This window comes from Chiloscyllium punctatum, chromosome 32 (assembly GCF_047496795.1).
Source record: "Chiloscyllium punctatum isolate Juve2018m chromosome 32, sChiPun1.3, whole genome shotgun sequence".
NCBI lineage: Eukaryota > Metazoa > Chordata > Chondrichthyes > Orectolobiformes > Hemiscylliidae > Chiloscyllium > Chiloscyllium punctatum.
The window spans coordinates 62,852,884-63,141,241 of NC_092770.1; the positions used below are offsets into that span (position 1 = coordinate 62,852,884).

At 44.1% G+C, this 288,358-nt stretch overlaps 2 protein-coding genes across 4 annotated transcripts; one reads left to right on the forward strand and one right to left on the reverse strand.

Moving 5' to 3' along the window:
* The first annotated feature begins 1,107 nt into the window (after nucleotides 1-1,107).
* Nucleotides 1,108-129,994, forward strand: LOC140457815 (uncharacterized). Its single transcript, XM_072551432.1, has 42 exons — nucleotides 1,108-1,282; nucleotides 3,805-3,930; nucleotides 5,143-5,328; nucleotides 11,109-11,327; nucleotides 12,145-12,264; nucleotides 15,228-15,422; nucleotides 17,500-17,598; nucleotides 18,944-19,114; nucleotides 21,003-21,101; nucleotides 21,535-21,723; nucleotides 23,423-23,521; nucleotides 25,903-26,019; nucleotides 32,132-32,254; nucleotides 34,248-34,370; nucleotides 36,178-36,300; nucleotides 38,307-38,432; nucleotides 41,163-41,288; nucleotides 46,600-46,785; nucleotides 49,848-50,066; nucleotides 54,947-55,066; nucleotides 56,278-56,472; nucleotides 58,660-58,758; nucleotides 62,286-62,468; nucleotides 67,713-67,811; nucleotides 67,939-68,127; nucleotides 70,423-70,521; nucleotides 71,608-71,735; nucleotides 76,719-76,905; nucleotides 80,676-80,840; nucleotides 85,217-85,454; nucleotides 86,552-86,631; nucleotides 92,430-92,562; nucleotides 97,886-98,086; nucleotides 99,477-99,584; nucleotides 103,071-103,400; nucleotides 110,785-110,928; nucleotides 111,637-111,672; nucleotides 114,900-114,938; nucleotides 120,862-121,005; nucleotides 121,270-121,305; nucleotides 122,412-122,450; nucleotides 129,524-129,994. The coding sequence occupies exons 1-42, from the start codon at nucleotides 1,108-1,110 to the stop codon at nucleotides 129,525-129,527; spliced, it is 5,817 nt and encodes a 1,938-aa protein (XP_072407533.1). The 3' UTR covers nucleotides 129,528-129,994.
* Nucleotides 129,995-130,492: 498 nt separating this feature from the next.
* On the reverse strand, nucleotides 130,493-242,945 carry LOC140458226 (E3 ubiquitin-protein ligase TRIM33-like). 3 transcript variants are annotated; one of them, XM_072552502.1, is made up of 20 exons: nucleotides 242,491-242,945; nucleotides 200,637-200,755; nucleotides 166,889-167,036; nucleotides 165,421-165,553; nucleotides 163,788-163,904; nucleotides 161,930-162,044; nucleotides 160,045-160,191; nucleotides 159,503-159,620; nucleotides 156,768-157,051; nucleotides 155,718-155,876; nucleotides 153,607-153,789; nucleotides 151,145-151,280; nucleotides 150,027-150,099; nucleotides 149,735-149,906; nucleotides 143,042-143,379; nucleotides 139,708-139,840; nucleotides 136,694-136,771; nucleotides 136,026-136,178; nucleotides 134,177-134,291; nucleotides 130,737-130,888 (listed from the first exon to the last, which is right to left on the reverse strand). In XM_072552502.1, the coding sequence occupies exons 1-19, from the start codon at nucleotides 242,759-242,761 to the stop codon at nucleotides 134,217-134,219; spliced, it is 2,952 nt and encodes a 983-aa protein (XP_072408603.1). In that variant the 5' UTR covers nucleotides 242,762-242,945; the 3' UTR covers nucleotides 130,737-130,888; nucleotides 134,177-134,216. The 3 variants fall into 3 exon arrangements, with proteins under 3 accessions (XP_072408601.1, XP_072408604.1, XP_072408603.1); XM_072552500.1 differs by lacking the exon at nucleotides 134,177-134,291 and having other exon boundaries at nucleotides 130,493-130,888; nucleotides 242,491-242,944; XM_072552503.1 differs by lacking the exons at nucleotides 134,177-134,291; nucleotides 153,607-153,789 and having other exon boundaries at nucleotides 130,493-130,888; nucleotides 242,491-242,943.
* Nucleotides 242,946-288,358: the final 45,413 nt, after the last annotated feature.

Here is a 288,358-nt window from a genome sequence, read left to right on the forward strand (position 1 = left end):
GGCATTAGGAAGTTGGGAGGTGAGTCCGTTACTGCAGAATGTTCACATTCTTACCAGCTCTTCCAGCCATTGTATTTATGCATCTAGCCCAGTTAAAGTTTTTCCTCAATGGGTGACCCTTGGCATGTTAAAAGTGGGGATATAGTAATGGGTAATGCCATTCACCAACAAGGGAAGGTAGTTACAATCTTTCTTGAGGTGACCATTACTATTTAGTCCTTGCATGGTATGAAAAGACTGTCCATTATGTGACCAAATATGCGAACCAGCACTTTCAACACCAGCAAACATGAGAAACAGAGGGAGCGCCTGTCAGTGGAGACAGATGTATGGGCGGCCATCTTGTCAACTCCCCCAGATCAAAAGCCTCTGTACACATCAGCAGGCCCAGGTTTTCCAGTAACCTAGACAACTGCGACTTACTTTGTGTTTTGCTCTGGACCCATTGTTGATAAATAATTAGAAATAGTTGAGTTCAGCAGATTTTGAAAATGTGCCTGTGCTACGGTCAAAGACTGTGTTTTCTTGCTGGTGGATTTGAAACATCAATGCTTTTGTTCCTCCTTTAGCTTGTTGTACACAGTATGGTCCAAACCTCTCCAGTAAAGGCTGTAGGCAAAGGAAATGCAAGTAAAAGTGACACTTATGAGCAGTCAGTTCAGCTGAAAGAAGTGGGTGTGCTGTGGAATTGCTTGTCTCATCAAAGTGGGCCTTGATATTAAAAAGGTTGGGAATTGTTGGCATGGAGAGATCTTGGTGTCCTTGTGTATCAAATGCAAAAGGTACAGCATATAATTGGGTAAGAAATAGAATTGCAGTGGAATGGTATGCAGTCGTACAGTAGTCTTGTCATAGCAGCACTGTGCATCGGTGATTTCACACCGTGAGGACAGTGTGTAGTTTTGGTTTACCTAAGAAATATCAGCCTGGACTGTGTGCTGAGGGGAGGCATTTGAAATCAGTGGTTCAGGTCATTTTATTCTAGACTGTTGAAGGCAGACTAATGTGACTGGATCATCTGCTCACTGCAATTTAATAGAATGTTAACGGGCAAAGTGATGGGATTTCATTCCTGCCCCACTTGTGGCGTTTTACTTGAATGTGTACATGGATGGTTTGAAAGCCAATTTGAACACGAGGGCCCTCTCCCTTTCAGATGTGAATGAATGTTTACAGAACAATGGCGGCTGCTCCCAGCGTTGTGTGAACACAATGGGCAGTTCCCAGTGTCACTGTTACCCAGGATTCACCTTGGCACCCGGGAGCCAATCAACCTGCACAGGTTTGACGTTTCACATTCCATTTTGTAAACAGTCCGACAGCATGTGTTTGATTAAAGTAAGTACAATAAAGCTTGCATTCTACAGTGCTGATCATGTACCTCAATTACTTCTCTGTAGTAGTAGTACCCTTGCAACAAAGTCAGAACGTTGGGGCCTCTCCCTTCTGCGGACTGAACACATAGTTCAGTTTGGACACTGCATTGATGAGGGGTGCTGACATTCGTATGATCTGTTAAACCGAGGCATCATTTTACGTGAATGTAGACTGTCCCAGATTGGAGTTCAAAAAATGTAATGGTATGTTGTATAAATGGCTCGGCCAATATTTTATCTCTTAAAACTGTCACCAGAAATATCTCGTTGCTCTGCATAAAACGGCTGTTGTACCACAATCAAACAGAGTCAACAGTTGAAAAACTACTTAAAAGGCTATTTGCTTTCTCATGACCTGAGATAAAGATTTTGTTTGAAAGATTTTATCTGAAGTGTGATCCTGCATCGTGGTGCTGTAAGCTCCAATGAGGACTTGAACCCATGACCTTCTAACCGAAAGGCAAGAATGTTCCATCAGGGAGAGCAGAGGAAGTGAAGAACAAGAATCTTTTCTGCATCCTGGGCAATACTCTTCTCTCAGTGAACACCAACAAACGCAGTTTTAAATATTTGCACAGAAGCCTTAAAGAGGAACTCTGCTGACTGCATCTGTTGGAAGTGCACCCAATTCCAGCTCCTCAAAAACCGCGTGAGGGAACTGGAGCTGGAGATGGATAACTTCGGATTATTTGGAAGACGGAGGGGGTTACTGAGAGGATTTACAGGGAGGTAGTCACACCTCACGTACAAGGGAAAGGTAGATGGGTTAGAGTCGGGGACAGATAGGGAACCAGCAGGCAATGCAGGGATCCCCTGTGGCCATTCCCCTCAACAACTAGTATACTGTTTTGGATACTGTTGAGGGGGATGACTTACCAGGGGTAAGCAATGAGGCACAGCTCTCTGGCACTGAGTTTGTCCCTGTTATTTGGAGGGGAAGGGGGAAGAGGAGCAGAGCATTAGTCATTGGGGACTCCACAGTTAGGGAACAGATAGGAGGTTCTGGGGGAATGAGAGAGACTTGCAGTTGGTGTGTTGCTTCCCAGGTGCCAAGGTTCGTGATGTTTCTGATCATGTTTTTGGGATCCTTGAGGGGGAGGGCGAGCAGCCCCAAGTCGTGGTTCAGATAGGCACCAATGACATAGGTAGGAAGAGAGATGGGAATTTAAGGCAAAAATTCAGGGAGCTAGGGTGGAAGCTTGCAGCTCGAACAAACAGAGTTGTTATCTCTGGTTTGTTGCCTGTGCCACGTGCTAGTGAGGTGAGGAATAGGGAGTGAGTGGGCATGAACATGTGGCTACAGGGATGGTGCAAGAGGGAGGGTTTTGGATTCCTGGATAATTAGGGTTCTTTCTGGGCAGGTGGGACCTCTATAAACAGGATGGTCTTCACCTGAATCAGAGGGGTACCAGTATTCTGGGGGTGGGGGGGGGGACGTTTGCTAATGCTCCTCGGGAGGGCTTAAACTAATTCAGTAGGGGGAATGGGAACTGAAATTGTAGTTCAAGTATACAGGAGTTGAGAGTAGTGAGGTCAGAACTGAAGAGGTCAAGATTGCAAGAGGCACCGGGAAGCAAGAAGTTGTTAAGGCGTATGGTGTGTTAGATTTTATTGGTGGAAGGATTGAGTTTCGGAACCATGAGACCATGCTGCAGCCGTACAAAACTCTGATGTGGCCACACTTAGAGTATTGCAAACAGTTCTGGTCACCACATTATAGGACGGATGTGGAAACTTTGGGAAGGGTGCAGAGAAGATTTACTAGGATGTTGCCTGGTACGAAGGGAAGGTCTTATGAGGAAAGGCTGAGGAACTTGAGGTTGTTTTCATTAGACAGAAGAAGGTGAAGAGGTGACTTAATTGAGACATAATCAGAGGGTTAGATAGGGTGGACGGGTGGTCCTCAGATGGTGATGGCTAGCACGAGAGGACAGAGCTTTAAATTGAAGGGTGTTAGAAAGAGGACAGATGTCAGAGGTAGTTTTTACTCAGAGAATAGTAGGGGTGTGGAATGCAGTGCCTGCAATCGTAGTAGACTCGCCAACTTTAAGGGCCTTTAAATGGGCATTGGATAGGCATATGGATGAAAATGGAATAGTGTAGGTTGGATGGGCTTCAGATTGGTTCCACATATTGGCGCAACATCGAGGGCCGAAGGGCCTATACTGCACTTTAATGTTCTATGTTCTAAGTCAGATAGTGAGGGACAAAAGTAAGAAAATTCAGTTGTTAAGGTTAAATCAAATAAACCAAATCAGAAGAAATTTTAGGAATGTAAACACGGATAGACTTGATGCTTCACGTAGCTTGTTTCGATATTGTCCAGTTAAAGCCTTGGCAGAATTGTACTAAAGTTTGGCCCAATAGCATCTTGTTCATCCACTCCCACTCCGATTCACTGGTGTTTGTTTTTTAATGTTGCTTGCAGATGTGAATGAGTGTGCGGATCCAGCGATGAATCGGTGTGACCCAAACGCAGAGTGCGTGAACTCTGAAGGCTCCTACAGCTGTGAGTGCAACCCCTATTACAGAGGGAATGGGACACATTGTGAAGGTAAGCAGCAGGATACAGGTCCCAGCCTCCTCTCTCACTGATGGACTGACCACACAACATGAAGGTTCACTGGGCTAGAGATCCACCTTTACTGCCTGGCAGGAAAGGGAATCCTGTGGATTCTGTGTGATCATTCTTCCCATTAGATCTCCTTTACTGCTGTCCAGTCAGGTGATACTGATAGCTCTGGTGGAAAGACAGAGATCGATAGTCACTGAGTGGCAGACTAATGAAAATGAGCAAGTTAGTCTCCGAACTCAGGAGGAGCCATGGGCAAAATGTTCACAAGTAAATCACAGATTGAGTGTTCATTCCTGCCAGAGCCATTTGAAGATTTCTATTCTGTTTATAGTTACCTGAAGAAGCTGGGAATTAAACAAAAAGCAGTTGGTTAAAGTGACCAGCAAGCTGTTGGAATGTTGTGAAGTCTCAACCAGTTCAGTCCTGTCCTGTACAGAAAGAACAGTTGGTCCTTATTCATTTGTGCCAGTGAAGTTGTCTCTGAAATGGCTGAATAAACCACTCTGTTGTGTGAAAACTACTATCAACTATTCAACAAGATCAGGCCATCATAACCTTCTTGAGGCAACTCATGTTGAGCTATAAACTTCAACCTGGCCCAAATAATATCCACATCCCAAGAATGAAAGAGATTGTTTGTTTCTTTCTGAGATCTATTTTCTCACCATTATAAAGATTGTCATAGGTATCATTCTGTCCAAACGCACCCTTCCCCAGGAGAGAAACCACTCAAAGACTTCACACACCTTGATCAACTTGACACAAATCAGAAAGTGACACAAACTGTCCCAGAACTTGTCTTAAATACCTGGAACACAACTTGCCTTTCAAACAGATTCTCAATAGGGGCCTAACAATTGATTTAAAAAGGCCATCAGTAAGAAAGAATTGAAAATGTTCTGAAGTCAAATAAAGCAACCGTAAAAAGAATTACTAAGTGAAATGTGAAGAGAGACTTATGCAACACTAACACAACATGTGTGAGGAGTTGAGAGTTTGTTGAGTGTTAATTTTGTAGATTAAGTATTTTACATTCCCATTTCTTCTACTTGGTTGATATCTGGCTCTTAGTGAGTCAGTGCTTTGATGATTTGTTAAGGCCTGTGGTAGAATATAAATGAAGAACAACCAGAGTATTACAAAGAGCCAAGCTTGTCTAAACCACTTCTTGTTTTCCTTCTCTGTTTCTAGGATGTTTTTGCCCACCAGAAATTATCCCGGGAACAGCGAACCAGCCGGCTGTATCAGGGCATCCCTGCCCCTGTGTATCAGGCTTTATCACGTCCAATAACTTCCCGAGTCTGTACCAGAACAGCGCAGACATGTACTGGTTCTTCAACATGGCCCAGTTGTCTAACACCACTCGACAGTACACAGGTAAATGGAAACTCCATTCACATAGCTAAAATTAGAGACATTGACCGAATGTACCATTACTGTCTTGAAAGCAGACCCTTGGGAGGTAATGTGTGAGATGGTTCTCTATCCAGTCTGGAGTTGCCAAACTCTAGTTAATCTGTGGATTGGAATCATCGACCACATGACTTCCTTCCTTCTCCATATTGTTTTTGGTGGGATATTTGCTCAGTTTATATATTGAGAGTTTTAGCAATATTACCAGCTACACTTCTAGGCAGTCCACTGGAACTTCAGTTACATTTTAGTGTCTAAGCTGCCCTTTATCCAGTTGCCATTTAATACAGGATATAATACAAAGCAATGCTACAAAAGTGTTGATTTAACTTCATATTAGCAAATGGAACCGTAAGAAAATGCATTCCCTCATCTGAATGAGTTCAGGTGACACCTAACTCCAGAACAGCTACATGAAACTAGCAAGCAACACATGTTCCTTTCATTGGTCACTTGGCATGTCATGGCAGTCAGTGATTAATGGCAGCAAAAATACCCACAATTCCCAGGTCCCCAGAAACCACCCTATCTCTTGAGTGATTTTTACCAGTTCATACCCACATATAATTCAGTCACACCACATCCAGGGATTGCTGCAACCTTGCTGTTTGTTGGCAGTCAGTTTTGAGGAAAATAAGAGGCCTGTCAAAGATATTAACCTCTATACCTGGGGTAATCTGGAAGGGTTGCCAAGCCAACATTAGCTCCTACAGGAATGGAAGTTGGATGGATAGTAAATGTGGTAAAAACAATGACTGCAAATGCTGGAAACCAGATTCTAGATTAGAGTGGTGCTGGAAAAGGACAGCAGTTCAGTCAGCATCTGAGGAGCAGGGAAATCAACGTTTCGGGCAAAAGCCCTTCATCAGGAAAGAGGCAGAGTGCCTGAAGGGTGAAGAGATAAATGAGAGGAGGGTGGGGGTGGGGAGAAAGTAGCACAGAGTACAGTAGGTGAGTGGGGGTGGGGATGAAGGTGATAGGTCAGAGAGGAGGGTGGAGTGGATAGGTGGAAAGGAAGATAGGCAGGAAGGACAAGTCATGGGGACAGTGCTGAGCTGGAAGTTTGGAACTGGGGTGAGGTGGGGAAAGAGGAAATGAGGAAACTGGTGAAGTCCACATTGATGCCCTCGGGTTGAAGTGTTCCGAGGCGGAAGATGAGGCGTTCTTCCTCCAGGCGTCAGGTGGTGGAGCGGCAGTGAAGGAGGCCCAGGACCTCCATGTCCTCAGCAGAGTGGGAGGGGGAGTTGAAATGTTGGGCCACAGGGCGGTGTGGTTGATTGGTGTGGGTGTCCCAGAGATGTTCCCTAAAGCGCTCTGCTGGGAGGCATCCAGTCTCCCCAATGTAGACAAGACCACATCAGGAGCAACGGATACAATAAATGGTATTGGTGGATGTGCAGGTAAAACTTTGGATGTGGAAGGCTTCTTTGGGGCCTTGGATAGAGGTGAGGGAGGAGGTGTGGGCGCAGGTTTTGCAATTCCTGCGGTGGCAGGGGAAGGTGCCAGGATGGGTTGTAGGGGGCGCGTGGACCTGACCAGGTAGTCATGGAGGGAACGGTCTTTGCGGAAGGCGGAAAGGGGTGGGGAGGGAAATATATCCCTGGTGGTGGTGTCTTTTTGGAGGTGGCGGAAATGTCGGCGGATGATTTGGTTTATGCGAAGGTTGGTAAGGTGGGAAGTGAGCACCAGGGGGTTTTGTCCTTGTTACGGTTGGAGGGGTGGGGTCTGAGGGCGGAGGTGCGGGATGTGGACGAGATGCGTTGGAGGGCATCTTTAACCATGTGGGAAGGGAAATTGCGGTCTCTAAAGAAGGAGGCCATCTGGTGTGTTCTGTGGTGGAACTGGTCCTCCTGGGAGCAGATACGGCGGAGGTGGAGGAATTGGGAATACGGGATGGCATTTTTGCAGGAGGTAGGGTGGGAAGAGGTGTAATCCAGGTAGCTGTGGGAGTCGGTGGGTTTGTAAAAAATGTCGATGTCAAGTCGGTCGTCATTAATGGAGTTGGAGATGTCCAGGAAGGGGAGGGAGGTGTCAGAGATGGTCCAGGTAAATTTAAGGTCCAGGAAGGGGAGGGAAGTGTCATTTATCTCTCCATCCTTCAGGCACTCTGCCTCTTTCCTGATGAAAGGCTTTTGCCCAAAATGTTGATTTCCCTGTTCCTCGGATGCTGCCTGAACTGCTGTGCTTTTCCAGCACCACTCTAATCCAGAATCCCTGGATAGTAAATGTGAACTTGGCCCGACCCAGGCAGAATTATGACCATAATTTTGATGGGCTCACGGTGTTCTTTTTTCAGTGCCAAAACTACAGCTGCTGTCTGTATCATGGGGCATCCAGCTGAAGAGTGGAAAAGTTATGAAATTATTTACAGTGATTGCAAATAAGATGTTCACGTAACATTTAAATCATTCCCCACACCACCTTAACGACCCTGCATTAAGGGAAGATGGGGAAAAAAACATACAGCTACGCAGCAACTATTATGATCTGATGATGTATCAAAGCATTTTACAGCTGAGCTTGCACTTTTAAAGTAACATCACTGCTGTACTGTCGGATACACAGGAACCAATTTGCACACAGCAAGATCCCATAAACTGAAATGAGATGAATTTCTGGATGATCCATTTTAATGATGTTTGTCAGTGGACAGATGTTGTCAAGGATGTCAATAGGTACTCCTTAGTACGACTTTGCAATGTTAATGTTAGGCCTGTTCTAATACCTGAGAACCTCAGCTTAACCTCCCTCAGATATGCCTGTTCAGGTCTGACCTCGACTCCAGTTCCAAAGCAAGCAGTCAGCCTCAGAATGGTCTCCTTATAAGCTGAACTACATCACCAGCAATAACAGATTCTGTGCCCAGTAACCAACTGATGGTTGTGCAAGCTTATGTGCACGCGTTGGCTGCCACCTTTGCCGAAATAGCCACAGAAACTTTTAACAGCCTGATATCCATATGATGAATTAAACAGCAAATGACTTTCAGAGATTTACAAGGGTATTATTGTGGAGCTGTGGTTTCATAAAAACACCAGTTTCTGTTTTCTAGATATTTGTCCCTATCCAGATGTCCATCTCGCCCCCACCTCAGGGAGGAAGTTAGCTCCTTTTTCAAAAGACCCCACCACCAAGTCCCCGAATTAATCCATCACCCAAGCAACAGTTAACCTATTGGGGAAGTGTCAAAATAAGAAAAATCAAAAAGATCGAAAATCAAATGATTAAATGAACTAACTCAAAATAATATCAGAGGAGGAAATAACACAGCCCACCCCTAGCAGTGGCCCCCTTTCACTAAAACCTTTGAGAGTGTTGATAGTCACTGCATCCTGCTTCCCCAAGGACTCCTGGGCACAAATGTAGCCACAGAAGAGGGGCAGACTGTTGGGTTTATCATGCTCTCCATACCTGTTGCCTGGACCTTTTGATGGCTCCTTCAGCCAAGCCCAGGAACAACTACTTTATAACTTTGGAGAACCCACCACCAATTTACGCAATTGACAAATTACTGAGTAATAATTAACACGCTGCTTGATACCCCAATTCTTTGACATGAATCCATCACCAATTCACCAATTAAAACAAATGAATTACAAGTGTCGCCCTCCAGGGGCAGTGCTGCAACAACAAAAGTGAAGGAAACTTTGGAAGAGAAGTAGGGGATTAAATTAAAATGCAGGTAATGAACTCTGGTTATGGAGATCTGACGGAGGTTAAACTGAGTTCCACAATTCTCTCTAAAGACACTATTCAGTCTTTTTTAAATATAAATCAGTCAATTAAAACAACAAAACAGTCACACTAACAAGCACTGCCTACCAGAGACAGTGCAACAACAACATAAATGAATGAAGGGTAGGAAAAGAGGAAGGAACCCAGCTACTTTTTTAAATTGACCTTCTGAAGTGTTATGGCCCACCTCTACAGCAAGGTGGGGGGGTGGGGTCTTGAACTTAAGCCTCCTGGCACCACCACGACACCACATGACCCCAAAATAACCCAGTTCTTTGTTTAAAACAAAATGAACTAAATCAATGAGTAACAAGCTCTGCCCACCATGAGCAGTCTATCAAAGCTAGAATGGAAGGATGGGGAAAGAGGGAGGGGATTACATCAAAATGGAAGGAACCTTGCTCTTTTTTTATCTTATATTCCGGAAGTGTTATCACACACAACCAAACGACTTTCCCACTGCCACATCACCATAACACTTTTTTTTTGTTTTCAACTATTAACCCCCACCAGTAATCAGCCATGCAGCCAATTAGACATTTGCATTCAAAGCCAATTACAGGTATCCCCCTGCTTTTCAACTGTTCGCTTTACGCAATTTTGCTTTTACAAAAGACCTACATTAGTGCCTGTTTTTGTGAATCCAAGGAGGATTTTCACTTTTATAAGAAATGGCAATACCTTTTCCCATGTTAATCGTGCACCTTCGCTTTATGCTATCTTTGGCTTACGAAAGGTTTCCTGGGAATACTCTGCTTTCGGATAACGGGGGCTACCTGTATAGGAAATGCAAGCCACCAAAATTAAGGGTCTGAGGATTAAGGAAAGAGGGAATGGGCTAAATCAAAACAGTTGGAGGGGGAAGAGCCCAGGTCTGAAATAGATTGCTTTCAGTCAATGCTGATGCTATTCTGGTTGCCCACTAAAGGGAGCTGCATTTCCAACATTGACAAAGACTGCTCATCAAAATGTGTCTTTGGTGAAGTTCTCTGGAAAGGCTGATACTGTGAGGGTATTCCTTCCAGCGGAACATACACAAAGACAGGGAGAGGAAGGTGTCTCATTCCCAATGACCATCCCTCTCATCCACATTGTGATACATTGACCCCCAGCCACCAGCTACCAGGAATTACTTGGAGGAGACAAAACACACCTTCAAGTCTATCCCCAGATGCGGGAGTGAAAGGAATTCAAGAGAGTTGCTTACTGATCTCTGATGGGGAACAACAACAACTGTAACGCCATGGACATCTCCCAGCAGTCCTTTCAAACTGTACTTGGGATGTTTGACATCATTTTTATGCTGGCATGGGTTCTGGAAAGATTTACCAGGATGTTACCAGGAATAGGGAGTTTGAGTTAAAAGGAGAAGCTGGATTGGCTGTGATTTTTTCACTGGAGCATAGGGGGTTGAGGGGTGACATTATAGACAGAAAACCATAAGGGCCCAGATAAGGTGAACAGTAGGTGTCTTTTCCCTCGGGTGGGGGATATCAAGACATGAGGGGCAATTTGTTTCATAGAGAGTGGTTTGTGTATGGAATGAACTTCCAGAGGAAGTGGTGGGTGTAGGTCTGATTAAAACATTGAAAAGATGTTTGATAAGCACATGAATAGGAAAGGTTTAGAGGGATATGGGCCAAGTGCAGGCAAGTGTGACTCATTCAGTTTGGGATTATGTTTGACATGGACTGGTTGGTCTGAAGGGTCTGTCTGTGCTGTATGACTCTACCATCTGACCTCATACACCCTGTCAGGTGACTCACTGTCTATTTTGATTTTTGATGTCTTTGCGAACATTACTTGCTCCTGCTGAGTCTTACTCTAGTTTATGCACTTGTGTCTGAAACGGGGCCGAAATGCACCTCACTTTGTCTCTGTGATGCAATAGTTGACACTGATTAATTCACAGTATCCTTATCCATGTTTGAAGTAATTAGTGCACACCATGAACACTGTGCAGGAATGTGACTTCCACTAGCTAGCAACTGTACTGTTGTTCCACACAGGAATCCGATTCCGGGTGGAGTCACTCTCTGTGGAGTCCCAGGAGGATTACATCGCCTTCGGATGTGGAACAGATCCCGATCGACAGAAACAGTTCACACTGACCGAGAAAAACTTGAACATCACGACCTTTCACCTCTCCGATTGCACGGACTCCTGGGTCCATTTCCACTCTGGTCCCAACGTGCCGAACACAAGTTTCAAAATTTATTATGAAATGGGTGAGTTTTGTTTAATACTTTGCTGAGTATCACTGGGCCCACCTCTGGCCTTCTCCAAGAGTTATCCAAGGTAAACTGAGAATTGGACCTTCGCATTGGAGCAGTGTTGTAAAATTAATTAAATCATGTTCATGTGCTATATAAAGACCATAAGCACATCTTTCTCGGTAGAACATTGTCCCCAGAATGTTGATTGAGCACATGGGGAACAGACCCAGAATGCCTCAGGATTAGTTAAACAAATGACACAATGGACAGTTGTTCCCTCCTGTGCAGGACAATCAGTGATGCAGTGAGGGAACGCAATGAAAGTGTTTGGGAAGTTCTCTGTGCTAGTCATTTCAACAGTGTGACATTTCTGGAACAGCAACATTGCATATCCAAATCAATGTGGGTCCACAAATCTGTTTTTGGGTTAAGAAACTGTATTCCTATAAAGCACAGGGAGAAGGAGCCAGTCTTTTGTTTTATTTCATTACTGTTACACAGCAGCATCACTATGGAGACCTACATCATCTGTATTTTTTTTGTTTTAAAACTGTACATTATACCCTACTTTCAATTTTTATTATAGCCAATGGGTGAGTGATGTCTAAGGTGTGGCTGAAACGATGGGGTCTATTTCATGTCATTGGCTAAATGTCAGGATTGTCCCCATTGTAGATTTTGATGGTGTGAAGTCTTCCTTAAATGAATTTGTGTTTGTAATGAGAGGGGGCAGGGGAAGTCTTACCCTGACTCAGTGCCTGGCCATTCCCTGAGTCAGCCTTGCACTGTGTGAACACATTAATATTCCGGTGTGCCCTTGGTTTTGCAGTGCCCCGTCTGTGCCTGAACCTGAGTTGTGACGTCAATGCAGTTTGTCACCGAGACAGCGCCGGGTCCCTGGTATGTCGCTGCAAACCAGGCTGGAGGAGATCAGGTCCCAGGTGTTACGGTAAGACAGTCCCACCACATGCATTTCTCTCCACTGAAGGCAGTCTTTATACTGTCCCGGTTTGTGTTTGGAGCCCGATGGAGCTGCAGCTGAATCCTGGGGTTTGCATGGAGCCTGGATCCTGGTGTGGGAGCTTGGCTCAGTCACTAACTCATTGAGCTCTGTATCTGGAGGTCAAGGGTTCAAGTCCACTTGAAAAATTAAACACCAAATATTTAATGAGCTCCCTTCCCTCCAGTTCTGACAGCACTTAATGCTTGAGCATTTGGAACAGACTTCTTGACTTATACAAGGATACAGTTGGATTGCTCTCCCTCTCCAGCTGAAAAAGAAAAACTGTTAGACAGAAAAGGAGGTAGAGCTTTTGCCCGAAATGTCGATTTTGAAGCTACTTGGATGCTGCCTGAACTGCTGTGCTCTTCCAGCACCACTAATCCAGAAAAAGGAGGTCATTCAGCCCATCAAGTCAGCACCAGCTCTCCAGATACAGACTTTACTTGGAGCCATTTTGCTGCCTTCTCCCTGTAACCCTGTGCATTTCGCATGCCTCATTTGAATGTGCTTGCAGGCAGTGTCTCCCAAACTTGGAGACCTTACTGTGTGAAAAATCTCTTTTTCATATCGCTTTTACTTCTTTTGCTGATTAGTTTCAATCTGTGCAATTTTGTTCACATCCCTGACCCCTGAGGAACTCCTCAACAAATCTTCCTGTAGCCTGAACAATGTTTGCAGTATTCTGTTTCCTACTGCTCAGCCAATTCTGTATCCATGAAGCTATAACTTTACTCACAAAGTTGTGCAGAATTGTATCAAATGCCTCTAAGAAATCCATGTGTACGACATCAACAATCAACGAACCCTCATCAATCCTCACTCAGAGAAGCTTAGAGGGCATAAGGGACCCTTTGGTCCATTGAGCCTGTACTGCCTCACCTTTTTGTTAAAAAATCTCCAGCCAGTTAGATAAGCTTAACTTTCGCGTAAGACTCATGTATTGAATTTTGTTAATTAATTGATTCCTCATTTGTTCACGTGATGTAGTATTAAAATTTGAAAACCTAGATTCAAATCACATCATCCCTTCTTCATAGGCATCATATAGGAAATTGGAGACCTTTGTGTAGTTTTATGTCTGGTTTCTTTTTTCTATATTATGCATATGAAGAAGGGATGGTGTGATTTAAAGCTTAATTTGAGATTTGTTCTGAGTAATGCTGGAATGGCTGAAATTTGTTGCTATGTGCTTGGAATAGAACTTGAGGTGAACAGTTTAGTGCATTGGAAACAAGGGTAGAAGACAAGAAGAACGCTGCTGAGATAATGTAAAACCCTATATTTGCAGGAGGAGGCTGTATAGGAAGGGGCTATTTTCCCTGGAGCATTGGAGACTGAGGGGTAACGTTATAGAGGTTTATAAAATCATGAGGGGCATGGATAGGGTGATTAGGTCTTTTTCCCAGGGTAAATGAGACCAAAACTAGAGGGCATAGGTTTAAGGTGAGAGGGGAGAGGTTTAAAAGGGTCCTAAGGGTCAACCTTTTCATGCGGAGGATGGTGTGTGTGTGGACCAAGCTGCCAGAGGAAGTGGTGGAGGCTAGTACAATTTCAACATTTAAAAGGCATCTGGATGGGGAAATGAACAGGAAAGGTTTAGAGGGGTAAGGGCCAAATGTTGGCAAATGGGACTAGATTAATTTGGTACATCTGGTCGGCATGGACAAGTTAGCCCAAAGGGTCACTTTCTGTGCTGGACATCTCCATGACTCTATGACCGTATCAACCAGTTCTTACAACAGTTGGTGTTTTTATTCCCTTTTTGTGTGTGATTTCTTACCTGTTAAAAGAATATTGACAGCTTCTTATGACTGTTCAGCAATTGACATTGGCAAGTAAATAGCAAAAATTAACCTGATAGTCTGTCAGCCAGGTTTTGCTCCAGAAACTGTTTTGCCCAGTGTTACCATCATAACATAATAATTTGAGCAAATTTAATAGTTTGTAGGAGTTTCCCCATCATTGAAGTGAAACTGATTGGCCTGTCATTGCTGGACTTGTGTTGACATCTTTATTTTGAGCAGGGGTGTAGAATTTGCAACTCTACACTGCTCTTGTACCAACCTGGAACCTAAGAAAGACTGGAAAATGATAGCTCATGCCTCTGCAACTCAATTGTCACTTATCTCACAATCCTTGGATGCATCTTATCTCATTCCACCCCTTACAAGTTGAAGTACAGGCAGCCTATCCAATACCTCTTCCTGACCAATTTGAAACCTCCTTTAGCGATTAACTTTATTTCTCTTTCGCAATAGTCTGTGTAGTGTCTTCGGTCTTGGTATACACAGCTTCCATGTGCAAATTCCTATTTTGGTCCCTAATTGGCTGGACATATCCTTTACCATGCTTTTACTATTTATATGCCTGTAGAAGACTTTTGGGTTCAGTTTTATATTAGTTACTAATCTCTATTTATGATTCTCTGGGCTTATGTGCATTTACAGTGCTCTGAAGAGGGAGTGAAGGGTTTAGACTCAGACAGTGAAGGAGTGTCAATATAATTCAAAGTCAGGACAGTGAATGGCTTAGGGGAACATTTGCATGTAGTGACATTCCTGTGCATCTGTTGCCCTTGTTCTTCTAAGTGGAAGTATTGGTGGATTTGCAATGTGTTTTCGAGGAACCCTAGTGAGTTCCTACAGTGCGTCTTGTAGCCTTCATAACTCATGGATCAACAGATCTTTGCATTGCTAATGCCCTTACAGTAGGTTATTGCCTGATTTCAGTATTAGTTATCAACGAAAAGTACCCTTTTCTCTTAAGATACTATAAATAATTGTCAAGTCCCTGTAGTTGTACTCAAGGTCAATCACTCATGATCAATATCTGTTCTAGCTCTGCGCACTCTTCCTTTGCAGTAAGGTCTGAATATTAACAAGCTGTCTACCTCTCCACTTCTTCCCTAGAGCTCAGGAACGTGGTACAAGCTGTAACAGCCAGTGTCACAGGATCCAATGTCACATTGAGATGGGCAGTCGTCCCAATACCCGGAAATGAGATTCTCAACTACCAAGTTAACACAAACTGCACAAACCACACCAACGGGATCATCCAGCTGCAAACTCACCAACCTGGAAACACCACCAGTTTAGTTTTGACCGGTGGGTATGTCAGATCTCACTGAGACTTCTCTGTCCTCAGAGACTGCTTAGCACATTGTCATCTGCTTTCAAGAAAGGAAAAGTAATGACCTGGCCTGTGAAACCTGCTTTAACCATGGTCAGTGATGAGTTTGATTGTGCCATTATCTAAGTTGAATTTCCCTAGTTTTGTGAGGTATCTGCCTCTTCGTCCCCCCCCCCCCCCCCACTTTATTTTGATTTAAAGATATTGACCTTTACTAGATCATAAAAGCAAAGGATGAATTAGGCGAATTAACCGCACGAGCCTGCTCTGCCATTTAATACTTTCAAGGCTAGTCTCAGCCATTTGTCCTGTTCCTGTTGACTGCACAAAGAAACCTCTTGTGTACAGCAGTAAATTTGCAGCATTTGCTGGTGTTCAACCAAAGTTGGTCATCACTGCCGAGCCCGATCCCTGTTCAGCATCTCCATACAGCGAATCAGAAGGGATCAGTTAGATGGACACGGGATAGCCTCAATGTTGGGAGAAAGGGCAAGGCTTGTGCTGAGTTTTGGGATTCGAGCTTAAAAGTGAGGTCAGAGAGTAACACATCCTGGGCATTGAAGATCTACTTCAGAGACATTCACCGAACAAGTGTCTTCAGGGACTGAGTTCTAGTTTTCTTCATTGTTAGAGACGCCTGTCTACCAGGTTGTTTTGCTGGCTGCAATCATTTAACATTCCAATCGGCTGAAGCACACACCCTTTGAGATTAGATTAGATTACTTACAGCGTGGAAACAGGCCCTTCGGCCCAACAAGTCCACACCGACCCGCCGAAGCGCAACCCACCCAGACCCATTCCCCTACATTTACCCCTTCACCCAACACTACGGGCAATTTAGCATGGCCAATTCACCTAACCTGCACTGGAGCACCCGGAGGAAACCCACGCAGACACGGGGAGAATGTACAAACTCCGCACAGTCAGTCGCCTGAGGCGGGAATCGAACCCAGGTCTCTGGCGCTGTGAGGCAGCAGTGCTAACCACTGTGCCACCGTGACAATCTTCTCAATGAAATAGCAATTAAATTAACAGAAACACAGGCTGAGATTAACTTAGTAATAAGAACTAATTATATTTATGTAGTCCAGTACCATTGTAAAATATATCAAGATGTTTCACAGGAATGAACGCACAATATCAGTGATTAACGCAAGTGGCTAAAAGTTTCTCCAAAGAGATATGTTTCAAGGAATGATTTAAAGGAGAGTAGACATATCATAGAATCACTGCGGTGTGGAAGCAGGCCATTTGGCCCACCAAGTCCACACTGACCCTCTGAAGAGCATCCAGCAACGCCCTCCACCCACCTCCCCCCTCCCCCCCCACCCCCACCAACCCTATCCCTATAACCCTGCATTTCTTATGGTCCATCCACCTAACCAGCACATCTTTGGACCTGGACACATGGGAGGAAACCGGAGCACGCAGAGGAAACCCACACAGACAAAGGGGGGAGTGCGCAAACTCCACACGTTCACCCAAAGGTAGAATCAAACCCGGGTCCGTGGCACTGTGAGGCTGCAGTGCTAATCACTGAACCACCATGCTGCCCCATATGGACAGATTTAGGGAGGGAATTCCATGGCTAATGCCAAGGTAGCTTAAGGTGGTGACAAAATGAAAATTGGAGATGCTGAAGAGTCTGATTTGAAGGAATCCATGACGATTAGAATATCTTGGACCAGAGAAAATGATAGTGGTAGAGCAGGTCAATGCCAAGAGAAAATTAAAAATATGGCCGTAAATTTAAAAAATTGAATTATTACTGGATGTGTTGCTGGGATGGGTCCACAAATGTGGGGGATGATGGGTGAAAAAGACTGGGCACAGTGAGTAGAGTTTTGAATGGGCTTAGGTTTAAGAGGATATAATCTGGTCAGAGGAGCAGGAAGCAGGAATAGAGCTTTGGTCATTCCAAATTTGTGTCAATTCTCCATTGCAACCAATTCAATCACTTAGATACATAAGAAACTCAGAGGGGTATTAATGGAAGTTATTTTTTGCATGTTTATTATGTAGTCTCGTTGACTAATGTGACTGAAATTCCAGGTCTGGGCTCCCTATCACTGTGTACCACTGTGATCCAGGTAAACACCTCCTCTGATGGCCTGGTGACCACTCAGCCTTTTACCTTCAGGACCTACTCTGGTGAGCATTTTCAATTCTCTTCTTTTGTGACTTGTTCCACAAAGACCAGTCGAGCGTTCTCGAACAAGTCGCCATAATTCAAGCCAGTATTTGGAAACAACTTGATGCAAAGTAACTTATTGACAGTTCTCGTCAGGGCTAATTGGACCAAGAGCAAAGCTGTCCTCTGGTTGTTTTATAAAAGTAATACCAGAAACATTGCAGAATAACCTCCTTTCAATGGTGCACTATTAATGAGCTGACAATTGGTCAAGAACTGAAGAAAACTTCCCTCAAGATGAGGAACTTAAATGATCCTGCAAGTGATATTGGAAATACTGAGAGAAAGAGCAGACTATTAGTTGAATTGGATGAGAGGACTTTAAAACTAATGACTTTAGCGATGCATTGAGTCAGTCCCATTCTCACCACGTGGTATCATATCAATGTACTATCAGCTCATTGACCAAGCATCATTCTTTGTTCTAGTTCTAATGATCAGAACAGGATTGTTGAAAATTTGGTTAGAAACAGGAATGTTTCAGGATTATTAATAAGAAGAACAGATTTAAAAATATGGAAAACGTGAGGACTGCAGGTGCTGGAGAATCAGAGTTGAAGATTGTGGTGCTGGAAAAGCACAGCCAGTCAGGCAGCATCCAAGGAGCAGGAGAGTCGAAGTTTCAGGCATAAGCCCTTGCCCGAAATGTCGATTCTCCTGCTGCTCGCATGTGCTTTTCCAGCACCGCACTCTTCGAGATTAAAAAATGTGCAGAATGCAATGGTTCCCGAGCTAAGGAAGGCTTCCCGTCTGAGATGAGTAGTCATCAAACTCTAACAGAGTCAGTCAGCTGTTCAACTGCAAACTAAGGGAAGAAACAAGAACACCTGAGACTCGATGATCATTCCCTCCTTTTCTCCACAGCTTGAGTATACTAATCTCATCTAAAGAGGTGAAATTGTCAGCAGAGTTAAGGAAAGACAAATATATTAGCCTGAGTTTTCTACCACCACCTCTTCCTCACCCCTTGCTTTTTCTACTGAGAGTAGATTGTTAAGAGCTGATAGGTTCATGCCTGCACCTGATACCTCTCTATTGGTGAACAGTGGAGTAATTCTTGAGATCATGCCTGTGTAATACTGGGGTGAAGTAGATCATCTGCTCTTGTATCCTGCAGAACATACTAACATTGGAAAAACAAGAAAATAAATTTGAGACAAGCTATAATTTCTACTTGGTTTTTAAAAGCCATCTAGCAAATTGCAATTTACATTTTATCCATGAGCATTTTCTGCTGATATTTCATAATACTCTTGAGGTTAATGTATCTTTTAATGTTTTTTCTCTTTTTGGAAATGATTCCAGAATCTCTGAGTTTGACCTCCATCTCCACCACCAGTGCTGTGATCTCCTGGGCCCCTCTTGGGAGTGTGAGTGCTCTGAGGGGCTGCAGTCTGAGCTACTACAGCATTGGGAGGCCCGACACTGTCCACACTGTCAGCCTCGTCCCAGTCAGTACAGAGGCAGTGATCACAGGTAAGATGGGAAGTCAACTGACCTTTGTCTCTGTGGACAAGCATTAATGTTCTATAAAAATTCACAGAACATTGAAAAAAATCTTGTACTTTTCAAGATTTTGGACTATCCCGAGGTGTTCAACTCTTGATTAAAAATGGGGTGTATGTGTGTGTATGAGAGAGGGTCTGCGTGAGTGAATGAGTATGTAAGAGTGTGTGTGTATAGTGTAGTTGGGTCACCTGTAGTGTGACATGAACCCAAGGTCCTGGTTGAGGCCAACCCCATGGGTACCATATTAATGAACCAAAACCTGCAACCCATTCTGAAAGATGAAAAACTGAACAGCAATCTAGGCTTGTTCAATAAATCATTTTAATTGCATGACGCTGCTATGAATTCTGTGTCTTATGGTCCTGCCCCACTAGTTACCTGATGAAGGAACAGCGCTCCAAAAGCTAGTCCTTCCAAATAAACCTGTAGGATTATAACCTTGTGTGATTTTTAACTTGGTCCACCCCAGTCCAACACTGGCACCTCTACATCATAACACTTAATTAGTTTGCTGTAAAATGCGCTCCCTGTTGTAAATCAGGAAATGTATCCAATCATTGTTGCACACCAAGCTCCCACAAGCAATCTATCGTAATGATGTTTTTTGAGGATGACTATTGGCCAGGGCACAATGGAGAAGTGCCGTGCTCCCTTAAAAACCATGTTGCAGGACCATCTACAGGCACCTGAGAGCAGACGTCTCGGCCGCAGCAGGAGCAAGAATTTTGTGCCAAGACAGCTGGAATGGGACTTGAACCCACCAACATGTGATTCAGAGGCCTCAGTGCTCCCGCTGAAACACAGCTGAGCCTTAAAGGATCAGTTCATCCGTCAGCCCACAATAGACAGGGAGCACACAGTAGGTCAGGTAACTCTTATCTTCAGGCTAGACGTTGACCTCGGAGTAAAATATTAATGCAACAGGAGGGATGCCAAATAGAGGTCAGATCTCCCAGGCTGGGTTCTGTGCTGATTATCCAGCAAATCCGATACGATGCTCGTGATCAGAATCACAGAAGTGTTACAGTGCAGAAGGAGGCCATCCCAGCCCCACTGTGTGCCCATTTTAATTCCCCTTCCCGACATGACCATCCATGGCCTCCTCCCTTGCCACACGAACTAAACCAGAAATTGGAGGAACAACACCTCAACTTCAACCTGGGCAACCTATAGTCTGGAGGACTCAACATTGAGTTTTCCAACTGCAAATAACCTCTGTCTCCATTTCCCGACTCCCTTCCCAGCCCCTCCCCCTCTCTTCCACTCCACTTTGCCACCAACTGGATTCATTCCTCCCATTGACCAACCAAGTTGTACCCTCTGCTTGTCTTCACCTATCCCCACTTCATCACCTTGTCCCCCCACCCCCTTTATCTGCAGCTCCCCTTACACCCACTCCCACTCCTGAAGAAGGGTTACACCCGAAATGTGGACTTCTCCTCCTGATGCTGCTTGGCTTGCTATGTTCTTCCAGCCTCCTGTTTGTCTACTTTGGGTTCCAGCATCTGTATTTTGTTCGTCTCTAACTCCTTGTGTGTTAAAGCAGACAGCTCAGTAACACTGTGTCACCTCAGCTCAGAGGTTAGCCCGAGATTGCAGCCATATGAGGCTTGTCACTGTCTGGCAATGTGGGTGGGATGCTCTGAACTTACTCTGGGACATCTCACTGGAGGACAGCATTAACATAAGACCAGTGAGACCATCCACAAACATGGCTATGGCTGATCTGTCTGGAACTGTCTCTATTCAATGGAAGGAGTATTGAGAGTAAAATTAGATAACTACGTATCCAACATGGTGAACATTAACTACAGAATTCAGGAACTTGTATGTAACAATGAGTATTTCTTTTCAGGGTTGGAACCAGACGCGACTTACATCATGTCCATTGTATGTGACTCTCTGTCTCCCTGGACACTTCGCTCCCAATCGCTAAATGTCACGACTCTCCCAAGTATGTATTTAGACAATGTATTATTGTTGTAAAATTGGCATTCATTCACAGCTACAGAACTTGTGGGCGGCACGGTGGCACAGTGGTTAGCACTGCTGCCTCACAGCGCCAGAGATCCGGGTTCAATTCCCGCCTCAGGCGACTAACTGTGTGGAGTTTGCACGTTCTCCCCGTGTCTGTGTGGGTTTCCTCCGGGTGCTCCGGTTTCCTCCCACAGTCCAAAGATGTGCAGGTCAGGTGAATTGGTCATGCTAAATTGCCCGTGGTGTTAGGTAGGGGGTAAAGGTAGGGGTGTGGGTGGGTTGCGCTTCGGCGGGGCGGTGTGGACTTGTTGGGCCGAAGGGCCTGTTTCTACACTGTAAGTAATCTAATCTAATCTAATCTAATCTAAAATGTTTTCCTCAATCTGACTGCGGCTCTGTTTTATTGGCAGCTTCAAGATTCCTCAGCAACATACAGGCTTCCCATATAACCTCATCGACTGCTGTGATTGCCTGGGACCTACACACTTCAGGCGCTGCCCTGGTTGAGTCCTACTCCATTAGCTATGGTCCTTATGGCACTGCCAGACCCAAGAAGAACATAATTGCTTTCCCTCCGAATACCAAAGTGATACTCAATGGTAAAGACAGGGTGACCAATCCTGAGGGCATCAAGGAAGGGGCACTTTGACCAATGTTGGATGGTGTGGGAGTTGGTTGGCCAGTGCTTCACAGGCTAGTGTTGGGGTTGGGGCTGGGGCTGAGGGATTGGAAAAGAGACCTAAATGTTCCTCACGGGTAAAGCCAGTCAAAGTGAACTGGTATGTTACAGTGTGATTCTGCAATCGTTTTCCTCAATAATGTCAAATTTGCTTGCAATTTCCCCTGAGTTGAGGAGAGAAAATCAATATACTTGATGTTGGATTCAGCTGCAGAGCTCGCTTCTATTAGTCTATTAGGGTCTAATAGAGTCATTAGGTAGTTCCTACCTTTACAGCTTCTCACTAGGCTATATATATGATTTATTAATTATTATTACAGATCAGTGAAGAAGTAGAGCATTAAGAGTGACGATGACCTGTGAGTATAGGAGTTAAGAGGTTATGTTGCAGCTATACAGGACATTGGTTCAGCCATTTTTGGTCTCCATGCAATAGGAAAGATGTTGCGAAACTTGAAATGGTTCAGAAAAGATTTACAATGATATTGCTGGGATTTGAGGGTTTGATCTATAGGGAGAGGCTGAATAGAATGGGGCTATTTTCCCTGGAGCGTCGGAAGCTAAGGACCTTGTGGAGGTTTATGAAATCATGAGGGGCATGGATAGGGTGAATAGTCAAGGTCTTTACCCCAGTGTAAGGGAGTCCAAAACTAGAGTCCAAAACTGAAAGATAAAAGGGAAAGGATTTAAAAGGGACCTAAGGGACCATTTTTTCACGCCGAGACTATTGCATGTGTGAAATGAGCTGCCAGAGGAAGTGGTGAAGGCTGGTACAATTACACCATTTAAAAGGCATCTAGATGTGTACATGAATAGGAAGGGTTTAAAGAGATATGGGCCAAATACTGACAAATGGGGCATTTCTGTGGATAGGTGTGAACTTGATGGCCGCATTACAATTTTAAACACCATCCTCATTTCAGACAATGTCTTTGATAGCTTGTAAGGCACTGTCCTGGTTTTCAGGGTAGGAGATGGCCCAGTGGTATTATCATTAGACTATCAATCCAGAGATCCAGGTAATGTTCTCGGGACCTGGTTCAAATGCCACCATGGCAGCTGGTGGAATTTTTCAATTGCAATTGAATTCAATAAAAAAATCTGGAATTAAGAGTTGAGTGATGACTATGAAACCATTGCTGATTGTTAGGAATATAACCCATCTGGTTCACTAATGTCCTTTAGGGAAGGAAAACTGCCATCCTTGCCTGGTCTGGCCGACATGTGACTCCAGATCCACAGCAGCAGTGACTCTTAACTGCCCTCTGGGCAATTAACATTGGTCCAACCAGTGACACCCACATCCCATCAAAGTCAGAAAATAGATCCGATACAGAAGGAGCGGATATTCTTTCAGTGATTGCTCACTGTGACATTAACTCAGCTGAGCCCAAATTCCAGCCACTTAACCTGACCTTCCACAGTAATAATCTCACTCCCCATCAAAACCCACAATTGAATTTGCTTATATCACACTTTCAGGCAGTGCATTCCAAATCCTAAACAGACACTGTGTATAAAAATGTTTATATTGATTCTTTTGCTTTAAACCTTCTATCGATGTCTACTTTAATATTAGATGCAAGTCACCAGGGTATCCCATTATTTGCCTTGAACAGGTCTGAGTGAGTCAACTCCATACGTTGTCATTGTTTCTGTGAAAACTTCCTTTGGCGAAGAGAAGACCAGTTCAACATTATATTTTAAAACCAAAATGTGTAAGTTTTCCAAAAAAATATCACATTGTTAATCATTTTGGGTTGGAAGGAGTTGTGCAATTATGAATGTTTCCTTTGAAGTTCCATTCCTTTGTCTCCATTGTGAAGACACTGCAAGAGTGTGCTTCAACGATATCCTGTCACCTTCCCAATATGATTGTCTCAGAACATCTACACACTGGGTCAGCCAGCAGAGCTATAATAAGAAGCTGAATTGAAGCATGTGAGAGGTATTCAAGCCCTGAAAGCTGTCACACTTTCAAATTCCAATACTAGGTAGAACATGGAACTTTACTAATCTAGTAAAACGTGGTCAACAAACATTTTTTTGGGGGGGGGCGGTATTTTAGGGTTTTCTGTGTGACAACTGAGAAGGTCATCATGTTCATGTCATGTACAGACTTGCAAAAGACATTTGTTAATGTGGCACAGCCTTGCCAGTGTTGTTCAAGTCCATGGAATAAAAGGGACAGTGGTGGCTGAGGGACCAAGAGTGGAGAGCAGAGGTGAATTAAAGATTTGATGTGGAAGAAAATTAATCTGGACTTGACTGACTAAAAATGATGATGTTGGGTAACTATTAGATTGTGTTTACTGTGTATTTTAAGATCTTGCAAACTGCACCATATATTTAGTTAGAAATGTAGAAGCATAGAAAATATGACCAGAAATTGGCTATTCAGCTCTTTAACAGTGTTCCCCTATACATTATGATCATGGCTGGTCATCCAAATCTGTCCCCTGTTCCCACTTTCTCCCCTTTAGCTCTTAGAACTATATCTAACTCCTTTTAGAAAAGGTTTTGGCCTTTGCTGCTTTTTGTAATGGAGATAGTTTGTGACTCCTGGATCTGGAGTTCCCAGTCATCAGGAACATACTTTCTGCATTTGCCCTCTCTAATCCTGTTAGAATGACATAGGTTCCTGAGATTCTTCTCAGTCTTTGAAGCTCCAGTGAATATAGTCCTAACTGATTGAGTCTCTCTTCAGTCCTCCATCTCAGGAATAATGTTCTGTCAGATGTGCTTACCAGCTGAACCTGCCTCTGAGAGCTACGCATGGCAGCAATGTCTCTCCTGATCGGCATACCAATGACAATCACTGTGCACGGCATATCAGAAAGGCTGCACATATGCGCAGCCTAGGTAGAATGTTGTCAATGAATCAGTCTGGTAAACCCATGTTGCACTGCCTCCAGATAAAGAGATCAAGCCTTCACATGGTACTCCAGGTGTGGTCTCACCAAGACCCTGTACAATTGCAGTAAAATATCCCTACTCCTGTATTCAAATCCTCTCGCAACGGAGGCCAATGTGCCATTTGCTTTCTTCACCATCTGCTGCACCGTGTGCTTTGATTGTTCTGTTCTTATTTTTGCTTGTATTTTTGCCTTCTGCTTTACTGTTAAAGAAATTCTGTAGCCTTGTGTGCCTATATTTCAGTGAATGACCGTCATATTAAATAAGTGAAGCATGTGGTCTATCGATTCATTCTGAAATCTGACTTGTCCGGCAGTACCATCAGCTGGGGTCATAATACTTGACCATGGCACAGTAGGTTGTGAAGGTGGAGGAATCAGCATATGACATCCTGGGTGTTACATGTAAAGGCATGGAGTACAGAAGGAAGCAAGATATAAACATTGCTGCTGTTTGCAATTCCAAACACTGCACAATTTTAGGAGAGACGTGAAACCTTTAGATCAGATAGAGAAAAGATTTGCAAGGATTATTCCAGTGATCAGAGACTTCCGTTAACAGGATGGACTGGAGAAGCTGGTTGTTCTCTTTAGATGAAAAGGTCAGAGGAGATTTGATATAGATGTTTACAACCGCGAGAGATGTAGTTGGCCTACGTCGGAAAGAAATCATTCCTTTTAGGACACAGATCAAGAACCAGAGACCACAGGTGTGAGGTGAATGGAAAAGTCATAAAAGGCAACAAGAGGGTGGATGCAGTTTGGATCAGGAACACACTGGTCAAGAGTGTGGAGGAGGCAGATTCAATCATGCCCTTAAAAAGGAACTGGATAAACACCTGAAATGACAAATATTGGAGGGAAATGGAGAAGAGCAGCCATGAGACTAGTTAAATTGCTCTTAAAGAAAACTTGACAAAAGGAATGGCCACCTCTGTAACCATTTTAAAATTCTAGACTAACACAAAGAGAACTGTGTATGCTCCATAGATCATGTGCATGACAACTGCTTAATATGTTTAAACGGTACTAGGTTTGAGTTTTCCTCCTACAGTTACCTACATTTCCCAGTTGATATTTGATTTTTACAAAATATAATTTGGCCAGCCTGTACCACAATTGAGACACTCCATTCAGCCTTGTTGTGATTTGTCTAAACCATCTCTTTTGTTTTATTTGCACAGTTATTGACATGTGCCTGAGCAATCCGTGTGGAGCCAATGCCTCCTGTATCCAGCAGGATGGAAGCTTCAGATGCTCCTGTGGGTCTGGCTACACCTGGAATGGATCTGTCTGTAGAGGTGTGTGATGGGGATCAGTGAACCCAGTGGGGAATGAACTGAACACAATGCTTCCATAGCAGTCTGGAGACTGTGTCACATTCCAAACCAGACTAAGAATCAGTGAGATCTCTGGTTTAGTTTACTTGTGATGAAATCCACCCCATGAAAAGTGACTGTCCTCATGTTTGAACATTCAGATGTGAGTAATTGTTGGTGCAGGAGGGAAGGTTTCAGGTAAATGGATAATTAGAGGTCATTCTGGGAAAGGTGGGACGTCTACAAACAGGATTGTCTTCACTTAAACCAGAGGGGTACTAATATCCTGGGTGGGAAGTTTGCTGGTGCTGTTTGGGTGGGTTTAAACAAGCTCACATGGGGGATGGGAACCTATGCTATAGTGCCAGTTCACAGGTGGATGACAGTAGGGAGGATATGGACAGGATTTCACAGTCACAGGAGTGTGCTGGCAGACAGCAAGCTGGTTTGAAGTGTGTCCGCTTCAATGCCAGGATTATCCAGAATAAGGTAGGTGAGCTTGCAGCATGGATAGGTACCTGGGACTTCGATGTTGTGGCCATTTTGAAGACATGGATAGAGCAGGGTGAGGAATCGATGTTGCAGGTTCCAGGGTTTAGATCTTTCATTAAGATCAGGGAAGGTGGTAAAAGAGGGGGAGGTGTGGCCTTGTTAGTCAAGGCCTTGTTAGTATAACAGTGGCAGAAAGAACTTTTGACAAGGACTCGTCTACTGAAGTGGTGTGGGCTGAGGTTAGAAACAGGTAAGGAGGGGTCACACTGCTGGGAGTTTTTTATAGGCCTCTGCAGAATTCCAGGGATGCAGAGGAGAGGATTGGCAAAACGATTCTGGGTAGGAGTGAAAGGCACAGGATGGTCATTAGGAGGACTTTAACTTCCCCAACATTGACTGGAAATGCTATAACCCTCGTTCATCAGATGGATCAGTTTTTTGTCCAATGTGTGCGGGAGGGTTTCCTGACACAGTATGTTAAACAGGCCAACAAGAGGCAAAGCCACATTGGATATGGTACTGGGTAATGAACCAGGCCAGGTGTTAGATTGAGTTGTAGGTGAGCACTTTGGAGAGAGTGACCATAATTCAGTTACGTTTAGTTTAGTGATGGAAAAGGATGCCACAGGTCAAGAGTTATAACTGGGGGAAGGGCAATTATAATGCGATAAGGCAAGACTTAGGGGCATAGAATGGGGTAGCAAAATGCAAGGGATGAGGACAATCGAAATGTGTAGCTGGTTTAAGGAACAGATATTGCGTGTCCTTGATAGATATGTCCCTGTCAGGCAGGGAGGAAGTGATGAGGTAAGGGAACCATGGTTTACTAAAGAAATTATACCACTTGTTGAGCGGAAGAGGAAGCCTTATGTGACGTTGAGATGAGATGGTTCAGATGAGGTGGTGGAGAGTTACAGATTAGCTCGGAAGGATTTAAAAGGAGAGTTAAGAAGAGTAAGGAGTGGACGTGAGCAATCTTTAGCAGGTAGAATAAAGGAGAACCCTAAAGCTTTCTATACGTATGTGAGGAATAAAAGGATGACTAGGGTAGGAATAGGGCCAGTCAAAGACAGAAGTGGGAAGTTGTGTGTGGACCCTATGGAGATCGGAGAGGTGCTAAACGAATATTTCTCATCAGTTTTCACTCAGGAAAAGGAGAATATTGTACAGGAGAAGACTGAGATACAGGCTATTAGACTAGAAAGGATTGAGGTTAGTAAGGAGGAGGTGTTAGCAATTCTAGAAGGTGTAAAAGTAGATAAGTCCCTGGGCTGGGTGGGATTTATCCGAGGATTCTCTGGGAAGCTAGGGACAAGATGGCAGACCCTTTGGCCTTGATCTTTGCTTTGTCATTGTCTACAAGTTTAGTACCAGAGGACTGGAGGATTGAAAATGTTGAGTCCTTATTCAAGAAGGGTAGTAGAGATGACCCAGGTAATTATAGACCAGTGAGCCTTACTTCTGATGTAGGAAAGGTTTTGGAAAGGATTATAAGAGATAGGATTTATAGTCAACCTGCAAGCAACAATTTGATTGGAGATAGTCAACATGGTTTTGTCAAGGTCAGGTCGTGTCTCACAAACCTCATTGAGTTTTTTTTAAGAAGGTGATCGACCAAGCATGTGAATGAGGGTAGGGCAGTTGACGTGGTGTACATGGACTTCAGTAAAGCCTTTGAAAAGAGTCCACATGGTAAGCTTTTGGAGAAAATGCAGAGGCTTGGGGATTAAGGGTGATGTAGCATTTTGGGCTAGAAACTGGATTTCTGTCAGAAGGCAGCGAGTGGTGGTTGATGGAAATTATTCAGCCTGGTGTCCAGTTACTACTGGTGTGCCACAAGGATCTGTTTAGGGACCACTGCTGATTGTGATTTTTATAAATGACTTGGACGCAAGCATAGGTGGATGCATTAGTAAGTTTGCAGATGACACTAATGTCGAAGGAGTGGTGGACAGTGTGGAAGAATGTTGCAGGAGGACTTGGATAAACTGAAGGATTGGGCTGAAAGATAGCAAATGGAGTTCAATGCAAAGTGTATAAGTCCTGCTAAGATTTGCTTTCCCAAATGCAGCTCCTTGCATTTATCTAAATTAAATTCCATCTGCCACTTCTCAGCCCATTGGCCCATCTAGTCAAGATCCCATTGTAATCAGCAAACTTACTAACTATAACTCTTATGCTCACATCCAAATTTCCCAGTCTTATACCTCAAAGCATCAGATCATTTCATTGGTTTTAATATTGTCAAAGTATCAAATTCAAACATGATTGGAGTTTAGTATCTTGGGGCATAATTTAAACTGATTGGCCAAATTTGAATTTGTTTTTTGCCTCATAGCAACCCAGGTACTGCTAGCTGCTGGACCAAATGTGACATTGTAAATTCTCCAGCACTCTGTGTGCTTGCTAAGTCCTTCAACTCTCTTAAAGGTACAGTACCCCTTACACCTTCATAACACATGGCTTCTGCTTCTGGAAGCTGCTGCTGCTGTCAATGCAGCAGCAAGTTTAGTTCAAGGGAACCTTGCTGAGGAGTGCCATACATACCACCCACTGTGATCATGTCACATGGGCCTGGGGGAAGAAGCTAGGAATTCAGAGTGAGACCTAACATCCGGACCTCCTCATTGCCTTTGTAACAATGTCGATCTTATAAACATAACCTCTACTTAGTTGCTAACATACAATTAACTAAATCTTGTTAATTATAAGAGTCACTTCTAAGTAGACCAGGGAATGACTTTCCTCTATCACACTTGACTAAGCAGACCGATTAGTTTCCTGCACGTTGAGAATTGTAGCAGGAACCTTCACGTTGAGTAGCAGCCCAGACAGTGTCATGTGCTAGCATGCTTACCAGTCAGGCGCAGGAACGATTGGTGATTTTCCCTCGCAAGGTTATCAGGTGCAGGCAAAATGTGGACTTGATGCCGCTATCAGATCAGTCATGATCGTACTGAATGGTGAAGTAAGCTTGAGGGGCTGAATGGCCTCTCTCTGATTTCTATGTTTTCATGTTCACAACCAAGGAGAGCTGAGATAGTTCTAACACTCAATGACTGCCTGAACTGAGTTCAGTCACTTAATGCAGAGCTGGAATGAAAACTAGGAGCATTCTGAGCTGAACATTCAGTGCTACACCATATGGTGCCTTCACAAAAAGGGGGAATCTACTTATATAACAGCCATATGGTCCAAGCCAAAATAATGGTTATGTAGAAAGTTTCAGTTTCAAAAGCTGGGGATCCTTCAGCAAACGTTTCCTTTCTTCCTGATCCCCAGATGTGAATGAATGTGAAAATAGAAGCCACGACTGTCACAGCTTGGCCTCCTGTTTCAACAGCCCCGGCTCTTTCCAATGTGTGTGTGAGGCTGGCTATACTGGGGATGGGAGGAACTGTACAGGTAAATGATAATGAATCCTCAGATGTTGTCAGTTAGCAACATAGGATTATTTCTTAGAATTTGTTGATTTTTTTTGCCATTTGTAGTCAAACCCCAATCCTGAAGGTTTGGCTATAAGGATTGACTTGTGAAGCTGGTATTCTCCTTTGATCTGAAAAGCTAAGAATAGATCTGAATGAGCCATTCAAAACCCTGAGGATATTGTTTGAGTCAGTAGGCACAAACTATTATCATCACTGAGTAGGGTCTGACAGGGTTAACTGGGACAAACTGGAACTAGGGAACATATTTTGGTTGTAAGTTAGTTAAGAGATAACTGGGAGAGAACTTCAAATCATCATTTGTGTTGGAGTTTTGTGACGTGTAAGTGAAAATGAAACTCTGACCAAAACTCTATGTTCCTCAACTTTGTGGAGCTAACCTTTCAACCTCTGGCATTTAACAGCGGTAGCAGAGGATGACTAGCTATTTACAAGTCAAAGAATGAAAGCTAAGTATTATTCCAACCAAAGAATGATTATGGAGAAAAAATCACAGACACTAGACAAAATCTAAAGCATTAGGGAATGATTGCCCAAACCTATTTTCTGAATACAAATCTCATGACTAATAGAAGAGTGAAGTAATGGTGTAGACCTGCGTTCTTCCTTTAACAAAGAGGAAACAAGGTTTGGCCCAAGTTTTTCTCACTACCCTACAGATGCAGACTAAGAAACAAAATGTTTTCTGAGTTTGATGTGGATGATACTGCATAAACATGAATGAAAGTTTGAACTCTCAGATACAATTTATTGAAAAGATAATTAACTAACTATTTATGAGGTGCCATGAGATTTTGACAAATTCAAAAACCTTGTGCGTTACCAGTTTCTTTGCCCCACCTTTGTTGCCAGGTAACCGCACAATAAGGTTTTGACTTGGATGTTGGAAACAGGTTGTTGGCTGTATGTGCCACAAACAGAGGCAAGTTAGTTCCAAACTCAGCTGAGCCAGGTCGCAGTGATTGGTGGTGGTTAGTGGGCCCAGCATGGACCCGTGGGATCGGAGAGAGTTTGGCTTCCCCACAGCCTCTGCATTGTCGAGGCGGTCCTGGTGCGAGTTTGGGTTCCTGGCGGCATCTGCATCCAGCGCAGATTCATGGAGGTGGCAGCAGAAGAGGAGGTGGCAGCAGAAGAGAATTTGGGCCCTGTAGGAGACCCAGCAGCGGCTGTTTGGCAAAATGGACTTGAAGCGGACTCATGATGGTGGCATTCATGTTTGGGCTGGTGCAGTAGCTGGCAGTATTTGTGGTATTTGCGTTGGTGAGGTCCAGCAAGGACTCAGTGGCGAGGGCATCAGTGGAGGTGAGATGGCACCAAAGAATGGTGATTTACATTCCAGCAGCAGCGGCGATGCCAGGGGAACCCATGCCTGACCACTAGGCCCATGGCAAAGCACTCAACAAGAAGGACTGCACATTTGTTTGCTTTTTCTCTTTCTTTATTCTTCTCCCTTTACATTCCATGTTTTGGTTTATTTTTCTGTGTTTAAAGGTGGCACGAGTGAGTGGCGACACTATGCAACACTTTTCACTGTGGTTTGTGAGAAAATACGTGTGACAACAAATAAATCATGATTGAAGTAGCCTAGGGTGGAGGTGATTGACATCTAAAAACACAGTCAACTTCAAAGCATGGCATCAACAAACAAGGAGTTTCCTTTTCGATTTTCATTGACCCCAGTTTTTCTCAGGCTCCCTGATTCAATTCTCAGGCAAATGCTATCTTGATGTCGGAGTACATCACCCTCACCTCAGCTCTCCAGCTCTAAGCTCCTCCACCTCATACTCTTCTGAGCTGCTTGTTCAAGTTTATCAGTTTAAAACTTTAGACCACCTGTCCTAACATCACATTTTATGGCTTGCAGTCAAATTTTATCTGATGTTATGTCCTTTGATGCACTTTTCGTTAAAATGTGAGTTAAAAGTGACTTTGTCTTAAATGTAAGTGACTTACTTAAATGTGAGTTAAAAGTAAGTTAAATAAAGGTGTTGAACAGTTACCACAGCCACAGATCAACCACTTGTTTCTTTCCTTTCCATCGTTATCCCGGGAACCTTCTGCAAGATCAGTTCTTTCACAAGGCTGCATCCAAACTGGTACATGTAACAGTCCAATTGCTGTGATCCCGCACAGACCTTTTTTTTCCTAACCCTCAGATGTTAACGAATGTGAAAGTGGAAGTCACGACTGTCACAGCTCGGCCTCCTGTTTCAACAGCCCCGGCTCTTTCCAATGTGTGTGTGAAGCTGGCTACATTGGAGATGGGAGGATTTGTTCAGGTAAATAATATTGAAGCTACAGCTGTGGAACTCTCTCTCAAGTTGCTCATTTATTGCTTGATCACCTTTCGTGTTGAATCCCAGTATCTCAAAATTTGTTTCATCTAAAAATTCTAAAGCAACCGAGGGCAATCCTGGTCTGATTGACTGAACTGCGCACTGCCTGAACCAAATGGGTCATGGAAAAAAAATCTCATTTTATAATTTTGGAGGAGCAGCACGGTGGCGCAGTGGTTAGTGCTGCTGCCTCACAGCACCAGGGTCCTAGGTTCAATTCCAGCCTCGGGCGACTGCCTGTGTGGAGTTTACACATTCTCCCCGTGTCTGCGTGGGTTTCCTCCGGGTACTCCGGTTTCATCCCACAGTCCAAAGATGTGCAGGTCAGGTGAATTGGCCATGCTAAATTGCCCATAGTGTTAGGTACATTAGTCAGAGGGAAATGGGTCTGGGTGGGTTACTCTTCGGAGGGTCCGTGTGGACTTGTTCGGCTGAAGGGCCTGTTTCCACACTGTAGGGAATCTAATCTAATCCCTGTGACCTGTGCAGGTATATTGCCCACTTTAATCATGCTTGAACACAGAGCCACTGGAGCTTCCATACTGAAGATGCTGCCAAAGGGCTATCCAGCAGCGACTTGCAATATTTTGGCCCATCAATGATAAAGGAGCAGCCTTTGGGTGTTTATGGTTTGGAGGTGCTGGGGATCCCATGTAACCTTATGTCATTCTTCCAGGCAGTGGAGATTGTGTTTGGGAGGTGCTATTGAAGAAGTTCAAGGTGAATTGTTGTTGTAGATATTGGAGGGTGCAGCATTGTAAGATTGTGACTGGCATTTCAAGCAGACTGCTTTTCTGAGACAATGTTGAGCCTTTGGAGTGATGTTACAGCTAGACTCAGGAAAGCGAGTGGACAGTGCACCACTGTACAACTGACTTACTCTTCATTCTGGAGGAAAGGTTTTGGGAAGTTGGAAGATGAGCCACTCACTGCTGGATATCCAAACATTGACTGGCTCAAGTTATCTTCTCTATGGTAAGGGAGTCTAACACTGGAGGATGTGGGTTTCAGGTGAGAGGGGAAAGATGCAAAAGGATTCAGAGGGACAATTCTTTCACACAGAGATTGAGTGTCTGGAGTGGACTGCAAGAGGTAGTGATGGAAGTGAGTACAATTTCATCATTTATAGAACATTTGTCAGGTAGGTGCATGGGATAGGTATGGAGGGATATGGATAAAATGCAGGCAAATGAGATTAGTTTAATGGGCAAGTTGAGCCGAAGGGTATGTTTGCAGGCTGTGCACCTCTATGACTCTAACCATGGCATTTATGGGGCTGATTCCATTGGCTAATGTGGGGAAGTAGCAATGGTGATATGAGTGAATATGATGGCAAGATCTTTACTCTCCCTCTCACATCATTATCCAGCAGTGATGGAGTATTTACATTTTGTCAGCTGTAGCTTGAATATTGCCCAGATCTTTTTGTCTGTCAATATGGACTTCCTCAATATCTGGAGATTTGTACTTTTGAAAAATTGTTTATGTTAGTGCGTCTGGGTGAATGTCCAAACGCTATCGCTGTGTTGGTCTGCATTATTCTGTTTCTTCAAAGGGAATGCTTTGATGACTTCAAAAAAGAAATTCAGCCACCACAGTGCTGTAGGAAACTGAGAAGCTCCCACGCTGGAGCAGATTTTGTTGAGAACTCCATTTGTGACCTATGCTGGGAAATTATCTCTGACTATTCTTGACTAATAGATAGACAGCTGCCACAGTCATAAGTCAGCATATGTTTGTTTTTGTTTTGTTGGAACTGTCTCCTTTATTCCTAGTAACGATCCATCCAGTGAATCTTGGGAGCTATAATCTTAGTAACCATCTGTGAATCTGTTTCTTTACAAGGCATGAGGCTAAATCTCGGCAATAGCAGTAAATTATTTAAGATTCACAAAGTTGGGCGTCCTTCAATGAACTCTTTCATCCTAACCCCCAGATGTGAATGAATGTGAAAGTGGAAGCCACGACTGTCACAGATCGGCCTCCTGTTTCAACAGCCCCGGCACTTTCCAATGTGTGTGTGAGGCTGGTTACACTGGGGATGGGAGGAACTGTACAGGTAAGTGATACCAAAACTTCCCAAAGGAAAATGTTCCTATTTTCATCTTGTGTGTCACTTGACATGAGCCTTAATTGGGATTGTCAGCAGATCTTTATTACAGGTGCTCTGTATCTGGCTAACCTAAAGAAGGACTTATGCCCGAAACGTCGATTCTCCTGTTCCTTGGATGCTGCCCGACCTGCTGCGCTTTTCCAGCAACACATTTTCAGCTCTGCATCTGGCTAACCTGTTTGAGTTCCTCATTGTAGTAACAGAGAGGGTTAATAAAAGTAGATCTTGCATAAATGGATTTTCAAGAAGAAAATAATGAATTACTTTGTAACAGACATTCTGAAATGGAAACCATAATATCAGGAGGGCAATCGCAAATTAGCTGTGCAAATGGTTGAGGAGGGAGACAGGAAGTAGAGAATGGTGGTGAATTGATGTCTTTACTGGGGAAAAGTATGCAATGGGATCCATCAGGGGTCAGTGTTTGAACCATTGCTTCCCAGTTAGTGGGTACAGGGATTATCATGTCAATGATTGAGGATAACGCAGAACTTGGCAACAGATTACAGTCACGGAGTCATAGAGATGAGCAGCATGGAAACAGGCTAGGTGGGTTAGCCATGGGAGATGCAGGCTTACAGGGACAGGGTGGGGGTGAGAGTCTGGGTTGGATTCTCTTCAGACTTGATGAAGACACTGTAGGGATTCTATGATCCAGGTCCAGGCAGTGATGGGCCTGGGTGGATTTAACCTGCTTTTTGTGGACAGGACATATCTAATTTTCCACTTTAGCCAGATGCCAATGCTGTAACTGTACAGGGGCAGCTGGGCTAGAAACATGACTGGTTCTGGAACACAGGTCTTTGGTACTATGGTCAGATTATCAGAGCTTTATGGTGTGGTGGTGTGTGGTTGTAGGGTCCTGAGAAAGGAGTGACGATGTCAGGTCGCAGCAGGTATCAGGTCAGAGTCTGCCGATGGAGGGGTGAGTATAATGTGAGGAAAGTTGGATATTAGTTGAATAGTTACTCAGCAGTTAGACTAGATTTTTAATACCTCTAACATTTCTTGACTGCTAATTCTCTGATTTAAATGGAGACTATCAGAGGGTTCCAGGTACATGGGAATTGCCCAGTGGAATCTTCAATTTCTCAGACAATTCCCGCATAGCCTGCTACGGCGCAGATTCTGCAGGGTCCCAGTGCACAACTCTCAGAAACCAACATCCTGCAGAAAGAGTTATCTGGCCTTCAGAAAATCCAGGCTATCCTTTTTTCAGTGGCAGCTACCCATGTGCTCACCACTCACAATGTGTGAAACTTCCCACAGCATTTTGAGAAAGCTGCATTGCTCCACTTCTGCCCTGTAGTGTTTCATTACTTTCCATTGCCCCAATGGCTGTCATGCTTTCACCTCTCCAGGTCACAGGTCTCCAGGTCTCAATGACTTATTAAAGCTCATCTCAGGGAAACCTTTGACCATCTGCTCTAATGACACCTTACATTGCTCAATGTCAAGGTTTCTTTGAAGTTTTCCCTGACAAAATACCTTCAGATGATTTACTATGTTAATAGAACACTATAAACATAAAGTGTTTGAATAGTGGCCGAGGTCATAAATCAATCACACTTTACTTACAGTCACGAATTTCCCTCCCGCCCTAAGGCCAATCAATCTTGGAGTGTTCTGTGAGGAACCATCCATTAATCTGTTTCTTTCCAAAGGGCTGAGTTCAAATTGGCTTGTGGAATATCAGAAAGTTTCAGATTCTCAAAGGTCCTCCAATGAACTCTTCCTTTTCTCTAACCCCCAGATGTGAATGAATGTGAAAGTGGAAGCCACGACTGTCACAGCTCGGCCTCCTGTTTCAACAGCCCCGGCTCTTTCCAATGTGTGTGTGAGGCTGGTTACACTGGGGATGGGAGGTATTGTACAGGTAAATGGTATTGACACGTTTACATTGACACCACTTTCCTCTCATGCTCCTGTTTCTCACAATCTTGTGATTACTGCGAGTATTATTTGGACCTATTTCTAATCTATATTCATGAGTTCGTTGATAGCCTTTACTGGGGAATAAGTGTTGAAGAAGAAATAAAGATACAGCAGAGGGGTGTAGGCAAGTTGGGTGAAGGAGCAAGAGCATGGCAAATGGAATACAATGTGATGAACTGCAGAGTTATCCACTTTGGTAGGAAGTACAAAAATAGATTTTTTTAATGCAGGGCCTGAGTATGCTTTGATTTTAATCACAGAAAGTAGGTACAAGCAATATAGGGAGGCAAATGGTATGTTAGCTTTTGCCACACTTGGAGTAGTGTGTGCAGTTTTGATCTCCTTCTCTAAGAAAGAAGAGAACTCAAGAAGGTGATGGTGAAGTCCTTTTCAGAATGAAAATAATAGAGCAAATCCAGCACTCCAGGTTACAGTATGTCAACAGGACGTCCTACCCTGTGTGCTCCAGGAGTTATTGGTTAAGTCTGTTCAGTACCATGAAGATCCATGGTAAAAACTGAGTGATCCTGGTTAGACAACATCCTGACATCAAAGGGCCAACCCACCCTCCTCTAGCTTATCTCTCCATGCTTCAGGCTCACTGCCTTTATTCCTGATGAAGGGCTTTTGCCCGAAACGTCGATTTCGCTGCACGTTGGATGCTGCCTGAACTGCTGTGCTCTTCCAGCACCACTAATCCAGTAATGACAGACTCTTGTCTAGCGCTTTCTGTCTGCCTGTTGCGTGCTGTCTTCAATGCATTGTTGCTCTTTGCCTGTTGCATGGCAACTAATTATTTCTCTTCTCCCACCCCACAACCTCCTTTCTACCTTTAAGTTTATTGTTCTACCTCTCTCTCTCATTTCTTCTCTTTTCCATACACTCGCTCTCTTTATTTTTCTCACTCTTTCCCTTCTGTGCAATGAACTGAAAAGCACATGTGTAATCAATAATCAGGATGTCGTTGTGGTTCTGTTCGCCGAGCTGGGAATTTGTCTTGCAAACGTTTTGTCCCCTGTCTAGGTGACATCCTCAGTGCTTGGGAGCCTCCTGTGAAGCGCTTCTGTGCTGTTTCCTCCAGCATTTATAGTGGCCTGTCTCTGCCGCTTCCAGTTGTCAGTTCGAGCTGTCCACTGCAGTGGCCGGTATATTGGGTCCAGGTCGATGTGTTTGTTGATAGAGTCAGTGGATGAGTGCCATGCCTCTAGGAATTCCCTGGCTGTTCTCTGTTTGGCTTGCCCTATAATGGTAGTGTTTTCCCAGTCGAATTCAACGACACGACCAGCTATCCTTAGTAGCCACACACACAGACGACAAGCAACATGAATTCGACTGGGACAACACTACCATTATAGGGCAAGCCAAACAGAGAACAGCCAGGGAATTCCTAGAGGCATGGCACTCATCCACAGACTCTATCAACAAACACATCGACCTGGACCCAATATACCGGCCACTACAGTGGACAGCTCGAACTGACAACCGGAAGCGGCAGAGACAGGCCACTATAAATGCCGGAAGAAACAGCACAGAAGCGCTTCACAGGAGGCTCCCAAGCACTGAGGATGTCACCTAGACAGGGGACGAAACGTTTGCAAGACAAATTCCCAGCTCGGCGAACAGAACCACAACAACAAGCACCCAAGCTACAAATCTTCTCCCAAACTTTGAATCAGAATGTCAGATCAGATTCTGTGCCAAAAGGAGACATTTGAGACCATGGGGTGATGGGGTGGTCCCTTTGGTCTACAGCTAGCAAATTAAGTTTATATGATGGGGTCAGCCATTCAGTGGAAGTCACTGGAATGTTAAAAGTGCTGAGTGATCTCATTCTGTTGATTACAAACTTGGCCGTGTTGGGTTGCAAATACTCCCATTCTACTTCAGTTGAATATCATCAAGACTTTTTGAAAGCCAATTTGAACACGAGGCACCTCTCCCTTTCAGATGTGAATGAATGTTTACAGAACAATGGCGGCTGCTCCCAGCGTTGTGTGAACACAATGGGCAGTTCCCAGTGTCACTGTTACCCAGGATTCACCTTGGCACCCGGGAGCCAATCAACCTGCACAGGTTTGACCTTTCACATTCCATTTTGTAAACACTCCGACAGCATGTGTTTGATATTTTTTAAAAAGACAATGAGTTGTGATCTACAGTGTGTATCTCAGCAGTAACATCCTCACCTCTGACTCAGCACGTTATAGGTTTGAGTCTTCCATAGAGTTCTGACACTGCAGTGCAATGCCGACAGTAATGCACAGTCAGAGGAGCAGATTATCCTAGGGTACGTTCATGCAAGGAACCATCTACTCTCTTATATGGAGTTAGAATGTTCCACACTATTCAAGGAATTCATAGGAGAGTTACCTGGGTGTCCTGACTAGTACTGTATGCTTCAACAACATGTCTTGAACTTTATCCCGTTGCTGATTGGAGAACCTTGATGTGCAGGAAATTGGCTTCTACACTTACCACATCTGCAATTGGACACCTCTGACAGTAGTGTAATCTCTCACTGCTGCACTGAGGTGTGAGCTTGCTTTGTGTGACTGGAACCCATAACTCTCTAACTTGCAGGTGAGAGTGTAGCTTAAAGATTAAAAGTATGGTATCTTGTATTCTTGTAAAATTCTTCCTCAATAAACACCAGCAAACACAGTTTAATTATTTAATTTCATTTGTCTTTGGAACGAGCAGGAATTACTTTCTCTTCTAGGCCTGTTCCTTCAGCCATTTACATTCCGATAGATGTATCCCTCAATTTCGTTCTCCAGTTCCCCAACATTGTTATCAATCTAAAATGTATATAGCTCATCTTGAAAGCTCCAATGTGCTCTGTTCACACAGTATCTCAGGGAAGAGTGTCCTAGAGTTGCCTATGGATAGTGTGGACAATGTGCTTCTTGATTCCCCTCCCACCCCTATCCGCTTTCTGCAAAAACCGTTCCCTCCGTGGCAACCTGGTCAGGTCCACGCCCCCCCCCACCTTCCCCTGCCATTGCAGGAATTGCAAAACCTGCGCCCAAACCTCCCCCCTCACCTCCATCCAAGACCCCAAAGGAGCCTTCTATATCCATCAAAGTTCCACCTGCACTTCCACAAATGTCATTTATTGTATCCGTTGCTCCCAATGCGGTCTCCTTTACATTGGGGAGACTGGACATCTTCTCGCAGAGCGCTTCAGGGAACATCTCCAGGACACCTGCACCAATCAACCCCACCGCCCCATGTCCCAACGTTTCAACTCCCCCTCCCATTCTGCCAAGGACGCGCAGGTCCTGGGCCTCCTCCACCACCGGTCCCTCACCACCCAACGCCTGGAGGAAGAACACCTCATGTTCCACCTCAGGACCCTTCAACCCCAGGGCATCAATGTGGACTTCACCAGTTTCCTCATTTCCCCTTCCCCCCCACCTTACCCCAGTTCCAAACTTCCAGCTCAGCACCGTCCTCATGACCTGTCCCACCTATCAATCTTCCTTCCCACCTATCCACTCCACCCTCCTCTCTGATCTATCACCTTTACCCCTTCCTCCATCCTCCTATTACACTTTCAGCTACCCAGCCCTACCCCCCACCCATTTATCTCTCCACCCTGAGGCTTCCAGCCTCATTCCTAATGAAGGGCTCCTGCCCGAAAGGTCTATTTTCCTGCTCCTCGGATGCTGCCTGACCTGCTGTGCTTTTCCAGCACCACTCCAATTTTGACTCCAGCATCTGCAGTCCTCACTTTTGCCTTCTTGATTTTGTTGCTGACCAGCCTGGATCAAGGCGAAAGTGAGAACTGCAGATGCTGGAGATCAGAGTCGAGAGTGTGATCTAGTGCTGCTCCTTTATATCTACTTTATGTCTACCCTACCACACCCCTTACCCATTTCCAACTGCACATAACACATATCCTGAGTAGCACAGGAAGGTGCTGCATGAATGCAGTTTGTTGTTTCTTAAGAAGCTAAGCCTTCGGGGACTATGCAGAAAAACATGGATGTAACTCAGTGTTCATTAAGTAAAACCTGGCACATAAGTTAAAATCAGTGACATCCCTGCAAGTTCTGAGAGATATAAAACGTGCAACAGGTATTCTGCTAGATGAATTGCCATAGTGTGCACGGATCTGATCTCCATGCTGCAGAAAGGATTTAAAAGTAAAGAAAGAAAAAAATACAAAAACAAAGAAAAAGATGAGAGCAGGATGGACAGAATATGGCTATTAGGGAAGACTGAGCATGCAAGTGTCTTAAGGTAAAGAAAATAAAGACAGAGAGATGACCTGAGGCAGATCTTTAATAGTTATGACAAATTCACTGTGCTAGGTGTCAGCAGGACATTTCCTGTTGCCAGAGAGCCCAGAATTGCATGATATAGTAGTTACCAAACCGGCTAAGTCAGGAAGACCATCCCTTTGCAGAGAATGGCAAAAATATGCAACACTATTCCAGAAGGAATATCTGAAGCAGTGAGTATACATGCAATAAGAGGAAGCTATATAATGAGAGGGAAGAGATTGGGAACTTGGTTATTAAGGTTAGATTTAGTAAATAGAACGTGTAGAAATTGCAGGTGTGCAGACACCCTGCTGGATCAGATTGGCTGAATGGTCTGTTCCTTTGTTGCGGCTTCTATGTAAAGCTTTGACTCACGAACGAGGATGAATATATTTTGTTGCTTGGGATGACTGACCAGTTAAAGCCTTTGTAGAGTCATGGTTAAATATGGCCAGACAGCCAGGGATTATTCCAGATTCTCACTCATCCACTCCCTCTCCGATTCACTGGTGTTTGTTTTTAATGTTGCTTGCAGATGTGAATGAGTGTGCGGATCCAGCGATGAATCGATGTGACCCAAACGCAGAGTGTCTGAACTCTGAAGGCTCCTACAGCTGTGAGTGCAACCCCTATTACAGAGGGAATGGGACACATTGTGAAGGTAAGCAGCAGGATACAGGTCCCAGCCTCCTCTCTCACTGATGGACTGACCACACAACATGAAGGTAAAAACAATGACTGCAGATGCTGGAAACCAGATTCTGGATTAGTGGTGCTGGAAGAGCACAGCAGTTCAGGCAGCATCCGAGGAGCAGCGAAATCAACGTTTCGGGCAAAAGCCCTTCATCAGGAGGGCTTTTGCCCGAAACATCAATTTTACTGCTCCTCGGATGCTGCCTGAACTGCTGTGCTCTTCCAGCACCACTAATCCACACAACATGAAGGTTCACTGGGCTAGAGATCCACCTTTGCTGCCTGGCAGGAAAGGGAATCCTGTAGATTCTGTGTCATCATTCTTCCCATTAGATCTCCTTTACTGCTGTCCAGTCAGGTGATGCTGAAAGCTCTGCGGGTACTATTCCAATTGCACTGAAGGCTGTTGGGAATTACTGTGTTGGATACAGTATTCATTCGGAGTAGTGGATGTTGTGTTAATAATGATAATGGATAAATAAAGCAGAGAATGATATTTTCTATTCACTTGTGAGACATGGGCATCACTGGCTGGATCAGCATTTATTGCTGGTCCCTAGTTGCCGTTGAGAAGGTGGGAGTGAGCTGCCTTCTTGAACCGCTGCAGTTCATCTGCTGTGGGTTGACCCACAATGCCATTGGATAGGGAGTTCTAGGACTTTGACCCAGCCACAGTGAAGGAATGGCAATATATTTCTAAGTCAGGATGGTGAGGGGCTTGGAGGGGAAATTACAGGTGGTGGTGTTCCCATGTATCTGCTGCCCGTGCCCTTCTAGATGGAAGTGGTTGTGGGTTTGGAAAGTGCTGTTGATGTACCTTTGGTGAGTTACTGCAGTGCATCTTGTGGCTAGGACACACTATTACTCCTGAGTGTCGTGGTGGAGGGAGTGGATGCAGTGCCAATTTAGGCTGCTTTTTCCTGGATGGTGTCGAGCTTCTTGGGGCTGCGCTCATCTAGGCGAGGAGGAAGTATTCCATCATATTCCTGAGCCCCAGCTATACCTGCCTCTTCGTCGGATATGTGGAACAGTTCATCTTTCGCAGCTAACTGGCACCACCCCCCACCTTTTCCTCCGCTACATCGATGATTGTATTGGCGCTACCTCGTGCTCCCACGAGGAGGTTGAATAGTTCATCCACTTTACTAACACCTTCCACCCCGACCTCAACCTTACCTGGACCATCTCAGACTCCTCCCTCCCCTTCCTAGACCCCTCCATTTCTATCTCGGGTGACCGACTCAACACAGACATTTACTACAAACCGACCGGCTCCTACAGCTACTTAGATTACACCTCCTCCCACCCTGCCCCCTGTAAAAATGCCATCCCATATTCCCAATTCCTTCGCCTCCGCCGCATCTGCTCCCAGGAGGACTAATTCCACTACCGAATAGCCCAAATAGCCTTCTTCTTCTTCAAAGACCGCAATTTCCCCTCCGACATGGTCGACGATGCTCTCCATCACATCTCCTCCACTTCCCGCACCTCCGCCCTTGAACCCCGCTCCTTCAATCGCCACCAGGACAGAACCCCACTGGTCCTCACCTTCCACCCCACCAACCTCCAGATACATCGTATCATCCTCCATCATTTCCGCCACCTCCAGACAGACCCCACCATCAGGGAAAAAATTTCCTCTCCACCACTATCAGCATTCAGGAGAGACCACTCCCTCATCAGGTCCACACACCCCACAACCCAACCTCCACTCCCGGCACCTTCCCCTGCAACCGCAAGAAGTGCAAAACTTGCGCCCACACCTCCCCCCTCACCTCCCTCCAAGGCCCCAATGGATCCTTCTATATCCATTGCAAATTCACCTGCACCTCCACACACATCATTTACTGTATCCGCTGCACCCGATGTGGTCTCCTCTACATTGGGGAGACAGGCCGCCTACTTGCGGAACGTTTCAGGGTACACCTCTGGGACACCCGCACCAACCAACCCAACCGCCCCGTGGCTCAACACTTAAACTCCCCCTCCCACTCTGCCAAGGACATGCAGGTCCTTGGACTCCTCCATCGCCAGACCGTGGCCACACGACGCCTGGAGGAAGAGTGCCTCATCTTCCGCCTAGGAGCTCTCCAACCACAAGGGATGAATGCAGATTTCTCCAGCTTCCTCATTTCCCCTCCCCCCACCTTACCTCAGTCCCAACCCTCGGATTCAGCACTACCCTCTTGACCTGCAATCTTCTTCCCGACCTCTCCGCCCCCACCCCCTCTCCAGCCTATCACCCTCACCCTCACCTCCTTCCACCTATCGCATTCCCAACGCCCCTCCCCCAAACTCCCTCCCACCTACCTTTTATCTCAGCCCGCTTGGCATACCAGCCTCATTCCTGAAGAAGGGCTTATGCCCGAAACATCGATTTTCCTCCTCCTCGGATGCTGCCTGGCCTGCTGTGTTTTTCCAGTACCACATTTTTCAACTCTATTCCTGACTTATGCCTTGTAGATGGTGGACAGGCTGTGGCGAGTCAGGAGGTGAGTTACTTGCTGCAGGATTCCTAGCCTCTGACCTGTTCTTGTTGCCATTGTGCTTACATGGCAAGTCCAGTTCAGGTTCCAGTCAATAGTGACCCCCAAGATGTTGATAATGTGGAATTCAGTGATGGTAACTCCATTGAATGTCAAGGGGTAGTGATTCAATTGTCTCTTTATTGGTGATGGTCATTGCCTAGCATTTGTGTAGCACAAATGTTATTTGTCACTTGTCAGCTTAAGGTGGGATATTATCCAGGTCTTGTTGCATTTGATCTGAGGAGTCGCGAATGGTGCTCGATATTGTACAATCATCAGCAAACATCCCGTCTTCTGACCTTTATGAGAGAGGGCAGGTCATTGCGAAGCAGCTATACATAGTTGGGCCTTGAAGACAAATCTACCAGGGCAGCTTGAGCATTGGGAGAAACAAAAATTGGAAATAAAAAAAAAATCAGTTAAAGTGACCACAAAAGTTGCTGGATAATTGTGAAATCTGTACCAGTTCTCACATGTTGAGAAAGAACCTGTAATCCTTGCTACAGTGACCCCAGTCCTATGTCAATGTAGTTGGCTCCTCAGTGTCCCTCTGAAAATGGCCGAACAAACCAATCTGTTGTATTGGAGCAGTAATGACCAATTCATGAAGATGATCTCCCCCATCTCTAGGGATGGGCAATAAACCTCAGCCTTGCCGAGTGGGTGCCAACCTTCCAAGAAAGCACGAAAGAAAGAAAGACTGTGCCCCTTCTGTGTTTGATTTTCTCACCTCTATAAAGAACATTCTAGATATTGAGTGGCCAAATATATCATCCAACAGAAAAATGGAACTCACTCAGAAGATGTCACACACATGCAGGCCAATGTTTTCTCCTTTTACTTTCTAAGTGTGGGGGAGGGCACCACTAACAGCAAGACACATTTCATCCCCATCAAGATGCAAGCTGTGAAATCGAGTGCCAATTAGCCGTATGATCCGGTGGGACTCCAGCTAATTATTTCTTGGGACATTAACATCCTGCCTGCTAGGCCAACAGAAGTCAGGAGCCCACTGTGAGCAGCAGGCTCTGCCCTGACTGAAGGCCAAGGCTGCTGGTTGCTTAGCGACAATGAAGACCAGGAACAGCAGGAAGTTGTGATTTTTTTTTTCTTTGGAGGGGGTGTGGAGGTAGAATCACCAGATAGGGGGTCGTGAGGAAATGGATGTCCAAGGCAAAGGTGGGATTGCAGCTTTACAGCAGTCAGCCCCACCCCACCCATGTGCCCGAATGCCCCAAGTCTCGGCCCCAACCCCACTCCGTGGCAGGCAGGATGCCATGCTCTAGCAGTCAGGACAGTTACCCCATTTTCCAACTCAGCAGGGACAAAGTTAACCAGACCGGTGGCAAACTAAACACCCTTATAAGTGGTTGTCATGTCACCACTTATGGACCTCAGTGGTGGTTTGCTGGGAAGGTGAATCATGAGACTTTCCATTCATGACAAAAAATGGGGTTGAGTATTTTACTGGTGCCAACTTGCCACGATCATTTGCCCTACCCAATCACTTTCCCTGCCCCTTCTGAAGGAAGTTCTGCTTTCACTGATCAACTTGAAGCAAATTTAAAGTTGCACAAACAGTTTTGAGGCTGTGGCACTGGAAATGGTTTACTTTGATCTCTACATCCTTCTCTCTGCGCATTCATTTCAAAGTGGTTCCAGCAAGCTCTCTACATTTGGAACTCCCATCAAGTAGCCCTTTAAGGGACACCTGCATGGACAGAGGCTTCCACGTGAAAACAGTGGATGGAGTCATTTCCTGAGTGCAATGCTAAATGTCATCAAGCAAAGTAGCACAGTATCAGATTGAAAGGGAAACACAGCAAGCTTGGGCTGCGCTTTGAGCTCTGTTAAAATGTGTCTATTAAAAACTAAAGTTGCCATAGTCCCATAAGGCTCTCCTTACAGAGAAATGACTGATGGTGTCTTTAACCTGATGGGTAACCCTGTCTCAGGCAAGGGGTGAGGCTGAGAAGTGAGGGCCTCAGGCAGTGTGAGAATTGAACCCATGCTGTTGGCATCACTCAGCATCACAAACCCAGCTGTCCAGCCAACTGAACTAATTGATCCCCTGGCTTAAAAATATATGCCAAAGAAGGGTTTATTTCAACCCAGCCGAATGTACATGCAAGACAGCTCCCATCCAGACCAGAATTCTCAACAGGGCCCCAGCAATTATCCTATGATAGACTGACCAGAAGAAAAGATTGAGAATGAGATGGGTGGCACGGTGGCACAGTGGTTAGCACTGCTGCCTCACAGCGCCAGAGACCCGGGTTCAATTCCCGCCTCAGGTGACAGTCTGTGTGGAGTTTGCACATTCTCCCCGTGTCTGTGTGAGTTTCCTCCTGGTGCTCCGGTTTCCTCCCACAATCCAAAATGTGCAGGTCAGATGAATTGGCTGCACTAAATTGCCCTTAGTGTTAGGTGAAGGGGTAAATATAGGGGACTGGGACTGGGTGGGTTGCACTTCGGCGGGTCAGTGTGGACTTGTTGAACCGAAGGATCTGTTTCCACACTGTCGGTAATCTAATCTAATCCTAAATCACCAAAAGCAGCTGTAAAATTACTGAGCAAAATGCCAAGTGCGACAGAACCAGGTGAACTGCAGTGTACTTTCCTATTCCATCAACACATTTGTTGAATTGCTCTTGTGGAGTCATTCCATTGATGCATTATAAAACACTGCGGGACTATTACAAAGAGGGAACCAAGACTAAACCACTTCATGTTTTCCTTCTCTGTTTCTAGGATGTTTTTGCCCACCAGAAATTATCCCGGGAACAGCGAACCATCCGGCTGTATCAGGGCATCCCTGCCCCTGTGTATCAGGCTTTATCACGTCCAATAACTTCCCGAGTCTGTACCAGAACAGCGCAGACATGTACTGGTTCTTCAACATGGCCCAGTTGTCCAATGCCACTCGACAGTACACAGGTAAATGGCAACTCCATTCTTGAAGGTGAGAGGAGATACATTCAACTGCAACACTATTCACTGATCAGAAGAGTCATGGGATCATAAAGTATTGCAGCATGGAACCTGCACCTACCACTTCCTTGTTTCAGACATGTGTTATCCTCTGTATGAAAAGGTTGCCCCTCAGGCCCCTTTTAAATCCTTCCCCTCTCACCTTAAACCTATGCCCTTTAGTTTTGGACTCCCTTGCCCTGGGAAAAGAAGACCTTGGCTACTCTCCTTATCCATTTCATCATGATTTTATGAACCTCCATAAGGTCACTCCTCAATCTCTGCCCCTCCACAGAAAAACATCCCAGCTTATTCCAATTCTCTTTCCAGTCTTGGTAACATTCTTGGAAATCCTTTTTGTACCCTTTCCCGTATAGCAGGGTGTTCAGGATTGTACGCGGTTGTCCAAATGTGACTTTAACAATGTCCCACCTCCTATATACAATGCTCTGACTGATGAAGGCAAGCATGCCAAACATCATCATCAACACCCAGTCTACATTTTAAGGAGCTATGTACCTCCACCCCAAGGTTTGTCTATTCGAAACAGTTCTCAGGGCCTTAACCTTAACTGTTCAAGTCCTGCTCAGGTTTGTCTTACCAAAATGCAACACCTCACATTTATCTGCTTTAAATTCCATCTGACACTCCTCAGCAGATCACTCTTAGATAACCTTCAAGTAAATTCTTGGGTGCCAATGTGTGAGTTGCTTGTCTGCCTACTCCAGAGTTGTCAATCCTGCTTGGATGCTATTCTGGGATCATATGACATTATGCTCTAAGCCCTCCCCACCATGGGTCCACTTAAAACTTCAGTCTCCATTGTAGTCAGTGATTAATAGCAATAGAATCCCACAGAAGGTTCCATAATCCAGAGGCTGGTCTACACTATGTGAGCTTTTCACCTGTCCCAGCATACTGGCAACATGGTTACATACTCGAAGCACTACTGCCCTCCTGTTTGACAACAGTCAACCTGCAGGTAAATGAAAGAAGGAAGTTCCTCTCATAATTCATCTTGATTTACACTCAGGAGTATCCAGGGAAGTAACCTTTGAACCCAAGATTGTCTGGAGGTCTTGTCCACCCAAATAAAGCCCCAACTGGAATGAAAGTTGAGCAGGTAGTAGAAGGAACTTAGCTTGGCACAGCCTGTTCTCCACGCCTGGGATTGTTACCATGATATTGAGGCTCATAGTGGTATTTTTGCCCAACTCATGGGGAAACAAGCTGGAACTCCGTTTATTGTAGCTGGGCAGTTAACTTCAGACCATGAGGAAAATGTCTCACCTTGGTTAAATCTCTGTGATTGGTTATATGAGATATGGTGGTTTTGTAAAATTTAAAACATAATTGTTGAAAGGTAGGAAATGCAAAATTCTAATATGTCCTCAACAATTAACTTAGAATAGACAGTAACAAAGAAAAGATTGAGAATGTAGGAAGTCACAAGTTGGTAAAACAGCAAAAAATTTGAACACAGCAAAATTTAGCAACGGCACTGAGAGAAATTTCAAGATGATCTGATTATATTAATGTTTATTAAAGGATAAATGTTGTCCAGAATGCCACAAGGCACCTCCCTGTATCTTTCCATTCACCCAAGGGCAGATAGACGCCCAGTTTAATTTCCTTCATAATTTCAACATACCCCTTCTTGCCTATACATGACTCCAGTTCCAAAGTAAGCGGTTGCTTCTAATGCCCTCATTATGAGCTGTCCAACATTGCCCAGGGACATCACCGGCAAAACAGGATGCTATGGCCACTACTCCTATCAGTGGATGCACAAATTGACCTTCACCTTTGCCTAAATTACAGTTCTTCAAATATACCTTTAATGAAGTTCTCTGGACAGCCTGAGAATACGAAAGGTGTTCCTTACAGAGTAACACACAAAAAGACAGAGAATGATGTGTAGTTTCCTCAGGCCATCCCTGTCAGCCACATTACAACTAAACATCATGGCTCCCACGGATGTCACTCACCAGTTACCAGGGAATCACTGGGAAGAGACAAAACACAGCTTCAAATAAATCCCCACAATCAGGTGTGCAAAATGTTTTATGGAGTTCCTTACCAATCTCTGAAGGTGATCACCAAATGTTGTAATGTTGGAAATACAGCAGATAATGGACACATAACAAGGTCTCACATAAAGCAACAAGAATATGGCCAGATAATCTATTTATTATTGATGCTATAGAATCACTAAATCTTACAGTATAGAAGGGGGCCATCATGTCTGTACCAGCTCCCCTCTTCAGCCCTATATCCATAGCCCCTAAATCTCACTTGCAAATATATATATCCTGCTGTCTTTTGAAACTTCCTATGGAATCCACCTCCACCCCGAGACAGCAGATTCCAAATCCTAACCAAGCTCTGAGTAAAGGGTTTTCTCCTCATCTCACTTCTATCTGCTCCATCATTCAATATGTTTTTTTTAGATTACTTACAGTGTGGAAACAGGCCCTTCGGCCCAACAAGTCCACACCGACCCGCCGAAGCGCAACCCACCCAGACCCATTCCCCTTCATCTAACACTATGGGCAATTTAACATGGCCAATTCACCTAACCTGCACATTTTTGGACTGTGGGAGGAAACCGGAGCACCCGGAGGAAACCCACACAGACACGGGGAGAATGTGCAACCTCCAGTCAGTCGCCTGAGGCGGGAATTGAACCCGGGTCTCTAGCGCTGTGAGGCAGCAGTGCTAACCACTGTGCCACCATGCCGCCCATGGCTGATCATCCAACTCAGTCCCCTGTTCCCACTTTCACATTAGACCCTTGGATTCCTTTGGCCCTAACTACATGTAATTCTTTCTTGAAAACATTCATTCTTTTGGCTTTGACTGCCATCTGTGACAGAGAATCCCACAGGCTCACAACTCTGGGTGAAGAAAGTCACCAAGAATGCCTTCAGTAGCATGAGGAGACCAGGACTGTGCACAGCACCATTATCTATGTTTGAAGTAATGGCTAACATAAACACTGTATAGAACCCATTTGTTGTTCCACACAGGAATCCGATTCTGGGTGGAGTCACTCTCTGTGGAGTCCCAGGAAGATTACATCGCCTTTGGATGTGGAACAGATCCCGATCGACAGAAACAGTTCACACTGACTGAGAAAAACTTGAACATCACGACCTTTCACCTCTCTAATTGCACAGACTCCTGGGTCCATTTCCACTCTGGCCCCAACGTGCCTAGCACCAGGTTCAGAATTTATTACGAAATGGGTGAGTTTTGTTTAATTCTTTTGATCTGAGTTGATTTATTATTGTCAATGTCAATTATTGTCAAACAGTTCTTTGCTTACAACTCCAACCTCTAGGTCTATAAGACCATGGGATATAGGAGCACAAATTAGGCCATTGGCCCATCAAGTCTGCTCTGCCATTTGGTCATGGCTGATAGGTTTTTCTCCCTGTGACCTTTGATCCCTCTGCCGGTCAAGAACTTCTCTGTTTTAAATATATTCAATGACCTGGCCTCCACAGCCTTCCTTGGCAATGAGTTGCTCAGATTCCCCACTCTCTGGCTGAACAAGTTTCTCCTTATCTCCATTCTGAAAGGTCTACCCTTTACTCTAAGGCAGTGTCTTTGGGCTTTTGTCTCTCCTACTAATGGAAACATCTTCCAAACATCCACTCTGTCCAGCTGTTCAGTATTCTGAAAGTTTCAATGAGATACCCCCTCATCCTTCGAAACTCCGAGAGTCCTCAAGCATTCCTCATATGTTAAGTCTTTCATCCCTGGGATTATTCTCATGAACCTCCTCTGCACCCACTCCAGGGTTCATACATTCTACCTGAGGTATGGGGCCCAAATGTACTCACAATACCCTAAATGTGGTCTGACCAGAGCCTTATAGAGCCTCAGAAATATATTCTAGCCTTTATCAAGCTGAATGACAACGTTATATTTGCCTTCCAAACTACCAACTCAACCTGCAAGTTTATTTTAAGAGAAACCTGGACTAGGACTTCCAAGTCTCTTTGCACTTCAGACTTCTGAATTTTACCCCTATTTAGAAAATAGTCCATGCCTCTACTTTTCTTACCAAAGTGCATGACCTCACACTTTCCCAAGTTATATTTCATCTGCCACTTCTTTGCCCACTCTCCTAACCTGTTTAAATCTTTCTGCAGCCTCCCTGCTACCTCAAAACTACCTGCCCCTCCATCTATCATTGTATCATCTGCAAACTTCACCAGAATATCCTCAGTTCCTTCGTCCAGCTCATTAATGTATAAGATGAAAGGTTGTGGTCCTAACACTGACCCTTGTGGAACACTACTAGTCACTGGCTTCCATCCTGAGAAGGATCCTTTTATCCCCACTCTCTGCTTTCTGCCAGGCAGCCAATCCTCTATCCATGCTAGTATATGGCCTCCAATACTATAAGCCCTTATCTTACTCAGCAGCCTCCTATACAGCGCCTTATCAAAGGCCTTCTGGAAGTCCAGATAGATAAATTCCATTGGCTCTCTTTGGTTTAACCAGCTTATTACTTCCTCGAAGAATTCTAACAGATTTGTCAGTCATGACCTCCCCTTGATGAAAACCAGGATCTCTCCAACTTACTCTCATCAAAGATGAACTGCGAATTAGGGCTTTGCATTGGAACAACATTATTAAAGAAGCAATTTCAAATTGATTAGCTTGTGTTGACATGATATAAAGATTACTTAGGTAAATATTTTCAACCAGAATGTTGAATGAACAGAAGTTTGGGGGGGGGGGGGCAAACGCAGAATGCTTAAAGATCAGCTGAATACATGGCTGGCGAACAGGGAATGGAGAGTTGGTGTAAATGGGTCTTTGTCAGGTTAGCAAGACATAGTGAGTGCTATGCAACAGGAATCAATCTTAGGACCCAAACTGTTCACAATCTTTAAAAGGGCCATAAGGTATACTTACCAAATTTGCTGATGACACAAAGTTGTGAATAGGACATGAGGAATTTACAAAAAATATATTGATGGGTGACTGGGTAAAGATGCAGCAATACAACTTAATATGAGAAAATATGAAATTGTCCATTTTGGCAGGAACAATTAAAAAGAAGCGTATTATCTACATGGTAAGAGACTGCAGAGCATGAATCACAAAAGCTCATGTGCCGGTCTGGCAAGTAAATAGGAAAGCTAATAGAATGTCATCATTTATCATAGCATCCCTACAGTGTGGAAGCAGGCTTTTCAGCCCACTGTGTCTACACTGACTCCCTGAAGAGCATCCCATCCATACACACTCCACTTACCCTATCCCTGTAATCCTGCCTTTTCCATGGCTAATCCACCTCGTCTGCAAATCCATGGGCAATTTAGCATTGCTTTTGGTTTGTGGGAAGAAACTATTACATTCAGAGGAAACTCACGCAAACACAGAGAGAATGTGCAAACTTCACACAGATGTCACTCAAGGGTGGAATCGAGCCTGGGTCCTTGGTGCTGTGGGGCTAACCACTGAGCCACCATGCCATGAGGGCAATTGAATAGAGGAAGCATAGGGAGGTTGAGGTTCAATTGTATAAGGCACTGGTGAGACTGTAGCTGGAGTACTTTGTTCAGCATAAGATCTGCTTACTTAAAGAAGGATCTAAATGCATTGGTAGCAGTACAGGGAAAGATCACTAGACTAATATCTGGATTGGGGACAAAGAAACTGCAGATGCTGGAATCCAAAGTAGACAGGCAGGAGGCTGGAAGAATATTGACAAGAACATTGGATTGGTCAGGTTGCCTTATGAGGAAAGCTTGGTCAGACTAGACTTGTATCCGCTGAAATTTAGAGTGGAAAAGGTGACTTGATTGAAATTTATAAAATCCTGAGAGGTCTTGACTCAGTTGACTTGGATGTTTCCTCTTATGGGAGAATTTTAGAAGTAGGAGTCTCTTTAAAAATAATGAGTCACTCATTCAAAACTGATGAGGTGATTTCTTTTTCCCTGAGCGTTATGACCTGAAAAGGTGGTGGAAGCTGAATCCGTAAATTTTTAAGGCAGAGGTGAATCGATTCTCATTAAGCAAGGAGTTGAAAGCTTATGGGAGGTAGGTGAGAATGCAAATTTGAGGCTACAGTCTGATCTGCTATAATCTTATTGAGGGACTGAATGGCCTACTCCTGATGAGTATGTTCAGATGTACCACCAGGAACAAGAGAGCAGGAGGCAGAGATAGATATTTCATAACGCTCAGCAAAAGTTTGTACTGGTCACAAAGACTGAACCACTAGCGGTCTACAAAGGTGGACAGGGAGAGTATCCAATCTAAATCTAAAGCATACATAGAACATAGAACAAAACAGTGCAGAACAGGCTCTTCGGCCCTTGATGTTGCACCGGCCTGTGAACTAATCTAAGATCATCCCCGTACACTGTCCCATCATCATCCATGTGCTTATCCAAGGATTGTTTAAATCTCCCTAATATGGCTGAGTTAACTACATTAGCAGGCAGGATGTTCCACGCCTTTACCACTCTCTGCATAAAGAACCTGCCTCTGGCATCTGTCTTAAATCTATCACCCCTCAATTTGTAGTTATGCCCCCTCATACAAGTTGGCATCATCATCCCAGGAAAAAGACTTTCACTGTCTACCCTATCTAATCCTCTTGTATGTCTCTCTCAAATCCCCTCCTAGCCTTCTTCTTTCTAATGAGAACAGACTTAAGTTTCTCAACCTTTCCTCATAAGACCTTCACTCCAGACCAGGCAGCATCCTGGTAAATCTCCTCTGCACCTTTTCCAATTCTTCCATATCTTTCCTGTAATGGGGTGACCAGAACTGCACACAATATTCCAAGTGCAGCTGCACCAGCGTTTTCTACAGTTGCAGCATGACATTACGGCTCCAGAACTCAATCCCTCTCACAATAAAACCTAACTCACCGTACGCCTTCTTAACAGCACTATCAACCTGGGTAGTAACTTTCAGGGAAAATATGTACCTGGACACCAAGTTCCCTCTGCACATCTACACTGCCAAGAATCTTTCCATTGACCCAGTATTCTGCCTTCCTGTTATTCTTCCCAAAGTAAGTCGCTTAACGTTTATCTGCATTGAACTCCATTTGCCACCTCTCAGTCCAATTCTGCAGTTAAGACCATAGACCATAAGACATAGGAGTGGAAGTAAGGCCATTCGGCCCATCGAGTCCACTCCACCATTCAATCATGGCTGATGGGCATTTCAACTCCACTTACCCGCATTCTCCCCGTAGCCCTTAATTCCTCGCGACAACAAGAATCTATCAATCTCTGCCTTGAAGACATTTAGCGTCCCGGCCTCCACTGCACTCTGCGGCAATGAATTCCACAGGCCCACCACACTCTGGCTGAAGACTCAAGTTTATCCAAATCCCCCTGCAACCTGTAACATTTTTCCACACTGTCCACTATTCCACCAACTTTAGTGTCGTCTGCAAACTTTCGAACACGCCCACCTATTCAAAGTGGCAAAAAGCAGTAGTAGGGCAGTGAATTGGGTTTTTTTTGGAGCCAACAGTAGATATTAAAAAGCTCATAAAAAGGACGAACCTTGATTATTAAAATAACTTGACAAAAAATATAAAAAACAAGCAGCAAGACATTATACAGATATATTAAAAAAAAACAGTACCTAAAGTAAGTTTGAGACCCTTGGAGGTTACAACTGGGGAATTAATAATTGGGAACAGGGCGATGACAGATTATTTAAACTAATATTTTGTTAAGGTCTTCACAGTACAAGTTACAATAAATATCTCAATGATAATAGATAAGCAAGATGCTAGTAGTCTGACTCAAGGCCTGACCATTCCCTGAGTCAGGAGAAAGTGAGGACTGCAGATGCTGGAGATCAGAACTGAAAATGTGTTGCTGGAAAAGCGCAGCAGGTCAGGCAGCATCCAAGGAACAGGAGAATCGACGTTTCGGGCATAAGCCCTTCTTCAGGAATCGACGTTTAGGGCATAAGCCCTTCTTCAGGCTTATGCCCAAAACGTCGATTCTCCTGCTCCTTGGATGCTGCCTGACCTGCTGCGCTTTTCCAGCAACGCATTTTCAGCTCATTCCCTGAGTCGCCCTTGCACTGTGTGACCACATTAATATTCCGGTGTGCCCTTGGTTTTGCAGTGCCCCGTCTGTGCCTGAACCTGAGTTGTGACGTCAATGCAGTTTGTCACCGAGACAGCGCCGGGTCCCTGGTATGTCGCTGCAAACCAGGCTGGAGGAGATCAGGTCCCAGGTGTTACGGTAAGGCAGTCCCACCACATGCATTTCTCTCCACTGAAGGCAGTCTTTATACTGTCCCGGTTTGTGTTTGGAGCCTGATGGAGCTGCAGCTGAACCCTGGGGTTTGCATGGAGTTTGGTACTTGTGTGGGAGCTTATTAAGCTCTGTGTCCGTAGGTCAAGGGGTTTAAGCCCACTTGAAGAATTAAACACTAAATATTAGTGAGCTCCCTTCCCTTGAGAGCAGCCATGTGGTCCAGTGGGACTATGGCAATTTCAATTTTCCCCTTTGCTTTTGTCAATACGCTCCAAGTACACAGGCATTGCCTGAGTGTGTGCAACAGAGTTCAGGAGACACAAAGCTCTATAAAGTACAAGGATGCAGAGTCTGATCCATTTCACTCCAATTACCCAATGCAGCCCTGCAATCTCATGTCCCTTTATATGCCCTAATTGTTCAATATTAAAGAAAAATCATGAATCAACAAATCTTCAGATCATTAATGTCTGTATGGTTCCTCCTAATTTAATTGTTAATGTCTGAGAACTTCATCAAGGAGATGTTGTTAATTCTAAAACCACTCTGTTCTCGTGTTGCTCTAAATAATTGTCGAGTCCTGTAGTTCTACATTAATTGTTCATGGTCAAAAAGTGTGGCTTTGGAAAACCACAGTAGGTCAGGCAGCATCAGAGGAGCAGGAGGGTCAACGTTTCAGGCATAAACCCTTCATCAGGAATGGTTGAAGGTGGGGACAAGGGGGCTGACAGATAAATAGAAGGGAGTAGGACTGGGGCAAGGTAGCTAGGAAGGCGATAGGTAGATGCAGGTGGGGGGGGGTGATGGTGATAGGCTGGAGCAGATAAGTGGGAAGGAAAATGGACAGGTGAGAGAAGTTCAAGAGGGCAGTGCTGAGTTAGAGGGTTGGATCTGGGGTGAGGTTGGGGGAGGGAAGATGAGGAATCTGGTGAAATCGACATTGATGCCGTGTGGTTGGAGGATCCCAAGGAGGAAGATGAAGTATTCATCCCCCAGGCATCAGGTGGCTAGGATTTGACGGTGGAGGAGCTCCAGTACTTGCATATCCTTGGCGGAGTGGTGGGGGGGTGGGGGGGGAGTTGAAGTGATCAGACCATGGTCACGCATGGTCAATATCTGTTCTAGCTCTGCACACTCCTGCTTTACAGCAAGGTCTGAATATTAACAAGCTGTCTGCCTCTCCGCTTCTTCCCTAGAGCTCAGGAACATGGTACAAGCTGTAACAGCCAGTGTCACAGAACCCAATGTCACATTGAGATGGACGGTTATCCCAATACCCAGAACTGAGATTCTCAATTACCAAGTTAACACAAACTGCACAAACCACACCAATGGGATCATCCAGCTGCAAACCTACCATCCTGGAAACACCACCAGTTTAGTTTTTACCGGTAGGTATTGCAGACCTTGCTTAGACTTCTGTGTCCTCAGACACTGCTTGACACATTGAAGACCACAATAACCTGACCTATAAAACCTGAAACTTTATGATCCTGTTCTCTAAGATTGAATTTCCCTGGCTTTGCTCGCATTTTGCCTCTTTTCTTCTTCGAAGAGAACAGCAAGTGGTCAGTTAAATGCAATCGGGATGACTTGGGAAGATGTGGGGACCTGAGGCATGGGATTTGAGCTTGAGCGGGGAGTTGAAGCAAGGAAGTCCTAGGGATTGACTGTTTATGGCCTTCATTGAACTGATGTCCTCAGGAACGTTCTCATTAGGGACGCTGCTCAGCAGGATTGCTCAGCTGGCTGCAGTCACTTAACGTTGCAATGAGCTCAGGTAAATCCTGCTCTTCAATCCTCTCAATCAAACAAGAATGAAATTAACAGGCACTCGCACTGAGATGGGTTAACTCAGCAATGACAAATTTATACATTTCAATCACATCTTTAAGAATCACCAAGGCGATTCAGAGGAACATCAAACAAAGTGACAGCAAGACACAAAAATCAATATGAGGACGGGGGACCGACAATTTGTCGAAGAGTTAAGTTTTAAAGAAAGGGAGCGAAGTGGACAGATTTAGGCAGTTAATTCTAGTACCAAGGCCTAAGTAACTGGATGAATAGCGACTATTAATGGAAAAGCTTGTTAAGGTATCACACATTAAGCTGCTTCCTAAGATAAGAGCCCATGGTGTTGTAGGTAGTATATTAGCATGTATAGAGGATTGGCTAACTATTAGAGCACAGGGAGTTGGGAATAGGGGGCATCTTCAGACTGGCAACCTACAATTAGTGGAGTGCCACAGGGATCGGTACTGGGCCACAGTTATTAATGGCTTGGATGTGGGAATGTATAATCATCAGGTTTATGGATGACTCAGAAAAAGGTGGGAAGGTAAGTGGTGAGGATGGCATAAGGAGTCTGCAGAGGGATACAGGCAGCTAAGTGAATGGCAAATGGAAAATAATGTGGGAAGCTGTGAAATTATGCACTTGGGAAGAATAGGAGCTGAATTTATTTAAATGGAGCAAACAGATTTGGGGCTCCTCATCAAAGAATCCCAAAAAGCTAGCAGGTAAAATGGAAGGTGAATGGAACATTGGCATTTGCTGCAAAAGGAGTGGAGTGTAAAAGTAGGAAGATCTTCCTAAAACTCTATAAGCACTAGTCAGAGCACACCTGGAATTCTGTGAAGAATTCTGATCCACTTATCTGAACAAAACTATACTGACATTGGAGGCAGTCCAGAGAATGTTCACTGGGCTGATCCTGGGTATGGAGAGATTTTCTTATGAGGACAGATTGTGTAGGTTAGGCCTGTACTCAATTAAAGTTTGAAAGAATGACAGCACACCTTATTGAAACGTGTAAGATTCTCTGTGAGCTTGACAGGGTAGATGCTTGAGAGGTTGTTTCAGCTTTTGGGAAAGTCCAACACCAGAGTGTGTAATCTCAGAGTAAGGATGACAAGGATTTTCTTCTTAACATTGTGAACCTGTAAAACTCTTCATTGCAAAGGGGCTGGGTCATTAAGTATATTCAAAGCCGAGATGAACAGATTTTTAATCAGGACAGCATTCACAGGTATGGGGGTATGGCAGGGAAGTGGATTTGAGGATTATCATTGAATGATCTCATTGAATGACAGAGCAGACCCATAAGAAAATAATGACCTATTTCTGTTCTTACATCTACACCATTAGGAACAATTCAAATTGAAGATATTTAAGAGGCCAGAATTTGAGTAGCACAGCCAACTGGAACATTGGGTGCCAGAGCTAAACACAGAAACATGTGAGATAAAGGCCAAAGAGAGATTAAAAACTAAGGACGAGAATTTTAAACTAATGCTATACTGTCCAGCAGGCTGCTATAGGCCATTGTGCACAGGTATGACCAGGGAACAGGATTTGGTTGTGTGTTTGGATATTGGAGTGGACTCTTATTCATGCTGGCCAGAGGAGCAAAGAGCAGGAATAGAGTATTTGCCATTCCAAGTCAATGCAGCTCAATCCCACACTGCAGCAGATTTACTTACGTCAATACGAGAGAAACTCAGAGTTTTGTTTGCGGAAATTATTTTTATATGTTTTGTATATAATCTTGGTGACTAATGTGACTGAAATTCCAGGTCTGGGCTCCCTATCACTGTGTACCACTGTGATCCAAGTAAACACCTCCTCTGATGGCCTGGTGACCACTCAGTCTTTTACCTTCAGGACCTACTCTGGTGAGTTCTCTTGTTAGTTGTTCCACAAAATTCCATTGTCAGACAACTTTCCGTCATTCACACCAGTATTAAAATCACTAAAAGGTCATGAACAGGTATAAAAAGAATCCAAAGTAATGAAATGAATTCTGCCTTTTATCACAACGGGACTTGGAATTCAATCAAGAGCCGGGTATTTCAAGTATCTGCTGCTGTACTTAGACCACATCCTGAGTACTGAGAGCTGTGTTTAGTTTTAGGGCATCACATCTTCGGAACACTACATTAGCCTTGGACGAGGCAGACTCACCTGCGTGAAATCAGACTTTACAGGGTTAAATTATGATGCTAGATTGCATAAACATGGCCTGTGTAATGGAGATAGTCCCTTAAATATGAGATTGAGGCAAGTCAGTAAGAGTCCTAGTGTTCAGGGTAATTGTTGCCACACTCCTGTACAGCAGTGAGACCTGGACTCTGTATCAGCAACTTGTAGAAACAAATTTCAGCAATTCCTCCATCACATTCTCCAGCTTAATTGGGAGGGCCATAGAACAAATGCTAATGTCCTTCTTGAGACCAGTTCCACAGGCATTAGAATAAACTCCTGTAAAACCCAATTATGATAGAGTTGGCTTTTTGTCCAGAAGACTACAAAACATCTCCCCCAGCAGATCCTCTTTCCTCAACAATCATATTCCAAGCAGAAACCTTGAAGTGTCGCTGCATTGACATCAAGGAATGGGAGGAGCTTGCTGTCAATTGTTCAAAATGGTGACAAGTCATCCATCGAGCTGCATCATGAGTCCAAACATCATACGAAAGAGGCTGAGGGGAAAGAGTAATCTGCTGTCCAAATTCTTTATGGGACGTTCTGTCCATATTCTCGTGAGTTGAGAACCACCCTGTACTGTCACAAGAAGAGTCACGGCACTACCTTGAGGAGGCATCATGTTTAAATCAAGTTGAAGCTGATGACAATGGCGACCTGAGTTGGCTGATCTCTGCTTGAGGTGCTAAAATGGCCACCTGCTCCCCTCTTCATCTTTCTTTATGCAAACACCCCTACCTGTTGGGTGAGGAGAGGTGCAAGTTTGTTGCTATACCTGCCATAGGGTTAAACAGGCTGTCATCACTCACTGGGGTAAATTCTTCATATCACTGCAAGGGTGGTACTGCAGTGGAATGGATGACCCACTCATTAGGGAGCCAGTTCCATGTCTATTCCACCAGCTTACTTTGTTTTGAGAGGTCAGGAAGGATCTGTAATTGTGGATAATCCGATCCCACCAGATTACCACCCAGGTACTGAAGACATAAACTGACTCCACAAGAAGACTAACTGCTTGGGTTAGGCTTTGAAAGGAGATCAGCAGTGTGTTAGAGCTCTGTACAAAGTGTCCGCTGGAGAGGAATTTCAGGCAAACTTTCATTCTCTCCTGGATTTTAAACATTGATCCAGAAAATAACAACTTATTTTTCAGCCATAAACACAAATTGTTTTCTTAAAGTCAAAAACTGCTGAAGAAACTCAGCACGTCAGGCAGTATCTATGCAGAGAAAGCAGGGTTAACCTTTCGGGTCCAGTGACCTTCCCTTAGAACTGACCTGAGTTTTTCCAACAATTTCTGACTTTGTTTCTGATTTCCAGCATTCCACATTTCTTTTTTGTTTTATTTTCTTATGATCTTTTGATACCCATTACCAATGTAATGTTTTTACAAGTTATTTACCTTTTACAATGCCTCCTTTTTACCTTGAGGTGAAACAGAATCCACTGACTGGTCGGAGAACAGTGATCATATTAAACTTCCGCTGGGAAACAGACCAGTGTGATCTGGTTGTCATGGGGAAAGAAATCTACACTGAAATCTATTGGACATCCAAGTGGCAGTTTTTATGTCTTGATGGAGATAAGGATGCTGTTGGAGATAGGAACAAAGGAGCCGTTACTGTTAAGTACCGAGGGAATAAAGCACCCAATAGGATGTTAGTTTTTCTATTCAAAAAGAAGAGGACAGAACATGGGACTTTTTGAGACTTAAGGGATACGAATAATGCGATTTTGGAGAAGATTTGTAGCTCAGGTTGTGGATCGGGTTGTAAGTTTGCTCTTTGAGCTGGTAGATTTGTTCTCAGATGTTTCATCACCACACTAGGGGTAACATCACCAGTGAGCCTCCGGCGAAGCGCTGGTGTTCTATTTGTGTGTCTTGATCTGTTGTGGTGGGTGATATCACTTCCCGGTTCTGTTTCTGAGGGATTGGTAAATGGGATTCAAGTCGATATGGTTGTTAATGGAGTTCCCATGTGTATCTTTGTTTGGCCTGTCCCAGGATGGACATATTATCCCAGTCAAACTGGTGTCTCTCTTTGCCTGTGTGTGTGCATATTAATGAGTGTTGGTCATGTCTATTGGTGGCTAGTTGGTGCTCATGTAATCTGGTGGCTAGTTTCCTGCCCGTCTGTCCAATGTAATGTTTGTTGTAGTCCTTGCAGGATATTTTGTATATGACGTTCATTCTGCTGGTTGTTAGTATGGGGTCCTTTAGATTCATCAGGAGCTGTTTCAGTGTAGTGGGAGGTTTGTGGGCTACCATGATGCCTAGGGGCCAGAGTGGTCTGGTTGTCATCTCCGAGATGTCTTTGATGTATGGCAGGTGGCTAGAGTCTCTGGGGGTGTTGTGTCTTCCAGTTTAGATCTGTTGTGCAGGAGTCAGCGGACTGCGCTTTTTGGTTACCCGTTGTTTCTGAATACCGTGTACAGGTATTTTTCCTTGGCTTCTCATAGTTCCGGGGTGCTGCGGTGTGTTGTGGTTCATTTAAATAATGTCCTGATGCAGCTCCATTTGTGGATGTTGGGATGATTGCTCCTGTAGTTGGTCAGTGTGCGTGGCTTTCCTATAAACGCTTGTTTGTAGCTCTCCATTAGCTTTTTGTTCAACTGTGATGTCCGGGAAGGGGAGTCTATTGTTCTTCTCTTCCTCTTTGATGAACTTTATACTGGTAAGGGTGTTGTTTACGTGTTTGTGACAAAACATCTCAGAACAAATCTACCAGCTCAGCGAGCAAACTCCCAACTGGGTAAGAATAATCATGGTAGGCGTTGTTGGGGGAAATCAGCTCTGGAAGAGACAGGGTGAATGGAGTCATTTTCCGAAGACACCAGAAGAGGGCAAAGAGAACAGAGGATTTCTGGAAGTGAATTGGACCTTAGATTTATGTTGCTCCACATCTTCCAGAAGTGCTTCAAAAAGTTGTTGTGAAATGTTTTTCAATTTTGGTAAATAGAATTGCGAAAGCACCTTTTCGTCAGTTTGGTGTATTGTTTGCCTATTGAGTAATGTTTGATCAAAGTTGATTTTAATTTATTTATTATAGTAAACCTCTTGAAAGTGTGAAATCATGAGCTTTGGTCATTTCTATCAGTTCCTGGGAATTTCCCTTTGAAGATGGTAGGAAATATTTCCCTCTTGATTCGAACCCAGAGGCTATAAAATGGGTATTCATTGTGTTTGATTTTTTTTTAATATTACTTTTGCCTTCAGAAATGATTCCAGAAGCTCTGAGTTTGACCTCCATCACCACCACCAGTGCTGTGATCTCCTGGGCCCCTCTTGGGAGTGTGAGTGCTCTGAGGGGCTGCAGTCTGCACTACTACAGCATTGGGAGCCCTGACACTGTCCGCACTGTCAGCTTTACCTTAAACAGTACAGAGGCAGTGATCACAGGTAAGACGTGAAATTAACCAGCCCTCAGGTATGTTGTCGGACCTTGGAATTTGGCTACCTGGCCCCAGTGATACCCTGGCCTTATCTTAAGTTGGGCTCCTCATTTTTTTAAGGACTCCCTGTCATCCCAGATGTGACCACCTCTCGTGCCAGTCACTCTCTCTCACTATTTTGGGATTTTCTCCCGAGGTAGGAGATGAATGTGTCTCAATTTAAAGCAACTGACCCTGCTCCTAGCGTTAAATTGCTAAGTGCTAGCCATCTCCATGATGAGCAGGCTCATTGAATTTTATGGCGGTGGCCTGTGAACACAGGCACTGTGTAAAATTCAGCCCCAGGAAGTACAGCAGCCAATTTGCATGCAGCAAGTTCTCACAAGCAGCAGATTGAAGGATTAAAATTGGCCAGGATACCGGCAACAAGGACTCTGCTCCTCTTCATTGGAGTTTTGTGGCATTTTCACATACGGTAATGTGGCATTGATTCACTGGAGCAGTCTTTCAGTTGGAACACTGACAGGGCTGCTCTCTCTTTAGTGTTCACTGGACTATCGTTCCAAGTCTAGAAGAAAGTGAGAACTGCAGATTCTGGAGATCAGAGTCAAAATGTGTGGTGCTGGAAAAGCAGATAGCATCCGAGGAGCAGGAGAGTCGATGTTTTGAGTATAAGCTCTTCATCAGGATGCCCACCTTGAAGAAGTTCTCCTCCTCTTCGTGATGTCGAGTTTATGCTCAAAACATCGATTCTTCTGCTCCTTGGATGCTGCCTGACCAGCTGTGTTTTTCCAGCGCCACACTTTTTGACTATCCTTCCAAATCTCCTGAGTTGGATTTGAACTCACAATCTCCTTATTCAGAATCAGCAGTGGTAACACTGAGCTGTAGCTGACACTGAATTCACCCCTTCACCTCTGATAGTGATTGCTGCGAGTAAGACAATGTTGATCTTGAGTCTGGAGATTACTGTGTAAAATGTTTACGCAAAAGGAGGGATACGTCTTCAGTGTGAAATGATCTTCAGATCGCATTGCAAGTGACTGAGAATCCGAAAATGCATAACTTTCAGACTTCCCAACTGGTTAGATAAAATGCTACTGCCAAAGTCGCTAGGTTGTTTGATTTTTAAATAAAGCCAAACAATTTGTCCAAAGAAGAAATGGGCTCATTTACAAATGGATGACAATGACGGGCAAAGATATATTTCTAGTTTGTTCCCCAATGTGAGATAGACCCAGGTCACATGAGTCTGAGTGAGTCTGACAGTCTTACTAATTTGTAAAGATTAGATTTCAATGTTTCATCTAATATCCAAGTAGATTTTGCAGGATGAGGTTTGCTGCCAAGGCTGTCTGCATGTGGTGGTCATGTGTCATTTGTGTCATTATATTCCCTGGTTATTATCTTGCTTCCCCACAGGAAGAGTGCTCTCCATCTATTTAATGTCCAGCAGGACACCAGTTAAACTCAGGTCTGACCCTGAGAAGGATCAACATCCTTCAATTCTGTTTCTATCATTCAACTCGTGTCAGTCTCTTTCTTTGTTTATTACAAGATTCATATCGACTCGCCCCTGGATCGCTGATCAGTGATCCGAAGGGGTGCCTGATTTTAATCCCTCCTCTGCACCGGCAGGAAAATAGATCAACTCAACACAACACATCCTGGGGTTGAACTTAGGACCTACTTGGTCCAGGCGACTGTATCCCACTGAGTCACCAACTAAGTTCATAGACAACCCTTTGATACTTTGCATTTGACTCATTTTAGAATAAAGAATCAAGAGATTGTTTTGTCTGAACAAAGAAGTTGCCACATTTCCAATAATTGAAGTTGGTAAACGTTTTCCTTTTCATTGTTATCCGGATATGTTCCATATTCCACTCATCATGCAACAGGAAGCCTCCCAGTTTTCCCACTGTAAATTCCAATGTTCCACCATCCTGGTTTCCTCAATTTATCTTTTTAGCCTCCTGAGAGTAATAAGCAAGGGATTTGATTAAAACATACTGCTAAAGTAATGTCTGACCTAGTAAGATGTTTTAAAATTGCAGCTGGTTTAGCAAAACATGTATAGCATGTGAAGGGCTGAAGTTGTAAAATCATTTCCTCCCCACCACCACTCCGTTGATATCAATGGATGGAGGAACGGGAATGAAATATAAGTGGGAATGGTGGTAACTCAATGGTTCGTCCTGCAGCCTCACAGCACCAGGGACCCCCGTTCAATTCCACCCTCAGACGACTGTCTGAGTGGAGTTTGCATATGATCCCCCTGTCTGCATGGGTTTCCTCTGGTTTCCTCCCATCGTTCAAAGATGTGCAGGTTAGGTGGATTGGCTATGCCTAAAGTGCACCATAGTGCCCAGGGATGTGTAGGCTGGGTGGAATAGCCATGGTAAATACAGGGAGAAAGTAGGGTGATGGGTCTGGGTGGGATGCTTTTCAGAGAGGTGATTTGGACTTTTTGGGAAGTATGGCCTGACTCCACATTGGAGAGATTCTATGATTCTAGTTGAATGGTTTCCACCTAGAAACAGGCAGCAGGCCGAGAATCTGCCTAAATGTAAAACAAGCCATTGACCAACACTGATTTGCTATTTAACTTAGGTAATTTTTAATTGAAGGGTCACAGACTACATGCCAGCACGGTGGCTCAGTGATTAGTACTGCAGCCTCATAGCGCCAGGGACCTGGGTTCAATTCCTGCCTCAGGTGACTGTCTGTGTGGAGTTTGCACATTCTCCCCGTGTCTGTGTGGGTTTCCTCCAGGTTCTCCGGTTTCCTCCCATAGTCCAAAGATGTGCAGGCCAGGTAAACTGGCCATTCCAAATTGCCCATAGTGTTAGGTGCATTAGTCTGGAGTAAATATAAGGTGGGGGGATGGGTCTGGGTGGGTTAGTCTACAGAGGGCCAGTGTGGACTTTTTGGGCCCTGTTTCCATACTGTAGGGTATCTAATCTAATCTACTCTAATCATAAGACATCATGAGTTTGAAGTAAAGGGAAATTTACAATACATCACCATCCCCAGAGATAGCAACTGAATCACAGCAAATCTGAAGTCAACATGAAATTGTGAATTTCTCAAAGGAAGATTTACACATTAGTTCAAGTTTCTCTCACATCTTCATCCATGTAAACTCCCAAGTCTCATGTTAGAGAGTCAGACAATTTTTTTTGTTTTATGGCATTTTTTTAAACCAATCGACCAGGTGGTTCCCAATGGGAATCTAAGACTCTACCTCCTGCTGATAAGGCAATGTCTCGCCTCACACAGGATCACAGATTAGTTTGCAAACTCAGTTGCCCTAAAGATTCATATAGTAAGGTTCCACCTTTGTTCCTTAGTTTATGTCAGATCTCAACCAGGGTCATGTGTGTCAGGTGTGGCTCAGTGGTTGCACTCTCAGGTAGTGTCCCTTCTTGTGCACCAAGTTCCACTTGCTCCAAAGGTGTGAAATAACCTCTCTAAACAGGTTGATTAAAATATCTAGAAGGTTGTAGATTCATTAAACTCCAAAGCTTCCCGGTAGATTTCTCATTTGCCTCTCTGAATCCTCTCATCACGGTGGAGTCCATTGCAAGTTTGGTGTGGACCTTCCCAAAACTGCCAGTTCGGTTCCTGCTTATGCTTGGAGGAATCTCTGCAACTCTGACACTTTAGGCTTTCCTCCGTGCAGGTTGAATATTGTATGTTTGTCTCAGATAGCCTTCACAGCTAATGCTTCCCTCCACGTGGGCCATTAATAGTAATATTTTCCCAAAAGAAGTGACCTTTAATGCAAAATCATACTGGCCACCTTCATGTGGTTTACCCTGAGAGAGTTCTCCTTAGTAGATCTGCTTTGGTATTCTATATTCATTGCTGACCCAGGATTCTGTACTTTAGAACAGGGGAGGTGATGAACCCAGTGGTATTAATTCTAGGCTGTTAATCCAGAAATTCAGCTATTGTTCTGAGGACCTGGGTTCAAAGCCCACCAAGTCAGATAGTGGAACTTGAATTCAATTTTTAAAAAATCTGGAAACCATGAAAAAACCCATCTGGCAAACTAATGTCCTTCAGGAAAAGAAACCTGCCATTCTCACCTGGTCCGGCCTCCATGTAACTCCAGGGACGCAGCGATGTGATTAGCTCTTGACCGCCCTCTGAAAAAGCCCAGCAAGTCACTCAGTTCAAGGGCAGCTATGGGTGGGCAATAAATGCTGACCAGCCAGTGACACCCACATCACACAAATAAATTAAAACAGTATGCTGGAGACTGGAATCCATTGCAACTAAATGACAGCTGCAGATGAGACCAAGGTAGATTAAGGTTACAGATCCCATGATGCTGTTTCAAAGGTGGTCACCTTCTCTATGTCTTGGCAGTGATTATACCACAAGCAACATCAGCAAAACAGATTCTGGTCATCATTTAGCTCCTGCCTGTAGAACCTTGCTGTGTGGAAGTTGGCTGCTCCATTTCTTACATAGCCACAGTGACTCTACTTGAGAAGTACATTGTTGGCTGATTTTGGAAAGTCGTGCAGAAAAGCAAGTCTTGCTTCTATCAGGGCAGTCCCTGGGGTTGGGGAGGTGGGTGTCGTTATTTCTCGCACTTGTCCTAAATTAAAAGAGAGGAAATCATCCATGGATCCTGTTCTTGATCTGATGGATGAAATGTTGTTGTGTACGCTGGTTACCCGGTCACAATATTGGAGTGTGAACACTGGAGAGATTGGCATTACAGCTTTGCTGGGATGTCAATAGAAATCCCTTAACAGTAGTTTAGACCAATGTTTATATCAATTGTTTCGAGTCTCACCTGCCCTGCAGAGAAATTGGAGTACTAACATGGAAATTCACCCACTCAATAAAGAAGTTGTCTGTTGTCCACACTGGGGGAGGTCCAACACACTTTGATGTAGGCATACAACTTGGTGCACCTGTGAAGGTGAACAGCTTGAAAAAACAAAATTGGCACCACTCACCCTCCTAGCTTTTCGTTATGATTATAACTGTGGCTCCTGTGAACAAGGCTGATGTTGCAGTCTGAGGTCGCAAATGTGAACCAATCACTTTCTGACAAAGTTTGTTACACTGACAAACATCATGCAAGAACAACAATCCATTAAAAAAAACTGTAAACCCTGAATGAGGGAAGGGAGGTCAAGAAGCAAGAATGAATAACAAAGTATTCTGACACAATGAATTTAGTGAATTTATTCTGCTAGTTATATTAACCATGAGTATTTCTTTTCAGGATTGAAACCAGACACTACCTATACAGTGTCCATTGTGTGTCATTCCCTTTTTAACCGGACACTCAGCTCCCAGCTTCTGAATGTTACTACTCTCCCATGTATGTATTTGCAAATTTTATCATCAGTCTAAAGTTGTCTCTCTCTCTCTATCTATCTATCTCTCTCTCTCTGCAAGGGAACAGAGATGTTTTTCTTAAACTGACTGAGGCTCTATTTTGTTGGCAGCTTTAAGATTCATCATCAATGTGTACGCCTCCCATATTACCTCATCTACTGCTGTGATTGGCTGGGATCTACACCCTTCAAAGGCTGCCCTCATTTGGTCCTACTCCATTAGCTATGGTCCTTATGCCCGTGGTGGACCCACCAGGAATATAATTGCTTTCCCTCCGATAACTACTGTGATCCTCACAGGTAAAGACATGGAAAATGTGGAGTGAGAGTGGTCTTTTGCTTCTGTAATCTGCTGAGTTAAGGACAGTGACGCTGGGATCCAGTAACTTTGGAGATGGGTCCTGAAGTAGATCCCCCTTCCACCAGACTCCTGTCCCACATGGGCAGCCTTGAACATTACACTGGGTTATGGGAGACTTTATCAGAGTGCAGATGTGATGTGGCATTCAAATATATCAAATTAAAGATCAATATTAAAATTAAATTAAGATAATGATCAATCAGGAGGAAGCGCACAAAAGTGCCAATGACCTATGACCATTGTATGAGGGTAATGAAGGTGTAAAAGATGAAATTATTGCCAGAAACTACTGAGGCAGGTGAAAATGCTTTGCATTGGATCCTGCAGCCTGGAAAAAAATGAGTATTAAAGCTCAAAGAACCAATTATGGCAGATCCAAAGACATTTCGGGTGGCTCAGCGGTTAGCACTGCTGCCTCACAGCACCAAGGATCCAGGTTCAGTTGTACCTTCTGACAACTTCCTGTGTGGAGTCTGCGTGGGTTTCCTCCCACAGTCCTAGGATGTGCAGGTTGGGTGGATAAGTCATGCCAAATTGCCTGTCGTGTCCAGGGATGTGAAGGCTGGGTGGATTAACCCTGGGAAATGCAGGGTTACAAGGATGGGGTAGGGGATGGGTCTGGGAAAGGTGCTCTTTGAAGGGTCAGTGTGGACCTGACAGCCTGCCTCCACACTGTAGGAATTCAAATTAATTGAACACTGGGAATTATATGATAAATGTTCAAATTGGATTTAGTTTGCACAAAAGCAATTGATCTTAATTTAGAATTAATTAATTTTAATAAATAAAGTTTTGCCAGTGCATTCACCCCATGTAATCCCTTGATGTCACTATGATTTTTCTTTCCTCCCATTCAGTTCACAGTCAGTCTGAAAGGCAGCTTTTTCAAGGTCTCTCCTTCTGCATTGTATGTAGTTAAGGACCCAGCAATGACTGCGGCGCTCCACAGTTGCCAACCTAAGAAAGGCCTATTATCAATAGTCTCTGCTTCCTGTTCACTAACCCATCCTTTATCCATGATCATATGTTCCACCCTGCACCATGTGTTCTTGTCTGGTGTAGTAACCTTTCAATGTGGCATCGTTTCAAATTATTTTTGCAAAATCTAAATATATGACCTCTGCTGCTATGGAAAATAAAGAGCATGAAAGCATGGAAAGGGTTAAAGCATGAAGACGACTGGCAATCTGTGTTCTATGGAAGGCAGGATGGGTTAACTATAGTAGAACATTCTTACACCAATTAGCAAAGTAAGGTTAAGGCTGAAAGGTCACTATGGCGTGATGAGATAACACAAGTAATAAAGCAAGTTTCTCTGTTAAGTGTTATTATGACAGGATTGGGACCATAAATATTTGGGACATGACATTAAAATAGTTAGTAGAGTCAGCTTGAGACAGGAGACTATTATAATAGATGGAATAGCTAAATATCTATCATGACAGGTTAGTCTGCAATTGAAGATCTCGGTAGCATAGTGAGCAATAAATATTTAACCGTGACATTAGAATAACATTAAGTAGAATGTACAACTAAAGAGAAAATAGGAACTAACATCACTGGTTTATTGTGTAGCTAGAGTGAGGTACTTTGGTTAATATAGTTGGACATGCTGATAAGCTAACAGAATCATGATACAAAAATTATAAAAACCACAGACCCTGAGGTTCAGGGGCATTCGAGAATCTGTTTTCTCAGTGTCACGGTTTTTTGTTTGCAAATAAAAGATCTACTTCTTGAAGAACTCTCTGCGTCTCCTGGTGATTCTCTACATTTTTTCCACTACACTGCTTCCCCTCTTCTTCTTTCACAAAGATCAAGTTTTGATTTTCGAAATGAATTTTTTCAGGGAGTACAGTCAGAGACTGTTCATGACGAATGAAACTTTCCTATTTCTGCTCTGGATAAGTGCCCCTTAAGGAATACTAGCACAGCAGATGAGAAGGACTATAAGAGGGAAGGTGTCTTCACTGAAATTGTCATAATGAGCACCTAAGGATTCCTAAAGGTGCAGTTTTATTGCCAAGATAGAACAATCAGTGTCCCATGTGTTTGCAACGTTTTATACCTTGCACAGATATTCCGTTGTTTTAAAAAAATTGTTGAGACTTGGGTCCAGCTGCTTTGTCTCTGAGATTTGATTGCAGTTGTGTTGGTTGTCATCCAAAAACAGCACAGTCACCTCTTTAAAATGGAACCCAGTCAGTCACCATCTTATTATTTTCCTTTAACAGATCTGAATCAGTCAACTGTCTACATTGTAACTGTTTCTGCAAAAACATTATTTGGAAAAGAAGACACTGGTTCAACGTTGAAGTTTATGACACAAAGCTGTAAGTATTTCTCTTATCTCACTTTGTTAACCATTTATTCTTGTTCCATCTTAACCAATGGATGACTAAAGTGGAGTAATACATCCCAGAGAATTCCCCATTGCTCCACACACAGATGTAATCTCTCCATACCTTCCGCACGTATTGCTGTATTGACCCTCATTATTTCCTGATCTCACCTGGAACTCCCAAATTGTCAGCAGAATCTGTTCCCATTAAATTTGGGATACTGTTGTTCCAAAATGCATTTACTATCAATCATTTGAAGCTTTTTGGAAATCCAAGGTGGCTCTGTATAAAAGCTTTCTCTGTATAAAAGCTTCCAAGAGCTGTCTCTCTTATTTCCACTCAGGATGTAGACGTTTTGAAAAAAAAGCTTAAAGCGAGGTCTATTTTTTTTCTCCTTATCCTCCAGCCCCTGCTGGTTTAGTGCTACCTGTTGCTTGCCTCTCCTGAGTGTTTTCAAGAGATTATCGTCAGTGCTTCTCTGAAGATTTAAACGTTTTGTTGGGGTTTTACCTCAGTAAAATCATACCTTCCTTTGCTGCTCCCTTTCTCTTCACTGTGTTCAGACAAAGACTTGGTGTACTGCCCCCACTCCACTTCACGCTCTATCGGCAGCTCAAAATGTCTAACTCCTTTGTCCTCCTCCCTTCTTCCTACAAGGATTGTCAACTCTTCCCTGGCCTCCTGGAATTGTCGCTAATCTCTAAGACCCTCTTAAGAGCTAAAATAGTCATTTTCTTATTTCTGGTTTGTTTGCTATGAGACAAAAATTTCTTCACAGGCAGTTATGAATCGGGCAATTGGGTCTGCTCGCTTTCTATCTGATACAAGGTAGTATGCCTAGAGAATGACAAATCAGGTATCTAATTTTTGGAGCTTGTTGGAGGCTGTTCGAGGCCGTGTTGGGGACTGCCAGGAACATGGGTAACTAGAGTTGGCAACCCATCTCTTCGATATTTCAAGCCATTAAAAGCAATGCTTGCACCACCTTGCTGATTTATCCCTGAATCCTGTCCCTTTATCTTGGATGAATGTTTTTGAAAAGGAAAAGTGCAATTAATTTGTTTCCTGCTTCTGCAGTTACAGTCCCATCCAACAAGACCCCAGCAGCCCCTCAGCAAGTGAGAGTGGGAGAGTTCGAATCATACTGTGTGCTTGTCAGCTGGAAACCACCTTCTGCGTCCACGAATGAGACAATACAATACAATGTGAGTACTGTTGTGGACTAGGACAGACCACTCAAAGCATTCTTAAACAGGCAGCCCAGACCATAACTATGCAATTTGTTTTGGTAAGTGTACAGTAAAAATTATTCAGATTAAGTTAGCAGGGTTGACTACCAGATTTAAAACAGACAAAAACTTTATTCATAAAGTTACAAATGAAACATGAAGAACAGAATAAGGAACCCCTACAGACCTCAGTCTATCCAAACTAGACTTAAGTATGTTGTTCTGAATATACACAACAGTCCCAATAAACAAACCCCCTTTAAGACACAGTGCAAAAAAGGGTCACAGGTTACAGGTTGAAGTTAGAAGGGTAGAAGAGAGAGTTTCCATTGTTGAACTCCCAACCAATTCTGGACTGAACTAACCTGCTCAGCTGGAGAGCTGACCACTTCCCTTTCATTCTACAGGTCACTTCTAAAACATGACGACTTTAGCCTGAACATAAAGGCCTCTCAATACTCTTTAATCTCGGTACCAAACCAGACTGATCGGAGCCCGGCCTGGTTTATTACCCCTCTGGAAAAAAATCAAGGACAGTGTCTCCTTGAGCCAAGGAACAGCTTTTAGGAAAAAAGGGACAAGCTTTGTGACAGTAAAAAGCAGGGAGAGAAGGAGGTGAGGGTTCACTTAAAACCATTCATAATCTGCTCGGGGTGGTTGCAAAATGGAAAATTCCTTTCTTTTGCTAAACCATCTGTTAAAATAATGAGGATGAATTCAGGACCTTGGCCTCATTTGAATTTGGCCAATGAATCGTAGGTGCCAAATGGGTTCTGAGCAATAAGTCAGTGTCCCCCATTGAGAGACGTGCTTGTGATATCATCACTGCATCATAGCATCAGAGGGTGTAAAGACATCATGTTCCTCATACTTTGAATCACTTGAAACATGACATGATACTGGAAGCAGCTTCTTCAGTTGTTAACTAATAGCATAATATTAGCACATGCATTGAAGAAAGTAATATGTGCATAGAATAGTTAGTTGCAATAAATATCTGTTGGATTCTTCAATGTTCCAAAGTCCACACCTAGTTTGTTAATTTATGTGGGAGATCAATTTGAACAGCCTGTTGGAGCCAAAGACTGCTTTAGGGGCTCAGGAATATAGACCAGCTAGATAGACGTCATTATAGCTGCTTCACAGAGGTTGTGTTGGAGGTGATAATGTGCCAGGGATAAGGGGTTGTGGAGGATAGGGTTTAAGGTCAGTCCATTAAAGATCCAAGGTACTTGCAGGCAATCTGGAAGATGAGCCACCAGCGCTCCAGAAAGAGAACTGATCTTTTTTCCCTCCGTTTTCACGGGAACGCTGTTGTACACTAGCCACGCCACATCTCCCTCTTTGGTACAACAGGAAATTGGGCTCTCCATGGCTGCAAGATAAAAGAGTGGGGTGACTATGCTTGGCTAGAAGAGTTCTCATTTCTCAACATCATTCAGGAACCCTGACTGGAAAGTAGGAACTAAATAAGGTGATAGCTGGACAGAGTTTAAATGTGATCTGGGAGTGGGAGTGTGGGGTTCTTTTTAATGACAATCAATGGTAATTCTGTGGTCACCATTACTTTACAGTCTGGATTTTTATTAATCTAATTTGAATTCTGCCATCATCTATAGAGGGATTTGACCCCATGTCCCTACAGCATTAGCCTGATCATCTAGATTAATAGTCCAGTGATATTTCCACTTGATCACCTTTTCCCCATAAGTAAAAGATTTGTAGTGGGGCGTGCTAGAATGATAGCTCAGCATTTTTTCTAATTAAATTACATTTTAACATGAGTCAGCAGTCTGTCCAGAAGAAAGGAAAAGGCTCTCTTTCCTAGTTTGTATGTTATTCCACTTTCATAGTGTCTCCGAATCCCTACAGTGTGGAAAGAGGCCATTCAGCCCATTGAGTCCACATCAACCTGCCAAAGAGCATCCCATCCAGACCCATCTCCCCTACCCTATCCTGCATTACAATCCTGTACATTCCATGGCTAATTCATCTAATCTACGTATCCCTGGACACTATGGGCAATTTAGCATGGCCAATCCATCTAACCAGCATATCATTGGTCTATGGGAGGAAACCGGAACACCCAAAGGAAACCCATTCAGACACTGAGAATGTGCAAACTCCACACAGTCAGCCAGCCAGCCAAGACTGGAATCAAATCCAAATTTCAGGCACTGTGGGCTAGCAGTGCTAACCACTGAGCCAACGTACCACCCTTCAGTGAAAGGGATCTTAATGAAACTGTATGAGACCAGTGCTCACTGTGGTAATAGCACCATCCTCCATATTATTAAGTGTTCAAACACTCCTCAGCTTCATTTCAGTGTAGTGCTAAAGAAATGAAATGTGCTTGACGGTCTGCCCAACATGTATTCCTCAATCAACATGTCGACCAGATCATTAGGCTTTTATTGTCTTTTGCTGTTTGTGGGATCTGGCAGCATCTGAATTAGAAACCTATCAAGGTCCATCTGATGCAGCTAGAACACTGGCATTTACCCAGCAAGGTGGAAAAGTCCTGCACACCAAAAGCAAGAGAAACTCAACCCAGCCAATTACCGCCTCATCAGTCTATTCTCAATCGTCAGCAAAGTGGCGGGAGGTGTCATTAATAGTTCAATCAAGTGGTTTCTCCACAGAAACCCACTCCTGAATGCTCAGTTCAGAACCCACCAGGGCCACTCAGCTCCGGTCACCATTACAACCTAGATCCAAAATATGGATGAAAGAGCTGATCTCCAGGTGTGAGGTGGGAGTGACTATGTGGATGAAAGAGCTGATCTCCAGGTGTGAGGTGGGAGTGACTATGTGGATGAAAGAGCTGATCTCCAGGTGTGAGATGGGAGTGACTATCTGGATGAAAGAGCTGATCTCCAGGTGAGATGGGAGTGACTATGTGAATGAAAGAGCTGATCTCCAGGTGTGAGATGGGAGTGACTATGTGGATGAAAGAGCTGATCTCCAGGTGTGAGATGGGAGTGACTATGTGAATGAAAGAGCTGATCTCCAGGTGTGAGATGGGAGTGACCATCTGGATGAAAGAGCTGATCTCCAGGTGTGAGATGGGAGTGACTATGTGAATGAAAGAGCTGATCTCCAGGTGTGAGATGGGAGTGACTATGTGAATGAAAGAGCTGATCTCCAGGTGTGAGATGGGAGTGACCATCTGGATGAAAGAGCTGATCTCCAGGTGTGAGGTGGGAGTGACTATGTGAATGAAAGAGCTGATCTCCAGGTGTGAGGTGGGAGTGACTATGTCTGACGTCGTGACAGCATTTGTCCGAGTGTGGCATCCAGGATTTCTAGCAAAGGGTACATTATTGAGAATTGGGAAACATGCCATTGGATGAAGGCTTAGCTAGAGAAAGTAAGAGGATTCCTGGTGAAGGGCTTATGCCCGAAACATCGATTCTCCTGCTCCTCGGTTGCTGCCTGACCTGCTGTGCTTTTTCTGCACCACACTTTTCGACTCTGACTCTCCAGCATCTGCAGTTCTCACTTTCTCAAAGTAAGATGATTATTAACTGATTCAATTACTTCCTCTATTATAGTTGGGCAATCAGTGCCGGCCTCGCCCACTTCCAATAAGTAAATATTTCTTTGAAGAAACACATTTGCTACAAGATAATGTGTGGATAACATTTTGTTTCTTAAGTTAGGAATTCCAAGGCCTTTGACAAGGTCCCTCATGGCAGGCTGATACAAAATGTGAAGTCACATGGGAGCTGCAGTGATCCTGATAATATGGATATAGAACTGGATTAGTCATAGAAGACAGGGTAGCAGTGGAAGGGTGTTTTTTTGATTGGAGATCTGTGACTGGTAGTGTTTCACAGGGATCAGTGCTGGGACCCCTGTTGTTTCTAATATATCTAAGTGGTTTGGAGAAGAATGTAGGTGGCATGATTAGTAAGTTTGCAGATGCCACAAAGGTTGGCAGACAATGAGGAGGGTATTGCAGGACATAGCTAAGCTGAAGACTTGGGCAGAGAAATGGCAGATGAAGTTTAATCTGGACAAATGCAAGGTGATACATTTTGGAAGATTTAATGCAGGAGGGAAGTATACAGTAAATGGTAGAACCCTTAAAGTATTAACATACAGAAGCATCTAGGCATGCAGGTCCACTGTTCCCTGAAAGTAGCAACATAGTAGATAAGGTGGTCAAGAAGGTATATGACATGCTTGCCTTTGTCAACCAGAATATTAAAATTGGCAAGTCATGCTACAGCTGTATGAACTTTAGTTCGGCCACACTTGGAGTATTGTGTACAGTCCTGGTCACCACACTACTGTAAGGATGTGGAGGCAGTGGAGAAGGTACGGAAATGGCTTACCACAATTTTGCCTGGTTTGGAGTGTATTAGCTAGGAGGAGCGATTGAACAAACTTAGTTTGTTTTCACTTGAACTTTGAACAATGGGGGAACAACCTGATAGAAGTTACAAAATTACAAGAGGAATGGATACTCTGAGTCTTTCTCCAAGGGTAGAAATGTCAGTTACTTGGGGACATAGGTTAAAGTAAAAGGGGAAAAAGTTTAAAGGATTCGTAAGGGGCAGGTTTTGACACAGAGGGTGGTAAGTTCCTGCAATGTGCTGCCAGAAGAAGTAGTGGAGGCAGATACAATAGCAATGTTTAAGAGGCACTTTGACAGATCACGAATAGGCAGGGAATAGAAAGATATGGACCCTGTCAAGGCAAAAGGTTTTTTATTTCAAAAGGCATTATGTGTTGGTGGGCTGCAAGACCTGTGCTGTATTGTTCCTTCTTCTTTATTCTTTGAGTGAATGGGGTTGTCCATAATTCTACTTTTGACCATTGGAATGTGGGAACAGAGAAAATTGAGAATTTAGAAGAAGTCTTGCCCCTTTGTTTCTAAGCAACAATTTAATGGTGAGGGTCACTTTAAGATGTTGGCTGATTGGTAACATAAATATTCCTTTGTTTCAACAGGTTAATGTCCAGGTGCCGGATTCCTCACCTGTACGATATACGACAAATGCTAACTATATCTATTTACGAGATTTGCCTCAGAAGCCCACCTATAACATCACTGTTTCTGCGGTGAACCGCCAAGGTGAAGGATCGCCCAGTAAGAAGGTCTCCCTCAGGATGCTGCAAAAGCAGCAACCGACACCAGGTAAGGTTCAAAGGCATCACTTCGCATTTGACAAGATTAAACTTCATCTGCCATTTCTCTGCCCAAGTCTTCAGCTTGTCTCCATCCTGCAATATCCTCCTCACTGTCCGCCAACCTTTGTGGCATCTACAAACTTGCTAATCAGGCCACCTGCATTTCTTCTCCAATCCACTTATATATGTTAGAACACTCACAGGGGTCAGCAAGATGACAAATTGAGAAACTATTGGAAATATGAGTGGTTTTCTCCTGACTGAATCCTCTATTTTAAGTACCCACTGAAAGAAACTTCATCTTTGTTATGATCATTTTCCAATGCAAGTAGTTCAAACTCATTTAATTCTCTGATTCCCTACTTCTCTTTGCTCTTTAAGGTCCTCCTTAACATCTATCTTTTTGACCAAACATTTGAATAACATTTCATTCCCTGCTTTAATTTTTTTTTGTTGTCCAACAAGCACACCATGGAATGTTTTGTGTTGTCAAAGGCACTACATAAATGTGAATTATGTATTATCTACAAAATCATGAGAGTTATAGATAGGGTAGATAGCCAACAGCTTTTCCCTGTGGTAGGGGAGTCTAAAACTAGAGGTTTAAGGTGAGGGGGGGGAGAGATGCAAAAGGGTCCAGAGGAGCAGTATTTTCACACAGAGGGTGGTGAGTATGTGGGTCGGGCTGCCAGAGGTAATGGTGGAAACAAGTACAATTTTGTTATTTAACAGGTACATGGAGGGATAGGCATGGAGGGATATGGATCAAATGCAGGCAAATGGGACAAGTTTAATTGTGAGAACTGGCCAGTAGGGGCAAGTTGGGTCAAAGAGCCTGTTTCCATGCTGTAGACCTCTATGACTTGATGAGTCTGAATGGTTTTCTTGTAACCCTGGGGTATTAGGGATGAAAATTCAAGTCAAGTTACAGTCTCTTCAGTCGATGTCCTAGGATGGAGACTTGGATAGAGAAATGGCAGATGGAGTTTAATGCAGACAAATGCAAGATGATGCTTTTGGAAAGTTTACTGCAGGGGGGACATATACAGTAAATGGCAGAACCCTTAGAAGCATTAACATACAGAGGGGTCTAGATGCACAGGTCTACAGTTCCCTGAAAGGGGCAACGCAAGTAGATAAGGTGGTCAAGAAGGCATAATGGCATGCTTGCCTTCATTGGTCAGGGCATACAGTATAGAAATTACCAAGTCATGTTGCAGCTGTATAGAACTTTAGTTTGGCCACATTTGGAATATTGCATACAGTTCTGGTCGCCACAGTACCAGAAGGATGTGGAAACTTTGGAGAAGGTAAAGAAACAGTTTACCAGAATGTTACCTGGTTGCGAGGCTATTAGTTATGAGGAGAGATTGGATTAACTTGGTTTGTTTTCACTTGAACATGAAAAAGTGAGGGGAAGCTTGATAGAAGTTTGAAAAATGATGAGATCATGGATAGAGTAGATGGTTGGAGTCATTTTCTGAGGATAGAAATGTCAGTTACAAGGGGAAATAGGTTTACGGTGATAAGATCGAGAGTGTGCTGCTGGAAAATCACAGCAGGTCAGGCAGCATCAGAGGAGCAGGAGAATCGATGTTTTGGGCAACAGCCTTTCTTCAGAAATTCCTCATGAAAGACTGTTACCCAAAACGTCCATTCTCCTGCCTCTCAGATGCTGCCTGACCTGTGCTTTTCCAGCACTGCATTCTCAATTCTGATCTCCAGCATCTGCAGTCCTCACTTTCTCCTTACAGTAATAGGGGGCAGGGTTAAAGGAGATGTGAGAGGTGAGTTTTTGTTTACAGCGAAGGTGTTAAGTGCCAGAGGAGGTGGTGGAGGCAAATACAATAGCAATGTTTAAGAGGCGTCTTGATACATATATGAACAGGGAGGGAATAGAGGGATACAGACTGCGTAGAGGCAAAAGAGTTTAAGTTTTAGAAAGGGTCATATGTCAGCATGGATCTTGGTGGGCCAAAGGGTCTACTGTGCATTGTACTGTTCTTTGTGTTCTTGGAATACTACATATTTAATACGTATTTTAGCAACATATTTAACTTGCCCTGCATTTGTTAAACATTAATACATATTTATTTTTTCAACTCTGTTCTCTGCTCTTCCCAATTCTTTTCTGAAGCTATTAATTTCTTTGTCAAATTCTGATGTCATTAGGTAACCCACTCAATTAGCTATTCCTCCTGTGAAATAGGCAGTGGGGAGTATCTAAAGCCTGGAACATCGTAGCCAAGTCCCAATCAGGGTCTCTTACACACCGACTACCGTTGGCAACATTGGCTGAGCTTCCTTGCCCTCACACTGCTCAGCTTCCCTTCGGTTCTAGCCCACTCTCACTGTGTTTAATTAGTCCAGCATAAATAGTTGGACTGTGATCCTGCAGCCTGCCTAGTTCAGCTGCTGCCTGTCTAATCCTGAACCATTGAGACTCGAAAACAAATTTCAGATTTTAACTTGGATTTCTGAACAGGAATGGTATGCCCTAGGTTTCCACATTCCTTCCATTTGCCTCGCCGAGTATTGGTAAGAATATGGCAACCATGTCGCAGTTAGTAATGCTCCCACCATTGAGTCATGGGGTCTAGGTTCCTTCCACATCCAACAGAAATTTACCTGCACCTCTACCAATGTCATCTCCTGCAAAAGATGCACTCGGTGTGGTCTCCTCTACATCGGGAAGACAGGATGCCAACTTGCGGATTGTTTCAGACAACATCTCTGGGACACCCGTACCAACCAACCCCACCGACCCGTGGCTGAACACTTCAACTCCCCCTCTCACTCCACCAAGGACATGCAGGTCCCAGGCCTCCTTCTTCATCACCAAACCCTAACCACCCAATACCTGGAGGAAGAATGCCTCATCTTCCATCTTAGGACCCTGCAACCACACGGGATTAATGTGGATTTCACCAGTGTTCTTATTTCCTCCTCCCCTCACCTTATTCCCAAGCTTCCAACTCGGTTTGACCTGTCCACTGTCTTTCCCATCTATCCGCTCCATCCTCCTCTCCAAACTATCAGCTTCACCCCCCCCACGTTCATCTACCTATCACATTCCCAGTTACCTGCCCCCCCCGCTCCCCCAGCCTCACTCCCCCTCCCATTTATCTCTTACCTCCCCGGACCACAAGCCTCATTCCTGATGAAGGGTTTACGCCCAAAACATCGATTCTCCTGTTTCTCGGATGCTGCCTGACCTGCTGTGCTTTTCCAGCACCATGCTCATGACCACGTATTGACCCCTTCCATGTAACTAACTGAAAAGAGCTTTCAGAAGTCATAGAATCCCAACAGCATGGACGCAGGCCATTCAGCCCATTGAGTCCACACTGACGCTTCATTGATCATTCCACTTAGACCCATACCCCTACCCTATCCTGTAACCCTGCAATTCACTGTGGCTAACCTACCTAGCCAGCACACTTCTGGGGCAGTTTAGTTTCACCCTTCCACCTAAACTGCACACCTTTGGGCTGTGATATGAAACCAGAACACCTGGAGGAAACCCACACAGACACAGGGAGAACACGTAAACTCCACACAGATGGTCACCCAAGGGTGGAATCGAACCTGGGTCCCTGATGCTGTGAGGCAGCAGTTCTAAACACTGAGTCACTGTGCTGCATTGGCTAGGATCAGATAGGACTGTATTCACTGGAGTTTTGAAAAATGATGGCAGATCTCATTGAAGTCTATAACAGTCCAAAACGTGCAATAGAAATCTTTCTATAAATTCCATAATTCTTTTTCTCCTTTTAGTGCAAAAACTAAAGCCAAGGCTACTCATCAATGAGGCTGTCTCTATAAGGGCATCAAGTATAATGTTGAGATTGCCAGAGTGTGGGATGTTCGATACAGCTGCCAGACAGTTGGATGCGTCGTATGGTCGTCTCTCGCTTTACATTGTTGTTGCAGAGAATGAAGGTATATCTTTTCATTCTTCCATCTTTGTAGCCATTTCCTTGTGTTTCAGCTTTCTGTGATGGTATGTTTTGTTACATCAGATACACGGAACCAATCAGTGGCAGAAAAATGTAATTTGCTTTGGAGTGTCTTCAACTCAGTTCCAAATGAACCTTCGGCATGTTTGAATGTTAAAAACATGAAGGGGGTAAATCCTCCTGAACCTCCAGAGATGAACTACTGCGTAGCTTTTGACTTCCCCACACTGTTAATGTTAGCTCTGACAAATATGAGGTTATCCACTTTGGTGGCTAAACTCGGAAGGCAGATTATTATCTGAATGGCAACGGTTTGGGAAGGGGGAAGGTGCAACTGGTATGATGTCCTTCACAGCGAGAGGATTCGAGTACAGGAGCAGGGATGTCTTGCTGCAAATGTACAGGCCTTGGTGAAACTATACCTGGAGTATTGTGTGCAGTTTTGGTCTCCTTTCCTGGGGAAGGATGTTCTGGCTATGGAGACAATACAATGAAGGTTTGCCAGACTCATTCCTGGAACAGCAAGATTGTAAATGCAGAGAGACTGGATCAGTTAGGACTACCTTCACTGGAGATTTGCAAAATGAGGGAGGTCCAGATAAATATCTATAAAATTCTAACAGTGACTAGTCAGGGTTAACAAGGAAGGATGTTCTCAATGACCTGGGAGGGCAGTGGGGGGGGGGGGGGGGGGGGTCACAGTCCATTTAGGTCTGAGATAAGGAGAAATTTCTTCACCCAGAGAGTGCTGAGCTGCAGAATTCTCTGGCAAAGAATGCAGTCTAGGCCAAAGCAGTGAATGTTTTTAAAAAGGAGTTAGGTCTAGTTCATAGAATCCTCATAGTGTGGACATAGGCCATTTGGCCCATCAGGTCCACATCAACCTACTGAAAAGCATCCCACCCTGACCTATCCCCTTACCCTACCCCTGTTACCCTGCATTTCCCATGGCTAACCCACCTAGCCTGCACATCCTTGGACACCATGGGCAATTTAGCACGGCTGATCCACCTAACCTGCACATCTTTGGACTGTGGGAGAACACCAGAGCACTCAGAGGAAACCCACGCAGACATGGGAAGAATGTGCAAACTCCACACAGCACAGTCGCCTGAGGCTGGAATCGAACTCAGTCCCTGGCGCTGTGAGGCTAGCCACCATGCCGCCCACAATAATGGGGTGTAGTTAAGGGAAATGGTAATGGGCACATATAAAAACAATAGATTCTGAATTAAATGACAATGGCTGAACCATTACAGCACCTGCTATCCAGAAAAACAAAGCATACAAATAGTTATGGCATAGCAGGAAGGCCTTCAGTCTATCATTTCTCTACCAGCCAAGAAAACGTGATCCCATCTAATCTTAGTTCCAGCTTTTGGTGCATTACTCTGCAGATTGCAGCATATCAGGTGCATATCCAAGTGTCTTTTTTAACTATAACAAGAATTTCTTCCTGTAGCATCCATTCAGTTAAGGGAGTTCCTGATGTCCAATGCCATCATCTCTGGTTTAAAAAAAAACTCCCCTTTTCTATGATTTTCTTTAAACCTTTGTTCCTTGGTTATTGGCCGCTGTGCTAATGGAAATAGTTCTCCTAATCTCACCTATGCAAGTCCCTCATAATTGTACACACCTCAATTATATCTTCTCTCTGCCTCCTATGCTGTCATAAGAAACCAAGCTTATACAATCTTTCCTCTCAACCTTTCCTGGTAACACCCTTATACATTTCTTCTGTATTCTCTCTACCATGATAATGTCCTTCCTGTGATACAGTGGCCAAAAAATGTTCTGTAGGTGTAGTATAACTAATGTTCTATACTGTTCTAGCAAAACCTTCCTGGCTTTATGCTCTAGTTGCTGTTGCTGCAGTGCTTAGAGCTGCGGTTGTCAGGAGATCTGCTGTCATGGTGGTCTCAATGATCTGTTGTGCACCATCTTCCCACATCCACTGCACATTGACTGCAACCACTTTGTGACAATCTGTTATCCAACTATGCCTTGCAAATCCGTCTTCCTGCTGCCCTCTAGACCTTGGCCGATAAAGGAAAACAACCTGTAGCCACCTTTGCCCACCCTTAATCAGGAAAGAAATCAAAGGCAGGAAAGTGCAGTTCAGGATGATCAGGTTAGACATTATCAGACTGAAGGGCAGAATAGCCTCTTTCTACGTCTTCTGGTTTTACGGAATTTCTGCAGCATTGAGCTCTTTCCATCTGTCATGAGTTTTTTTTTGCTTTATCCTAATCTGCGTGCTCTTTTGCACCTTCAGATGTCGATATTCGGAAGCTTTGCCTCTTCCATTGTGGGAACGTTTTTGTTTTGAACGCCCTTTTAGCCCGTCCTTGAATGTCGTCACTGTTCTGCTTTCATGTTCTGATCTGGGTTTGGACAGGGTGCACTGGCAACGATTCAACTGTTGCCAAATTTCACCTCCTTTAGAACCATCCTTTCATGACCTTCAACCCCGATTTATCCTGCACTATTTTGGCTTTTTCTCATTTAGTCCACTCCAGTTGATTGTAAGCGTTTTCTTGTGATCTTCCTTCCTCACACCCTCCATCATCCTGTATTTTCACACTTAATCTTTTTTTTTCTCCATGACCTATGGAGTATTTTCAGTTTTTTTTCTATTCCTTCCCCTCAATCTTCTTGCTTCACTGATCACGTTGGATGCCATACCCTCGCTCCCAACTCTGACAAGCCTGAAGCACACACTGTTCCTGATGCTTCACATCACAACAAGTATTACATTGATCCCATATTAAGGGCAGAATCTTAAACTGCTCCTGGATGTGGGGAACTTGCTTACATGAAAGGAAAGAAATTGGGTTCCCACCATTTGGGATGCAAGTTTGAAGTTATCAAAATTTGTAAGAAAATAAACCAAAAGATATGGGAGCAGTATTAGGCCATTCAACCCGTTGACTCTGGTCCACAATTTGATTATGGACAATATGTGTCTCAATCTCATTCTTCTGCATTCTCCCAGTAACACTTATCCCCATCCCAGTCAAGAACGTATCAATCTCTTGTCTGAAATGCATTCACTGACCTGGCCTCCACAGCCCTCTGCAGCAATGAGTTCCACAGATTCACCACCCTCTAGTTGAAGAAACTCCCCCTCATCTCAGGCCTAAAGAGTCATCTGTTCGCTCGGAGGCTGTACTTTCTGGTCCTAGTCCTACTAGTGGAAACATCTTGTCCATGTCCGGTCTATCCAGGTCTCTCAGTATTCTGTAGGTTTCAATTAGATCCCCCGTCCCCTCTTCCTTCGAAACTCCATACAATACAGAGTCCTCAACTGCTCCTCATATTTCTGGAATTATTCTTGTAAACCTCCTCTGCACCCATATGTCTTTCCTTAGGTAAGGCACCCAAACTTGCTCACAATATTCCAAATGCGGTCTGACCAGAGCCTTCTAGAGCCTCAGCAGTACATCCTTGCTCTTGTAATCTAGCCCTCTTGAAACGAATGCTAACATTGCCTTTGTCTTCCTAACTCCCAAATGAACCTGCAGATTAACACTAAGAGAATCCTAAACTAGGACTCCCAAATCCCTTTGTGCTTCAGATTCCTGAAGCCTTTCCCCTATTGGCCGAAAGAGCTTTCCAATGGCAGACACCCTTTTACATGCGTTTGCACATCCCCAGGTCTGCTCCCGCCAATGAGAAAGCAATATGAGCCTTCCAGTTCCCCACTGCATGTAAGAGGCGTGCAGCAGATGAGGACTTTGGATTGAGTAGTGCCTGCCTTGGCCTCCTTGCGGAGTGTTTTCTATGTTGTGTGTATGTAAGGTTGACAGCCAGTAGTATAAGTTACATGGGCACAGCGGATCATCAAGGGAGGGAGACTGGAGCTTCCACAGCTGGTCACCAATCTCCTCATCCCTCCAGAACATCCTCATGTTTCTATCCCACATTCTCAACCCACCTTCACAACTCCATGTATTCCTGTCCCTCAGAGAACCACTTCTGGTTGATCAGCCCAACTCATTTACCTTCAACATGCTGGACAATTATTTAAGCACAATTGGATAGATTTCCTTGACAAACCCATCCTGATATCGGGAAGTGTCCAGTCATGTCAGAGAACTGAGCCCTGTCGTAACACTGGGGTGGGTCCATCAATCTGCTGGAACACAGACCCGAGGTAATTAATCCAAACCTCTCAGGCCATTTTTGCCACACTGACTTCTTATTGTGAATAAGCGTGCTTTTGCTGCTTAACAGAAATTACTTCTCCTTTAATTGTACTTTGTGGAGCTTTTAAGCGTTTTCTTTGGTGTTAATGACCATGGCGATATGCTCTCGATGTCCTACTTGAGTTCACAAGTTTTTTTTTTCTGTGCCCAGTTGCCTACAGGAATTTTACACTGCTATCTTTGAACTCAATCAGTGGGGTCTCCAATCAATCTGACCCAGGGCAGCAAAGTCCGTATGTTGCACAGCAGCACCTCTCAGTGTACGACTGTGATGATGGAAAGAATCTGGACCTTTCCAAGACCTTGCTGTACTATGTGGTTGGCTCCAATAGCACGTGCCACTCTCTGGTCGTCTGTGACAAGCCACTGCACTCCAACACAACCTACAGGTGAGCTTTAGCCTGAATGTGACCGAGGTGTTTTCAGTGGAGCAGGGTTGACTTGCTTCAGGCATGAATTTCCAGAAACCTATAAATGTGCCCAGCATATTCTTTTCAAAACAGAGTGGGATCATAATCCTCTGAAGTGTTAGGATGACTCGACAGGATCAATCCTGGTTCCATGTCTCTGGAATGCCAAGTGGAATATCAGACAGATGCACATTAACTGACTCAGAATAGGCCTGGTCCAAATATTACACACCATGTTGCTTATGGGCTCAGAAAATAAGACGCTTGCATTTCTGTTGTGCCATTCTCAACCCGTAAAGATCCCTAAAGCCAATTATAAGTACTTTCTGAACTGCTGTTCCTGTTGTAATGCTAAACACAGCAAATAATAACAATGTAAATGACCACTTACTCTCTCTTTAATGGGATTGATGAAGAAATAAATATTAGAAGAAGACAATAAATCTTCATGATTTTTTTTTCTCACTAGGATCTTTTTATTTCCATGTTAGAGGATATGCAGGGCTTTTGTTGCATGACACATTCAAGGTGACACCTACAATAGTCCTGCACTCTGAAGTGTCACCTTCAGTGATGTTTCTTTGGCTGGCTTGCTGAGAGGTGATCTAAACTGGCAATGCAATTCCTGATGACGCAATATTTCATCAGTAGAGAATGTCCAACATTTATGGGAGATATGCTGCAGAAGAAAGTAAATAACAAAAATTGTAATGAAATATTCAGTTATGCATACCCTTACATGGATTAGTTAGTTACACACATCTGTCACGTACCATTCCCCTCAAATAATTGGATTAACAGATCAATTTTCATGGAGATCACTAACAGTTGTAATTATATTGTTCAGCACTCAATCTACAGGTTCCAATATGAAAAGAAACACCCGGATATGAGATATTCGAGGCATCATTGGATGTAATGCAAAAGAGACTATGAGGAGAAAGGGAAGAAATTGGGGGAAGCAGGAACAAAAACTGCTCTGACTAAGAAAAGATACTTTGTGAAAAATGTAATTTTGCTTCAACTTTGGGTGAGATTTTGAGAAAGTATACTGACTTGGATTTTGTCCTCCCCAGGATCAAGTATCTTCTGGTTGATCAACATAGAGGCGAGATTATGAGCAGCAATTGGTCAGATAAATTCCACACCAAACAAGGTGGGTTGGGTTAGCAACCAATCAATCATGAAGATGTGAACCCTAAATCTCTAGTTCCAGGAAGGAATGATAGAAAAACCTGCATTGTCATCTCACAATCTAGTACCTGAACTCTTTCCAAAATAGAAACATTATTGATTGCAGTGGAACATGGTTACAAGGGCAAATGTGTTCTTAGAATTACACTACATTGTAAAACAGCATGGATATAGTTTAAGAGCTCAGTTTTCCACTCCCTCATTTGCTATGATATCTGTAGTTATGTCTGACTTTAGCCATTTGGACAGAGACAGACCATGTTGATTTCTTTACCCTTTCCCCAGCTACTATGGATTTGAACCCAGATCTGCAGGGTATAAGCCTGACCGCCTGGATTATGAGTCCAGTGACATTGCCACCAGAACGCCATCTCCCCTAACAATTGAGAATGTTGAAACGGAGCCGTGTAGGCCTTTGCTAATTGAGATGTTCATCATCGTTATTATTCAGGAAAATCTTCTCTCTCTGCCCATGAGTAGTTTTATTGCAGATTAGGATGTTAGCAGAAAACACAAGAGACACGGATTGATGTTGAACATCAAGGGAGTAATCGTAAGGAAAATTGCTGCAATCTCAAGGGCAGTTGACAAGATTTTTCGATGAGACCCATGATACTGTGTGCACTTGAAAAAGCAGATGTGAGGATTCCGATGACCTATCTGGCAGGACACAGGGCAGAATTTTCCCTGTGGCACGTTTGTTGGTGAGGGCTAATTAAAACCATGTTCCAGCAGTGGGCCAGGTTTTTGCTGTGGAAGGACCATGCCAAGCAGGAGAGTACTGTGCAGGGTCTACTTTCAGGCTTCCTAGGCCTTGAGTGCGTGTCATGCAGGGATCAATCACCACTGACCTGGTGGAACTGTTGGTCCCTGGTAGCTGACTTGAAACCCTGGGACTCTTGATCTCCGAGAAAGGCCTGGAATTGGCCAATCAAATTCAATGTTCCAACCTCTAACTAGGGCACGTGAGGCCCTGGCCAACTCTTCAGCTGGGGCGAGACCCCCACTCCAAGGCCCCACTTCTAACTATAAAGTTCTGCTTGTACCTGTTCATCGAATGTACATTGGATTGGGTTTTGGAGGAGATGACAAGTGAAGTCGAAGTGGCTAGAAAAAGATCAGAGGGGGAGCAACCTGCGGACAGCCCTGGAGCAGGTCAGCCAATGGCCATCTTGAGCAGCAAAAAATACAAGCTGCCCTTCAATCCCATTCCCATCCAGTTTACCCTGTCTGAGGAAAGATGTGTTTTGTATCAGCTTTTCTTCCTTCCTTCACCAGAATCCATCCACTACACCGTTCAGGTTCATATGTCTGAGAGATACCATGTGACTTGGGTAACAGCGAGCTCTTGGCATCTCTTGAGCCCAGTCTCATGGTATCTCACAGACTTCGTAAAGTCATACAGCATTGAACAGACCCTTCAGCCAACTCATCTGCACCAACCAGACATCCCAATCTGACCTTATACCATTTGCCAGCATTTGGCCCATATTCTTCTGAACCCTTCCTACTCATATACCCATCCAGATGCCTTTTAAATGCTGTAATTGTATCCGCCTCCACTTCCTCTGGCAGCTCATTCCATTCATGCACCACCCTCTGCGTAAAAAAGTTACCCCTCAGCTCCTTTTTAAATCTTTCCCCTCTCATCTTAAATCTATGCCCTCTAGTTTTGGACTCCCCCACCCGAGGAAAAAGTCCTTAGCTGTCACTATCCATGCCCCTCATGATTCTTTAAATCTTTATAAGGTCACCCCTCAGCCTCCAATGCTCCGGGGAAAATAGCCCCAGCCTCTTCAGCCTCTCCCTAAATCCGGTGACGTCCTTGTAAGTCCTTTCTGCACCCTTTCAATTTTCACAAGGTCCTTCCAATGGAAAGATGACCAGAACCAAATACTGTATTCTTAAAGTGTTTAGAGGAGATGAGGGTTTAAAAAAAAAGGAAGGGTTATAACAAAGGGAATAGAAAAGGGGCAAATCTGATTTGGATAAATATATCATTTATCCAAGACTGTGTTAGGGAACTGGAGCTGGAGTTGGTCCACATTGGCACCAATGACATAAGTTGGAGGAGGGCTGAGGATGTTAGGCAGGCTTTCAGGGAGCTAGGTTGGAAGCTCAGAGTTAGAACAAACAGAGTTGTTGTCTCTGGTTTGTTACTCGTGCCACGTGATAAAGAGTCAAGGAATAGGGAGAGAGAACAGTTAAATGCGTGGCTACAGGGATGGTGCAGGAGGGAGGGATTCCGGTTTCTGGATAACTGGGGTTCTTTCTGGGGAAGGTGGGACCTCTATAAACAGGATGGTCTACACTTGAACCTGAGGGGCACCAGTATCCTTGGGGGGAGGTTTACTAGTGCTCTTAGGGGGGGTTTAAACTAACTCTGCAGGGGCATGGGAACCTAGAGTGTAGCTTTAGGGTGCAGGACCTGGAGTGTAGGGAGGTTAGGAACATGGCATCAATCTCAAAGGAGGGTGCCTGTAAACAGGAAAGTGGCTTGAAGTGTGTATACTTCAATGCAAGAAGTATACGAAATAAGGTAGGTGAACTTGTAGCGTGGGTTGGTCCCTGGGATTTCGATGTTGTGGCTATTACGGAGACATGGGTAGAACAGGAACAGGATTGGCTGTTGCAGGTTCCAGGGTTTAAATGTTTTAGTAGGGTCAGAGGTGGGGGTAAAAGAGGGGAAGGTGTGGCATTGCTTGTCAAAGATAGTATTACAGCGGTGGAAAGGACGATGGATGAAGACTCGCCATCTGAGGTAGTTTGGGCTGAGGTTAGGAATAGGAAAGGTAAGGTCACCCTGTTAGGAGTTTTCTACAGGCCTCCTAATAGTCCGAGAGACGTAGAAGAAAGGATTGCGAGGATGAATTCAGGAGAAGAGTGAAAGTAATAGGGTGGTTGTTATGGGGGCCTTTAACTTTCCTGATATTGACTGGGAAAGCTATAGCTCGAGTTCGTTAGATGGGTCGGTGTTTGTCCAATGTGTGCAGGAGGGTTTCCTGACACAATATGTAGACAGGCCAACAAGAGGTGAGGCCATACTGGATTTGGTTCTAGGTAATGAACCAGGCCAGGTGTTAGAATTGGAGGTGGGTGAGCACTCTGGGGACAGTGACCACAATTCGGTGACTTTTACTCTAGTGATGGAGAGGGATAAGTGTGCATTGCAGGGCAAGAGTTATAGCTGGGGCCAGGGAAATTATGATGCGGTGAGGCACGACTTGGGATGCGTGGCTTGGAAAAGTAGGCTTCAAGGCAAGGGCGCAATTGATATGTGGAGCTTGCTCAAGGAGCAACTATTGAGTGTCCTTGATAAGTATGCACCTGTCAGGCAGGGAGAAAAGGGTCGTGTGAGGGAGCCGTGGTTTAATAAGGAATTGGAATCCCTTGTTAAAAGGAAGAGGGCGGCCTATGTAAAGATGAGGCGTGAAGGTTCAATTGGGGCGATTGAGAGTTATAAGGTAGCCAGGAAGGATCTGAAGAGAGAGCTAAGAGCAGCAAGGAAGGGACATGAAAAGTCCTTAGTCGGTAGGATTAGGGAAAACCCAAAGGCTTTCTATAGGTATGTCAGGAATAAAAGAATGACTAGGGTAGGATAGGTCCAGTCAAGAATAGTAGTGGGAAGTTGCGTGTGGAGGCTCAAGAGATTGGGGAGACACTGAATGAATACTTTTCGTCAGTATTCACTCAGGAACAGGACATTGTTGCCGATATGAATACTGAGTCACAATTAATTAGAATGGACGGCTTTGAGGTATGGAGGGAAGCGGTGTTGGAAATTCTGGGAAGGGTGAAAATAGATAAGTCCCCTGGGCTTGATGGCATTTATCCTAGGATTCTCTGGGAAGCAAGGGAGGATATTGCAGAGCCATTGGCCTTGATTTTTATGTCCTCATTGTCTACAGGAATAGTGCCAGAAGACTGGAGGATAGTAAATGTGGTTCCCTTGTTCAAGAAGGGGAGTAGGGATAACCCTAGTAACTATAGGCCGGTGAGCCTCACTTCTGTTGTGGGCAAAGTCTTAGAGAGAATTGTAAGGGATAGGATTTATGAACATCTGGATAGGAATAATGTGATCAAGGATAGTCAGCATGGTTTTGTGAAGGGCAGATCGTGCCTCACAAACCTTATTGAATTCTTTGAGAAGGTGACTAAGGAGGTGGACGAGGGTAAAGTGGTAGATGTGGTGTATATGGATTTTAGTAAGGCGTTTGATAAGGTTCCCCATGGTAGGCTACTGCAAAAAATACGGAGGTATGGCATTGAGTGTGAGTTGGAGTTTTGGATTAGGAATTGGCTGGCTGGAAGAAGACAGAGGGTAGTAGTTGATGATAAAGGTTCATCTTGGAGTGCAGCTACTAGCGGTGTTCCACAAGGATCTGTTTTGGGACCATTGCTGTTTGTCATTTTTATAAATGACCTGGAGGAGGGGTTAGAAGGTTGGGTGAGCAAGTTTGCGGATGACACGAAAGTCGGTGGAGTTGTTGACAGTGAGGAAGGATGTGTCAGGTTACAGCGGGATATAGATAAGCTGCAGAGCTGGGCAGAAAGGTGGCAAATGGAGTTCAATGTGGGTAAGTGTGAGGTGATTCACTTTGGTATGAGTAACAAAAAGATGGGGTACTGGGCTAATGGTCGGATACTTGGTAGTGTGGATGAGCAGAGCGATCTTGGTGTCCATGTACACAGATCTCTAAAAGTTGCCACCCAGGTAAATAGTGCGGTGAAGAAGGCATATGGCATATTGGCTTTTATTGGTAGAGGAATTGAGTTCTGGAGTCCTGAGGTCATGTTGCAGTTGTATAAGACTCTGGTGCGGCTGCATCTGGAGTATTGTGTGCAGTTTTGGTTGCCATACTATAGGAAGGATGTGGAGGCACTGGAACGGGTGCAGAGGAGGTTTACCAGGATGTTGCCTGGTATGGTAGGAAGATCGTATGAGGAAAGGCTGAGGCACTTGGGGCTGTTTTCATTGGAGAAAAGAAGGTTTAGGGGTGACTTGATAGAGGTGTACAAGATGATTAGGGGTTTAGATAGGGTTGACCATGAGAACCTTTTTCCACATATGGAGTCAGCTATTACGAGGGGATATAGCTCTAAATTAAGGGTTGGTATGTATAAGACAGATGTTAGGGGTAGATTCTTTACTCAGCGCGTCGTGAGTTCATGGAATGCCCTGCCAGTAGCAGTGGTGGACTCTCCCTCTTTATGGGTATTTAACCGGGCATTGGATAGGCATATGGAGGATAGTGGGCTAGTGTAGGTTAGGTGGGCTTGGATCGGCGCAACATCGAGGGCCAAAGGGCCTGTACTGTGCTTTTTTTTATGTTCTATGTTCTATCATATCTTATAAACTGTAATCCTGAATTCACAATATTCCTTAATTAGATGACAGCTTGAAATGATTTCTGTTGTCGCTATAATGTTTCAGTTTTCAAGATAGTTTGTGAAGAAATACAACTTAGTGCATCATTTTTATCATCCTAATGTGACATCGAATAGAATGGGGATGCATTTGCTTCATTGGCATTACTCCCTGTCCCCTCCCTGGGTCTAACACACTCCTGAGGAATGTGTGCGAAGTAGGGGTTTGGTCTCTATAGATGGTGACAGCCATAGATGCCAGAATCAAATAACACTGAACCACAGGAAGGTAAACACAAATTCCCTTGACTGGGCAAAGGCACTGGCTTTGTGAGTGTAACTAATTTGCAGTATCGTGCTGTGTTCTGACTGTTGTACTCTGTCTCACGTCAGCTATCCCGTATCAGATGCTTGAGGAGAATTGGCACCGCTCAGCAGGAATGATTATCATCACAGTCCTATCAATGGTTTTCCTCAGTCTCCTGTTACTTGGCCTTCTGTTTGTGTGGTGCTACAGAAGGAAGAGGTAAGTAGTGAGGAATTGAGTGCATCCAGTCACCTGGGTACCAAAGGATACAAGATTCATGCAGAGTCACTGTTCTGGGTGTTGCTGCATAAATGTAATTGTCTTTCTGCAGTTCATCTATCTTCTGTCCATTAGTTTTGCAAGGATTTGTATCAGAGCTTCAACAGGAGGTCAGTGTGCTGTCTCATTATTGTCCAGAGAAAAGTACCTTCTCAGTGTTTCACACAATGGGACACATTTTCTAGTTTCTAGCAAATACAAAGTTTCAAAACCAAAAGAAATCCAAAGGAAATGTCAACTGTGGCACTAGAGTGGTGAATGTAATAATTCAGATAAATGCGAGGTGCTGCATTTTGGGAAAGCAAATCTTAGCAGGACTTATACACTTAATGGTAAGGTCCTAGGGAGTGTTGCTGAATAAAGAGACCTTGGAGTGCAGGTTCATAGCTCCTTGAAAGTGGAGTCGCAGGTAGATAGGATAGTGAAGAAGGCATTTGGTATGCTTTCCTTTATTGGTCAGAGTATTGAGTACAAGAGTTGGGAGGTCATGTTGCGGCTCTACAGGACATTGGTTAGGCCACTGTTGGAATATTGCGTGCAATTCTGGTCTAACATCGGAAAGATGTTGTGAAACTTGAAAGGGTTCAGAAAAGATTTACAAGGATGTTACCAGGGTTGGAGGATCTGAGCTACAGGGAGAGGCTGAACAGGCTGGGGCTGTTTTCCCTGGAGCGTCGGAGGCTGAGGGGTGACATTATAGAGATTTACAAAATTATGAGGGCCATGGATAGGATAAATAGACAAAGTATTTTCCCTGGGGTTGGGGAGTCCAGAACTAGAGGGCATAGATTTAGGGTGAGAGTGGAAAGATATAAAAGAGACCTAAGGGGCAACTTTTTCACGCAGAGGGTGATACATGTATAGAATGAGCTGCTAGAGGAAGTGGTGGAGGCTGGTACAATTGCAACATTTAAGAGGCATTTGGATGGGTATAAGAATAGGAAGGGTTTGGAGGGATATGGGCCGGATGCTGTCAGGTGGGACGAGATTGGGTTGGGATATCTGGTCGGCATGGACGGGGTGGACCGAAGGGTCTGTTTCCATGCTGTACATCTCTATGAATCTATGACACCTATTCATGACAAAAGGCACAAGGCAGAAACTGTAGCCCAAATAGATTCATAGAACATAGAACATAGAAAAATACAGCACAGAACAGGCCCTTCGGCCCACCATGTTGTGCCGAACATTTGTCCTCGCTTAAGCACCTATCCATGTACCTATCCAATTGCCGCTTAAAGGTCACCAATGATTCTGACTCTGCCACTCCCACAGGCAGCGCATTCCATGCCCCCACCACTCTCTGGGTAAAGAACCTACCCCTGACATCCCCCCTATACCTTCCACCCTTCACCTTAAATATATCTCCCCTCATAACACTCTGTTGTACCCGGGGAATAAGTCTCTGACTGTCTACTCTATCTGTTCCCCTGATCATCCTATAAACCTCTATCAAGTCACCCCTCATCCTTCGTCGTTCCAATGAGAAAAGGGCTAGCACTCTCAACCTATCCTCGTATGACCTATTCTCCATTCCAGGCAACATCCTGGTAAATCTCCTCTGCACCCTCTCCAAAGTTTCCACATCTTTCCTAAAGTGAGGCGACCAGAACTGCACACAGTACTCCAAATGTGGCCTTACCAATGTCCTGTACAGCTGCAACATCACCTTACGACTCTTGAATTTAATCCCTCTGCTAATGAATGCTAATACACCATTGGCCTTCTTACAAGCTCTATCCACCTGAGTGGCAACTTTCAAAGAGCTATGAACATCCCTCTGTTCCTCCACCTTACTAAGAACTCCGACTTCACTTCCGCCCAGCTCCCGCCGCTCTCTGCTGCAAAAGGACCTTTGGTGTCGAGGTAAGTTCTTAAATAACAATCACTTACCTTCCCGAATGGCTTTGCGCGCCAACTTCACTTCCGCCCAGCTCCCGTTGTGGATAAAGTTAGATCATAGAATCCTTACAGTATGGAAGCAGGCCATTTGGCCCATTGAGTCCACACTGACCCTCTGTAGATCATCCCACCCAGACCCATCCCCCTAGTCTATCCCTGTAACCCTGCATTTTACATGGCTAATCCACCTAACCTGCACATCTTTGGACTGGGGTTGGGGGGGGGGGGAACCCAAGCACCCAGAGGAATCCCACGGAGACAGAGGGTGAATGTGCGAACTCCACACAGACAGTCGTCTGAGGGTGGAATCCACCCAGGTCCAAGGCACTGTGAGACAGCAATGCTAACCACTTCATGACCATGCCAAGATCCAGAAAGATCCTGAATTCAGAATGCAGGATGAAAATCAACTTTTGTAAACGTTGAAATTTTCAGGGAGAATAAATTATACATACGAAATAGAGCAGAAATAAGCCATTCTGCCTCTTCAGCCTCCCCTGCCATTTAATAAGATCATGGCTGATCTGTTGGTGTTTTGAGTTCCACAAAATCTGGGCTGAGAAGTGGCAGATGGAGTTTTGTTTAGATAAATGCGAGGGGCTACATTTTGGAAAAAACAATTAGAGCAGGGCTTATACACTTAATGGGAAGGTCCAGGAGAGTGTTGCTGAACAAAGAGACATTGGAGTGCAGGTTCATAGTTCCTTGGAAGTAGAGTCACAGAATGATAGGATAGTGAAGAAGGTGTTTGGTATGCTTGCCTTTATTGCTCAGAGCATTGAGTACAGGAGTTGGGAGGTCATGTTGCAACTGCACAAGACCTTGGTTAGGCTGCGTTTGGAATATTGCATGTAATTCTGGTCTCCTACCTATTGGAAGGATGTTGTGAAACTTGAAAGGGTTCAGAAAAGATTCACAAGAATGTTGCCAGGGTTGGAGAGTTTGCGCCATAGGATGAGGTTGAATAGGCTGGGGCTGTTTTCCCTGGAGCATCAAAGACTGAGGGATGACCTTATAGAGGTTTATAAAGTCATGAAGGGCATGGATAGGGTGAACAGACAAGGTCTGTTTCCTGGGGTCAGGGAGTCCAAAACTAGAGGGTTTAGGGTGAGAGGGGAAAAACTTAAAAGGGACCTAAGGGGCAACTTTTTCACACAGAGGGTGGTGTGTGTATGGAATGAGCTGCCAGAGGAAGTGGTAGAGGCTGGTACAATTACAGCATTTAAAAGACATGTAGATGGGTATATGAGTAGGAAGAATTTAAAGGGATGTGGGCCAAGTGCTGGCAAATGGGATGAGATTTGGTTAGGATATCTGGTCAGCATGGACGAGTTGGACTAAAGAGTCGGTTTCCATGCTGTACATCTCTATGATCTAACCAGAAAAGACTAACAACTAACTAATAACTGAGAAGTTATACTGATCAGGGAAGACTGAACAGGCTGTGACTCTTTTTTTGAGAAAAGAAAGGATTAGGGGCTGACCCGGAGGTCATTAATATAATAAACGTTTGATAGATTAGTTGTAGAGGAGGGGTCTCCACTTGTACAGGAGTTCCAAACTAAAGGATAAAAATATAAGATTTCAACTAAGGAATTCAGCAGGGCTTTCTTCCCCAGCAACTGTTCAAGATGTTACGTTTGCTACCAGATGCAGTAATTCAGCTGAATGGCAGAGTTACATCGAAGGGGAAGCTGGATGGGTACATGAGGGGGTAAAAAAAGACTTGAAGAATATGTTGCAAGAGCTCGATGAAGTAAGATGGGAGCAGGCGTGTATGGAGCAAAAACACCAATGGGAGTGAATGACCTCTTTCTCTGTGTAACCAACATAGGCATTTTAAGGATGGGACATCTTTGACTAATTTAGTGAAACATCTCCTGAGGAAGTAGCGTTTGTGAATAAAAGAAATGTGATGATTTTTTAGTATCATTTGAGGAAGTGCCACCTGATAGTCTTGTTATAGTGTTAAGGAGAATATAACTTTCTGGTTCAGGATTTGACCAAGAATAGGAATTGGAGTGGAACATTAAAGACACCAGTGAGAGGTGCTTTCCCCCAACAGTCTCTGCTGGGAGGTGTTTTGTTTTCTCCACGTTCCTCAGCACAAGAAGGGCAAAGCCACAGGATGTCATCAGGAAGCAGTTCTTCAAACAAGGGAGTAATGGATATCTGGAGCTCACTGCCTCCAAAATTAGATTAATGTAATTGAGGTTCAATTAATAATAGAAGTTGATAGATTTTGGCGATCAAGGATATTAAGGGACATGAACCAAGACCAGTAAATAGTGGTAAGATATTCAGGTATTATTTTATCAGGGAATCTGTGGCCCTGTAAACATTTTTCAGTAATTATTTATAGTTCTAAAGGTAGGGCCCGGGCAAATTGTGAAGTATAATTCAACATGGATGCCTGAACGGATTTGCTCCCAGGTTCCTGAAGCGATGCAGAGAAATAAGGCATAGTGGTTAAGTAAATGATTGATTAAGGGAGGTGTAACCAAAATATGAAGATTGTTTAAATGTGGAAAGACAGAGCTATCTAGTGGTATAGCCACTGGTATAAAAGACCAGTGGGATTCTGGGTTTTATCTGTCTAATGTTGAATGTTGTATTGAATTAGTATGTGGGCATCAGTTAAGCATACGACTACTTGTGTGTAATTCTGAACACCCTTTAGTTACTGGGCCCATAGAGCAGGATCAGTCAAGACTCAAACGGATCTGGCTGGAAATCAGAGTTTATTTATTCACCAAAAATGACATAATTGTGGCATTTTGCACTGAAACAGTAGAAGTTAAGAGTGTATAAATGGATTATTCAAAACTATAAAAGGTTTCACAGGGTAACTAATGAAGGATTGTTCCTACTATGTTGAAAAGGGAATAATTTAATAAGATATGTGGAGAGAGAAACAAAAAAAAATCATCAAAAAAATCGTGGTGGCACAGTGGTTAGCACTGTTGCCTCACAGCGCCAGAGACCCGGGTTCAATTCCCACCTCAGGCAACTGTCTGTGTGGAGTTTGCACATTCTCCCTGTGTCTGTGTGGGTTTCCTCCAGGTGCTCCAGTTTCCTCCCACAGTCCAAAAATGTGCAGGTTAGGTGAATTGGTCATGCTAAATTGCCTGTAGTGTTAGGTGAAGGGGTAAATGTAGGGGAATGGGTCTGGGCGGGTTGCTCTTCGGAGGCTCGGTGTGGATTTGTTGGGCCGAAGGGCCTGTTTCCACATTGTAAGTAATTTAATCTAATAACAGACTAAATATAGCCTCAAACTGTGCATTCACTGCTTTGATTTATATTTGAAAACATTTATGATTTGCAGTTTTCATCTCTCTTTTATCATTTAAATCCAATGCAGGACTGGAATGATGAAGAATAATTGGTTGGGCTATGATACACATTTTAAAAAGGACAAGTGCAAGAAGAATATTCTGACAGCAATGCTTGAAGGACAGCAAAATGAGAAAGTTAACAATACTCTGTTCTTTATTCAACCCGAGGACCAACGCTCTAATGAGGACAATACCTCTGGATCCTGGAACATTCCAGGATACCACAGGTGCTTGCTTTTTAAGTTTAATAACAAACACTTTCTGTTGGAAAAGTCAATTCTTCCTTTATTTTCTGTTGCTGTGATTGGCCAGACATCAGGCTAACAGGAAATCATGAGGGAGGGACAAGGTAAGTTGCTTTTGCAAGGAGCCAGGAACGACAAGACAGGCTGGATACCCTCCTACTGTGCTGTAACTGTTTTATGATTCTATGTTTGTCTTGCGGAGGCAGGTTGAACTAAAACATTCAAGAGGGCATTTGGTTATCGATCTTTGGATAGAAATAACATGCAAGGATATGTGGGAAAAGCAGGATATATGCACTAGGTAAGGATGTCCATTTGAAGAGCAGACACTATAGGTCGCATGGCCTTCTTCAGTGCCGTAACCATTCTGTGATTCATCAGGAATGAGGTCTGATGACTGTAGCCCAGTAATGAACCATATCAAACACATCCTGGGTGACAAATAGGAGGCTAGAAGCACCCAGCAAGCCAGGCAGCATCAGGAAGTGGAGAAGTCTACCTTTTGGGTTGAGACTCTTCATCAGGACAGTAAAACAAACTGTCTCGTTCCGAAACATTGACTTCTCCACCTCCTGATGCTGCCTGGCTTGCTGGGTGCTTCCAGCCTCCTGTTTGCCTACTTTGGATTACAGCATCTGCAGAATTTTTTTTGGTCTCTAACATCCTGGGTGACAATATAAAAGTTGCCATTTTTTTAATGTAGACTGCTTAGTTTGGGCTCCTGTGGACTTAGGAATACTGTGGATGGGGAATCTCAACTGCTCCCGAAATTCAGCAACCCTAATTTTCACCCAGTAGGCTGGAATTGGATTGTGACTGACTCTAGGTTCAGGTTATGAGTCCAGGTGCTGCTGAAGAAGCTTAGGCCAGCTGCTAACATGAGTCCTGGAGTCCATTGGTGCTGCAGGCATGAGGTTGGAAGGAGTTGTTGTTCCTGCTGGCCTTCAGATAATGTTGAGCTTGTTGCCGTCTGTCCCATTCTCCTGCAGTGAGGGAAACTTTAGCAATTTGTTCCTGTCCTTTCAGCTCATCTCACAGTTGAGCTGACTGGGGCCAAGTGCATCTGAGCTGAAGGTAACAGTAAGGTCCCTGGTGTGCTGCAGTTTGGGGCAATAAGTGTCATCGTCCAAACTGTTAGCCATCCAGCTCAGTGAAAAACTGGGCGTGAACGTGGACGAGTTCTAAGCAGCAGTAATGCTTTCATGGTCAAGCCATGAGCTGAGCAGATTGCGCCCATAGTTACTTCCATTGGAAACTGCAGGGCAAAGTATTTTCCCAGTCAACAAAACTATTTTTTTAACCAAATGAGGGAAAACTTTTTAAACATTAAACAATGTAAAGATATTTTGAAGTGTTTATGATTCTTTCACAGCATCTATGGGCAGAGGGGGCCATCTATTGCCCATGGACTGCATTCTGATCATCTCCAGTTCAGTTCTGCCTCCACACCCTCGGACACAAGCCGATCTGTACAGAAGAGGTACATGCCATAATCTCCTATACATACTGAAGAGACTCTGTGGCTTTCATTTAGATTCTAGTCAGTCAGAACAGCGTCAGGCAACAGTATCAAGGGAGCTTTACTTTCCAGTTACTTGTGGTTTAAAAGAGTAGAGGTAACTTTACTTTCATCTTAACAGAGTAGAGTAAGCTTTACTTTCAGGTTTCCTTCCAACTAATGTTTAGTTTGAAAGAGTAAAGATGGCTTTACCACTTGTTTAAGAGTAGAGGGAGCATTGCACTCCACCTAACCCAGTGCTGTATATGTCCTGGGAGTGTTTGATGAGGATAATGCAGACAGAACTTTACATAGAACATAGAACAATACAGTGCAGAACAGGCCCTTCGGCCCTCGATGTTGCACCGACCTGTGTACATTCAGAATAAAAGATTAGAGAGAGCTTTACTCTGTATTTAACCCCGTGCTGCCCCTGTCCCAAGGTTGTTTGATGTGGACACTATTGAAGGAGCTTTACTGTCTAATTATTTTTAATTTAAAAGAGTAGAGGAATCTTTAATTTCAGTTTATTAAAACGGTAGAGAGAGTTTTACTCTGTATCTAACCCCATGCTGTCCCAGTCTCAGAAATGTTTGATGGGGTCAGCTTAAAAGCTTAAAGGCATTTTTGCTTTCTGGGTAAGGGACGAGAGGGGATTTGAGTCTCCGCTTGGGAAGTTGTGATAGTTGGTCGGTGATCAGGGACTGGGGAGCCGAGAAGTCAGTCTCACTGAAAACCTCTTGTGCCAGTTTTCCTTTGTGATACCATTGACACTACCTTCCACACCTTTTGTGGTCAAATAGAGTCTCAAAAGGGCACGGTCATGGTGAATACTTTGATATTAACCAGAAGATGGCTGCTGCCCATGGAAATGTATACCAACGAGGGTTAGTGCTTTAAGAAAAGGAAGGGGAAAGAAAAATCAACGCCTTTCAAAATAAAGCTATTCAATATTAGGTTGCTTTCATTCACAGCAATACCTAGGAAATACCTTTCAGATGAAATCAAGGTCATGTCTAGTCTCTCAATGGGACCCCAGGGTGCAATGAGTGAAGAATAGGGTCATTCTTCTCAGCGACGGAGACAATGCTTATCCTTTAAAAGTCAATATCCATAAAAAGCAGAGGGTCAGTTTGTTATCACATTGCTTTTTGTAAGGCCTTCTATGAGTAAGTTAGTGGCCATGTTTCCCACACTGACCAGGCTACGCAGATGGGCCTCAGGACATTCTGTGGTTGTGAACAGTGTAACATAAATGCACATCCTTATTTCTTTATGTTTTTTTTTTGTTTTAGTTTCTTTCTGAAGCCATCGAAAACATGAGGGTTTGGGTAGGCTGAGATGTTAAAACTTTACACCCAAATTCGGAGTTGCCTCAAATCCACATATGTTCAGGTTTTCTAGAAGTCAGGGTTGAAGGGAGGCCAGTAATCCTCTCCCAAGAGGGGTGGTTGGCTGTTGAAACATTTCCAATGACTGGCCTACACTGATTCAGCCAGTTTAATCCCGGCGACTGCACTTCTCAGTTTATGTTTCTGGAGGGAGGCGAGCACAGCTTCCGAGCCAAACCTCCCGAATCCAGCTTCTGGGTGTGGATCCGTAAGAGTCCTTCCCACTCTCAGCTACAGGCTCCTGACTCGGGCAGATGACCCTGTGCTGCAGGCCTCCTCGTGGTTATCAGAGCTCTGAGCATACACAGGTTCAAGCGCACTTGCACAGTGGTGGGAGCGGGGAAGGTTTGAGTGACCAAAATTAAAGGGACACAGGAGGGACGTGAATGGATATGGAGGGGTACAGAAGACATAGGGAGGATATGGAGGTATGGAGTTGGGATTGGTGGTGGTGGGGGGGGGCTGTGGTCAGAGGGGGGATGCTTAAGGCTTCTCGCACTCATCTACCAAATTGGGCCAATGGCACAACGGATAGAGGTGGGCCTTCTACAATGCATTCATCCACCTCTCTACCCACTTTAGCTCTGGTTCTGAAGGCAGCTGTCCAAAATCCTCCCCTTTTTTTGCATGGACAGAGGCAACCCTAATTCCAGCTTGTCCACCAATTCCAAACGCTTTGCCTCGTTCCTTTCTGTAAAACTCCCAAAGTGACTTCTTCCACCCCCCCAGGAAAGTCTTAGTGGCTTAAAGAGCCATCACTGTGCAAGCACGCCTTGTTTAAACCAATCATATTCAACACCCAAAATGTTGAGTCCAATAATCCTAAACCCAACCCGAAATTAGAGATTTTGATTCTGACAAGAGCCCCCAGTTTGTTATGGATCAGACCAAACTCCGCTCAAAGTATATTAAGAAGGTAGTCCAGACCCTAATGTTACAGTGTTGTGTTCCAGAATAATTCAATTGGTCAAACTACCAGGCTTGAAGTAAAATTCACACCAGGCTTGAATATGAGATTTTGTTCATATGCTATAATTAAAATACAGCTAAAATAAGAAGAAAAGAATTGACTGATCTGTAATTCTTTTGCTTCACAAAATGATATATGTATTAACTACTAATTAACTGGTCCAGTATGGTAACATCCCATAGACACACCCTTGGCAAAGGCAAATTCACTAAAATAGATTGTCTCACATGCAATTCTCACAGCAGGAAGAGAACCCAGCTTTTAGTTGTAACAGAGAGAGGAATAAGAGCTTCCATATCCAGCTTTAAGACCCCAACCACTGAAAGCTAAAACCAAAAATCCTGGTTCTGTGGGAGCTTGACCCCACCCATTCAGGCTGCTTCTATTGTTCCAACTTTAAAAGAAGACCCAAAGCTTCAGAAGCTATTTATTTTATTGGCTTTGGAACAGGGTGCTCAGGACCTCTCTGTCTCTGTTTTAAAAAAAAGAACAGAATAGCCCCCTAAAAGCCATGGTATTGTCACAATGGGCAGTGCCACTCAAGGTCGGTCATGACATTCCCACTTCAGAGAAAAAAGGGCACTGCCCTCTGCTGCCCATTAAGCACATTGTATACTTCACATTTTGCTGTGGTGAATAATAATCTTAGAGAAAGGAATTTAGGGCTGAATCTTACTATATTTTGCCAAATTGTCATTCAGTTTCATGGAGTATTTCTTTTTGCAAGATTGAGCTAGTTTTATTACTCTATTGCCCAAAGCACATCACATTAACAAAGTCACCATTGTCTTACCAGGCCATATGGCTGTTCTCTCATTAGAGAGGTGGTTTAACCTGTCTTGGGCAAAGGGTGAGATTGAGAAGGAGAGTCCTTTATGGAAACCATCAGACTCAGGTCTCTAGAGTGGGACTTGAATCCACAGCCTTCAAGGTTCAGAACCAAATTATCACTGAGCCACAGTGAATACTTAACCAGGATTCTCATTATACTTAAATGATGCACTGACCACACACCTCAATATATGATGCTCTGTGTGCTTTTGTGCTACTGTACATCACAGTTTAAATAACTGAGCCTTCTATGTATTTTGCTGAATTCTGTTCCAGTGGCTTAGTTCATGCTGGATGTGTACAGAATCGATTGATTCAATCTGGATCGTTACTGACTGGATCAACGCAGCCTCGATCGACTCAGACTGGAACAAGTCAGACTCAATGGACAGCAAATGGGTTGGTTCACACTGGATTGGCGCACACTGTGTTAGCGCCTGGATGTATTCAAACTGGATTCATGCAGAATAGGTCAGTACAGGCGGGATCGGCACAAATGGCATCAGTACAGAAGGGACCAGTGGGATCTGGAGTAGTACAGGATGGATTGCTTCTGACTAGATTGACACAGCAAACTGGCACTGGTACGGCCAAGTCTGCCCACAGGTAGGTCACTGATGCAACCGTTACTTGTCACTTTGGTAAAACGTAATGTTTTAACTTGAGTTCTGGTGAAAAGCTGCTTCCAATGAGTACTAAGTCACGCAAAGCTGAAGACTGCCAGTTTCAAACTGACCCTAGCCTTTCCTAAGATGACTGATCTTATTCGGGGTGCCTTCTGAGGGTGCTCCCGTTGACCTGTTGCCTGGGGACCATAAATACCAGTTATCGTCCGAGCAACGCGTGGATGTCAGGTGAGGGCAAGAACATGAGGATGCCCCCCACAGCCAAAGAGTTTAGCAATGTGCATCCAGTCGACTGGAAATTTTGGACATAGTATCAGCTGGCACCTCTGAAGCCAGGAGGCACAGTCATTAATATCCCAATCTCTGACCTTTCCAACGCACCGTCAGATACCCATTACATGGTAGAATCTTACAGGTTGGAAGGAGGCCATTCAGCCCAGCTTTAGAGGACTATCCAATTTGTCCCACTCTTCCCAACTGCTCTAATTTATTTTTCCTTTTGAAGTATTTATCCGATTCATTTTGAAAGTGACCGTTGAATGTGCCTCCACCGCCCTCGAGACAGCACAAGTGTGTGTGTGTGTGTGTGTGTGTGTGTGTGTGTCAGACCTGTCCTCAGTGATACTCCATACCTCCCAATATCCATCCCTGCACCAAAGGTATGAACAGCCATTCGTAACAACTGTTAAGATCGAAGACACAGGCAGGAAGGATCACGGAGAATGGCTCATTCAGTGAGCTACTAATCCTGTGAGGATGTCTCTTAATTTTCAACATCTCTATTAAATCACCCTTTGACCTGCCATCTATAGAAACCAACTCTGGCTTCTGCAGTCTCTGCACAAAACTGACATTCCTTGTCCCAGGCACCATTCTGGTAAATTATTCCCTGCCCTTCCCAATGTCACGGATAGTTTTGTATTTCTAAGATGGCAATGGATTGTAGCTAATGGAGGAGGCAGCCGGAGATTACCCTCAGTGAGGCAAATGGGCCCCTTGTGAATCTGCTCATCGTGCAACTAATCAGCTGAAGCTAACAGTGATAACATGAGAAGTACACATAGGGGTCGTATGTGTCCTTGACACCTATGCTCCAGTTCATTTCTAAAGAAAGCTAACATTTGACTAATTTATTTTCTCTTGGCTTGTTGCACGTTCATCTTAACATTTGCTGAACAAAAGAAACAGGAGTGAATCATTTTGCCCTTTTGGGTTTAAGAGCATAGAGCATAGAACATTACAACAGAGTACAGGCCCTTCGGCCCTGGATGTTGTGCTGACCTTTTATCCTACTCTAAGATCAAATTAACTTACATACCCTTTACTTTACTATCATCTATGTGCTTCTCCATGAGTCGCTTAATTCTCCTTAACGTATCTGACTCTACTACCACTGCTGGCAGTGTATTCCACACACCCACCACTCTCTGTGTGTAAAGAACCGACTTCTGACATCTCCCCTAAACCTTCCTCAAATGACCTGAAAATTATGCCCCCTTGTGACAGCCATTTCTGCCCTGGGGGAAAAGTCTCTGGCTATCCACTCTATCTATGCCTCTCATCATCTTGTACACCTCTATCAAGTCACCTCTCATTCTTCTTCCCTCCAATGAGAAAAGCGCTATCTCCCTTAAACTTTCTTCATAAGATATACTCTCCTGGTAAATCTCCTCTGCAGCCTTTTTAAAGCTTCCACATCCTTCCTATAATGAGGTGACCAGAACTGAACACAATAGTCCAAGTGTGGTCTAACCAGAGCTCTATAGAACTGCTGCTTCCTTCTCAAGTGGAACAACTCCCAGGGTGCTCTCAATGAAAACCTTTATTGGTGTCCCATCCCAAAAATATCTCCTCCTTTATGTTTCCCACAAAAATGCTAAATTCACACTTGGCCGCATTTTATTTTACCTTCCATATCCTTGCCTGTGCACCCAACTTAAGATCATCCATATCTGTGTTGTCTCTATGTCTTCTTCAACACTTAGTTTCACCCTCACCCTAAATTAGACAGAAAATAGCAGCAGTAGGCCACTCAGCCCTTCAGCAGTCCTGAAGAAGGGTTAAACCCAAGACGTCAACTTCTGAACCTCCTGATGCTGCCTGGCTTGCTGTGTTCTCCCAGCCTCCTGCCTATCTATTCAGCCCTTTGAGCCTGCTTTACCATTCAGTATGATCATGGCTGATCATCCAACACCCTGTTCCTGCTTTCCCTTTAGCCCTAAGAACTATATCGAACTCCTCCTTGTAAACTTTCAATGTTTTAGTTTCAACAGCTTTCCAGGACAGAGAATTCTGTGACATTCAATTCCCCCCATTTGATTTATTAACATTAAATATAAATAACTAAGGCCCAAATACTGATCCTGGCAGGCATACCCTGTCAATTTGAAAATGCTCTGTTTATTTATCTTCTGTTCACTAAACAGTTCTCCATCTATGCTAATATCTTCTTCGTCTTAAGTTCTCTGCTCAAATGCAAGCCCAGCCACAACACTATGTCCTTAATCCAAGGCCAAGAGGCAGATCCTGAACCCATCCCAGCCAGGATGGGGATCAAACCACATGCTGCCTAATCCACACCAGCCATCCAATCAACTAAGCAACCAGATCCCCAGAGTCCGAGTTGCTATGGCAACATAGACATTTGCGCACACACTGTAGTTCAGAATTATGAATAGCAATGGTAATGGCTCTCATTGCCGTGTCAGTAGTCAAACCCTCCCCTGCTCTCTGACTACCTGATGCTGAAGATTAGATGGTTCTCCAAGTTGACGCTTAACCTGTTTGACTGTGTCGAAACACACCTTCTGCCATCAACAAATCCTGGAGTGGGATTCAAACCCCTGACTTGGCACAGGGATGTTCCCCACTGCACCACAGGGCCTCATTATGTTAATATATTACTCCTTAACCACATGCATTAGTTCACATTTTTTGGAATCACTTCACGTGCAGTGTCTTTCCAAATACTGTTGGAAAATCTCAGTATGCTACATCCCCCTTTTTGATCCTGCTGGTTATATTCTCTGAACTGCATAGCCAAACACAATTTTCTTTCATAAATGTATGTTGATTCTACTTAGTCATATTTTTGTTTTTTAATTGCCCTGCTACCATATCCCGAGTAATGGATTTTGATCTTTAGCCTACTATGATGTTAGACTAGCCAGCCTATGGTTCCCTGCATTCTCTCTCCCGCCTTCCTTGGGTTCGGTTGCTATTTTGTAATCTGTGGGACTTCTCAAATCTAAGTAATTCTGGAAGGCTACCACAAGTAGCTTTGGCAAATAGAATTAGGGAGAATCCAAAGGGTTTTTACAAATATAGTAAGGACAAAAGGGTAACTAGGGAGAGAATAGGGCCCTTCAAAGATCAGCAAGGCGGCCTTTGTGTGGAGCTGCAGAAAATAGGGGAGATACTAAATGAGTATTTTGCATCAGTATTTATTGTGGAAAAGGATATGGAAGATATAGACTGTAGGGAATTAGATGGTGACATCTTGCAAAATGTCCAGATTACAGAGGAGGAAGTGCTGGATGTTTTGAAACGGTTAAAGGTGGATTAATCCCCAGGACCTGATCAGGTGTGCCCGAGAACTCTGTGGGAAGCTAGAGATGTGATTGCTGGGCTTCTTGCTGAGATATTTGTATCATCGATAGTCACAGGTGAGGTGCCAGAAGACTGGAGTTTGGCAAACGTGGTGCCACTGTTTAAGAAGGGCGGTAAAGACAAGCCAGGGAACTATAGACCAGTGAGCCTGACCTCGGTGGTGGCAAGTTGTTGGAGGGAATCCTGAGGGACAGGATGTATATGTATTTGGAAAGGCAAGGACTGATTCGGGATAGTCAACATGGCTTTGTGCGTGGGAAATCATGTCTCACTAACTTGATTGAGTTTTTTGAAGAAGTAACAAAGAAGATTGATGAGGGCAGAGTAGTAAATGTGATCTATATGGACTTCAGTAAGGCGTTCGACAAGGTTCCCCATGGGAGACTGATTAGCAAGGTTAGATCTCATGAAATACAGGGAGAACTAGCCATTTGGATACAGAACTGGCTCAAAGGAAGGTGGTGGTGGAGAGTTGTTTTTCAGACTGGAGGCCTGTGACCAGTGGAGTGCCACAAGGATCGGTGCTGGGTCCTCTACTTTTTGTCATTTACATACATGATTTGGATGCAAGCATAAAAGGTATAGTTAGTAAGTTTGCAGATGACACCAAAATTGGAGGTGTAGTGAACAGCGAAGAGGATTACGTCAGAATACAACAGGATCTGGACCAGATGGGCCAATGAGCTGAGAAGTGGCAGATGGAGTTTAATTCAGATAAATGCGAGGTGCTGTATTTTGGGAAAGCAAATCTTAGCAGGACTTATACACTTAATGGTAAGGTCCTAGGGAGTGTTGCTGAACAAAGAGACCTTGGAGTGCAGGTTCATAGCTCCTTGAAAGTGGAGTCGCAGGTAGATAGGATAGTGAAGAAGGCATTTGGTATGCTTTCCTGTATTGGTCAGAGTATTGAGTACAGGAGTTGGGAGATCATGTTCCGGCTGTATAGGACATTGGTTAGGCCACTGTTAGAATATTGTGTGCAATTCTGGTCTAACATCGGAAAGATGTTGTGAAACTTGAAAGGGTTCAGAAACGATTCACAAGGATGTTGGGGGATTTGAGCTATAGGGAGAGGCTGAACAGCTGGGGCTGTTTTCCCTGGAGCGTCGGAGGCTGAGGGGTGACCTTATAGAGGTTTACAAAATTATGAGGGCCATGGATAGGATAAATAGACAAAGTCTTTTCCCTGGGGTCGGAGAGTCCAGAACTAGAGGGCATAGGTTTAGGGTGAGAGGGGAAAGATATAAAAGAGACCTAAGGGGCAACTTTTTCACGCAGAGGGTGGTACGTGTATGGAATGAGCTGCCAGAGGAAGTGGTGGAGGCTGGTACAATTGCAACATTTAAGAGGCATTTGGATGGGTATATGAATAGGAAGGATTTGGAGGGATATGGGCCGGGTGATGGCAGGTGGGACTAGATTGGGTTGGGATATCTGGTCGGCATGGACAGGTTGGACTGAAGGGTCTGTTTCCATGCTGTACATCTCTATGACTCGAAGTACAGCCATTGTCTCTAGAGCAACCGTAGAGACGTACAACATGGAAACAGATTCTTCGGTCCAACTCATCTGCGCCAACCACACATCCCAACCTGATCTAGACCCAATTGCCAGAAATTGGCCCTTATCCCTCCGAACCCTTCCTATTCATGTAACCATCTAGATGCCTTTTAAATGCTGTAATTGTACCAGCCTCTACCACTTCCTCTGGCAGCTCATTCCATACACGCACCACCCTCTCCGTGAAAATGTTGCTCCTCAGGTCCCTTTTTAATCTTTCCTCTCTCACCTTTAACCTATGCCCTCTGGTTTTGGATTTGCCTACTCTGGGAAAAGACCATGACTATTCACCCTATCCATGCAGTTCATGATTTTATAAATCTCTATCAGGTCACCCCTCAGCCTCCGAAACTCCAGGGAATAAAACCCCAGCTTATCCAACCTCTCCTTATAACTCAAACCCTCCAGTCCTAGCAACATACATCATAGAATCATAGAATCTCTACAATGTGGAAGCAGACCATTCAGCTGATTGGGTCCACACCAACCCTCCGAAGTGCATCCCACCCAGGCCTACCCTATTCCCTGTAGCCTGAACATTTCTGAACACTACAGGCAATTTAGCATCGCTAATCCACCTGACCTGCAAATCTTTGGAGGTGGGAGGAAACCAGAGCATCCAGAGGAGACCCATGCAGACACCAGGAGAATGTGCAAACTCCACACAGACACTCACCCAGGTCCTTGGTGCTGTGAGGCAGCGGTGCTAATCCTTGTAAATCTTTTCTGAACCCTCTCACTTTTAAAACTCTAGAATGCAGGGTTGGCAGGTGGAGAGAATTTGTCTCCATTTAGACAATTACTCATTCCCCTTTGAGTTTCTGTGTTTTAATTGGGAGACTCGATGGAAGTGTGGTCAATCACTATTTACCAAAGGGACCTTATATGTACTCTGCCTGTAATGGCTGATGATCTGTTCTTATAAGTACAGGTTGCATTTATACAGGGCCTTTAACCTACCAGAGCATTCCAAGATGATTCTCCTCTGGTGTGATCAAACAAAACAATACACTCAGAGACGAAGAAACCAACATTAAGATAGAGACCAACAGTCGGTCAGGGATGTAGGTTTTCCTGAGGAGAAGTTTAAGAGTGAAGTGCAAATCTAAGGCATAGAGCCATAAGGAAATGGCCATCAATGATGGAGGAGTCATGTTGAGGTTGTACAGGACATTGATGAGGCCTCTTCTGGAGTACTGTGTCCAGCTCTGGTCACACAGCTATAGGAAGAATACTATAAAACTGGAGACGGTTCAGAAGACATTTACCAGGAACTTGCCAGGAATGGAGGGTTTGAGTTGTAAGGAGAGGCTGGATAGGCTAGGACATTTTTCACTGGAGCGTAGGAGGCAGAGAGGTGACCTGATAGAGGTTTATAAAATCCTAAAGGGTATAGACAAGGTATCTTCTCCCTAGGGTGGGGATTTCAAGGGGTAAAAACAATGACTGCAGATGCTGGAAACCATATTCTGGATTAGTGGTGCTAGAAAAGCACAGCAGTTCAGGCAGCATCCGAGGAGCAGGAAAATCGACGTTTCGGACAAAAGCCCTTCATCAGGAATACAGGCAGAGTGCAGGCACTCTGCTTGTATTCCAAATGAAGGGCTTTTGCCCCAAACGTCAATTTTCCTGCTCTTCGGTTGCTGCCTGAACTGCTGTGCTTTTCCAGCACCACTAATCCAGAATGGGGATTTCAAGGGGGCATACTTTTGAGGTGAAAGGAGAGAGATTTTAAAAAAAGACGTGGGGGCAAAAGTTTTACACAGGGAGGTTCACATGTGGAAATGTGGGCCAGGAGAAGTCAGGTAGGCCTAGTCGAGTTTGGAATTATTTTCGACGGAGACTGGTTGGACTGAAGAGACTGTTTCCGTGCTGTATGACTCTATGAACTTATGAAAGCAAGTAGGGCTTGTACGAGAGATCAGGATGGGACTGAAGAAAGTAAATAGATGCCTCATGTATTGGCACAATCTTTATAGGAATGATCTTTGCTGTCCCCTTCGTACCAGCCACCAACAGCAACAAACCCAGGCACAGCCATACAGCCATAATATCCTTGAACAGGCCAGGAATCTGAAATCTTCCCAATTATCCAGGATTGGTGAATTAGGAGCTTTTGTGGATTTCATAAATGATGCCTTGACTGCCCCCCAGTGGCTGACACAGTCCAAGCTGTGTATTTTTTCCACCTTCAGTTCCAAGAGTGCTAAAAGCTTCGCCCAGATCCACTCAGGACAAACCAGCACGGTACAGAACAGGATGGTACAGAATCGATTGGTTCAGACTGACCCAGAATGGAATGAATCGTTCCAGACTGGTACGATGAAGTCTGCCAGCAGGTAGGTCAATCAACTTGTTTCAAACTATCAGCTGTTAACCCAGGATGTTCGAATGTTGTTTGGTGAATGGAGGTGGCAGAGAATCTGAGGGCGTTAGGAGTGAAAATGTTAGTCATCCATCTCTATCTGTCTCTCTCTTTCTCTCTCTCTCTCTGTCTCTCTCTCTCTTACCACCCCCCTCTCCTCTTTCCCTCTCTCTCCTTTTTTTCCCTCTCTCCTTTCTCTCTGCCTCTCATCTTTTTGTCTCACACTTTCTTCTCCCCTTTTTTTCTCTCTCACTCTCCTTCCTTTCTCCTCCTTTTCTCCCCCTCTCTCTTTCCCTCTCCTTTCTCTCTCTCTCTCTCTCTCTCTCTCTATCTCTCTGTCTTTTCTCTCTACCTCTATCTGTCTCTTCTTTCCCTCTCTTCAGACACAGTCCTTCACTGCCGTCTCTACCCAATCCATCTTTACTCCAGTCTGTCTTTCCAACCTAAGTCTTGGATCTGTCCAGAGGGGAAAAGACACTGAAAAACACAGTTAAGACCTAGAAATGAGTGCACAGTCGATACTATAGCTCCATTTTGAGGCAGACAAAACAAACCAGACACTGGCACAGGGGCTATTCATAAATATACTGGGTTTCTTTCCTTCTGTGGACACTCTGAGATTGTAAAGAAATTTTGAGTACACATTTATTTTGAAAGTATTTTCTTCTGTGTTACCTTTCAGGTTCAGTGATGCATCAAGTTTGGTTGAGTCAATAAGGTAATCCCATGTCATAAAACAAATTCTTGACAGTGGAATTTGTTCTGAGTACACAAGGAATTTTTCTAATTCAGTATGTCGATGTACCTACTTGAGAAGGTGCAACACTTGCCCTACTCTTGGGAAATAAGGCAGGGTAAGTGACTGAGGTGTCAGTAGGGGAACACTTGGGGCAAGTGATCATAATTGTTTTAAAATAGTCATGGAAAAGGATAGAATTGATCTCAAAGTTAGAATTGTAAAATGGAGTAAGGCCAATTTTAATGGTGTTAGGCAAGAACTTTCAAAAATTGATTGGGGTCGCTATTCATAGTTGGGAAGTGGGAGGCCTTTAAAAATGAGGTAATGAGAGTTCAGAGACAGTATGTTCCTGGTAGTGTGAAGGGCAAGGTTAGTAGGTGTAGGGAATGCTGGATGACAAGAGAAATCAAGACTCTAGTCAAGAAAAAGAGGCATATGTCTGGTATTGACACTGGGGATCAAGTGAATCCCAGAGGACTATAAGGGCAGTAGGAATATACTTAAGAGGGAAATCAGGAGGGCAAAAAGGGGACATGAGATAGCTTTGGCAAATAGAATTAAGGAGAATCCAAAGGGATTCTATAAATACATTAAGGGCAGAAGGATAACTCGGGAGAGAATAGGCCATCTATGTGCAAAACCATAGGAGATGGGTGAGATACTAAACAAATATTTCATGTCACTATTTACAGTGGAGAAGGACATAGAAGCTATGGAACTTGGGAAATAAATTGTGATGTCTTGAAAAGAGTTCATATTACAGAAGAGCGGGTGCTAGAGGTCTAAAACTCCTAAAGATAGGGAAGTGATTGCTGGGCCCCTAACTGAAATATTTGTATCATCGACCACCATAGGTGAGGTTCTAGAAGACTGGAGGTTGGCTTATGTGGTACCAGTATTTAACAAAGGTGTTAAGAGATAGCCAGGGAACTATAGCCCATTGAGCCTTGTGTCAATGGTGGGTAAGTTTTTGGAGGAGATCCTGAGGGACAGGCTTTACATGCATTTGGAAAAGCAAGGACTGATTAGGGATAGTCAGCATGGCTTAGTGTTTGAGAAATTGTGTCTCACTAACTTGACAGATTTTTTGAATCCACTGCTTTTGTCATTCTATTTAAATGATTTGGATGTGAATATAGGAGGAATGGTTAGTAGGTTTGCAGATGACATCAAAATTGGTGGTGCAGTGGACAGTGAAGAAGGTTACCTCAGTGAAAAAAGGGACCTCAATGAAATGGACAAGTGGGCGAAAGAGTGGCAGATGGAATTTAATTTAGATAAATGTGAGGTGTTGCATTTTGGTAAGGCAAACCAGGGCAAGACTTACACAGTTAATGGTAGGGTCCTGGGGAGTGTTGCCGAGCAAAGAGACCTAGGGGTACAGGTTCATAGTTCCTTGAAAGTGGAGTCACAGGTGGTCAGGGTGGTGATGAAGGGGTCCTCTTGCCTTTTATTGGTCAGTGTACTGAGTATAGGAGTCGGGAGGTCATGTTGTAGCTGTGAGGGACATTGGTTTTGGAATACTGTGTTTACTTCTGGCCACCCTTCTAGAAGGAAGAATGTTGTTAAACTTGGGGTGGTGCAGAAAAGATTTACAAGGACGTTGCCAAAACTGGAGGGTTTGAGATATAGGGAGTGACTGAATAAGTTGCCACTGGAGCATCAGCGGCTGAGGGGTTACCTTACAGACGTTTATAAAATCATGAGGAGCATGGATAGGGTGAATAGTCAAGGTCTTTTCCAGGGTGTGGGGGAGTCCAATACTAGAGTGCACAGTATAAGGTGGGAGGGGAATACTTTAAAAGGAACCTGAGGGGCAACTTTTTCACACAGAGGGTGGGGCGTGTGTGGAGTGTGGTTTTAGCTTAAGTTCTGAGTGTAGTGCTGGAATGTCTGAAACTTGTTGCTACGTGCTTGGAACAGAGCTCGAGGTGAACAGTTTAGTGCTTTGGAAACAAAGGTAGAAGACAAGTAGAATGCTGCTGAGGTTACGGAAATCCGTTTGTTTACTCTCTAATTCTAATTTTTGTAGTACAGGGCTGAATAGTCTGGGGCTGGATAGGGTGAATAGTCAATGACTTTTCCCAGGGTAGATGGGTCCAGAAGTAGAGGGCCTAGGTTTAAGGTGTGAGAGGAAAGATTTAAAAGGGACCTAAGGGTCAACTTGTTCACACAGAGGGTGGTGCGTGTATGGAATGAGATACCAGGGGAAGTGATAGAGATTGGTACAATTACAACATTTAAAAGGCATCTGGATGGGTACATGACGGGTTTAGAGGGATATGGGCCAAATACTGACAAATGAGACTAGGTTAGACTGGGATTTCTGGTCAGCGTGGACGAGTTGGACCAAAGGATTTGTTTCCTGCTGTTACAATTTGGGGCCTAATATTACCATCAATATTTACTATTATAAGTTTCTATGCCAACATTTTCCATTAAATGATGCAATGACTCTGTCATGATACAGTTGCAAGGTATCTTATTTTATTTTATTAAGCACAGTGGCTCAATGGTTAGCACTGCAGCCTCACAGCACCAGGATCCCAGGTTCAATTCCAGCCTCAGGTGACTGTGTGGAGTTTGCACGTTCTCCCTGTGTCTGCGTTGGTTTCCTCCGGTTTCCTCCCAAAGTCCAAAAATGTATAGGACAGGTGGATTGACCATGCTAAATTGCCCATAGTGTTAGGTGCATTAGTCAGAGGGAAATAGGTCTGGATGGGTTATTCTTCGGAGGGTTGGTGTGGACTGGTTGGGCCAAAGGGCCTGTTTCCACACTGTAGGGAATCTAATCTAATCTAAATGATACCACTATCATAGATATGACAGAGAAATCAGGAATTCTGCCAATAGGCTATGGTTGCTTGGAAGACTGAGACGTTTGTCAAGTAAATGTATCAAGGGACATGGAACTAAGCTTGCTAAATGGGGTCAGTGTACTGATTCACTATGAACTTGAATGGCAGAGATACACTTGATGGATTAAAATGGCCTACTGTTGTTCCTGAGGGCAATAGAGCTCAGGACTAGGAGGCTGAGAGGGAGACAAGGATTGGGAGAATTGAATCAGGAGACTGCTTGACCAGGTTTTGAAGTGATAGTGGGCGTGTTGGTTGAAATGCTTTCATTAATCACCCAACAGGAACTGATGTGTTGTCCAAACGAAGGTGGGCACTTCCTAACATGGTTTTTTATTCATGTTTCAGAAGCAGATCTTCAACCAATTTCCTTCAGTCAACCGTGAGGTATGTGATTAGTAACACTCATTAGATTTCTCATTTATATTGCAGTATTTCTCAGTCCAGCTTCAATTCTATTGTGTTGTAGTAATGATCTCAATGTTAGCTGTCACGTTAATGTACTACATACCTCTGAACAGTCCTTTTCATTGTGCTTCTTGTGGAATTATGCAGCATGAAAACATCCATGCTGACAAAGTTTCCCAAACTAAACTCATCCTACTTGCTAGCATTTGGCCCATATCCCTCTAAACCCTTCCTATTCACGTACCTATCCAAATACCTTTTATATATTGTAATTGTACCCACATCTACTATTTCCTCTGGCAGTTCATTCCACATTGTGTGACAAAGTTGCCCCTTGGATCCCTTTCTCTTCTGAATATGCCTAATAGTTTAGAATTCTCCTACCCTAGGGAAAAGACCTTTGCTATTAACCTTATCTCATGCCCCAGATGATTTTATAAACCACTATAAAGTCAACCCCTCAACCTCCTAGGTTCCAATGAAAAAGTCCCAGCCTATCCAGCCCCTCCTTATAACTCAAACCCTCCATTCCCAGTAAAACTTTTCTGAACTCTCTCCAATTTAAATAATACCCTTCCCACAGCAGAGCAACATCTGGTGAGCTGTTTGTATTTCCATGTTACCCCATCTCTACACCACCATGTGTCCCTCTATGTTGTGTTTCTATCACCGTGGAGACCAGCGACTTTTAAAAATGTATTTAATTCCCACTGGCTGATTTTGAAGTTTGATTTCACAATGAAGAGATCAAATTCTTTCTCATGCTTCACAGTGTCAGGGCAACTTAAAGCAGAGCCATTTGGGTTTAAAGCACTGCTTTCCATTATTCCCTCATCAGCTTTGAGTGCTGCTGCTGTCTGTTTTGACATCTCAAGATTAAAGGTTGCCTGAAGGTTTAATTCCAACAGTTTTAAATAGTTTCCAGCTGCTGTTGATTTTTTGTTGTCAGTCTGATGGCCGCAGTGCTCGCTGAACCTCAGCCGTCTGAGTTAGAACATAGAATAGTAAAGTACAGGCCCATCGGCCCTCGATGTTGTGCCAAACGTTTATCCTACTCTAAGATCAAACTAACCTACACACCCTACATTGTACTAACTTCCATGTCACTATCCAAGAGTCGCTTAAATATTCCGAATGTATCTGACTCTACTACCACTGCTGGCAGTGCATTCCACACACCCACCACTCTCTGTGTAAAGAACCGACCTCTGGCATCATCCCTAAACCTTCCTCCAATCACCTTAAAATTATGGTCCCTCGTGATAGCCATTTCCGCCCTGGGAAAAAGTCTTTGGTTATCCACTCTATCTATGCCTCTCATCATCTTGTACACCTCTATCGACTCACCTCTCATCCTTCTTCGCTCCAATGAAAAAAGCCCTAGCTCCCTCAACCTTTCTTCATAAGACATGCCCTCCAGTCCGGGCAGCATCCTGGTAAATCTCCTCTGCACCCTCTCCTTCTACACCCTTCCTGTCATGAGATGCCCAGAACTGAACACAAGTGTGGTCTAACCAGGGCTTTATAGAGCTGCATCGTAATCTCGTGGCTCTTGAACTCAATCTCCCTGCTAATGAAAGCCAACACATGTACACCAACCCTATCAACTGGGTGGTAACTTTGAGGGATCTATGGATGTGGACCCCAAGATCCCTCTGTTCCTCCACACTGCCAAGAATCCTGCTTTAATCCTGTAATCTGCATTTGAATTCGACCTTAAAATGAATCACTTCACACTTTTCCAGGCTGAACTCCATCTGCCACTTCTCAGCCCAGCTCTGCATCCTGTCTCATTGCAACCTACAACAGCCCTCCACACTATCCACAACTCCACCATTCTTCGTGTCGTCAACAAACTTACTAACCCATCCTTCCACTTCCTCATCCAAGCTGTTTGTAAAAATCATAAAGAGCAGAGGTCCCAGAACAGACCCCTGTGGAGCACCACTGGTCATCAAGCTCCAGGCTGAAACCTTTCCATCTACTACCACCCTCGGTCTGCTATAGGCCAGCCAATTCTGCACCCAGACAGCCAAATTTCCCTGTATCCCATGCCTCCTTACTTTCTGAATGAGAGCCTATCATGAGGAACCTTATCAAATGCATTGCTAAAATCCACGTACTCCACGTCCACTCCTCTACCTTCACCAATGTGTTTTGTCACATCTTCAAAGAATTCAATAAAGCTTGTGAGGCATGACCTGCCGCTCACAAAGCCATGCTGACTATCGTTAAACCAAGCTATGTTTTTCCAATAATCATAAATCCTGTCTCTCAGAATCCTGTCCAATAATTTGCCCACCACTGGCGTAAGACTGACTGGTCTGTAATTCGCAGGGTTATCCCTATTCACTTTCTTGAACAAGGAAATAATATTTGCCACCCCCCCCAATCATCTATTTTCATAATCATAAATTCAACTCAATTCAAATTCATCTGGTACTACTCCAGTGGACAGTGAGGACGCAAAGATCATCGCCAAAGGTGCAGCAATCTCCTCCTTCACTCCCTGTACTAGCCTTGGGTATATCTCGTCTGGCCCAGGAGTCTTAACTATCCTCGTGTTTTTCAAAATTTCCAACACATCCTCCAGAACATCAGCATATCAGCCTGGGGTTTCACGCTGAACTCACAAACCACTAATGAATACTGAAGCGAAGTATTCATTAAGGACCTCCTCAGACTCCAAATACAAGTTCCCTCCACTATCCCTGATCAGCCCTACCCTCACTCTGGCCATCCTCTTGTTCCTCACATTGAAACAGTAACTTCTGCAGCAGGCTGCCAGAGACTCCTGAATCAATGGTCGCCATTTGCCAAGGACAGGAGCTCTGTCAGCTGGGTCTGGTGTGTGTCATCAACTAGGGCAACATGTTGATAGGGAGAAGGGAACTGCAAAATGGGGATTGAAGAGAGCTGCAAGGAGAAGTGGGAAGCAATGGTGACAGAACAAATTTAAACCTGTTCATAAAGGAATCTACAGCCAACTGGGATGCCAGAAAACTGTAAATCACTAATTAATTGCTTGTAAATGTGGAATCTCTACCTTAAGGCTGCAAAAGTTCATATTTGGAAAAAGAAATGAAGTGGATCTCACTGAAATGAACACTATTAATGGTTAAATTGAGATCCGAGACTGAGATCTGAGATGCCTTTTAAAAGGGTATTTGGGGAGGGAGAAGAGGGAGGAAGTGTGTCTTGTCAGGGGAGGGGGAATCTTCTGGGGGGAGGGGAGAGGGTGAGTGTTGTGAGAGGCAGAGAGGGAGAAGATAAGTGTTGTTGTGGGGAAGACGATAAGGGAGGAGGGTGAGTATTGTCAGGAGAAAATGAAGGAAGAGTGTTGGCTCGGGGGGGGGGGGGAGGTGTGGTGGGATTTTGGCTTCTCCTATCAGTTTCCACTGTTCCTCACTGTCGAGGCCCGAGATTAACGCTGCAAGAAGACTCGGTTAATTGTCCAGGTAAGTCTACAACACCAAGCCCATGTCTCTGTTTTCAGTGTCATTTCCCATTGTGGTCCAGATTGTGGATTTCTACCATTGGGAGTTTGAACTTCCCAAGTGAACAGCCCACACCTTTACATGGGTGATGAATTCGCCAGGTCCCAAAAGCAGGAGAGAGTTCCTCAATCTTCCTTGATGTTGCTTTGGGAGAATTTGCCCATTACAATTGGAATGTGCCCACAATCTCCCCCTGCTGGAATTGTAGATGTGTTACAACTCAGACTTCCTTTTTTTTCCCACCTGAGTTAATGAGTTCACAACAAAATAAAGACCTAGAAGCAAAGGAATGTTTTTGTAAGCTGTTCTGAGTTAGCCTGTGCTGTCACCTATTATGCAATTGGCCACGAGAGATCAGGTAATTGTCTCAGTCTTTAAAGATTGTAAATATGGTCAATCGTTTCTGTGAACTCTGAGGATCTGAGTATTGCCAATGCATCTTGTGGCAGGTCTGTTGTATGAAGTTATACCCTCTGGCTGCAGTAACCATGCAAGTAATGAGCTGAAATCTTCATGCATTTACTTAACTACACTTTAAATATTTTTAATCAGACATGTGTGGGAAAAATTGGTACTTGAACCTGGCTTTTCTGGTAGGAGTGTCCCACAAGAGCCTTAGACACTAAGATATTCTCCTCCAAAACACCTAACTCTCGACTCCTTTTCATTTTGATTAGATCCAGTGAAAGCTCTCCTTAGCCAGAAGGCTCCACATTTTCCCTCTGTCCTAATGACTGGCATTCCATTCTTTATATTGAGAACTGCATTTAAATAGCACCTTTAACCTGGTAAAATATCCACAAGACTCTACACAGGGAAGTAATTGGACAGAATTATTTATGCCAAGCTAAAAGAGGTGGACATAAAGACAGGAGACTAGATGTTTGGTCAGAGGTAGATTCGACTGGAATGCCAAAGCTTAATCATAGAATCCCTTCAGTGTGGTAATACGCTATTTGGCTCATCAAGTCCACACCAACCTTCCCAAGAGCATCCCACCTTTCCTTCCCCCCCCCCCCCAATTCCTGTAACCCTGCATTTCCCATGATTAATGGGCCTAGGCTACATGTCCTTGGAGTCTGTGGGCAACTTAGCATGGCCAATCCACCTAACCTGCACATCTTTGAGATTGTGGGAGGAAACTGGAGTACCCAGAGGAAACCAATTCAGACAAACTCCACATTGACAGTCAGCCAAGGCTGGAATCGAACCTGGGTCCCCAGCACTGTGAGGCAGCAGTGCTAACCACTGAGCCAGATAAGGACGTGGCCACTAATCGGAGGGGGAAATTAATGAAGGCTGACAAGGTGGACAGCACCGGCTCGCAGGCAACAATATCTGCCCTCTGTGGTGAAATAATTCTTTGTGGGAATAATGTTTGCTGAGCCCTTCATATCACCTATCACCAATTCCAAATCCAAGAATACCTCCACCATCTTGGAACAGTATAGCAAGCTTTTTGAGAAATGCCATAAGGAATTGAATAGTGTGTGAGAAAGGGTTGTGTTGGGAACAAAACAGCCAGGATGGTGCCAAAAGCACAGCAGGCCCAACAACAAAAAAAAAGTTTCATGGATTGATAATGACCACATTGGAAGAGTTACTGTCCTTCTCTCGTCCCACTATAACAGGGGTCACAACATAGAAAAGGATAAAATGAATTGTATATGGCCAATTGTGTGCCTTCTCTATATTACACTTAAAGTAAAAAGTCCCATCAACTAAACACAAAATTATTCATTTATTATGGGCAAAACTTATTCAATGGTGATACAAAACTGGTTAATTTGCAGTACGGAAATATAAATGTTTACTCTTCCAATACACACACACGTGCACGCGGTGAAGGACAAAACATATTTCTCTCTGCAGAGATTAACTTCAGAAAAATAAAACCTTTGGCCAACGGGTCTTAGTTCTTACAGACAAATATAAAGAATAAGGTCTCCTATTTATGAACAGAAAGACAGCAAACAGTGTGGAGAATTCTTCAGCAGGACAGTCAGGGTTCAGACTGCACCAGGGATCCCGGTGCTACACTGTTATCTGTAGAGCTGGGCTGGGGAGCTCTTTCCCTTCCCAGTTAGGCATCGATTCAATAATCCAAACAACCTCCAAAGCAGAGACAGCAGCCAGGCAGTCACTGTTCTGGTCTGTGGTAATCACAGGAGATAACTTTAACAAATGGCTTGTCAAATGAAAGGTGTTCCCACTGTTCCTTCATTTAAAAAGAAAATCAAACAGAAGTGCATGAAGAATATTAAACACGGAGCCACTGCAATGCTACCACTTGAAGTGATGTCTTGAGCACCTCACCCTGGCTGACAGTCCATATGACATCACTGTCAGTGGTACCTGCTGTCACCTCACACCGAACTTTCAAATGTTCATTTCTGTCCCCTCAGCTCCAGGTATTCCACTGGCTTAACCCTGGCCAACCCGGTACAAACCGGTACAGTACAGAACAGGATGGTACGGAATCGATTGGTTCAGACTGACCCAATATGGAGTGAATCACTCCAAACTGGTACGCTGCAATCTGTCAGCAGGTGGGTGAACTTCGCAGTTTGTTAACCCCAGATATTCTCATGTGATTTTGGTGGGGTGGAGGCAGAAGAGAGGCTCAGGACCTAAGGCACAAAATATCTTTCTCTCATTGTCTCAGGACACGACCCTTTGCTCCTATTCTCTATCCTCTGCATCTTTCTTCCTGTCCACTTTTCTACCCAACTCATGAGTCAGGTTTATAAAAATTCTTTTTGGCTGGTTTTTCTTTACGTTGACTTTATTTGAGGTTTTGTGTTATCTTTCAGGTTCAGCGATACGTCCAGTTTGGTTGAGTCAATAAGGTGAGTGCATTTCACACAACTCCACTTGTGAATGGTCTTACCTATGGCTCACGTCCTGTTGTCACCATTTCTCTCATAGCTTATTATAAATCTCAAGCAGGACAGTTTTCTGTTCAATCATACAATGGTTATTGTCACAGTGTATCCCCTGGTCCTGGGCCACATAAATAGCTCTATTCCATTTTGTACCTGATCACAATTTTGAACATGACAAGTTTAGAATTCTTCCTGCAAACATCAGTAGTTTTCTGAACAATTGGAAACCTCAGAACTGTGATGTTGGTGGATGAAGGCATCAAGGAGCAGGAAGCTAAAATAAGTAAATGGAATTGAGTCACGGGACCCCCATGACCTAATTCAATCTTAAGAGTAAGCTCAAGTTGCTAAATAGTTTACTCCTGCTCCCAAGGCAACAGTCTTGTTCAGTATTCAATTAGGAAAACTAGTACCCACAAATTGTGGCTGGGCAATAGTTAAGTGTCCTTTCAATGTTCCTCTTTTTCTTCATCTCAAGGGTGGCACAGTGGCCCTGTGGTTAGCACTGCTGCCTCACAGCACCAGGGTCCCAGGTTCGATTCCAGCCTTGGGAGACTGTATGTGTAAAGTTTGCACGTTCTCCCCGTGTCTGCGTGGGTTTCCTCTGGGTTCATTAGTCCAAAGGAAATGGGTCTGAGTGGGTTAACTCTTCAGAGGGTCAGTGTGGACTTGTTGGGCCAAAGGGCCTGTTTCTACACTGTAGGTAATCTAATCATTCAGTTTTAAACGTATTAGATGCATTTATATAGCTTCCTTTAACATAGTTAAATATCCCATGGTAGTTCACCAACAACATTACCAAACAAAGTTAGATGACATACCATCTGAGGAATAACTAGGATGGGAATTGTTAGTCAAAAAGTTGGTTTTTGGAGGGGGTTGGGTGTGGGGGGGTGGCATTGGTAGTGACATTGATTGAAACGCTCATAGTACGTGCTTGACCAGAACTGATGTAGTATACAGCTGGAGGTGTAGGTGCTAAACATGATCACCTTTCAGAGTGCAGTGTCTATCTTTAGTCCAAGCCCCCACAGAACATATTTCTGACATGGCTTTCATTGGTGTTTCAGGAGCAGATCCTCAACAGGGTTTCTTCAGTCAGTCAACAGGTACGTGACTTACAATGGGTGCTGTTTCACATGTCAGACTGGTACCATTTTACAAAGCAATGTCAAAAGCCTTAGGACACCCCCCCCACCCCCACCCCCACCATTGTCCTGTTGGGTTTGGTCCCATTCTTTAACATGTCAAGGATCCCAAATACTCCCAGAGAATATTCTCAGTCAAATTCCTTTATGAAATCGAACAGCTATAGCCATCTCCTCTTATTGCCCATCTGTATAAGCAGAGAGCACCCTCTCTGTGCTGCCAGACTGAGGGTGGCTCCTGCTGTGATACCACCACAGGACTGAAAACAGTCCACCAGCTGCAGCCTGAATACAACTGAACTGAGCTGCCAATCTGGTGCCATTATACTAAGCAGACTTTCGGATTAGCAGTTGGAGTGGGAATTTTGGAGTTGCTAGGAGTACAGAAGGAGACAGGAACCTATAGACTATGGCTGTATTGATTGCACTAACGTTAAGAGAGTCTCGTGGTTGTCTAAAGGTCCTGACCTCTGGCAGCACCACATTATTACTGGCTACAGAAGAGTTTCAGTTCTGTGACATTAGAAAATTCAAAGTGTTGACTGTCAGTTTTCAGGGAAGTTTTTATAGAGTCATACATGTAAAGCACAGCAATGGAGCCTTCGGTCCAACTGGTCAATCTGATCCCATTTGCCAGCACTTGGCCCATATCCCTCTAAACCCTTTCTATTCTTACACCCATCCAGATGCCTTTTAAATGCTGTAATTGTATCAGCCTCCACCACTTCCTCTGGCAGCTCATTCCATACAAGCACTACTCTTGAGTGAAAAGGTTGCCCCTTGAGTCCTTTTTAAATCTTTCCTGTCTCACCCTAAACCTATGCTCTTTAGATTTGGACTCCCCTAACCTCTGAAGAAGACCTTGACTATTCACCCTATCCATGCCTCTCATGATTTTATAAACCTTGATAAGGTCACCCCTCAGCCAGGAGATCATTGGGATGATCAATGTGGAAGTAGATTAGATTCCCCACAGCATGGAAACAGGCCCTTCGGCCCAACAGGGCCACACTGACCCTCCGAAGAGTAACCCACCCAACCCCTTTTCCTTCTGACAAACACACCTAACTGACAATTTAAGCATGGCCAATTCACCTAACCTACACATCTTTGGAATGTGGGAGGAAACCGGAGCTACCCGGAGAAAACCCACGCAGACACGGGGAGAATGTGCAAACTCCACACAGACAGTCACCCGGGGTTGGAATCGAACCTGGGACCCTGGTGCTGTAAGGCAACACTGCTAACCACTGAGCCACCGTGCCGCCCTATTTGGCATGGATACAAGCTGAAGTGGAAAGGGAGCGATGTTAAACAGATGGAAATAGGCTGTCTGAATAGAGAGAGAATATCTTGTTGGAAGTTCAATTCAGGGTCAAAATAGAACTCAACGATTGCCAGGGTCAGCCTCGGGATGGGGTGAGGGGATTCAGTGACTGGAGGACAGAATTTGCAGCAGAGACACAAGACAATAGTGTTGTCTTATTAAAAGGGAATACTTAATCAGAAAAGTTCTGCCCACTCAAAACCAAAGGTTGGTGGTCTAAGAGATGGTGATGAAATGGAACCCGGCAATGCCTAGTCCTATGTGGAAGCTGCCTTTGTGTATGTGAATTATCTCCGAGGGGCATTTAGAATTCAACATTTAACCAGTTTTACAATTATCTCCCACTTATATACCACCTCTACATCCACTTCATTCACCGGTACAACCAATCAATGCTCACCACTTATCTGACTATAACTCTTCATAAGTTCTGAACATCTAACCCCAGCTACCCCTTAACTTGAGGTAAGAAGTGAAAATTATTTACTAAATTGTGAATATTAAAGATTTGAACAGTGGCATCATTATCAATGTTCCCATGTGCTCTTCCTGCTGGCATCCAAATATGTTACAATTACTCTGAGTCATTCTTTGGCAAGGGGCCACTATAACAGACCACACACTTCTTTTCCTGATTTATTCATGGGATGTGGGCATCGCTGTCTCACCAGCCTTTATTTCCCATCCCCCCAGGCAAGGTGAACTGCCTTCTTCAATTGTTGCAGTTCATATGCTGTAGGTAGACCCACAATTATGTTTAGGAGTGAATTCCAAGATTATGACACTGACTGACATGGAACGACGATATATTTCCAAGTCAGGATGGCGAGTGGCTTGCAGGTAATGGTGTTCCCATGTATCTGCTGCCCTTGTCCTTCTAGATGGAGGTGGTCATGGGTTTGGAAGGTGGGGAGGATCTTTTGAAGAATTTCTGCAGTGCATCTTGTCATTACTACACACTGCTGCTACTGAGCGTCAGTGATGGAGGGAATGAATGAGGTACCAGTCAACTGGGGGGCTTTGTCCTGGATAGTGTCAAGCTTCTTGAATGTTGTTTGAGCTGCACTATCCAGGCAAGTGGGCAGTATTCCATCACACTCCTGACTTGTCCCTTACGCACACTTTGAGCTGGCAGGAGGTAAGTTACTCGCTGTAGTGTTCCAAAATGGTGAAGGAATAACAATATCATTCCAAGTCAGGATAATGCGTGGCTTGAAGATGGTGACATTTCCATGTGTGTGCTGCCATTGTCCTTCTAGATGGTAACGTTGGCAAGTTTGGAAAGTAAGCCTTGTATATCATAAATACTAAGCTACTGTACGTGGTGATAGAGAAAGTTGGTGTGAAGCTTCTTGGGTGGTGTTGGATCTGTACTCAATCAGGGTAAGTGGAGAGTATTCCATCACACTTGTGATGTGAAGATTGTGGGCAGGCTTTGGGGAGTCAGGAGGTGAGTTACTCATGGCTAAACATCCAGACTCTGAGCTGCTCATGTAGCCACAGGTGTTTGAGTTAAGTTTCTGTTAATGCCCAAGATGGTGGCGGAAGGGTCGAGATGTAAATGCCATTGAATGTGAAGATGGGATAGTCAGATTCTGTTTTGTTGGAGAGAGTCTTCACCTGGGCCTTGCATGGTGTCAATGTTACCTTACCATTTATCAGCAGGATGACGTAGCTCCAATTCCAAGCAGTGTCAACTATTTGGCAGGTAACTGTGCTGTAGTTTCACCAGGCAAAGGTTTGATTTTGAGATTTATCCTTCTGCTCTGTTCCTTGAACCAGAGTTATTCCACCTGCTTGACAGTAGTGACAAAGTGGGAAATATGCCAGTTCAGGAGATCGCAGATTGGACAATAGATGTACACTTTTTAGCTACCTGATCTGTTCTGGATTTATCCCATTCAGAACCATGGATGTGACTACTTCAAATGGACTGTAGTCATTCAATAATTCAGGACAGCACAATGGGTCAGTGGTTAGCACTGCTGCCTCACAGCGCCAGGGACCCAGGTTCAATTCCAACCTCACCTGTGTGGAGTATTGCACATTCTTCCAGTGTCTGCATAGGTTTCCTCCCACAATCCAAAGGTGTGTAGGTTAGGTGGATTGGCTGTGCTAGTGTTAGGCACATTAGTCAGGGGTAAATACATGATAGGGGAATGGGTCTGGGTGGGTTACTCTTGGAAGGTCGGTGTGGCCTTAGAGTCATAGAGATGGACAGCATGGAAACAGACCCTTTGGTCCAACCTGTCTATGCCGATCAGATATCCCAACCCAATCTAGTCCCACCTGCCAGCACCCGACCCATATCCCTCCAAACCCTTCAGATTCATATACCCATCCAAGTGCCTCTTAAATGTTGCAATTGTACTAGCCTCCACCACATCCTCTGGCAGCTCATTCCATACACTTACTACCCTCTGCGTGAAAAAGTTGCCCCTTGGGTCTTTTTTATATCTTTCCTCTCTCACCCTAAATGTATGCCCTCCAGTTCTGGACTCCCCGACGCCAGGGAAAAGACTTTGTCTGTTTATCCTATCCATGCCCCTCATAATTTTGTAAACCTCTATAAGGTCACCCCTCAGCCTCCGACGCTCCAGGGAAAACAGCCCCAGCCTGTTCAGCCTCTCCCTGTAGCTCAGATCCTCCAACCCTGGCAACATCCTTGTAAATCTTTTCTGAACCCTTTCAAGTTTCACAACATCTTTCCGATAGAAAGGAGACCAGAATAGCACACAATATTCCAACAGTGGCCTGACCACTGTCCTGTACAGCCGCAACATGACCTCCCAATTCCTGTACTCGATACTCTGACCAATAAAAGAAAGCATACCAAACGCCTTCTTCACTATCCTAAGTGTATACAAGACAATTTTCTGATTCAATATGTGGATGTACCTACTAGAGAAGGTGCAAAACTTGACCTACTCTTGGGAAATAAGGCAGGGCAGGTAACTGAGGTGTCAGTGGGGGAGCACTTTGGGGCCAGCGACCATAATTCTATTCGTTTTAAAATAGTGATGGATAAGGATAGACCAGATCTTAAAAGTTGAAGTTCTAAATTGGAGAAAGGCCAATTTTGATGGTATTAGGCAAGAACTTTTGAAAGCTGATTGGAGGCAGTTGTTTGCAGATAAAGGGATGGCTGGAAAATGGGAAGCCTTCAGAAATGAGATAACAAGAATCCAGAGAAAGTATATTCCTGTCAGGGTGAAGGGGAAGGCTGGTAGGTATAGGGAATGCTGGATGACTAAAGAAATTGAGGGTTTGGTTAAGAAAAAGAAGGAAGCATATGTCAGGTATAGACAGGATAGATCGAGTGAATCCTTAAGAATATAAAGGAAGTAGGAGTATACTTAAGAGGAAAATCAGGAGGGCAACACGGGGACATGAGATAGCTTTGGCAAATAGAATTAAGGAGAATCCAAAGGGTTTTTACAAATATATTAAGGATAAAAGAGTAACTAGGGAAAGAATAGGGCCTTTGTGTAGAGCCACAGAAAAGGGGGGAGATAATAAATGAATATTTTGCATCGTTATTTACTGTGGAAAAAGGATATGGAAGATATAGACTGTAGGGAAATACAGTCTTGCAAAATGTCCATATTACAGAGGAGGAAGTGCTGGATGTCTTGAAATGGTTAAAAGTGGATAAATCCCCAGGACCTGATCAGGTGTACCCGAGAACTCTCTGGAAAGCTCGAGCCTTGTTGGGTCAAAGGGCCTGTTTCCATAATGTAGAGAATCTAATCTAATAAGTCTAATAACTGCCTTCAGGGAAATTAGGAATGGGCAACAAATGCTGACACTGCCAGTGGATTCCTCCTAAACTATAACCATAGCATTTAAAGTCAATAAACAGTGCAGACAAACTGGAGGGTGATCACTGAAGATATGTTCTGCCACTTTGTCAAAACATCCATCAGAAATTGATACACCATCTCATCACATGTCAACATGTCAAACATCCCCTCTTCATCAATGAGGCATACAAAAGGGAAACTAATTAATGAATCCCAGACAATGGGACTGTATGGATCGTGGATGAAAATCTTTCCACAGAGGGAGCTCATTTACCACAAGCAAACAGCAGCGAGCTGTTCAACACAGTTACATACATACAGAATATTACCAGAAACAGGCATCCATCGATCACAAAAGGGGATCTGTTCACTAAAAAGGGCCCCATTCTTCCCAAAGCTGGGTTTCCTGTCTCTGCTGACAGCCACATTCATCATAAAGAGAACCCAGACATAGCTACAAATGGGTTTTTTGCAATCCCAGAAAAATGGCAGCCCATGTATGAAAATGGTGAGAGAGCACCATTAAGGAGGTCTGTCTCATTAATTGTAGATTGATTGTGAGCTGCTGCATAGTGTGGTTATTAATATTCCCACTTATTGTTCTTCCCCTTTGACTTCCAAAGTCCATCAATTTTAAGACAGTGCTGTAAAATGGTGTCAGTATACCAATTATCATGCAGGTACTGGCTAAAGGGAACATATGTCATCATTAAGACCAAGATAACAAGCTTGCCTCAGAGCTAATATGCTGAAGCAACTTTGAAAACTGATACTTATCCAACCTCTTCCAAAATAGGATAGAAAAAGCCCTTATATTTTGCAGATAAAAGCAGACAGGCAACAATGGCTGTGCATATCAGTGATCAGATCTTAGTTGTGGTTTGTTACGGATGTGGGCAATCCATTTCCTTGATCTAACTAGTAGAGATTGAGATTTGGACAAACAATGTTCATTGCTAGAAACTGAATAGAGTTACACAAGTACTGCTATCAATGCAATACTTGATCCAAGCTTGCTGTATCTCTCCACTGACTGATTCCATCAATCCATGGGGTTAACTACATTCCAGACACTAATCCTCTTAGGCTAATAGACAAAAACCTCATCTGGGGCAATCGTGCAGGTGCATTTGCCCTGTGAAGTCATCTTGGTTTCAATCTCCTGCATAACCAAACAGAGAAGCTCAGCTCATCAGGATGCCATTGGCATCATGCTGAAGAGAATCCTGTTGGTATTGACACAGCATGGCCCCCAAGGCTGAATGGTCCTCAGCAAGCAGTACCTTCAGGCAAGGATGCCATTGTCAGAAAAGAAGCAGAGGGCGGTTTGGAACAATGCAGTCTGTTAAACAGTTTAGCGAGGTGTGGCAGTCATGGATGTTTCTTCCACCATTTGATGTTTGCTCAAAGTTGACAAACACTAAATCTTTCATATTTTCTTCTGACAGAACTAGAGTATTTTTGACTTCATCAGCCTCCAGTGAAATTGCTGAGAACTCCCATTTCTTATCTTTAATTTTGTATTCTAGCGGTAGGCCTTTTGACAGAACCACAACTAACACTAAAGTACCTCAGATACTCTGATGAATTGGCCTCCTGTTGGCTTTTCAACACCTCAGCAGCAGAATGACATTTGCAAATCCTGCTCTATGACAAGGAGGGGAATGGAGGACTATAGTACACAATGACACAGCAGATCTGCCCATCACAAGGCAAAATAACTAGCTATTCCTCTGGTACATAGGCAGACATTTTGTGCAGTGTATCTGGTACTTCATTCATTTCATATAAATCTTAACATTATCCACTTAACAATGTAAATACAAGAGTGACCTTTGTTTTATTTACCATCCAAAATTCCTGATTTATATACTAACATGATGTACCTTAATCCCACCCTTTAGGTAATGAATGACCATCCATCCAGTCTCAATTCAAGATGAAGCTTGTACAAGATTTATTTTTGGGGCAGGGGTTGTAGTTAAAATATTCTTTTAAATTATGTGACTAATTACATGGCTTTTAAGTGTTGAGATATATAATGACGACAAACTAGAAAGCCTGCATTTATTCATTTCATTTTCACATTGTGATTAATAGAATAAGGATGACTAGTTATCCAGATGAAACAACTATCAGCATCTGTGGCGCAAAAGCAGATTTAGTCACTGGAGTAGCAATGTTAATTCTGCTTTTGCTGCACAGACTTGCTGAGTTTCTCTAGCAATTTCTGCTTTTGGTTCAGATCTTCAGCATCTGCGATTCTTGGTTGTTATCTTAGTAGATGGCTTATTTTCAAATTGGGATTGTGTATTATGAAGGTTAAAATAAACTTCTGTCAATGCTGCCATAATTTTAACTCCAATAAAAGCTCTCTAGCCAAATTACTGCCTAATTGTGTTTGAGTGTTGTGGTTCAGCTTCAATGAAGGCACAACAGCAGCACCCTTCATAAAGTGTGTTTTGTGAAGAAATATCGCCAAACATTTATGTAAGAGCTGAGCTACCCCGCTTCGTAGCCTCGGGGGTAGCAGTCACCCAGGGACCTGTCAAAGTTTTCATTTTACCTGCAGGTCCTGCTAGTTTTACCTTGGATGCAGTCACTGGAGATTGTGCTCAGCAGTGGGCAAGGGGTGCTAGGACCTTATTTTCCTCAGTGTGAACATTTGCAATTTTAAAAATGGTCTTAAGGCAGCCTGGTCAGTAGAGGAGAGAACACAATGGTGAGAGTGTGGTACTTCTGCAGCGTGTGGAGAACATCCAGATAGCAGCAATCACCAACTCACCTCAAAAAGGTGAAAATCAAATACAAACGTGGGTGAAAAGTAGTGACTGATATTGGGATTCACAAACAAAAAAAAATGGCAGACATGGTTATGAGGTAGTAGAAATGTCTTTAATTTACCACCTGCTGGTTTGTACTTCTAATACAGAATAGTGTTCATCACTAACTAGATATTTCAAGCATTGCTTCTTAAATATTATTTCTATGATACAAATATTACAGTTATCACCAAGTCTATGTAACAAGAGAAGATTGTTTTACAGTCATTTGATGAAGATCGGGCTGTCTCTCCCTTTGCAACGCTTTCGTCGAGGCTGGACCACATCGTCGTCATCGTCCTCTGAGTCAATGTTGACCTTTGGGCTCTCACTGCCCACTTTGGTGGGTGGCAAGGGTGGGAAAGTCCTGTCTGGAAACAGCGCCATCAGCTTTGAGTCAAAGATCTGCTCCAAGGTCTTACCAGCATGGGCCACCTCAGAATCCGGCTGCAGGGAAACAAAAGCAAAATGGCATTTCTATAACCACAGCACACCTTTTTCTCCCCCCCTCCCACATGCACTGGGCCAAACACAATCTCTGCCATTTCCCTGAAGGCACCCAGATCTCTGCTGTTTTGCAAGCGCTGTAGTTTATGTTTTGCCATTTCAGATTGTGGGAAGAGGCTAAGGGGAATGTGGACGCATATTGAAGTCAGCAAGTTCCAGTCTGGTTTATGCGAATACATTCCCTTCTGAGCACTGAGGGGATATGATAGAGGTCCTCAAGGTGGTTTGGCCAAGAAGGATGGAGGGAGTCTTTACCCATTAGGTAAAGGGTCAGCAACCAAAAGACAAAGGTGACATAAGGAAAACATTTTAAAACAAGTAGGTTTGGAATATACCAGCAGATGTAGAGTCAGTATGGATAGAGCTGAGAAATTCTAAGGGTAAAAAGACCCTCTTGGGAATTATCTACAGGTCCCCAAACAGTCTGGATGTCAGATGTAAGTTGAATCAGGAGTTGAAATTGGCCTGTCGCAAAGATGTTACTACAGTTGTTATGGGGGATTTCAACATGCAGGTAGACTGGGAGAATCAGGTTGGCATTGGACCTCAAGAAAGAGACTTTGTGGAGTGCCTCCAAGATGGATTCTTAGAACAGCTGGTGCTGGAGCCGACCAGGGAGAAGGCAATTCTGGATCTGGTGTTGTGCAATGAACCAGAATTTGTCAGGGACCTCGAAGTGAAGGAGCCATTGGGAAGTAGTGACCATAATACAATAAGCTTCAAATCTGCAATTTGAGAGGGAGAGGACACAATCAGAAGTGACAATATTTCTGTTGAATAAAGGGAACTATGGAGCTATGAGGGAGGAGCTGGCCAAAGTTCAATGGTGCAATACCTTAGCAGGGATGACAATGGAGGAACAATGGTGGATATTTCTGGGTTTAATGCAGAAGATGCAGGATCAGTTCATTCCAAAAAGGAAGAAAGATCCTAGGAGGAGGCATGGGTGGTCGTGGCTGACGAGGGAAGTTAAACATATAAAGTTAAAAGAGAAAAAGTATACCCTAGCAAAGATAAGTGGGAAAATGGAGGACTGGGAAGCTTTTAAAGAACAACAGAGGATTACTAAGAAGGAAATATGCAGAGAAAAAGTGAGGTACAAAGGTAAACTGGCCAAAAATATAAAGGAGGATAGTAAAAGCTTTTTCAGTTATGTGAAAGGCAAAAAAATGGTTAAGACTAAAATTGGGCACTCGAAGACAGAAACAGGGGAATATATTACAAGGAACAAAGAAATGGTAGAAGAATTGAATTGGTACTTCAGATCTGTGTTCACTGGGGAAGACACAAGCAATCGCCCTGAGGTAACAGTGGCTGAAGGACCTGAACTTAAGGGAATTTATATTTGCCAGGAATTGGTGCTGGAGAGACTGTTAGGTCTGAAGGTTGATAAGTCTCCAGGGCCTGATGGTCTACATCCCAGGGTACTGAAGGAGGTGGCTCGAGAAATCGTGGATGCGTTGGTGATTATTTTCCAGAGTTCGATAGATTCGGGATCAGCTCCTGCGGATTGGAGAGTGGCTAATGTTGTACCACTTTTTAAGAAAGGTGGAAAAGAGAAAGCAGGAAATTATAGACCAGTTAGTCTGACCTCAGTGGTGGGAAAGATGCTGGAGTCTATTATAAAGGATGAAATTATGACGCATTTGGACAGTAGTAACAGGATAGGTCAGTCAGCATGGATTTATGAAGGGGAAGTCATGCTTGACTAACTTTGAGGATGTAACTCTGAAGATGGACGAGGGAGATCCAGTAGATGTAGTGTACCTGGACTTTCAGAAAGCTTTTGATAAAGTCCCACATAGGGAGGTTAGTGAGTAAAATTAGGGCACATTGTATTGGGGGCAGAGTACTAACTTGGATTGAAAATTGGTTGGCTAATAGGAAACAAAGAGTAATGATAAATGGCTCCATTTCAGAATGGCAGGCAGTGACCAGTGGGGTACCGCAGGGATCAGTGATGCGGCCGCAGCTTTTTACAATATATGTTAATGATATAGAAGGTGGTATTAGTAATAACATTAGCAAATTTGCTGATGATACTAAGCTGGGTGGCAGGGTGAAATGTGAGGAGGATGTTGTTAGGAGATTACAGGGTGACCTGGAAAAGTTAGGTGAGTGGTCAGATGCATGGCAAATATAGTTTAATGTGGATAAATATATGGCTATCCAATTTGGTGGCAAGAACAGGAAGGCAGGTTACTATCTAAATGGAGTCAGGTTAGGTAAAGGGGCAGTACAAAGAGATCTGGGAGTTCTTGTACACCAGTCAATGAAAGCAAGCATGCAGGTACAGCAGGTAGTGAAGGCAGCTAATAGCATGCTTGCCTTCATAACAAGAGGGATTGAGTATAGAAGCAAAGAGGTTCTTCTGCAGCTGTACAGGGCCCTGGTGAGACTGCACCTGGAGTACTGTGTACAGTTCTGGTCTCCAAATTTGAGGAAAGATATTCTGGCTATTGAGGGAGTGCAGCGTAGGTTCACGAGGTCAATTCCTGGAATGGATAGATTACCTTACACTGAAAGACTGGAGTGACTGGGCTTGTATACCCTTGAGTTTAGAAGATTGAGAGGGGATCTGATTGAGACATATAAGATTATTAAAGGATTGGACACTCTGGAGGCAGGAAACATGTTTCCGCTGATGGGCGAGTGCCAAACCAGAGGACACAGCTTAAAAATACAGGGTAGACCATTTCGGACAGAGATGAGGAGAAACTTCTTCACCCAGAGAGTGGTGGCTGTGTGGAATGCTCTGCCCCAGAGGGCAGTAGAGGCCCAGTCTCTGGATTCATTTAAGAGAGAGTTGGATAGAGCTCTCAAGGATAGTGGAATCAAGGGTTATGGAGATAAGGCAAGAACAGGATACTGATTAAGGATGATCAGCCATGATCATATTGAATGGTGGCGCAGGCTCGAAGGACAGAATGGCCTACTCCTGCACCTATTGTCTATTGAGTGTGGAGGAGGCACTTTGAGAGGAATTAGGAAGAAATAGTTGCAGGTTTAGGAGAACAAAGGGGAGTGGGACGAGCTTGTTGAAAGTAATTGATCAACCTGAAAATACCAGCCAATTGTTGGTACCTACTGACAACTCAACGGACATGGGAAATACGGGCATAGTGAAGGCAGGGAGATGAAACAGACCAAAGTTAAAACCTGATGCCACGTGGCAAGATCTGTTTATAGTGACATTTGGGAACAGTCATCAGCTTCACCCCACAGTACCATTCTGAGTACATAATCCAGGCCATGTCTCCAGTGTCACTTAAAGTGTGACAATGCCAGCGGTACTAGCCAGTGCATAAGACACTAACAGGTTCTGTTTGAGAATTGCAGCTGTCTGAAAGAGAGGAATATAAATTTTAGCTGCAGCACTTTGGTGACATTTCTGTGACAAGCTAACTAGGAAAATGGTTGCCCTTTTCTATACACCTGCAAACTACTTAAAGTGTATATTGCAATCCCAAACCAGTCAGTCAGTAACTGCTGTACCCTCTAATGAATAATGTGTCAAGGAAACAATTAGGAAATGGGTCATTTTTGATCAAGTATTGTGCAAGGACAGGTTAGTTAGTAGTCTTAATGTATAATTAAAGTACCCTCTGGGGAACAGTTATCAAAATGATTTAATCTCAAACTGAATATGAAATTATTATAATTGAGGCTAAAACAGAGGTCTTCTGTTCAAATAAAGCCAATTATGTCAGGAAGAACAACAAGTTGGACAAAACAGATCAGGCATTTTAGTTGAAATGTATGACACAGTGTTAAAATCAACTGAACTTTTCTTAAAAATCACTCCATTCTCAACAAACGTGCATTGTGTTGGGGAGTAACCGCCTTCACAAAGGAAGTCCTCAATCAGTGATGGGTGGTGCAGATGCTTAAAGCGAGATATCTAAAGGCTACTGGAAAAAATATTGCTTCAGGAAAATCATTGCAGCAGCATAATCGGGAACTGTGCTGGTTGTATCAGAACATGTGCAAAGTTCTAAATTCGGAGAGAATTACCGGAATTAAAACCTAAACTTCAGGGATAACCAGGCCCACCCCTCTGCCAGTAACCACTGTGCTCCATAACGAGCCCACCTTTTCAACCTGCCTCCTCCTCATCCCCAAAATGACTTAGCCCAACCTTCCTTTGTATCGGTCTTCAGAGCAGAAGACAAAACAACATTACAAGAAACAAAACGTCTAATGAGAATGCAGAACATATTGGGACTAAAAAAAAACTGCTAGGTCTTTAAAATGGCAGCCTCCACCATAGGAGTTTAAAATAAATGGAAGCAGACAGAAAGAATAGACACATTGGTTTTGTTGTTTTGAGGTTCCAGAACAGTCCTTGGTGGATTGGAAGGTAGCAAACATAGCCCTGCTAGTCCAGAAAGAGGAAGCGAGAGAAAAACAGGGAGCTACAGGGTAGAACAACAGTAATTCACACATATTCAGCATTTTTAAAATTATAAATATAATCCCTGGTGCTTCCAAGGAGCTCAATCAAATAAACTCTAAATGTCAAGCCACAGAGCTCATCCAATATCAGTAGCAGGGAAAAACTTTGACTTATTAAATCAGGTACATGACCAACAGCGCATAATGTATTCCAAGCCCCCTTCTCTCCCAGAGTGGAAGTTCGTCACCTTTACCCTTGAAGGGCTGCCAAACAAGACAGTGACAACAATCAGAACAACTGGGCAGAACTGTGAAAGGGAACGGGAAATAGTGGGTGACATCTATTAATGACCTTTGAGGCTATTAGCTTCAAGGGTAGACAGGAAACTAGCAGTAGGGATATACTGGAGGCATTTGAAATGGTTCACAGAAGAGAGAATTTCACCAAGAGTAGTGCTGAGTGGGGTAAGGGGTGGGCAGGGGTCACATACAGACATAGGCTTAGGTTTGGTTCCAAAGGAAAGCCACTGATCCATGCCATCCCAAGCTGGCTCTCCCTCTCCTATCATGCCCCCATTTTAAAGATTAATCAAACCTGCCACTCTGCCAATTTAGGTTTCCAATCAACACACTAACTACAGAATGTAGGCCATAAACTGGTTTAATGTATTATTGCCGTTACCTCATTGAATTCTTCGCAATTCTTAAAGATCAGCCTGATATCACCCACAAACTCCTCGGCCGTATGATAGTGCTGTGAGTGTTGCCTCTGCAGTTTCATCTTCACAGTGCACATGTCCATTGGCTTCTTTATAATTTTGTAGTAGTCAGGAACCTGCAAGAGACAGAGGAGCCTTCTTGAGCTCTCAGTGGGATTAATGGCAATAGGAGATGGAATGGGTGGGCAACAGTGGCTGCAGACTGGCAGACCAGAGGATGACTGTTCTAACCTCACCATCCAAAGTGTTTTCCCTCCTTCAACCCAATCCCTAACACGGGATTCCAGCCTCAAGCAATGGGGCTATGACCTCCTGCTCAGTAAGAAATACAGTTCTGCTTTTAAAAATCCTGACCACACACACACACACACACACACACACACACACACACACACACACACTCACGCTCGTCTACCTACAGATTCGGAATGTGGTCAGCATTCCCCACTGTTGGCAAGCTGGTATAGGCCTCGCCAGATGAACAGATAGATAATCTGCACTCAGTCACAGCTTACACCTAATGGAAAGGTCACTGCAGGATGAAACAGGGCAATGCCTCGCGGCTGCACAGTACACCAGCTCATCCTCAGGGATGTGGAATATTAGAGCAAACCAAAGAAAACCCACTTACAACGGAGGCAGGAACTGGCTCTTGGAAAGCAACACTCAGTTCATCACAGTACATGGACAGCAGCAGGTTCTCACATTTCTGAAACAGAAAATACATCCACCCATCACTCTCCCCAAAGAAAGATCCCATGTTCATTGCAACATTCACCATCTAAGAAGTACACGCAACATACTTTACAGCAAATGAAGTAGGATTGCAATTTTAGTCAGTCATTGTTGTAATGTAGTATGGCGGCCCATTTGCACACCAGCAGTAGTGTGAAAATAAACATGTAATCAGCTTTAAGGCGTTGCTGAATGATAAGTGTTACCTCAAATACAGTGAATCCACTCTCTCCTTGGGATGTCTGATGTCCTACTGAAGGGACAGATGGATTCTAGTCAGAGCCTACAAAATCTTAAAATGAGTACTCACCTCTTGACTCCCCAAAGCCTGTCCTCTATCTACAAGACACACATCAGGAGCCATAAGAGAAAAACCCAACTTGCCTGGATGGGTACAACTTCAACAATATTCAAAAAAGCTCAACATCATCCAGGACAAAGTAGTCAGTAACAGCAGTGTGCACGGTTTACAAGATACACTACAGAAATTCACTACGGCTCCAAACCCATGACGACCACCACCATCTCGAAGAAAAAAAAAGACATCAGATGCCATTTAGAAGGACAAGGACAGCAGATGCATTGAAACACCTGCAAGTTCCCCTCAAACTCACTCACCATCCTGACTTGGAAAATGTGTCACCACTCCTTCAGTTTTGTTGGTCAAAATCCTGGCATTCTCTCCCTAACAGCATTGTGGGTCTCCCAACATCACAAGGACTGCAGCAGCTCAAGAAGGCAGTTCACCCCAACTTCTCAAGGACACCTAGGGAAGGACAATAAAACGCTGGCCCGGCCAACGACCCCCAACATCCCACGAGTGAATAGAGAAACAAAACAACTAACATTTAATACATTGTAGGCCACTCCAAACAGTTCATCACCTGTTCCACTCCCGGGAATGGGACATGTGCCTTGTAGATAGAGGACAGGCTTTGGGGAGTCAAGAGGTGAGTTACTCATTTTGAGTTGAGAATCCATCTGTCCCACAGCTGCCTCACAGCTCCAGGGACGTGTGTGTCTGTGTCTGTGTGTGTGTGTGTGTATGTGTGTATTCCACGTCTGCGTGGGTTTCCTCCGGGTGCTCCGGCTTCCTCCCGCAGCCCAAAGATGTGCTACTTATGTGAATGGGCCATGCTAAATTGCCCATTCTGTTCAGGGATGTTTAGGTTAAGTGCATTAGTCAGGCAGGTAAATATTGGATAATAGGATAGGGGGAATGGGTTTGGGTGGGTTATTCTTCAGAAGGTCAGTGTGGATTTGTTGAGCCGATGGGCCTGTTTCCACACTGTAGGGATTCAAAAAATAAACACTTCCAGCATTCAGGATGAGATGTCAAAATGTTGCCAACTAAGCGTTTTTAATATCTGTACAACATGCAGAGAGGGCCAATCCATCAATCCATAACTGAACCATCTCCACCTCCAGTGTCCTCTTTCCTCCCCTTCCCCCCGCCTCCCCCGACTACTCCCACAAGTCAGTCAACAACACCTTGAAGCTGATCAAATGTTCATTATCACAATAATGCTGGTATGCAAATGGGCTGTCATACTAAAATACTACAAGGCAGAATACATTCAGGAAACACCACTCCCAGCTTGCTGATAAGGCACAAGATACTGAAATTACTGAGTGCACCGAGAGAGAAACAGAGAGTGATGCTTCTGAAAAGACAGGGTGAAACATTAACTCTGAACTCTCTCCAAAGATGCTGAGCATCTTCCATCATGTCTCTGTCCTTGTTTCTGGTTTCCAACATCTTGGATTTGTTTTCCTGTTTCAATGGATTCAGAATGTCATTTTTCTGACCTCTGCTCTCCCCCCTCACAAACATTACCAGTTTTCTTGAGGGCAGTTGAGATGGGCAGCAAATGCAGAGCGTGCCAGCCATGTCACAGAATAAAAAACTGCATCTCTGGCGTGAAATGCATGATGCATTTGGCTGAGAGTTCCGACTGAGAACATTGACAAAATGTCCTTTTCTCAGGGATGTAGCTATTAGGAGCCACGGTTACGCCAGCCTCTCTCAAGTGAGCAAATAAGGACCCCCTCTCTGAACTAATCAGCTCAGTTGAAAGTCCCCTCTGCTGCTTCCATAGCCATTACATCGGAAGTTGTGGAAGACCACAAGCCTATACTATCTGGAGAGCATAGCTCCATTTGGATGTTGGACCCAATGAAACATTAGTGAACAATATTGGTCCCAGCAAGAATAACTTTCAGTGGGTAGTGCTCAGACACAGGGCACGGGCTGCAGACTTAAGGCATCACTCAGGAGAGAAATCTCACAACTGTGCATTTATCAACGTTTGGCTCAAAGTTACAAAACAGTACAGGAAAGAAGAAGGTGGTATAATCTACATTCATGAGGCACATTTCACAACTTTTGTATTCCCAAAATTGCTTAACAGCCAAATACATACTTTTGAATAAAGTACATTATTTTAATATAGAAAACACAGCCATTAGTATGCCCACAGAAGGCTCCTCTGTGTGATAAGGATGAACTCAACCTTATTATTGATCAGGCCAGAAGGAAAAGCTCCTCTTAAGAAAAGTGCAGGGGAATTTTTGACATCTGAGGGGACAAATAAATAAGTCTCTAGGTTTAACATCTCCCTGAAAAAGCAGGGCCCCTGAGAGTGCAGCACTCCCTCAGCCAGGCCAGCCTAGATTTCCACATTCAAATCGCTGGAGTGGGACTCGAACCCTGATCCTTGTGGGATCAGAGGCCAGAGTGCTGACCACCAAGTTACAACTGACATCATCAACAATTTGTGAAGATTAAACCCAACATTACAATGTCTTTTTTTTTTAAATTCCACCCTTTCACTTCTCGAATTTGGCAACAGGAAAGTAACATACTTAGCTGTGTGGTTTTCCCAGAAACAATGCAACCACTGGACATACCCTTTGATCGACTGGGGCCATCTCAGAGACTGCAACCACTTTCCTCTTTTCACCCACTTGCCACTGGTCTTCGCAGTCATACATCACTTCTGGGTTCACAGGGTCTCGACAAAATGTGCAGATCCATTCACCGCTAAACAAAATAAATTAACCAACTCAGACAGGCGAGACTACTTACAACATCATCTGGGCTAGAGAGGCCCTTCAGTCCATCTGCTCAGGCAAGTCTAACCGATCTCTTTCACGGAATTGAATATCTTCTTGACTAGTTTTGAAGAACCACTTCACAACACTTTTCACTCATGGCTTCAGTCATTTTTTAGTTGTTATGAAGTGTAGCTAGTCACTAGTGTGATGTAGGAAATACTACAGTCAATTCAAGCACAACAACATTACGATAAATGGCCAGAGCAATTCCAAAAAAAAAACAAGTTGATAAAGTGCACATAATGTCAAGGGCACCGGGGAGGAGTCGCTCATTCACTCATCTTAGATTAACTTGAAATTCGCTCTGCTACATTATTTGTCAGGAATAATCTACTCATTATGAAGCAGTTTTCAAAAGGGTAACTTGCAATTGTAACTGATTCAGTGTGCATTTGGTCAATTGTACAGTGAAAATGTCAAAAGGAAATCCAAAAATAGACTTTAAAATTTCCATTTGAGCATTAATGTGTGACAACGAGTTAGCAGTTTCACACCTCTGCTTCCTGGGTTTAAATCACCAAGCCTCCTCTACCTAATGACTGGGGCAAGGGGCTGAACGTACAAAACCATCCCTAACTGAGCTACCTCATGGAGAGAGGAACCTGTAGGATGGAATGCAGGAACTGCCAAATGATTGAAAAAGGTCCAACCTCCAGCTACGTTACTTTCTATTATCTTGGCGGTTGTATGTTGCAAAGTTAACTATAGGTGTTAAATTATGAAATTAAAACTTTCATTAATTAGTCCACAGAGTCTGATAGAAGGCAAGGAAGTATGTAGTAGTGAACAGCCTTGCAAATTTCAGGTCTCTTGTGCCTGTTAGATCATATGGTTTGACTACAAATCTACGTTCAAGTCAAACTGGATGAACAGAAGGACACATCAAGAGCTATATTCAGCTTAGTCTTAGAGGCAACTTATGCCTTTGTACCAAATACTGCTATACATGGTAATAAAAGACATACAGAAGTTTTCGATTTAACTTGACAGATTAACCCATCTTTGTGTGTTCTTGTCCACATAAGAGTTCATTCATAATCTAGTGTTCTAACTCCACCCACACTGTGCTATTTGTGCTCAAATGATGTGCAGCTCCATGACACCATTGCAAGGTTGCTCCAGGATTCTGAAGTCCTTACAGAACAGTTCCTCCCAAATCTGTCACACCCACTATGTTCCAAATTACTCACAGTAGTTTTCTTTCGAAGAAATCAAATTTGCATTTGAATTAATGATTCTAGTTGCTATCACTGTATTCCTAGTCAGACTGTTTTCACACTTCTGGTGAACAAACTATAAATCCATAAAGTGTAGGAATAGAAGGTGGTCATTTATTTAATGAGGTCATGGCTGATCTGATAATCCTCAATTCCATTTTTCTATTTAATCTCCATTAACAGGCAATCCCCAGTCTTGAATATACTTAATGATGACCCAGCCTCTACAGTGCTTTGCAGTGAAGACTTCCACAGATTCAATACCCTCAGAAGAATTCTTCCTAATTCTGCCTTCAATGGGAGACCCCTCATTCTGAGATGATGTCCTCTGGTCCTAGACTGTCCCGCAGAAGGAAACCATCTTTCTACATCTACCATCAAGCCCCCTGAGAATCTTCTACGTTTCAGTAAGGTCACCATTCATTCTTCTCCATTCTAGCAAATACAGGCCCAATCTCTCCTCATAAGACAGTCCCTCCAAAGCAGGAACAAAAGCAGGAGGTTGCTGAAAAAGCTCAGCAGGAGCAGGCAGCATCTGAGAGGAGAAATCAGCGTTAACGTTTCGGGTCCAGTGACTCTTCCTTGGAACTGGTAAGGTGGCGGCGGCTGGAGCCTGCAAACTGTAAATACCAAAGCTGGCGTAAAGCGTTATTGGAATTGCGGATGCAAATAGGCAGGGGCTGGACCAGGGCAATCAAGGTAGGAGGTGGTGAGATCTGTGGGGCAGGAGCAGGTTGAACACTGGGTCTGCCTGGGCAGTCCTGTACCTCCAGGTCAGCCTAGTGAATGTTCTCTGGACCATTTCCAATGTCAATGTTTCTTTCCTTAGATAAGGGGTCGAAACAGCATTCTTAGTGTGGTCTGACAGTATTTTGGAAGAGTGATAGATCAGGACATAGTTGGCATGAGGACACACAATTAGGAACTGGGGTAGGCCAGAGGCTTGTTCTGCCATTCAGTAACATGGCGGCTGACCTGACTGCAACCTAAACTTCACTTTTCTGCCTGCCTCCCATTTCCTCGCTCCAGGTTGATCCGGATTCTGTCTAACGCAGTTGGAATATATTTAATGAACCACCTTCCACTGCTCTCTGGGGGAGAAAATGCCAAGCATTAACCCATCTTCAGAAGGTGGAAAGAAAAATCATTTCAGGGAAATGAGGAGCCCCTTATATGTAAGCAGTGTTAAAAACTAGTACTAAATCTTTCCCGTATAGAAAATATACATGTCTCAGTACGATTACATTTCCCTCTTAGTTCATTTGAGTAAAGGACCTTTCCTCACAAGATAACTCATTTATCACAGAAGTCAGCGAGTGACCTTTCTGTGAACTTCTCCAAATGTAATGACAGGTGTCCCTCCATATCCACAGGTGATATGTCCCAAGACCTATCACGGATACTCAAAACCACAGACAGCAGCGAACCCCTCATTTAAGTGAGGAAATTTATCTCCCCAGCAGCTGCCTGGAATTATTTCTGGAATGATGTAATATCTCGAGCCACAGTACGCCATGGATAACTGAAACCATGGAAACCGATTCCGCGGATACGGGGGTTCTACTGTATGTCCTTCCGAAAACAAACTACATGCAGTGTTCCAGATACTCAAAAGAAGACCTTGACCTAAGCTGACAGATTCAATTCTTCAATTGTGTACTTTTTTTCGCTGAACAATCAGACTTGCCACATTACAGGTCAGAGGTTAGAAATACTGCAGCAAGTAACTCACCTCCTGACTCCCCAAAACCTGTCCACCATCTACAAGGCCCAAGTCAGGAGTGTGAGGGTATACTCCCCAATTGCCTGACAGGCGAGGATGAGGATGAGGATGAGGATGAGGATGAGGATGAGGATGAGGATGAGGATGAGGATGAGGATGAGGATGAGGATGAGGATGAGGTCATTACCTTGGAAAGCTGAGGAGAGCTGGCACGTGGCAGACGAGATGAAACACTTTGGGGCACTTCTCACAGCACAGCAGGTCACCCCCGTTCTGACAGACCGCGCACCAGTCCTCGTTGGGATCATCCTCTTTCCCATGGTCTCCCCCGACCCGTGCAGGCTTGTGAGATGCACCAGGGGGCTGGGTCCCCCGATCCTGGGGGTCCCCAGGATTGGAGGAGGGGGATGCCGTGCTATCTGGAGGGTCTGCTTTAGCCAGTCCATCACGGTGGCCAACTGTCTGCCCGTCCGACACCAGCTTGCCGGGCAGGAGAGAGGTGCTGCTGTCCTGCGGATTGGTCAGCTACATGACAGCAAGAATAAGAGAGGTCACCACACAAAATAAGTACATAGATAAAATGATAGCAATCAGAAGTCAACGTGATGTTTCACAACCATAGACTAAAGGGGTCCATCTGCCTGGGTCACAGCACGATCCTGATCACCGAGCGGGCGGAATAGTTAAGGACAAATCTGCTCTGGATGATCCCAGTAAGGCTGCCCACCCTCCGAATATCAATGACAGTATTAAGACACAGATCTTCTATAACAGTGGTTTTAGAAAGAGCAAGGCAGCGTCTACAGTTTTAGTCAATAACATGCGCAAACAAGTTGGTGAAGAAACCTCACAAACTTGAAATAAATTAGAACCTACTATCATTTTTCCAACTTATGATAAAATCTGATTGGTGGTAGTCCTAATTCAATATCCCATTAGCAGATTGCTTTCCACCGAACGCCACTCTCTTCTTCCCTAAAATGGGTCCCATTTAAATAAGAATCATTGCCGTGGAGGTGATAAATGTCGCTGGTGTAGTCATTCAGAGATCAGGCTGAAGCACTGTGGACAAGGGAGCAGCTCCCCATCACAGCAGCTGCTGGCGTTGAAGTCCCATTAATAAAAGTCTGGGGCTGAAACCTTGTCTCTGTATCGATGACCTTAAACCTAATTCCTGGATTAGTGGTGCTGGAAGACCAAGTAACAAGGACAGAACGCCCCTGGTGCTCACTTTCCGCCTTACCAACATTCGCATAAACCACAACATCTGCCAACATTTCCGTCACCTCCAAACAGACCCCACCACCAGGGATATATTTCCCGCCCCACCCCTTTCCACCTTCTGCGAAGACCGCTCCCTCAGTGACTACCTGGTCAGGTCCATGCCCCCCTACAACCCACCCTCTTGTCCTGCCACCGCAGGAACTGTAAAACCTGCGCCCACACCTGCTCCTTCACCTCTATCCAAGGCCCCAAAGGAGCCTTCCACATCCAAAGTTTTACCTGCACATCCACTAATATCATTTATTGTATCTGTTGCTCCCGATGCGGTCTCCTCTACATTGGAGAGACTGGGCGCCTCCTAGTAGACCGCTTTAGGGAACATCTCCAGGACACCTGCACCAATCAACCACACCGCCCTGTGGCCCAACATTTCAACTCCCCATCCCACTCTGCCGAGGACATGGAGGTCCTGGGCCTCCTTCACTGCCACTCCCTCACCACCAGATGCCTGGAGGAAGAATACTTCAACCCCAAGGCATCAATGTGGACTTCAACAGTTTCCTCATTTCCCCTTCCCCCACCTCACCCTATTTCCAAACTTCCAGCTCAGCACTGTCCCCATGACTTGTCTTACCTGCCTATCTCCTTTTCCACCTATCCACTCCACCCTCTCCTCCTTGACCTATCACCTTCATCCCCTCCCCCACTCACCTATTGTACTCTATGCTACTTTCTCCCCACCCCCACCCTCCTCTAGCTTATCTCTCCACGCTTCAGGCTCTCTGCCTTTATTCCTGAAGAAGGGCTTTTGCCCGAAACATCGATTTTACTGCTCCTTGGATGCTGCCTGAACTGCTGTGCTCTTCCAGCACCACTAATCCAGAATCTGGTTTCCAGCATCTGCAGTCATTGTTTTTACCCCTTAAACCTAATTCCTGATTGTTGTAAACCAGGAAGTCTGCCACACTCATCTGGTGTGACCCACATGAGACTCCAGACCCACTGCAATCAACTGTGAATTGCCCTCTGAAACAGCCTCACAAGGCACTCAAGCAATAAATGTCAGGGATGACCAAAGAGAAAAAACATTTTTAAAAACGCTCACTCTCTGAATGTTCCACAATAACCTCCAAGTGCCCTCTGTTGCAGTACAGTGCTTCACGTAGAAGACTCACCAAAAACATCTAGTGGTGGACAATAATAAAAAAAAAAAAATCGGCAGCACCGATATCCCAAGGAGTTTTTAAAAAGCTGGCTAATTGCAGACAGGGTAATTGGTTTAGTGAGTACTGGGAGATTTGCATTCAGGAACAGTGTTCCTTGGACCATCCTAGATGTCTGACATTGTCTGATTGTAGCTTTCTGCAAAAACAGCGAGTGTCGTTTTTCCACACGAGGTTAATTGGTTGAAGAGCAATTGGAAACACCTTCAGAAGTCAGGACTCCCCTGTTTATACTTTGTCTGCCTCACAAATCAGCTTTCCTGATAGAGATATGTAGTTTGCAATGGAACCTTTCTACTCTTAACTAGAGCACAGCTTCACATCGCCAGGCAACGTCCAAATCAACAATGCACAACACCATGTGTTTAATGTGCTACAATCGCCAGATATATCCCAAGTAAAGCAGGAGTTGACATCTATGCAGAAACACTGAACCCTCAAAACATATGCACAATTCCTATATTCAGTAACTAGGATGTTACAGGATTTTGATTAACAGGCATTGGTTACACCGTCCACCACAGACTGCAGCAGTTCAAGGCAACAGCTCATCACCGTTTCCACAGAGCAAAAGTGAGGACTGCAGATGCTGGAAACCAGAGTTTAGATCAGAGTGGTGCTGGAAAAGCACAGCAGGTCAGGCAGCATCCGAGGAGCAGGAAAATCGACGTTTCAGGCAAAAGCCCTTCATCAGGAATAGAGGCAGGAAGCCTCCAGGTGGAGAGATAAATTGGGGGTGGGGTCGGGCTGGCTGGAGAGAAGGTAGCAAATAGGTGAATGGGGGTGGGGATGGAGGGGATAGGTCAGAGAGGAGGGTGGAGCAGATAAGTGGGAAGGAAAATAGGCAGGTAGGACAGGTCATGGGGACGGTGCTGAGCTGGAAGTTTGGAACTGGGGTAAGGTGGGGGAAGGAGAAATGAGGAAACTGGTGAAATCCACATTGATGCCCTGGGGTTGAAGTGTTCTGAGGCAGAAGATGAGGCGTTCTTCCTCCAGGCGTCGGGTGGTGAGGGAGCGGAAGTGGAAGCAGCCCAGAACCTGCATGTCCTCGGCAGAGTGGGAGGGGGAGTTGAAATGTTGGGCCACAGGGCGGTGTGGTTGATTGGTGCGGGTGTCCCAGAGATGTTCCCTAAAGCGCTCTGCAAGGAGGCGTCCAGTCTCCCCAGTGTAGAGGAGACTGCATCGGGAGCAACGGATACAATAAATGATATCGGTGGATGTGCAGGTGAAACATCGATGGATGTGGAAGCTCCCTTGGGGCCTTGGATGGTGGGTAGGGAGGTGGCGTGGGCGCAGGTTTTGCAGTTCCTGCAATGGCAGGGGAGGGTGCCAGGACGGGAGGGTGAGTTGTTGGGGGGCATGGACCTAACCAGGTAGTCACAGAGAGTGGTCTTTGCGGAAAGCAGATAGGGGTGGGGAGGGAAATATATCCCTGGTGGTGGGGTCCGTTTGGAAGTGGCGGAAATGTTGGCAGATGATGTGGTTTATGAGGAGGTTGGTAGGGTGGAAAGTGAGGACCGGGGGGGTGGGGGGGGGGGGGGGGGGGGGGGGTGGGTTCTGTCCTTGTTACGGTTGGAGGGGTGGGGTCTGAGGGCGGAGGTGCGGGATGTGGATCAGATGCCGGCATCTTCAACCACGTGAGAAGGGAAATTGTGATCTCTGAAGGAGGCCATCTGGTGTGTTCTGTGATGGAACTGGACCTCCTGGGAGCAGAGACAGAGGAATTAGGAATATGGGATTGCATTTTTGCAGGAGGTAGGGTGGGAAGAGATGTAATCCAGGTAGCTATGGGAGTCTGAGGTTTGTAAAAAATGTTAGTGTCAAGTCGGTCATCATTAATGGAGATGGAGAGGTCCAGGAAGGGGAGGGAGGTGTCAGAGATGGTCCAGGTAAATTTAAGGTTGGGGTGGAATGTGTCGGTGAAGTTGATGAACTGCTCAACCTCCTCGTGGAAGCATGATGTGGTGCCGATGCAGTCATCAATGTAGCGGAGGAAGAGGTGGGGAGCTTTCATAAGGGAAACCAGCATGGGCTTGCCAGGCATCTCCATATAATGGAAGTGTATAATTTTTAAAAATTAATAGTCAATTCTTGGAATATTTCTCTCAGTAAATTAGATTTTCCTTCATCTCGCATATTCTGTATATGAGCACTGCATTATGGTAAAAGTCTTAACTTTGCAACTTCTCATGAGTAAGACTGCCACTTGGTTGCCCCAAAAAAGGTAAATTCTGCTACTGCCCTCTCTGTAGGGTGTCTAACCCATGCTATTACGAGTGCCAACCAGAAAACTGCCGAATCTGGTGGAAATCCCAGCCGGTGATAGCTATCTAGATTTTCAACCAAGAACCTCAGGTACAGATCCAGGATTCCACAGTGAGCACACCATCCAGTAATGAACAGGAGATGAAGTAAACCATTAGACCAACCCTATTCATCCTGGAAGCCAGTAGGCTATAATCAGAAGGAAAGATTGAGAGACAGAAAACATCACAAAAACAAGTGTGTTTTTGGAGCAAATCTAGGCCTCAAAATTGTGCTGCACTTGTGAACGGGGAAGGAGGGAGGGAATAACTTGTTTTTAACTCTAGATTTGTAAATATAATTTATAAAATCTTCTAAAAATGGATCAAGTATAAAACGTGAACCACTGGTGTTGGGAAAAATGAAACCCCAATTACAAGAAAGATTTCTAAGTGGCAGCAAGTCAAGTCAACGTAGTTACTTTATGAATGACAATGTCTAGTGTTGTCGCAGAAAACCACGATCACGCAGACTATTAAAGGGCCTCAGTGTCACAATGACTAGTGTTACAGAGGGAGGCAGGCAGAGAGCGAGGGGGAGGCAGGCAGAGAGAGACAACATTGACAATGTGGGTAAAGCATGGAGAAATTTGGTAATCTCAGCAGCTGAAGTATAAAGGCTAAAAATTGTTCTGCTGAAAATTATCGTACTCTCTTTAAAGGTGAAACAACTTCTTCCATTCTCACAACAGTATTTCACTAACCACAAACTACCTTACAGCAGAGTTATTTAACAAGATTGTAAATGTTAAGACTTTGAGCTTGAAACTAGCCTCATATTTCACTCATTTGCCTGAGAACTCATTTCTTATCACTGGTCTTTGTGATGTGTATTAAACCGCTCTCCCCCTCACATTTTAGCATCACAGGCTGCATTGCCAACTTAATCCTGTTGTAATTAAAACGTACAGATCAGAGGTGGATAATTGAGGCTAATTCCAAACATGCGCATAGCATTTTTTAAGCAGACAAACGTGCTGAGGGAGCAGGGAGAGAGTTCTCTTCTGGACCTGAGAAAATGGGACCATCCTACATGCCAAATTAACTAGTATACTGCGTTTACCATATACAGCACCACTGAACCGGTCAGGATGCCCCACAGCACTTTACGCTGAATTAAGTAGATTTTTGAAATGCATTTTGAAGGACACTGTGGTAAAGTAGGGAAAACAGCAGTCGATTTAGTGATGCCCAATGGAAGGTTCAATATTGGCCAGGACATTGCAGAAAACTTGCCTCCTTTTCTTCAGCCGGGGACACAGGATCTTTTACCCGAGGGTCTACAGAGCCACAGTTTGACAGGTCATGCAGAGAACAGCTCTTCTGCAATGTAGTTTATCACAACGGCTTCGAAAGGAAGAGAAAAGAGCCCATTAATCATGCCCTCTTGAGTAATATCAACATTCATGAAGCGAAGGGAAGTCAGTTGGTCAGGAGGCAGAGGGAGGAGGATAGCACAGCAGATGAAACTTCAGTGTGAAGTAGCAAAAAGTGGGACTGAGCTAAGGGAGCAATTAAAAGGTGGAAGACAATAACATCCCGAGAACAGGAGGAGAACGGGGAGATTAAGAAACTGGAAGATGAAAAGCGAGCAGAGTGGAACAAGGTGGTAGAAAGCGGCTGGTATTCCGTTCAGGTTCAGGTTTAAGGACAAATCTCAAAGTCAGTCACAAGGAGGGAAGTTGGCCCTCTAGGTAGAGGCATTCCAAACATTGAGAAGAACAAAAACAATCCAAGGCCCTGCATGTTTCCTCTCCATATCCTGGTAGTTACTTGACAAACAATAAATGGGAGTTGTCAACTAATTGTAAATTAATTGATGGAGTTTGATTGGTACAACAGATCAGACTTGAAATCAAAGAAACTCGAAGGCCTGAGTTCAAGTCCCACTTGCTCCAGAAGTATGTTGTAGTATCAGAACAGGGTGATTATGACAAGAAATGGAAAGCGTTTGGAAGCAATCATTGAGCCACAGTCCTGATCTTACAATCAACAACCACTTCAGACTGTTATAAAATGATATTATATAATAACGTTTTAAAAAGCTTTGGAAAACTCACCAAAAGAATGGTTTAAATAGTGCTGACTGGACTTTTCCCATGTTAAAAACAAAAAAGAGCTGAAACTAACCTCACAAGGATCAGTATCTTCCTCCCCAGGCTCTTGTTTCACAACAATGATGGGGAAATCACAGAGGTCATCCTCAGTCACGGTCTCCTGTTTGATTTTTATGGGTTCCAAGCGAACGACTGGAGTCATCTGCTGGGACTCTGGTCTAGAGAGCCTACTCGATGAGGTGCAACTGAAACAGGGAGAGAGTGAGTGAGTGAGCGTGATAGGGAGACACACCGAGGAAACAAAGAGAGGAGTCTATTCATAAGGCAGGGTTCATTTATACAGATGGCCACTGCCTCACACTCACCTGCCTCTGCTACCAGTGCTGGAGGTGCTAGATGTACGTCCTGGGACGTGGACATTGGTGACGGTCACTGACCCTAAGACACAAGAGAAAGCAGGTCAGGGTCTAAATGACGGAGAACCCAACACAAATCCAACCCTTGCGTCTATCAATTCTTGATTAAACGTGGCCTCTCTGATATCAGAGTTCTCAGCTGTGAGGCCATCAAAACCCAATCTGATCATATCCTCCCTGCAACATCCGACATGGTGCTGTGTAAACCAGGACAAAGCCAGGCTTCAATTCAATTGCATGGAATGCTCCAAGGCATTGGACAACATGGAGCCATCACAGTCAAGTCCAAGTTGGAGCTCGTTCAGGAAACAGATTCCAGGAAGTATGTGACTCTCACTACCAAGAAGGTTTTTTTTTTAAAAAGTCCTTCCTGCGAACGTGGACATTCATTGCCCACCCTAAATTGCGTAAGGAGTATTTTAGAGTCACCCACACTGCTTGGGCCTGGAGTCACATGTAGACCAGACCAGGTAAGGATGGCAGATTTCCCTCCCGAGAAAAGGCATTAGTGACCCAGATGGATTTTTACAACAAACAACAAGAATTTTTTTTTTTAAATATTGAATTTAAACTTCACCAGAACATTAGCCCTGGTTTTCTGGATGCCCACTCCTGTGACATTACCACTATGCAACTTAAGGCTCCTGTAATGCATGGTTTCAGACACCAGGAGCACTGTGTTGGACAAAGGCAGAAGACCAGCCATTGGTGCAGAGCTCTGTGCAGGACCTTAGCACAATGCCCTCATCACCAAAATCAAAGTTCAACAAAAGGGTGACAGGGAGGATGGCATGACTGACAAAGATGGCTAACTGACTACAGCTTTTACTATTGAAATCAGTGACCTTCAGAGATTTTTCCCCCTTAATCCTCAAGAAAAAACAAAACTACCATTTTATTCAGAAATATTGCTATAGATACAGAATTACAATGTGCGACATTGCAAATTTGCCTAGCAGCCCCACCTGTACGAAAATTCTTCCCGTCACACCCACTGCTACCGAACATTTGCTTTCAATGTATGTACACTGAGCTCCATCTTGTGAATAACAGCGGCACTGATTTACCTGAGTGGCCTGGCGAAGGGATGGAAGGGCCTGGGGAAGGGTTGGTACTGGTCGCCGAAGGTCTTGCTGCCACACTATTGCCGTTCCGCTCTCTGGTCAATAAGCTTTCCAGCAACACTGATCCTGCATCATCCAGCTGTAGTTCCAATGAGAAACAAAAAAAAAAAGGGTATTGTTCAAACGTTCTGCTTTTAAGTATTTCAAGCGCTTAGATTACTCAACAGTTAAATGATTGATGACTGAGGCAGTGGACACCTAGTGGTAACAGACAAGAGAGACTATGGCGGCAAGGCGGTTCAGCAATTAGCACTGCTGCCTTACAGCACCAGGGTCCTGGGTTCGATTCCAGCCTCGGGTCACTGTGTGGAGTTTGCACATTCTCCCTGTGTCTGTGCGGGTTTTCTCTGGGTGCTCTGGTTTCCTCCCACAGTTTAAAGCTGTGCAGGCCAGGTGAATTGGCCATGCTAAATTGCCTGTAGTGTTAGGTGCAATTGTCAGAGGGAAATGGGTCTGAGTGGGTTACTCTTTGGAGAGTCAGTGTGGACTGGTTGGGCCAAAAAAGGGCCTGTTTCCACACTGTAGGGAATCTAATCTAATCTATAACAAGACTAAATTGGTATCCTCCGACACTAACACGGTCTTGTCATCTACCTCAAACACTGTTAGTAGGACCTTGCTGTGTACAGATTACCTACCACATTTCTGACATTACAACAGTGACTCCACTTCCAAAGTGGTCCATCGGATGTAAAATGTTCAAAGCAGAGATTATGGAATGTGCTACATAAATGCAAGGCCTTCTCCCTATTTCAGTTTTGTGGTGGTGATTCGGCCTTCCAGGAGTCGTCTCCTACATGCTGGAGACAGAACAGGACTGTGCAAATGCGAATCCCTGAAAATAATTTACCCACAGGCAGTTCCTAATGATATCACTCACAGGAGAAGCAACTGGACCTTGATGTGCACTCAAAATGTGAACCAGTGAACTTTCAATGGTTGAAGTCCATTCAAAATATGGGTTACATTGCAGAGTGCAAAATGACAATGAACAATTCAAGGAAAGAAAAAAAATACAGCTTTTGTGAATTAGAAATCTCTCCAACTCAGCAGCAGGGACAGTGCTCTGCTATTGGAACATTTGTTCAGGGGAATGAAAAAAAAGAGGGAGGGGAAAAGAGAGGGGGGGAAAAAAAAAGAGGGGAAGAAAAGTGAGGGTAAAAAGGAGAGAGAGGGGGAAAAAAAAAGATATTTTTCTGCCACTATCATTTGTAAAGCAACTCTTCCTTCAATCTACATTCAGCAGGCCAGATCACTGGGCTCAGTAAATCACCCACCTCGGGCCCAATGAGAGAACCCACACTACCATGGAGAGCCAGCACCAACTGCTTAGGGATCGGAAAAACTCAAAAGTCATGAGATCGCCGAATTCCTCCCTCTCTTCCCCCTTTCCGACATTCCGTAAACCCTACTTCATCGACCAAAGCTTCCATGCACTTGTCTTAATCTCTCCCAGTGTGGCACAGTGCCAAACTGCGTTGGTTTACTGCCCTGTGAAGCAATCAGGGAAACATTAGAGAGGTGCTAAATAAATGCAACCTGTTTCTCCTCAAGCTCTTTAAAGTTTCCAAGGCATCAAAAATACACCCAAGGAAGGACAACCCCCAAAACAGCGAGCTCATTCCACACCTGCAAACAATCCTGTTCTTCCAACTAGAACAGTGTTCAGTAGAAGCTGGATTATCCCTAGAGTGGCTAATTCCTTTTCATCCAGAATGCACACTTCAAGGAATCCCAAAGGGAAGGCAGGCATTGTACCTTGTACAGCCTTCTGTAGATAACTCAAAAGAACTCATGTCGTACAACAGTAGTAGACTCGCCAACCTTAAGGGCATTTAAATGGTCATTGAATAGACATATGGACAAGAATGAAATAGTGTAGGTTAGATGGGCTTCAGATGGATTTCACAGGTCAGCGCAACATCGAGGGCCGAAGAGCCTGCACTGCGCTGTAATATTCTATGTACAGACTAAAAGAGCAGCCACTGGGGATTGCAGGGGTCACTGGTAATTGTGAGGAAAGGAATATTGTCTGGGAGACCATTTGAACACCCTACTTTCCATTCCTTGGTGCCATCTTTGACATCTATCTGAACCAAGAGAGCTACCAGACAGAGTTTAACATCTCACCTCTCCATGGCTCAACGAAATGCTGTCAACATTAGCAAGTGATGGCCTGATATCAATATAATGCACATGCAGAGCTGGTATATCACTAATGGATTCAACCTGATAGACTCAAACCAGGAACCAAGTCCCTCAGTTTAGGATACCCCTTTAGCGCCAACACTATAACAACCATTAAAAGTTTCCCTTTAGGCTTATTCGACACCCACCCCTAAGCTCTCTCATCCTCCGAGTCACACCTTGGCGAAGGGCCCGGCGCGTGGTGTGGTTGCTTTTACCTGAATCTGAGGTATATCGGGAAGGCAGGAGAGATGCTCAGGGTTGGTAACAGCTGGGAGCAGCTCAGTCATTGGAATCAGGTGTTTGGAAGCCTCACTTGCAGTCACAAAGAGCATTGAAGGGTAAGAGGGGGCTGTCGAGCTGGCTACTAGGAAGGGCCTCACGTTTCCAGGATTGTAGTGCTGAGAAAGACAGTGAAGGGGGAAAGGCAGAAAATGCAAACAGTAAAACATACAACGACGGCCTCAAAATGTTACTCATTCACAGTGACCGTTCTCAGTTGTGCTTCGTGTGCAGCACTCTCCCTCTGGGTCGTGCCTCAAACTCACAACCTCGAGACACTGCGGTGAAGTGCTGAGGGTATGCTGCTTTGGCAGATGTGCCATCCTTCACACTATAACGGTATCTACTGGTCCTATCAAAGTGAGGGGAGTACAATAACAATCTAATATAGCTAGGCCAGGAACTCCCCTGACCAATATTCCTCTCATCCAACACATCAACCGTGACCCGTCCATCACATTTGTGGAACTACAAGTGGCAGAAAATGGCTGCTGCACTGGTCTGCTTAACATTTGCACATCCAAAATAATTCAACACGTGAGAAGAATTTTCAGACATGTATTCAATGCAAATTCTCTTCTGTTAACAGGAAGGTTGGAATGAAGTAAAAAGAATTCATTTCACAAGGTGAAATCCCCCTTTTAAGCAATGGAATTCTCTCTGCTCCAAATCACTCGGTCTATCTCCAATGTTAATTGCCATTAGTCCATATCCCTGAATATGCTCTTGTTGAAATGGACTACAGTTCCCTTGCTTGGTTGGTCAGCCACACACGCACCCACACACAGCTTCCCGTAGTTCATTCCTCCTGGATGAATTCAAGAGACAAGGCGGACCGGAGCACTCAAAACAATGCGAACATTTAAAATGAAGCACGGTGTTTACGAAGTCTTGGTAAAAGCTGGGTTTTCGAACAATGCTAAACTCAAATAAGTCAGAAACTGCCGGTCAGATCAGGGAAGGCTGAACTGATATGGTGACTTTAGCAAGAACCACTGCATGGTGACGTTATGGAAGTACCTTTTATGTTGCCTTGTGTCGGAATAAGTAGCTGCTTTGAAAACAGATGATTAGAAGGGTGTTTCATCCCTTCTGACGGCTTGTCATTCTGTTTCACAATATCCCTTCACCAGATTTCCACCAGCTCTGCCACATTTATTTAAACTTCACTCCCACACAGTATTTTAGCCGCTATGACCATGTAAATTAGGGTTAAGCCTCCCACTCCTTCAGCTTGCTTTGCAGGTTACAGCAAACAGGTGGGGTTTCCCAATGCAATTCAACATCAGAAGCAATCCACAGTAGTCTAGTTCCAAACCATTCGACCCAACTTTCCAAAACAACAGCCAACTTACATTTATGTAGCACTTTTCAGGTAAAAGTAGAGAGAGTGTAACCAGACTGAAATGGAGACCAGGGCACAGCAGATATTAATATAAATGGCAGCCATTTGGAAGTCGTGTCAGGTTTCACTAAGACCATTAGTGATAGGAGCAGGGGTAGGCTATTCAGCCCATTGAGTCTGCTACCCCAGCTTACCAAGATGGCGCCAAAGCATGCTGACTCGTTGCGAGCTCCCTACAGCAGTTCTTTTTCTTACTTATCTTACAGTAGTTCGGTTCTTTTCAGTTCTATTATCCTATTGCACTTTGTATGGTATGATCTGCCTACACACAAAACAGAACTTTTCATTTTACCTAGGTAAATTTTTTTTCTTTATTCTTTAACAGGATGACGACGTCGCTGGCTAGGCCAGCATGTATTGTCCATCGGGCAGTTAAGAATCAACCACTTTGTGGTGGGTTTGGAGTCACATGTAGGCCAGACCAGGTAAGGATGGCAGTTTCCTTCCCTGAAGGACATGTGACAATAATAATTCGAATCAAGCAAAAAAACAAAAACAATGAGATCATGACTCATTACTTAACTACACTCCCAGCTATCCAGCCAAATGTGGAACATGGTGTGCAAGGATCTAACACAGGCAGCACTCGGTCATTGTAACCTCCTGGCTCCTTCAGGTCTTCCTCTGGCTGACCTGTCTTACCTGTCTCATTAGCGGGCTGGTAGCAGCGATGTGTGGCTGGGGCCCCGTCATCCTGACGGTGTTGGGAGGCATGCGCATCTGCTGGGCCGGGGGAGGGGGCACGCTGGTGTTGCTCCTCTGCAGGCTCTGGAGGCTGATCAGGCGAGGCGGCTGCAGGGACTGAGCAGACAGGGCACAAAGAGGTGAGCTTCGGCCATGACCCTCCTGACAGGAAGAGTACGTTCCTGACTGCTTCTAAACATCCGTACTCAAAACCGGAACCCAGGCGGACAAAACCCCGTTTCGCGAAAAAGGGGTCATTTGTCACATTTAAAGCGCTCTGTCAATTCTGAGCTGTGACAAGTACAGTATCTTAAAAATCCTGACTTTAGGTATTGAGTCAGGTCAAAAGTCACATGGACCATGGGATAGAGCAAAGCACAAAGCGGTGCAGCCAATAACCCGCAAGGAGTCATCCTGTGCCAAGGTAGAGCCCAAATTGTCCATCTAGGTTACTCTATAAGTCACTTCACACAATTAAAACTGATCTAAAGCACTTTGGATAACTTGGGATTTTCAAATACAAGACACTGTTCCTGTCCTTCCTTGCTCACTAAAAAGGTGTTGTGAAAGGAATCAAAAAGAACACTGTGGCTAATTTTGAAATATTTTCATAACAGTAATTCCTGGCAGCCTGGGAACTTTCCCATAACAAAAGACTGACCAAATGCAGACCAAGGTGAATACAGTGGCATTAGGTAATAGTTCTCATCTGAAGAGCCAGAGCAGGCGCAGCGGACTGAATGGTCTCCACCTGTACTGTTTCAATTCTGTTATGCACAATTTCTCGCTAACATCAAAGTGCGGATGTTACCTGTTCTCGCTCACTGGCAAGTCGGTAAAACAGTGCCAAAATTGGGCTGGTGATCATACGCCCTGACCATAAAAGTCAGGCAGTCAGTCATTCAGGTTGGAAGAGCACCAGGTGTCACACTACCCAAGCCCTTTGAAGCCAACGCTGGGAGGTAAGCTCTTTGTGACTTAGCCAGTCCCCTCACGACGAGCACTCACCTGGCTGTTGGGAGACAGAGGCGGCTGCTGCTGCTGCTGCCCTAAGTGGGGGCCTGGAGGCCTAGGCTGCTGGGCGACTGGCAGTATAGGCCTCATCTGGTGCATCCGCTGCTGAATCCTCTGAGCCATGACCTGTTGCTGCATGTGCTGGAGGCGAAGCTGGGCCAGGTTAATTTGGCCGTGCACCTTTGCTGTGTTACTGTCCTGGGACTGCATACTCAGGCCCGTGGGCACGTTCGGGCCACTGCTGGAGGCTGGCGGATTCTTGTCCAAGACCAAAGAACCTGACAGGAGCGAAGGGAGGAGGAAAACACATGAATCTCCTACTTCAGATCAAACCACTCACAACTGCCTCCATCGCCTCTTTATTTAAGGGTGAAACGAAAAAAAAAACAACAAACACCGACAATGCAGTTTGCTATCCCCACTTTAAAGCCATAAAAGAAAAAGGGAAACATTAAAAATAATACCCAATTAAATTATAAACAAAAAACAATTAGACCACTCAGCCTATTAGCCTACTCTGCCATTCAGTAAGACCATGGCTGATCTCATCTTTAATTTGAATTAAACAAATGATTTGCATTTATATAGCTCCTGTCAGATCTGGATATCAGCATTTATTGCCCATCCCTAATTGCCCAGAGGATGGTTAAGAGTCAACCACTTTGCTGTGTGCCTGGAGTCACATGTAAGTCAGACCAGGTAGGTTTCCTTCCCTAAAGGACATTCGTGAACCAAATGTATTTTTCTGACAACCAACAATGAATTCATGGTCATCATTAGAATTTTTCAAAGATTTTGTTTATGGAATTCAAATTCTGACGTGGCGGAAATCGAACCTGAATCCCCAGGCCACCAGCTGAGTTTCTGGATTAACAGTCCAGCAACACGGTGGCACAGTGGTTAGCACCGCTGCCTCACAGCACCAGAGACCCGGGTTCAATTCCTGCCTCGGGCGACTGTGTGTGGAGTTTGCACATTCTCCCAGTGTCTGCGTGAGTTTCCCCCGGGTGCTCTGGTTTCCCCCCCCACAGTCCAAAGATGTGTAGGCCAGGTGAATCGGCCATGCTAAATTACCTATAGGTGTTAGGTGAAGGTATAAATGTAGGGGAATGGGTCTGGGTTGGGCTGAAGAGCCTGTCTCCACACTAAGTAATCAAATCAAATCATACCGCTAGGCCATCGCTTTCCCCCTTCCCATCCTGAAGCATTTCACTAACAGTAAAAAATCACTGGCTAACTTTCCTGTAGTGATGTTCCAAAAGATTAGCTAAGAGTGGGTCATTCTGCTCTGAGTCAGCTTCACTCTTATTCTTCTGAACTCTCCTCATCCCTCCCTTGCTCCATGATATCCTTCCCTCGCAAAATAAAAATTCCTTCATTCTAGTTATTCTACCAAATGTATTGTGTTTAAACATTAACCAAGTCACTGGGGATAAGCTCCTCTTCATTCAGTGCCACAGAGTTTATGGCACACACCAAAGTTCTGCTTAAAAGTTCTTTCAGAAAGATAGCACTTTAATAATGCAGTGTACCTTCAGTGCTAAATTATGGTTTCTTGAAGTAGCACTCACAAATCAGCCAATCTTCCCCTCTAGATCTGTCAGCTTCCCTCACTAGTTAGAAAGCTGTACATAGCGTGTACAACTTAGCCACTCATGCACACACCCAACACAGGCACACCCACCCACCGAACACACACACACACACACCCACACCTCACCACACAACTTGCACAAGAGCTAACACTGACTCAGCAAAGAATGTCTGCCAGCAGGTTGCAGCTTTGAAGTTCTGCAGGCTGAGAGATGAGAAGCCTTCACTCAGGATGACCATCCTCTGGAGTTAAAGAGCACCAAAACAGACCCTTTGATCCAACTCATCTGTGCCAACCAAGATTCCCAAGCTAAACTAGCCCCACTTGCCTGCATTTGGCCCATATCCCTCCAAACCATTCCTATTCCTGCACCTGTCGTAACTGTACCTCATCTACCACATCCTTCGGTAGTTCATTCACAGACAAACTACCCTGTGTGTGAAAAAGTTGCCACTTGGTTCCCTTTTAAATCTTTCTCCTCTCACCTTATACATTTACTCTCTAGTTTTCAACTGCCCCACCCTAGGGAAATAACTATCCTAGGCTACTCATCTCTGTCCCTCATGATTTTATAAACCTCTAAACTAGGGGGTTGAAGGTGAGGGGGGAAAAGATTTAAAAGCGACTTAAGGGCAACCTTTTCACACAGCGGGTGATGAGAGAGTGTATGGAATGAGCTGCCAGAGGAAGTGGTGGAGGTGGATACTGTCACAGCATTTAAAAGACACCTGATGGGTCTATGAATAGGATATGGGCCAAATGCTGACAAATGGAGCTAGATTTATTTAGGATATCTGGTCGGCGTGGATAAGTTGGACCAACATAAAGGTTGGCAAAGGGGGAGTAGAGGTAGCAGCAGAAGACACTGGCAGTCCGCACCCCATGGAGCCAGTGCCTTTGGGGGTGGGGGAAACGTACAAACAAAAAGGTGTCAAGCAAAGGAAGATTGTTACTGCACTCACGTTCCAGAGAGCTGGATTAAAGCTCCAGAGAATGAGTGCTCAGAACACACAACACGGGCGCTGGAGAATTCCCACTAAATACTTAAACCGTTTACTCGCAAGACACTGAAAACAAAGTTCCCTCGCTCAACCGGGTTTTTACAGGAGGGATGCCTCCATCTCGCTTCTCATACCCAAGTTGAGGACATTCTTGGCCCAGAAGGTCGGGTCGCAGTGAAATCGAACAGAGCTGGTCGCCACCGGTGACGCGTCACATCGGGCTCGGAGAATGTACCTCAGCTGAAAGGTGATCTGCAATCGGAGGAGAGGCAAGGTTTGAGCACGGTGGGCCAGCGTGAAGCAGAGGGGTGTAACTCCTTGTCGAAGACGCACGCGTGTACAATCCGAAACCGCATCCTCTCTCCCTTTCCCACACTCCGGGAGAGGGGAGGGACCAGTCGAGAGCTGGGACATGTGTACCCCAGTTGGTCACCAACAGCAGTGAATCGGAGTGTGTAACTGGAACTTGGGATGACTTGCCCAGTCAGATTACCATTATGCCAGCCACCAGATCAGCATCCCTGCGAGAGCTTTCATATGGCTTTGGTACCTGTGAGCTAGGGAGAAGAAACAATCCCACACAGCAGCCCCAGTCATTGCTCAGGAACCTTCTCTAGGAGCAGTGTCAGATCCCGGGGCCCCAAGGCTGAACGTTCAGACATTTTGATCACCTTACCAGCCTTTTACTGTAGAGCAGGGCGATGCTGCTCCTGTTGGAGATAGCCCACTTGGCAAAGTTCATGACATGCTCCACTTGTTTGGACACCCCGGAGATCTCCAGTTGCTGCTGGAGGAGTTTCGCTTGACGGTCTTTGGTTACACTCTGCAGATAGAAAAAAAAAACCCAAAAAAATTGGCACATTAACCAGAACTCACCACAGCATGTCCCTAAGCAGGGGATTCTTAATGCTAGCATGGAGACAATATCTGACCACTCAATATAAACATTCTGGCTTCAACTTAAATGTTTGTTTTGACTAACCACAGGGCATTCCAAAACACTCTGCCAATGATCACATACTTTTTAAACTATTGTACAGACGAGCCAGAGTCCATGTGTGGACAGCAAGCTCCCAGAAACACAGCAATGAAATAGTAACACAAAATGCAGTTCTAGAAGTTAGCAGAAAGATAAATATTGGCCAGGAGACCGGGTGACCTCCACTTTTTTAGGAGGGTGTAAGGGTTTCTTTTCCAGCCACCCAAGAGAATGGAGGAGCCCTAGTTTAACCTCTGTCAAAGGCTTACAACAAAGCAGCACTCCCACTAGGGGAACATCCGGCTAAATTGCATGCTCAAGTCTAGAGAGTGGAAGTCATGTGGAAGGCATGACTGGCAAATTTGGTCAGACAGACTCTAGCAATGAGGATTGGCTGTTGACTGCAGGAAGATAATCAATGACTTGGCTGAATGGACAGAAAAATGGCAAATGGAATTCAACCTGGGAGTAGCGTGAAGTTATACCTTGGGCCTGGGCAAATAAAACAAGGGAATACATAATAATAAAAAAAAGGAGGGTGTTGAGAGGGGTACAGTAAGTGCAACGCCTTGGAGTAAATGCTCAAGTTCCTGTAGGTGCAAGACAACTAACTACAGGTACAAACGGCAGCATATGGAACTATTCCCTTCTCTAGGCAAAGTAGCAAACACAGGAGATGGATTGCTGGAATTATATAAGACATGGTTAGGCCACAGCTGGAATTGTGTACAGCTCCAGATACCACATTACAGGAAGGTCACATTGGAGAAAGCACAAAGGGAGCTTTACAGGAATGTCACTAGAGCTTAAACATTACAGATAGATGAGGAAAGGTTAGCTAGGCTGGGGTTCTTTCTCTGAAAGCAGAGGAGATGGGAACTTGAGGTGCACAAAAGAACAGGGGGCCTGGATAGATTTAACATTGAAGACTCATTTTCCCTTAGCAGACAGGTTCAATAACGGGGACAGAGTTTGAAGGATTAGGAGACACACGAGAAAAGGGTTCTTACCCCCCCTCCAGGAAAAAAGGGAAGGTCTGGAATTCGCTGCCCAGTTTGATGCTGAGGTGGAAACCATCCATCTATTTAAAACAAGTCTGGATCTGCTCCTGGGAGGCTATGGATGGAGGGTTAAATTAAGAGGGCTTAAAATGGGGGCTGAGTTTATTCAACTGGTGCTGATTCTTTTGAGTTTTGCCCATTCCCTCCCTACCTCCCACCCACCCCCCCATTATTTCTGATGGTTTACATGGAGTTAATGGGCTTTGCTTGTCAACAGTTAATTGGCCACACGGGTGATTGCTGATGTCAGTAGCTCAAAAAGGGGGATAAAAATACCAAGAAAGAGTCACAGTGATTTTGGTGGTGGGAAACCCGATCCACCAGAGCTGAATGGTTGCTTTCCATGCTGGAATCTATTTATGGTTCTTATCAATCATGAATCCTTGAGGTTGGAGAGGTTTGGGGATGGAATCCTGGGGGTTAAAGGCAAGATGATTGAAATAACGACTGATGTTTGGGCCAAAGAAACACGTAAGTACGTGCAAGAGACAGAGAGGTCTGAGGACACAGATTCAGGATACCTCCAGCTGCTGCAACAAAGCTTTCCCTTTCTTGTTAATCTCGATCATGAGTGTGAAAACGGCCACTTTTATATCTTGCTCAACCTTCTTACAATTTTCATTGACTTCATTAATCCTGCAACACAAAAATGCACATTAATGGGCTTTATTCACTTTTAGTATGTTACGACTGAAATGAAAAGTAGTGATTTAACTACCCTTGTATTTATGATGAGGGAGAGAGGGGCTAGATCTATACAAATGCTTGCCTTTACCTGCCCTGTTTAATGTAGTGAAAACATCCCAAGGTGCTTTACAGGGTTATTAACGAGTTAAAAAGTAAAACAAGGGTCCTGTTCTGTCAGGATATTAACCGGTTATGAGAGGTCTGGGAGCAAGAGCTAGGAGTTGAGTTCTCTTCTGAAACATGGGAGAACATATGGGAGAATACTCGAAAGATCTCAAATCTGTAATGGGATTTGCGCTACGCAATTAAAAGTTCTGCACAGGGCTCATCTGGCACCAGATCGTCTGGCGAAGTTTAAAAAAGGGGCATCTTCAGTGTACCCCAAATGTAAAATAAGTGTAGGTACTCTTACCTACTCTTGCTTCTGGACATGCCACAGGCTGTGTTTATTGGAGCGCTGTGCCAGGAGAGATAGGGAGGGTATTGAGGACTGAAGTCAAAGTAGACCCGATCTCTCTCCTCTTAGGTCTACCAAATTTACCATCTTTAGACAGGCATGGGAAGAAACTATTTAATATTCCTGCATACTGTGCACAGAAGAATATTCTGATGAACTGGGTGTCTGACAACCCGCCAGGCTTGCTGGGATGGCAGAAATTAATGATGGAGCACATTCCCTTGGGCTTTTTGTTTTTACAAACATGGTGCACCACACAACAGACCATTTATATAAGACATGGCAGCCCTACTTGAGTTATTTGGATATAGATTTGTCAGTTGTCTTAACTAGGGTGTTTGTCTAACCAGGTTGGTTAGATTTGTCAAGCCCTGGAGGGAGTCTCCTGAGTTAATACGGGCATATATACAATGCTCCCGTTCCTTTGTTTGGGAGCTTTGCGCAGAGTATAGCTGTTCTGTATTTTGTGGTTTTTAAAATTTTTTTTTGGTATTGCTATGCACAGTGTTAGGGTTTGTTTTGTATTTTAGGGTTGGTTAGCAGTTGGTAGACAGTAGTTGTATTGTAATTTGTGTTTTTTTTGTTTTTATTATACTGGTATTTGTTATTGATTGAAAAATACAATAATTTTATCAGTTAAAAAAATTATCAAATAAATACATTTACAAAAAAAAAAGGGTCCTACAATTGACATGCTCCTGCTTCCAAACACTATCTCCCAAAAGCTACACAAAGTGAACAGCAGCTATTAATTCATTCTTTTCAATGGCAAGGCTGGCATTTATCACCCATATTGCCCTTGATCCAAGTAGTCTGCTGGATAATTTCAGAGAACACTTAAGAGAATCTTGCTGAGGGTCGACAGTCACATGGAGACCAGACTGGGCAAGGACAGCAGATTTCCTTCCCTAAAGAATGGGTTTTTACAATAATATAAAATATAGTCACAATCACATCCCTGTGTGCTTTGTATATTGCAGTTATTTTATTATATACAGTAACTGAATGCAACGTCCCCCAGCTTTGATTTAGGATTAAAACTAGTTCTGCCAAAACATTAGCCTGGTCCCCTCTCGAATTCTAGTCCACCGATGTTATCATTGTGTCATCATTATACCTCAGCCTGAATGCACCACATTCCAACATATTGCCCCCTTGAGCAGATGAACAGCCAGATGGAGAAGAGACCCTTGGAGTGAGGTGCAAGCTGGGAAGCCTTGAGGAGTGAGGGATACCTGTTCTGGATCTGAGTAGCTGCATACTGAATGTAGTTTCGTTTCTCCTGAAGTTTGGCAGTCAGCGTATCAATGATGACTTTCTGATTCTTAAAGGCCTCTTCTAGAAACTGGTATCTGGAAACACAAAAAAGGAAATTCAAAACTTGGACGGAAGCTATACTGGACATGCTGACTAACACCAACAGTCAGTATTCAGTTCCAACAGATTGTACAGAAATCATTATATAGGACAGTGAGGGCTTCAAGTAGGAATTGGAACATTAGCTGCAAAGGAAGAACATTCAGGGTTACAGGAAGGTGGTGGGGAAGTGGCACCAGATGAATTTCTCAATCAGAAAGCAAGTACAGACCCATGACAGGCTGAAAGGCCATCGTTTGTGTTGGAGTAGTTCGGAGATTTGTGTGAGCCTTGTAGCGCAGGTAGGGAACATTTGGTCTAACAACAATTTTACACCAAGACTTAATCCGCGTCTCTTTCCAAGAAACTGCATCAATCCCAAATCAGTGGTAATTAAACTTGACCAGTGACATTCAGGTTACAAAGTGGAGACTGCAACTTGTGGATGGAACTGGAGAGGGAGGTCAAAATGGGCGTTGGTCCCATTTTGGTGACGTGATACTGGATAATGCAATGAGCGGCGCAACAATGCAATCCTTCCAGTACGAGCCAGCGCAGGTAAAACATGTCAAGAGGCCGTATCAACCAGTATAGTACAGCCTGAACATTTTTAGAGACTCCCTTTTAACAGTGTGTCCCTCTTTTAAAGCCAGGCAGGCTTAAACAAGGTCAACACAGCGGGATGTGGAGGGAGTCACATCTGTCGACTATCTGCCCCTCTTCCATGCTTATGTTTGTGCCCGGGTGTCCTTCAAGAGGGAGCATGCAGTGCTCATCAATGCCGTTGAGGTTGTCAGAGAGAGGTAGGTGCTGCGGGGATACAGTGCTTTATTTCCACCCCCAGTCTGATTCCATGATGTTAATGGCGAGCCGAAGCAGCCTCATTGCAGGACAGGAACACAGAAACCCCTTACGGAATGGAAAGGGATGCTTCTTTTTCTGCACAGCTCCACATCAGGCAGTTCCCCCTGGTCTCAAGCACAGCAACACACCTCAAAGTTTAAGAGCGAGGGAAGGGAGAAGGAAAAGCACATTTCCGGGCTTGGTGAGATACACGCTTTTCCTTTCTGAGTTCACCATAGGAGGTGAACCATCTGAAGAACAATTACAGCAGTGTGGAATAAGGTGCAGATCACGACAGAAGCAAGCTCTCGTGGGTGAATCGCTCCGTTAGCCTTCACAGGCACAGAGAAGCAGCACAAAGGAGGAAAAGAGGGACACACTGTCAAAAGGGAGTCTCTAAAAAAATGTTTAGTGGATTTGTAAAAACTAGCCAAATAATTAAAGATCCAACAAAACAGACGGAGCTGAATGCTTTAATCAGTTGTCTGCAATTAGAAAATACTGTCACTGTGTTATACAGTGACAGACCTGTTCCCACTAATACTGTACCCCAGTGTTATACAGAGACAGACCTGTCCCGATCAGTTCTGTAACCCAGTGTTACACAGTGACAGATGCATGCCTGAGTGGAGTTAGGGAGCTGTGGCTGGGTTTCTTCTGCCTAGTTACCTGTGTTCCTTGTGCTCCAGCAGTTGACAGTCTCTACACGTTAACCGATCACAGGTCTCACAGAAGAGCTTAAGCTGCTCCTGCCTGTGGATGGGACAGAAGAGCATTCGCTGGTTGGATACACTGACCGCCTCTGAGGAAACACCGTGAAAAAGGGGAGACATGGTTAACACTTTCCACCGACAGCCCTGGACTCATTAGCTGGACTGGGATGAAACCTCTGTGGTACACCTTTGCCTTTAACAGTGCACATAACAGGGAGGTCTCATTTTTCTGGGAAGGGGACAGTGTGGTGCCTCAGTTCTTTTCAGCCTTTTGGTTGAAACCACCTTATTTGAGTTGGGTTATTTGTTCTCAATAGAGTGTTTTTCATATTAACAACTGCAAACCCAACCAAATATCAACGGGATCCTGATGTGACAGACCCCCAGGTCAACTAACCAATCCACTCAGCTTTACACTGCCTTTTACTCAAAAAAATGTTATTTTTAAAATGTACTCATTATATTTGCTGAACTTGGAAAGCCATTACAAAATATCATTTGTTATCCTTGCTGCCTTCCTAGCTCACACCTTTGTACTCTAAATCCCAACTTAATCCTGAGCATCCAGGTTTTGTTTATTCCAATTCACTCTCAGGATGTGGGCCTTTATTGTCCATTCTTAATTACCCAGTGGATCTGGAGTCACATTAGGCTCGATGAGTTAAGGATGGCAGTTTCCTTGAAGAGCCTTAGTAAACTATATGGGTTATTATATATTGTTTTAAAAATCGATAATTGCTACTAGGTCATCATTATCCTTCACCCCAGATTTTTACTGAGTTCTGAGTTCTAATTCCTCCATCCTGGCATGCTAGGATTCAAATCAGGATGCCTAGAAAATGACCTGGCTCACGGGATCATTAGTCTGGCGATAAATACCACTGGGCCATCACCTCCTGCTGTTTGAGTCCTTAATGACATTTTGCAGCTTCAGGAGACTGTTGGAAACGTTCCATCAATGGACATTTCTGGAAAGCAGCCATTCAAAACAACTTAAACCCTGCCTTGAGTCCAATCCCAGGAGTTGTGATGAATGGGGTCCTGAAATAGCTGTTGGAACTATCATTTGCTTTAATGGTATCATGTACTTAACCCTTAAAATATAAAGCTACTGCATCAGTGCCTATGATCCCTGACTACCTGTCAGATTTCCTTCCATTTCCAGGTAGTATCTCAGGTAACAAAGACCAAATCTACGTAACTAACCTGACTCTTCAGCACGAGAGTCAGACCCAGTATTTGCCCACACAATTCACCAATGCAGCACGTTGGGGTAATTGACCAAAAGGAACGTGCCGACAGACCAGCGATTGTCCTCTCCTACCAAGGCCCAAACCAGAAAAGGCCAAGAAGCAAATGTTGTGGTGGACCAACAATGGGGGTTGGGGGTAAGCAGAACGCTGGCAAATTGTTTCAATGTTTACCTGGTGACACATCCTTCTTCTGCCTCACAGTGTGGTCCTTTGTAAACTTGACTCTTTGATGGGCCTCGATGCAAGTTTTACACAGCCACTCAAGACACTCCACACAGAAGCCGCTGGCCTCGGCATTGTCCTCACAGCTCGTACACACCTGAAATGGAGGGAAGCAACAACAGTTATTGCTTTAGGGAGTGGCTGCAGGTAAACTGCATGGTGGAGGGAACAGAACATGGTCTTTGTACAGTTCCCAGTTATATCACAGCTCAAAGACAGACAAGGATGCTTATTCAGTTTAGAATTTCAAATCAGATACTCCATACAGATTTACTTATTAATAAAAATCTCAATCTTCAAATCAATCCTCCAGCATTGTCTTTTGGGGGAAGGAGGAAACTAGATTTTTGCCAGGATGACTAGAAATACTGGATCTTACTCGGATGAGAAACTGAAAGTACACTGGGTACAAAAATATAAAGCCAGGCTTCATATGCAAGTACAGTAAGAAACAACCTCTATTAAGTCTCTCTTCTCCTTAGGACTAATACAATTAATCGTAGGGCCTCAGGTAGTCTTAAAGAAGAGGGACCTCAGGGTCAGGTAATAATTCTTTGAAGCTTGCATTACGTATGGACAGGGTGTTTAAAAGGGTGTTTAGCACACTTGCCTTCATTGCTCAGTCCTTTAGTATTGGAATTGAGAAGTCATGTGGAGGTTATATAGGATATTGGTGAGGTATCTTCTGGAATAGTGTGCTCATTTCTGAGCACCCTGTTATAGGAAGGATATTACTTTGCTGAAGAGGACTCAGAAGAGATTTAGGAGGATGTAGCTGGGTATGGAGGGTTGGAGTTATGAAGAAAGGCTGGATAGGCTGGGATTTTTTTTCACTAAAGCGTAGGAGATTGAGGGGTGACCGTACAGAGGTTTATAAAATCACAAGGGGTACAGATAGAGTTAATGGTATGTATTTTTTTCCCTAGAATGAATGAGAGATTTCAACACTAGGGGTCACCTTTTAGGGTGAGAGGAAAGACATGAGGGGCAATTTTTTTTTTAAAAAACACATTGTGATTTGGTATGGAATGAACTTCCTGTGGAAGTGGCAGATGTGGGCACCATTAAGAACTTAGATAAGTACATGAATAGGAAAGGTTTGCAGGGATATGGTTCAGGAGCTGTTTAGTTTGGGATTATGGTCGGCATGGTCTGAAGAGTCCGTTTCCTTGCTCTATGATTCTATAAAACACTAAATCCAAGGCTTAAATTAGTTCTTGCAGCCCCGAGATGTGACGTGACAATTTCCAAACAGGTGTGTGATCAAAGTGCTACATGACTTTTGAGCTCATGACTACACTGGATCTGGATCTCCCCACCTGAGAAAAACAGGCTGGCAGCATCTACCATTCTGAAACAAGTCAATCAAGTATTCAGAATGCCCAGCAGTAACTAGATATCTTGGCAATGTTAACGGTGATCAAACCCTGGTATTCTTGTGACATACGTGTTAGCATTCCACCATTCTAGTTACTGATCTGTGCAAAAGACAGACAGCGTTTACAACGTGCGGAGATCGCTATGTGGAGGAGATTGAATGTCCTTCCTATTTTAGCTCAGTCACACAGAAAAGAAACAAAGTGAATTGTCCCCCATTTCAGCAAACGGCTTCCTCAAAAGGACTTGAGGTTTTCACCTCCATTACCCTGACTGCATTCCATTACATTCGCTTGTAAACCACATAGCAAATCATTTCCCCGAGACCACCAGAAGGGATCCTAATCAGAATTAACCCAGTAAAATGAGGTATGGGACAGTGTGTTCCTGCTGAACTGTCACAGAATGATAGACAAATGATTTGCAAACAACAGACTCGCATTTATGTAGCGCCTTTCGTAACCACAGGGTGTACCAAAGAAACTTGCAGCTAGTGAGGGGCTGCAAGAAACACCAGCAGCAATTTGTGCAGGCAAATTCGACAACACAACACAAAAATGTCTTTTACTAACATGGACGGAGAAGTGAAGGGCCTGTTTCCGTGCTGTACATCTCTATGACTATCAACAGGAAACCAGCTATACCTCTCACTCACACATACAATATGCTTTTTCCTCTTTCTATAATCATCTGTATCTATTATTATAGTTACAGACAAAATCAGAACAGGTAACATTGAGAACAGTGTGTGATGCAGGTGCCCAAAAAGAGGAAGATCGGCAGATCAATGATTCAAGCAACACTTTTCAGTAGTGTTGGAAGATTCACTTTACAGGTCACACACCAGAGACACATTCTCAACCCATGCCCATTTCAAATCTGTAAACAAGTTTATGGCTCAATGTTCCATCCAGCAATTGTAGGGCGTTCTAGTGACAGCCCTGTGTCCTGTTGGAGATCCTGATCCCCTGCTTCCTAAGCACACGTTCAACTCCTGCCAACTTTGCTTTTGGAATCAAAAGCATTCACTGCCGCGGAAAGTTCAAACAGGATCCTCCTGCCAAACAGACATTCGCCCGTACAAGGAATGCTCTGAACCTGAAAAGTGGTTTGACACTGGCCCAGAAATGTCCCAAAGTGCCGTGCCATGCCGTCCAGCCAATCAAGTGCAGCAGCCATTGCAATAGAGGAAACATGACAACCCTTTGTACACAGCAAGACCCCAAAAGGACATTCAGAAACAATCAATCTGTTCTAGAAGTCGTTTTGGGGAGGGGGGGGGGAAAATAAATTTAGGATGGGGCACCATAGAACGTTTCCCTTCGTTTGATGGCATCTTTCACACCCACCTTCAAACACGCAGAATGAGTTGCCAGAGGAAGCGGTGACGGCTGGTACAATTACAACATTTATAAGGCATCTGGATGGGTATATGAATAGGAAGGGTTTAGAGGGATATGGGCCAAGTGCTGCCAAATGGGACTAGATTAGGTTCAAATATCTGGTCGGCATGGACGAATTGGGCCGAAGGGTCGGTTTCCGTGCTGTACATCTCTATGACTTCATCCAGTAGAAAGCACCTCCATTCTCCCTCACCAGTGAACTTGGAAATTTCTGCACGCATCAAGGGCCTGTGCCTAGAGTGGGACAGCTTTGGTTATTTCTTTCCTAAAGACCGAATAAAGAGGCTCATTTAGAACATAACGGAAGCAGGAACATGCCATCTGGCCCCTCCAGCCTGCTCTGCCATTCAATAAGATCATAGATGATCTTGCTGTGGACTCAGCTCCACTCACCTGCCCTCTCACCATAACCTTTAATTCCATTACTGTTCAAAGATCTTTGCCTTAAAACCATTCAATGAGGTAGCTTTAACTGCTTCACTGGGCAGGTAATTCCATGGATTCTCAACCTTTTGGGTGAATTAGTTCCTTCTCAACTGTCCTAAATCTGCTCCCTCTTATTTTGCATGGCATCTTCCACTGATGTGCCCTAAATGCCATTTGGTCAAGTCTTATTGGCAGCATTTGGAGCCTGACTAATAGGCCTCACTGTCCTGAATTCTGTTGCAGTAGCTTGATTCGTGACATATGTCCACAGTCTGTGCACTCCCCTGGAGTTAGTCTCTGCATTTGGAATTGGCCCAACAGCACAGTCTTCACCATTCGGCTGCTACTTCCTACTCACCGGCTGGCAGCCTGGCAAATTTGGTGGAACCATTTGGCACGTCAAAACAATCGAAGGCCTGCAAAACAACAAATAAAACAAGCAAGCGGCTGCCCTTGAACAAGTCTTTTGTGACAAACCACTGCCAGTCACTGGGGTGAAACAGGTTGCAAGATTACCCAGAAATCAACCAACGCCAAAAAAAAAAGAGTTGGCACCCGGTTGTGGCAAAAAGGAATTTAATGCACTTTTAATGAAAAATAAAAGCCTCTATTCTCTTCAAAGCAAAAAGAGTACCCATCCACATTGGTGAAACATCTGGCGGAGAAGCAACCTCCCTTTCACACAGCCTGTGTTACCATCATATTTTGCCAATCTGCAGCCTGCGCCCAAAGATTAAAGGTCAAGCAAAATCTCCTCCACCTTGCCGTAACACAAACTCAAAAAGGCAGGAAAGTGCCTCAGGCTGCACTAAGCTAACACTTTTCCATTACTCACCCGTGCCGTCCTGTGGTCTCTCTTTGAGGAGATTGCCAATGGATGACGAATAAGGGTCACTTGTGTTCCGCAGCCATGACCACTTGACCAGGCTGAGACTGACCAGACCCATTTCACACACTTTGAGCCAACAAACAGAGGCAACTTCCACCCCACCAGTTAGGCTGGAATTGAGCCAGAAATGAAGAGGTTAATACCTAACCCACTCTGAACAGTCAGTTCCTCCCTCATTACCTATATTTATAACTTTATAACTTTGGGTTATATCTGCTGTGAGTACAGGGTCACTGGACCAAGTGTGAATTTACCTTCCAGAGAGGCTGGGAATCACTGAGTCTCCCAATCCTGAAGAAGGACTGCACCACAAAACGAGTAGAGAGTATGGGGTGCTGGAAAAGCACAGCAGGTCATGTGACATCCAAGCAGCAGGCAGGAGCCTTCACCCCCAAAACATTAACTTCTCCACCTCCTGATGCTGCCTGACTTGCTGGGTTCTCCCTGCCTCCTGATGGTCTATTCTAATCCACAGTCAGCATTATTATAATCAATACCTGAAATCAGAGAATCAAGCAAAGTCGGAGGCCATTCCAATGGTGATGTGAAAGATATATCCAGTAGGGGTAATCGTTCTCCTGTTGTTTCATAATCTGCCTTTATAGCCCTGTAATTTTTTAAATCAATTATATAGATTCCTTACCAAAAAAGGAATTACTGAATCATTTCCACTACCATTTCAAGCCCTACTCTTAGCTCCTCTTTTGCCCCTTCTTCTGTCGATGATCTCAAAGCTGTGACCTCTGGTTACAGTCGCACACTAAATGCATTAGTATCAATCACAGGCAAAAGCAGTTCCCACTAGCATTCTGCCTAGTCAACCTGGCCCTATACCAAAATGTGTCACCCTTGTTCAACTGCGGACAGATATATTGAGAGACCAGACAGACTTCTTCAAAACATTGCACTGCAGGGACGCCTCAGGCTCTTCGGTGTAAAACAGCTGCATTTCTTCTTTCTCTCATCAACCTAACTTTTCAAAAGGAGGAGATGGAGAGAATCTGAATCGGGAGGGGTTGTGTGGCTGGATAGAAACTGACAGGTCATTCAGTTGGATGAGGAAGAACCAGTGATTTGGGAAAATTTTAGGAAACCTACCTATTCAGACATTTAATTAAGTGAAGGCCGTGCTGTACTCTAGCTCTATATTCATAGTTATCACCACTCCACAAAAATCTCATCTTGTCTTGAAATTTTCAATTAGCCCTACATCCTCTGCTTGTTTGTTTAGTTTTTGGCTGTTCTGGTTTCCAACATGCTTTCTCCATCCCCCTCTCTATCCCTCCCCAATTCCCCCTAAGAATTTGCTAGCTTTTCCCTATTTAACTCTTGAACAGCCCAATTCTTAAATTTTAAAAAAGGGATGCTAGAATGTCCTAGAGTTTCTGATTTGGAACACCACAGTCTCACCACTGGTTTGCAGCTTGTTTGGAGCTGGGCTTCTGGAATGCATAGGTTGGGCCACTCGTCCTATGCAAGAGTCACGGCATAGACAATCAGTTTTGCCATCATCGGGAGTTGGCAATACATCAGTATAGAAATTCCAAAAAAAAAGGTTCAAAGAGAGAAAACCCAGCTCAAAGCAGCTCCAACACCTCTTCAGGAGATGGTATGAAGCTCCATCTGATAATGCTCTGTTAAAACACCAGGCGATATTCTACAAATGTTCGAGATGCTTTATAAATGCAAGTTGTTTGCTGCAATACATGTTGTGGCAACTGCTCTGCCCAGGACCATGAAGAAACTAGAGAGGCGTGAACACAGCCCATGCCATCACACAAGCCAATCTTCCATCCATTGACTCCATCTATACTTCCTGTTGCCTCAGGAAGGCAGCCATTAAAGACTCCTCCCATCCCAGTTAGACTCTCTTCCAACCTCTTCTGTCAGGTGGAAGATACAAAACCTTAAACACATGTACCAACAGATTAAAGAATAGCTTCTGCTCCACTGTTAGATGGCTTCTGAACGGACCTCTCAAACTTTAAATTTAATGTTGATCTCTCTGTCTGTGCGCCCTCGCTGCAGCCATAAACACTGCATTCCTCGCTCTGTTCCATTAAACTTACACATTTTATAAAGTATGATCTGCCTGTTCTGCACGCAAAACAAAATTTTTCACTATACCTAGATATGTGTGATAGTAATAAATGAAATCAAGCACTGCCTTCTACCACTGTTTACCTTTTATAAATCTATTCTCCTGGTTATTTCCAAAATCATGGCTCAATTACATATATTTGGTTATTATCCAAAGATCAGATCACATGATTCCTTTTGCTTATTTCTTCTTTCCGTACAGGTATCTCGCCTAACTACCAACTTTCCCCTTCCTTGCCCCACCCCAGGGAAAACACTGGCTTAGTCAAACCAGGCTGTTAAAAGAGCACCAAAGTACCTTGCGTAATATGCAAGCCACTGTGACCACTCAAATAGTCAGTCAGCTTGTCATGGACCAAGACACCATTACTGAACTAAAAATCCACATTCCATTGAGAGCGAGCGAGAGAAAATAAAAGTCTAGACTTCCATTTATGTAGTCTTGCGCAACGTCTGGGCATTCAACAAACATACAACATCCAATTAAGCATTGCTTTTTAAAATGAAGTGTGCACCATTGCAATTTTGGAAACACCACTTCTAATTTGCACAAGGCAAGGTTCCACGTCACAATGTCCATTATCAGAGTCATGGTTTTACTCAAAACACAGGTCAAAGTTTACTAGGGAGTGGATCATGCAGCACTTCTACACAGGTCAACGGCTTAGACAACCCACCGACATCATGTGAAATATTCCATCTTTGCACACTATCTATTTTAACGCGCAGCACCAAATACCAACATTTCTAAAAGAGCTGCATTGAGAGCATGTTCAGAGCTCAGCCGCCCTGACTCAGTCACATGATTCACAAGGAAGATTCCAGATCCCTAAGGCAGTGCTCGACAGCCAGATGAGCACAGAAACTTCACCACAGCACATCCCAAACATGGATAAAGACAGGCTGAAAGGAAACTTTAGCTTGCATGCCAGCTCTCAAGAGATGAAGATAAAAACAATTTTCAACAGCCTGAAGTGAGTCTCAAATATTGAAATCACTCTGTTCAGAGCCCTCAGGATAAATGATGCTGAACAAAGCCAGTGCTCCTATCTGTCCCTCTAATGCTGACTTAGTTTGTAATCAGTAGTGTAAATTAGGATTAGGCCTAGCCTCAAACACAAGGCTATGTGAAGCTGGACTGTTAATTGTATATTTGCCAATCACTGATGATTCATCTGACAAAGCAATGGGAGCATTCAAAGTTATGTTTCAATGATAAAGGCATCTGGACATTACTGGAGAGCTCCCCATCTTCAGGATGATGCCATGGGAGTTTTAGAAATAGCACAAAAAGGGTCTCAATTAATGTTGCATCAAAAAAGGTTCTGCCAAAGAGGTTCTCCCTCACTTGAATCACAATCCCCCAGAGTGTGGAAGCAGGCCATTCAGCCCATTGAGTCCACACCGACCCGCTGTAGATCATCCACCCAGACCCGACCCAACCCCCCTCCCCCCCACCGCCCCCCTTTTCCCTGTACCCCTGCATTTCCCATGGCTAACCCAACTGGCCTGCACATCCCTGGACACAACAGGCTATTTAGTGTGGCCAATCTGCCCTAACCTGCGCATTGTAGAACTGTGGGAGGAGACTGGAGCAAACCCACGCAGACACACAGAGAATGTGCAAACTCCACACAGATAGTTGTCTGTGGGTGGGGCCATGAGGTAGCAGCACTAACCACTGAGCAAATGCGCTGCCCTAAACTTGAACCATATCCTTTGGCCCCAAAACCACAACATGAAAGATGCTATATACATGAAAGCTGGAGAGTTATTTTGCCTTACACATGATCACAACACAATAAAATTCCCCAACTCACATGTGGGAACACATGGCTACTGAACACCACTAAACAAGGCAGACCATTGGGGCGGCATGGTGGCTCAGTGGTTAGCACTGTTGCCTCTCAGCACCAGGGTCCCAGGTTCAATTCCAGCCTCGGGCGACTGTCTGTGTGGAGTTTGCACAATCTCCCAGTGTCTGCGTGGGTTTCCTCCGGGTGCTCCGGTTTCCTCCCACAGTCACAAAGATGTGCAGGTTAGGTGAATTGGCCATGCTAAAATAGTCGAGGAGAAAGTGAGGACTGCAGATGCTGGAGATCAGAGCTGAAAATGTGTTGCTGGAAAAGCACAGGTCAGGCAGCATCCAAGGAGCAGGAGAATCGACATTTCGGGCATGAGCCCTTCTTCAGGAATGAGGAAAGTGTGTCCAGCAGGTGAAGGTAAAAAGGTAGGGAGGAGGGACTTGGGGGAGGGACGTTGGAAATGCGATAGGTGGAAGGAGGTCAAGGTGAGGGCGATAGGCCAGGGTGGAGAGGTCAGGAAGAAGATTGCAGGTTAGGAAGGCGGTGCTGAGTTCGAGGGATTTGACTGAGACAAGGGGGAGGGGAAATAAGGAAACTGGAGAAATCTGAGTTCAGCCCTGGTGGTTGGAGGGTTCCTTGACAGATGATGAGGTGTTCGTCCTCCAACCGTCATGTTGCTATGGTCTGGCGATGGAGGAGTCAAAGGACCTGCATGTCCTTGGTGGAGTGGGAAGGAGAGTTGAAGTGTTGAGCCACGGGGTGGTTGGGTTGGTTGGTCTGGGTGTCCCAGAGGTGTTCTCTGAAACTTTCCGCAAGTAGGCGGCCTGTCTCCCCAATATAGGGGAGGCCACATTGGGTGCAACGGATGCAATAAATGGTATGTGTGGAGGTGCAGGTGAACCGTACAACCCAGACAGCCTCCTTCTTCAAAGACCATAATTTTCCCCCCCAGACATGATCGACAATGCCCTCCACCCCAGCTCCTCCGCCCTTGAGCCCCACCCCTCCAACTGCCACCAGGACAGAACCCCACTGGTCCTCACCTACCACCCCACCAACCTCCATATCATCCGCCGTCATTTCCACCACCTCCAAATGGACCCCACCACCAGGGATATATTTCCCTCCCCTCCCCTATGAGCGTTCCGAAAAGACCACTCCCTCCGTGACTCCCTCGTCAAGTCCACACCCCCCACCAACCCAACCTCCACTCCTGGCACCTTCCCCTGCAACCGCAAGAAATGCAAAACTTGTGCCCACACCTCCCCACTTACTTCCCTCCAAGGCCCCAAGGGATCCTTCCATATCCGCCACAAATTCACCTGCACCTCCACACACATCATTTCTTACATCCGCTGCACCTGATGTGGCCTCCCCTATATTGGGGAGACAGGCCGCCTACTTGCGGAAAGTTTCAGAGAACACTTCTGGGACACCCGCACCAACCAACCCAACCACCCCGTGGCTCAACACTTCAACTCTCCCTCCCACTCCACCAAGGACATGCAGGTCCTTTGACTCCTCCATCGCCAGACCATAGCAACATGACGGTTGGAGGAAGAACACCTCATCTTCTGCCTAGGAACCCTCCAACCACAAGGGATAAACTCAGATTTCTCCAGTTTCCTTATTTCCCTTCCCCCCACCTCGTCTCAGTCAAATCCCTCGAACTCAGCACCGCCTTCCTAACCTGCAATCTTCTTCCTGACCTCTCCGCCCCCGCCTCCACCCCGGCCTATCGCCCTCACCTTGACCTCCTTCCGCCTATCGCATTTCCAACGTCCCTCCTCCCTACCTTTTATCTTCACCTGCTGTACACACTTTCCTCATTCCTGAAGAAGGGCTCATGCCCGAAATGTTGATTCTCCTGCTCCTTGGATGCTGCCTGACCTGCTGCACTTTTCCAGCAACACATTTTCAGCTCATGCTAAAATAGTGTTAGGTGCATTAGTCAGAGGGAAATGGGTCTGGATGGGTTACTCTTTGGAGGGCCTGTATGAACTGGTTGGGCCGAAGGGCCTGTTTCCACACTAGGGAATCTAATCACTGTACCATGAGCTGCTCCATACCAATTGCTAAAGATAACAGATGAGGCACACCAGATGGCAGAGGTGATTAATGTCTGGAGTTTAAATACAGCTGACATTAGACAATCCCCTCCTCAGTTTTGGTTGAAGATAATATTCACACTAAGTCACATTGTAACTCCAAGTTTCCAAACAATGATTGGTGTGGCAGGGGCCAAGGTGGGCTTCAAATTGCTGTACAGTTCTGGGTTCATGGAGAACAAGCTAGAGTGCACACTGCCAAATTTCTGCAAAAGATAGAGAAAACAAGAGCAGAGCTAAAGTAACAGAAAAGGTGAAGAAAGTCCTTCCCTCTCCACAGACCTGTTGAGTATTTCCAGGCAACTCAGTTGTTGGGGTGAGCAGGGTGTGAAATGGAAGGAGACAGAGAGAAAAGAAAGAGTGAAAGAGGTGAGAAGAGAGTCATAAAAGGAGATATAGAGAAGAGAGGAAAAATGAGGGACAAGTAGTGAGAGAAAAGAAAAGGCAGAGATTGCTGACTGCTCAATGAAACAGTGATAATATTGACAGCACTGCATCAGCCAAGGAGACAGGGCAGGATTTCTAGCAAACAAAGTCTATTTTGACAGGAAATCCATCAATTTAGTTTAACAGTTCTTATGCACAGTATAATATCGTAACTTTCATGTAAAATTAAATCACTACAGACTACAGCAAGCCAACTCCTCAGTGAAAGCAGGGAGATTTACCTACCAGAACTACATTCACCAGTGAATTGTATGCATGAGAACAATCCCAGTCACTTGCTACTGCAGCAGTTACTAAAATAATTGATGATAATTGAATTACCCAATCATCAGGGGATTCTAACTATCCCAACATTATCTGCATTAGTTATGGTACTGAATAGGAGTGGATGGATCAGAATTCCTAAGGCGCATTCAGGAGACTTTTCGTGCACCAGAGAACCTTGAGGGTATAGCTGTGCACTGGTTCCATCTTTTTATTTCCTGAAACCAGTGGCAATATAAAGGTCATTTTGTTGGTCGTGAACATCAAATGAGCAACCAATGCCAACATATGATGTGTTTTTGTTTCTAGCCAAAGTTACTTGGGAAAAAGACTCAGCAGGTCTGGCAGCATCTGTGGAGAGAAAGCAGTGTTAACATTGCAGGTCCAGTGACCCTTCTTCAAAACAGATTGTGGCTAGGAAAAGGTTGGTATATATGTTGTTGACTGAGGTGGAGGGTAAATGATAGACCGAGATGGAGCCCAGAGAGAGAACGGGGCAAAAGCAATGGTAAAGGTCAACCTGGGAGAATGAAGAGCTACTAATGGAGCCCATTACTGGCTGACACTGGGATGGTTGCGGTGTCAGCTCATGTGATAAGGTTTGCAGCGTGGAGGTTGGAGTAAGGATATGGCCAGAAGGTGCACGGATCTTAAAATTATTCAACTCGATACAGAGGCCTGGAGGTTGCAGGGTCTCCAAGCAAACAATGAGGTGCTGTCCTCCCAGCATGTTCTGAGCTTCGCTGGAGCACTGTAGCAAGCCCAAGACCCACAACGGTCAGCCAGGATGCTCCATGTTGAAATGGCAAACGACATGAAGCTGAGGATTATTTTTTCAGATGGAATGTAGGTGTTCTGCAAAAGCTTCATCTCCCCAGTGTACAGATGACATGGTTAGCAGCGATTGGGTAGATTGTTGCTATCATCCTCATCACAGAAAAGGATGCCATTGCAATGGAAGAGGGCACAGGAGATTTAGGAGGAGGCTGCCAAGTCTAGAAAATTGCAGTGACAAAGAAAGGCCTGGTTTCAGGGGAGAGAACGGGGCACCCGGGGGAAACCCACACAGACACAGGGAGAATGTGCAAACTCCACATAGACAGTTGCCAGAGGCTGGAATCGAACCTGTGGCCCCGACACACTGAAGCAGCAATGACCAGCTTTAAATTTGGTTCAGCAATAAGAGGAGGTGGAAGGCATCTGGTACTCACTGCCTGAAAAGGATGGTAGCAGCAGAAACCGTCAACTCATTTAAAACAGGACTCAACACGCATCTGAAATCCTGTAGCCTCCGGGGATACAGACCAAACTGTTGGAAAATGGATTAGGTTGGGTGGTGCACTCTCAGTAGGTACAGACACAACAGGCAGAATATCCTCCTCCTGCACTAAATTTTTCTACATATTTTAAACATTTGAAAAAGAGGAATATCCAGGGACATAGGGAGAGGCCATAAGAGCAACAGAATGTGTGAACTGCTCCTTAGGAGGGAAGCACAGACAATGGGTCAAATGGACTACTTCTGGATTGTAATGATCTCTAATCTGGAAAAAGCTGTCGTAAAGAACAAAATGACAAGAAAGAAGTAGAAACGACAGAACATGATTGACAGGACTGGAGGGAAACAGCAGAGGCAGTGTGTGAAGGAATGATTAACGACAAAAAACGTTGACTTCTACTCAAACAAATATTGCAGGAGGAATCAGCTATCCAGGCTGCTGACAGCTATTCGGTTCACCCTGTAGTTAAAGCTGCCTCACATTGTCAATTTGCTTACTTCATACACTGGACGGAACGCAGTACAATCCGTGTCCTACCTCGTGACAGCATTTACAGCCACAAGATAAATAAACAGGCACTGTATTTTAGCTTTAGACAAGTGAAATATTTCAATTAGGGCCACAGGTAGCACTGAGCAATGAAAGCATCCCAGTTAATTACAGGCAATTGGATCAATGGATGCAGGCCTATCATGTAATTGAAACCCATTTGATCAATGGAAAGAGTAGACAAGGGGGAAAACTGAAATGGTATCGCATGACCCATTATAAATAATTTCTGGATTAGTGGTGCTGGAAGAGCACAGCAGTTCAGGCAGCATCCAAGTAGCTTTGAAATCGACGTTTCAGGCAAAAGCCCTTCAAACAATGCATGACAAAAAAAAACCACAGTGCAAATCCCAAATGGCCCCCTCTGGTTTGAACCACATTGCTGATAGGTAAGTAGATGTTGATAGGCCCATAAGGTGTGGACATGGCAGACTTCACATTCTACTCCTGGAAGCAAATTCTTTTCTTTTGCTTCCCTTTAAAACCATACACAAAGGAAAACAAAATGTAAGGTTAAGTCTTCCCAGATTAGCAAAAACCAGGTGAATGAATGACAGCATTTGACCACAAACTAAAACACAGGGACTAGAAACTAGTAAAAAGTTAAAATTCTTCCCAACACAAGTTGCTCAATGAACAACGGAAGTAAAATAGCCAAATTCTCATTCCCACTTACTCTAAAACAGAAATATGAAATAATGGATTCAATATTGGGAGTAGAGATCAGAATGGCAGTGTTCGATTATATCTTCCACCCTCCCCAACAAACAGGACATAACCAAACTAAACCATACTTCTGTTGCAATTCACATATTCAGCAAGGAAATGTAGCTTTCCCCAAACATACCTTCCTCTCACACTATGCATTTTCACTTTATGGCAATGTACTTTTGTTGAAAATCTGCAGCTGACAATTATTTTCTACACAGTTGGGACATAGGAATATGGGAAGAAAGTGAGGACTGCAGATGCTGGAGTAGAGAGTGTGGTGCTGGAAAATCATACCAGGTCAGGCAGCATCCGAGGAGCAGGACGTTTCAAGCTTAAGCCATAGGAATACGAATAGACCATTTAGCTTCTCAACCCTGATCCAACATTCACTCTGATCATGGCTTGTATGGTCATTATTTACTTGCCTGGATTCCATAACCTCAACATATCCCTTAACCTTAAAAAGAAGGCCTATCAACTGTAATTTAAATTCTCAACAGTCACCTCCTCTTGCTCTCCCTTTTCCTGTATTGTTCCAAAAACATTCTGGGTGCAGTTGAAGCCACCGGGGCTGAGGGGGGGGCCTCAAATCTCAAAGGCTCTCAAAGTCCCTGTGAAAAACAGGCTCCTGCTACTGAACATCGGACACAGAAAACGTGTGGTACTTTGCCAGATGATGACTACTGGTGTTTAATGGCATTTGCCATTTCTAACAGTGTGTGGTACTGGGTAAGGGTGGCCTGAGTAGCCAATCATGCTTGACCTTGTGTTTATGTGTAGTGATCTGTGGCTACAGAAGAAACACCACAAACACTGTAGAGTAATCGACAGAAATCACACTGATCTTAGATAACGTGTGGGCACATCGCGTGCCAACAACAAGTACAACAACATTTGGTCGGGATTGATTACTAGGACTTTAGGGAGTAGTGTAGATGCATCTGTTCCATTCAAAAGCAAGATGAGAACTCTCATTTTCCAGCTACATTACTAGAAAGAAGCCAACATAACAAAAACATCAACCCATTCTGATCACAATAAACACAACATAATGCTCCCATCATAGCAGCAAAAAGGAAACACAGCAGAGATTTGCCAGGATCAGAGAGAGAAAAAGCCTCACCCTTCTGAAATCGGGAAGGGCTTTACGTTTTCAAATGAAACATGGATAACCATGGTTTTTCAACAGAATCCCTGTCTGCTCATGAAGTTGATGGCAACTGACCAACATTACCTCCCAACTAATGTATTCAATTACGTGAATGAGGGGAAAGTGAATGTGGGGAAATTGAAAATGAGCTACATAGAAGCTTAGTGCCTGCCAGGAACTTGAGGCTTCAAAGCCTTGCTTCATTAAGTGCAGACATTGCTGTTACAGCATGCAAAAGGGCTGTGTGACAAGGAGTTTTCAAACTTCCCAAAAATCAGTGAAACACTTTGCTAGATGATTCACTCAGCTCAGTCTCTCTCTTTCTCTCATCAATAGATATACTGGAGGGTTTTTTTTTGTTTTCAAAAAGATGCTCCATTTGTAGCAACGCAGCAAGTAACCAACTCAACAGCGGAAACAAAATTCTTTGCGGCAGAGTTCAACATCACAAAGTGACGTCCTGAACCATACTTGTCAAGGATACACCCCTGTTGGTGTCTAAAATTGAGAATGGCCACTAGGGTCACTCTTCTGTTGTGTAAGGCATCAGAATCTAGACCAACTCATCAACCTGGACCCAATATACCGGCCACTACAGCGGACAGCTGGAACTGACAACCAGAAGCGGCAGAGACAGGCCACTATAAATGCCAGAGGAAACAGCACAGAAGTGCTTCACAGGAGGCTCCCAAGCACTGAGGATGTCACCTAGACAGGGGACGAAACGTTTGCAAGACAAATTCCCAGCTCGGCGAACAGAACCACAACAACTAGACCAACTCTATTTCATCCACAGCCACACCCTCCCACAGGGTTACTGGATAATCATCAGGAAAGGATATGACAGTTAGTTAATATATTATCCCCCTGCCTTCTCTGGTCACAGGTCAGTCAAGTTGACTGCCAATCCCCAGTACCACAGTGTCTCTCACTCACGTAGGCAACATTCTTTTATCAGACTCTATAATTATATAGAACAGTTTTTTATATCAATGAGGATCATGTACAATCATATATAGAAGACCATGTGCAAAGATATTTAGAAGAGATTGAGGGAACACTTGGTTGAAGTGTGTAAAAGCCTTGACAAGGTGGGTGTGGAAGGGATGTTCCCTCTTCAGGGGGTGGGGAAGAGTTGGTGGATGGTGAGGATGAAAGAGGAGTTTCAACCACCACTGAAATAAAAAGGCCAGAGACCACAGTGGTCAGCACAGCTGCCTCAGAGCACCAGGGACACTGGTTCAATTCTAGCCTTGGGTGTCTATCTACGTGAAGTTTACATGTTCTCAGTGTCTGCACAGATTTCTGCCACGTGCTGTGGTTTCCTCCCACAGCCCAAAGATTTGCAGGTTATATTGACTGACCATGATAAATTGCCCCATAGTCCCTAGATTAGATGAATTAGCCATGTTGGATGCAGAGTTACAGGTATAGTGTAAGGGTTGGATTTGGGTGGTATGCTCAGAGGATTGGTGCAGACCTGATGGGCCAAATGGCCCCTCCATCTGCACTGTTGGGATTCTATGATTATACTGAATGGAGGAGCAGGCTTGAGGGGATGAATGGTCTACTGCTCCTGATTTGTATGTATCTGTAGCCCATGCAGGTCAAATGAATAATTAAAACACAAGTCAATTAAGTAAACAACACACAGGGCCTGGTAAGCACCACTGTAACATACATTTGCGGGTTTGTGTGTTGAACATTTATACAGCATGCAATCATCTCAAAAGCAATCCAGAGTGCTCAAAGGAAGATCAAGTTATCCAACTTGCCTTCTTTTCATTTATTCTATCATGGAACATGCTCATCACTGGCAAGCCCTGCCTTTGTTGACCATTCTTAATTACCATTGAGCTGAGTGACTTATGGGACCCAACAAGAGGTCAACCACATTGATGGTCCAGAGTCACATGAAGGCCAGGTCAAGTAGGATTGCCCTCGCTTAAAAAAAAACACAAGAACAAACATTTTTTTTTTAAATGTAATCAATTTCATGGTCACAAGAGACCAAATTTAAATTGTAGATTTTATTCATTGCATTTAAAACTACCATGGTGGTATCTACCATGTTTATGCCCCCAGAACATTACACACAAATTGCTGGAGAAACCCAGAAGGTCTCGCAGCATCTATGGAGAGAAAGCAAAGTTAACATCACAAGTCCAATTACCCTTTGTCAGAAGTGAACTTCAACAATAGGATCAGAGTGGGTTCATCACTGTACAATGCCTAGTAATTTCTTGGCTTGTCTATCCTCGGTAACTGAAGACAAAAATTCCTCATTGACGCTAAACCTCCAGTGGCAGATGTAGCAACTGTCTCCCTCTTCCAGTGACTGCGTAGGAGGCTGATGCCCCTTCATAGTTTCCCTCCTTCCTGACGTAATTGCTCTCTCTCCTCACAACCCATGAGGCAAAATCCATACCTCTGCACCTCCCACACTAGGGGTTATAATCACAATAACTTGCAACTTGCCCCATCCTCATGATTCCAATATAATTTCAAAATTAAATCAATTAAAAATAGACTTAAAATATAGAAATAAGAATATTAGGGAATAGGCATACAATCGGCATACAACTGCTGTGCTCTTCCAGCACCACTAATCCAGAATACAATCGACATGGTCGACTGGTTAGTAAGATTAGATCATAAGAAATCCAGGGGGAGCTAGCCAATTGAATACAAAATTTGTTTGACAGCAGGAGACAGAGGGTGGTGGTACAGGGCTGTTCTCAGACTGGAGGCTCATGGCCAACAGTGTACCACAAAGATCGGTGCTGTGTCCACTGCTTTTCGCCATTTATATAAAATAATTCAAATGTCAACATAAGAGGAACGGTTACTAAGTTTACAGATGACATCAAAATTTGTGTAGTGGACAACGAAAGAGGTTTTGTCAAAATACAATGGACCTTGATCAGATGGATGAATGGGCTGAGGAGTGACAGATGGAGTTTAATTTAGACAAATGTGAAGTACAGGGCGATTGCTGTATCCATGGGTCCAGTTATCACGGTTTCAGTTACCCGCTGTTTACCATGGCCTGAACATATTACATGGAACATTCCAGAACCATGGACCAGGGGCTGCCGAGGAGGTAAATTTTCCACTTAAATGTATTATTCATTTCTATCTGGTTCAGGTATCCGCCATCAGTCCTGGAACATATCCCTCATGGACAGTGATCACCCAGTATTGCATTTTGGTACGGCAAACCAAGGCAGGACTTCTACAGCTAATAGAATTTAATTTATTGCCACATGTATCGAAGTACAGTGAAAAGCTTTGTATTGCGAGCTATATAGGTAGATCACAGAGTTAAGTAGCATAGATAAATAAATAAAATAAATAGGTAAACAGTGGCAAAAACAAAAAAACATAGGTACAAGCAAATGCTAAGAGTTTGAGAGTCCTTTCAACATTCTAACAGTAGAGTAGAAACTGTTGTGAAACCGGCTGGTGCGGTTTGTTCAGGCTTCTGTACCTTCTCCCGGATGGTAGAGGTTGTAGAAAAGCATTGCCAGGCTGGGATGGATCTTTGAGAATGCTGGCAGCCTTTCCTCGACAGTGGGCCTGGTACACGGATTCTATAGATGGGAGGCCAAGTTCACCGTTCTCTGTAACGGTCTCCGATCTTGAATGGTACAGTTGTCATACCAAGTAGTGATATATCGAGAGCATTCTGTAGATAGTACACCTATAAAAGTTGGCAAGGGTATTCGCTGTCATGCCAAATTTCCTGTGGTAGGGCCCTGGGGAGTGCTGCTGAACATAGGTGTGTAGTTCCTTGAAAGTGGAGTCGCAAGTAGACACCATAGAGGCAGCATTTGCCACGCTTGTCTTCATTGGTCAAAACATGGAGTATAGGAGTTGGAATATCATGTTGCAGATCTACAGAACATTGGACAAGGCCACTATTGGAACACTATGGTCAACTCTGGCCTCCCTGCTACAGGAAAAAATTAAAAATCACAACACCAGGTTATACAGGAAAGATGTTGTTAGCCTTGATGGGGTTTCAGAAATAACTTACTAGGGTGAAACCAGGGTTGGAGGGCTTGAGCTATTAGGGAGAGGCTGACTAGGCTGGGACTGTTTTCCCTGGAGCGTCAGAGCCTGAGGGGTAACCTTGTAGAGGTTTATAAAATCATGAGGAGCATGGATGGGGTGAACAGCAAGGACTTTTACCATTTTAGGGGAGTCCAAAACTAGAGGGCATAGATTTAAGATGAGGAGAAACATTTAAAAAGGGACCTAAGAGGCAACTTTTTCACACAGAGGGTGGTGTGCACGTGTGGAATGAGCTTCCAGAGGTGGAGGAGGAGACTGGTACAATTACAACATTTAAAAGGCATCTGGATGGTTACCTGAATCAGAAGGGTTTAGAGGCATGTGGACCAAATGTTGACAAATGGGACTTGATTAAATTTAGGATATCTGGTAGGCACGGATGAGTTGGACCATAAGGTCTGTTTCTGTGCAGTATAGCTATTGTTGTATAACATTACCCAGCTACACAACAGGTAGATGTGCCTTCCATGCCACACCCACAACAATATTCAACAAACTGAACTACAATAGAGTCAAATCTCAAAGTAAAACATGATCTCCCCCCCTCTAAATTACCCCCATTACTACAACAAACAGGATTGAGTTACCAAAATCATCTTTCAAACAGAGTCATTAAGATGATCAGAATGTGCTGCCTGAAAAGCTAGAAGCAGATTGAATGATCCCATTGTGTAAGTCAATTCAGTCAAGATCACAGAATCCCTACAGTGTGGAAGCAGGCCATTCAGCCCATTGAGCTTGCACTGACCCTCTGAAGACCATCCCACCCAGACCCAACCTCCTAGCCTATCCCTGTAACCTTGCATTCCCCAGCCCAATCCACCTAACCTGCCTATCTTTGGACATTATGTGGAGGTGCCGGTGTTGGACTGGGGTGGACAAAAGTTAAAAATCACAAAACATCAGGTTTATTCAAAAGTACTAGCTTTCGGAGCACTGCTCCTTCATGAAGGTAGCTATGGAACAGCACAGGGCTTATGCCCAAAATGTTGATTCTCCTGCTCCTCAGATGCTGCCTGACCCGCTGTGCTTTTCCAACACCATCCTCTCGGTTCAGCTCAATCTCTAATACAAGAGACCTGACTTGTAAAACAAGTTGCAAAGACAACGATACTTTAATAGATCAACTACTCAAAGCAGATTTGTTCTGGTTTTTATAACACCTAACCATTCTTGGGTCATGGTGTACCAGGTCACGACAAATTCCAATAATGAACACCAGACCACGTAAAAAACCTTGGCAGTTGGGCCATCAGGAAAAACTCTGCAGTGCTATCATAACAAGCTTCTATTCCTTTCTAACCCGTATCCCAAATGCCAGGCCAGTACAACACTGTGCATAGCTAGAATCAGAGTCCTACCGCATGGAGACAGGCCCTCTGGCCCAAACTGACCAAAACATCTGTCCACATGAATCCCATTTCCCTGCACTTGACCCATATCATTCGGAACCTTTCCTATCCACGTCTTTGTCCAAATGCCTTTTAAATGTTGTTAATACACCCACTGGTAGCTCATTTCATATACATACCACCCTGTGTAAAAAAGGTGCCCCCCAGGTTCCCTTTTATTCTTTCCCCTCTAACCTTAAACTGGTGCCCTCCAGTCTTCAATTCCCCAACCCTGGGAAAAAGACTGAGTGCATTCACCCATTCCATGCCTCTCATGATCTTATATACTTCTAAAAGATTTCTACCTACCCCCCCACCCAGTCAGTCCCCTATGCTCCAAAGAAAAGAAGTCCTAGCTTGTCCAATCTCTCGCTAGAACTCAGACTAGCAACATCCTTGTAAATTTCTTCTGCACTCTTTCTGGTTTAATAACATCCTTCCTGTAACAAGGTGACCAAAACTGAGCACAATACTCCAAGTGCAGCCTCACTAATGTCCTGTATAACAGCAACTTAACTTCCCAATTTCTATACTCAATGCCCTGACTGAAGGCCAGTGTGCCAAAAGCTTTCTTCACTGCCCTGTCTACCTCTGACTCCACTTTCAGAGAACTGTTCACCTGAACTCCAAGGTCCCTCTGTTCCACTACACTCCTTAAGACCCTCCCACTCACCATGAAACTCCTACCTTGATTTGACTTCCCAAAATGCAAGACCTCAAATTAATCTCAATTTGCCATTTCTCGGTCCAATTCCCCAGCTGATCAAGGTCCGGTTACAATTTCTGATAACTTTCCTCACTGTCCATGAAATGCCTATTTGAGTTTAATCAGCAAATTTACTAAATCATACCTTGTACATCCAAATTACTGATATAGATAACAAACAGCAAGGGGCCCAACATTGAACCCTGAAGTACTCCACTAGTCACAGGCGTCCAGTCTGACAAATATCCTTCCATCATTACCCTTTGCTTCCTATCATCAAGCCAATTTTCCAGCTCTCCCTGGATTCCATGCGATCTAACCTTCCAAAGGCTTACTGAAATCCATACAGACTATATGTACCACCTTGCATACTTGAGCTACAGACGCAACAATGGATGAGCCATGGTGACTTCAGTGTGTTTGGGTTTCTTGTTGTGTCAGGGTCTGAAAGAGTTCATGTTGAGGAGTGCATGAAGTACTGCCCAACAACAATGATATTACACGACTTAAGACAGTTGAGTAGCTTTGTCTCTCAAAAAAGGAGAAAGAACTAACATTAAAGAGACATCTAACATCACCACCTCCCCCTTCCCAGGGCACCTTCCCATGTAACCACAGAAGGTGCAAAGTCTGCCCCTTCAACTCCCCCCTGCTCACCATTTAAAAAGACCTAAACAGTCTTGAGGTGAAGCAACATTTCACCTGTATCTCCTCCAATCTTGTTTGTATTCGCTGCACCCAATGTGGCCTACTCTACACTGGAGAAACCAAATGCAAAATTGGAGGACACTTTACAGAACACCTCCAGTCCGTGCGCAAGCATGACCCCGACCTTCCCGTGGCCAGTCAGTCATTTTAACACAGCATCCTGCCCACATATCTGCCCTTGGCATGTTACAGTGCTCCAGTGAATCACAGTGCAAACTAAAGGAACAAGATCTCATCTTCAGGTTAGGTACTTCTGTACTTAATATGGAGTTCAACATCTCCAAATTGTGAGCAGACTCCCATTCCTTCCCTTTAGCTGGTCTCCCCTCCCCCCACCCCAGTGGGACTGTGTCCTTTCCAATCTGGCTGTTAGACACACCATTGTTCTGCCAGCCTCACATTCAGATCACTTAAATCAGAATTATCAACACCCTTTCTCCCCCTCACTCCAATCTCCTCCACTATAGCATAAATGCGCCTCCTCCACACTTTACCTCAGCTCTGATGAAGAGTGATCTAGACTCAAAAGATCAGCTTGCTGTCTCTCCATGAATGCTGCCTGACCCGCTGTGATCTCCAGCGCTTGTTGTTTTCAGTTAAGAGATTTCCTCCAGTCTCAGTAATATCAGCATACCCATGTGTTATGGTCCTAGTTATGTTACTACCAGACAAAACCAGATGCCGGAATGAAATCTGGCTTGAATATGATTTTTTTTTAATTTTAACATAATGATCATTCACTGAAACATAAACGTGGCTGCAGATTGTCCTGAACAAGAAAACAAAATTGCCTCACTCAAAGAAAAAAAAATCACAAATCAAAACTAGTCTGAAAGATCTTAAAAGCCAAAATCAAAAATCAAAACATCTTGCCCTTTCCCCAACCATTGCTTTATGGAGTTTCAATCAAGAGAAATCACCCTACCATATCATTTAAGTTTGGCTTAATTGCTGTGCCTTACTTCTGTCCTCTCGACTGCAAAGCCTCCTGGCATGAATACACACAGAACTGAAAAGACAGTGGACAGCACAGTGGCTCAGTGGTTAACATTGCTACCTCACAGCACCAGGGACCTGGGTTTGATTCCCACCTCTGGCAACTACGTGTGGATTGGCACATTCTGGGTGGGTTTCCTCCGGGTGCTCCAGTTTCCTCCCACAATCCAAAGATGTGCAGGTTAGGTGAATTGGTCATGCCAAAATTGCCCATAGTGTTAGGTGCATTAGTCAGAGGTAAATATAGAGTGGGGGAATGGGTCTGGGTGGGTTAGTCTTCAGAGGGCTGGTGTGGCCTTGTTGGGCAGAAGGGCCTGTTTCCATAGATTAGATTCCCTACAGTAACTTTTAAATAAATAATCTGCCAATTTCTAACCAAACACTCTTGGGTCTGAAGGTTTCACAAGCTGAAAATGTTTTACACCAAGTGGTCTGAGCTTTCCCTGGTCTGTCCTGTACTCCTTGCTTCAGACTTCAGTCAGGTCTCTTCCAAAACTGCACCGAAATCTTCAAAGTTCTCGGTTTTTCCAAACTAAAATAATCATGGATTAATTTCAAAGAGAAAGCTAATGGTTTTCAATGTTCATTCCGTGTCACAAACTCCACAGTACAGTATAAACAAAATCTTTCATTAATAATGCAGGGAGTATTGCAGTCACCTGATTAAGGGATAGTGGATTAGGTCACATTGCTGGAAAGACACGACTTTTTTTTGTTAGAACTCTTCACACAAATAATCAATCAATATCATATCACTAGCTTGAAATCCAAACTCAAATGATATAGTCATATAGTATGGAAACACCCTTCAGTCCAACTCATCCACACTAACCACACATCCCAATCTGAACCAGCCCCATTTGCCAGCACTTGGCCCATATCCCTCTAAGCCTTCCTATTCATATTCCCATCCAAATACCTTCCAAATATTGTAACTGTACCAGCCTCCACCACTTCCTCTGGCAGCTCATTCCATACACGCACCACCCTCTACTTGAAAAGGTTGCCCCTCAGGTCCCTTTTTAATTTTTTCTCCCCTCACCTTAAACCATTGTCCTTTAGTTTTGGACTCCCCCACCCAAAGGAAAAAGACCTTGGCTATTCAGCCCATCCATGACCCGTATAATTTTAAGCCTCTAGATAATCCCTCAGCCTCTGATGATTCAGGGAATAAAAGCCCCAGCCTTGACAGGAGAGTCGCAGGTAGATAGGAGAGTGAAGGCGGCGTTTAGTATGCTTTCCTTTATTGGACAGAGTATTGAGTACAGGAGTTGGGAGGTCATGTTGTGGCTGTACAGGACATTGATTAGGCTGCTTTTGGAATATTATGCACAATTCTGGTCTCCCTGCTATAGGAAGAATGTCATGAAACTTTAAAGAGATCAGTAAAGGTTTACAAGGATGTTGCCAGGGTTGGAGGATTTGAGTTATAAAAGGAGAGGCTGAATAGGCTGGAATTATTTTCACTGGAGCGCAGGCTAAGGGTGAACTTATAGAGGTTTATAAAATCATGATTAGATTAGATTCCCTACAGTATGTTGGGCTGAAGGGCCTGTTTCCAAAGTTACACTGACCGTCCAAAGAGTAACCCACCCAGACCTGACGTATACCCCTGACTAATGCACCTAACACTATGGGCAATTTAGCATGGCCAATTCATCTAACCTGCACATCTTTGGATTGTGGGAGGAAACTGGAGCACCCAGACGAAACCCATGCAGATACAGGGAGAATGTGCAAACTCCATACAGACAGTCGCCAGAGGCCAGAATCAAACACAGGTCCCTGGCACTATGAGGCAGCAGTGCTAACCATTGCGCTACCGTGCCGCCCACGAGGGGCATGGATAGGATAAACAGACAAGGTCTTTTCCCGGAGGTGGGAGAGTCCAGAACTAGAGGGCCTAGCTTTAAGGTGAGAGGGGAAAGATATAAAAGGAACATGAGAGCAACTTTTTCCACAGAGGGTGGTGTGTGTATGGAATGAACTGCCAGAGGAAGTGGTGGAAGCTGATACAATTACAGAATTTAAAAGGCATCTGGATAGTAGATGAATAGGAAGCGTTTGGAGGGATATGGACCAAGTGCTGGCAAATGGGACTAGATTAGACTAGAATATCTGGGCGACATGGACAAGTTGGACCGGAGGGTCTGTTTCCATGTTGTATATCTCTATGACTATTCACCCTCCACGCTAGCTCAAACCCTCCAGTTCCAGCAACAGCCTTGCTAATCTTTTCCACACCCCTCTCAAGTTTAACAACATCCTTCTTATAGGAGGGAATTGCATGCAGTATTGTAAAAGTGGCTTTACTTCCTGTTAAGCTTCAACATGACATCGGAACTCCTATTCTCAAGTGTTCTGACCACTGAAGGTAAGCATGCCAAACATCACCCTATCTACCGGTGACTCCACTATCAAGGAACTATGCACCTGTACCCCTCCGTCACTTTGTTTGGCAACACTCCCCAGTGCCCTAACATTAACTATATAAGTCCTGCTCTGGTGTGCCTTATCAAAATGCAATTCCTCACCCTTATATAAATTAAACTCCATCTGCCACTCATGGGCTCATTGGCCCATCTGATCAAGTTCCCACTGTACTCTGGGATAATCTTCTTCACTGCCCATTACACAGCCTATTTTAATGCCATCTGCAAATGCACTGACCGTACCTCCTATATTCACATCCAAATAGTTTAGACAAATGAAGAAAAGCAGTGTACCCACCACAAATCCTTGTGGCACACTGGTGGTCACAGGCCTCCAGTCCAAAAAGGAAAAGCTCACCACCATCACCCTCTGTCTCCTACCTTCAAGCCAACTATATCCAATTGACTAGCGCCCCCGGAACCTGTGATCTAACCTTATTGAGCAGTATACCATGTGGAACTGTGACAACCCTATAGCTTTAAGAGGTGTATTTTGTCATTTTTTTCGAAAAATGAAGAAAAGGTTGAGATCAGAGGTGGTGATTGGTCTGCTTCAAAGCCCATATAATAAGCACAGAGGCCTCTTTTTCCCCTACAGACGCAACCTGAATGGGTGGGGTCAAGCTCCCACAATACCAGTAGTTTCATAGTTTTAGTTTTTCCATGGCAGCTGTTGCTGGTCTTAAAGCTGGGTTTGGAAGTTGCAGTATATCTCTCCCTGCTACTCCCTCTCAAGTGTTTTCTCGATATCTTTCCTCTTGGACTGAAGAACTGCCTGTGACACTATCTATTTTACTGAATTTGGCTTTTACCAAGGGTGTTACTAAATTGGAACAGTTACTGTTTAGTAGTTAAATTATCTATTATTCTGTTAGGTTCTTCCAAGAAAGGTATTCCAAATGTTTTTCTCTCTCGTCGTATTTTAACTATAACAAATGAATAAAAAGTCTGTTCAGCTCAACACCGAGCAGTTTGACCAATCACATTGCATCCGGAACACAAGACCTTTAACTTTTTTATTATTTGAAAGATAAGTGTATGTCCAGATTAGCTTCTTGAAGTATTTTGAAGAGGTTTGGTCTGGTCCACAACAGAACCCTTGTTAAATGCTTCAGTGTGAGAATGTGTATAGGGTATAAGCATGCAGGGAAAAGTGTTAGGTTGAGTTTTGTGAAACAAGAGGTTCAGTTGAACATGACTCAGATCAGATAAGAACTTAGTTAACAATGGGGTGCTAGAGGCAAGGATAATGGGTTAACAAAGTGGAAAAGCATTCATTACGTACAGCCATCTAACAGTATTGGAAGCATTCAGTATGCAAGATCAAAGGGGAAATGTATCCATTGTATGAATCCAGTTAACAAGGTTAAGAACATTCATTGTATAACAGTAAAAGGCTTGGTCTCTGCTAATGACACTCACTGATTGTAACAGTCACTCCATTAATATGTACATTGCCTCATCTGGATGCTCCTCCCTGTGAAATGACTAAATAGTTCATTGAGAAACAGCTGTTTTAGAGAAGACCGTGAACTCATGTCTCTGTGCACATCAGCGCTCATTCTCTCTCCCTCCAGGGCCTGGAAAAAAGATGGAGGTGGGAAAACTACTGTCTTAGAGTTTGCTTCGAAGGAGGGAAAAAAAACAGGACGACAAGTGAAGTTCGTTTAGAGAACAAGAACAGAAATTATTGGAAAAGCTCAGCAGGTCTGACAGCATCTGTCGAGAGAAATCAGAGTTAACTTTTCAGGTCAAATGACCTTTCCTCAGAACTTAGTTCTCAGGAACAGTCACTTGACCTGAAATGTTAACTCCGATTTCTCTCCACAGATGCTGCCAGACCTGAGCTTTTCCAGCAATTTGCTTTTGTTTCCGATTTACAGCATATGCAGTTCTTTCATCTTTTACCTATATAGACATCAACCATTCTGCCATCATCAATTCTCTTCATTACCTCTTCACAAAACTCAATCAAGTTAGTGAGACAATTTCACACACACAAAGTCACACTGACTATCTCTAATCAGTCCTTGCCTTTCCAAATACATATAAATCTTGTCCCTCAGAAACCCCTCCAACAACTTACCCACCATTGACCTAAGGCTCAGTGGTCTAAAGCTCCCTGGCTTTTCCTTACAGCCATTCTTAAATAATGGCACCACATTAGCCAACCTCCAGTATTCTAGCACCTCACCAGTGGCTCTCAATAATAGAGATATCTCAGCAAAGGGCCCAGCAATCTCTTCCCTACCTCCCCACAAAGTTGTGGGAAATGCCTGATCAGGTTCCAGTGGTTTATCTACCTTTATGTATTGTAAGACCTCCAATACCACCTCTTCTGAATGATGGATACTTTTCAAGACATCACTATTCACTTCAAGTTCTCTAGCTCCCATGTCCTTCTTCACAGTAAATATTGATGCAAAATACTCATTTAATATCTCACCCATTTCCTGCTGTTCCACATGGATGGATACATTGATCTTTAAAGGGGGTCCCATTCTCTCCCGAGTTACTCTTTCGCCTTCAATGTATTTATAGAATCACATTGGATCCTCCTTATTCTTATTTGCCAAAACTATCTTATATCCCCATTTTTGCCCTTCTGATTTTCCTCTATTATATTCCTACCTGTACTCTTCTAGGGTATCACTCAAGCCCAGCTGTCTATACCAGATTAGTGTCTCTTCCTTCATCTTGACCAGAGCCTCAATTTTTCCGGTCATCCAGCATTCCCTACACCTACTTGCCTTGGCCTTCACACTAACAGGAACATACTGTCCTGAACTCATTCTTAAAGGCCTCCCACTTCTCAACCATCCATTTACCAGTGAATGGCCTCCAACAATCAACTTTTCAAAGTTCTTGTCAAATTTGGCCTTCCTCCAATTTAGAATGTTAACTTTTTGATCAGTTCTATCCTTTTCCGTAACTATTTTGAAACTAACAGAATTATTATCTGCCCCAAAGTGCTTCCCTTATTAACACCTCAATTACTTGCCCTGCCTCATCTCCCAACCAGTGGTCAAATATTGCTCCTTCTCTCGTCGGTTAATCTGCATATTGAATAAGAAAATCCAAGTACACCCAACCCTTTACACAATGATAGACTTGTGACTATGTTTGGATATTTAAAATCCCCTACCGTTACAACCATATAATCATTACAGATACCAAAGATCTCCATCTCTCGCTTATTTTTAAGTTCCACCCATATAACTTCATTGGATGTTCTCCCAGGAATATCCTCCAAGTCCTCTATCACCCTTTTTTACCCTAAAAAATTAATCTGCCAGTCCTGTCCATCCTTGAGCCATATTTCTGTAATAGCTATGATAGGAACATGGGATGGGGCTAACCACGCCCCATGTTCAGCTGCTTTACCTGTCAGGCCTCTTGCACTGAAGTAAATGCCATTTAAGTTATCAGGGTTACCTCGTGTCTGCATTAACGATTAGATTTAGATTTACTCTCCTTATCTTCTATGCTGGCCTCGGTCTTTCGTCTTTGCTCATTAATCGCTTTGGTTCCCACCTCACCCCTTACTAGTTTAATGCTTCACGAGTAACACTAGTACAAGGATATTAGTCCCCTTCCAATTCAGTTGGAACCCATTGTTCTTATAGAGGTCATTTGGGATCTCTTCAAGAATAGAAAGGTTTCTCTTTTTTGGACATGAATCCTTGTCCCCTGCACCAGCTCCTCAGCCACGCAATTATCTGCTCTATCCTCCTATACCTGCTCACTAGCACGCACACTGGTAGTACTCCAGATATTACAACCCTCGAGGACCTAATTTTAAACCTCCTGCCTATAGCCCCTTTGCAGAACATCATCCCTTCCCCTATCTATGTTACCGGTACCAACATGCACAGCAATCTCCTGCTGATCACTCCCCTTTCAGAATATTCTGCACCCTCTCAAAGACAGTGTTGACCCTGGTACCAATGAGGCAACACATCACTCTGATGTCTCGCTGACAACCAAAGAAACATCCATCCATGCCCCAGACTAGACAGCCCCTTATTACAGTCGATCGCTTGGAACTTGACATATCCCTCATTACAGTAGTCACATACCAGAAATCTGGCTGTCAGCCCTACAATCCAGAGAGGCTGAATAGCATACCTGTTTGATAATGGGGATGGCCACAGGAGACTCCTGAACTACGTAGCTACTTCTTTACCATTGCTAGCAGTCAGCCATCTACCTGACTATACCTGCAGTGTCTCCACTTTCCTGAAACTGCCATCCGTCCCATCTCCTTGCTCCTTATTACCTCTAACCGCATAGTGAACCAATCCTTCTCAGATATTCAGAACAGGAGCCTCTTCTCATTAGACAAACAGGTGGCTTCCCTTCACCCCACTAACCTAAACAGGGGCCTTCAAAGTCCCCATCACCAAAGAGGATGGCGACAACAAATCTACCAGATAAGTCTTACACCATGAACAGCTAGCTATACTGAGGACGCAACATCACAGAATGAAGAAATGTTATTTGCTTCAGAGTTAGAGACTATTCTGTCTACACTGGACTGGCTGGTATCCCATGTTCTCCCAATAACTCTACTAACTTTCTCTCCAGTTACTTCAAGATTGCACCTTGAATGATACAGTTCCTCCTCAATTACTCCCTCTGGCTAAACATTCAACACTGTAATAAATTTCTATCAATTTTTCTCCTCACTTAGAGAGAGACTGATGACTTGTTACTGACTCAACTGAAGATACAATCTTCCACAAACAAGGCACCCAAACAAGCCAAAAAAAAAGCCTCCATTAAGTGTCCTCATAGACCTACTTGATCCATGGGGGGAAAAAAAGCCCATGAAACTGCACACAGTCAATGCTTCACAACTCTTAACTGTGCTTAGCCTTGACTAACTTATTGAGTTGAGGTTGGATCAGAGAGTTTACCCTACTACATATGGCTTCTTCCTTGTCATGAGCCACTCTTGTTTGGTATCTCTATCTGATGGTTGGTCATCCACAGTCAGACCATTCTTTAATTAGGGTCTTGTGTATGAACACAAGAAATGGGTGTAGGAGTTTTTTTTTAAAAGTATAATCGTTCAAGGAATGCAGGCATGACTGTTGGACCAACATTTATTGCCCATCCCAAACTGATCTTGAAGGTTTTGATGAGCTTTTTTCTTGAACGGTGTAATCTTTTGAAGTAGATGCGTGTACACACATGCAATGCTGAGGAGAGTATTCCAGGATTTTGACTCGACAGTGAAGGAACAGTGATTATTTCTAAGTCAGGATGGTAGTAGTAGCTTGGAGGGTAACTTGCAGATGGTGATGTTCCCAAGTATCTGCTGCCCTTATCCTTCCAGACAGAAGTGATTGTGCATTTGGAAGGTCCTGTCTAAACAGCCTTGGTAAATTTCTGCAGTGCATCTTGGAGATAGTATCCACAATCGCTACTGAGCATTAGTGGTGGAGGTTTGTAGATGTTGTGCTAATCAAGCAGGCTACGCTGTCCTGTATGATGTCAAGCTTTTTGAATGTTGTTGGAGCTGCACCCATTCAGGCAAGTAGGGAGTATTTCAACACACTCCTGACTTGTGCCTTGTAGGTGATGGACAGGCTTTGGGGAGTCAGGAGGGGAGTTGCTTGCTGCAATATTCCTAGCTTCTGACCTGCTCTTGTAGCCCGTCTTTACATAAAAAGTCCAATTCAGTTAAGCCTGATCTGCCATTCAAGAAGAGAAGAACGAGACAAACATCAAGTCATTAGGATAGTTTTTTTAAAACCTACTGGTTGCAAAAATGGTGCCTGCAATGTTTCTGGAAAACAGGAGGTACCCTGGAGAATATATTTCTGTCCCTCACACCAATATTTAATGCACAGTATGCACCTAGGTCATCAATTAACATCTGATCCTGAAGATTTATATCATTTGGAATATCCTTAACCCTACATTCCAGGATACAAACCAGAAACTCTGCTCTTAAACACAGCAGAGAGCAATAGATGGAACAAGGAGTTTCCGGAATTCAAACAAACACTTGTCCTTCCAGCCAACAGACAGCATGAAGAATTCTCCCAATGAAGCAGTGGTTCAGATTAATTGCCCTAACATGCTCATGAACACTATTTAGGTTTCAATGCAACTCCCACATATAATGAACTAACCGCTCCCAATATTAAATGCTGACCAAGATTTTACATACTTGAACATCAAGATCTGTGGCAATGATTTGCTGTGATGTACAATAGCAACAGATTTCAAATGCTCTCCACCCCTTCAAGCTGCAAAAGTGGGTTTCAATGCACACCTTCCACTTGACTTACTGGCTGCCAAATAAGTTAATGATGCAAACATACAAGTTCTGCTTTTAATAAGCATCCCATAGCACATAGAAGGTGCACATGGTCAACCCCAATGTGATATACTGCTGCTACTCGCCACTGCGCCTGAAACAGCAGCTTCCAAACCACTGAACTCTACAAACTAAAAGGGCAACAGCAATAGATACAATGGAACACCACCAACTGCAATTTCGCTTTGTGAACACAGAACAGCACCATTTGCCCAATTTCCCCTCCCTACTTGTGTTATTTACTTCCAGGGTGTGGGCATCTCTGACGAGGAAAAACATTTATTGCCCATCCTTAAATTGCCCAGAAGGCAGTTAAGAGTCAACCACATTGCTATGGGTCTGAAGCCACACGTAGTCCAGACCAAATATGGATGGCAGATTTCCTTCCTAAAAAAGTGCATTAATGCACCAGATGGGTTTTTCTGACTATCATTTCAGACACAATTAGATCCTTAATTCCAGATGATTCTTTGTCAAATTTGGATTCCACTATCTGCCATGGAGGGATGTTATCCTGGGTCTCCAGAATACTAACTGAGCTTCTGGATTAGCATCTATGAGAAAGTGAGGACTGCAGATGCTGGAGATCAGAGCTGAAAATGTGTTGCTGGAAAAGCGCAGCAGGTCAGGCAGCATCCAAGGAGCAGGAGAATTGACGTTTTGGGCATGAGCCCTTCTTCAGGAAGGACTGAAGGGCTCATGCCCAAAACGTCAATTCTCCTGCTCCTTGGATGCTACCTGACCTGCTGTGCTTCTCCAGCAACACATTTTCAGCTTCTGCATTAACAGTCTAACAATAATACCACTAGGCCATTGCCCCACTTTCTATCTGTCTACACGTGTAGGCGGAAGGTTTGCAGAGATTTAGAACATTAATTTATAGAATTTACTTCGCTTAATGCTCTACCCATGGCTAGAATCTACTGACTACCAATAAGTAGTGATTTCTTGATAAAGAACTAAAACCTGTCAAAATCTTTCTACTAACCTGGATCCTAAATTTAGATTTTTTTTTGGATATTTGTGTTTTTCTTTTAAAAATCCTTCAACTTTTGTGATGACTCCAGGAATAGCAGAGCTCAATTTCCAGAGAATTACCCCCCCCCCCCCCCACAAGGAATAAGGTGTAATAGTACCACCTCATGGTTTACTGGGCCACTTCAGAAGACAGGTGCAAAAATGTCATTAACCTCCCCCAAACTGTCCTTAAAACAGAAATCTTTGAATCTATGGAAATGACCAGGAAAACAAAGGCCACCTATAAAAGGTTCACAACTAATTCTTATCAACTGCAAAGAAACCATACTTGAACAAACGATGAGTGCATGTTAGAATTGAACCCACAACCTTCGGACTCAGACTGGAGCACACAACCTAGTCTGACATTATGTACAGGACTGATGCCTGCTCTCACAAGTGAGTAGAACTGAGCTCACATAGTAGCGGAAATCTCTCCGGCATCAAGGGTAACATTAATCCCCCAAACAATATTATTAATGGAGATCTATTCATTTCTCACACTATTTGTCTTTGCTCTATACAAGTTGGCAGCTGTAAATTTCAGAATTACCACACGGAAGGCAGTTGAACCATGCTGTATACACACAAATTTATTCATCAGAGTACACAGCCTGTACTGAGTCTACTGGTCCCAGCAAGTGTTCTATGGCTGCCTCAAGAAAGTGGCCCTTTCTGAATCCAGACCACTGCTGGTTATCTCTGCATGGTCAGGTCAAAATCTGCCCGTTTGCTACTCCATACAGAGCCAGCATTCACTGCTTAGGCTAAGAAACAAGAGAGAGAGGACGACAGTCAACAGAACTATAATATAGCAAGATTACAATCTCTTCATTGGAGAGTTGGAAGGAGGAAAGGGCAGAAATTGGTGGAGGCTGTTTTAGCAGTCGCTTGTAAAAGCATCAAGTTACAAGTCAAATAAAACTAAAAGGAATGGATGTGCAATGATTAAAAATGATGTCAGGTGCCTGGTCCTAGGACACACTGTTTATCCTTTATCACTATTGCGTGTGCGTGTGTGGCCATTTGACATCTCTGCTGGATACCCATGATAGGGTTAGGGTTACAGTTCAAATGAGGTAAAAACAATGACTGCAGATGCTGAAAATCAAATACTGGATGAGTGGTGCTGGAAGAGCACAGCAGTTCAGGCAGCATCCAACGAGCAAATGACTCTGCTGCCAGTCTCATTTGTAGTCTCCCAGAGGCAACACACCAGGTTCATAAACTGAAAGGCCCCAAATGTGGAGAGCACCACATTCCTTCCCCTTACCTACTGTATCATTCCAGGTAGCACTTTTATAGTTTCCATTCCTTAAAAAAAAACCTCAACAGCACATACAATTGTCCAGAATGGAGTCAGTGGCCTGAGCCCATGTCACTGAGGATGGAGTCGATGAGCATCCAAGTCATATAACAGATAATGGTGAAACAAACTCAGTATTTTGCAACTACTCCAACTGACCAGGCATCAAGCACCAGTCCTGTTTAACACAGATTACACTCCACTCAAACACAAGCACCTCTCACCTGGTTGAATTTCTCATCTGTGCTGCTGGGCACTTCAGTCGTGTCCTTGACAAAATAGTTGTCGATGATATCTGGCTGCCTGCATTCCTGATGGCAAACTGGACAGCGGATCACACCAACTGCAGGAAAGAAAAGGAGACGAAACACATAATTATAAACATCGCTCACAGTTCACTTCATTCAGAATTTGTAGGAGAGGCTCAGAGAGACCTAGAGTCTTCCCAAGCTCAGCCCAATCACCAATTGTAGGAACCATCTTCTGTGTTATGGGATTCCTGATTTTGTTGCAACTTCCTCAAAATGACTTCACATGATTTTTAAAAAAAACATCCAAAGTGAAAAGGTCTCACAGATATCAAAAGGGAGCCAAGTTAGCAATCATTCACCACAAATTAGTTAAAGTAGTTAACTACTACTTTAAAATAGCACCAACTGTAAGTGCATTTAAATGGCCATTGGACAGATATATGGATGAAAATAGACTATTGTACATTAGATGGGCTTCAGAGTGGTTTCACGGGTCGGTGCAACATCGAGGGCCAAAGGACCTGTACTGTGCTGAAAAGTTCTATGTTCTAATAGATCACTCAGGTGTGCTATGCTGCTTGTTCACCATTGCCCTGTACATTTTCTTCTTTCAGGTTATGTAACTCATTAAAGTGACTATTCAATCTGCTTCCACCATCCTTTCAGGAAGCACATTAAAAGATTACAATAACTTGCTGCATAAAACCTTCTCATTTTCTCTTTAGTTCTCCAATCGTATTATCCAGTTCCAAGCCTGCTTTCACTGAAAACAAAGTTTGTCCTTACTGACTGGGTTCAGCCCTTCAGAACTGACCATCTCTACGCTAAATAGTACTTTCCCAATTTTCTACCGTTTGCTGTTCAGGATTGGAGAAAACTGTATCGAGTAACGGTGGTTATTGTCACGACTGAAAAGCTATTTTGGAAAATAAACAGGACACTCCAACTAGAGCTCCTCCATTCCTGTTTATTTCCAGTTTCCTTTTTTCTCCCTACCATTTTGGAGTTTTCTCTTTAAATAGGGTAGGGGGTGTGTGTGTGTGTGTGTGTGTGTGTGTGTGTGTGTGTGTGTGTGTGTGTGTGTGTGTGTGTCGAGTGCAGCATGGACAGCCAGATGGTAATTCAATTCACACCAATAATAAGTGGCTAATTGCACTGGACTTTGGAAAGTCTAAGGGCTCTGACAACATCACAACAATCCCAACTGAAGGCTTGTGCTCTAGAATTAGGGATATTCCTCTGATCAAGTTGTTTCAATACATCTACAACATTGGCATTTCACTGCCAATAGAGAAATTTGCCCAGGTATGTCCTGGACACAAAAAGTAGGACACGTCCAACTCAGCCAAATTACCGCCCCAGTCTACTCTCAATCAGCAAACTGTTGCAAGGGGTCATTAGTTCTTTCTAATGGCCTTTACACTGGAATAACCTGTTCATCTACACTCACCAAGTTTCAATCAGAGCGATATGGCTCCTGACCCTACTACATACCATCTCATTCCAAACCTGGCCAAAAAAAAAGACACAAGGCAAGAGAATAACTGATCAGCATCAAAGCCGCATCTGTCAGAGTAAGGCATCAAGGAGTCCTAGCAACAACGAAGACAATGAGAATCAGGAAAAAGCTTATGGCAAAGTTCGCCATGAGAGATTGGTTATCAAGGTTAGATCTCATGGAATACAAGGAGAACTAGCCATCTGGATACAGAAGGCTCAAAAAGGTGGTGGTGGAGCATTGCTTTTCAGACTGGAGGCCTATGACCAGTGGAGTGCCACAAGGATCGGTGCTGGGTTCACTATTTTTCGTCATTTATTTAAATGAGCTGGATGAGAACATAGACTGTATAGTTAGTAAATTTGCAGATGACACCAAAATTGGTGGTGTAGTGGGCATCTCTTTCATGCAGAGGGTGATGAGTGTATGGAATGAGCTGCCAGAAAAAGTGGAGGAGGCTGGTACAATTACAGCATTTAAAAAAGGCATCTGGATAAGTAAATGAATAGTAAGGGTTTGGAGGGATATGGGCCAAGTGCTGGCAAATGGGGCTAGACTAGGTTAGGATATCTGGTTGGACTGAAGGGTCTGTTTTCGTGCTGTACATCTATGACTGTGTCACTGATTTGCTGTGCTAGAATACCTACCTCAGAAAAAAAAAGATGGTTGTGCTTTTTTGGAGATCAAATCAGAGTGTTACAAGGGGACATAAATTTAAGGTGAAGGGTGGAAGGTATAGGGGAGATGTCAGGGGTGGGTTCTTTACACAGAGAGTGGTGGGGGCATGGAATGCGCTGCCCATGGGAGTGGTAGAGTCAGAATCATTGGCGACCTTTAAGCAGCATTTGGATAGGTACATGGATGGGTGCTTAATCTAGGATAGAAGTTCGGCATAACATCATGGGCCGAAGGGCCTGTTCTGTGCTGTATTGTTCTATGTTCTATGTTCTATGTTCTATGTCTCCAAGTATGACTACAGGAGTTCCTCAGGGTAGTGCCCAGAAAATGCCATTCTTAGCTAATTCAATGGTCTTCCCTCAAATCATAAAAGCTCAGGAGTGGAGAATCATCTGCCCAGCACTATTGACCGGCAGGAAAAGCTCTCAAACGAATTGGTCAAATGGTCAACCCCTTGTGTAATCCCACTCTTCAACATAGGCCATTATCCTCAGTCAACACATTAACCCAAAAGAAAACTTGGAATCATTCCATACCAAGTTCAATGATCACCTGGGGTAACTACCTAAATGTAGGCACCACTGATCATCTATTAAAACTAAATCCATAAAGAAAACTATATCTCAACTGCACAAGCAAAGCTTTAATATCTTCTCACTCCAGGCAAATTGCTGTTACAAAAGCAGCATTAAAAAAACATGCAGAATAGCATTCACTGAATCTTAAATAGCAGCGAAAAAATAGAAAGAGGAGAGCCTCAGGCATAAACAAACAAGCAGTTTGGAAGGAGCAGTTAATTTGTCCAGCAACTACAAAATGAAAATGATGTGCCTTCTACAAAATTTAATTTTCTTGATCAAAACAGGAGCTTTCAATCAAATGTTTTCATTGCTTTTAGTACGGTCACCTTGCTGACTGCTTCTTCACTTCCTAGGCCCTCCAGACAAATCCAGCCCTCCACTGCACTCCAACCCAACTCCATATAGAAGAGGGCTTAAAAGATTCTTATATAATTTCATCCTGACCTCTCTCTAAAGCCATCACAACCACCCAAATTCTCTTCCCTCAGAATCCAACAATGAGCTATCCACTTGTTCCTGTCATTCAGTCATTGGCAAATCATCTCTTCAGTACTACTTCACCTTACCACAGAACACTCACCATAGACTAAAATCGATTTCTATTGTGATCCTCAAGACTCTACTGGCTGGTTGCTGCATAATACCTCACTCAATTAACAGATTATGGCGTCGTGGAACTGGAAGAGCCATCTAACTGGACTAAAATGTTAACTATGTCCTTCTCTCCATAGATGTTGTCAGACCTTAGACCACAACACTGTAAGAAGTAGGGGCAGAATTAGGCCATTTGGCCCATTGAGTCTTCACTGCCACTTGACAACAGCTGATACATTTCTCAATTCCATTCTCTTGCCTACCCTCATAATCCTTGATCTCCTTGCTCATCAAGAACCTGTTTATATATTCAATGACTTGGCCTCCATGGCCTTCTGTGGAAGCCAGATTCACCATCCTCAGGTAATGTCGCCATGGGGGACAGCACCTTTCATGGTAAACTCAGCCAGTGTGAGGAAATGAACACCTGCTGTTGGTATCACACTGCACTGTAAACCAGCCCTCCAGCCAAATGAGCAACAAAAAAGGCATTGCTGAGCTTCTCCAGTGTTGTGTTTCTTTCAGATTTTCAGCATCTGCAGTATTTTGCATTTATTCCAAATCAGTACTGCTCAGGATGACTTCAACTCTAAGTTAAGAAACTGTCAGCGTAAAGAGGGATTTTGGGCAGACCTTATGAACGACCCTACGATAAACCAGCACATGCTTGTGGTTTTGCTGCAGTTTGACAATAGGATTGTCAGCATCTTCAACTTCTGCAAAGACTGAAACACCAAGTCATTTGTGTTTCCCCTCCCTCTCCACTTCACCAGTGAGCTACAAATACTTTGCAAATCTAACATCACCATTCACAAGCAGGTTGTTGTTTTTCCAAGTAAATCCAAACCATCGTAGCTCTGAAACATGGGATCTAAAGCAGCCCAGAGCTTAAATGAGTGCATGCCACAACGCACCTCATCTATTATTTTCCTCAGAGGGTGGAGTATGTTTCCCAAAAGTGCAGTAGATGCAGAACCTTTAATTATTTTAGGCAGGGCTTGATAGATTCTTGATTATCAAGGGAATGAAAGATCATCCAGGTATACAGGAATGTGGAGTTGAGGTTAAACTTAGATTGGCCTGATCTTATTGAAAGATGGGAGCAAGCCGAGTGGCCTACTCTAATTTCTTGTTCATATGTTCATAAACTGAGTTAAGTCTTGGGCTTACTCCAAGCGCCCCATCCCTGAAGTCTACGAATCAGAAGGCTTGAATAGTGAGGGCTGAAAGAAAGCCTTCCATTTAAGTTTTTTTTAAAAATCACAATACCAGGTTGTAGTCCAACAGGTTTAATTGGAAGCACTAGCTTTCAAAACACCACTCCATCAGGTGGTTGTGGAGGACACAATTATAAGACAGAATTTATAGCAAAAGTTTACAGTGTGATGTAACTGAAATTACACATTGAAAAATACTTAATTGCTTGTTGCGTCTTTCATCTGTTTGAATACCATGATAGTTTCACATCTTTCATATGTAAATCACAAAAAATATTTTTTTAAAAAGTTATATTCTCAGGTGGACTGTAACAATCGGTGTAGCTAGACAATATGTTGAAGTTGTTAGAGCCCTGGGTAAGTTCCGTACCCAGAGGGAGGGCCTCAACCAGGACCTTCGGTTCATGTCACACTACAGGCGACCCATTGCACCACAGACACACACACACACACAGGCACCCTTAGACCACTGTTGTGGTTAGTGTTCGCCAAGCTGGGAATTTGTGTTGCGGATGTTTCGTCCCCTGTCTAGGTGACATCCTCAGTGCTTGGGAGCCTCCTGTGAAGCGCTTCTGTGATCTTTCCTCTGGCATTTGTAGTGGTTTGAATCTGCAGCTTCCGGTTGTCAGTTCCAGCTGTCCGCTGCAGTGGCCGGTATATTGGGTCCAGATCGATGTGCTTATTGATTGAATCTGTGGATGAGTGCCATGCCTCTAGGAATTCCCTGGCTGTTCTCTGTTTGGCTTGTCCTATAATAGTAGTGTTGTCCCAGTCGAATTCATGTTGCTGGTCATCTGTGTGTGTGGCTACTAAGGATAGCTGGTCGCGTCGTTTCGTGGCTAGTTGGTGTTTATGGATGCAGATCATTAGCTGTCTTCCTGTTTGTCCTATGTAGTGTTTTGTGCAGTCCTTGCATGGGATTTTGTACACTACATTGGTTTTGCTCATGTTGGATATTGGGTCCTTCGTTCTGGTGAGTTATTGTCAGTGAGTGGCTGTTGGTTTGTGTGCTGTTACGACTGGGACAACACTACTATTATAGGACAAGCCAAACAGAGAACAGCCAGGGAATTCCTACAGGCATGGCACTCATCCACAGATTCAGATTCAATCAATAAGCACATCGACCTGGACCCAATATACCGACCACTACAGCGGACAGCTGGAACTGACATCCGGAAGCGGCAGATTCAAACCACTATAAAACGCCAGAGGAAAGATCACAGAAGCGCTTCACAGGAGGCTCCCAAGCACTGAGGATGTCACCTAGACAGGGGACAAAATGTCTGCAACACAAATTCCCAGCTCAGCTAACAGAACCACAACAACGAGCACCCGAGCTACAAATCTTCTCACAGATTTTGAACCCTTAGACCACTCTATACACACACACACACACACACACGTTTGTGGGGTGAATTTGTACTTGCAGAGTTACATTGTATTTTGCTCAAAAACTGCATGAGTTCTTATCTCACTTTTTAGATTAGAATCAGAATAACAGACAGAACACAGGGGGCTAACACCTTCAACATACTGTCTAGCTAACACCAATTGTTACAGTTAACCTGAGAATGCAACATTTAAAAAGGTTTTGTGATTTACACATGAAAGAAGTGAAACTATCATGGGATTCAAACAGATGCACGATGCAACAAACAAACAAACAAACAAGGTATTTTTCAATGTATAATTTCAGTTACATCACACTGTTAAACTTATGCTATAAATTCAGTGTCGTACAATGGTGTACACCACAACTACATGATGAAGGAGCGGCGCTCCGAAAGCTACTGCTTCCATTAAACCTGTTGGACTATAACCCAGTGTGGTATGATTTTTAAACTTTGTACACCCCAATCTAACACCGGCATCTCCAAAATCATTCTGGGTGGAAGAATCAATGTTGACATGTCAAATAGTTCTATGTGCAGTGGAGCCCAACCCTTAGGTGTCAATCAGATAAAAAAAAACAAAGATGGGAGGATATTCAACCAATGAACACTAGGAGCCAGTATAACAGTTTGTCAGGAATAGCTACATCTTACTGATCAAATTTTACGATTACTAAACAGATAAGGAATTAGTGATAATGATGACGACTTTAGGCCTGCATTGCTGACACCTCAAATGAAAACACACAAACCACTGTATTTCAAAGGGGAACAGAACTTGGTTATCTAGATTAAGAGATTGTGTAGTTTCATACTTTACATGGGAGGGAGTGTCTTGTGGCTTCAGACCATGTGACATTTTTGCTCAAACTGTCTCCACACACAGACAAAAGACCTTCTCAGAAAGCAAAACAGAAGTTGCTGGAAAAGCTCAACAGGTCTGGCAGCATCTGAGAAGAGAAATCAGAGTTAACGTTTCAGATTGAGAGACCCTTCCTCAAAACTAATGATAGTTGGGAAAATGTCAGTTTATATGTAGATGATTGGGTAATGCAGGGGGATAAGGAGTAAATGATAGGTGGGAATAGACACCAAAAAAGAGAGAGGGAACAACAGTCGGACAAATGAAGGAGTAGATAACGAACTGGCTGGGAGGGTGAATAGTTATTAACAGGGACTCTCCTCTACATCAGAGAAACCAAGCACAAACTCGTGGAATGGATCAGGGAACACTTCTGGTCTATGTGCAGTAACCAACCCCACCTTCCTGTGGCTATCCACTTTAACTCCCCTAAGGACATATCCATTCTACACCTCCTCCACAAGGCCACCGCAAACGGGAGGAACATCTTTTCCACCTCAGGATTCTACAACCACACAACACAAACACTGAATTCATCAGTTTCCAAATGCAACCCTCCAACTTAAATCCACCCTTTTGACTTGTCCATCTTCCTTCCCAGCCGTCCGCTCCACACTTCCCATTGACCTATCACTCCTACCTTTGCCCACCTATCACCTACCTTTATTCCTGATGAAGGGCTTTTGCCCGAAATGTTGATTTCGCTGCTCGTTGGATGCTGCCTGAACTGCTGTGCTCTTCCAGCACCACTAATCCAGAATTTGGTATTCAGCATCTGCAGTTATTGTTTTTACTTTTCCCCTTGGCTCACCCCCCTTCCCCCACCATTTCTCTCTCAACCCCCTTCCCCAGTCCTGCCTAAAAAGTAAGTGCCAACTCTCTCGCTTCTCAGATGCTACCTGACCTGTGCCTTTTCCAGGGCCACACTACTTCCAACAGATTTCGCCAGCACCTGCAGTCCCCATGGTCTCATGTGTGGACAATTAGTGGCTAACAACGGGTTGTGTGTAATAGCAGACTGTGTGATAACAAGGCTTGACACGTGGGGGTTGGGGTAAGGACATGGGAGAGCTTAAGAGCTAAAGTTATTAAACTCAATACGGAGTCTGGAGGGCTGCAGGACCTCAGAGTGGAAAATGAGATGCTGTTCTTCCAGTATGTGCTGCAACAAGCATGAGACAGGGAACATGGTACTATGGGGTCTCCACATCGAAGACCATACACACACACTGGGTGACCACTTTGCAGAACATCTCCACTCAAGCCTTCGGCCTGACCCTGAACTTCCAGTGACCTATCACTAATTCTGCACCTTGCTCACACACACGAGCCTTTCAAATTACTGCATTGTTCCAGGAAAGCTCAACAAGAGCGAACCTCGCCACTGAGCAACATACCTTGTAGAAGTTTATAAAATCATGAGGCACATGGGTCGGGTGAATAGTGAAGGTCTTTTTCCCAAGGTAGGGGAGCCCCAAACTAGAGGTTTAGGGTGAGGGGGGGAAAAGATTTAAAAAGGGACCCAAGGGGCAACTTTTCCACAGAGGGTGGTGCGTGTATGGAATGAGCTGCCAGAAGTAGTGGTAGAGGCTGGTACAATCACAATTACAGCATTTTTAAAAAAAAGGTATCTGGATGGGTACATGAATAGGAAGGAAGGGTTTAGAGGGATATGGTCCAAATGCCGGCAAATGGGACTAGATGAATTTAGGGTATCTGATCGGCATGGATGAGTTAGACCGAAGGGTCTGTTTCCACACCGCATGTCTCCGAGACTCTATATCCTAATGAGAGTTGCTACACTTTTGCCACTATGGGGAGATCTGCTGCTATTTTCCTGGTAGAGATCTACAGGACTGATGGGTCTAGCATAGCAGAGGATAACCACTTGCTGGTCTAATACAAAAAGAGAGACTCTAATCTTAAACAAGATATAGTTTATTACATAGAACATAGAAAAGTACAGCATAGAACAGGCCCTTTGGCCCACGTTGTTGTGTAGAGATTTAATCCTAATGTAAAATATAGTAACTTAACCTATGCACCCCTCAACTCACTGCTATCCATGTGCATGTCCAGCAGTTGCTTAAAACGTCCCCAATGACTCTGCTTCCACCACCACATCCCATGCATTCACAACTCTCTGCGTAAAGAACCTACCTCTGATATCTCCTTTATACCTTCCTCCTAATATCTTCAAACTATGACTCCTCGTACCAGTCAATCCTGCCCTGGGGAAATACCTCTGGCTAATGACTGTCTAGACCGCTCATTATTTTGCATACACCTGTACTAAGCTGTTCACGCTACTGGATGCCGGTCTCCGTGCCAACGCCAACAGCTTCACCAATGTGTATGAGAGCGTAGGCCTTGTACTAAGCATTCCTTTTTTTTTAAAAAAGGGTCCTCTACCAACCTGCCCCAGTCACAGTGGTTATTTTGATGAGTGACAGACAGTACAATCAGGTCTTAGAAAAGATTAATCACTTTCCATACCATAGGAGCCTACTGTCCACAAGGGCAGACATTGACAATGTGGTTTAACCCAGCCTTGGGTGACAGGGCACATTCCAATCACCTAAAGAGGATACTGTTTGAAGACCCAGACCACAAATCCAATTCTAAACTCTCAGTCTATATAGTGATCCATTACAATAGAGACACCCACCCCTATGTATGACTCAGGAGATGTGAACTATGTACTGTAGACACTTCAAAACCCAGGAGAGGTACTAGCAGCAGCAGCAGCAGCAGCATAGGCCTACCAGTATCAGTATTCTTACACTCAAGCCAACAATCCCCCAGAATTAACCACCTCAATCAGCTCTATTCAGTGAGCCACAGGCCTGATACTAAATTCCCAAAACAAGTGTTCAACTCAGACCTTCACACCAATAAGCTAACCCCAGGAAGGCAGAGGAGGTGCATGAAGGGACACCCTCAAATATTCTTCAAAAACAACTGACACCTGGGAAATCTTTGCTCAAAACCATCCAAAGTAGAAGGAAAGCAGCTGAGAAGGATCTGTTCATGAAGTCTCATTGCCAAGTTGAAGTCAAAAGGGGTGAGAGAAAGGAGCGTGCAGCCAACCTTCACCCTCTACCCACTAACCATTGTGTGCCCTATTCATGGGCCAGTCAGAGACCAATGCTGCCTTCTTATAGGAAAGTACTCTGAACAACAAGCCAATCAGGCAGTGCCGAGGTCACCAGGCAACCCATCCCTTCCAGACTTCCTTACCAATGGAGGCTGGAGGACAGCAGCTCTTGTGGCAGAAACAGTATCTACTGGATTTACAGGATCATCGAGCAATCTAGGCCACACAGTGCACAATTAGGAGAATGCAGTTGTGGGAAAAAAGATAGCTGTCGGCAAGCCCTTCCTTCCCAATGTCTCATCCCTTCTTCAGGCACTGATACCAATGGCAGCAAAAGGAGGCCTTCAAATGGTCCTTAACTGGCCATATAAAAATACTGAAACTTACAGAATACTGAACAGTCTGGACTATAGGAAGATGTTTCCATTGGCAGGAGAGATGAGGACCCAAGGGCATGGCCTTCGAATAAAAGGGGAAAGGTCCTTTAGAATGGGGATAAGGAGAAACTCCTTCAGCCAGAGAATGGTGAATCTGGGGAATTCACTGCCACAGAAGGCTGGGGAGGCCAGGTCATTGAGTATACTTCAATCAGAGATATGTTCTTGATTGCCAAGAGGATCAAGGGTTACGGGGAGAAAGTGGAAAAATGGGGTTGACCAACTATGATCGAATGGCAGAGCAGACTCGACAGGCCGAATGACCTAATTTCTGCTCCTTTGTCGAATGGTTTTATTATGGTCTTATGGACTTCAACTAACACCAGTTGAAAAGGTTGGTTAGCGTCCCCACCTACCAAGAACCTAATTCAACAGGAAACAGGAAAGCAGCAGGCTTCAGGTAGATGATGCTGCTGCCTCCAAGGGGAGCAGAAGATTTTTGTCTGAGGCAACGAGTGGAGCCAGAGTTCCCAAATGTTCTGGAAAAGGTGCTTATGGGTAAAAAAGATGAAGGAGTCCATCGTCGAAATGAAAGATAAATAGTTATTATTTCTACCTTGAATAATTAATGAAAGTGCTTGTTTTTGCCACAGGACAGATAGAACAGTCACCCATTTGAGATCAGGTTACAGGCTTCCCTGTTAAAAAGCATGAGATCTGTGGCCAGCTGAGAGGTTGAGGGCAAGAGGGAGCAAGCCAACCAGACTGACAGCTTAACATCATTAACTAGATCGTATAGTTTGGAGTTATAGTCAGATTGAAAAAGTTTGTAACAATGTTGAAAAATCTATATAAAAACTTACAGCAAGAGGAAAAAAAACTTAGCAGTTTAACCATCACTGAGCACCGATTTTGGAATTACAGGTTACCTAGCTGGCAAACCTAAAGGGAAACGATCCTTTGGAAACTTGGAGCAACCATAAATTGTTGGTGATAAGAGCTGTAATTCATGGGGTCAGTAAAATGGAGTCTTTTATTGCTTGAGTTTAAAGTACAAGTTGCTCATAAAAAAGTATTTAGACCAGTGTTTTTACAGTCATGTATTACAATAAAAAAATTGAAACATACGATCTGCAAATGTCTTTCCTTCAGCTATTAACTGCAAGTTTGAATACTTTAAAAAGCTATAGCTGAGACTGTAACAGTACCTCAATTTTAACATCCCATTCAAAGACCTACAACAGTGCAGGACTCCACCAACAAGTCAATGGAGCATCAAGCTAGGCTGACATTCAAATCCCTTAAGCGTGTCCTTCAATCTCAGTTAAGAGACACACATCTGATACACAATAATATACTAGTGGGAAGTTTCTGCTTGCTCTGATCCACACATCACAAAATCTGGATGGTAGCCAGATAATCTGGTATGCTCACAACATTCTGACATTGGTACGTGTTTCAGCAATTACATCAATAACACTTCAGGGTGAAATCTAGTCACCTATCAGACCGGCTTTAGAGTTGCACTGACTAGCTAATATGCATTAGATCAAATCCTTGTCCTGTAGCCAATTAGCTGGTGCCCTGTACCAAGACTAGAGTTAACATGAAGCACTCTATTTAGGGAAGTAATGGGAGGGTAGGAGGACACTGGAGGCAAGTTTGGCGATGGTTTTACAAACAACTAAGCTTCAAATTTTTCTTATACTTGTTCATGGGATGTGGCAGTAACATTTATTGTTTAAATCTTTGCATTAGCAACGAATCTGGTCTAATATTGTTGATTTCTTCATCCAAGTAATTAATTAACATAGTTGATTAAGTGGTGGAGACCCCAAACACTTCACCCTCACCTCCTACACTGTACCTTCACGTTGTGGTTGGTCAAGTTGACAATGACCAGAATATTGCTGAAGGGAAAAGCAAAGGCATGCATTGCTCAAGCTCCTTGTTTTCCTAATGACGCAAATATTTCAATCAAACAGGAAAAACAAAAGATAACATTTCAAATAATAGTTCAGTTCAGCTTTATATTGAGCCTTTCACAGAAAATGGTCAGCCAATTAAAAAAAAAAGAGCACAAGAAAAATGTTGCAAATAATGTAAAAAATGAACATCTATTTTACTAACCGGTTAAAATTCAGAAATGACACAGCAAAACATTAGGAACCTAAATGAAATAGAGCCCACAAAGGAATGACTGTTGTATGCATATTTATTTCCTTTTGTTTTCACTGTAGATACCACCAATCTCTCAGAATAATGGCAGTAGCAAAATCAAAAATGCATAGAACATCAGTAAAAAAGTTGAAATTTTGCACAACCCAGATAAGATTTCTATCTTGGGTTGCTAAGGGAAAGGAGGGTGGAAATAGCAGAGGATTTGACTCAAGGTGAGCTTCCGACCAAATATCCATAGCCTTTCCAAGGCCACCTATTTCACTGTAAATAAAACCACACAGGCCCTCACCCACCTTAACACACCTGCTGTAAAATTAAGCACCAATCCTTTGCTACTTCCAGAGTCAACTGACCAAGGTATTCCTGGCTTTAGTCCCCCACTGTATGGCACAGTGGTTAGCACTGCTGCCTCACTGTGCCAGGGTCCTACTTTCGATTCCATCCTCATGCAACTGTCTGTGCGGGGGGTTTGCATATTCTCTTGTTGCTGCATGGGTTTCCTCCAGATGCTCCGATCTCCTCCCACAGTCCAAAGATATGCAGGTTAGGTGGGTTGGCCATGCTAAATTGACCCATAGAGTTCACAGATGTGCATGCTAGGTGGGTTAGCTATGAGAAATGCAGGGTTACAGGAAGAGTGTGCGTGCGCGCGTGCGCGCGCGCATGCACACATGATGCTCGTCCGAGGGTTGGCATGGACTTGATCAGCCGAGTGGCCTGCTTCCACACTGTAGGTATTCTACGAGTAATTTGAGATCATCCTTGCCCAGCTTCTGATTACAGCAAGGAATCCTGTTCACCATCTTCCCTGGGCTCACTGACCTATGTGGCAACATCTCAATTCTAACATTCTTATGCTGCTTTCTCAAATCCATCCATGGTCCCTTGTAAAGAAAAGATGTGAAGAAGTCGCTACTAACCTGGAGGTGCAGGAACAGAGAAGCTTAGGGGATAAGCACACAAACCCTTGGCACATCACATCAGATCCTGCTCCAGTGTAATCAATGTTCTGACCTGATGGAGGAAAGGCCATCGATAAAGCAGTTGAAGAGGGATGGAACTAGGACACCACCCTGAGGAACTCCTACAGAGATGTCCTGGAACTGAGATAACCAACCTCCAACAACCACAACCATCTTTCCATGTGCTAGGTATGAATCCAACCAGCGGAGAGTTTGCCACCATTCCCATGGACTCCAGTTTTGCTAGGGCACCTTGATGTGGCCTTTATGTCACGACTGTCACTCTTATCTTGCTTCTGCAATTCAGCTCCTTTATCCATGTTTGAATCAAGGCTGTAATAAAGCTGTCGCTGAGTGAAACCCAAACCAGGCAGTGCTGAGCAGGATATTGCTGTGCAATGGCTGTTTGATATCACTCAACAACAATATCACTGGATGATCGAGGGTAGACCGATGGGATGGAATTCGATCAGTTGGATTTATCCTTCGGTGTACAGGATGCACCTGGAAAAGTTTTCCTCTTGTTGGTAGATGCCAGTGTTGTAGCTGTGCTGGCAAGAGGCATGACAAGTTCTGGAACATAAGTCTTCAGTACTATCACCACAATGTGGCCCATAGAGTCATAGATATTACAACACAGAAACAGACCCTTCTGTCCAACCCATCTGTGCCAACCAGATATCCTAACCTAATCTAGTCCCACTTGCCAGAACCTGGCCCATACCCCTCCAAACCCTTCCTATTCGTCTACCCATCGATGCCTTTTAAATTTGCAATTATGCCAGCCTCCACCACTTCCTCTGGCAGCCCATCCCACACATACACCACCCTCTGCATGAAAAGTTGTCCCTTTTAATTCTTTCTCCTCTCACGCCCTAAACCAATGCCCTTTCGTTCTGGGCTCCCCCACCTCAGGGAAAAGACTTGTCTATTTACCCTATCCACGCCCCTCATGACTTTATAAACTTCTAAGGTCACCCCTCAGCCTCCAACAATCCAGGAAAAACAGTCCCAGCCTTTTCAACCTCTCCCTATAGCTCAAATCCTCCAATATAGAAAAAAATCACAAGGAATTCTGTGATGTAATGTAATTCCAGTGCACTAGCAATCCAGATGCCCAGGCCAATTCTAAGAAGGTGGATTGAAATTCTACAGTGGCAGGTGGTGGAATTTAAATTCTATTCATAATATCATTATTTATAATGCCTGATTTAAGCTAAAAATCACTTTTCTAAAACATGTGTGGTTCATTGGGGCTTGAATATAACAGCAAGGATATACCTCTGGGACTCAAAGGCTCTGGGCGGACCACAATTGGAGTATTCTGCACAATGTTGGGCCCCATATCTGAGGGGGGGGGGGGATGTACTGACCCTGGGGTGTGTTCAGAGGATGTTCATGCGAATGGTCCCAGGGATGTGAGGCTTAACCATATTGGCGACGTTTTGGGGGGGGGGGGGGCAGGGAAGGGAAGGGAAGATCTTATTAGAATACTGAATGGCCCAGACAGAGCAGATGTTAGAAAGATGTTTCTATTGGTAAGTGAGACTAGAAGGGTAAGGGGAAAGACTTTCTAGAATGGAGATAAGGAGAAATCTCACCAGCTAGAGAGAGAGTGGTGAATCTATGAAACTCATTGCCACAGAAAGCTGTGGAGGCCTGGTCATTGAGTATATTTAAGATGGAGATAGATAGATTCTTGAGTATCAAGAAGATCAAGGCTTATGGGGAAAAAAGCAGGAGAATGGGGAGGAGAAAAACTTATCAACCATGATTGAATGGCACAGCAGACTCGAACTAAATGGCCTAAATTTCTATTCCTATGTCTTATGGTCTTATTAAAGTTCTTTAGGGAAGGAAATCTGCAATCCTTACCTGATCTGGCCTCCAGATCTACAGCAATGTGGTCAATTGTCATCTGCTCTCCAAAACTGCCAAGGCAAGACTGCAAAGTTACCCCCCTCAGTGTGCATTTTTTGTTTATGGGATGAGGGCACTGTTGGCTAAACCAGCATTTACCACCCATCCCTAATTGACCAGAGGGCAGTTAAGATTCAACCACATTACTGTGGGTCTGGAGTCACGCATAGGCCAGACCAAGTAAGGACGGCAGTTTCCTTCCCTAAAAAAGGGCATTAGTGAACGAGATGCGTTTTTCCAACAAGCAGCAATGGGTTTGAGACCATTAATCTCAGATTTTTATTGAATTCACATTCCATTATCTGCTGTGGAGGGATTCAAACCCAGGTCCCGAATTAACAGTCCAACGATGATACCACTAGACCACTGTCCTTGAACATAGGGAAGTCAATAAGTGATGGACAACAAATGCCATTTTCAGTGATGTCCACATCCCAAAAGAATAAATTTGAAAAAATAAAAACGCAATGCAGGAATGCGAGACTAAAAGCAACACCAGAACAAAAATAAAAGTCAGGACATTTAGCAACAGGACTGAAAACCTACAGTGATTTCTTCTTGAGGAAGAAGTTCAGAGCCCTAAAAAAAAAGTGGTTAACCTAGATGTAACTGGATGATAGACACCACTGAACAGTTGCAGATAAGCTACAGTGGATGTATAAGAATGGCATAAGGCAGATGAGTGTGACACCATGATAGACACTCGCTTGGCAAAAACAGCAGTATTGCATTCCACGGCTGTCAGTCTGGCGAGATGCTGTTAAGTAGTATTTGAGTCGCAGTGTATTCATACCAAGAACAAAAACAATTGATAAAGTATGCAAGAGCAAAGGTTGTTAATAGAGAGCTCCGATAAGATGAATAGGATACATGCATTTAAGATGGCACTACAGTAATTTGCCAAGGCTCCTGAGGCAGCACCTGTCAAACCTGTGGGGAAACCACCACCACCACCAAGATACACACTATCCTGACTTGGAAATAGGTAATTGTTCCTTCACTGTCGCTGGATAAAGATGCCGAAAGTCCCTCCCTAACAGTTTACCTACAACACATGGACTGCAGCAATTCAAGATGACACCATCTCAAGGACAACTGAGGACAGGCAATAAGTGCTGGACCAGGCAGCAACACCCGTGAATTTTCAATGAATGAACGAACTGAAGAGTGGGGTGGTGGAGAGATAAGTGAGATAGCTACCCCAAGGAGAAAGGGATAAAAGGAAATACAGAGAAGATGAGGTGGCCAATTGAAGCATCAACCGTTTGATGTGCTAGCTTCCATGCTGTACTCTACCTATAATTCTAACTCACATAACTATCTGCATTGTTCTGCAGCACCAATTCATTCTGAATAATCTGGAAGTTTCCCTACACGAGACAGAAGCTGGCAACAAAAGATTTCTAGAAAACTGGGTCAGTCAATGCACAGAGAAGGAAAAGAGACCAGTCATTCTAAACAGGCACAAACAACAAAAGCAACGCTCCAATGAGGCACAGATCAGTTTCAGTAAAACGTTCATTGGAGGCTTCACTTCCGATATAAATCGAACGGGTTGAACCAAGGGGGCATCAATGACATATATGGAACTGTAAGCTGCACCATTAACAGTCTCTCTGAACACCGAGCTGCCTGTTCCACTCTGCCAGTGGTCACTCTTGCTTGAAAAGGGCAATTGTCCGAGCACAGTCACGATGAAAGGAGCCTGTGCACATCTCTTTCAGAGTTTCAGGTCAAGCCCAGGTCACAAAAGCAGGAAATAGCTGCAGAAAAAAAACATTCCAAGCCCTACAACCAAGAGCAGGGGGAGGAGATGGAGGTCCAACGATTTTCTGCAGAAAGAAACTGACTCAGGCATATGAAAAGATTAAGTTAAACAATTTTTTTTAAAAGAAACATGAAATACATGTTAAAATCTATTAAGGTAGGCCACCTCCCTCACATCCCAGTGAGTAAATCCAGTGGCTAATCAGCCATTCAGGCTGAAGACCTCCAGATTAGGTGAATTGGCCCTGCTAAATTGCCCAGTGTTCAGGGATGTATAGGTTAAGCTGCATTAGTCAGGGAAAATGTGAACTGATAGGGTAGGGTAGGGGAATGGGTTTGGGTCGGATACTCGGAGGGTCGATGTGGACTTACTTCTTGGGCCAAATGGCCCGTTTCCACACGGAATTCTCTGAAAAAGATGCTATGAAATTTGGTGTTTGATACATGCAGACGCTGACCATCTTAAAAATCAACTAGATTTTTTCCTCAGTGACAGTAAAAATATGAAGAATCTTTTTTAAAAATCAAGAGAACATCTTTCACCACATTTAGACATCCCAATATATTTCAGAGTCAATAAGTACTTTCTGAATTAGAGAGTCATAGAGGTGTACAGCAAGGAAACAGACCCTTCAGCCACCTCATCCATGCTGACAAGATCTCCTAAATTAATCTCGTCCCATTTGCCAGCCCTTGCCCCATATCCCTCTAACCTTTCCTATTCATATACCCATCCAGATCCCTTTTAAATGTTGTAATTGTACCAGCCTCCAGCACTTACTGTCAACTCATTCCATACACGCACCACCCGTTGCATGAAAAAGTTGCCCCTTAGGTCTCTTAAATCTTTCCCCTCTCACCCTAAACCTATGCCCTCTAATTTTGAATTAATTCCCCCCCCCCCTACACCCCCAGGGAAAAAGATCTTGTCTGTTTATCTATCCATGCCCCTCATGATTTTGTAAACCTCTTTAAGGTCACCCCTCAGCCTCCGACATTCCAGGGAAAACAGCCCCAGCCTATTCAGCCTCTTTCTATAGCTCAAATCCTCCAACCCTGGGAACATCCTCAAATCTTTCCTGAACCCTTACAGGGTTCACAGGAATTATTGATAAGTAAGGATTGCCAATTTGCAGACAGCAAGACGGGATAAGAGAAGAGCAACAACCAGATCATACATTTCCTCTCACTTAGCTGAGGAATAAAATATTCAGAAGGACTTCCCTTTAAATTAGGATCCTTCATGCCCATCCAAATGAGCAGACAGTTATCAGTTCTGAAGTGGGGGAGCCAGTGTTAGACTGGAGTGGACAAAGTTAAAAGTCACACAATCCCAGGTTATAGACTCCAAGTTCCAAAAGCTAGTGCTTCCAAATAAACTTGTTGGATTATAACCTGGGGTTGTGCAATTTTTAACAGTTCTGAAGAAGAGTCAGTCACACTAAAGTCAGTCACACAGCATGGAAACACACTTTAGCCAAGCCCATCCAAGCTGACTAAGCTTCCCAAACTAAACTAGTCTCTCTTGCCCGAGTTTGACCCTTATCCCTCCAAACCTATCCGAATCACGTGCCTGTCCAAACTTCTTTTAAATGTTGTAACTGTACCTGCATCTAGCACTTCCTCTGGCAGTTCATTCCAGATTTGAACCATCCCGTGTAAAAAAAAAGTTATCTTTCTCCTCCCACCTTAGACCTAGTTTTGAACACCCATACCTTCAGAATATGAACTCTGCTTTACTCCCCCACAAGACCTGTTAAGTTTTGCCATCAATTCCTGTTTTTGCTCCAAAGTTGGATATTTTTATTGAAAGGTGAAAGTTCTAGCACAGCACCAGAATGGCAGAGTTAGTCACAAGGAGATAAGCCCAGACAAGTGAATGTAGACCAAGGTCAAAATGCAACTCAAGCCCTTTCTGTTCCACAGATTATCAGGCTTGCAGCTTCTCCCCTCCCCCTCACAAGTAATCTTCTAACTATTGATTAAACCCAAAGTTAATGCTGATCTCTGCCTCTACACACCTACTCCACAGCTATAACATTGCATTCCTTGCTCAATTCTACTATCCTAGCGCATTTTGTATGGTATGATTTGCTTGTACAGCATGCAAAACAAACCTTTTCACTGCACCTAGGTACAAGTGACAATTATAAATAAACCAAATAAATCAGTGTTGTTTAAGTGTGCTAGTATAATTCAAAACAGTTTGGATTTGGTTAACAGAGGACAGGTTGAGAAATGAATCCCAGAGGCCTGTAAGAAATGCTTCCTGCTCAGCTCTTCCTTACAGGATGATGATCAGGAAAAGCCCTCTGACTCTCAGAACTGCATTTATATTAGGCGAAAGGTTCAAAGACAATTGAAGGCGTGCGTTATAAATTACACTGCCTGTGAGAGGAAATGGATCAAAGAGTCACTTTTAAAAAGGGAATCAGATAAATATTCAAAAAGGAAAGCTTCACAGGTCAATTTAAAAAATGGCAAGGACTTACAAGTCAGATAGCGCTGTCAGAGAGTTGAGAGTATAAAAGGGGCCGAATGGCCTTCTTCTGGCCATATGAATTCGTGATGAGTCGTGACAACTATGTAGCTGAAGTTAGAAGAGATTTTTCTTACAATGGGGGAAAGAGAGGGAGTATGTCTGACATTACTTCAATAATGATGGTTCAGACCACTTCCCTAAAATACATTTGCAAAGCTCCTACCATGCAGTATCACTTGAAGTCTAGATATGACAAATCAAGTGAGGAGCTGATTGCACACAAAATCTTCCATTTCTTAATATTAATACCAGATCCAAAAGAAACCATGGTTAATCGAGTCTGTCAACCTCGAAACAATACTTTGTAAAATGAGGGCTCAACTCCAAGAATCTGACTTGGCAAAATGTACTCAGTCAACTCTATTAAACAGCTCAAAACCCTGTCCTTCTGTTGATCCATTGAGATTGCTGCACTTTTCATCAGAAGGAAGCACCCAATCTCTGTTCAGCCACTGACATTAGAGACATGCCGCACAGTCCACAGACTTCAGTGGTCTCCTTACTGAAGGGAGTCAAGTATTCCCATTAGGGGTGAGTAATATCCCGTGTGAGAGAGCAGAATGAACAGTCACGTAGAGAGGCTAGACTCAATTAGGTAACCTCTCATGGTGGTCATGGGATTTAGTCATTCAACCTCATGTTTAACAGAATGTGATGTTTGTCACAACTACAACAGCAACTATTAAAGTCCAGCAGATACCTTGAATGCATACTCACCCCAATATGGTGGGTAGTGAAGCCTTTAACTTGCTCTCACTTAGAAACAGAGAACTTAGCACAAGCTCAACGCTTGTTTGCGCAATGAAATAGCAATTTTTCACAATGTTTATTTGTTCCAGCCTGTCTCTATCTATTTTAAAGCCTAATGAATGCAGAAACAAGCAACTGGGGTGTAAGTAGCTATAAATCTTTACACTTTCTTGGTTCACACAATATTTATAGTGCCAACAGATTTAAGACACATTTTGGTCTGAGATTAGCATCTGATCTTTATGCTCCAAGAAACTGCCCTACTTCCACTCTTCAGTCAATAGATGCATTTCCCAGCTTGCACACAGTACCCTTCATTCCCAGACACCACAGCCTCTTCAACAGACCCATTCCACGAAAAGGTACATTTTCAGCGCGAGACTGAAGCTTCAAGATGCAGACAATTACATTCCAAATCACCAAAGTTTTAAGCATCAAAAGCAGAAATTACAGGAGAAACTCAGCAGATCTGCCAGCATCCGTGCAGGGAAAGCATATAGTTTCAGATCCAGTAACCCTTCTACAGAATTCAAGGTCTGTCCTGAAGAAGGGTTATTGGAACCAAAGCGTAAACTCCGCTTTCCCTCTGCAAATGCTTTTATATTTCGGATTTCCAGCATCCACAGCATTCTTTCAGTTTTCCAAAGTTAAGTTTGCAAAAGGAAACAAAAACATAAGCAGCAAGCAAACCATTCAAACCATTGAGCCAGTTCCATCATTCAAAACAAATCATGGTAGATCTTCTGCTTCAGCTATAATTTTCCAACTATTCCCTATATTTCATAGTTCCTGGAGAAACCAAAGACGTACTGCTTTCAGCCTTAAATATATTGAAACATGGACTATCCACAACCCTCTTGAGGTAATACAATTCCAAAAGATCCAAATTCTCAATGAAGAGCCTTCTCCACATCGGAGTGTGAAAAGGCTGTAGGCAGTGTTCTGGATTCCCCAGTCAGGGGAAAACATGCTCAAGCAGCTACCCATTAAAAGGCCCTTCAATGATTTATAACAAAAGCACCTTTCATTCTTCAGAAGTGCATAGGCCAAATTTACTTCACACTCTCTCTCGCCTCAAGTCCACTCCTCCCAAAACCAAATCTAGCCAATCTTTCACTTTATTGTCACCACAGTGGACAAAATATCTTGTCTGCCTCTTGCCCTCCTGATTAAATTCCAACATAAAACTTTGTATTGTCAGTCACTTAAAGCAAGGGGAAAAATGATTACAGAAATAAGGTGCGAGGCAGCCTCTAGTGTTTCATTTCTACACTAGTAGGAACAGTATTTAATGAATGTTTAAGACTGAGTGCAGTGACAGGATAAAGGTGGAACGCTATATACACTTAGTTTCTATTTCAAAAAAGAGAATAGCAAGGTGACAGTTGCAAGGAAGAGAATAGTGTGAACATTTGTCACTTCATAGTTAGGACAGGGAGACAGAATGCTGGAGAAACTCAGCAGGTCTGGCAGCATCTGAAGATAAAGAGAAATCAAATCACATGATGAACTCTCTCTCTACAGATGCTGCCCGACTGGCTGAGTTTGTCCAGTACTCAGTGTTTGTTTCAGATTTCCAGCATCTGCAATATTTTCCTCCAATAAATGCTACATTTTTCACTCCCCTTTTCACAACCCCTTCTTCAATCAAGTGATACCAGTAATAGCCACCTCCTTGTCCAGCTGCTGTTCTTTTGTCCAGTGGTGCAACATCCTCCACATCTCACCCGAAAAAAGGACGAGAAGCAGAAGGAAAAGTCAGTAAAGCAGATCCAAGGGCCTAAGAAAATGGCACACCAGAAAGGCAGGTGAATAAGTGGCGATCTCCTCAGACCTGCCACACGCAAATGCACAGCCACTCAACTGAAAGATCCTGCCAGCAGACGACTACTGCTTAGGCTTCAAGTGTCACACTCTTTTCAACACTTCAATGTTTATTAGGAAAGGAAAGCAGATACTGACTGAAGAGTTAACATGGCGGTCATCCAGCTGCCCATACTTACATCAGCCAACGCTGCGATTTACAGCCTGCAGAGTCACTAAAAACTCGGCCCCCACTTTAACAGAGAGCTTATATTATACAATTTAACAGAACAATCCACGGCTTTGACTTGGCATTACCCAGTATTACTTTCCAAACTTGTGTGATCAACACCAGTGCCAGACACAGCCCTGACATGAGTAACCACAGGATACAACAGGAGGATTCTATGCAGTGATGAAGAACGCATTGTTGCTTACGTTGAATCAATGGAAAGCTGTTCAAATTCTACTGGCAGCCTAAAATCTAGAACAAATGCAAATTCCTCAGGCAAAATCCTTGATATCAAGTTGCTTGAACAGGTCAGACCCGATGAAAAGGAATATAAAATTTGCTGATAAAAACAGGCATGAACAGATAGTGGAATACAGTGCAATTGGGAAAAACATGGTGAGAAGAACAGCAAACAAATTGAAAAGCTCCGAAGTGGCAAAATGGAACATGAAGAACAGATCATAAAGAAGCTTCTGTGAAAGAAAACAAAAAAAGGAAATTAATTTGTCTCTTCAAATCAAAGCACAGTATGACTGGAATAAGTGCAAAGCAAAACTGGGACAAAAAAAAATTAGAAAATGACATAAGTGCAGATGGTACAAAGTTGACAGGGTCAGTGTCATTTGAAAGACTCTGATTTGAAACGATGGGAAAAAGCAGAATTAGAAAGTAGCTAACCAGAGAGAAAAGGTCAGGCCCTAATTCAGAGCTTAAGTGCACAGTTCGAGAGAGAGAGAGCGCGAGAGACCACTCTAGCTACATGTGCACAGAACAGGAAAAAGAGAAGAGAACTTTGTTTCATGCTGGATATGTTACCGGCCACTCTATTTGGGGCTTCCTGAAAGCTAATAGGAAATTAAAACTTCAACAGGATGTAAAACAGACAAGACAACCAGACACAGCTTCCCATAGGGCAAGTTATAAAATTATACCCCCACCCCCACCCAGAAAAACAGACTGCTTACCTGAATCCAAAAAACACACACCATCTCTTGTTCTATTTGGCTCAGTGGGGGTGTGACTGATTAGCTCAGTTGGCTGGATGACTGGTCCAAAAACAGACTGATACCAATAGTGTCGGTTCAATTCCTGCACTGGCTCACAATACCATGAAGGACTCTCCTCCACAACTTTTGCCCCTCAGCTTAAATCACAACAAGCCGCCTCTCTCCAATAAGACAACAGCCCTATGGCCCAGCAGGACTATGGCAACCTTGAATGGCTCAATCACCCTCAGTGTATTAACCTGCCTCTGTGTACACATGGTAGGGAATAGGGTTAAAAGCACAAAACCTCCACTTGCCCCAGAGTCAAGGACACTAACACTCCAGATGTGTGCACGACTGCACATGGTTAATTGATTAACTGAGTTACATGGAAACCAGTCACTTTGGTACTTGAACATACAATAAAAACTGCAGATGATGAAAATCTGAAATAGAAACCGAAAACCCTGGAACTATGCAGTATGTCTGGCAGCATCTCTGAACACTGAACTAGTCAAAACGACCTTTTACTGCTGAATTCCAATAAAGTTTCAGCAAGTGAAAAAAGGAGGGAGGAGAGTGAGAAGAACAGCAAAAGGGCAAGTCCATGCCAGAGTGCTGGATTAAAATGACAAGAAAGCAAGACCAAAGGGAGTGGTAATAAGACCAGTGGAAAAAAACCAAGAGAACGTGTGTCCAGAAGAGGTGTGAATGGCATAGTAATGAATAGCTGTCATCCCCAAAAAGAACAGAAAAAGGGGAAAGGGAAGGGAAACAAGAGAGACACCAACAAGAAAAAGCAAAACAATAGAGTAGATGTTATGCTCTAAAACATGTTACACTTGAGATTGAAATTAGAAGTGCGAATGGAATCAAACCTGGCGATGGAGACAATAAGTGAAATTAACCTCAGAATGTGTACAAAAACCATTTCTCAGGTGCGTTAACACAATAGCTCTGAGCTTGATCACAGCAACAAAATATTTGGGGGAGGCATCAAGGCAGCTCCCAGAGGGCCAGACATACTGCGTTGTTTCAGGGTTTTTGATTTCTATTTCAGATTTTCATCATCTGCAGACGTGTGTCTGTGTTCAAGTACCAAAGTGATTGCTGGTTTCCATGTAACTTGGTTCTATGGTAGCAAAGCAGTTCAGGCAGCATCCAACGAGCAGCGAAATTGACATTTCAGGCAAAAGCCCTTCATCAGGAATAAAGGCAGTGAGCCTGAAGCGTGGAGAGATAAGCTAGAGGAGAGTGGGGGTGGGGAGAGAGCAGCATAGAGTACAATGGGTGAGTGGGGGAGGGGATGAAGGTGATAGGTCAAGGAGGAGAGGGTGGAGTGGATAGGTGGAAAAGAAGATAGGCAGGTCGGACAAGTCAAGGAGACAGTGCTGAGCTGGAAGTTTGAAACTAGGAGGAGGTGGGGGATGGGGAAATGAGGAAGCTGTTGAAGTCCACATTGATGCCCTGGGGTTGAGGTGTGCTGAGGCGGAAGATGAGGCGTTCTTCCTCCAGGCGTCTGGTGGCGAGGGAGCGGCGGTGAAGGAGGCCCAGGACCTTCATGTCCTCGGCAGAGTGGGAGGGGGAGTTGAAATGTTGGGCCACGGGGCGGTTTGGTTGATTGGTGCGGGTGTCTCGGAGATGTTCCCTAAAGCCACCTCCAAAAAGACCCCACCACCATGGATATATTTCCCTCCCCACCCCTTTCCACCTTCCACAAAGACCTTTCCCTCCGGGACTACCTGGTCAGGTCCACACCCCCCTACGACCCACCTTCCCATTCTGGCACTTTCCCCCGCCACCGCAGGAACTGTAAAACCTGTGCCCACACCTCCTCCCTCACCTCTATCCAAGGCCCTAAAGGAGCCTTCCACATCCAAAGTTTTACCTGCACATCCACCAATATCATTTATTGTATCTGTTGCTCCCGATGTGGTCTCCTCTACATTGGGGAGACTGGGCGCCTCCTAGCAGAGCGCTTTAGGGAACATCTCCGAGACACCCGCACCAATCAACCAAACCGCCCCGTGGCCCAACATTTCAACTCCCCCTCCCACTCTGCTGAGGACATGGAGGTCCTGGGCCTCCTTCACCACTGCTCCCTCACCACCAGACGCCTGGAGGAAGAATGCCTCATCTTCTGCCTCGGCACACTTCAACCCCAGGGCATCAATGTGGACTTCAACAGTTTCCTCATTTCCCCTTCCCCCACCTCATCCTAGTTTCAAACTTCCAGCTTAGCACTGTCTCCTTGACTTGTCCGACCTGCCTATCTCCTTTTCCACCTACCCACTTCACCCTCTCCTCCTTGACCTATCACCTTCATCCCCTCCCCCACTCACCCATTGTACTCTATGCTACTTTCTCCCCACCCCCACCCTCCTCTAGCTTATCTCTCCACGCTTCAGGCTCACTGCCTTTATTCCTGATGAAGGGCTTTTGCCCGAAACGTCAATTTTGCTGCTCGTTGGATGCTGCCTGAACTGCTGTGCTCTTCCAGCACCACTAATCCAGTATTTGGTTTTCAGCATCTGCAGTCATTGTTTTTACCTCTATGGGAGCAAAGGTCATCCATGAGAAGGGTTCAAGAGGGAAGACAAAAAAAAGTGTTAAAACATGCCACTTTACCACACCAAATTAAATTTCAAAAGATGCGAGATTAAATTGGAACAGAGATATCATGCTTTGTTCACCAGTAATATTTCTCACGATTATAGACTAAGCTATTATTTTTCCCCTCATGGCCTCACACAAAACATGAGCACTTTTTGGAAGGAAAGCTAAGGCAAATTAAATGGTACATTTCTAAAGGGAATAGAGGGGTTTACATACAGGAAACAAAATCTTCAAACAAGTTCAAGAAATCCAAAATGGAGGAGATTCTTATAAAGAATATGCTTTTATAAGCAGAGGTGCATAGTAAAACAAGGAAGACATTCAAATCTTTCTAAAGCACTGGTGAGGCCTTAGCTGAAGTATTGTAGACATTCAGCTTCTTGCATCTATGAAAATTCAATACAAAGGTAAATTAGCTAGTTCCACTACCCTCCCCCCACCAATCTTTAGCCCTGTGAACATTGTCTTCAGGAGCTGATTCAATTCCATTCCCACCATTGAACGTGTGTCCACCTCACTCTCAGCTGACACTGCAGATCCTACTTAAATATAAGGCTCATTCCTCCATGACTTGCTTCATCTGTGTGGTTTTGATGCAAGTAGCAACAAAGAACATGTTTCCTAGGAAACAAGGCAAACATAGTTGTTTCTGTTGAGTGTTTCAACTGAGCACAGATGTGATAAATTCCATACTGCCTTCAGTTACTGAGCTTGATATCACTGACCCTCAAGTCTCTTACATCTTCATAATATTTACAAATAAGAATTGCTCACTTGCAACTAAATGCAGCAATTTCACCAAGTAGGTAGATAAGCAATAGTGGGAAGGTGAACTATAAACCAACCAACATGCAGAAACATGTTTTGGTGAATTTTAATCCCACCAACAGTCCAGACTACATAAAAAAGGACATGGCACCACTATTTGCATTCCATTGCCCTGATTAGCAAGGCCACAAACTGGTGACTCTGATGTTAAACAGTCAGCTCCCATCCCCCAAATCAATAATACAGTGGAAATCAGAACGAAAAGCAGAGAGCTAGAGGAATTCAGCAATTCTGGCATCATCTGTACAGCAGAGACAGAAAAACCAAATGTTACGCTTTGGAATGGAAGGCAGTAATTGAAAAGTCAGTTTCTAGAGTACAAGGTGGCAAAGAGAAAGATGTAAGGCAAGAGGGAAGATCAGTGCAAGTTTAGAGGGCAAATGCGATTAGCGATCACTTGCCAGAGTGAAACGGTAAAAAAGAGTGGACATATTTTATGGAGAGATCTCTACCAGGTGATAATAGCAGCATGAGTCAGCTCTGCCAGAAGAAAAACACATAGCAAGTGGGCAAACAAATTAGAGAACAAAGATTATAGTCTGAAGTAATTAAACTCAATAGAGCCCAGAGGCTGTGAAGGCTTAAGGAAAACAAAGGTTACCTGCTACAGACATCAAAACAGCATTTGATCAGAAACAGCAAAGACCTGTAGCAAAACTGAAGTCAATGGGAATTGGAAAACACTCTGCTGAAGAGTTGTGATCGGAGGTCAATCATCCCAACCCTCTGGAGGAATTCCTCAGAGTAATCTCCCAAGACCAGACATTTTAAGCTGCTTCAAATGATCTTCCCTCCAACATAATGTCACACCCTATCTGTTCCCTGATGATGGAACAATGTTCAGCACGATTTGTGACTGAAGCAGTCCCTGTCCAAATGCAGCAAGGCCCGGACAACATCCAAGTTTGGGCTCACAACTGGCAAGCAACAGGGGTTAGCAGCACTGCTTCACAGCACCAGGAGTTCAATTCCTGCCTTAGGTGATTCAATTCTGATTCGGTTTATTATTGTCACACGTACTGAGACACACTGAAAAGTAGTACTATGTGCGCTATACAGGCCAAATCATAACTTACATATGCAAACCAAGGTAATAGAACAGAATATAGTGTGACAGCTACAGAGAAGGTGCAGAAAAAGATCAACTCTCATGAGAGGTCCGTTCATAAGTCTGAAAACAGCAGGGAAGGAGGTTTGTGAATCTGTTGAAACACTGCATGTTCTCCCTTGCCTGCGCGAATTCCCTCCCTCAGTCCAAAGACATGGGGGTTAGGTGGATTGGCCATACTAAACTGCCCATGTAGTGTCCAGAGGTGTGCAGGTTAGGTTTAAAAAAGACTCCATATGGGGTTATGGGACTGGGTCTGATTGCTATAGTCTTCAGAAGGGCGGTGCAAACTCAATGAGCCAAATGGCCTTTATCTGCACTGTCGGGATTTTATGAAAATTCACGCCACGTAAAATGACAGGCAAAGATAATCTGAATCAAGATAAGAACACAATCAATGCTCATTAAAATTCAATGGTATTACCATTACTGAATTAACCACTTTCATTCAGATGGTTATCACAAACCAAAAGCAGAACTGAAATCAGCCACGTAAACAGTGGCTACAAGAGCATGAAGAAAAATGGGAATTCTGCAGCGAGTAACTCACCCAATCCAGTCTACCATTTATAAAAAAAAAAATGGCACAAGCTGCACTGAATGAGTGCAGCTCAGCAACAAAAACAAACAATTTCACTGGCTCCCACTTACTGCATTTACTCCCTTCACCACTGACAGCCAATAGCAGTAGCATTTACTATTTTCCAGATGCTCAGTAAAGCCCCAAGGCTCCTTACACCGCACCTTCTAACCTGTGACCACACCAACACAAAGGACAAGGGGCAGCAGATACATGCGAACACCACTAGCAGCAAGCTCCCCTCCAAGCCACTCACCATCCGGAACTGGAAATACATGACAGTTCCATCACTGTCATTGGTCACAATCTTCCAACCTTAACAGCACCTTGGGAATGCTTAACATGGATTGTTGTGGTTCACCAAGGCAGTTTAGATTTTTAATTGCCCTAAAGAAGGTGGTGAATATTCACTGGACTAGCCAACAGCGCCCACATCCTCTGAATGAATTAGAGTTATAGAGATGTACATAAAAACCAGACTCCTCCGCCCATTTCATCCATGCTGACCAGATATCTTAACCTAATCTAATCCCATTTGCTAGCACTTGGCCCATATCCCTCTAAACCCTCCCTATTATATACACATCCAGATGCCTTTTAGATGCTGTAATTGTACCAGCCTCCACACTTCCTGTGTGAAAAAGTTGAATCCATCCTGAGCCAAATAAACACTGAAGTATGGCAATTGATTTTGCAAAAATGGTTTTCCTAGAAGACAGCTGAAGCTTGCATACTTTGCCTCAGCTTCTTCCCACGGCAAAGACCAACTTAAAAGGAAACATATTAGAAGTTGAGAAAGATAGACAACTATGGGGAGCAGGAAAACACCAGGACACTTGTGTCTCCCCATCTTAGACACACACACACACAGTAGACATTGTTATAGACCACACCAAACGGCCTCTAAAACGTTATGGGCATATAGCTTTTTCTCATTTTAAATACAAGTGCTAGGCATTGCATTCCAGATGCAACTTGTTCAACATTAAACAAAACAATTCATTCATATACCACTGCCAAAGTAAGAAGAAATTGGAATAATCTAACTCCATTGGAAAACTACTAAACAGTAACTGTTCCAATGAAGTGGAGGTACCAGTGTTGGACTAGGGTGGACAAAATTAAAAATCACAACACCAGGTTATAGTCCAACATGTTTATTTGGAAGTACAAGCTGTCGGAGCACCACTCCATCAGGTAACTGAAAGAGCAGCACTCTGAAAGCTTGTACTTCCAAATAAACATGTTGGACTATAACCTGGTGTTGTATGATTTTTAACTTATTCCAATAAAGTCACATCCCATAATTACACCCTTGGCAAAAGGCAATTTCATATGCAATTTTCCAGTCTCGGAGGAAAAAGCATGAAGAACAAAACTCAGGAGAGCACCAGGTAGAGATGTACTGCAACTTCCAAACACAGCTTCAAGAACCAAGCAATCATGACTGAAAAACTAAAACTAAAAATCTTGGTTCTTTGGGAGCTTGATCCCACCGATTCAGGCGGCTTCTATCGTTCCAAATTTAGAAAAAAAACCTAAGGCCTCAAGCTGTTTACTTTGAGCTTTGAAGCAGACCGCTTACATCTGTCTCAATCTTTCTTCATTGGGGAAAAAAAAACAACAGGATCAAATACACCTCTTAAAGCCTTAGTATCTTCACAACATACAAAATCAGATGCAAAATTATGCAGTTCAGTTTGCAAGCCAACCTCCTAAACAATAACATACCATGAACATTCATCACACCAGTCCACTGCACCCACTCCTATCTTTTCCCTAGCTTTACACTTGCTTAGTAGCTGTCTGACATTTTCCATCTGAAACATTGGCTGTTCATCGCGCTCGCTCTGCCCCCACCCCGCAGATTTCACTTGACCTCTTGAATAGTAGCAATCAGTTTGTACTTTCTAAATTCCAGCATCCACATGATGTGATGACACAAACAGGCAGTTTATGGCAGACGCACTTACGTATTTCTAACTCATACAAATATTAATTAGGAGGCCATTCAGTCTTCAAGCCTGCTCCACCATTTGATAAAATCCCGGCTAGTCTAACTGTGACCTCAACTCTACTGAGAAATTGTACCCCCTAGTCTTAGAAGGGAAAAATACACCTTCAGTACCCACTGGCAGGTCCTCTCAGCACCTTCTACAATGTTGCCCCTCATTGTATCCATCTGAGCTTTGAACAGACTCAAATGGATCCAAACTTCCATCCCAAGACAACTCCTCAAACCCAGAAATCAGTAGAATCACCCTTCTTTGAACTGCTTCTAATGCAATTATGTGGTTTCTCAAGTAAGACGACCATAATTGCACACAGTACACCTGCTGATGCCTCACCAATACCCCAATTTAGCATCATAGAAGTTTTGCCATGTTCAATAACCCTTGTTTATTGCAATGTTCCATTTGCCTACCCAAATCATTCACTCAAACTGAATACTAACTCTGGAGATTTAGATACCAGGCTACACAGATCCCTCTGCATAACACTTTGGGATCTTGCTGCTTTTATCCTTCCCAAAAATGCATAAGTTCACATTTTCTTAATTGTATCCTTCAGCGGCTAAATTTTTTTGCCTGTTCACTCTGCCCAAGTTCCATAATAAACTCTTCATGCCCTTCTCAGCTTAAGTTTCCCACATATGCTTGTACAAAGATACGTTCAGACCCTTCATCCAGGGTTGTTCATAGGGGACTTTAAATAGTTGAGGGCCCCACACCAATCCTTCTAGTACTCCACAGCTTGCCTACTAAAAATGACCCACTTATACCTACTCTCTGCTTCCTGATAGCTAATGACGGTGTCTCATTGTGACATTCACATGAGATGCAACATGACGGTATCAGAAGAAAAACCAAACAACAATCAAATCATCAGGTAATTAAATGGAGGGTCACAATCACACCAAACTTCAGGGAGGTATTATTTTTGTAAATCTGAGATAGATAGGTTATTATTAAGCAAAGGTATTAAGGAGATATGAGCCAGAGGCAGGTATATCAAGTTAGGCACACAGACAAAACCTCATTTGAACAATGGGACAGATTTGAGGGGCTTATTCCAGTTCCTAGGATGATATCACTACTACTTCCATCTCTATCTCATATTCCAAATAAAAAGGTTAGGTTTCTTCGAAGTGACAAGGCAGTTTGAATTAACCTACATTAAAGAAACAAACATCACCGCATGCTTTGACTGGGCACTTTGCAGTTCTATAAGTTTAGATCATTACCTCTGCTTCAAATTTTGTTCAGCGTTTTGCACTGGTCATTTTTGTTTCATTAGTTATTCTAGCTAACCTTCACAAGGTTGCTGTCCTGTCATTCACACCTCCTCTAGTCATATCTTTTGTTCCTTAAATTGCCCCATCATCATTCCAAATCGACTTTACATGAGGAGACAGTACATTGTATTCCCTGCCAGATCACTTCTGACCCATTACCTTCCTTACAGGTGAAATACAGAAGCTAGCTCGAATGACAGTATAGCAGGTCATATTTCAAACAAAAGGGGAGCTGCATATCCATAAATAATTTCAGTCACTTTCTACACTGCAGCAAGTCATCACTGCCATTTATGGTACATGGAATTTATTACATAGAAAGAGGCGGTCAGTACAAATTGTCTCTGCCAGCCTGTGTGGCAATACATCCCCTCCCAACTAAATGGATTTGCAGATCTTTTTATTTATTTTTCAATTTAGAACTCAAGCTTCATCTTAAATGAATTTATTATCTATCTCAACTTTATAGAGTAATCTGGTATTCTAACCATTCCCTAGGTAAAGGGGTTTCTCACAAATTCCTTTCTGGACTTATGACTCGTATATTGACATTCTTGGTTTTGGAAATCTCAAAGTGAAACAAAAACAAGCTTAACCTACCCTGCCAAATCAAATGAATTTGGAGTACTTCCAAAAACAACACAAAAGGTATAGGCCATTCAGCCCTTCAAGCCTGCCCTGCCATTCAATGTGATCATGGCTGATCATTCAACTCAGTATCCTGTCCACACTTTCTCCCCATACCCCTAGAACCCTTTCGCCTTAGGAACTATATCAAAATCCTTCACAGAAACATTCAATGTTCTGGCTTTGCCACTTTCTGTGGCAGAGAATCCCACATGCTCACTGCTCTGTTGGTAAAGAAGTTTTTCATCGCAATCCTAAATGGCCTACCTCCCCACATCCTTTTACTGTGACCACTGGTTCCGTGCTCCCCAATCATCAGGAACACCTTTTACCATGTCTAGTCCTGTTAGGATTTTTATCAGTTTCTATGGGATCTTCCTTCATTCTTCTGAACTCCAGCAAATATAGTTCTAACTGACCTAGTCTTTCTTACATCAGTCAATCCTACTATCCCAGGATCAGTCCGGGAAACTTTTATTGCACTTACTATAGCTAGAATGCTGTTCCTCAGAATGTGACCAAAACTGCACACAATACTCCAGGTGTGGTCTCACCAAGACATTGTACAAATTTCAGCAAGATGTCCTTGCTCCCATACTCAAATCCCCTCACTGAAGTCAAATTAAAAAAGGTAGGCAAGGGATGGGAATTAAGAAAGGAAGATTGTTCTGGACTGTGTCACCAATAGCCAGTGGTTATAGAGGTGGAGGAGGTTCTATGGTGATATCAGCAGTTTTCAATTAATTCTGTTGTTTTATTTTGGGGGGGGAAAAAGAAATCCTCAGAAAAATCCTTGTGAACTTTGTGAAATTCCAGAATTGTGCACATAGTACAAAAGATCCTTCCTATTGAGTTACTCCTGGTCATCCCTCATCCAATGTTTGTACCAGTTTCAACTACCATTTTCTTTACCCAACCATTGCCTGAGCTATAAAGACAAAGAAAGAAAGACATCAAAAAAAAAAGAAAATATAGGCAACTTGGAATCCCAAGAACCAGTCAAAGGTCATGGAAATAATTGGAAACAGCTGGTCAGAAACTTCAAAAATCCAAACACAACACGGTTCCACCCTTTCGTGACATAGCTTCTCCACAGTCAAAGAATGAGTTAGGAAAGAATCCAGTGAATGGGTAGCTGACAGCTTAAAGCAGGCCCAACAGCCTCTCCCTATAGCTTAAAACCTTCAACCCTGGCAACATCCTTCCTATAGAAGGGAGACCAGAATTGCATGCAGTGTTCTAAAAGTGGCCTAACCAATGTCCTGTACAGTTGCAATAATGACATCCCAACTCAATGCACTGCCCAATGAAGGCAAGCATGCCAAACACCACTTGTCTACCTACGACTCCACTTTCAACTATGCACTTCCCGCCCTAGGTCACTTTGTTCAGCAACAGTCCCCAGGGCCCGACCACAAGTCCTGCCTTGGTTTTCCTGACCAAAATGCAACACCTCACATTTGAGCTTAAACTCTGTCTGCCACTCCTCGTACCAACAGAACTTCAATAGAACCAGTCATGACCAGACATCTCCAAGCTCTTTACAGTTAACGAATAATGTAGTCACTGACAATTTACACAGCATGTTCCCACGAACAGCAATAATGACTAGATCTATTTTTCTGCAGTGATGGGGGATATTTTTGGACCAAGATCATTGGAAGAAGTACCCTGCTCCTGGAAACAGTGTTGCAGCTTTCTGTTGTGTCAATAGACACAACCTAGTTTATGTTTCTCATCACAAGTGGCACATGCAACACTACGTCTGTACAGCATTGGACTCTCTCAGGGGATCATAAGGATCTCTCTCACACACACACACACACACACACAGACTTCCTTGCCCACAGACTCTGCCTTGGGCAGTGGAACTTCTGATTCTAAACTACCCCAAGTAAGCAGGTGATCTTCCCACATCCCATAAAGTGACCATTGTAGGAGGTTTCTGAAGACAAATCAGCAGCCAGCTAACCCAGCTTGCATCCGGTCTCTGGGAAGTCACCCCAACATCTCCAAGCAATTCAATTTGCCCAGTCCCCAGCTTCCTACCCAATAGCTGGAGGCCAGGAAGCTTCCACCCAGACTCACCCAATGCCAGGGCTAACATCCCTCTCTCAAGTAGTGCCTGAACATAACCGACTTGGACAATTACCTAGCTCAGTCTGCAGAATATCACTGATTCAAACTCCTGCTTTGTCAAATTATACAACTTCAAAAGCAAAAGGAACTAAGTGCTGCAGAACAGAACATTTGCCAGTTCAGACAAGCTGTAACAAAAAGGAACTATTTTCTTGTTTATCAGTTCCTATGGCCCATTTAGTTTGCTTCTCTTAGTTGCATGACGCAACATTAATGGATTGTTGCCCAGTGATCAATCTCTATCAATTCACCTGGAACAGACCCAGACAAGCATGAGAGAAAACCCAAGCACTGTAAATCTTTGGGAACTATTTGTCCAAAGTCACCAGTTTGTCCTAAGCATGTTAAATTTACCACATCGTCTCAAATTACTCCCTTAATGCAGCCTTCAGCCCCATTTCCTGAACAGAATCTACTTGCTTTTGAATGAATCAGGACAGATTCCAAAATGTCTCCCAAGCAATCTGATCCACAACTAGTATTATCAAGCATTTCTGGGTCAAGTCAGATATACAATAAACTATTCCTTCCCTGCCCTCAATGTTAAAAAATTATTTCTATACTTAATCTCAAGAACACCATTCACCTGTTGTATGAAAGATATTTTATCCATGCCACGTATCAACCATCCTTTGGTAATACTATTTGGACAGGCCTAAGGCATCCAATTGAAATTTGTGATGTGAGCCTATGCTTGGCAGCTACTAGAACAAAGCTGCCCAAACTAGTTTTAGCAAGGACCCCTGCAGCCAGGATTCAGACAACATTCTTAACCCAAGAGACTGGGCTAAATTGCAATCCAAATTTCAGAGATAGAGGCCACTTAGTATGTGAAACTCAATATACTTTTGAAAGTGATGGGAACTATTTGATCAACGGTGCAATCTACTCAACTTTTTTTTTGAGACAGCTGTATGATATCTCTCATTTCACATACCTGAAAACCAGAACACAGCCTGACTTGGAGTGAGCCCAGTGTCTTGTGTTTATGTAGCATGTTCAATGTAGTCAACTGCCCAAAGTGCTTCAGAGGGGCTTTTACAAACAAACAGACATCTATCCAACAAAGCAGGATATTCAGTGATTACCAAATATCTGGTCAAAGAGTTGAGTTTTAAGGAGTGACTTTGGAGGGAATTCTAGGACCATGCATGCAAAAGTATGGTTGCCACTAATGGACTGATTGAAATCAGGGATGCACAGAGGTTGGCACTAAAGGATTGTAGATATTTCAAAAATATGAGAGCACAAGGTACAAAGTAACAGAAAAATTTGAAGACAAATGTAATCAAAAACAAAACTGTGGCCAGGCTTGGAAACAATATAGATTGGGCAGCACAAGGTGAAGAACAACAATGGAAGATGTAGAAACACAACAATAGAAGTGACATCACAGAAACAAAACAAGCGCTATCTCCCTTTGACTTTGTTCAATTTTCTGATTCCTATTGAGAAAGGCTGACCTGTAACTTTCATGCATTCAACACTGGACTCTTTCCCTGTAATACACAGATCCCTTTCACAGAACAAGCAATGCTCACACAACTTCAAATTTCTTAAAGCGACACGCCTTCAAAATGTATGCTGTCACAAGGCAGAAGTGTACAGCAAGGAAGGACTTCTTGTTGGATGATTTTGACCATGTCACTTCAAATGCTTCCACAAACCCTTACAGAACCAGAGGGAGTAAACTCATTCTACGGTTTTAGTTCTTTGAAAGAGCTAACCAATTATTGCCACTTCCTGCTCCTTTTCCTGTAAACCTAGGAATGTATTCCTTCTCAAATATTTATCCTTTTGAACATGCTGTTGAATCAACTTCCACATAACTGATCCTGCAGGCCTCATTTTTAAGCCATGGGAAAGCAGCCATTGCTGGATGAACTGTTTCCCTCTATCTCCATAATATTAGTGCACTTGCAAAGCAGTTCTGCTGCAGAAATCCCTCCACTCATTAAATGTATCTGTCTAATGACTACTTCATCTCAAGAGGATGTCGTTAATAGCCACATTTACATTGTACCCTAGGTCTCATGGGAGGAAGCTAATTAAACCACACTTCCCCCACTCAGATTTCTCCAATGTACCACTGGTCTTCCCTTAAACAGGCTGAACTACCATGACTGAACAGTTCAATAATGTCCTTTGTTGAGTGACAAGGTGGATAGTGAAGAACAGATGAAGGAAGGATGTGGAAGGCTAGACATTGCAATGCCACAAAAATTAGCTTGGAACAGAGTTTATTGTCGGAAGACTTACATTCATATAGCAACTTTCACCACTCCAGGACTTTCCAAAGTACTTAATAGCCAGTGAGGTACTTTTGAAATCAACCATTGTCATGAGATAGGAACAGAGAGCAGAGTTTTGTTGTTTGCGAGAGATTGCTGTGCCATCAGTTAGTGTCAATTAGAGTCATAGAGATGTACAGCATGGAAACAGACCCTTCGGTCCAACCCGTCCATGCCAACCAGATATCCCAACCCAATCTAGTCCCACCTGCCAGCACCCGGCCCATATCCCTCCAAACCCTTCCCATTCATATACCCATCCAAATGCCTTTTAAAATGTTGCAATTGTACCAGCCTCCACCACTTCCTCTGGCAGCTCATTTTATCAAATTGGTTCGGTTACAATATTATTCAGGAAACTGGGGAGAACTCCCCCATTCTTTGGGGTAAGAAAATATTATGAAGTTATTTACAGCACAAAAAGATTATTCTATGATCCACACTTATGTTTATACTCCGTGAACTTCCTCTTCTTCACTGATGAGAGTCGACAAATCCACTGATCCTGTCTCTCTCTCACACACAAACTTATCCAGCTACCTCTTTAGGTACATCTATGCTATTCACCTCAATGACTCCTTGTGGTAGCAAGTTTCACATTCTAACCAGTCAATCGGAATAGACAAGAACCTTAACAGTAGCCAAAGGACTATGCAGTGCCTTTTAAAAAAACACCTCAGCCAAAGGAAATGCACAGCTGACAGTGCAGTACTGAAACACATAGGAATGTCACACAAAATGTTACACTCAAGTCCCCAAGGAAGTTCTTTTAAAAAAAAAGTCACCTAATTCAGAAACAAGTCTGTGACACAACCACCTGTGGCAACATTCAAAAGAAGTCTGACTAGATCAGGTAACCAGTGATAGCTACTGTAACTACAGCAAGTAATCTGTGAAAAAAAAAATGCAAGAGCAACAAAGTCTCAAAACTAATTACTGAAATAGATCCCATACAGATGTCAGAAATATGCAAAACAAAGTTGAGAACTGCAGCTTAACCTGAATTTAAAAAATTGTGGAACATCAGAACCAATGGTAACCTGTAGAAGATTGACAAAGTGGACAGCCAACCAGTTCTTAAAGTGTTGATTGATGGATTTAAAAGCTCCTTGCCAACAGCATTATGACAGGACTTCAGTAACGAACCTGCATCACTGTAGCACCTTCCTTGCGGCACAGTGGTTAACACTGCTGCCTCACACATCAGGGACTCTGGTTCAATTCCAGCCTTGGGTGACTGTGTGGAGTTTGCACATTCGCCCTGTGTCTGTATGGGCTTCCTCTGGGTGTTCCAGTTTCTTCCCACAGTCCAAAAATGTGCAGGTTAGGTGAATTGGCTGCACTAAATTGTCCATTGTGTTAAGCAATGTGTAGGTCAGGTGCATCAGTCAGGGGTAAATATAGGGTAGGGGAATGGGTCTGGGTGGATTACTCTTCGGAGGGTCAGTGTGGACTTGTTGGGCCAAAAGACCTGTTTCCACACTGTAGGGATTCTAATTGCCTGATCCATAATATTTTCCAGGTTTTCTGGAGTGTGGAGGATTGGTGATGTTGAGTTTGCACAGTAAACACACCAGGTAGTTTGAAGCATCATCTTGTTAATACTGGGCTTTTCCAATTGTAGCTGGTAACATGAAACAAATTGCTGGATCTCGGACGGACAGCTCCCTTTGCCTTGGGGGCCACCACATATTGCCAAGCCAGTATCTATCAAGAAAAGGCACTTTCCTTTCTTAAGGAAAAAAAAAGTGTACACAACATGGAAGTCAGCAAGCTCCCAAAAACAGGATCTGCAGGTCTTCGATTTCAGGATGGGGGCCTCCTCTCTGTTCTGAGTTTCTACAGTGGGTCTCCAACGTAACAGAGCAGGCCAAATCCTGACCCACACCTCTCAGCTGGCAGTGTGCAGCCCTCTCAGCTTGATGTGGTCTCTTAGCCCAACGTGGACTTCCAGCCTCAAAGTGATTCCAGAGCAGTCTCCCAACCTCAACAGCAAGCCCGGAATGGTCTGGAGTCAAGGTGCAGAGCAGACTGGAGGCGAGATGCCACCCAACCTGGATTATTTGCTATAGTTATAGTAGTATCCATTTGTTAGATGTTCTAGTCAGACTTCTTTGAATGTTATGCTGCCACAGGTTGGAAGGACTGTTGTTCTTAAACTTTTTATTTCTCTACTTTCTCATTTATTCCTACGATCTGTAATGTTGGACTGACTTCTTTATTTTTCCATTTGTTTTTCCTCAGAAGTTGTACTGAAGAATCTGTACCCAGGTACATTTGCACCCAAGACGGAGCCACAAGTGGCAATTTGTAAACTTTTCACTGGACTCATTTGAGTATGTGACAATTAAGCTAATTCAATTCAATGTTTCACAGTTTGCGCAAAGATACTTACAGATTTACATGTTGCCAGAGGCTCAGTTGATAGGCCTCTCACACCAGGGAAGGCATAAGCAAAGCATTGTGCCTTCTTTTTTAAAAAAAAATCACATACAAGCAAATCTACAAGAAAGGCAAGTTTTTAAACCAGCTCAAACATTCGACCATTTTGGTAACCTCTGCTCCAATTTTTAGACAGTGGCTATTGGTAGTGATAAATGTGAACAGCAAAATCATATTACTTTGGCTTACACTATGCATTTGTCATTCAATCTCCTCTGCCAGATGATACCTTGTTACAGATCTACTGTAACTGGTTCTGACAAAGAAGTCAACAAAATAGGAATTGTTTTGCCTGTCTCCAAATGCTCCCTGTCCTTACGTGCGTGTCCAGCATTTTCTGTTGATACCCGAGATAAGCAGCAACACTTTAGTTTCTGAAAATCTGGTCCAGAGATCAATGCCCTTGAAAGATTATTGGGCACTTTTACATGTGACCCCACAAATAAGAATCGAATTAAGTCATTTATGTGGCTAGAAATCCCTCCAGAGTGGAGTGCAAGACCCTTAAATGACTGGTCTCAGAGGAGAGTGCAGCCCATCAGTGGAAACTCACTAGCCATATAGTGCTCCAAGGTGGAAGCCCCTTGAAATGTAGGTGTTTCCTATTCTATTTATTTACTTAAAGCTACAAATAGACCAAGATGTTGTTGTCCTGGGGAAGTGGACAGGGTGGATTTATCAGTTCAGCCCTTTAGTCTTCCTGCAATTCAGCTGGCCCTGCCTAAGACAGCCCCACTACAATTAATTCCCATTGAGTTGCCAAGAAACCACTTCAATCCGGTTCTGACCGGTTCCAGCCGCCCTTGACCGGTTCCAACCGCCCGGAGTGACTCAGCTGCCTCTACCACTCGGAGCTTCCCCATGGGGGCGGAGGTTTGGAGGGAAACGCCACCTTAAAGCCCTGCCTGTCAGGTTGGCGCCAGTGAGGCGCATTCTCCAACTGCCGTGCCCTGCAATCATTTCACAGTTTGTTTTTTTAAAAAATATAAAAAACAGAAAAGGGAGCAGCTCTCGTCAGGGAGTTGTGCACACCCCTGCCTGTTGGGCGGAAGCGGTACGTTCCTCGCTGCTTGTTACATTGTGGCTAAGCAACGAGAGAGGTAACTAATCAGCACCTCCAATACAATGCAGCAAAGAACTGCTACAATGTAACTACTCCCCAGGGACTATTAAACTTTATCAACGTTATATATACACGCTGAATACCAAAACATTACTTGGCAACAACTTATCCACCACCGCCAGTGAATCGGGCCCGAATGGAAATAATTCTGGCTTGTCAGTTTCGGGAACCTTTCCCTTTCTCTTTGAGACCATCTTGCTATTTCGACCACCGTTTAAAACACTTACACAAATTATTAGAGAAACTGGTCGGCCCCAGCGCATTTAGGCTTCATTTCCTAAGCATTAAAGTGGTGCAAATTGGTTTTAGTCCCGGGTTGTTGGATCAAATGGTGTGTGCCACTTTCCTCGGATGTGGAATGATTTGTGTTACTGCATTGAGGTTAGCGTGAGCTAACTGCACTACTACACGTAGCTTCCCCAGCAGAATGAAGCAGCAGAAAGATAAACTTTTCGAAAGGTTATATTGTTTAAACTAATTGTGACAACTGAAAGACTTTAAAATAGGCCCATCTTAAGTAAATTAAAGAGGAACGAGATTCAGATCCTTCAGTTTCTCCAGTACTTCACCTGGGAGATGGTCGGTCTCACAAAGACCCTCTTTGTTATCTGCGGGTCGGATTAGATGTTTGATTTTTGAATGCCAAATAGAAAAAGAGACCTTTTGTACAAAAATTTCAGCAAGTCTCGTTTATGAACTTGAACTGAAAATGCCAGCTAGAGGCAAAAAGCGAATGAATTGGACGCCTTCACTGGAAGTAAAACCCAAAGTACGGGGGGCGGAGAGATCGAGTCCCATTGCCAGACTGACGTTGCAAATTAAAAGACTCAACTCTCATAGATGGTGTTTATACAAAGATTGTAAAAGGACGCGGTTACTGATTCCCAGTTAGTTGTGGGGTTAAAATATTACCCTGCAATTATATTCAATGAAACTATAATGTAGCCATTTGAACTCACAACCCGAACTGGCCTGCTAACGACAGTGGATTTTAAAAAAAGTCAGTATATATTCACCACAGCACCCAAGTATTAGAAAACAAATCACATTCTACTAACTGAACACCGTTTCCCTGCGATCACTGTAATAGCCTGGATACGATTAGGCAGCAGGCTCTGAAATACTTATCCATAAACAACAGAAAAGTTAGAATATATAAAAAGGTACATTAATCATTCAGTAGGTGTCTGGGTTGAGAGGGGCACCCAGGCTGACAAAGGCTTCTACACTCGGCCTACTCTGTGTGTGTGTTTGCACGAGAGCTAACGAATCCGTGCGTTACGCAAGATCCCAGTGTGAGAAGAGGGGCGAGATCCCTCCCTGGCCAATATACTCACTCTGCTGATGCTGTGGAGGAGAGGAATCTGTCAGACTGCCCGCGGCGGCTGCACCCGGCAGCACTAAGTGCCTGAGGGGCTCGGGCAGACACTTCTTGCAGAAGGAGTGCAGACATGGCAGCAGCTTGGGATCTCGACTTTGGAAATTGAGCTTGCAGACGGCGCACGTCTCCAGCAGGTTGAGCTGGGCTCCCTCCGCCTTCTCCCCTTGTTCCCGGCTCTCGGCTTCGTTTCCTGTGTTGAGGCCGGGTTCCTGCGGGCTTTCTGTCATATCTCCAAATTTCAGACGCTTCTCCCTGTCGCAGCTCCCATTCGCCTTGTCGCTGGCAGTGAGTGAGTCGCAGGGTTGGCTGGAGGGAGGGGTGCTTTCTCTGGCCAAGTTGTGGCAGAGGGAAACGCTGAAGGAGCTCAAGGGGCGTTCTGTTTGAGCCCGCTGTCAATTGCAGGAAATACTCCATCTGCCGGATACGACACGCCAGTGAGAAACGACGGAGCTCGATTCATCACGGCGCGTCACTGGGCCCTATTAATATTAATAACTCCCAGCAACAGGCAATCTACCTCCTCCTCAAAACTACCCTCCCTTCAACTAGGAGGGATTCCCGAAGCCTGCCGAGTCAGGTCTCTGGAACATGACCCACGTGCCTCCAGATCTGTGCTGACCTCGAGAAGATGGCAAAGATATTATGGCTAGACTATTAACCAAGAAACTTGGTTTATGTTCCTGGGACCTGGGTTCAAGTCCTACCATGGCAGGTGGTGGAATTTGAATGCAATTTTTAAAAAGTATGGAATTAAGAGTCCAATGATGACCATCGTCAATCCATTGTCAGGAAAACCCATCTGGTTCACCAATATGCTTTAAGGAAGGAAATCTGCCATCATTACCTGGTCTGGCCGACATGTGACCCGCAGCACTGTTGTTGACTCCCTAACTGCCCTTTGAGCAATAAGCCAGTGACCCTCTGCTAGAAGTTGGGTCATAAAAGCCCTATGCAGTTCAATAATCAAATCCTAGTGTGACGAAAGCTATCTGATAAATGTTATCATTTTCAGAATTTGGATTTTTGAATTATGACATGCTTGGTTAGTTTCTAAGTAACTGGATTATAGAACATATTTACTCGTGGCATTTGGGTATCACTGGCTAGTATTTGATTTGATTTATCATTGTCACATGTACAGTAAGTAGTACATGGCCATGCTAAATTGCCCATAGCATTAGATGCATTAGTCAGAGGGAAAGGGGTCTGGGTGAGTTACTCTTTGGAGGGTCGGTGTGGACTTGTTGAGCCAAAGGGCCTGTTTCCACACTGTAGGGAATCTAATCTAAGAAGTTTTGTTTTGCATGCAGTACAGCAGATCATAACATACAAAGACACGAAGGTAAGAAATGTGACAATACAATCTGCTGTAGAGAGCTCACAAAGAGTCACCCTACTTCAGCAGCACCTTGTCTAGTAATTGTAGCAGAGTCAGTCATACAGCGCAGAAACAGGCCCTTTGGCCCAACTCATCCATGCTGACCAGTTTTCCTCAACTGAACTAGTCCCATTTGCCTGCATTTGGACCATATCTCTGTCAACCTTTCCTATTCATATACCTGTCCAAATGCTTTTTAAATATTGTAATTGTTCCTCCCTGCTATTTCCTCTGGCAGCTAATTCCAAACACATACTATCCTCTGTGTGAAAAAGTTGTTTGCCTCAGGACCTTTTAAATAGATGTAGCTCACTGAGCTGGAAGGTTCATGTTCAGACATTTCATCACCATAATAGGTAATATATTCAGTGAGCCTCGGGACGAAGCATTGCTGACGATTCCCAAACGATATGTTTGGGTTTCTTTGGGTTGATAATGTCATTTCTTGTGGATATATCATTTCCTATGGTGATGTCATTTCCTGTTCTTTTTCTCAGGGAGTGGTAAATCAGGACAACACATCCATCCTAGGACAAACCAAACAGAGGCACGCACGAGGATTCCTAGAAGCATGGCATTCCAACCGGAAGTCTATCAACAAACACATTGACTTGGACCTGATTTACCACCCCCTGAGAAAAAGAACAGGAAATGACATCATAGAGAATGCCATCACCACAGGAAATGACATCACCAATCCAAAGAAACCTAAACATATAAATAGAAAGCAGGAATCATCAGCAATATTTTGTCTGGAGGTTCACTGAAGATGTTACCTAGTATGGTGATGAAATGTCTGAATATAAACCTTCCAGCTCAGCGAGCCAAGCTACATCCAGAACATCAACTTGAGCTACAAATCTTCTCAAAACTTGCTAACCCATTTAAATATTTCCCCTCTCACCTAAAACCTATGTCTTCTGATTTTGGACTCCTTATCCTGGGAAGATGACCTTGGCTATTCATCTTATTGATAACTCTCATGATTTTATAAATCTCCAAAGGATCACCCCTCAACCTCCTACACTCCAGGGAAAAAAAATCACAACCTATCCAATCCCTCCTGATAACTCCAACCTTCCAGGCTTGATAACATCCTTGTAAATCTTTATTTGAATTGTTGCCAGTTTGCTTCTGAATTGTACGTGGTACTCCAAATGTGGCCTGACCAGTGTCTTGTACAGCCATAACATGACAGCCCTACTCCTGTACTCAATGCTCTGACCCAGTGAACATCACAATTCCATCAAAACTATGGTCCTGCTTGAATCAGCGTTATTGGGGCAGGGGTGATGAGTAACAACAACTTGCATTTATATCGCACCTTCAGCATATATAAATGTCCCAAGGTGAATAAAGGTTTAGTCAGAGGTTTTAAGGATGGTCTTACAGTGAGACATGAAAAGTAGAAGTATTTGGGGAGAAATTTCCAACAGTAGGATATAAAAATAGGGCGGTTTTAGAGGGTATGGGCCAAATGCTGGCAAATGTGACTAGATTAGTTTAGGATATCTGGTTGGCATGGATGAGTTGGACCAAAGGGTCTGTTTCTGTGGTGTACATCTCTATGACTGTATGACATAGGTCCTAGAGAGCTGAAGGCATAACCTCTGATGGGGTGGGATGAAGAGATTGAAGGATGCATAAGAGGCCAGAAAAGGAGAACCTCAGTGTATCTAGAGACTGGAAGGAATTACCAACTTTGGGAGGGACAGGACCTGGAATTGTTGCAACAGCTAAATGAGAATTTTAATTCCAGGATTCACTTCCCAAAGAAAGATCATAGAATCTCTACCTCTGGAAACAGGCCGTTTGGCACAACAAGTCCACACTGACTCTCCAAAGAGTTTCCCCCCCAGACCCATTCCCCTACCCTATTACATTACCTTTCCCCTGACTAATGCACCTATCCTACACATCCTTGAATTCTTTGGACAATTTAGCATGGCCAATTCACGCAATCTACACATCTTTGTACTGTGGGAGGAAACCCACAGAGATATGGGGACAATGTGCAAACTCCACACAGACAGTCACCCGAGGCTGGAATCAAACCCAGGTCCCTAGCACTGTGAGGCAGCAGTGCTAACCACCGAGCAAACTAGGGTGATGGGCGAAAGTAGGGATAGACAAAATTGGGGGAGATGGTGGTGTAGTGGTAATGTCTCTCTACAAGTAGTCCAGAAGCACAGGTTATTACTCTCAAGGGCACAGGCTCAAGTCCCATCAGAGCAAATGATGGAAATTAAATCACATCAATAAGTAAAGCAAAAATCTGGAATGAAAGTTAGTTTCAGTAATGATGACCAGGGAATAAATATTAGTGATCATAAAAACATACCTGGTTCACTAATGCCCTTCAGGGTAAGAAGTCTGCTATCCTTACTTGGTCTGGCCTACAAGTGACTCTAGACCCAGCAATGAATGATGGGAAACAAATGATGCCCGTGTCCCATGGGATAATTTTTTGAAACGAGTTTCAATTGTGGGGAATCAGGTAGGAAAGCAATTGAGTTATTGTAATGTGGATGTAGTAAAGATGTGGAAGAAACATTCAGCAAAAGTCACACTTATGCAGGTTGAAGTCAGTGAACTTTGGTCATATAGTGGTTATTGGGGTTGGTTGCTCACCGGAGATAGAAAATGAAAAATTGGCTTGAAACTGAGAGAGTGGCTACAATAGAGGGTGAAATACATACCATGTCAGTGGAATTTGCGATGTATTTACATAGATGATTTGGAGTTAGGGACCACATGTGGTGTGTCAAAATTTGCAGATGACAGTAAAATGTAAAATGTGTGGTAGTGCAAAGTGCGTAGAGGACTGTGAAACTTTGCAGAGGAACATAGATAGATTAAGTGAGTGGGCAAAGGTCTGGCAGATGGAGTACAATGTTAATAAATGTGAAGTCATCCATTTTGGAAGGAATAACTGTAAAAAGGACTATTATTTGAATTGCATAAAGTTGCAGCGTGCTGCTGTGCATGAATCACAGAAGGTTGGTCTGCTGGTACAACAGGTAATTAGGAAGGCAAATGGAATTTTGTACTTCATTGCTAAAGGGATTGAGTTTAAAAGCAGGGAGGTTATGTTGCAGATGTATGAGGCGCTGGTGAGGCCACTCCTGGAGTACTGCGTGCAAGTTTGGTCTCCTTACTTGAGAAAGAATGTACCAGCACTGGAGGGGGTGCAGAAGAGGTTCATGAGATTGATTCTGGAGTTGAGGGGGTTAGCTTATGAGGAAAGACTGAGTAGACTGTGATTTTATTCATTGGAATTTAGAAGAATGAGGGGGAATCTTATAGAAACATACAAAATTATGAAAGGAATAGATAAGATAGAAGTAGAGAGGATGATTCCACTGGCGGGTGAAACTAGGACAAGAGAGCATAGCCTCAAAATTAGGGATAGCAGACTTAGGACTGAATTGAGAAGGAACCTTTTCACCCAGAGGGTTGTGAATTTGTGGAATTCTGTGCCCAGTGAAGTAGTTGAGGCTTCCTCATTTAATGTTTTAAAAGCTAAGATAGATAATTTTTTGAACAATAAAGGAATTAAGGGTTACGGTGAGACGATGAAAAAAAGGAGCAGAGGCCATGCAAAGATCAGCCATGATCTTACTGAATGGCGGAGCAGGCTCAAAGGGCCGGATGGCCTACTCTTGTTCCTTATTCTTATGTTCTTATGTATTCAATGGTTTCAGTCTTTCCAAAGTCCAACAGGAGAAGATTAATCTTCATCCAAGATTGGACAAGCAGACTGACAGCACAGAGACAGAGTTGAGAGATGATAAGGGAAAACTGCGTATTATCAGCTTACTATGGAATCGGTGGTCTGTGGGACTAGGAGTAAGCAAGATCAAAGCGTTGCCTAAAAAGATGGACTTGTTGAATGTTTTGTTGGCTGTACCAACCTTGGTCTCAAAGTTTGTTTTTAGTTTGGTTATTATCATGTCCTAATTGAGAAATGAGACTGAAATCTCAGATTTCTGGTGAAACTGAAGCTATTTGAAATCAGACTAAATGTTACAGTCATATAATACCCCTGTAAAGCATATTGAGAGATGGACACTACTTTTTAAAAACCCAACAAGAAATAACTTGTCAAAATAGACTCCAGAGAGTCCGGTTACACCTTTGTGTTCTCTGTACAGACAGAGACAGACAAGTCTGAACATATCTCTGGGAAGTTAATTACCTGAAAATGGTCAACGCCAGGTGCTGACTGACTATCCCTCACTATTTCACCAGAATTAAAAATCACACAACACCAGGTTATATTCCAACAGATTTATTTGGAAGTACAAGCTTTTGGAGCACTTCAAGGGCAGAATCATAGGACACAGAATTTATTGGAAAAGATCAAAGTGTCATGTAACTGATGCAATATATTGAACAAACCTTGATGGCTATTAGTCTTTAATCACTTAGAACGGGGATGCAGGTTTCGATTGATTAATATGTAAATCCCAGAACTTCTTTCAACTCACAGTCCCGAGGTAATTTAAGGTTTTATCATTATATTAAAAAAAAGTGACATCTCAGTTCAGGCAATGCATTAAAGGTGTGAGGTTAGAGTCTGTCTGTATTCCTGCTGTGGAGGTGCTGGTGTTGGACTAGGGTGGACAAAGTTAAAAATCACACAATACCAGGTTAGAATTCAACAGGTTTATTTGGAAGTACTAGCTTTCAGAGCACTGTTCCTTTGTCAGGTAGCCAGTGGAGCAGGAATATAGGACACGAAGTTATTAGCAAAACATCATGGTGTCATACAACTGATATGAAATATTGAACGAACCTAGATTGCTGTTAAGTCTTTCAAGTACACACACGCGCACACACATACTCTCACACACGCGCACACACATACTCTCACACGCGAGCACACACATACATCTCACGCACACGCACGTACACTCTCACATGCGCGCACACACATATTCTCACACATGCGCACACACATACTCTCACACGCGAGCACACACATACATCTCACGCACACGCACGTACACTCTCACACACGCGCACACACATTCTCACGCACATGCACACGTACACACTCAGTCAAACTCTCTCCCACACACCCATACACAAACGCTCTCTCACTCTCTTTCCCCCTGACATGCACACACATGGGGTGAATTTGCATTTGCTGAATTGTATTTGCAACAACATTCCATTTTGTTCAAAAAGCGCACAATCTGGCAATCAATCCATGTGATATTTTATAAATTCCTACTTTGGAAATAGAACCAGTCTGATCCAAGACTGGAATACAGACAGATAGACTCTAACCTCACACCTTTAATGCATTGTCTGAGCTGAGATGTTACCTTTTCTTTTACAACCTTAATTTGGTGGCTCAGTGGTTAGCACTGCTGCCTCCCAGTGATTCCAGTTCAATTCCAGCCTCGGATGGCTGTCTGAGTGGAGTTTGCACATTCTCCCCATGTCTCCATGGGTTTCCTCCGGGTGCTCTGATTTCCTCCCACAGTCCAAAGATGTGGAGGTTCGGTGAACTGGCCATGTTAAATTGTCCATGATATTCAGGGATGTGTAGGTACATTAGTCATGGGAAATGTGGAATAATAGAGTAGGGAAATATGTCTGGGTGGGATGCTTTTCAGAGGGTCAGTGTGGACTTGTTGGACCAAATGGCCTGTTTCCACACTGTAGGGATTTTATGTTGATTATCTCGGGAATGTGACTTGAAAGAAGTTCTGAGATTTACATATGAATGAATTGAAACCTGCAACTCATTCTAAAAGATGAAAGATTTAACAGCAATTTAGGTTCGTTCAATGTAACACATCAGTTGTATGACACTATGATCTTTTGCTATAAATTCTATGTCCTATGATCCTACTCCAATAGTTACCTGATGAAGGATCTGCGCTCAGAAAGCTAATACGTCCAACTAAAGCTGGAGGATATAAGCTGGTGCTGTGTGATTTTTAAATTTGTCTGTATCCCAACCTTGAGTCAGACTGGTTCTATTCCCAAAGCAGGAATTTATTTTTAAAAATTTTATTTCAAAAATAGACTTTATTCATAAAATTATTTTGATATCTATACAATTTGGTGATGCCGTACATACGTATACATTCCATTTCTTTACATACAGAGAGCGGAATTAATCATTTGTATGTACAAGTCTGTACATTGACTATCCAGATATTCTGCTGAGGTGTCAGTGGAACCCAGTTACTGTGTGGGCCCCCTGTTCTTCTTTAGGCAGGCAGACCTTACACGGTGGTCTTTCCCCACCGCGCCTTGGCGGCAGCTGCCCCAAGCTTCAGCGTGTCCCTCAGCACTTAGTCCTGGATCTTGGAATGTGCCAGTTCGCAACACTCAGTTGGGGTCAACTCCTCCAGCTGGAAGATCACAGGTTTCGGACAGACCAAAGAGCATCTTTGACCGAGTTGATGATCCCCCAGGCACAGTTGATGTTCGTCTCAGTATGCGTTCCGGGGAACAGACCGCAGAGCACGGAGTCCCGCATCATGGAGCTGCTCGGGACGAACCACAACAAACACCACTATATTCCTCTCCAGACTTCCTTTGCATAGGCACATTCCAGAAGGAGGTGTGTGACAGTCTCTTCCACCCCCCAACCACTTCGAGGGCAGCATGCAGTGGGGCAGAGAGTCTGGGTGTGCATAAAGGATCTCACAGGCAGAGCCCTTCTCACCACCAGCCAGGCTTGTTGGAAAGTTCTGGCGATGAGGCATTCTGCCAAATGGCTTTGACAGATTGCCCAGGGAACTGCTCGATAGGAACCGGCCTCTCCTTTTCCCAAAGGGTCTCAAGGACACTACGTGCTGACCACTTCCTAATGGACTTGTGGTCAAAGGTGTTTTTCTTCATAAATTTCTCCACGAAGGACAGGTGATACGGAACGGTCCAACTACACGGAGCATTCCGCTGCAGCGAGGCCAGGCCCATCCTTCGCAGCACCGTGGACAGGTAGAGCCTCAGTACGTAGTGACATTTGGTGTTTGCGTACCGGGGATCCAAGCACAGCTTGATGCAGCCACACACAAAGGTGGCCATCAGGGTGAGGGTGGCATTGGGCGTGTTTTTTCCCCTGTTGCCCAGATCTTTATACATGGTGTCCCTTTGGATCCGGTCCATCTTTGATCTCCACATGAAGTGGAAGATGGCCCGGGTGACTGCGGTGCACAGGTTCTGGGAATAGGCCAGACCCATGCCACATATAACAGCAATGACAGTCCCTCACACCTGATGACTAGGTTTTTACCCGCGATGGAGAGCGACCGTTGCTCCCATCTGCCTAGTTTCTGCCTCACTATTCTGATACTCTCCTCCCTCGACTTGCTGCACACCCAGCCCCTCCGAACCAAATACCCAACACCTTCAGGTGGTCAGTCCTGCCGGTGAAGGGGATCGAGGATTGGTTGGCCCAGTTCCCGAAGAGCATGGCCTTGCTCTTGCCTCGGTTTACCTTGGTCCCCGAGGCCCGGTCCAACTAGTCACATATGCACATGAGTCTGTGCACGGACAGCGGATCCGAACAGAAAACAGCGATATCAGGGAGGCCTTAACCTGTAGGCCCCCGCTGCCAGGAATAGTCACCCCTCTGAGGCTCGCATCCTTCCTGATGGGTTTGGCAAATGGCTCTATGCAGCACACAAACAAGGCAGGAGAGAGAGGGCAGCCCTGCCTGACTCCAGATCTGACCGGGAAGCTATCAGATTCCCACCCATTGATTGAGACTGCACTGACAATGTTGGTGTAGAGCAGTCTGATCCAGTTGCAGATTCCCTCCCCAAAGCCCATTTTGCACAGAACATCCCTCATATACGTATGCGATATCCAGGCTTTCTCCTGGTCCAGGCTGATCAGGCAGGTGTCCAATCCCCTGTCCTGCACATAGGCGATAATGTCCCTGAGGAGTGCGAGATTCTCAGCGATCTTCCTGCCTGGTACAGCATAGCTTTGGTCAGGGTGGATCACCGATCCCAGAGAAGACCTGACCTGGTTGGCGATGACCTTTGACAAGATTTTGTAATCCGCGTTTAATAGTGAGATTGGTCTCCAATTTCTGAGTTCCTCCCTCTCCCCCTTCCACTTGTACATGAGGGTGAGGATGACTTTCCTCATGGATTCACTCATGGTACCTGCCAGAAGCATACTGACATACACCTCCAGCAGGTCCTGGCCAATCAAGTCCCACAGAGCAGAATAGAGCTCGACTGGTAAGCTGTCGCTTCTGGGAGTTTTATTCTTTTCGAAGGACTCGAGGGCCTTGGTCAGTTCATCCAGAGATAGCAGCTGGTCCAGCCTCTCCCGTGTTCTGTCGTCTAAGAAGGGCGGCACGGTGGCACAGTGGTTAGCACTGCTGCCTCGCAGCGCCGGAGACCCGGGTTCAATTCCCGCCTCAGGCGACTGACTGTGTGGAGTTTGCATGTTCTCCCCGTGTCTGCGTGGGTTTCCTCCGGGTGCTCCGGTTTCCTCCCATAGTCCAAAGATGTGCAGGTCAGGTGAATTGGCCATGCTAAATTGCCCGTAGTGTTAGGTAAGGGGTAGATGTAGATATAGATGTAGGGGTATGGGTGGGTTACGCTTCGGCGGGGCGGTGTGGACTTGTTGGGCCGAAGGGCCTGTTTCCACACTGTAAGTAATCTAATCTAACCTCCATGATAGAGGACAGAAATGACTGGGAGGCCGCGCTGTCGGTCGGCTTCGAGTCATACAGACTGGCATAGAAGGATTTGCTGATCCTCATGACGTCAGCCTGAGATGACGTTACCGAGCCATCTTCTTTCTTCAGGCTGCTGAGCACGGAGCTCTCTTTGTGCACCTTCTGGAAGAAGAAACGTGAGCACGTCTCGTCCTGCTCCACCGAGCGGACCCTGGACCGGAAGATTATCTTGGAGGCCTCTGAGGCAAAGGGCGAGGCTTGCTGGCCCTTCACCTCCTTGAGGTCCTCCGTGACATCGGCCCCCATCGTCTGCAGCAGGAGCAGGTTCTGCATACTTTCCTGGAGCTGGAACAGTTTTTCCCGCCTCTCTCTTGTCTCCTGAACACCTTTGAGGATAAAGAACCTCTTGATGTTCCCTTTTACTGTTTCCCACCAGTCCGCTGGGGACTTAAAGAGGGGCTTCACGGTTCTCCAACCTGCGTAGTCCCTCTTGAGCTCCTCAATGTTTCCCGGGGTCAACAGCTTGGTGTTCATCTTCCACATTCTCTTACCAGCCTGCTGCTCGTCCTGTAGGTGACAGTCGGCCAGCAGGAGACAGTGGTCAGAGAAGAACACCAGCTTGACGTTGGTGGATCTGACCGAGAACGTTTGGGACTGACTGCCTACAGATTGTGCTTCACAAGAGGACAGTCAGATATCAATGACTGTTAGATCTGCTAGCCACATTTTAAGATAAGATTCCAAATAAAGTCATTTAGGAGGAGAATCAAAGCTTGAAAGTTCATGAAATATCAAACTTAGCTACTGTTTGTCAATTTCCTTTGTTTCAACCCATTACATAGACAATGGATACATTGATACTGTCATCACATGACTGAAACTGACTGAACTAATCTAATTAATCCATATTAGCATGTCAATCTGGGTTAAAAAAACACAGCGAATCTGTCTCTCACCTTGACTATCTCTGCAATGTCTCAAAATCATTTTGGTAGAGAAGAGGTGCTTCATTGTTTTATAGAGTAATAGGAATGTACAACATGAAAATGGACCATTCGGTCTAACTGGATATTCTAAATTAATCTAGTCCCATTTGCCAGCATTTAGCCCTTATTCTTCTAAACTCTTCCTACTTGTACACCCAGCCTTTTAAATGCTGTAATTGTACCAGCCTCCACCACTTCCTCTGGCAGCTCATTCCATACACGTACCACCCTCTGTGTGAAAAGGTTGCCCCTTTTAGATCTTTCCCCTCTCACCTTAAACCTATGCCCTCTGGTTTTGGACTTCACTACCCAGGGGAAAGACCTTGGCTATTCTCCCTATATGTTCACCCTCATGATTTTATAAGGTCACCCTTATAGGGAAAATGTCAAGGGAAAATAGCCCAAGCCTATTCAGCCTCACCGTATAGCTCAAACCCTCCAATCTGAACAACATTCCTGCAAATCTTTTCTGAACCCTTTCAAGTTTCACAATGTCCTTTCTAGAGCAGGGAGACAAAAATTGAACACAGTATTCCAATAGTGGCCGAACCAATGTCCTGTACAGCCGCAACATGACCTCCCAACTCCTGTACTCAATACTCTGACCAGCAAAGGCAAGCATACCAAAGGTCTCCTTCACTATCCTGTCTACCTGTGACTGTACTTTCAAGGAACTATGAACCTGCACTCTAATGTCACGTTGTTCAGCAACACACGCCAGGACTTTACCATTAAGAGTATAAGTCTGCCCTGGTTTGCCTTTCCAAAATGCAGCACCTGACATTTATCTAAATTAAACTCCATCTGCCACTCTTCAGCTCATTGGCCCATCTGATCAAGATACTCTGAGGTAACCTTCTTTGCTATCCACTACACCACCAATTTTGGTGTCACCTGCAAGCTTATTAACCATTCCTCCTATGTTCACATCCAAATTATTTATATAAATAACTTGCTCATGAATGAATGCTTCCACGCAAATAGGGACTTTCTCATACATGAGCTTATAACAACAGAACAAATTGAGCTCAGGGCTTTGTCAGTGATCTGCATGTGATATGGTGACACCTTGATCTGACTCAAACTGCAAAGATCAAAGCAAAATACTGTGATGCTGGAAATCTAAAACAGAGAAAATGCTGGAAACATTCAGTTGGTCTGGCAGCATTGATGGAGTGAGAAACAGAGTTAATGTTTTGAGTCTGATAGAGTCATAGAGATGTACAGTACAGAAACAGACCCTTCGATCCAACTTATGCATGCTGACCAGATATCCCAACCAAATCTAGTCCCAGTTACCAGCACTTGGCCCATAGCCCTCAAAACCCTTCCTATACATATACCCACCCAGATGCCTTTTAAATGTACTAACCTCAACCTCTTCCTCTGGCAGCTCACTCCATACATGCACCATCCTCTATGTGAAAAAAATTGCCCTTAGGTCTCTTTTATGTCTTTCCCCTCTCACCCTGAGCCTATGCCCTCTAGTTATGGACTCCCCCACCCCAGGGAAAATGCCTTGTCTATTTACCCTATCCATGCCCCTCATGATTTTATAAACCTCTTATAAGGTCACCCCTCAGCCTCCAATGCTCCAGGGAAAACAGACACAGCCTGTTCAGCCTGTCCATTTAGCTCAAACCCTGCCACCCTGGCAATGTCCTTGTAAATCTTTCCTGAACCCTTTCAAGTTTCACAACACCCTTCTGATAGGAAGGAGATCAGAATTGCACATAATATTCCAAAAGTGGCCTAACCAATGTCCTGTAGAGCAGCAACATGATCTCCTGACTCCTATACACAATGCTCTGGCCAATAAAGGAAAGCATACCAAACGCCTTTTTCAGTGTCCTATCTCCCTGCGACCTAAACTATGCCCTCTAGTTCTGGATACCCCACCCCAGGGAAAAGAAAGACCTTGTCTATTTATCCTATCCATGCCCCTCATGATTTTACAAACCTCTATAGGGTCACCCCTCAGCCTCTGACACTCCAGGCAAAACAGCCTTAGCCTATTCAACCCTTCTCTATAGCTCAAATCCTCCAACCCTGGCAACATCTTTGTAAATCTTTTCTGAACCCTTTCAATTTTCACAACATCCTTCCAATAGGAAGGAGACCAGAATTGAAAGCAATATTCCAAAAGTGACCTAACCAATGTCCTGTACACCCGCAACATGACCTCCCAACTCCTCTACTCAATACGCTGACCAATAAAGGAAAGCATACTAAATGCCTTCTTCACTATCCTATCTACCAGAGACTTCACTTTCAAGGAGTTATGAACCTGCACTCCAAGGTCTCTTTGTTCAGCAAAACTCCCTAGGACCTTACCATTAAGTATATAAGTCCTGCCCTGATTTGCCTCCCAAAATGCAACACCTCACATTTATCTAGGTTAAACTCCATCTGCCACTCCTCGGCCCATAGGCTCATCTAATGAAGAGGTAAAAACAATGACTGCAGATGCTGGAAACCGGATTCTGGATTAGTGGTGCTGGAAGAGCACAGCAGTTCAGGCAGCATCCAAGTAGCTTTGAAATCGACGTTTCCTGATGAAGGGCTTTTGTCCGAAACGTCGATTTTGAAGCTACTTGGATGCTGCCTGAACCGCTGTGCTCTTCCAGCACCACTAATCCAGAATCATCTAATGAAGATCCCGTCGTACTCTGATGTAACCTTCTCTGCTGTCCACTACACCTCCAATTTTGGTGTCATCTGCAAACTTACTAATTATACCTCCTGTGTTTACATCCAAAGCATTTATATAAATAACGAAAAGCTACAACTCTTCTTCAGATCTGCTGTGTTTCTCCAGCATTCTCTGTTTCAAACAGCAATGATGATGATTGCCCTCTTACCTTGAAATCATACTACGGTCTATTTCCTAACTCCACTGCTAATTTTCCCTCATCTGAATATCTCTTCTTGTTCCAACCTACACAGATCGTTTTAGCAAATTTTGTTCTCTGTTGCCCCTGTGGTGGTTCACGAACTTTCTTAGTAAGATATCTGCACTGATTCCTCCTCCCAAGTACCTACACCAATAACTTCTTGGTGAGTTGGACTCCATTTCAGCTCTTTTTGCTCCCTTGAACTACCTGTCCTCCTTTCATAATTTAATCTCTCCTTCTTTCTCAACTCTCTTACCCACCCTCGATTTAATCAACTCAACTGCCTTCCATTTTCAAAATCACAGACCTCACTATTTTTGCTGACTGCAACTAGCCACTGTCCCAAAAACATACTACGGCTCTAGTTCTCAAAGACCATGTTAAATATCAGTTGCATGAACTGCATAAAAAAAACCAATTGGTTAACTCATTTGATCTGCAACACCAGACTTTCACTGGATGATGTAAAACTATAAGCTTTGGCTTTCATAAAGACTTTTATTGCGGACAGCAAGAGTGTGGATAATTGGAGAGCAAATACTTGAAGGCTGCACTGTAATTAAATGGGCTGAGCTTGGCTAATGTCAGCAAAGGATAGTAAGTCACACTGACCTGACAAAGTGCCTTAATCACCAGCAGTAAACCAGCCCCCACTGATTCAGTGTGTGATTTTCCTTCTCAATGATGATCATCCTTTTTGTTTTGCTGAGTGAGAACTGAAGGCTGGTGCCAATTACTGTTGAACCGCAACTAGATTTTGTGCTGCAGTTGATGTCCTACTGTGTGGAGAGCATGGCTACTGGGGCCTCACTCAAGCTATCAGAAAGGGATTTGTCAACGTGGGCTAGATTCTAGCCTCCAAGTGCACAGAGGGAAAAGAGCAGTGCACCAGTTATTTCCCCACATAATGAAGAGATGCTTTATAACTGTTATTGTCACCGAAGATTGCCTATTAAATTAACAAAACAACATACTGATAGTGAGCCTCTGTTACTATGTAAAGCTGCAGCAACATACTCATAAGATCTCAGCAGAGTCTGCATTGACATAGACACCAGCATAATGTTTTGTGAAAAAAAGCACAGAAAATCTTTGCAACTTTGGATCTAACACCATTTACTTTCCAGTTGTCCCATCTGTGCATTATTAATTGCTTCAATTTTATCATCAGATTTTGTTCTCTCCTGCCAGTTTTTTTCCACTGTGACAATCCCTCTGTATCTTTGACTTCTCAGTGACTTTTGACCTCACTGTTCTCCTCCAATGATTCTCCCCACTGGCTAGCTCAGTAGGACTGTCTTTAACTAGTTACACTCTTCCGAGTTCAGTTATTTTGGTTATTTTAGTTGGGTGCCCTCCTCATGGATTAACCACAGGACTTGTGACATTGGCCGGGATTTTGTGGTGATATCCCAAACTCCAACAATGATGCTTCCTCTGGTTACCTCTGAACTATGACCAGAATATGGCTTGGCCATCAGTAGATATGATGGCATAGATTGGACACAAACTTCTAGCATCCTCACGTGCACATTTAATCACAGAATTCTGGAAATGTTTGTTCTTATGTTTTGGTTCCACCGCAATCATTAGAAACCCGATTATCAATGTAACATTCAAAAGCCTAAAAAAAATTAGGTAAAAACAATGACTGCAGATGCTGGAAACCAGATTTTGGATCAGTGGTGCTAGAAGAGCACAACAGTTCAGGCAGCATCCAAGGAGCAGCAAAATCGACATTTCGGGCAAAAGCCCTTCATCAGGAATAAAGGCAGAGAACCTGAAGTGTGGAGAAATAAGCTAGAGGAGGGTGGGGGTGGGGAGAAAGTAGCATAGAGTACAATAGGTGAGTGGGGGAGGGGATGAAGGTGATAGGGTGGGGGGAGGGTGGAGTGGATAGGTGGAAAAGAAAGGCAGGTAGGACAAGTCATGGGGACAGTGCTGAGCTGGAAGTTTGGAACTAGGGTGAGGTGGGGGAAGGGGAAATGAGGAAACTGTTGAAGTCCACATTGATGCCCTGAGGTTGAAGTGTTCCGAGGCAGAAGATGAGATGTTCTTCCTCCAGGCGTATGCTGGTGAGGGAGTGGCGGTAAAGGAGGCCCAGGACCTCCATGTCCTCGGTAGAGTGGCAGGGGGAGCTGTAATGTTGAGCTACAGGGCAGTGTGGTTGATTGGTGCAGGTGTCCCGGAGATGTTCCCTAAAGCGCTCTGCTAGGAGGCGTCCAGTCTCCCCAATGCAGAGGAGACCATATCGGGAGCAACAGATGCAATATATGATATTAGTGGATGTGCAGGTAAAACTTTGATGGATGTGGAAGGCTCCTTTAGGACCTTGGATGGAGGTGAGGGAGGAGGTGTGGGCACAGGTTTTGCAATTCCTGCAGTGGCAGGGGAAGGTGCCAGGATGGGAGGGTGGGTTGTAGGGAGGGCATGGACCTGACCAGGTAGTCACAGAGGGAACGGTCTTTGCGGAAGGCGGAAAGAGGTGGGGAGAGAAATATATCTCTGGTGGTGGGGTCTTTTTGGAGGTGGCGGAAATGTCGGTGGTTGATTGGGTTTATGTGAAGGTTGGTAGGGTGGAAGGTGAGCACCAGGGGCGTTCTGTCTTTGTGGAGGGATGGGGTCTGAGGGCGGAGGTGCAGGATGTGGATGAGATGCGTTGGAGGGCATCTTTAACCACGTGGGAAGGGAAATTGCGGTCTCTAAAGAAGGAGGCCATCTGGTGTGTTCTGTGGCGGAACTGGTCCTCCTGGGAGCAGATACGGCGGAGGCGGAGGAATTGGGAATACAGGATGGCATTTTTGCAGGAGGTAGGGTGGGAAGAGGTGTAATCCAGGTAGCTGTGGGAGTCGGTGGGTTTGTAAAAAATGTCAGTGTCAAGTCAGTCATCATTCATGGAGATGGAGAGGCCCAGGAAGGGGAGGGAGGTGTCAGAGATGGTCCAGGTAAATTTAAGGTCAGTGTGAAATGTGTTGGTGAAGTTGATCAATTGCTCAACCTCCTTGCGGAAGCATGAGGTGGCCTAAAAAAAATTACCCATGGAACATAGAAAGATTTAAAACTGATGCATTCAGGTGTAAATCAACAGCATAATAAGAACTAATGACTGCTAATGTTCTTTAATTGAACATACTCTTTTATAAGTGTGGATTCTCATTCCTTTCCGAATTAATTACTATTGGGGATTTAGAAAAAAAATTGAAATACGTTATTTTGTTTAGTTCATTTATCTCTTTCCCTCTCAACCCATCTTTCATTACCAATCCTTTCATTCTGAGTATGTAATTTTACATTGAATGTGACAAGAAATTAAATGACAAATTTTCATAACTCTGTGTCAGTTGTTACGGGCAGAATGTGACATGGGATACTCTCATCCATCTCAAAACTCAGCTGATGACAACAGGATGTATTTTTGAGAAGAGTATTTTAACCCCTTGAGTGCTGTAACTTAAAACAACATGTACAAACACACTAAGTTCAAATCGAAATAAAGGATATATGTTTATTTTTCACAGCTATCAAAATGTAACTGCAACAAACATTCACTCCCCAAACTCAAGTGAGGTTTTCTAAAGAAACAACATGAGCTAATAACACTTCGATAGTTATCAGAGTGAAAAGAAACAGGTCATGTGTTTCCACAGTTCTTAATTTGTGGTTGAAACATTTGCAGGACACGATTAGTTGCTGATCTCTGATTATTTCAGATATTAATTGTTTCTGAGCTCCTATAGTTTACTTTATTCTTAAGATGTGGGCTTTGTTAAACTGGGCCACCATGAGAAGTTAGTGGTGAGCTGCCTTCTTAAACCACTGCAGTTAGTTTGGTGTAAGTAGATCAACAAGGCCATTCAGGAATTTAACCCAGTGTCAGTGAAGGAACGGCAGTATATCTCCAAGTCAGAGTAGTGAGTGGCTTGATGGGGAACTTGCAGATAGCACTGTCATGTTCTACCGTCCTTGTCCTTCGAGATGGGTTTGGAAGGCATTGTCTAAGGGCCCTTGACGAACATCTATTGTATACCTTGTAGATTGTACACACTTCTGCTACTGAGCATCAGCGGTGACGTGAGTGGGTCTCTTTGTCCTGGATGGTGTCAAGCTTCTTGAGTGTTGTTGGGGCTGCACTTATCCAGGTAAGTGGGAAATGTTCAATCACATTTTTGACCTGTGCCTTGTAGATGGTGGACAGGCTTTGGGAAATCAGGAGATGAGTTACATGCTGCAGTATTCCTAGCCTCTGACCTACTCTTGTATCCATAGTACTGGGTGGTTGATCACAATCAGATTCTGAACATCCTCAGGATGTTGATAGTGGGATTCAGCAATTGTAATGATATAGAATATTAAAGAATGATTGTTTGATTCTCTCTTGTTGGAGATAGTTATAGTCTGGTACTTGTGTAGCACAAGCATTTCTTGCTAGGGAGGAAATTAGAAATTGGCGACCAATCTCACAGCTAAATGTGGATAAAACAATCTTGTCAGAGGTCAATGCCAACCGGGTCAGGTCTTCTCTGGGATCGGTGATTCACCCTGACCAAACCTGTGCTGTACCGGGTAGGACGATCGCTGAGAGTCTCACACTGCTCAGGGATAACATCGCCTAAGTGCAGGACAGGGGAGATGGACATTGCCTCATTAGCCTGGACCAGGAGAAAGCCTTTGACAGGATATTGCTTACGTATATGAGAAATGTGCTCTCCAAAATGGGCCTTGGGGAGGGAATCTGCAATTGGATCCGACTCCTCTACACCAACCTTGTCAGTGCAGTCTCAATCAATTGGTGGGAATCAGACAGCTTTCCAGTCAGATCTGAGTCAGGCAGGGCTGCCCACTTTCCTCTGCTTTGTTTATGTGCTACATCGAGCCATTTGCCGAGTTCATCAGGAAGGATGTGAGCCTGAGAGGGGTGACTCTTCCTGGCAGCAGGGGCCTACAGGTTAAGGCCTCCCGGTACATGGATGATGTTGCCGTTTTCTGCTCAGATCCGTTGTCATGTGCAACTGTGACCAGTTTGAATAGGCTTCGGGGCCAAGGTAAATTGAGGCAAGAGCGAGGCCATGCTCTTCGGGAACTGGGCCTAATAATCCTCTATCCCCTCACTGTCAGGACAGACCACCCGAAGGTGCTGGGTATTTGGTTTAGAGGGGCTGGGGCGTGCGCCAAGTCTGGGAAGGAGGGTGCCACTAAAGTAAGAGAAACTGGGCAGATGGGAGCCAATGGTCACTCTCCATCGTGGATAAATACCTGGTCATCCGGTGTGAGATACGCTCAGTGTAGTTATATGTAGCGCAGGTCTGGCCTATTCCGCAAACCTGCGCCACCGCAGTCACCCACACCATCTTCCACTTCATGTGGAGATCAAAGATGGACCAGGTCCAAAGGGACACCATGTACAAAGATCTAGACAAAGGGGGAAAACTACACTCAATGTTACCCTCACCCTGATAGCCACCTTTTGTGTGCATGGATTCGCAACTTGGTACGCAAACACCAAGTGTCACTATGTACTGAGGTTCTACCTGTCCCCAGTGTTGTCAAGGATGGGCCTGGTCTCGCTGCCGCGGAACGCTCCAAGTAGTTGGACCGTTCCGTATCACCTGTGTCATGTAGATAAATTTGTGAAGAAAAACACCTTTGACCACAAGTCCATCAGGAAGTGCTCAGCACATAGTGTCCTTGAGACCCTTCAGGAAAAGGAGAGAGTGGATGCTCTCGAGGGCAAACTGTCAAAGTCATTTGGCAGAATGCCCCATCGCCAGAACTTTCAAACAAGCACCAAGACATGGCATGGCTGGTGGTGAGAAGAGCTCTGCCTGTGAGATTCTTTATGCACGCCTGGACTCTCTGCTGCACTGCACGCTGCCCTCGAAGCAGCTGTGGAGGGGACGAGACTGTCACACACCTCCTTCTGGAATGTGCCTACGCAAAGGAAGTCTGGAGAGGAATGCAGTGGTGTTTGTCGAGGTTCGTTCCGAGCAGCTTCGTGACGCAGGACTCCATGCTCTATGGTCTATTCCCCGGGAGACGCACTAAGATGAACATCAACTGCGCCTGGAGGACCATCAGCTCAGTGAAAGATGCTCTTTGATCTTCCTGAAACTTGCTGGTCTTCCAGTTAAAGGAGTTGACCCCGACTGAGTGTTGCAGACTGGCACATTCTAAGATCCAGGACAACGTGCTGAGGGATACTCTGAAGCTTGGGGTAGCTGCTACCAAGGCGCGGTGGGGAAAGACCACAGTGTAAGGTCCTTCTGCTGAAGAATATTGGGTGTCCACTCAGTAATTGGGCTCCGCCGACGCCTCAGCTAAATACCAAGAGGTTGGATTGTCAACATACAGAATTGTAAATACTGATGACTCAGTCTGTTGTCTGAAAGTAACGACACTATACATTTGAATGACATCATCAACTGTACAGATACCAAAGATTTCTATGAATAAAGTATATTTTTGAAATATAAAAAAATTTAACCCCTTGAGTGCTGTAACTTAAAATAACGTGTACCAAAAACACTAAGTTCAAATCAAAATAAAGGATATATGTTTATTTTTAACAACTGTCAAAATGTAACTGCAACAAATATTCACTCCCCAAACTCAAGTGAGGTTTTCAAAAGAAGCAGCATGAGCTAATAACACTTTGCTAGTTATCAGAGTGAAAAGAAACAGGTCACGTGTTTACACAGTCCTTAAGATGTGGTTGAAACATTTGTAGGACATGGTTAGTTGTTATTTCAGATATTAATTGTCCCTGAGCTCTTATAGTTTAATTCTTAAGATGTGAGCTTTGTTAAACTGGGCCACCATTTATTACCCATCCCTAGTTGCTCTTGAGAAGTTAGTGGTGAGCTGCCTTCTTGAACCACTGCAGTTAGTTTGGTGTAAGTAGATCAACAAGGCCATTACCAAGGGACATCCGGCAATTTAACCCAGTGTCAGTGAAGGAACGGCAGTATATTTCCAAGTCAGGGTGATGAGTGGCTTGATTGGGAACTTGCAGATAGTGCTGTCATGTTCTACTGTCCTTGTCCTTCAATGATATTTTTATGGGTTTGGAAGGCATTGTCTAAGGGGCCTCGACCAACATCTATTGTATACCTTGTAGATTGTACACTCTTCTGCTACTGAGCATCAGCGGTGACGTGAGTGGGTCTCTTTATCCTGGATGGTGTCAAGCTTCTTGAGTGTTGTTGGGGCTGCACTTATCCAGGTAAGTGGGAAATGTTCTATCACACATTTGATTTGTGCCTTATAGATGGTGGACAGGCTTTGGGGAATCAGGAGGTGTGTTACATGCTGCAGTATTCCTAACCACTAACCTGCTGTTATATCCATAGTATTGGGTGGTCAGTCAAGTTTACGTTTTAAGGGTAAAGATATAAAAGAGACCTAAGGGTCAACGTTTTCATGTAGAGGGTGGTATGGAACAAGCTGCCAGGGGAAGTGGTGGAGGTTGGTGCAATTGCAGCACTTAAAAGACATCTGAATGGGTATATGAATAGAAAGGGTTCAAAGGGGTATGGGCCAAATGCTGGTAAATGGGACTAGATTATTTTTGGATATCTGATTGGCATGGATGAGTTGGATCAAAGGGTCTGTGTCCATGATGTAAAGTTCTATGACTCCATGATTCTAAGTTGTGGAGAGGGGTGATGGAAGTACTGACAGAGTCTAAAAGCTCAAAGTTGGGAGTGATGAGGTATCTTGGGTAGCAGGTTGGCAAGATTAGCCACTAGTAGAAATGTAGGGTGGGAGGGGCAAATCAGGCTAATTAGCATTCTTGTCAGTTAAGAGACAGTGAGTGCCAAGAGAGATGTAGAGAGAAAGTATAACGTAAGAGGTCAGAGCAAATTTAGACCATTCAGTCCATAAAGTTTTCTCCCTTATTCCATATGATATCAGCTGACCATAGGCTTCAACTCAACTTTCTTTCCTACAGATTCCCATTGAATCACTGAGTGACCAAACACCTGTCTATTGCAGCCTTAAATATATTCCATTTGGAGCACTCACTGCCTCTGGGGCAAAGAATTCCAAAGATTTACAATCCTAAACTAAAGAGAATTAAGACCCAATTCTATCAGTTTTTGTGTCTAGGGCAACTCTCTCTGGAGCAATCCAGGGACCGTTTGTAGTATCATCTCCAAAGCAAGTATATCGTTCCTCAAAGGTGATCAAAACTGCACAGAATACACTGCAGGTATAGTTTCATCAAAGCACCACACATTTGGAACACGACTATTTTATTCGCGTACTCCAATCAATAAAGGCCAACATGCTATTTACCTTCCCAACTGCTTATTATACCTGCATGCTTTCTGTGTTCTTTATATGAGTACATCAAAGTCTCTCTGAACATCAACATTTATAAGGTTCACTTCTTTGAAAAAAAACTCTGCTGTTCTATTCTTACTAGCAATCTCACACTTTTCCACCTCTACCTCCTCAGTCCATTAGACCATAAGACATAGGAGCCTGAATTTATGCCATTCTGCCCATCGAGTCTGCTCCACTGTTCAATCATGGCTGGCAAGTTTCTCAACCCCATTCTCCCGTTTTCTCCCCATAACCTTGATCCCCTTGACAATCAAGAGCCTGTATATCTCTGTCTTAAATATACTCAATGACTTGGCTTCCACAGCCTTCTGTGGCAATCAATTCCACAGATTTACCACTCTCTGGCTGAAGAAGTTTCTCCTTATCTCTGTTCTAAAGGATCTTCCCTTTACTCTAAGGCTGTGCCCTTGGGTTCTCATCTCTCCTGCTAATGCAAACATCTTCCAAACATCCACTCAGTCAAAGCTGTTCAATATTCTGTAAGTTCCAATTAGCTCCCCCTTATCTTTCTAAATTCCATTGATTATAGACCCAGAGTCCTCAAATGTTCCTCATACATTAAGCCTTTCATTCCTGGGATCATTCTCATGAACCTCCTCTGAATCCATTCCAGGGCCGGTACATCCTTCCTTAGGAATGGGGCCCAGACTTGATCACAATATTCTAAATGTGGTCTGACCATGACCAGAGCCTTATAAAGCCTCAGAAGTACATCCCTGCTTTCATATTCTAGTCCTCTCAAAATAAATGCTAACATTTTATTTGCCTTCCTAACTACCAACTCAACCTGCAAGTTTGCCTCCTCAATACTACCTGTCCATCCACCTTTGCATCATTTGCAAACTTAGCCAGAATGCCCTCAGTTACTTCAGCTAAATCATTAATGTATAAAATGAAATGTCTTGGTCTCAACACTGACTCCTACAGATCACCAATAGTCATCAACAGCCATCCTGGGAAGAACCCTTTTATCCCCACTCTCTGCTTTCTGGCAGACAGACAATCTTCTATCCATGCGAAGTACCTTGCCTCTAATACTTTGAGCTCTTATTTTACTCAGCAGCCTTCTGTGCGGCACCTTGTCAAAGGCCTCTCATGTCTTCCACCGCGAAGACTGAGACAAAGTTCCTCCGCCATTTCTTTGTTCCCCATTACTACATCTCCAGCATCATTTTCCAGCAACCCAATGTCCACTTTTGCCCTTTATATAGCTAAAGAGACTCTTGCAATTTTTTAATGCTACCCAGCTAGCTTATTCTCATATTTAATATTCTCCCTCTATTTCTTTCTTCGTTGTCCTCTGATAGTCTTTGCAGGCTTCCCAATCCTCTGGCTTCCCACTGCCCTTCCCCACATTATAAGCTTTCTCTTTTGCTTTTATGCTGTCCCTGATTTCCCTTGTCAGCCATGTTTGCCTCATCCTCCCTGTACCATGCTTCTTTTTCCAGGATGAAGTTTTGCTGTGTCTCCTGAATTACTCCCAGAAACCTCTGCCATTGCTGTTCTACTGTCTTTCCTGTTCGGCTCCTCTCCCAGTCAATTCTACCCAGCTCCTCCCTTCTGCCTCTATAATTGCCTTTACTCAGCAATTAACATTACATCTGATTCCACCTTTTCCCTCTGAAATTGCAGAATAAATTCGATCATATTATGGTCACTGCCTCCTAAGGGCTGCTTCACCTTAAGCTCCCTTATCAAGTCTGCCTCATTGCACAACACTAAATCCAGTCTTACCTGTTCCCTAGTGGGCTCCACCACAAGCTGCTCCAAAAAAGCCATCTTGTAGACCATTCCACAAATTCCTTTTCTTGCAAACTTGATTTTCCAAGTCCACCTGGGTATTGGGTATTGAAATCCCCCCATGATCAGTGTAACCTTGCCTTTCTTATACATTTTTTCTATGTCCTGGTGTATCTTGTGCCCCACATCCTGACTACAGTTTGGAGGCCTGTACATAAATCCCATTATGGTTTTTTCACCTTTGCGGTCCCTTAACTCTACATAGAGTCATAAAGTCATGGTGATGTCCAGCATGGAAACAGGCCCTTTGGTCCAACCCTTCCATACCAACCAGATATCCTAAACTAATCTAGTCCCATTTGCCAGCACTTGGCCCATATCCCTTCAAACCCTTCCAATTCGCATACCCATCCAGATACCTTTTAAATGCTGTAATTGTATTAGCCTCCACCACATCCTCTGGCAGCTCATTCCATACGCGTACCACCCTCTGCGTGAAAACGTTGCCTCTTAGATCTCTTTCATATCCTTCCCCTCTCACCCTAAACCTATGCCATCTAGTTCTGGACTCCCCCACCCCAGGGAAAAGGCTTTGCCTATTTACCCTGTCCATGCCCCCCATGATTTTATAAACTTCCATAACGTCACCCCTCAGTCTCCAACACTCCAGGCAAAACAGCCCCAGCCTGTTCAGTCTCTCCCTATAGCTCAAATCCTCCAAACCTGGCAATATCCTTGTAAATCTTTTCTGCGCCCTTTCAAGTTTCACAACATCCTTCCATTAAGAAGGAGACCAGAATTGCACACAATATTCCAAATGTGGCCTAACGAACGTCCTGTACAGCTGCAACATGACCTCCCATCCCATGTACTCAATACTCTTATCAATAAAGGAAAGCATACCAAATGCCTTTTTCACTATCCTATCTACCTGTGATATTACTTTCAAGTAGCTATGAACCTGCACTCCAAGGTCTCTTTGTTCAGCAACACTCCCTAGGACCTTACCATTAAGTATATAAGTCCTGCTAAGATTTGTCTCCCAAAATGCAGCACCTCACATTTATTTAAATTAAACTCCATCTGCCACTTCTCAGCCCATTGGCCCATTTGGTCAAGATCCTGTTGTAATCTGAGGTAACCTTCTTCATTGTCCACTACACCTCCAATTATGATGTCATCTGCAAACTTACTGACTATACCCTTGTGCTGACATCCAAATCATTTATACAAATGACCCAGCACCGATCCTTGTGGCACTCCGCTGGTCACAGGCCTCCAGTCTGAAAAACGGCCCTCCATCACCACCCTCTGTCTTCTACCTTCAAGCCAATTCTGTATCCAAATGGCTAGTTTTCCCTACATTCCCTGAGATCTAACCTTGCTAATCAGTCTTCCATGAGGAACCTTGTTGAATGCCTTACTGAAGTCCATATAGATCATGTCCACCACTCTGTCCTCATCAATCCTCTTTGTTACTTCTTCAAAAAACTCTCACACATAAAGCCATGTTGACTATCCCTAATCAGTCCTTGCCTTTCCAAATACATGTACATCCTGTCCCTCAGGATTCCCTCCAACAACTTGCCGACCACCGACGTCAGGCTCACCGGTCTATAGTTCCCTGGCTTGTCCTTACCACCTTCTTAAACAGTTGCACCACGTTAGCCAACCTCCAGACTTCCAGCAGCTCACCTGTGACTATTGATTATACAAATATCTCAGCAAGAGGCCCAGCAATCTCTTCTCTAGCTTCCCACACAGTTCTAGGGTACACCTGATCAGATCCTGGGGATTTATCCACTTCTCGGTGATGTTTATCTTTGGGGATTTAACTCCCAGTTCTGATCCCCGTGCAGCCAAGTCTCTGTGATGCCCACCACATCATACCTGCCAATTTTGATCTGCGCCACAAGTTCATTTACCTTCTTTCACATTCTGTGTGCATTCAGATACAACACTTTCCTTTGTTGGTTAGGGCATTGGGTATAGCAGTTGGGAGGTCAAGTTTCGGCTGTACAGGATATTGGTTAGGCCACCTTTGGAATATTGCATGCAATTCTGGACTCCTTCCTAGCAGAAGGATGTTGTGAAACTTGAAATGGTTCAGAAAAGGTTTACAAGGATGTTGCCAGGGTTTGAGGATTTCAGCTATAGGGAAGAGGCTGAATAGACTGGGGCTGTTTTCCCTGAAGCATCAGAGGCTGAGAGACAACCTTATAGAGGTTTACAAAACCATGAAGGGCATGGATAGGATAAATAGGCAAAGTCTTTTCCTTGGAGTGGGGGTGTGCAGAACTAGGTTTATGGTGAGAGGGACAAAATAGAAAAGGGACCCAAGGGGCAACATTTTCACACAGAGGATGGTGCGTGTATGGAATGAACTGCCAGAGGAATTGATGGAGGCTAGTACAATCACAACATTTAAAAGGCACCTGGATGGATATATGATTAGGAAGGGTTTAGAAGGATATGGGGCAAGTGCTCGCAAATGGGACTAGATAAGATTAGGATATCTGGTCGGTATGGATGGGTTGGACTGAAGGGTGTGTTTCCATGCTGTATATCTGTGGTTCTGTATTTACCATTCCTCTTCTCTTGTCATCCCTTTATCCAGTGTGCTTGAAGTTACGTTCCTAACCCTTTCCAAACACTCTGTCCTATTTTGTGTTCTGGAGCCTCTCCTGTGTACCCCTTTCTTTTCATTTTCTTCCTACGTTGTCATGCAGTTGAATTCACTCCCACAGACATTCAACTGCTGCTTTGTTTCCCATTGATCATTATACTTGCTGGGGTCTTACCCTTCCCTCCACCCTCCACCCCCACCAACTTTCTAGTTCTGTTGACCCCTCTATTTGCCCTTTTCGCTAGAACATTTGTCCCAGTTCGGTTCAGGTGGACACTGTCCCAATGGTACAGATCTCTCCTATCCCAATACAGATGCCAGTACCCCATGAAAGGGACCCCCTGTTTCCAGCACCACTCTTTTAGCCACTTGTTAACTTCTCTGCATCCCTGTGCCAAGTTGCCCATGGCTCGGGTAGTAATCCATAGATTATAATCCTTGAGGACCGATTAGAGTCATAGAGTCATAGAGATGTACAGCATGGAAACAGACCCTTCGGTCCAACCAGATATCCCAACCTAATCTGGTCCCACCTGCCAGCACCTGGCCCATATCCCTCCAAACCCTTCCTATTCGTGTACCCATCCAAATGCCTTTTAAATGCTGCAATTGTACCAGCCTCCACCACATCCTCTGGCAGCTCATTCCATACATGTACCACCCTCTGCGTGAAAAAGTTACCCCTTAGGTCTCTTTTATATCTTTCCCCTCTCACCCTAAACCCATGCCCTCTTGTTCTGGACTCCCCGACCCCAGATAAAAGACTGCCTATTTATCCTATCCATGGCTCTCATAATTTTGTAAACTTCTATAAGGTCACCCCTCAGCCTCCGACGCTCCAGGGAAAACAGCCCCAGTCAGTTCAGCCTCTCCCTATGGCTCAAATCCTCCAACCCTGGCAACATCCTTGTAAATCTTTTCTGAACCCTTTCAAGTTTCACAACATTCTTCCAATAGGAAGGTAACCAGAATTGCACGCAATATTCCAACAGTGGCCTAACCAATGTCCTATACAGCCGCAACATGACCTCCCAACTCCTGGAAACTCAATACTCTGACCAATAAAGGAAAGCATACCAAACGCCTTCTTCACTATCCTATCTACCTGCAACTCCACTTTCAAGGAGCTATGAACCTGCACTCCAAGGTCTCTTTGTTCAGCAACACTCCCTAGGACCTTACCATTAAGTATATAAGTCCTGCTAAGATTTGCTTTCCCAAAATGCAGCACCTCGCATTTATTTGAATTAAACTCCATCTGCCACTTCTCAGCCCATTGGCCCATCTCGTCCAGATCCTGTTGTAATCTGAGGTAGCCCTCTTCGCTGTCCACTACATCTCCAATATTGGTGTCATCTGCAAACTTACTAACTATACCTTTTATGCTCACATCCAAATCACTTATGTAAATGACAAAACGTAGAGGGCCCATCACCGATCCTTGTGGCACTCCACTGGTCACAGGCCTCCAGTCTGAAAAACAACCCTCCACCACCACCCTCTGTCTTCTACCTTTGAGCTAGTTCTGTATCCAAATGGCTAGTTCTCCCTGTATTCCAAGAGATCTAACCTTGCTAATCAGTCTCCCATGGGGAACCTTGTTGAACGCCGTACTGAAGTCCATATAGATCACATCTACTGCTCTGCCCTCATCAATCTTCTTTGTTACTTCTTCAAAAAACTCAGTCAAGTTAGTGAGACATGATTTCCCACGCACAAAGCCATGTTGACGATCCCGAATCAGTCCTTGACTTTCCAAATACATGTACATCCTGTCCCTCAGGATTCCCTCCAACAACTTGTCTACCACCGAGGTCAGGCTCACCGGTCTATAGTTCCCTGGCTTGTCCTTACTACCCTTCTTAAACAGTGGCACCACGTTAGTCAACTTCCAGTCTCCGGCACCTCACCTGTGACTATCGATGATACAAATATCTCAGCAAGAGGCCCAGCAATCACTTCTCTAGCTTCCCACAGAGTTCTCAGGTACACCTGATCAGGTCCTGGGGATTTATCCACCAAGACATCCAGCACTTCCTCCTCTGTATCTGGACATTTTGCAAGATGTCACCATCTATTCCCCTACAGTCTATATCTTCCATGTCCTTTTCCACAGTAAATACTGATGCAAAATATTCATTTAGTATCTCCCCCACTTTCTGTGGCTCCACACAAATGCCGCCTTGCTGATCTTTGAGGGGCCCTATTCCCTCCCTAGTTACTCTTTTGTCCTTAATATATTTGTAAAAACCTTTTGGATTCTCCTTAATTCTATTTGCCAAAGCTATCTCATGTCCCCCTTTTGCCCTCCTGATTTCCCTGTTAAGTATACTCCTACTTTCTTTATACTCTTCTTAGGATTCACTCGATCTATCCTGTCTATACCTGACATATGCTTCCTTCTTTTTCTTAACCAAACCCTCAATTTCTTTAGTCATCCAGCATTCTCTATACCTACCCGTCTTCCCTTTCACCCTGACAGGAATATACTTTCTCTGGATTCTTGTTATCTCATTTTTGAATTCTTTAATTTAAATTCCTAGTTCATGATAATCCCTGAACAGGTCCTCTTTCTTAGTCTTGCCTATGTTGTTTGTCCCAACCTGGACCATAACAACTGGATCCTCCCCCTCCCAGTCAAATATCCTTTCAAGCCGGTCACATATGTCTCTGACCCTGGCACCAGACAGGCAACATACCATGCAGGACTCTCCATCCTGCTTACAAAGTATGCTATCTATCACTATTATTATTGAATCCCCTACAACTACCACTTGTCTTTTTGCTCCCCTTGTCTTGAATGGACTCCTGACTCCCGTACCATGGTGCCATGATCAGCTGGCTCATCTTCCCTGCAGCCCTGTTCAACATCCCCACAGGGAGCAAGTCCCTCATACCTGTCAGACACAGTCAAGAGCTGAGGCTCCTCCGTTCATGAATACTGGATCCCTCTATCCGACTCATCTGCAGTCACATCCTGCTCTCGCTGACCACTGACTGAATTAGTGATACTTAATCTATCAGGTGTGACTGCCTGCTGAAGCAAAGCATCCAGGTAACTCTCCGCCTCCCGGACGTGCCACAGTGTCCGAAACCCGGACTCCAGCTCATCAGTACTGAGCCAGAGTTCCTCCAGCAACCAACGCTTGCTGCAGATGTGGTCACTGGAGCTCGCAATGGGATCAGTCAGCTCCCACGTTATACAACTACAGCCCAGCCATCTCTACTTAGTTAATTAATTTATCAGTTAGTTAACCCCTGCTTAGTTAATCATTTATAATTAGTTTGGCAGTTTTTTCTTCAAATTTAGGGCAGATTTCCTACCAGTCAATCAGGCCACAGGCCTTCTGTGGCGTCACTCTTTTCAGTTTGGTTTCAGTTACTCATGTGCTCCTCCCTCTGACTCTACACCGCTGCCATTTGTATGGCACTCACTTAAATTGTCTACATCCTGTGTATGTCCTCCCAGTCCTTATATTCTTACCCAGATTTGCATCAACAGGACAGCTTGATGCATTAATCTTTAAGTAGCATACAGCATATAGATTTGATAATTTTGATGATCAAATAATGATCTAATTAGGAATCATCAGCATGAATTTGCAAGTGGGAAATCATATTTGACAAACATCTTGGAGTTTTTTGAGCATGTGGTTAACAGCATTGATAAAGCAAAGTTAATGGCTGTAGTATGTTTGGATTTTAACGCGGTATTGATAAGGTCTCCACAAATGGCAAATGTTAACCACATGGGATAGGAGAGAATGTACTGGTATAGATTAAGGATTGTATGACAGGTAGAAAACAGAGTAGGAATAAATGGGTCAATCATATGTTGGCACTGTGTGACTAATATTGTACCACAAGAGTCAGGACTTGAGCCCCAGATGCTCACAATATATATCAATGATTTGGAACTGAGTACCAAAAATAATATTTCGGAATTTGGAATGACACAAAGTTAGGTGAGAATGTACATCGTGTGGATGAAGTACAGCTACTTCAGGACAATTTGGACAGGTTTACTCAATGGGCTGGAATATGGAACATGGTCTGGAATATGTGGAATATAACATGGAAAAATGTGAGGTCGGAGAAAGAGATGCACTGACTATTCTTTAAATGGGAAGAGATTGCAAAGTGTCCATGGACAAAGGGTCCTAAACTTCCTTGTCAGTAAGTCATGATAGCTAACATGCAGGTGCAGCAAGTTATTAAGAAGACTAATGGAATGTTAGTCTTTATCACAACAAGTTAGAGTACAGTATTCCATTGAGGGTTAGTTAGAGGATTCCTGGAGTACTGTGTATAATTTTGGCCTTCTTACTTCAAGAAGAATATTATTGCTATAGAAGGAGTACAGTAGTGGGTCGGTCAGCTCAGTTGGCTACAGCTGGCTTGCAATCCAGTGTGATGTGAACAACAAAGGTTCAATTCCTGTTGAGGTCACTATGAAGGTTCTGCCTTCTCAACATCTCCCCTCACCTGAGGCAAGGTGACTCTTAGGTTAACTCACCACCAATCATCTCTGTCTCTAACGAAAGAGCAGCCCTAAGGTCCTCTAGGACTTTGGCAACTTCATTTGATTAGGGGTTGGTTAGCTCAGTTGGCTGGACAACTGATTTACAGTGCATGGTGATGCCAACAGCATGGGTTTAGAACAAAGAATGAAGAAATTTACAGGACAGGAACAGTCCCTTCAGCCCTCCAAGCCTGTACCGATCCAGATCCTCTATCTAAACCTGTCACCTATTTTCTAAGGATCTGTATTCCTCTACTCCCTGTCCATTCATGTATCTTTCTAGATACATCTTAAATGATGCTATCGTGCCCGCCTCTACCACCTCCACTGGCAACACATTCTACGCACCCACACTTCCTGTGCAAAGAATTTTCCACCCGTGTTTCCCTTAAACTTTCCCCCCCACCTCACCTTGAATACGTGACCCATAGTAATTGAGTCCCCTACTCTGGAAAAAAGCTTCTTGCTATCCACCCTGTCTATACAGCTCATAACTTTGTAGACCTCAATCAGGTACCCGCTCAACCTCCATCTTTCTCCGTACCAGGCAACATCCTGGTAAACCTCCTCTGCACCCTCTCCAAAGCATCTAATCCTTTGGTAATGTGGCGACCAGAACTATATGCAGTATTCCAAATGTGGCAGAACCAAAGTTCTATACAACTGCAACATGACCTGCCAACCCTTGTACTCAGTATACCGTCCAATGAAGGAAAGCATGCCATAAGCCTTCTTGACCACTCTACCGACTTGTGTTGCAACCTTCAGGGTACAATGGACCTGAACACCCAGATCTCTCTGCATATCAATTTTCCATTTACCATATAGTTTGTTCTTGATTTGGATCTTCCAAAATGCATCACCTCGCATTTACCCAGATTGAGCTTCATCTGCCATTTCTCTGCCCAACTGTCCAATCTATCTATATTCTGCTGCAGTCTCTGACAGTCCCTTTCACTATCTGCTACTCCACTAATCTTCAAACTTGCTAATCAGTCTGGCTATACCTTCCTCCAGATCATTTATATAACAAACAACAGTGGTCCCAGCACGGATACCTGTGTAACACCACTGGTCACAGGTCTCCATTTTGAGACACTCCCTTCCACTACTACTCTCTGTCTCCTGTTACCCAACGAGTTCTCTATCCATCTAGTTAGAATACCCTGGACCAAATGCCAGACTTCACTTTCTCCATCAACCTATCATGGGGAACCTTATCAAACGCCTTACTGAAGTCCATATATATGACATCTATAGCCCTTCCCTCATCAATCAACTTTGTCACTTCCTAAAAGAATTCTACTAAGTTGGTAAGACATGGCTTTCCCTGCAAAGAACTATGTTGCCTATCACTGATAAGCCCATTTTCTTCCACATATAAATAGATCCTTGACGTCAAGGCTCTCCGATCTCTCATTACCTGGATTATCCCTGCTACCCTTCTTAAACAAGGGGACAACATTAGCAATTCTCCAGTCTTCCGGGACCTTACCTGTGTTCAAGGATACTGCAAAGATATCTGTTAAGGCCCCAGCTATTTCCTCTCTCGCTTCCCTCAGTAACCTGGGATAGATTCCATCTGGATCTGGGGACTTGTTCACTTTAACACCTTTTAGAATACCCAACACTCTCTCCCTCCTTATGCCAACTTGACCTAGAGTAATCAAACATCTATCCCTAACCTCAACATCCAGCATGTCCTTCTCCTCGGTGAATACCGATGCAAAGTACTCATCCATTTTCTGTTTAGTTCCCATATTGACTGAGTTTAACGTGAAGGACTCTTCTCAATGTCTCCCTGAAGTATGATGACTCTCATGTAATCTGTCTCTTTCTCTCTCTCTCTCTCTTTTTCTAATGAGATAGCAGCCCTATTGTCGTCTAGAATTTTATAATGACTTTCAGATTCAACAGACTCGTTCTCAGGATGGTGGGACTGTCCTGTGAAGAGAGATCAGGAAAATTGGTCCTAAGTTATCTACAGTTTCAAAGACAGGTAGGTAAGAAGGTTTCCCCCTGTTGGCGAGTCTAGAACTAGGGAGTGCAATTTGAAAGTAAGGGAGGTGAAAATAATTTATGTTTTACTTAGAGGATTGTGAACCTTTGGAATTCTCTACCCAGAGGGCTGTGGATGTTTAGTCATTGAGATTGACAGACTAATAGTAGAAAAGATAATGAGGATAGTGTGATAAAAGGCAATGACATTTTCAATCAGCCAAGGCCACATTAAGTGAGAGACAAAGGCTTGATGGGCTGAATGGCCTAATCCTGTTCCTGTCTTACCCTCCTGTTCCTGTCTTCTTTTCTTCCTATCTTAAATAGTGGCGATTCCAACACTAATCATCACAGCATTGTACAAGTTACAACCTACAACTCGAAGAGCTTTGCTGACACATCCTGATACATCCATTCCTTATTTCCTGTCTCTTAACCATTCAGCAAATAAAACTTTAATGCGTTTGGATGTTTGGTAATCAAATTACAAATACATGAGGCTGAATGCTCCCATTTGAAGTTAAGGTATAGTGACGGACGTGTTGGATGGTGCAATATCTGCCATGGTCTCGGTGAGTAATATATCCAGCTCACGAATTCTTGTCACCTTATCTAGACAAGAGAGAGGTTGTGTGAATTACTCACTGAATAATGTGTTGTGTGAGTCAGAAGTTCTCATCACTCAAGGGACATTCCAGGTCAGAGGGGCTGGAGACCATCTGATACTACAAGCCAGGAGCATTCCCTCAGATAGTGGTGGTTATCCCTCCCAGACAAGAAATTGGTCCTAAAATGGTCAAAATCAGCACCAAGGGTGACAGAAAATGCACAGCTAAATGGGATCAGAGATCACAACACATATCTGTGCTGTGCTTAAAAAAATGAGCAGTAGTGCCACGAGGAGGTCAATAATATATGCTCTGCAAGGGTGCTCTGCCTTCATTTTCTCTCTCCTTTATCACACACACAAGGGCCAACGCTCACTCTTACCCTGTCAGTACATTTCACCAAAGCCAATGCACTACATCTCTCAGTTTTGCATGCACCATGTCTGCTGAAGAGCTGCTGCTCAGCTCAAAATCCCAAATTGTGGACTGCCCGTGCCCTCTGCAGTTCCCACTCAGTCAATGAGGACACCTCACTACCTCTCCTGCTCTTCCATCCACTTCCACTGTGTTCAATCCCTCCCCTTTGTCTCATTGCAGGAGTAATTGACCCACCTCTTCCACACTGATGTCTCAACAGCCACCTCAACTCACTTACTCAGACTCCTCGGGCTGGTTGCACCTGACCTGCAAGACTGACCTGGACTGCAAAACCCCTTCACTCTGCTAAACGCTCTTTGCCTTTGACTTTCACACCCATTCGTTGGAAGCAAATGCAAGTTGTTTGGCATGCGAGCTGCTGACACTTGCTGCAGCTCTGACAGTGACATCGCACAGTACCTCACAGCAAGGTGTCCCCACTCTGTCTGAAAAATTTGTCGAATTTGCAATTGTGCAGACCTCTGGCATCACACTGGGTCCTAAGAAAGTCTGAATATTTATGGCTAGGGCCTTTACAATTTTCACTCTCACGTTCCTCAGTATCTTTGAATGTACCTCATCCAGTCCTGGTGCCTAATCACTTAAGTGCAGGCAGCTTATTTAATACATCCACCTAAATTATTATAAATCCTTCCAGTATCTGAATTATCTCCTCACTCTCCATGGTCTTGGTAGCATCTTCATCCTTGTTAAATACTAATTATGCATTTGATAAATTTAATACAAAATATTCATTTGATAGCGAGTTTTCAGAAGATTTATAGCTCAGATTGAGGTCCTGGATGTAAGTTTGCTCGCTGAGCTGGAAGGTTTGTTTTCAGACATTTCGTCACCATTCTAGGTAACATCATTAGTGAGCCTCTGGTGAAGCACTGGTGGTTCCACCTCAGCCAACAAACTTACATCCATTCATTTGATAGCACAGCTATCCCCCCTGTGACTACGTATTAATGTCCTTTTTGGTCTCTACTTTACCCATGTGTTCCTTTCATCATCTTTTCACTATTTATGTGCCTAAAGAAGACTTTAAAATTTCGATTTATCTTGCCTGCCACTCTCTTTTCACCCTGTCTCTTTGTTTCTCTTATTGATTTCCTAATATGCAATTGTGCAGACCTCTGGCATCACACTGGGTTCTAAGAAAGTCTGAATATTTATGGCTAGGGCCTTTACACTTTTCACTCTCACGCCCCTCAGTATCCTTGAATGTACCTCATCCAGTCCTGGTATTATTGCTCGACTATTAATCCAGAGAGCTAGGTTTGAATCCACCATGGCAAATGGTTGAATTTAAATTCAAGAAAAACCTGTAAATGAGAGTCTAATGATGACCATGAAGCCATTGCCAACTGTCAGGAAAAACCCATCTGGCTCACTATTAACCTTGATGGAAAGAAACCTGCCCTCCTTACCTGGTCTGGACTGTATTTGACCCCAGACACATACCATTTGATTCTTAACTGTCCTCTAAGCAATAAATGCTAACCAGCCAAATTTTTTTAAAAAGCCATTGACTGTTTGGTTCCCATTTTGCTTTCTACCAGATATTTAATATGCATATATCCTTTCTTCTTTCTTTAAATTTCTATCTCCTTTGTCATCTTGCCTTTGTTTGCTCTATGTTTCCCTTTTGAGGGACAATGCTTTGACTGTGCTTGAAATATCCCTTCTTTGCAGACAGGCCATTGCTGAACTACAACTCACCAGCCAACACGTGACTTCAGTTTATTCAGCCAAGATCTGTTCTTACTCCGTTGAAGTTGGCTTCGTCCCAATTATTTTTACCCTGAATTGTTCTTTGTCCTTTTCCATAGTCAGCTGAAATCTTATGATACAATGACACAACCCCTATATGTTCTACTAACACATGAGTTGACCTCTACCTAAGCAAACTGTTTCTCTTAATGTCTTGAAATCTTTGATCAATTTTCCTGTTAACATTCTAAGCTTAGAGATTGCAAACCCAAGTTGTGTTATCTCTCCTCATAATGTAATCATTGGCATCAGGATATCATGTTGGTACATGTTCAGTCCTATGTTGGTACATCCTTCCTAAGGTGTGGTTCATAAAACTGTATTCCAGGCATGGTAAAATTACAACTGTGTGTATTTGAGACAGGATTTCCGCATCACTGCATTCTAGCTGTGTAGAAACAAAGGCAGTATTCCGTGAGTTTTTATGATAATGTTCAGTCCCTGTTCATCACATTTTAATTATCTGTTTTCTGGATTCCCAATCTCTTTTGATCTCCACTACTTCTAACTTCTCACAGTTTAGAAAGTCCTCTGTTCTATCCTTTGCAGGTCTAGATTGGATGGCTGTAAATTTGCCGACACTGAAATCCAATTTGCACAGTACTGTCCATTCTGTGAATTTATTAATATCTCTTTTTTCATCTTAATTGTGCCTATCTGTGGCACCAGAAAACTTGAATATGTTCCACAATTTAAGTAATGAATAAATTCAGTGAATAGTTAAGGCCTATAGTAAGTCCAAGCCTGCCAATTAAAGTATCTGCCCATTATCCCCTTTCTCTATTTCCACCTCTCATTCAATTTCTGAACCAAGTCAATCAAAAGTCCTTAATCCCATGACCTTCAACTTTAGCAAGCAATCTCTTATGAGCGTCTTCTAGAAGACCATGTAAATAGTCATGTTCACTATTGTAGTCACAGCTTCAGAAAATTCAGTTATGTTCATTGTGCATAATCTCACTTTACAATTTAGCACTGGCTATCTCTGAATACATGGAAAACTTCAAGGTGGTCAGTCACTTTATCATAATTACATTTTCCAGTAATTTCTGAAAGTCTAATGTAAGGTCAACTGTTCTATAATTCCTTAATTTCTTTTTCCACACCTTCTTAAATAACGAGTGGCGTGTGCAATTTTCCAATCTTGATGATCAATTCCCGTATCAAGAAGATGAGTTCAATTTCATTGTTCCTGGCTCATTATTTAAGCACCCTGCAATATAACGTGACTGGTTCTACTTTAGTACCATCACGTTCTTCCTTATTGTAATCTCTCTTGATTTAAATTTGTTGTGTCTCAGTTTCAGATTGCTCTATTGCAGATGCTGGCGTACATTCTCCTTATTGATATTGAAAACCTCATTATCTGTTTTAAGACAATTCAGATTGTTCTGGCCCTTTTTTTCTGATATAAGTATAAAATTGTTTCATGGTGATTTTGCTGTCTCATACAAGTCTTTTTTGGTTGCTCTGCTTTTTTGTATCTCTTACTCTTTTGTCACCTTTTGCTTTTTTTAATCACTTTCCCATTCCCAAGGGAATTTTTTTTTGCATTAATATATGATTTTACTTTTAGTTTATCTAACTTCTTATCTCTTTAGACATAAGAACATAGGCCACTCAGCCCCTCGAGCTTGCTCCGCTATTTAATATGGTCTTGGTTGATCTGATAACCCTCATTTTCTCACCTTTCCCCCAGAACCTTTGATTTCTTATGAATTAAAAATCTGTCTATCTCAGCCTTGAATCTGCTTAATGAGTTAACCTCAACAACCCTCTCAGACAAGAAATTCCTCCTCATCTGAGACTTTTACTCTGAGATTATGCCCTCTGGTCCTCGAGTGGTCCACAAGGGGGAAACAGCCTTGTCAAACCTTAGCCTATCAATTCCTCGAAGAAGCTTATGTGTTTTCGTAAGGTCACCTCTGATCTTTCTGTATTCCAATAAGTACAGGCCCAATTTACTCAACCTCTCCTCATACCTGGCAGCAGCCTAGTGAACTTTCTCTGGACTCCCTCCAAGGCCAGGAAACCTTTCCCTAGGTCAGGGACCCAAAACTGTTCACAGTATTCCAGCTGTACTCTGACTAGTACTTTATATAGCTTTAGCAAAACCTCCCAACATTGAAGCTTCTTTCTTTTTGCATTCAGCTCACAGCTTCTGGGACTGGGAATCAGCCAAATCCTGGCTGGCTTGTCATGCCTTCTCCATCATACTGAAAGTGATGGTCTACCTGCTCAATGCGGCGATGCTCCTGCTTAATGTCCGTGCACTGCTGCCTCACAGCACCAGGGACCCAGGTTCGATTCCAGCCTTGGGCGACTGTCTATGTGGAGTTTGCACGTTCTCCCCATGTCTGTGTGGGTATCCTCCGGGTGCTCAGGTTTCCTCCCACAATCCAAAAATGTGCAGGTCAGGTGAATTGGCCAAATTGCCCATAGTGTACAGGGAATGTGTAGGTTAGGTGCATTAGTGAGGGGAAATGTAAAGTAATAGGGTAGGGGAATTGGTCTGGGTGGGATATTCTTCAGAGGGTCAGTGTGGTCCTGTTGGGCTAAATGGCCTGTTTGCACACTGTAGGGATTCTAATTATCTTCTTCCTCCTTGCAAGAGTGCATCCACTCTCCCCAGCTCTTCCAAGTCCGTTCTTTGTTTGTCTACTCAAGTTATATAGAGCACAGCATGCTAGGATTACATTAGAATTATCCACAATCTGCTTGGAGTGTGCTCCAAGACCCCACTATGACTTCTGCAAGTATCAGAGCCTCAACTTCAGCTGATCCATTGTCTAATCTTCAATTGGCCTGTTGAAGAATGGGCTGCATTGAATCAGCATTTGGTACACTTAGGGGGTTTCTCATGGTTGCAGAGGGTAGCCCTTGTCTCTCACTAGTCATCCTTGCAAAAATGCCATCCCGTATTCCCAATTCCTCCGCCTCCGCCGTATCTGCTCCCAGGAGGACCAGTTCCACCACAGGACACACCAGATGGCCTCCTTCTTTAGAGACCGCAATTTCCCTTCCCACGTGGTTAAAGATGCCCTCCAACGCATCTCGTCCACATCCCGCACCTCCGCCCTCAGATCCCACCCCTCCAACCGTAACAAGGACAGAACGCCCCTGGTGCTCACCTTCCACCCTACAAACCTTCGCATCAACCAAATCATCCACCGACATTTCCGCCACCTCCAAAAAGACCCCACCACCAGGGATATATTTCCCTCCCCACCCCTTTCCGCCTTCCGCAAAGACCGTTCCCTCCGTGACTACCTGGTCAGGTCCACACCCTCCTACGACCCACCCTCCCATTCTGGCACTTTCCCCTGCCACCGCAGGAACTGTAAAACCTGTGCCCACACCTCCTCCTTCACCTCTATCCAAGGCCCTAAAGGAGCCTTCCACATCCATCAAAGTTTTACTTGCACATCCACTAATATCATTTATTGTATCCGTTGCTCCCGATGTGGTCTCCTCTACATTGGGGAGACTGGGCGCCTCCTAGCAGAGCGCTTTAGGGAACATCTCCGAGACACCCGCACCAATCAACCAAACCGCCCCGTGGCCCAACATTTCAACTCCCCCTCCCACTCTGCTGAGGACATGGAGGTCCTGGGCCTCCTTCACCGCCGCTCCCTCATCACCAGACGCCTGGAGGAAGAACGCCTCATCTTCCGCCTCGGAACACTTCAACCCCAGGGCATCAATGTGGACTTCAACAGCTTCCTCATTTCCCCTTCCCCCACCTCATCCTAGTTTCAAACTTCCAGCTCAGTTACTGTCTCCTTGACTTGTCCGACCTGCCTATCTTCTTTTCCACCTATCCACTCCACCCTCTCCTCCATGACCTATCACCTTCATCTCCTCCCCCACTCACCCATTGTACTCTATGCTACTCTCTCCCCACCCCCACCCTCCTCTAGCTTATCTCTCCATGCTTCAGGCTCACTGCCTTTATTCCTGATGAAGGGCTTTTGCTCGAAACGTTGATTTCGCTGCTCGTTAAATGCTGCCTGAACTGCTGTGCTCTTCCAGCACCACTAATCCAGTATTTGGTTTTCAGCATCTGCAGTCATTGTTTTTATCCTTCTAAGACGTCTAGTCCTTGAAACAAAGCAGAAGCCTGTGTTCTCAAAGACATAGGCATCATCGCAACTCCAAGGGTACATGACTCAGACTTCTAAGATGTGGTACCAGCGATCACTGATGACTTGTACAATGATGGAATGGAACCCTTTTCTAAGGAAGATGTCAGGTGCATTGTAATATGATGCCATCAATGCAGTGTGGGTACAGTCTGTAGTATTCTGCACTCTGGGGATGCCAGCGATGTTGGCAAAGCCTCCTGCCCGGGCTACAGCACTGACCGCTCCTCTTATAGGGAAATAAGCTGAAGCAAAATTACATTGATGATAGCCTTGATACATCTGTGTTCAAGGCATTTGAAATCTCACACAGGGAACCTGTGGATCTTTCAAAGGAACCAGTTGCATAAACGTTTCATACACTTGTCACCTTGACAGCCACTAAGCCAGGACCCACTCCAGTAGTGGGCATAGCTCAGTGACAGTATCCTGGGACATCCTCAGTCTATGGTGACCCATCTCCCCTCTCATCTGGAGGAAAAGACATTGAGATTGATAGGAGGCAATGGCAGTTATCGCCAGACGATCAATCCAGAAATGAGACAATATTCTGGGCACCCAAGCTCAAGTCCTGCCATGGCAGATGATGGAATTTGAATTCAACAAAGAGTCTGGAATTAAGAACCTAGTGATGACCTTGTCAATTGTTGGAAAAACCCATCTGGTTCACTAATGTCCTTTAAGGAAGGAAACTACCATCCTTACCTGGTTTGGCCTACAAGTGACTCCAGACTCACAGCAATGTGGTCGACTCTTAACTGCCCTCTGGGCAACTAGGGATGGACAATCAATGTTAGCCTAGTCAGAGATGCGCACATCTTGTGAGCGAATAAAAAAAACTCTGGGGATTCAAGATGGCAGCAGCCTTAACAAGTCTGCCATGCTGAGCTCTGCACAATAACTGAGGCAAAGTGGTGCTTTAACCCTCCACATTTTAGCTTTTCTGGGAAAAATCTGTAATTTTAAGTGATTATAATCACTATATATCCTTTTTAGTGAGCTGGGAAGATGATTAAAGGCAAAGGAATCACAATAAACAGGGCACTCTCCTGCAGTAACGGGCATATCCGCGGCAGAAGCATCAACCTCCATGGAAGCCCAGCTGGACCTCCCTGCTCAGCAAGGTCTGATGTCAGAGTTTGTTAAACTCCAAGAAAAGATCGAGTCTGCGATGGAAGAGACCCGGACCAGGCTGGAACCAATCTCGTCCATGCTGCAAAAGCATGAGCAGGAGATGCAGCGTCTCAGGCAGCGTGTGGAGGAGGTCGAGTGGCAGACTGTAGTATGGGAGACCGAGGCTGAGTCCTCGGCGGGACAGATCCACCAGCTCTGGAAAAGCAGGTCGAGACCTTAATGGAACAGGTTGACGATGTCGAGAATCAAGGTTGGGGAAAGAACATTTGTATTATTGAGCTGCCGGAGCGAGAGGAAGGGCCAGCCAGTCAGCTTTCTTGAGCAATGGCTCCCGCAATTTCTGGGATGGGAAGCCAAGGTGGGCCGTGTGCGAATCGATCGAGTTCATAGGGTCACAGTGTGCAGGCCTGGGTCAGACTGGTGCCCCCCTCCGGTCCTAGTGTGATTCCAGTCCCATAAAGACAAGCAAAAGATGTTGGAAGCTTCCAGAACACTCAGAAAGGATTCCCTGGCCCTGATCTACAAGGGATCGAAACTTATGATTTTTCAGGACTTTTCTGTGGCCGTGATCTGTACAAGGAAGACCTTTGATGAGGTAAATAAGAGGTTAAGGGATCTAGATATCCAGTACTCCGTTTCAGTGCTCGGTTTCAGCCACGGAGGGTCGATACATGTCTTTGATTCATCAGAGAAACCAAAGAACATTTTGGACACTTTAAAATAGACTGACTGGCTCACATAATATGGACAATAATGGTTGTCCTTTGTTGGTTTTTTTTTGTTTTGTTTCGTCCATTTTTTTTTCTTTTCTCTTCCCTTTTTGCTGTCCTGGGGTTTGCAAAGCGTTGTTGGAATTTTTGCTTTGTTTTTTCCAGTAATAATGTTGGTTGATTTATGGGTGGGATGGGTGAAATGCCCACTTTTAATTCCTATGCTTATAAGGTTTATGTATTCTTTACTTTTGTCTTGCCTGGGGCTGGGGTGCGGCTTCAGCTTAAAGGAGCCATGGAGGTGTGGGTGTGTGGGTAGTGAGAGTGCCCCCTATGGGAAAGGAGGAATGTCTCCTATTATCTGGTTTTTGTGTTGGTTTATTGTGGTTATAGTTTTTACAAGTTTTGGTTGGGTAGTTTTTGTAGACGCGTTCTTTAGGCTCTATGAGTCTTTAACTGTTTCCACTCGTGAGTCCTGAATAGAGTTCTTCCTCTCTGGGGTTCAGGGGCTGTTTTAAATGACTATGGTTCAGTCAAATGGTGCACATGGAATATTAAGGGCATTCACTCACCGATTAAGGGAAAGAAGTACTTTCAAGTCGTAGAAAGGAAAGGCTGGAGGTCGCTCTGTTACAAGAAACCCACCTTGATGACAAGGAGCATTTAAAGTTGCAGCAGAGAGGGTTCTGCCAGGTGTTCTTCTCATCTTTTAACACTAAAAGCAGGGGAGTGGCTTTACTCATTCAGAAGAATCTCCCATTCCAGTTGTTAGATCAAATTAAGGATGAATATGGGCAGTTTGTGATGCTCAAAGCTTTAATACATGGTGAGGGGTGCGGTATTTTGAATGCTTACTGTCCCCCAGCACACTCTCTTAAATTTTTGACGGATGTGCTTTCTAGGTTCATTGCCCATGGAACACGCCATAGTATTAAAGGAGGAGACTTTAATCGCCTCATGAATCCCAGAGTGAATAGGGTGCCCAGGGTTTCCCAGGGCACCTCCCCACAATCTAAACAATTGGTGGATTTATGTGTAGTCAAAATGCTGGATAGATTATATTACTTACAGTGTGGAAACAGGCCCTTCGGCCCAACAAGTCCACACCTAACCGCCGAAGCGCAACCCACCCATACCCCTACATTTACCCCTTTTTACCTAAAACTACGGGCAATTTAGCATGGCCAATTCACCTGACCTGCACATCTTTTGGACTGTTGGGATTTGGGATTTGGGAGTTGTAGAGTTGGGATTGGTAGATGTATGGAGATGTCTTCATAGGGATTTCAACTTTTTCTCTAATCTGCACAAGTGCTGCACAAGGAATAATCTGTTTTTTGCTCCAACCAGCTTTTTTTGGAGTCGGTGCTGTCCTGTAAAATTGGGAACATAGCCATTTCTGATCACGCGGCAGTGTATTTGGAGGTTAAGGCCAGGGGTAAGAGGGTAGGTTCGCGGCATTGGTGCATGGATCCTTTTCTCCTTAAGGATAGTAAGTTTACTGAGTACTTCTCACAGGAATTTAAAGCGTTTTTGGATATCAACTCGGACACAGCCAGCAACCCGTCTGTTCTTAGGGAGATTGCCAAGGCCTATGCAAGGGATATAATCATCTTTTATTCAACTAGTTGGAAACGACAGAGGGGAGAGCAGCAACATCTGCTTGAGGCCTGGCTGAAGGCAGCCAAGACCGTGTACTTTGATTGGCCATCCATGCTTAAGTTACAGCAAATCACAGCTCTCCGAGCTGCTCTGAATTCCGCGCTTACTCAAACAGCGAAGAGAGAGATCTCTTTCGTGAAACAAAGGTTATTTGAGTATGAGGATAGGCCAGGTAAACACCTGGCATATTTGGTTAGGAAAAAGAGTGCCCTCCCCCCAACCCACCCCCCCACCCCCAACGTATCACATTTATCAAAGAGGGCGCTGGGATTCTTACTTATGACTCTAAAAAGGTTAATATGGCTTTTAGGAAATTTTACTCCGAGCTGTATCAGTCAGAAGGCTTTGAGGACAGGTTGGCAAAGATGGAGTCCTTCTTTAAGAACCTGGACCTTCGTGGTATGACTCCGGAACAGGCGTCCTTCTTGAACGCTCCCTTGACAGTGCAAGAGATATAGGAGGCGGCAAGACAGCTCCAAAGTGGTAAGGCACCTAGCCCAGATGGCCATCAGAGTGAGGTTTATAAGGAATTTATAAATATTTTGTCAGGGCCGATGCTGGACATGTACAATTATCCGTACAGTCAGGACTGCCTCCCGCCCTCTCTGAGAGAAGCTAATATTTCTCTCATCCTCAAGAGAGGGAAGGCCCTGGAGGACTGTGCTTCATATAGGCCCATTTCACTGTTGAATTCGGATTTCAAAACTTTATCCAAGACACTCACGTTGAGATTGGACAAGGTGTTACCCTTTATTGTGAAGGAGGACCAGGCAGGTTTTATAAAGGGCTGTAGGTCCTCTAATAACGTTAGAAGAGTACTGAACTTGGTCCACATATGCCAGCAGAGGCCGATTCCAGGCTTGGTGATCTCCCTTAATGCAGAGAAGGCATTTGACTGGGTGGAGTGGCTCTTTCTTTTTTATGTTCTGGAGCAGCTTGGTCTTGGTGGGGTTTTTTTACCAGATAGGTGGATATACTATACAGTGATCCTATGGCAGTAATCATTACTAAGATCTAATTATTTTAGTATCAGTAGAGGCAGCCAACAAGGTTGTCTCCCTCACCGCTGTTGTTCACCCTGGCGATTGAGCCGTTGGCAGAGGCCATCCAGATGGACCCCAATATAGTCGCCTAGAGGTGGGATCAGGGCGCATAAGATCACACTCTATGGGGCTGAAGTTCGCCTTTTCCTATCAGTGTCTGTGCCTCATTTAACATAATGTATCGATTTATTTGGCTTTTTCTCGGGATATAAGCTTAATTTTTTGAAGTCGGAGGCCATGCCCATGGGGGTTTTAGAGGAATACCCGATCTCGAAGGTGAATACCAATTCCCTTTCAGGTGGTCACAGGGTGGTTTTCTGTTATTCTGTTATTTCACATTTGGTTATAGATTACAGTGTGGAAACAGGCCCTTCGGCCCAACAAGTCCACACCGACCGGTCGAAGCGCAACCCACCCAGACCCATTCCCCTACATTTACCCCTGACCCTAACACTACAGGCAATTTAGCATGGCCAATTCACCTAACCTGCACATTTTTGGACTATGGGAGGAAACCGGAGCACCCGGAGGAAACCCACGCAGAAACGGGGACTCCTGCCTTTGACCAGTTATATAAGGTTAACTTTGTGCACTTGCTCGATAAGATAAGGCAGAATTTTCAGCGTTGGGAGGTTCTTCCAATATCTTGGTTAGACCAAAAAACTCTTATTATAATGAATGTTCTTCCTCGTTTGCGATATTCCATGCGTATACTCCCATCGATGTTGCCTAGACAAACGTTACGGAGACCCAACTGTTGAATCGGTTCTTTTATTTGGCCTCTCATTAGGCTTACCAAACTGCAGCTTCCCCAGGGAATGGGTGGGTAGATTTTCCAGATATTAAGAGATATCAAATAAGCTCCCTTCTATCCTTTGTGAATGATTGGGCTTGGGAGGATCTGGGGTCAATATGGCTGGATATCGAGGCCTCCCAGGCGAAGTGCCCCCTAATTAATCTGTTATTAATGGATAAGATGAGGGCGGTCATGGAGTATTGTCAGAACCCAATTGTCATCAATACAGTTAAGCACTGAGAGCGATGCAACAAATCGAAGGCGGTTTATCTAAAACCTCCTTTCTCACTCATATAGTACAAATGCCAGGATTTCAGCCAAGGGAGATGGACTCTGGTTTTAAGTTATGGGCGTCCAGAGGAGTCTCCTGTCTGGGAGATT

Bases quoted from the DNA above. Each gene is read 5' to 3' on its own strand.
- LOC140457815 (XM_072551432.1), top strand. From the start codon at position 1,108: ATGGATGGTTTGAAAGCCAATTTGAACACGAGGGCCCTCTCCCTTTCA. The intron at 21,102-21,534 runs GTATGTATTTAG...TTTTATTGGCAG, and splicing joins AAATGTCACGACTCTCCCAA to CTTCAAGATTCCTCAGCAAC. The intron at 34,371-36,177 runs GTAAGTGATACC...TCTAACCCCCAG, and splicing joins GGATGGGAGGAACTGTACAG to ATGTGAATGAATGTGAAAGT.
- LOC140458226 (XM_072552500.1), bottom strand. From the start codon at position 242,761: ATGACAGAAAGCCCGCAGGAACCCGGCCTCAACACAGGAAACGAAGCC. The intron at 159,621-160,044 runs GTAAGGTGATCA...CTCCGATTGCAG, and splicing joins TGCTCTACAGTAAAAGGCTG to ATCACCTTTCAGCTGAGGTA. The intron at 130,889-136,025 runs GTAACGGCAATA...GTTTCCCTGCAG, and splicing joins ATTGCGAAGAATTCAATGAG to CCGGATTCTGAGGTGGCCCA.